This window comes from Macaca nemestrina, chromosome 15 (genome assembly GCF_043159975.1).
Source record: "Macaca nemestrina isolate mMacNem1 chromosome 15, mMacNem.hap1, whole genome shotgun sequence".
Lineage (NCBI taxonomy): Eukaryota > Metazoa > Chordata > Mammalia > Primates > Cercopithecidae > Macaca > Macaca nemestrina.
The window spans coordinates 35,874,242-36,124,721 of record NC_092139.1 but is presented as its reverse complement, the minus strand read 5'-3'; the positions used below and the strand labels follow the sequence as shown (position 1 = coordinate 36,124,721).

Here is a 250,480-nt window from a genome sequence, read left to right as displayed (position 1 = left end):
TAGGTGTGAGCCACTGCACCTGGCCTGTAACTATTTTAATTAAACTTTTTAAATTAAACTTTTTATTTTTAGGTAACTATCAATTCACATGCCTTTGTAAGAAACAATAGAGAGACATACTTATATATTACCCGATTTATCCTAATGGTAACATCTTGCAAAATTATAGTAAATCAACACAACCAGGATATATCACAAGGATATTGACATTGATACCATCAAGATAGAGAACATTTGCATCATAACAAGGTTCTTTGTGTGACTGTGTTGTCTTTTTATAACCTGCCCACTCATTCTCACTCCCACACCCTCCTTAACCTCAGACAACCACTAATCTGTTCTCTAGATCTATAATTTTGTTGTTTCAAGAATGTCATATAAATGCAATCATACAGTATGTAACCTTTTAGGATTGACTTTTTTCACTCAGCATACTTCTATGGAAGTTCCTCCAGATGTTGCAGGTGCCAATAATTTATTCCTTTCTATCACTGAGTAGTATTCTATGGTATGGATGTACCACAGGTTAACTACTCACAGGTTGAATGACATCCAAGTTGTTTCATCTATTGCTATTCTGAAGAAAGCTGCTATAAACATTCATGTACAGGTTTTTGTGGGAACACAAATTTCGGTTCCCTGGGATGAATGAACAGGAGTGCAATTGCTGGGCTATAAGTTAGTTGCGGGTTTAGTTGTTTTAAGAAAATGCCAAACTATTTTTCAGAGTGGCTATAACATTTTACATTTACATCAGCAATAGATGAGTAACCAAGTTTCTTTGCATCCTTGCCAGGAAGGAAGGTGTTGTCACTATTTTTTTTTTTTTTGCCATTCTGTTCTTATATAGTGACATTTCATTGTGGTTTTAATTTGCATTTTCCTAATGACTAATAATATTGAACATCTTTTCATGGCAGATGGCTTGTTTGCCATCTGCACATTCAATTCAGTGAAAAGTTTATGTCTTTTGGCCATTTTCTTTTCCTTTTTCTTTTTTTTTTGAGATGGAGTCGCCCAGGCTGGAGTGCAGTGGTACGATCTCGGCTCATTGCAACCTCCGCCTCCTGGGTTCAAGTGATTTCCGGCGAATTTTTGTATTTTTAGTAGAGATGGGATTTCACCATGTTAGCCAGACTGGTCTTGAACTCCTGACCTCAAGTGATCCGCCTGCCTCAGCCTCCCAAAGTGCTAGGATTACAAGTGTGAGCCAACGGGCCTGGCTATTTTCTTAATTAGATTGTTTTTTACTGTCACCTTTTGCTCTGAGCCTCTTTTGATATGTTAATGGAATATTGGAACCTTTATTCATTGCTTTACTCTCAGCTTCTATTCCTTCATTTTGCTAAGGACTTTTGCATCTATATCAATGAGGGTTATTGGTTTATAGTTTTCTTTTTGTGCTGTCTTTGACTGGTTTTGGTATAAGGGTAATTTTAACTTCATAAAATGGGATGGGAATGCCACCTGCCTCTCTTTTCTGGAGGGGATTGTGTAGAATTGGTGTTAATTCTTCTTTAATATTTGGTAGAATTCTCTAATGAAATAACCTGGGCCTGGAGGGTTTTTTTTGAGAGTTAAAAAATTACAAATTAAAACCTTAATAATAATAGGGCTATTTTAATGATCTTTCATACTGAGTGACTTGCAGTAGCATATTTTTCAAGAAATTGGTCCATTTCTTCTAAGTTAGAATTTTCTCTTATTATTATTTTGATGTCTTCAGGGTCTATAGTGATATCCTCTGTTTTATTCCTGATATTGGCAATTTATATGTTCTCTCAATTTTGGGAGATCAGTCTTGCTAGAAGTTTATCAACTTTATTGATGTTTTCAAAAAATTAACTCTTTGTTTCATTTCATTAATTTTCTCTATTGTTTTTCTGTTTCTTTCTTTTTTTTTTTGAGACAGAGTCTCACTTACTCTGCCACTGAGGCTGTAGTGCAGTGGTGCGATCTCCGCTCACTGCTACCTCTGCCTCTTGAGTTCAAGTAATTCTCCCTCCTCAGCCTCCCAAGTAGCTGGGATTACAGGCGCCCACCACAACGCCCGGCTAATTTTTGTATTTTTTGTGGAGACATAGTTTCACCATGTTGGCCAGGCTGGTCTCGAACCCTTGATCTCAAGTTATCTGCTTGCCTTCGACTCCCAAAGTGCTGGAAGTATAGGCATTAGCCACCGCACTCGGCCTGTTTTACTGTTTCTTATTTCGTTGATTTTGGTGATTATTTCCTTTCTTATACTTCCTTTGAGTTTAATTTGCTCCTCTTTTTCTAGGCTTTTTTTTTTTTTTGAGATGGCGCTTTGCTCTTGTTTCCCAGGCTGGAGTGCAATGGCGTGATCTCGGCTCACTGCAACCTCCGCCTCCTGGGTTCAAGTGATTCTCCTGCCTCAGCCACCCGAGTAGCTGGGATTACAGGCATGCGCCACCACACCTGGCTAATTTTGTATTTTTAGTTGAGACGGGGTTTCTTCATGTTGGTCAGGCTGGTCTGGAACTCCCAACCTCAGGTGATCTGCCCGCCTTGGCCTCCCAAAGTGCTGGGATTACAGTCGTGAGCCACTGCGCCCCGCCCTTTTTCTATGTTCTTAAGGTGGGAGTTTAGATTGTTGATTTGAGGCTTTTCATTTTTTTCTGATGTAAATATTCTACGAATTTTCCCCTCAGTACTGTTTTAGTTGTGTCTCACAAATTTTGATATGTGGTTATCTTCATTTTAATTCAATTCAGTACATCTTTTACTTTTCCTTGAGACTTCCTTTTTGATCCATGAATTACTTGGAAATGTGTTGTTCAGTTTCCAACTGATTAACGTAGATTATGTTTTTCATAAAAAACCATATATGTGTGTGTGTGTGTGTGTGTGTGTGTATATATATATATATATATATAGTTATTTTTGTTTTAGATGGAGTCTCACTTGCTCTATCACCCCGGCTGGAGTGCAGTGGCTCACTGCAACTTCCACCTGCTGGGTTCAGGTGATTTTCCTGCCTTAGCCTCTTGAAAAGCTGGGATTGCAGGTGTGCACAATCACGCTCGGCTAATTTTTGTATTTTTAGTAGAGATGAGGTTTCGCTGTGTTGGCCAGGTTGGTCTTGAACTCCTGACCTCAAGTGATCTGCCCATCTCGGCCTCCTAAAGTGCTGGGATTACAGGCATGAGCCACTGTGCCCTGCCAGACGGCAATCATCTATTGAATGGTGCTGCTCCTTGTGTAGCAGGGCTAACTCGTAGGCAGTGCACCCAGAGTCGGCAAGGTGTTGGCAACTGTATTTTACCCAGTTACAATTACATGCAAATTAAGGGGCAGGTTGATGCAAATTGAGGGTGTGGGCTATTTAGAACTTTGTAGGAAAGGGGTGGTAACTTCTGCGTCATTGCCATGGCATTTGTAAAACTGCTTTGGCACTGGTGGAAGTGATTTATGCTAATGAGCAACAAGGGCAGCTGAGGATTACTTTTGTCACCATCTGCTGGTTTCAGCCAGTGTCTTCACTTCATCCTGTCTGGACCAGATCCTATTTTGTTCAGCAGGGTTGTGACTAGAAAACAAGCCCTGCTGGTCTCTAACCTCAAATTAATCTGTTTTCAAGTTTGCTTATTCTTTCTTCTGTCAGCTCAAATCTGTTCTTGAGTCTCTCTATTACATTTTTATTTTATTTATTATACTTTTCAACTCCAGAAGTTCTGTTCTTTCATATGGTTTCTATCTATTATTGATATGCTTTATTTGGTGAGCCATTTTCTCATACTTAAAAACTTTTTTTACACATAGCTTTTTTTTTTTAGTTCTTTGAAACAGCTATTTAAACTGTCTAGTAAATCCAATATCTGGGTTTCCTCAGGAACAGTTATTATTGAGTTTTTAAAATTTTCTTGGGTATAGGCTATATTTTCTTAGTTCATTGTGTGTCTCATATATTTTTTGAAAATTGGATATTGAAAATAATGTGGCGACTCTGGAAGCCAAAGTTCACTGCTCCCCAAGGCCTTGTTATTTTTGTTGTTCATTTAGTGACTTTCTTGTATTAATTCTTTCAAGTTGTGTATTGCCAATGGAGTCTCTGCTCAATTAGCTTGGTAGTCAGCTAATTATTGAACACAGATTCCCTTAAATGTCTTGAACCAATAAGCTCCCCAGCCTTTGCTGAGGAGCTCCTTGTGTATGTTAGGACATACCTTCGATTCTCAGGCAGGAAGTTACAGCTACTCCTTATCCTTCACTTCCTTCCTGTGTAGCAGCCAGAGGTGAAAATTTAGGTCATCCTAAGTTATTCCTAGGCAGGTGTACAGGAATATCTTAGGAAGTCCTGGGCAGGTGCACAGTCCTATGCATGCAAATGTCCTCCTAGATTTCCAAATGTATGTTGGAGCTTTTCAAAGTTCCCTATGGACATCTCATTTCTCATCTTTCAATATTTTTAGTTAGCTTTTTGTTTACCCTATTTGCCCCAACTTCAGGTAGTTTTGATGGTAAACAATTTCCGCTGCTTGTTTTCAACAAACTCTTAGGGGAAAGAGTCTATTTGTACTGAGCAAGCTCTGAGTCTGCTCAAATAAAAAGAAACCCCACAAGTGAAGATTTTAGGGAACCACCAGAGAGGTCAAATTATAATAATTCACTGGGAATGATGTCTTGGAGGAGCTCGAAACCTGTTCTTCCCTTTCCAGTGTCTGCCAAGCTACTGATTTTCACTATAACTGCAGGGATGTCGGTTTTCAAGACAATCAAGGAGATGGGAAGTAAAAACACTACAAAGAGGCCAAGCAGGGAGGCCCATACCTGTAATCCCAGCACATTGGGAAGCCGAGGCAGGTGGATCTCTTGAGCCCAGGAGTTTGAGACCACCATGGGCAACATGGTGGTACCCTGTCTCTACAAAAAGTACAAATGTTAGCTGGGTATGATGGCACGTGCCTATACTACCAGCTTCCCAAAAGGCTGGTGGGAGGATCTCTTGAGCCCAGGAGGTGGAGGTTGCAGTGAGCTGAGACTGGGCCACTGCACTCCAGCCTGGGTGACAGAGTGAGACTCAGAAAACAAACAAACAAGAAAAAACCCACTACAAAGCTCTTACCATTTGAACTAATATTCATGCCTTTTTTTTTTTTTAATTGAATAAGCACTCCTCAGATTGTTGGAAGCCTTTGATTAATTTACAGAGTTCTGAACATGTTGTTTTTGACAATTTTTGTCAATGTTCTTATTGCTTTAATGGAGAGTGGAATTTGAGGGTTAGTACTCTGCCATTCCTGATGACATCCTGGGAATGTGGACATTTTGATGCTCCCCTTTCCCCCTCTTTTCTGGGTGCAGTGGCAGGCACCTGTAATCCCAGCTACTGGGGAGGCTGAGGCAGGAGAATCGCTTGAACCCAGGCGGCAGAGGTTGCAGTTAGCTGAGACTGCGCCACTGCATTCCAGCCTGGGCAACAGAATGAGATTCCATCTTAAAATAAAATAAAGTAAAATAAAATAAAATACAGCCAAGCAGCCATTTGCTGACTAGAGGTTATACGTGTACTCTGCATTCCCAGAATGCTCACACCTTTTTAACTTTGGGACTTGCAGATCTCACCTGAACCAACCAGTCAGAGGTCACCTGCCTTGACCAATCAGGGTTCAACTGTATTGACCAATCAGAGCAAGATTGAATCCTTCATTTGCATAAATGAGCCTAATTGGGAACTGGGGTGGCAAGTTTTGCTATAAAACCTGAGCTTTCCCTTTGTTCTCTGGAAAGCATCTTCATTTTACATGAAGGCTGTGTCTTCCCAGTTTGCAAACTTTTCACTGGAATAAAGTATCTTTCCTCCAAATTCTTTTTCTAAGAAATTTTGTTTACAGTGCATTTTTAAGTGTCTAACCTATTTTTAATTGCATTGTCTATCTGTTCTTTACTGATTTGTAGACATCCATTGGATATAAACTTCTGTCCATTTTATGTGTCACGGATATTTTCTTTCATTTTATGGTTTGCCCTTTTACTTTCTTACTGGTGTTTTTTGATTAACACAATGTCTTAAATTTCAACGTAGTTCAATTTATTAATGTTTTCCTTTATGGTTAATGCTTTTTTGTGTGCACTGTTTAATAAATATTTCCTATTCTAAGGTAGCAGTTTTTTCTATGTTATCTTTATTGTTTTACCCTTCACAGTTAGATTTGCCATCCACCTGGAATTTATTTTTGTGAATGCTGTGGGGTAGTGTTCCACGAAAGGACCATATAGGTAAAGTGACCCCTGATTATTCTGTGAAAGGGCTGGATATGCAAAGTGACCCACAAATGCAGAAGGAGCCAATAAACCAAAAAATGAGGCAGACAAATCTAGTTTGTGAGTAGGGAATTTATGTACAGAAGCCTCGTCTTAGGCGGCAGCGATACAGGTAGATTTCCCCACTGTTACTCCCTAAAATCAGAGCTTACATACTATAGGGAAAGAGCATATATGTTCTGTAAAGACAATGAAAGGCAACCGTGCAGAACAGGCAAGAATGCTGTGTGTGTCATAGCCTATAATTTGTATGATAACATCAAGGTTGCTTTGATTTAAAGGCAGGATTTATAGTGAGTACATGTTCTCACACTAAGGACAGTAAATAAAATAGAAATCAGGAGGCATTCATGGGACTGGGTTTAATCAGAAGTCAACATGGTGTATTAGCATCCAAGATGGAGTCACGTTTGTCTTCACAGGTACCGTTTGGATTTTAATTTTTTTCTTCCTCTTTTTTTTTTTTTTTTTTTTTTTGAGATGGAGTCTCGCTCTGTCACCCAGGCTGGAGTGTAGTGGTGCAATCTCTGCTCACTGCAACCTCTCCCTCCAGGGTTCAAGTGATTCTCCTGCCTCAGCCTCCCCAGAAGCTGGGATTACAGGCAACCACCATCATGCCTGCTAATTTTTGTATTTTTGTAGAGATAGGGTTTCGCCACGTTGGCCAGCCTGGTCTGGAACTCCTGGACTCAGATGATCCACCCACCTCAGCCTCCCAAAGTGCTGGGATTACAGGCGTGAGCCACTGCGCCCAGCCGGATTTTAATTTTTTTTCTATGGATATTCAACTGACCCAACATCATTTATTTTTAAAACCTTCATTTTATCTTTATTATAAATCAAATATCCATCCATGGGTCTATTTCTGGCCTCCATTTTGTTCCATTGACCTTATCTTCTTCCTGTCATACCTCATCATATTAATCAATATAGCTTTATAATGAATCTTGGTATCTAATAGGGATAGTCTTCTCATTTTGTTCTTCTTTAAAATACTCTTGGCTACTTTCGGGTTTTTGCATTTCCATATACATTTTAGGCTACATGGATAGATAGTGATTTTTATTGCAATTGCACTGCACCCATAGATCAATTTGTAGTCTTCCAATTCATGAACCTGGTATATTTCTTCAACTATATAGATCTTTCATTTTTCTCATTAATATTTTATCGTTTTCTGGATAGAGGCCTAACACATCTTTTGTTATATTCTTTTTTACAAGTATTTCATGACTTTTGATGCTGTTGTAATGGTATCTTTTAAAATTTATTTAAAAAATTTTGTTGCTGGTATATAGAAATATGATTACTCTTTTATATTAACCTTATATCCAGTAATTTTACTAAATTCACTTATTAATCCTACTAACCTTAGATACTTTTGGATTTTTCTATAATTGTACATAATCATATTGACTGTGAACAAAGACAATTTTAGTTCTTCTTTTCCAATCCTTACCCTTTTAATTTCTGTTTCTTACTTTATTGCACTGGAAGCTCCAGTACATTGCCAAATGGAAGTAATAATAATGAACATCTTTTCCTCATTCGCAATCACCACTCCCACTTCCTGCCTCTGGATACTCAAGAAATGTAAATGCTGGCCGGGCACAGTGGCTCATGCCTGTAATCCCAGCACTTTGAGAGGCTGAGGCGGGTGAATCACTTGAGGTCACGAGTTTGAGACCAGCCTGGCCAACATGGTGAAGCACTATCTCTACCAAAAAAAAAAAAAATTAGCTGGGTGTGGTGGTGCATGCCTATAGTCCCAGCTACTCAGAAGGCTGAGGTGGGAGAATCACTTGGACCCAGGAGGTGGAGGTTGCAGTGAGCCGAGATTGTGTGACTGCACTCCAGACCTGGGCAACAGAGTGAGACCTGTCTCAAAAAAAAAAAAAAAAAAAAAAGAAGAAGAAGAAGAAATGTAAATGCCACTGCATCACCATACCACCCTCTCATCTATCTAGGTCAGCTCTGAGGCTATGGAAACAGTGTTTAGCCTTTGTCTGGAGATTAAAAAGGCCTCAGTCTCCCCTAAGCATAACCTCCCTGGGTTCACACAGCTCAGAAGATCAACACATTCCCTGTTGGCATCTTGGCTGACAACTTCTCTGGAGAGAAGGGAGATTAAAGAGGGTCAGATTTCTAGGCTGGGCTGTGTCACTTGACCTGGTCTAGTGAGACAGGATTCTGGAACCTCACCCAGTTCTGGAGGCATCCTAAAATTTGAGGGATTATTGGGAAGTCCTGTAATCCAAATAGGTTCCCATGCTAATACTTTAAATTCCCCCAAGAGAGTAATACTTAATCCTGTAATCTGGATTAAGTATTGCCTTCTCCAGATACTTCTCTAAAAGTGCAAATGCCTTTGAAAGAGGGAAGAAATGAAGTCAGTGTCACATAGTGTGCAAGTGTCAAACAGTTGCTGTAATACCAGCAACACACATGCACATACATGCATAAACATACACTGTATGGCATGTTCACCGAACTGCCCTTTTCTCATTCCAGAAAGACATTGGGGAAATGTCCCAGGCAAGGAAAAGAAATGTGCTTTGTGATGGTTGTGCACATGAGGGCTCTGGAGCTAGACTGCCTGAATTCACTGTCTGCTTCGCCATTACTAACTTATTAATCTATGAGAAGCTATTCAACATCTCAGGGACTCAGCTTCCTTCTCCGTAAAATAGAAATAACAATACTATCCATCTATTTGGCACATGATAAGAGCTCATTAAATATTGTTGTTATTAGACAATATTAACTCCCTGCCTCCCATGCCTATGTTTGATGCAAACCGATTTTATAAACAGCAACAGCCAACTTAGACTGCCACTGCTTTCTAAGGTCTATTCAATGGCCAACTTCAGCACTGTGATAGTCAGTTATAATGTGTCAATTTGACTGGGCCATGGGGTGCCCAGGCATTTGGTCAAACATTATTCTGGACACTTCTGTGAGGGTTTCTTGGATGAGAGTAACATTTAAATTGGTAGACTTTGAGTAAAGCAGATTGCCCCCCCCCCCGATGTGGGTGGGCCTAATCCAATCAACTGAAGGCCTGAATGGGACAATAATTGGCTGACTTTCCTCTGTGTAAGAGGGAATTCCTCCGGCCTCACTGCCTTCAAACTCAGCTTTCCCCTGCCTTTGGGCTTGAACTGAAACATTAGCTTTTCTTGGATCTCAAGCCTGCTGGCCTTATGACTAAAACTACACCATTGACTCTCCTGGTTCTCAGGCTTTCGGACTCAGATTGAGCCTACACCACCAGCTCTCCTGGGTCTCCAGCTTGCCAACTACAGATCTTGGGACTTGTTAGCCTTCATAATTCCATGAGCCGGTTCCTTGTAATCAATCTCTTCTGTCTGTATACACATGCGGTTAGTTTTGTTTCTCTGGAGAACTCCAATACAAGAACTTCCGTCACTTACACCACCCCTCTCTTTTACTTATTTCAACATAAGAAATAGTCATAACCTCCTCTGGCTGACCAATGAACAGGAGGCCAGGGATCTTTCTGAAGGACATCCCTTTAAGCCTGAAGAAACTACAAAGTTGACTTGAATGAGAAGATATTAGAGTGATCAGAGTCAAGGTATTGGCCTCTGAATCTCCTTCTTTGGTTACCATCTAGGGATTGAAGGTCAGGGCAACTGACCAGTGTCAAGAAGAGGGTAATAAGCTGCAGGACACTTTGACTTCACTCTGTTTTTTAGACGCATCTGGTTCGTCTCTACATCAGCACCTATATGGGTCAGTGTTCTTTGTCACAAGCAAAATAAACTGACTCTTGATGGCTTAAGCAAAAGGGGACGGGGAGTGGAAATTAAGCAAACATTGGAGAGGATGCTAAGAGACAGACCAGACCTAAGGAATACTGGATCCCATGAATTTCCAGAGAGTCAAGAAGCAGGCAGCAAGAAACAGCATGGCAGACTGTATACTTCCAAAAATAGCTACAGCAATATTTCCAGTCCCATAAGCTCTTCCAAAATCCTTCCACCTCTTACAATGAGTTGGAGTGTGGGGAAAAGAAAGAGAGATCAGCCTGTTACTGTGTCTATATAGAAAGAAGTAGACATAAGAGACTCCATTTGGTTCTGTATTTGAGATGCTGTTAATCTGTGACCCTACCCCCAACCTTGTCCTTGCAAGAGACGTGTGTTGTGGTGACTCAAGGTTTAGTGGATTTTGGGCTGTGCAGGATGTGTCTTTGTTAAACAAGTGCCTGAAGGCAGCTTGCTGGTTAAAAATCCTGCACCTCCTGGGCAATGGAACATCTTGGTGTGAGACCCGATTGTATGCTCTGTTTACTGAGATAGGAGAAAACCGCCTTACGGCATAAGGTGGGACTTGCTGGCGGACTTGCTGGAGCAATGCTGCTAAGAGGTTTGTGGAGATGTTTGCATATGCGTATCAAGGCACAGCATTTTCTTTTGAACTTATTCATGTCACAGAGATCTTTATCCATATGTCTCACTACTAATTTTCTCCCTAAAATGATCCTATTGTCCTGCCACTCCCTTATCTTTGAGATGGTAAAGATAATTATCAATAAATACTAAGGGAACTCAGAGACCGTGCTGGCATGGGTCCTCTGTAAGCTGAGCGCCGGTCCCCTGGGCCCACTTTTTCTTTCTCTATATTTTGTCTCTGTGTCTCATTTCTTTTCTCAAGTCTCTCGTTCCACCTAACGAGAAACGCCCACAGGTGCGGAGGGGCAGGCCACCCCTTCATAGGAGTCTATTGGGATGGGGAGGAACTGCCTCAATGAATAGAATGTGGCAGAAGCAACACTAGGTGACTTCCAACACAAGGCCATAAAGGCGAGATGGCTTTCCTCTGGTGCTCCTTCTCTCTGGATATGCTTGGCCTTGCAACCCAGCCACCGTGTTGTGAGGAAGCCCAGGCCATGTGGAGGGGTCATGGGTAGGTGTTCTAGCTGACAACCACAGCTTAGGGCTCAGTAAACAGCCAGCGTCAACCACCAGCAAGGTGAGTAAATGAGCTTTCAGATGATTCCAGCCTCCAGTCTTTGAGCCACACCAGCTGTTGCTGAGTTGACCAGAGATGACACATCCCCACCAAGCCCCACCCAAATTGCAGATTCAAGAACAAAATAACTGTCATTATTTATTTATTTATTTATTTAGAGACAGAGTTTCGTTCTTGTTGCCCAGGCTGGAGTGCAATGGTGCGATCTCGGCTCACCACAACCTCTGCCCCCCGGGTTCAAGCGATTCTCCTGCCTCAGCCTCCCAAGTAGCTGAGATTACAGGCACCAGCCACCATACCCAGCTAATTTTGTATTTTTAGTGGAGACAGTGTTTCTCCAAGTTGGTCAGGCTGGTCTGGAACTCCCAACCTCAGGTGATCCACCCTCCTTAGCATCCCAAAGTGCTGGGATTACAGGCATGAGCCACCGTGCCTGGCCAATAACTGTCATTATTTTAAGCCTTAAGTTATCATTTGCTTGTTACCCAGCAATTGGTAACTGGAACACAGCAACTGTATCAGCAGAAATCACCTGGTTAGAACACTGCCTAGGGCTCTACCACCACCACCACCTTTAGTGCCTTCTGAAGCTTTTCTCCGCTCTGATCTCTTAAGATCCAAGTTCTAGGAGGCAGCATATGCACCCTCTGAGTCAAGACGCCCACTGTGGGCTGTACTGAAGACAGGCTGCAGAAGGATCCGTCTTCCTCAGCCTCAGGAAGAGAAAGAGGCAGTGGGAAATGGGAGCCAAGGGTCACCCTCCCACAAGACTGTGTGGGAAAAGTGATTCCCAATAAGTGTTATTGGAAGGGCCTCAAACTGATGCATGTGGCCTCTACCTGGAACACAGCTGTCTACGTCTTTGCACAGCTGGCTCTTCACATGCAGTAAAGCATAGCAGCTGAGAGTGCAGTCTCTGCTGGCCTGAGTTCAAATATCAGGTCTGCATCTTATGTGCTGTGCAATTGTGTATAAAGTGGCTTCATTTCTCTGTGCCTCAGTTTCATTTGGAAAGAGGAAAGAATAATAGCACCTACTTTCTTACATTACTATGAAAATTAAATAAATATGTGTAAGGCACCTGAAACAGTTCCTGGCAGGTAGGAAGCACATTAATTAAGTTAAATTTTAATCATTATTTTTATTGTAATTATTAACATTTCAGCTCAAACATCACTTCCTCAGAGAATCTCTCTCTGGTACCTCCATCCAAAGTAGGGCTATCTTGACTGGGCGCAGTGACTCACGCCTGTAATCCCAGCACTTTGGGAGGCCGAGGCAGGCAGATCATCTGAGGTCAGGAGTTCGAGACCAGCCTGGCTAATGTGCTGAAACCACATCTCTACTAAAAGAAAAAAAGAAAAACAAACAAAAACTAGCCAGGCGTGGTGGTGTGTGCCTGTACTCCTAGCTATTCAGGAGGCTGAGGCAGAAGATTTGCTTGAACCTGGGAGGCGGAAGTTGCAGTGAAACAAGATTGCACCACTGCGCTCCAGCCTGGGCAACAGAGCAAGATTCTGTCTAAAATAAATAAAAATAAATAAAGTAAGGCTATAGGGCTATCTTAACTCCACCACTCAGGGAGAGGTGGCTGTCACTTTTATTTTCTTTTTGGCACTTATTCACTACATTTAATTAGCTTATTTATTCACGAATTTGTCTACTTGTTTACTTTTATTTCTCATTGTACTTTTCATATCTTTTCAAATGTGATTGAACACCTGTCTCCACCAGCTAGAGGATAATCCCTGTGGGCACGAGCCTAGGCAACCTGTCATGTCACTGCTCTGTTCTTGGGGTTGGACAGAATGTAGGTGGGGGACATGGAGACACATGGCTCAGAGCCCCCTCGATGGAGGGCTCGTTCCCCAAACTGCTGTGAGTGCTGCAGGCAGATGACCCTTAGCTGTCAGCTGCTCCAGGGCTGGCCCCTGCTGTAGAGAGCTGTTTCGCCCAAAGTCATGCCCCTTCCTGGGTGAATCACTAACAGAGGCAGGCATAGGAAGGCCCAGTCATCTTGACCCAAACTGGACAACTCACATAGGCCATTCTAGCTCCAGAGCTGCCCGGGATCAGGACAGGCTGTCTCTGGGCCTGCACCATGGTTTGATTCCTCCCTCTGAACACTCATGCTCCCCCACTCCCTTTCATGGGTGTTGAACCCTAGATCACTCTTTGATCAACATCTGCATCCTAAACTCCGTCTCACAATCAGCTTCCTAGGAACTCAGCCTCCAACAGCCGAGCTTGAGATATACAGATAGCTGGCATTTGCTGGAAGGATGAGGTGTCTGGAGCCACTACAAGGGGGAATGGATCTGGGACACGTGGAGGCTCCTTGTGGGAAGGAGCATCTTTATACATGGAGTGGCAGGGAAGATGCTTACAGGGTTCCTTTCATTTGTGGCAGATGCATAAGAGGAGAAAGGAACCCTCATGATGAGAGGAGGGATCCCTGGTCAGTTGCTCCATGAGGATTGGGCCGTGAACGCAGATTCTCACAGTGTGACAGAGCTAAAGGATCCAGGGGGTCACTATGCTTCTCAAATATTTCTACCCAAGTATCTCAAAGGGGAAGGAAGGTGAGCGCAGACCCTTGGCTCAGGGACAGGCTATCTTCACTCAGTGACCAGGGATAAGGGGAACTCAGATCAGAATGGAAATCCAAAGCTAAGACCAGATCCATCTGGGGACTGAGTGAGGTCAGGGCTCAGCCAGAGCCTGGATCAAGTCTCAGCGTGGGCTCAGAGCTCAGTCTTGGATCAGAGCTCTGTTTGAGGTTAGGGCTTAGTCTGGGGTCAGAGTTCACTTAGTCAGGATTGGAGCTCAGTCTGGCATCAGGACTGTCTGGGACTGGACCAGGGCTCCATGTGGAGCCAGAGCTCTGTCTAGAGCCAGAGTCAAGTCAGAATTTAGCTATGGTAGGATCCAGGGCTTAGTGTGAGGCCAAGGTCTAGGGCTCATCTAGCCTCAGAGTCATGACCTAGTCAGCCTCTGAGTCACGGCTGTCTCTGGGGTCACAAACACAAGCTGGAGACTCATCCTAGTTTCAGTCTGGGGCTTGTTAAGGGCTTGGCCTTGGTCTGGGTTTGGGCTTGATCCTAGGGCAGGGTGTAGCCTCGTGTCGGAGCTCAGTCCTGGAGCAAGATTTGAGGCAATGCGTTGTTCTACGGCAAGGTCAGCCAACTACAACCTGTGGGCCGAACCTGGCCCGCCACCTGTTTTTGTAAATAAAACTTTATTGCAATACATCCAGGCTCATTTGTTTATGCACTATATATGGCAGTTTTCATGCTATAGCAGCAGAGTTGAGTAGTTGTAACAGACTCTATGGCCTGCAAAGCCTGAAATATTTACTATCTGGTCATTGACAGAAAAGTTTGCCAACCTCTGTTCTAAAGGTTTGGAGACCCCTCTGGTGTGTGAAAGCCCGGATCCCTGACCTAACTTGGTGTCGAGGGCCTTCATGAAGTTTCAGATGGTGTTTAAGAGACAGGGGGACTCAATGGAAGCAGGAGTCCTGAACCTCAGTAAAGCCCTGTTGCTGGTGTCCTTCTGAGTGCCCCATGGCCAGCCAACTCTAAGGCTTTTCTCAGTCTTGAACTACCTGTTCTGCCTTTCCTCTGTTAAGGGCATGGTCAGGGTGTTGCCCTACCAGCTGAATGGTATTCTCTACCTGCACATTTTTCTTAGTAATTTCCAAAACCACATTCCCACTCACACTTTCCCTTGGACCTCTAAGCTGTCTTCTGTCAATTTCTCCACCTCTCCCACTCACAAACAGGGCTTTCTCATTGGCTGTTGAGGCAGCTTCTGCTTTCCACTGGGGCTGGAATAACCAGTGAAGCCAGTTTTGTCCCATCAAAGTGCTACTTGAAGGCGCCAAGGGCAAGAGCATTGTACTGGAAACAGAGCTATGTGGCAGGTGGCCCTCACCACCTTCAGCTACGTTCCCCTCCCTAAACACCTACAAGGGGACTTCAAAAGATGCATGGAAAAGTAACGTTAAAATATAAACATAAAAAGTAGAAACTTTATTTCTCAATATGAGCTCTGTCAAGTTCAATATATTTTTGTAAACAATAATACCTGCCATTTAGTCCATCCCTAAGGAACTGAGGGTCCAAGGGATTTAACCATGTTAACATAGTCTTTTTTTTTTTTTAAACACAATTAACTGAAGAGAAATGGGCACCTTTAAAGATTTTGTTTTTAAGATTAGGAAACAGGCCGGGCACAGTGGCTCATGCCTGCAACACTTTGGGAGGCCGAGACAGGAGGATCACTTGAGGTCAGGAGTTTGAGACACACCTGACCAACCCCGTCTCTACTAAAAATGCAAAAATTAGCTGGGCATGGTGGCACACGCTTGTAATCCCAGCTATTCAGGAGGCTGAGGAGGGAGAATCGCTTGAACTCGGGAGGCAGAGGTTGCGGTGAGCCGAAATTACACAACTGCACTCCAGCCTGGGTGACAGAGCAAGATTCTGTCTCAAAAAAAAAAAAAAAAAAAAAAAAAAGAGAGAGATTAGGAAATAAAAAGAAGTCAGATGGAGCCAAATCAGGACAGTATGGTAGATGCTTAATGAATTCCAGTCAACACTCTCACAAAATTGCCTTTGTTCGATGAGAGGAATGAGCAGGAGCATTATTGTGGTGGAGAAGGATTTCTGGTGAAGGTTTTCTGGGGCTTTTTCTGAAAGCTTCAGCTAACTTTATCAAAACACTCATAATAAGCAGGTGTTCTTCCTCTTTGGTTCTCCAGAAAGCCAACAAGCAAAATGCTTTGAGCATCCCAAAAAACAGTTTTCATGACCTTTGTGCCTGACCGGTCCCCTTTTTTTTTTTTTTTTTTTTTTTTGAGAGAGAGTCTTGCTCTGTTGCCCAGGCTGGAGTGCAGTGGTGCAATCTCAGTTCACTGCAAGCTTCACCTCCTGGGTTCAAGTGATTCTCCTGCCTTAGCCTTCCGAGTAGCTGGGATTACACACCACAATGCGTGGCTAATTTTTGTATTTTTAGTAGAGATGGGGTTTCACCATGTTGGCCAGGCAGGTCTCGATCTCCTGACCTCAAGTGATCCACCCACCTCAACCTCCCAAAGTGCTGGGATTACAGGTGTGAGCCACCACACCCGGCCGGCTGGTCCACTGTTGCTTTGACTGAACCACTTCCCCCTCTTGGTAGCCATTGCTTTGATTATGCTTTGTCTTCAGGACTGTACTGGTAAAGCCACGTTCCATCCTGTTACAATTCTTTCAGGAAATGCTTCGGGATCTTGATCCCTTGTTTACAATTTTCACGGAAGGCTCTGTTCTTGTTTGCAGCTGATCTGGGGGCAACAGTTTTGGCACCCATTGAATGAAACATTTTCTCAATTTCAATTGTTCAGTCAGAATTGTGTAAGCTGAGCCCAGTGAGGTGTTGGCTGTTGTTTGTGCTATTAGTCACTGGCCCTCTTCAGATTTAGAGCTGCAGATTTTAGGGGAATGCAATCCAGTTTGGGCCCTTCCTTTATCTTCTTAGATTATTCCAGGCAGCAGTTGTGCCTCAGATCCTGGGCCTGTGTCTTCACTGAGGCAAAATCTCCCTTTGCTTAAAATCTAATGCTTTTTAGGATAGGGACTTAGGAGGTATAAATGGCACACAAAAGGGGCCTCAACTCTGCCTCTAGCTCACCCTGTGGCCTCAATAAGTTTCCTTCTTCTCTGTAATGGGAGTGTTGAGGGATGGTTAGGTTCCAGCTCTTATACTTTTGGGTTCTCTGTCAGGACTGTGGGGAGGATCCTTGGCTCTTGATGTGGCCAGGGCATTTGAGAAGCAAGGAGAGTCCAAGGGTCAGCCAGGGTGACCGTGAGCTGGCAGAGCGGAGTACGGCAGAGCTGAGTGGGCCAGGGTTACTGTGATGCTTGGATCTGTCAGCCTCCCAGCTATGGGTATGAGACATGAAGGTTGGAGAGGCTCCCTAGGTTCTTACATCATCTATGGTTGTCCAAAAGTTTAAGGATTACTGAGTGCAACACTTCATTTTACAGAAGAGTAAACTGAGACCCAGGAGGAGAAGGAACTTGCCTAAGTTTACCAAGTAGGGCAGAGGTTGAAGCAGGATTAACTGAGGCCCCCTGGCTCCCACGTGGAAGAGACAAAGAATGGGCGGGAGGAGGACAGGGGCCGAATTGCCCCCTCTCAGTTCCTCATGATCCATCATTTGGCAGTGGCCACATGGATGATCACAAAACCCTTGATGTCCGGAAAGTGAGGGCTTACAAGGTCCACCTGCAATTGCCTTGGGCCACTCTTGGAGGGGGTGATGTCAAACTGGACTGAGGCCCTCTCCTGAGGCTCCAGGGTGGGCACGCTGGAGGAAAAGGAGGTGAGAAAGGCAGACTGTCAGTCCTCTTGCCATTTTGAGTCTAGCCTGCCAATCCACGGCTCCCCAAACTCCTCAGGATCAAGTTCACCTTGTGGCTTGACATTCAAGACTTATCAACATGTTTCCAGGCCAGGTGCGGTGGCTCACTCCTCTAATCCCAGCACTTTGGGAGGCCGAGGTAGGTGGATCACCTGAGGTCAGGAGTTCGAGACCAGCCTGACCAACACGGTGAAACCCCATCTCTACTAAAATACAAAAATTAGCCGGGAGCGGTGGTGCACACTTGTAATCCCAGCTACTCAGGAAGTCGAGACAGGAGAATCGCTTGAATCTGGGAGGGGGAGGTTGCAGTGAGCTGAGATTGCACCATTATACTCCAGCCTGGGCAACAGAGTGAGACTCTGTCTCAAAAACAAACAAAGAAACAAACAAAAACAACAAAAAAACATGTTTCCAATTTAATTTTCTCTTCTACCACCTGCATTCTTCCCATCCAGCCCGGCTAGTTTTCTGTCTGTGCCCTGAACTTCCCTCCTCTGGGCTTTCATCGGCTCTGTTCCTCCCACCTAGGATGCCTTTCTTATTCCAATCCACCCAAGGCCCAAATCAAGTTCTCTTCTTCCAGGAGACCTTCCCTGACAACACCAGCCATCAGGTGTTAACACCAAGACCTTTGCCTGGCAAACCGTCCTTCCTTCTTGATACCTGAAAATCTCAATTCATCATTTAAGGCTCAACTCAAACACTAGCTCCACTGGGACTTTTTCCTGGCCCCACCCTCACTTAAGGGCTGCTTTTGCTCCCCCAGACCTTGGACAAGGTCTTTTTCACAAATCACACTGTCCTCATGTGAAGGGCCCTCTGTATCTGAGAGCCCTTCTCCAGGCAAAACTCCTGTCAGTGTTCCTAACAATCACACATGGGCCAGAGCACAGGTCAGTATAATCAAGGACCACATAAGTAGCAAGCAGATGAATGGAAGAAGGAAGGAGTGAATGAATGATTGACAATCAACAAGTAAATAAACGAATCCATGAATGAACAGGAACATGTGTGAATGAATGAGTGAAGCATCAATGTAGGAATACATGAATGAAAAAATGAGCAAATGAGTGAATAAATGAGTAAGCAAATTCAAGAATGCATGAATGAATGAGAGAAAATGAATGAAAGTGAGTGAATAAGTAAATGGATAAATAAGTGAAAATATGAATGAATGATGTGAGTGAATGACTGAGTGAACGAGTTATATGATTTGAGTAAATGAATGAATGAATGAAGGAATAAATAAGTGAATGCAGGCTGATATGGATAGGCTGTGGGCTGGTTCCTGGGGGGTCCAGAATCTCTCCCACACCCCCCATCCCTGGCAACTTCTCTCTGGCTCATCCACAAGGAAGGGAGCCCCATTCCCTGCCAACCCCCCAGGCTGGCACTTACTCGATGCTGAGCTGTTCCTGGAGAAAGCCGCTGCCCTCCACCATCAGCGCACAGTCCTTCACTCTTTCTAAGAGGGGGTTGACTACTGTCACTTCCACCGTAACTGCCACTCCCACCATGGCTGGGCCCAGAACCTGAAAGGGGACAACACCGATGAGCCATCGCGCCTACCCCTCCTCCCTCCAGGAAACCGATGGTCCTGGCTGAGTTAGAGGATGGATCATTAGTCATGTCCACCTCTGCCTCCATATACCCCATTACTGAGTGCCACCATTGCATTCATCCCCTTATGTCCAACCCACTCCTCCCACCTTGGAGAGCTAAAGCTGGAGTTAAAGGCACAAAATGCCCAGCTTCTGACGCTCTCCCCCAGCTCCGGGGAATGGGTGCTGCTTGGAACAGCATGGTAGGTGCAGGCTGAGGTTACCTTGATGGTGATGAAGTCCTCTAGAGTAATGTCCTTCTCCACCAGAAGCTTCTCTCCTTTGGTGACGAGGCACATGGCAGCCAACAGGATCTTCTTGTCCTCTGTCAGGTCTTCTTTATACTTAGAGTAAGATATTGTAATTGGGATTCTCTTCTCTGGAAGGGAAGCAGAGGTGGGAGTTGGGGCTTGGTGTCTTTCTTCAATGGCACTGGGAAGAAGGAAGGGAATGCCCAACTAATAGCTCCTTTCTCTCTGGTCCTTGCAACCATTCTGTGACAGGCTTTATTCTCCTCAGTTCTCAGATGGAGAAACCTAAGGCCCAGAGCGGGTATTTTCTTGTCCAAACTCATATAGGAAGTAAACCAAGAAATTAGGATGAGGTGGGAGTCAAATTGAGGTCAGGGAGCTACCACAATACCAGACTATTTCTCCAAGAGCCCCCAGAGATGCTTCCAAACTTTCCCTACTTATTCAGGATGGAAATCTCTCAGACCATCAACCATTCATCCCCTCCTTCACTGCTTATTGAGCACCTATTATGTGCTAGGTGTAGAGAAGAGGAAGACCAAAGGCCTGCCTCAATCTTCCAATCCTGTGAGGCCAATTTCCCTACAACTTTTCCAAATGCCCCCCTCCACGAAGGCCCAGTCCCGGTCAGCCCCACCAACTGAGGGAAGTCTTCACTGACGTCTCCAGCCAGTGCTCTCATGCTCTCTGAGCTCCTGTGGTCCTGGCCATCTCTATCTCCCTCTCACCAGTCACAAACATCCTGCCTAGGTATTCTTTTCTTGTAAGCATGGATCACCACAAACCTCACTCTTTTTTTTTGAAGACGGAGTCTTGCTCTGTTGCGAGGCTGGAGTGCAGTGGTGGCATGATCTCGGCTCACTGCAACCTCCACCTCCTGGGTTCAAGCAATTCTCCTGCCTCAGCCTCCTGAGTAGCTGGGATTACAGGCACGTGCCACCACATCCAGCTAATTTTTGTATTCTTAGTAGAGATAGGGTTTCATCATGTTTGCCAGGATGGTCTCAATCTCTTGACCTCATGATCCTCTCGCCTTGGCCTCCCAAAGTGCTGGAGTTATAGGAGTGTTTTTTTTTTTTTTTTTTCTGACTACTATGTATTCTTTCTTTCAGGTTCAATGTGCTCTTTCTGGTTTGCTCTCAGGCCCCCTCATTTCCTATTGTTCTACTCCCACTGCTTCCTTTATTTCGTTTTCTTCCTGACTCTGAAGGCATCTGAGTTTTTAACTCATGGAAAAGGTCCTTAAAGGGCTCAACATGGTTCATGCACTCTGCTACCCCAGGGCTTTGCATATCATATTCTCCTGAATGCCAGCAGGCCGATTCATGTGTTAAAGCATGATTTTTTTTTATGGGCTCCCTTAGTTCGGTTGGTCATTACTGGAAGAACTTTATTACAATAACAGTAATAAGTAATAATTATAGGCCAGTGCAGTGACTCACACCTGTAATCCCAGCACTTTGGGAGGTGAAGGCGGGTGGATCACCTGAGGTCAGGAGTTCGAGTCCAGTCTGACCAACATAGAGAAACCCTGTCTCTACTGAAAAAACTTACAAAATTAGCAGGGCGTGGTGGTGTGTGCCTATAATCCCAGCTACTTGGGAGACTGAGGCAGGAGAATTGCTTGAACCCAGGAGGCGGAAGTTGCAGTGAGCTGACATTGTGCCATTGCACTCCAGCCTGAGTGACAGAGCAAGACTCTGTCTCAAAATAACAATAACATTAACAATAATTATTATAAATATAAAAGCTAACTTTTACTAAGGGAATAAAGTGTATTGCGCTTGGAAGTGCTTTTGCAGACTGACTTGTTTAAACCTTACAACAATTCCGTGAGCAGGTATTATTATTTTTATTTTATTGATTATTTTATTGATAGTATATTATTATTGATAACAATATCAAAAACACTGATAATAAACATCATAAATTGAATGTTCGTCAGGTAGTAGGAATGATGCCAAATACTTTATATACTTTATATCATTTACTCCTTGCATGGTGATAGATCATGGTTCTCCAAGTGTGGTCCTGGGACCAGCAGCATCAGCGTCACCTGGGAACTTGTTAGAAATGTAAATTCTCAGTGTCCAGCATGAAGAACCACCATATGCCACCATATGATACCCATGAGCAGAGCTCTGGGCATCAGCTCAGACCCTGGGAGAAAGGAGGAGAAAAGTTGCCCTTTAGAATGTTTGGATCAGGGCTTCTTGAAGTCCTTTGACTCACAGACTCCACTAACAATCTAATAAAAGCTGAGACTCCTTTCCCTAGAACAATGGTTCTCAATAGCACCGTCACTCAGCTGGACATAACTGACATCTGTAGAATATTGCATCCGACAACAGCAGGATACACATTCTTCTCAATCTCACACGGAGCATTCACAAAAATGGATCACATTCTGTGGCATAAATGACACATTAACCAGTTTAAAATAATAGAAATTATGCAATATATGCCCCCAGAACACAATGAATTCAAACTGGAAATCAGCGACAGACAGAGAGCTGAAAAATCTAAAATACCTAGAGATTAAACAACACACTTCTAGAAGAACACATGGGACACAGAAGAAGTCTCAAGAGAAATTTAAAAGTATTTTGAAGTAAATGAAAATGAAACTACAACTTATCAAAATTTCTGGGTGCATGCCTGTAGTCCCAGTTACCTGGGAGGTTGAGGAGGGAGAATCACCTGAGCCCGGGAAGTTGAGGCTACAATGAGCCATGATTGTGCCACTGCACCCCATCCTGAGTGACAGAATGAAACTCTGTCTGAAAAGCAAAACAAAACAAACACCCCTCCCCCAACACACACATTTGTAGGATGCAGCAAAAGCAGTGCTTAGAGAGAAGTCTATAGTATTAAATACATATGATAGAAAAGAAGAAAGATCTAAAACCAATAATCTAAATTTCTGCTTTAGGAAACTGTAAAAAGGAGAAAGTGTTAAACTCATCTTAAGCAGAAGAAAAGAAATAATAAAAATTAGAGCAGAAATCAGTAAAATTGAAAATCAGAGATCAATAGAGAAAATCAGCAAAACCAAAAGCTGGTTCTTTGAAAAGATCAATAAAGTCAATAAGCTTATAGCAAGGCTAACTTATAAAAAAAGAGAGAAGGCACAAGTTATTAATATGATAAAGGCAAGAGAGGACATCTCTCCAGATCCCATGAACATTAAAAAGATAGTAAAGGTAACAAGTTTGGGGAGTTAGGAAAAAAACAGATAGTAAAGGAATATTATGAACAACTTTATGCTCACAGGTTTCATAACCTAGATGAAAGGGACTAGTTCCTGAAAGAAAAAATCAGCTAAAATTCACATAAGAAGAAAAAGACAACCTGAATAGGCCTATATCTATTAAAAAATTGAATCAGGACTTAATAACCTTCCAAACCAGAATGCGTTAAGCCCAGATGGGTTCACTGGTGAAATATACCAAGTATTTAAGAATAAAAAATTATAGCAATTCTCTACAATCTCTTCCAGAAAATGGAAGCAGAGAAATACTTCCTAATTCATTCTATGAGGTCAGCATTACCTTAATGCCAAAAACCAGACAAAGACATTGCAAGAAAAGAAAACTACAGACCAATATGAACATAGATGCAAAAATTCTCAACAAAATATTGGTAAATTGAATCAACAATGTGTAAAAAATTATACGCCATGATCAAGTGGGATTTAGTCTAGGCATGTAAGGCTGGGTCAATATTAAAGTTCAATTAATATAGTCCATCAAATCAACAGGAAAAAAATAACATGATCATATGAATAGATGCAGAAAAAGAATTTGATAAAATCCAACACCCATTCCTGATAAAGCTCTTATCAAACTAGGAATAGAGGAAGAATTTACTCAACTTGATAAAGAATATCTACAAAAAACCTACAGCAAACGTTATCCTTAATGGTGAGAAACTGCAAGCTTTCCCATGATGATTAGGAACAAGGCAAAGATGTGTCCCCACTTACTATTCCTTGTCAACATCATATTGGGAGTCCTAGCTAATGCAATAAGATAAAACAAGGAAATAAAATATATACAGATTGGGAAGGAAGAAATAAAACAGTCTTTGTTCACAAATGATATAATTGTCTATGTAGAAAATCCAAAAGAATTGTCAACAACAACACACAAAAAATCCTGGAACTAACGAGTGGTTATAGCAAGGTTACAGGGTATAAGATTACTAATATACAGAAGTCAATCACTTTCCTATATACCAGCAAGGAACAATTAGAAATTAAAATTAAAAAGATAATACCATTTATGTTAGCACCACCAAAAATGGAATACTTAGGCATTAATTTAACAAAATATGTACAAGATCTACACAAGAAGAACTGTAAAACTCTGATGAAAGAACTAAATAAATGAAGAGATATTCCATGTTCATGGATAGAAAGGCTCAATATTGTCAAAATGTCAATTTTTCCTAACTTGACCTATAGATTCAAAGCAATCTGAAGAAGTTATTTTGTGGATATTGACAAACTGATTCCAAACTTTATGTGTGGGTGGGAGGCAGGAATGAAGAGAAGTTGGATAATGGGTACAAGATAGTTAGAAAGGATAAATTCTAATATTTCATAATACAGTAGGGAAATTATAGTTAACTATGATTTATGGTGTGTTTCTAAATAGCTAGAATAAACTGTAATGTTTCCAACACAAAAGATACAGATAAATGTATAAGGTGATGGATATCCCAGTTACCCTGATTTGATTGTTACACATTCTATACATGTATCAAAATATCATGTGCACCCACAAAATATGTACTACTATGATATATCAATTAAGATTTTTTTAAAGATCCATGACATAAAAAAAGTTTATGTCAAGAGGCAAAAGACCCAGAGTAGTCAACACAGTTGTACAATTGTAAAATATTGAAGGAGAGGAACAAAGTTAGAGGACTGGCACTACCCAACTTCAAGATTTACTATAAAGGTACAGTAATCAAGACAGTGTGGTATTAGTGAAAGAATGGACAAAGACAGGCATACCTTATTTTATTGTGCTTCATTTTATTGTACTTTGCAGATATTGCATTTTTTACAAATTGAAGGTTTGTGGCAACCCTGAGTCAGGCAAGTCTATAAGAGCCATTTTTCCAAGAGCATGTATTTGCTTCTATGATCAGTGATCTCTTTTTTTTTTTTTCTCTTTAAGACAAGGTCTTGCTGTGTCACCCAGGCTGTAGGTGCAGTGGTGTGATCATAGCTCATTGCAAACCTCCAACTCCTGGGCTCAAGCAATCCTCCTGCCTCAGCCTCCAAGTAGCTAAGACTATGGGAGCATGCCACCACACCCAGCAGATATTTTTTATTTTAATTTTTGTAGAGATGGGGTTTTGCTGTGTTGCCCAAGCTAGTCTCAAACTCCTAGGTTCAAGCAATTCTCTCACTTTGACCTCCAAAAGTGATTGGGATTGGGATTACATATATGAGCCCCTGTGCCCAGCCCTTGATCAGTGATCTTTGATGTTACTATTGTAACTCTTCGCTGGCACCACAAACTATGCCCTATAAGACGTTGAACTTAATTGATAAATGTTGTGTGAGTTCTGACTGCTCCACTCAATGGCCATTTCCCCATATCTCTCCCTTTCCTCAGGCCTCCCTATTCCCAGATACATAACAATATTTAAATTAGGCCAATTAATAAACCTACAATGGCCTCTAGGTGTTCAAGTTAATGAGAGTTACATGTCTTTCACTTTAAAACAAAAGCTAGAAATGATTAAGCTTAGTGAGGAAGGCACATAGAAAGCCAAGATGAGCCAAAAGCTAGGCCTCTTGTGCCAAACAGCAAGGTTTTGAATACAAGGGAAAGTTCTTGAAGGAAATTAAAAGTGCTACTCTTGAAGGAAACTAAAAGTGACTTAGGAATTATAAGAAAGCAAAATAGCCTTATTGCTAATATGGACAAAGTTTTAGTGATCTCCATATAAGATCACACCAGCCATAACATTCCATTAAGCCAAAGCCTAATCCAGAGCAAGGCCCTAATTCTCTTCAATTCTATAAGGATTGAGAGATGTTAGGAAGCTACAGAAGACAAGTTTGAAGCTAGCACAGATTGGTTCATAAGGTTTAAGGAAAGAAGTCATCTCTATAACATAAAAGTGCAAGCTGAAGCAACAAGTGCTGATGTAGAAGCCACAGCAAGTTATCCAGACTCTAGCTAAGATCGTTGGTGAAGACGGCTACATAAAACAACAGATTTTCAATGTAGAAAAAATAACTTTATATTGGAAGAAGATGCCATCTAGGACTTTCACAGCTAGACAGAAGTCAATGCCTGGCTTCAAAGCTTCAAAGGACAGGCTGACTCTGTGCATTAAAGAGCTAATGCAGCTGGTGACTTTAAGATGAAGCCAATGCTCATTTACCATTTTTAAATCCTGGGGCCCTTAAGAATTATGCTAAATCTACTTTGCCTGTGGTCCATAAAGGAACAACGAAGCCAGGATGATAGCACATCTGTTTATAGCATGGTTTACTGAATATTTTAGGCCAACTGTTGAGACCTACTGATCAGAAAAGAAGATTCTTGTCAAAGTATTACTGCTCATTGACAATGCACCTAGTCACTCAAGAAGTCTGATGGAGGTGTACAATGAGATTAATGTTATTTTCATGCCTGTTAACATAACATCCATTCTGCAGACCATGAAGCAAGGAGTAATTTTAATTTTCAAGTCTTTTTATTTAAGAAATACATTTCATAAAGCCATAGCTGCCATATATAGTGATTCCTCTAATGGATCTGGGCAAATTCAATTGAAAACCTTCTGGAAAAGATTCACCATTCTAGACATCATTAAGTATATTCATGATTCATGGGAGGAGGTAAAAATGTCAACATTAATAGGAGTTGGAAAGAAGTTGATTCCAACTCTTATGGATGACTTTGAGGGATTCAGGATTTCAGTGCAGGAAGTCACTGATGATGTGGTGGAAATAGCAAGAGAATTAGAGTGCAGCCTAAAGATGTGACTAAATTGCTCCATCTGATGGTAATACTTGAACAGTTGAAGAGTTGCTTCTTATGTGTGAGCAAAGAAAGTGTTTTTCAAAGATGGAATCTATTCCTGGTGAAGATGCTGTAGACATTGTTGAAACGGCAACAAAAGATTTTGAATATTACATAAACTTAGTTGATAAAGCAGTGGCAGGGTTTGAGAGGATTGACTCCAGATTTGAAAGAAGTTCTACTGTGAGTAAAATGCCGTCAAGCACCATCACATACTACAGAGAAATCCTTCGTGAAAGGAAGAAAGTCATTCAGTGTGGCAAACTTTATTGTTGTCTTATTTTAAGAAATTGCCACAACCACCCCAACCTTTGGCAACCACTACCCTGATCAGTTAGCAGCCACCAACATTGAGGCAAGACCTTCCACCAGCAAAAATACTATGACTCAGTGAAGGTTCAGATTTTTAGCTTTTATTTATTTATTTTTTTTAAATTTATTATTTTTTTTTTTGAGAAAGAGTCTCCCTTTGTTACCCAGGCTGGAGTGCAGTGGCAGGATCTCAGCTCACTGCAGCCTTGATCTCCCGGGCTCAAGTGAGCCTCTTGCCTCGCTTCTGAGTAGTTGAGACAACAGGTGTGTACCACCATGCCTGGCTAATTTTTTTGTTTTCTTTCTTTTTTTTTTTTGTAGAGATGGGGTTTCACCATGTTGCCCAGGCTGGTCTTGAGCTCTTGAGCTCAAGTGATCCTTCTGCCTCAGCCTCCCAAAGTTCTGGGATTACAGGTATGCACCACTTGTGCCTGGCCCCAACTGTTAGCATTTTATAGCCATAAAGTATTTTGAAATTAAGGTCTACACTTTTTTTTTAAAAGGAATAGTGCTATTGTACACTTTATAGACTATAGTATAATATAAACATAACTTTTATATGCTCTGGGAAACCAAAACATTATTTGACTTGCTTTATTGCAATATTCCTATTATTGTGGTGGTCTGGAACCAAACCCGCAATATCTCTGAGGTATGCCTGTAGATCAATAGAATAGAAAAGAGTTCAGAAATAGACCTGCACAAATATAGTCAGTTGATCTTTGACAAAGTAGCAAACGAAATACAATGGAGAAAAGATAGTCAACAAATGGTGCTGAAGCAACTGGATATCCACATGGGGAAAAGAAAATCTAGACAAAGGACTTACATTCTTTACAAAATTTACTAAACGGAATCATTGACCTAAATGTAAAATGCAAAACTATAGAACTCTTAAAGATAACATGGGAGAAAAATCTGGATGACCTGAGATTGGTAATTTTTTTTTTTTTTTTTGAGACGGAGTCTTGCTCTATTGCCCAGGTTGGAGTGCAGTGGCATGATTTTGGCTCACTGCAACCTCCACCTCCCGGGTTCAAGCGATTCTCCTGCCTCAGCCTCCCGAGTAGCTGGGATTACAGGCACTCACCACCATGCCCAGTTAATTTTTGTATTTTTAGTAGAGATGGGGTTTCACCATGTTGGTCAGGCTGGTCTCAAACTCCTGATCTCAAGTGATTCACCTGCTTCAGCCTCCCAAAGTGCTGGGATTACAGGCGTGAGCCACCATGTCCAGCCGGTAATAATTTTTTTTGATACAGTACCAAAGGCATGGTCCATGAAAGAAAAAATTGATAAGTTGGACTTTATTAAAACCAAAAACTTTGCTCTGCAAAAACACTGTGAAGAGACTGAGAAGAGAGGACACAGACTGAGAGAAAATATTTGCAAAAGACATCAGATAAAAGACTGTTACCCAAAATACTCAAAGACCTTTCAAAAACCAGCAATGAGAAAATGAACAACCCAATTAAAACACGGGCAAAAGATCTGTACACCTCACCAAAGAAGAGATACAGATGTCAAATAAGTATATGAAAAGATGCTCAATGTCATATGTCATTAGAGAATAGTAAACTCTGATATACTATTTATTACACACCTATTACAATGTCAATAATCCAAAACACACAATGCCATCTACTGCATAGAATAGGGAACAACAGGAATTCTCATATATCCCTGGTGGGAATTCAAAAGGATACAGCCACTTGGGAAGACAGTTTGTCAGTTTCTTACCAAACTAAACATATTCTTACCATAAGATCCAGCAAGTGTGCTCCTTGGTATTTATTTAAAGAATTAAAAATTCGGGCCTGGTGTGGTGGCTCATGCCTGTCATCCCAGCACTTTGGGAGGCTGAGGCAAGTGGATCATGAGGTCAGGAGATCAAGACCATCCTGGCCAACATGCCGAAACCTTGTCTCTACTAAAAATACAAAAATTAGCTAGGTGTGGTAGTGTGTGCCCATAGTCCCAGCTACTCGAGAGGCTGAGGCAGGAGAATGGCTTGAACCCGGGAGGTGGAGATTGCAGTGACCAAGATCTCGCCACTGCACTCTAGCCTGGTGACAGAGTGAGACTCTGTCTCAAAAAAAAAAAAAAAAAAAAAAAAGGAATTAAAAACTCAACCCCACACAAAAACCTGCATAAGGATGTTTACAGCAGCTTTATTCATAATTGCCCAAACTAGGAATCAACCAAGATGTCCTTAAGTAGGTGAATGGATAAACTGTGTACATCCATATAATGGAATACTATTTTGCAATAAGAAGAAATGACCTATCAAGACACAAAAACCATAAGGGATCCTTAAATACATATTGCTAAGTGAAAGAAGCCTGTCTGAAAAAGCTTAATTATACTGTATGATTTCAACTAGACGACATTATGGAACAGGCAAAAGTGTGGAGACACTGAAAAAATCAGTGGTTACTGGGGCTTCAGGCAAGGGAAGGAGGGATGAATAGGTGGAACATGGGGATATTGGAGAGGGGGTGAAACTATTCTGTATGATAGTGGAATATTAGATACATGCCATTATACATTTGTCAAAAGCCATAGAATGCACAACACAGAGTGAACCCTAATGTAAACTATGAATTTTAGTTAATAATACTGTGTCAATATTGGCTTATTAATTGTAACAAATGTACCACACTAAAGCAAGATGTTAATAACAGGAGGAGAGGTGTGGTGGTGGGCAGGGATATGGGAACTCTCTGTACTTCCCACTGAAAGTTTTCTGAAAACCTAAAACTACTTAAAAACCCAATAATTTAAAAAATTATAGGTTTTAGTAGTCTATCATTTGGCCAAAGAGTTTCACTTTTCTTTTTAGACGGAGTCTTGCTCTGTCGCCCAGGCTGGAGTGCAGTGGCGAGATCTCGGCTCACTGCAAGCTCCTCCTCCCGGGTTCACGCCATTCTCCTGCCTCAGCCTCCCGAGTAGCTGGGACTACAGGCACCCGCCGCCACACCCGGCTAATTTTTTTGTAGTTTTAGTAGAGACAGGGTTTCACTGTGTTAGCCAGGATGGTCTTGATCTCCCAATCTTGTGATCCGCCCACCTCGGCCTCCCAAAATGCTGGGATTACAGGCATGAGCCACCATGCCCTGCCCAAGAATTTCACTTTTGTGATATAGTCTAACAAAAGTCCAAAATCCAGAGGGAAAAAAATGATTTCTTTTTGCATCAAAATGTTTACTTGCTTGCCTGACACTCTGTAGATAAATTAAACAAAAGTTTAGTTTTATTTTTAATAGCAATAAGCTGATAACTACCTAAAAGAAGAGAAAAGATAGGTCACCATGTATTTATTTAAAGATCTATTAAATTTTATTTAAACATCCATTAAAATGGTGTTTGTGAGGAGCTCATAAAAATATTTAAAATACAATGTAATATGAAAAGAGCAGGGCATTAATGACTATTTGCAATCTTTAACTAGAACTGTTTTTCAAAAAGCAAACAGGCATTAAAAATTTGGAAGTAAAATACATTAACAGTTTGTAGGTGGGTGGCAGAATCATAGGTGATTTTTCTCTTTTGCTTTCCAAATTTTTATGAATATGTATTACTTTTAATATGAAAAAAATTGCTAAAAGCCAGAGGGAAGTGTATGTTAATTAAAATTTTATGATGAAGTGTTATTTTGTGATTTAGACTTTGTGAAAAATAAATGACAAAAAAAGCTAAAGAAGTGTGACACCTCCTTCATACATTTTCACACCCTGTGAAAATCCACAAGCTTCACTTACCAGAAACTGGCCCAGAGCAACAACTTCTTTGTTTAATTGAATCCTTAGAGTTCAGAAAGTATGTGAAAGGAGAGGGAGGCAAAGGAGAGATAGAGATACAGAGATAGACTGAGAGACAGAGAGAGAGGAGAGATAGAGAGACAGACAGGCAAAAAAGCCAAAAGGACAGAGACAGAGAGAGAGACAGGGAAGGAGAGACAGATGGAGAGGGAGACACAGGCAAAAAGATAGACAGACTAGGAAAAAAGTGCAAGAATAATCAAAGAGGACTCATTTAATAAATCATCCATGAAGTGCTATGTGTTCAAGGATCACGAAAAAAATCCTTTAACCTCAGCCTCCTGGGTTCAAGTGAGTCTCCTGCCTCAGCCTCCTGAGTAGCTGGGACTACAGGCGTGTGCCACCACACCTGGCTAATTTTTTGTATTTTTAGTAGAGATGAGGTTTCACTGTGTTAGCCAGGATGGTTTCGATTTCCTGACCTCGTGATCCACCCGCCTTGGCCTCCCAAAGTGCTGGGATTACAGGCGTGAGCCACCGCGCCTGACTTTGATATATTTTTTAAGAAGCAGTTGGAATAAGGTCAGTTAAAAAAATACAAAAACCTTTAAAAAGACTGAAGCCATTCTCTTCTGCTATGAAATACTAAGGATAAATTTTAGGCAAATGTACCATTAGGCGTGTTGAGCATATTTGGTGTGGGCTCTGACTCATAACCTGCAGTCAAGCAATTGCATCAGCTGAGTAAATGTGCACTGTGGTCAACATCCCTGGCCTTGAACTCTGGCTTTGCCCCTTGCTGGCCTTGGTCAGGAGTGTGTCTGTCATGCCAGACTGCCTGGATTTGGGTCCTGCAACTATGCACACTGACTGTGTGACTCTGAACTCGTGATTCCACCTTTCTTGGTGTGAGTCTTCTCCTTTCAAAGATGGAGCTAGCACTAGTACCGCGCACAAGGTGGCTGGAGGGATTATGCTGTCGCATGCAGAATTCTTGGGACAGGGCTTGGCACATGTAAGCACTTAATAAACATCTGTGGCCTGGCTCAAGCCTGTCATCCCAGTACTTTGGGAGGCCAAGGCGGGCAGATCACTTGAGTCCAGCCTGGGCAACATCGCGAAACCCCTTCTCTACTAAAAATACAAAAATTATCTGGGTGTGGTGGTGCATGCCTGAAGTCCCAGCTACTCAGGAGGCTGAGGCAAGAGAATCCCTTGAATCTGGGAGGTGGAGGTTGCAGTGAGCTAAGATCACACCACTTCACTCCAACCTGGGTGAGAGAGCAACACTCTGTCTCAAAAAAAATCGAAAACCAAAACAAAGAAAACCATCTGTTACCAGTCCAGCCCTCTCCCACAGATCATCTGGAGCCAAATGGGCTCCAGAATTTTTTTTTTGTTTTTTGGATTTTAGAAAAGTAACGCATGGCATATTCCATACATGCTGAAATACCCCCAGCCTGTATTTATTTGGTGTGTAAATATTCATTCTAATTAAAACAAATAGAAACTATAAATCACATATTCATCAGATTGCCACCAGATGCATGTGGACTTGTATTACTGTTATTATTGTTTTGCCCCTCCGAGTCTCAGTTTTCTCATCTGCGAAGTGGGGACAAGAGGCAAGGCACTGAGCACAATGCTCAGGAATGTCCCCTTCCTTCCTGGGGATGAATGCAGATCCTGGGAAATACCCCCGACCTCCACAACCCTCCTGAAAAAGGAGGTGGCTTGGCCTGATTCCACCAAGCCAGGGTACACTTACCTTCTTGTCGTCCCAGCCTCACGGCGTGGGATTCATGCAGGATCTCTGCCACCGGCTTGCGGGTGTAGAGGATGGTGGCACCGCTCAGGTTGACCCTCACCTGCTGGACCCGGGAGGTGAGGTTGGCCAAGCACAGGGCCAGTCTCAGGTCGTGGCCCAGCATGGGAGGCTCTAGCAGCTTGAACTTGCCAGTGATGCTGGGCTTGGTGGTGGGCTCTAGGAGGTCATCATGCCAGAGACAGCGCCCCCCAGCCCTGCGGATCCAGGTTCTCCTTCCAGAGGCTTTCACGCTGAACAACCTCTTCACCGCCTTGCTGTACACCTGCCTCTCTTTCCGGGACCCTGCAGGGCATTACACAACATCAGCAGCAGGCACCCCCTTGCTCCTTTAATTTACCACGGCTTGTGGAAGTCAAACTGGCAGTTCAAGAGCCATATGCACAGCGGTGCCACATGCCTTGTGTTGGATTCTCTATGTAAATAAAATTTTAAATCCGTTGCCAACAACTTCAGGTCAGGAAATTTCACATAAAAATGCAAATTTCCAGCTTCTCTGACAGCTGGGTCAAAAGCCTCATATAGTAATGATAGCTAGCACTTTTGCAGATTTGCTATGTGTACTATAGCACTTGGTGCTGTTTTTTTTTTTCTCTAGGAGGTACTACAGAGGTATTATTATCACCTACATTTAACAGACGAGGAAGCCAAGACACAGAGAAAGAAGTAAAGTAACTCCTCAATCACACAGTTTATGTGTTAAGTGAGGGAGCTGGGACTTGAACCAGGCAGTAAAGCTCCAAATTCCATTTATGCTCCCTTACCACTCTCTACATGGCAATAATGGTCTTGAGGCAGGAGGCGGGACTTGACTCCGGAGTTGGGGCTCAAACTCAGGACTAGATTAAAGATGAATGGAAACAGGGAGGAGGCAAAAGCACTTCTCTATAAGACACACCCACCAGTGCTATGGCAACACCCAGAACTTACTACCCCTTTTCAAGGCAATCACCTGGAAGTTACCACCCTTTTCCTAAAAGTTTCTGCATAATCTGCCCCTTAATTTGCACATAATTAAAACTGAGTATAAATATGACTACAAAACTGTAGGGCATAACAACTTCATTCTTTTGCATGTGGATATACAGCGGTTCCAACACCATTTGCTGAAAAGACTATTTTTATTCTTTCTCCATTGAATTGTCTTGACACTCTTGTAGAAATCAATTGAACATAATTATAAGGGCTCATTTTTGGACTCTCAGTTCAATTGCTTTGATTTGTATGTCCATTCTCATGCCAATACCACACCGTCTGAGTTTCTGTATATTTGTAGTACTTTTTGTCTGTCTGTTTTTGAGACAGGATCTCACTCTGTCACCCAGAGCTGCTATGCTGGGCATACTGCCTATGTGGTAGCCCTGGCCCACAAGGAGCATCACCTTTGCTGTTGCTGCACACTGCTTCTTTAAGAAAAGTTGCTAACACCACTGGCGCATCCTTGAATTCTTTCCTGGGTGATGCCAGGAACCCTCCTGGGCTAAGCCTGCATGCCCTAAAAGCCTGCATGCCCTAAATCAGTGTAGAGTTGAGCAATAGCAGCGCCCCCTAGAGGGAATGTACTCTCTGGTTGTCCATGATCTTCACCCCATAATTCTCACTCACGGGGTTCTACCTGTGGGGCTCCTGTAGACATGTGAGTTTAGGGCCCCCGATACACCACTTTCCCCGCTGCTAGCACAGACCTCTCTTTTGAGCTCCAGAACAATATGAAGAACTGGACAGCACCCCCCAGGTGTCCCACAGGTGCCTCAAATCCAACCAAACCCACCAACTGCCCAGCATCATTCCTCATCCCAGCCAGTGGTGCAGCCATGAGCCCAGGTGTACAAGCCAGAAGCCTGGGGGTGTTCTTGACTCTTCTCTCACCTTCATCACTCACAACAGAGCCCTCATCAGGTCCTGCTGAACATCCTCCTTAGGCTCTGGAATTTGTCCTCTTCTCTCATCTCTCTTCCCCCATCAGACCACCCTACAAACAACCTCACCATGAGGTCAGTGTGTGAATTTTATCACTGTTTTCATTACTCTGTCCCTGCAAGCTTCAGTTTTCCTCTCTGTAAAGTGGGGACAAGAGGCCCACAGGCAAGGCACTGAGCACGACAATCAAGAACGTCCGCTCCCTTCCTGGGAATGTAGGATCCATCCCGTTCCAGTTCTGTTTCCACTCTGATGATTCCAAAATCCAATTCTGGTGGCTCCCCTTCCCTACCTGAAACCTGCGGCATGTGGTCTTCACACCACTCTCCCCAAAAGGTACCCTGATACTGTGTGACCCTGGTCAGATCACTTGGTGATTGCTTGGTATTGCTGTGGACACCAAGGTTCTTTAACACTCCATGTTTCATTATTTAAATGTATGTGAACTCTGCTACTGCATAATATATTATTTACTATGAAAATGTTTCATTTCCCTGCCAAAGAATTTAATGCCACCTTCTCATGGAGGCCTTCTCTGACCACCTGACTTTTTTAAACAACTTTATTGAGATACAATTCCATGAGATACAATTCCATAGCATACAATTCACCCATTTTAAGAGTGCAATTCAATGTTTCTTAGTATGTTCACAGAACTGTGCACCCATCACCACAATCTAATTTTTGAACGTTTTGGTCACTTCCCCTAAAAAAATTCTGTAACCATCAGGAGTCACTTCCCATTCCTCCCCACCCCAACCCCAGCCCTAGGCAACCACTAATTTAATTCATAATTTGCCTATTCTGGACATTTCATATAAAGGGAATCATACAACATGTGGTCTTTTGTGAAATTTTTTCCACTTAACATAATGTTTTCAAGGTTCGTTCATGTTGTAGCATATATCAGTAATGAATTATTTTTCATTTCTGACTAGGATTCCATCAGATGGATATACATTTTATTTATCATTGATGGGTACTTGGGCTGTTTCTACTTTTTATCTATTTTAAATAATGTTTCTATAAATATTCATGTAAAGTTTTTGTGTGGGTGTTTGTTTTCATTTCTCTTGGACATGAAGCTGGGAGTGCAATTGCCAGGTCACAGTAACACCACGTTTAACATTTTGAGAAACTGTCAAAGTGTTTCCCAAAGTGGCTGCGCAATTGTAAATTCCCACCAGCAATGTATGAGTGTTTCAATTTCTCCACATCTTCACCAACACTAATTGTCTGTCTTTTTGATGACAGTAGATCTAGTGGATGTGAAGTGGCATCTCATTGTGGTTTTGACATGCATGTTCCTAATGACTTAATGATGTTGAGCATCTTTTTCTGTACTTATTGGCCATTTATATATGGTCCTTGGGGAGATGTTCATTCACTTCCTTTGCCATTTTAAAATTGGATTATTTATTTATTTATTTTGTAGAGATAGAATCTTGCTATGTTGCCCAGCTGGTCTTGAACTCCCAACCTCAAGTGCTCCTCCCGCCTTGGCCTCTCAAGGTAATAGGATGGGCCAAGCATGGTGACTCATGCCTGTAATCCTAGCACCTTGAGAGGCCAAGGTGGGAGAAGCACTTGGCCTTTCCAGTGCTCTTAAATTATTTTTTAAATGGTTGAGTTTTAAGAGTTATATATATATATATATATATATATTTTTTTTTTTTCCTAGATAAGAGTACTTTATCCATTCAATACATGATTTGCAAATATTCTCTCCTATTCCATGGGCTATCTTTCCACTTTCCTGATGGTACTGTTTGCAGGACAAGTTTCTAACTTTGATAAAGTCCAATTTTCTCCCTTGTTACTTGTGCTTTTGGTGTTGTATCTGAAAAGGCTTGGTCTAATCCAAGATTATGAAGATTTACTCCTATGTTTTCTTCCAAAAATTTTATAGTTTTAGCTCTAACATATAAGTCTATAAAGCATTTTGAGGAATTTTTGTGTATCGCATGAGATAGGAGGCCAACTTCATTCTTTTTCTTTTCCTTTTTAAAATTTTTCATGTGACCAGTGGGGTATAACAACTTCATTCTTTTGCATGTGGATATGCAGTGGTCCCAACACCATTTGCTGAAAAGACTATTCTTATTCTTTCTCCATTGAATTGTCTTGACACTCTTGTAGAATCAATTGAACATAATTTTTAGGGCTTATTTTTGGACTCTCAGTTCAATTTCTTTGATCTATATGTCCATTCTCATGCCAGTATCACACTGTCTGGGTAACTGTATATTTGTTGTAATTTTTGTTTGTCTGTTTATTTTTGAGACAGAATCTCACTCTGTCACCCAGGCTGGAGTACAGTGGTACAATCATGGCTCATTGCAACCGCAACCTCCCAGGCTCAAGCGATCCTCCCACCTCAGCCTCCTGAGTAGCTGGTAGCCATGCCACCACACTCTGCTAATTTTTAAAATTTTTTGTAGAGATGAGGTCTTCCATGTTGCCCAGCTGGCCTGAAAGGAGATTTCCTGACCTGGAGGGAGTCTCCTGACTTAGCGTCCTAAAGTGCTGGGATCACAGACATAAGCCACCATGCCTGGCTGCAGTAAGTTTTGAATTTGGGAAGTATGTGCCCTCCAACTTCTTTTTCAAGACTGTTTGGGCTATTTGGGGTCCCCTTACATTTCCAAATGAATTTAATGATCAGGTTGCTAATTTTGGGAAAAAAACTCAGCTGTAACTTTGATAGGATTTTGTCGAGTCTGTAGATCAATTTTGAGAGTCTTGCAATTTTAACAATATAAACCCTTTCAATCTGAAAATGGGATGCCTTTTCATTTATTTATATCATTAATTTCTTTCAACAATGTTTTGTAGTTTTAGCATATAAGTCTTGCTCTTCTTTTGTTGAATTTATTCCTAAGTATTTTATTCTTTTTGATACTATTGTAAACGGATTTATTTTCTTAATTTCATTTTTGGATTATTCATTGCTAGTATCTAGAAATATGATTAATTTTTGTATATTGATCTTGTGTTCTGCAAACTTGCTGAACTTGTTTATCATTTCTAATAGCTTTTTAATGGATTCCTTAGGATTTTATATATACAAGATTATGTTGTGTGCAAATAGAAATAGTTTTATATCTTTCTAATTTGGAAATGTCTCTATTTCCATTTCTTCTTTCTCTCCCTCTCTCCCTCCCTCTCTTCTTTTCTTTCTTTTTATTTTAAAAATTGTGATAAAATACACATAACATAAAATTTACCATCTTAACCATTTTTAACTGTACACTTCAGTGTCATTAAGTACATTCTTATTGTTGTGTAACCATCACTGCCATCTATCCAGCGCTCTTTTCATCTTGATTGAAATTCTGTACCTATTAAACAATAATGCCCATTCTCCCCAGATCTTAGCTCCTGGCAACCACCATTCTATTTTCTGTCTCTATGAGTCTGGCTACTCTAGGTACTTCATAGATATAAGCAGCATCATAGAATATTTGTTCTTTTATGTCTGGCTTATTTCACTTAGCATAATGTCCTCAAGTTTCATCTGTGTTCCAGCATTTGTTGGTATTTTCTTTCTTTTTAAGGCTAAATAATATTCCATTGTATGTATATACTAAATAATATTCCATTGTATGTATATACCACATTTTGTTTGTTCATTCATTCAATGATGGACATTTGGGTTGCTTTCACCTTTTGGCCATTTTGATGAGATCGGGCACATTCAGGGTGGTATGGCCGTAGATGTTTTGGCTACTTTGAATAATGCTGCTCTGAACATGGGTGTACAAATATCTCTTCAAGGTCCTGCTTTCAATTCTTTTGGGTATATACCCAGAAGTTGAATTGCTGTATTGTATGATAATTCTATTTTTGATATTTTGAGAAATAGCCATATTATTTTCCACAGTGGCAGCACCATTTTACATTCTCAACTCCCACCAATTCCACTCTCTCCACATTCCTTCCAACAATTTTTTTATTTGATAGTAGCCATCTTAGTAGGTATGAGGTGGTACCTCATTGCGGATTTAATTTGCATTTCCCTAAAGATCAGTGATTTTGAACATCTTTTTATGTGTTTATTGGACATTTGTATATCTTCTCTGGAGCATGGCTACTCAAGCCCTTTGCCTATTTTTTAATTAAGTTATTTGGTTTTTGTTGTTGAGTTACAGGAGTTTTTAATATATTCTGGATAGTAGTCCCCTATCAGAAATATGATTTACAAATATTTCCTCTCATTCTCTGAATTGCCTTTTCATTCTCTTGAATGTATCCTTCAATGAACTGACATTTTAAATTTTGATGTAGTCCAATTTATATATTTTTTGTTGTTGCCTATGCTTTTGGCAACATATTCAAGACATCAGTGCCAAATCCAACATCATGAAATTTTTCTCCTATGTTTTTTTCTAAGAGTTTTATAATTTCAGCTCTCACGTTTAGACCTTTGATCCATTTTCAGTTAATTTTTCTATATAATGCAAGAGTCTAACTTCAGTCTTTTGTACATAGATATCCAGTTTTCCCAACACAGTTTTTAAAAAGATATCTATTTCTTTTTCTTGCTTAATTTCCTTGGTTAGCACTTCCATCAAAATGATGAATCAATGTGGCAAAAAAGGATATCTTGGTCTTGCCCTTGATTTTGGAGTGCAAGTGTTCAACCTTTCACTATTAAATATCATTTTAGCTGTGGCTTTTTTATGGGTGACTACTTCTATTCTTAATTTGCTGAGTGTTTTTTCTTTTTAATCATAAAGGGGTATGAGAATTTGTCAAATGATTTTTCTGCATCTATTGAGATGATCATGTGGTTTTGTCCTTTTTTCTATTGATACAGTGTATTATATTAGCTGATTTTCAATGTTAAACCCATCTTGCATTCCCGGGATAAATCCCACTTACTCATAGCATATAATCTTTTTTATATGTTGCTGAATTCAGTTTATCAGTCAACTGAATTCATTTCATATTCATGAATTTTTGCTCTCATTATTGATTTTTGCTTTCACATTCATAAGGGAGATAGATATATAGTCTTCTTTTCTTCTGACGTTGTCATCTGGTTTTGGTATCAGGATAATACTGACTTCATAGAATGAGTTGAGAGGTATTCCCTCATTTTCTAATTTTTGGAATAATTCATGAATAATTGATACTAGTTTTTTTAATATTTGGTAGAATTCCCCAGTGACATAATCTGGGCCTGATTATTTCTTTGTGGGAAGTTTTCATATTAGTAGTTCAGTATGAACTGTTACTAGTTCTTTACTTGTTGTGAATCTATTCAGATTTTCTATTTCTTTTTGAGATAGTTTTGGTAAGTTGTGTCTTTCTAGAAATTTACCCATTTAATCTAAAGTTATCTAATATATTGTCATACAGTTGCTCATAGTATCCCCTAATAAACTGTCATTAATTATAGCAATTCTGACTCCAAATGTGTGTGGGGTTTTCATACTAACCAATTCTCCAACTCTCTGGACACCAACTGGGTCTCCTTCCATTCCATTCCATTCCATTCCATTCCATTCCATTCCATTCCATTCCATTCCATTCCATTCACTAACTACCTGGAGTTAGCATCAGACTCCACAGGTTTAAAGGCTCAGTCCCACAAGACTGAGACTTCAGACTCCAGTCACAAGTATTGGTTACCCAGGGTTACTCACACTTCTGTCTAACTTTGCTACAGATTTGGGGTTATCACAACTGCCCACAGCCTTAGGTTTGATAATTTGTTAGCGTGGTTCACAGAACTCAGAAAAACAGTTCAGAGTTTCATTACACAGGCATGACTGATTAAATCATAGGCCTTTGGTGATTAACTCAATCTTCAGCCTCTATCCCCTCCCTGGAGGTCAGAGGTGGGGTTTAAAGTCCCGAATCCCTAATCATGTCTTGATTTTTCAGGCAACCAGCCCCATGCTGAAAGTGATCTAGGTGCACATAGTCATCTACTAACATACTACAGCTGATGCTCTTCTCATTCTGAAGACTCCAAGGGTTTTAGGAGCTGTGGGTCAGGAACTGGGGATGATAACCAAATACTTTTCTTTAAAAACCACACTCTTTATAATTCTTTTCATTTTTGTAGAGTTGGTAGTGATGTCCTCTCTAATTTTAGTAATTTGATTCTTCTCTTAGTCTAGCTAAAGGTTTATCAATTTTGTCAATCTTTTCAAAGAATCAACTGGTTTTGTTGATTTTCTTTAATGATTTTTCTGCTCTTTATTTCATTTACATTTATTTCCACTTTAATCTTTCTTGTTTTCTCTTTCTGCTTTTTTAGGGGTTTACTTTGCTCTTCTTTTTCTAGGGTTTTTTGTTTGTTTGTTTGTTTTTTGTTTTTTTTTTAGACAGAGTTGTTTTTTTTTGTGGCCCAGGCTGGAGTGCAGGGGCCTGATCTAGGCTCACTGCAACCTCTGCCTCCCAGGTTCAAGTGATTCTCCTGCCTCAGCCTCCCGAGTAGCTGGGATTACAGGTGCATGCCCCCATACCCAAATAATTTTTGCATTTTTAGTAGAGACAGGGTTTCCTAATGTTGGCCAGGCTAGTCTCGAACTCCTGACCTCTGGTAATCTGCCCACCTCAGTCTCCCAAAGTGCTGGGATTATAGGTGTGAGCCACTGCACCCAGCCATTTTCGTAGGTTCTTAAGGTAGAAGATTAGGCTATTGGTTTGAAATCTTTCTTCTTTAATATAGGTTTTTATGGCTATAAATTTCCCTCTGTGTACTGCTTTAGCTGCATCTTATAAATTTTGGCACATTGTGTTTTCATTTTCTTTCACTGCAAAGTATTTTCTAATTTGACTTGTGATTTTTCCTTTGGCTCATTGGATATTTAGATGTATGTGTTGTTTAATTTTCACATATTATAAATGTATCAAATTATTTTCTGATACTGATTTCTAATTGAATTCTATTGCAATAAGATTATACACTTTGTATGATTTCAATCTTCTTGAGTTTACGGAGGCTTATTTTATGGCTGAACATATGGTCAATTCTAGATAATGCTACCCTTGTGCTTTCCAAGAATGTGTATATGTTGCTGCTATAATGTGGAATCTTCTATAGGTGTCTGTTAGTGTCCACCTGATTTTAAATGACAAATGCTCGCTTCCTCTTAACCAGTCCCTAAACTCTTTCCCTTCTTTATTTCCCCCCAGAATACTTATCACTAACTGAAATACTAGTCGTTTTACTTATTTGTTTACTTTTACCTGCCCCACTAGAATGTCAGCTTCTTTAAGATAAAGATCATATGCATTTTGCTTACTGGTTGGCTGGCGCCCGGTAAGTGCTCAATAAACACATGCTAATAGAAAACAATGTGAAAATGTGGCTTACATGTCCTGTAGCTTCACATAAGCCAGTCCTATAATCAACAAAGCAAGGCCCTTCTTGATACAACTCAAACTCCTTATGACATTAAAAGCCCTTCATATGTTGTTGGCCCCAATTCATTCATTCCATGGATCTGTACTGAGCACTTACTATGCAGTTGATGCTGCTGTAGGGGTTGGGGATAAAGCAGTGAACAAAACAGTCAGGCTCCCCGCCATCCTAGAACTCTCAGTCTAGGAGAGTTCTAGGTAGACAATAAAGATTCAAGCAAACATCAAGTTGTGATATGTGCCTAGAAGGAAGTCAATAGGGTGCTGAGACCCCTGGCCAGGCAAAAGTTTGGGGTGAAGTCAGCAGGTCCTTCCCAGGCAAAGAAAGCGTCTTGTGCCAAGTCCTTTAGGTATAAAAGAGCTGCTAATGACCTTTCCCTCTTACTGTTACCTGAACAAGCACTGTCCTCCCTGCTGCTGTAACCTGATCATTCTGTACCTCGGCAGCCTGACCTCATCACACTGCATTGGGGTTATCTGCTTTCCTGTGCTTCCTGTCCACCCTCCCACCTGGTATTTGGGGGTGCCCACTAAATGCAAGAAGGGAGGGAGAGAGAAAGGCACAGTAGAAAGGCAGAGAGCAGAATGGCTGGGAGACAGAGAGTGTGGAAGGAGAGTGTCCTGGGCTGGTCACAGGGTCTCTGCATCAACCTCTCAGCAGCTGTAGCCCCACAGCCACTGCACTCACTATTTCCTGTCGGCTTGACCATCCAGGCTCTGGGCAGCAGGTGCTTGGTCTTCCCACACAGGCTGCAGTGGGTTGAACAATGTCCTCCTCAACAATATGCCCAAGTCCTAACTCCTGGTATGTGTGAATATAATCTATGAATAGGATTTTTGAAGATATAATTCAAGATCTTGGGATAAGATCATCCTGGATTTAGGGTAGGTTCTAAATCCAATGACTTTTGTCCTTGTAAGAGAAAGGAGATAGGAATTTGAAACACATAGGAGGAAAGAAGGCCATGAGAAGGTGGAGGCAGAGATAGGAGTGATGTGACTACAGGCCAAGGAATGCCTGAGCCACCAGAAGTTAGAAGAGTCAAGGAAAGAATCTCTCCTAGAGCCTCTGGATGGAGTATGGCCCAGCCGGCACCTTGATTTTGGACTTCTGGCCTCCAGACTGTGACATAATAAATTTCTGATGTTTTAAGCCACCCAAGTTTGTGGTAATTTATTATGGCAGGCCCAGGAAACTAATACACAGGACCAGAAGCTGATGACTGGACAGGTGCACCAGCTTTGCTTCCCTGTTGGCTGCTGGTACCAGCCTTACCAACTAAGATCTTGGCTTTGTATTTTCTTTGCTTGGAAGGTTCATTCTCTGTTTGCTTAGTCTCCAGGCTGTCTTAGGAGTATGGGCAAAGCACGTTGTACCCAGGGGCTCTGAATCTTTGTGCTCTAGCATGTGTCCTGGTTCCAGAGACAGAGCAAGGGCTCATGACTCAGAGAGGCATAAGCCCCTGTCATTTCATCTGTAGAATACTGCTCATGCAAGTCAAGGATGTCTTGGCTTCCATGAGCAGTATTGCCCAGCATGAGTCTGGAATCCGGCTGGACCCTGTCTTCCTGGAATGCCTTCTCAACCTTTCATCTCCTGGCTGAATCTTACTCCCTTCAGCATTCCCTCCCATACGCTGCTTTTCCTGATACCTTCTGCCCTGGCCGAGTTAGAGACTCTTCCTCTCTGCTCGTTTAGCCTCTGGACACCCCAGTACAGTGGCAGTCACTCTGAATTGTTCCGTGTTGTCAGCTCACCATGTGGTGTGCTCTCTGGGGACCTCTCTTTGTCCCCTTGCCTCTGAATCATGCCTGGCACTCAGGAGGCTCTCTACTTTGAGAGCACATGAAAAAAGCCTAGCATGGTGTATGGCACATTGAGGCCACTCAGCGAAGAGGGGCAGTCTGGCATAGCGGGGAGGGCAGAGGCCCTGAGACTAGACTGCCTCATTAGAACTCCAGCTCCTCTGGGCTTTGAAAACTTGGAGAAGTTACTTAATCTCCCTGTGCCTCAGTTTGATTATCCATAAAATGACTTTTTTATTTTTTGAGATGGAGTCTCGCTCTGTAGGCTGGGGTGTAGTGACGTAATCTTGGCTCACTGCAACCTCCGCCTCCTGAGATCAAGCAATTCTCTTGCTTCAGCCTCCTGAGCAGCTGGGACTACAGGCAACCACCACCGCGCCCTGCTAATTTTTGTATTTTTAATAGAGATGGGGTTTCGCCATGTTAGCTAGGCTAGTCTTGAACTCCTGACCTCAGGTGATCTGCCCACTGTGACCTCCCAAAGTGCTGGGATTACAGGTGTGAGCCACCATGCCTGGTTCATAAAATGATATTAAAATAAATATTAAGGCCGGGCGTGGTGACTCAAGCCTGTAATGCCAGCACTTTGGGAAGCTGAGACGGGCGAATCACGAGGTCAGGAGATCAAGACCATCCTGGCTAACACGGTGAAATCCCGTCTCTACTAAAAAATACAAAAAAAACCACCAAAAACTAGCCGGGTGAAGTGGCGGGCACCTGTAGTTCCAGCTACTCGGGAGGCTGAGGCAGAATGGCATAAACCTGGGAGGTGGAGCTTGCAGTGAGCTGAGATCCAGCCACTGTACTCCAACCTGGACAGCAGAGCGAGACTCCGTCTCAAAAAAACAATAAAAACAATAAAAAAATAAAATAAAATAAATACTAAATGAACTAATGCATGGACATTGCTTACCATTGTGCTTAGCAAGTTCTAGATACTATTATTATTATTTTTGTTAACCTAGATGTGAAATCACGTTGCCCACAGTAGGCAGTCAATAAATAGTAAACAATAGTATAATTAAACAGTGGCAGTGCAGTGCAGAGTGAGGAGCATAGGCTCTGGATTCTGCAGGGGAGTTCTCCCTTACTAGCTATGTTCTCTGGCTGGGTCAACTTGCCTCTCTGTGCCTCTGTCTTCTCCTCTGTAAAATAAACGCTGTATCTGTGTCTCACTTAAAAGCTCATGGTAAGGGCTTCGTAAACATTTGTTACATAAAATAACTACATAACTTGTGGAAATGGCCAGCCCACAGCAGGCGCTCAGTGACAGTGATTGCCATCACTGTCATCATGTAACAGGATGTTAATTTCTCCTGTGGCTTTTTTTTTTTTTTTTTTTTTGAGATGGAGTTTTGCTCTTGTTGCCCAGGCTGGAGCACAGTGGCACAATCTTGGCTCACTGCAACCTCTGCCCCCCAGGTTCAAGCGATTCTCCTGCCGCAGCCTCCCAAGTAGCTGGGAATACAGGCACATGCCACCATGCCTGGCTAATTTTGTATTTTTAGTAGAGATGGGGTTTCGCCATGTTGGCCAGGCTGGTCTAGAACTCCAGACCTCAGGTGATCTGCCTGCCTCGGCCTCCCAAAGTGCTGGGATTACAGGTGCGAGCCACTGCACCCAGCTGGTCATGGTTAAATCTTAGGACAAAAGACCCACAGATCTCATGTTTTTTTGTTTTGTTTGTTTGTTTTGTTTTGTTTTTTTTGAGACAGGGACTCACTGTGTTGCTCAGGCTGGAGTGCAGTGGCACAATCTTGTCTCATTGCAACCTCCGCTTCCCAGAATCAAGCGATCCTCCCACTGGAGCCTCCTGAGTAGCTGGGACTACAGGCACATGCCACCATGCCTGGCTAATTCTTTTGTATTTTTTTGCAGAGATGGGGTTTTGCCATGTTGCCCAGGCTAGACCCCACATTCTAAGTTCCAGAAGCTCCCAGCAGAAGGGACCCAGCCATCAATCTGTAGGTCTTATCAGAGAGGTGCCAGCTCAGAAGAGGCCTTACCACATACTCCCCTCATCCATAGCCCACCCCAAGACAGTAAGAAGATGGCTAAAGTGGAAGATGTCTTTGACAGTCAAGAAAGTGCCATGTTCCCAGAGATAGTAGCTAAAGTGTGAGTTGGGGGTGTGTGTAGATGTTTAAAAGAATCAGTGTTAAGGTTTGGGGGTATCTTCAGCAAGAAATGACTGGCTGATCAAGATTGGGGGTGCCTACAGAAAGGGAAGTTGGTATTCCCCTCCCTGTGGGAGATCTGTTCATCCCGTCTTACTTACTAAGCCGTGTACTACGTGAGCAGGGAGAAGAGAACTGAAGAGAGACAGCAGGTGGGAGACAGCCAGTCAAGACTGCTCCTCCTACCCACAAGTGTCAGGTTTCAGTTCCCAGCCTTGGAGTGGGAGACAGTGGAAGTTAGGGTGGGGCACCACAGCCTTGTAAAACCTGGGCAGAACTTGGGGACAAAAGTCACCATGCATCAGAAAGAAGCCGTGTTGAAAAGGCCCAAATAGCACAATAAATCAGCAGTGTCTACAGGAACAGCACAGGAATTAGCCTTGATGGCAGCAGGTTGTGATGGAGCCACCATCTGTCCTCAGCAAGCATAGATAGGAAACTAGGGCAGCAGTATCCGCCCACTTAGCCAGCACTGAATCCTCACCCAGTTAAGACAAAGGCATCTGCTCTCTTCTCTCCTCTTTTCCTCCCCCTTAGCCTAACAGTGCTCTCAGCATTGGTAGCACACTAGAGACCACCTGGGAGCTTTAAAAAGTCCCAATGCCAGAACCACATCCTGTAGAGACTATGATCCAATTAGTCAGGGGTGCAATCTGGACTGCTGAGGTAGATTAAAAATGGCCATAATGCCTTGCAACTTCCCACCCCTTGAATCTGGATTGGGCTCATGAATTGCTTTGACCAATAGAATGTGGCAGAAGTGACATGGTGCACATTCTGAACCAGGCCTCTAGAAACTTCACAGCTTCATCTCTCACCTTCTGGGAATGTTGCTGCTATTGGGACAATAGCAAGGGCTGGCCTGTTGGGACAAGAGAGGCCAAGTGGGAACACAGACCCAGCCATCTCAGCAGTCCCATGTGACAGACATATGTGAGATCCCAGCCAACACCACCTGGAGATGAACCATCCCAGCTGAGCACAGCCCAAATTGCTGACCCACAGAATTGACCAAATAAGTAATTATTGTTTAAGATACATAACTGAAACAGCTCCCTGGATAATTCAAATGAGCAACCAGGGTTCGGGTGCAGTGGCTCACATCTGTAATCCCAGCACTTTGGGAGGCCGAGGTGGGCAGATCACCTGAGGTCAGGAGTTCAAGGGCAGCCTGCCCAACATGGTGAAACCCCATGTCTACTAAAAATACAAAAATTAGCCGGGCATGGTGGTGGGCTCCTGTAATCCCAGCTACTTGGGAGGATGAGGCAGAAAAATCGTTTGAACCCAGGAGGCGTAGGTTGCAGTGAGTTGAGATCACATCATTGCATTCCAGTGTGGGCAACAAGAGTGAGACTCCATCTCAAAGGAAAAAAAAAATGTGCAACCAGAGCTGTAAAATATGATGCTAGAGAGTAGAAAAGGGAGGTGAGGAGGTGTTCAGAGCAGACTGTGTCTCCTCTTTAGCAATCTTCCAGGATCATTGCTGTAGCTTGTGCTCAGGGGACAGGAGGAGATAGGGTCTAATTCAAGTTTGAGCTTGAAGTCGTAATTACTTGGTGACATGGCTTTAACAAGCAGAAATGGTTGAAAATATGTTAATCAGATCATAACATTGCTAAGGAAACTGTTACACAGTGGGAAAGGGAGATTTTTAAAGTGTATAGTTGGAAGCAGCTGTAAGAAAAAATACAACTGTTTTGTTTTTGTAGCCTAACAAGTAAGGGCTCTTCAATAAACCAGTGGCCATAAATTGGTATCATGGCACAGGCCCTGGCAGATGCCAAACAGGAGATGGTATTATTATTAGTCTGAATTGGGCCTGTGCCATGCATTTGTCCTAGGTGTTCAATAAATAATACCTGCTACTATCATCATTATTACTAGTAGTGATTATTATTGTATGTGAACATACCTAATGCAGTGCCTGGTATATGGCAAGTGTTCAAGGAAATGTAGCTATTATTATTACATATGGGAAATCTTCTAAGGCAGAAGAAGTGCTTAGCAAACAGAGGAAGTTATTAATGTAGCCTAAATAAAGGCACTTGGCTCAGAGCACAGAGACAATGTGCATGGAAGCTGCTGTCAGCGTCATATACATGGGGCGGGGCCTGATCCCAGGCTACCTGCAGTGGGATCTCTGCAGCACATGGGCCATACTGGGGAAGGTAATAAAGGTAATAAGGGCTGCCATGTGGCCCTTACCTTCCGGATACTTGTAGAGGTCGGTGATGTCCACACGGGAGTCGCTGCCTACCGCCTTAGTGCTGATGCATCTCCCAATCTTCTTCGTGTTTGAGTATACACGCTCTCGGCTCTCATCCTCGTGCCACAGCCAGGTGATGTAGTCAGCGTTGACCTCCGCAAACACGAAGGGGCCATCGTGGGCCAGGTGCACATCACCCTCGCGGATGGCAGTGACTGAGGCTGGGCCGCACTGGAACACACCTGGGCAGGAGGGGTGGGCCTGAGCAGCATGGGTAAGGAAAAAGCAGGGATCTGGAACCTACCCCACCCAGCTGAGCGTACCTTCACTCTCCTCCTGGGGGGTGGCATCCAGAACCTGCCAGCCATTGTAAGAGGGGCCTAGGTCCTGCCGGGCAAACCAGCTCTCATTCCAGACATGGAAATTCCTGTCACAGAGAGAGGATGGGTGAAGCTGCCTAGAGTGAGGGCACAGGAAGGGAAGATCCTACTGAAAGGCAGGCCCTGGGCGCCTTACTCTGCACAAGAACTGTGGCTGCATCTTGTGAATCATTCATTCAACCACACTAATGAACACACGGCATTCATATATGTTTGTATATATGTGTATGTGTGTATATAGATGTGTATGTATATTTATCAAGAACCTGTTGTTCAAGGTACTGCAACTAAGACAGAAGATCCTTACTCTCATGCTGCTTACATTCTAACAAAGGAGACAGGCAAAGCTAAGTCAGCAGATAAAGAAATGCAAGTGACAATAAATATTATGAAGATAAAGAGGGGCTTGAGCTAGAGAACAACCCCTATAGACCTACTCTAGGTAAATGACATTGAAGATGAGACTTAAGTGAGGAAGAATAAGCTATAGGAAGAGTGAAGGAATAATATTCCAGGCAGAAGGAACAGCATGTGCAAAGGTCGTGAGTGAGACGAGAAAAAGCCTAGTGTGTTCAAGGAGCAGAAAGTATTTAAGTATCTCTGGGATACGCCCGCAGAGAGGGCAGGTAGGGTTCTGATTATGCAGAGCTCTATAGACCTTGGTAATTCCAGCCTTATTTTTAATTCCCTGTGTTAAAGATGAGAATATGAGTAGGAAACGTGATATCACTTGCTCAAGGTCTTGCAGAAAGAAAGGAGCAGAGAGAAACCTGATTCCTGGTTTGCCTGTCTTGGCATCTTTACAGCCGGCCTCAGAACTCCTCTTTGGCAGGCAACTGTCTTTTTTGGGGGAAAGTATCTTAATTAGCATTTGGGGATTAAAAGTGGGACCCTGATAACCTGGGTGGTGACAGAGTCCTCAACATCAAAATGAAGTGTCTGTGCTTTCTGCATGAAGAAAAGAGAAGAATGTGAGTATTTTGGGCTTCCAGGGAATGAAGAGAACCAAAAAAGAGGCGAGACCAAGGGGAGCAGAGATGGGCTGAGCTGGAGGCCAGCTTGGGAAGGGTTCCTGGCAGGCTCCCCTGGGGAACAAGGATACAAGGCTCTCTGTGTCTGTGTGTTGTGTTCTCTTCACCATCTCTCCTAATCTGTATTTTTAAATTTTTATTTATTTATTTATTTTGAAATAGAGTCTTGCTCTGTCCCCTAGGCTGGAGTGCAATGGTGCAATCTCAGCTTACTGCAACCTCTGCTTCCCAGGTTCAAGCAATTCTCACGCCTCAGCCTCCCCAGTAGCTGGGATTATAGACGTGTGACACCACACCCGGCTATTTTTTATTCTTAGTACAGATAGGGTTTCACTGTGTTGGCCAGGCTGGTCTCAAACTCCTGACCTCAAGTGATCTGTCAGCCTCGGCTTCCCAAAGTGTTGGGATTACAGGCATGAGCCACCGCGCCCGGCCGTCTCTTCTAATCTTTAGAAAGTTGGCTTTGAGTGGCAGACTTGCACACATGTGAACAGACATTTGAACAAGGTTATTCACTGAAGTGTTGTTTGTAAAAACAAACTTATTTTTAACTGAGGCAACTGAAATGTCCATTTCATATGGGATGGTTAGATGAACAATGGCTTTTTCATGTAACTGAGAGGCCGACTGGGTTCATACCCTTATGCTTCCACTCACTAGCTGTGTGGCCTTGGATGGGTTACTTAACCTCTCTGTGCTTCAGTTTTATCATCTGCAAAATAGAATCAATGATCTTAACTTATTCACAGGTTGTTTGAAGAAATACATGAGTTAATCTATATACAGCACTTAGAACTAGACCTGGCACAGGCTAGGTGTTTGGTGAGTGTTACGTTATTACTTTAAATATTATGGAAAATAAGGAAAACTCTTTGTGTATTGATGTGGAATTGTTAAATGTTCCAGCAAGAACAGTATCACATAAAGCTGCCAATACTGTTTAAGTGGGGAAAAGGCAGGGAGGCACTGCAGGTACGTATGTTCTCGTGTCTACAGAGCATCTCTCTGATAGGAGATGTAGAAGACAGTGATAATGTTGCCTCCAGGAGGAGGATGGGGAGGCTGGGGAACTGGGCGGGAGGGAGACATCACTGCAACCCATTTTATACTTTTTGAATATTAAACCACATAAATGTATTTCCTATTTCAGAAAATTAAGTTAGAAGGATTTTTTTTTTTTTTTTTTTTTTTTTTTTTTTGGTTTTTGAGATGGAGTCTCACTCTGTTGCCCAGTCTGGAGTACAGTGGTGTGATTTTGACTCACAGAGGCAACCTCTGCCTCCCAGGTTCAAGAGATTCTCCTGCCTCAGCCTCCAGAGTAGCTGAGACTACAGGCGTCTGCCACCACGCTTGGCTAATTTTTGTATTTTTGGTAGGGATGGGGTTTCACTATGTTGACCAGGGTGGAGTGGAATGGGGTGATCTCAGCTCACTGCAACCTCTGCCTCCTGGGTTCAAGCAATTCTCCTGCCTTAGCCTCCCGAGTAGCTGGGGCTACAGTTGTGAGCCACCGCGCTCAGCCTAGAATGAATTTTTTAAAGCTTTATGTGAAGAATTTTGTTTTAACTGAGGAAGGAGTCTGTTTCCCACCTGAGACACACAGCACGGAGAACCGCAGCTGATACGGAAGCAGGAGCCTGATCCAGAGTTACCTGTGTGGATGGAGTTCCCACCCCACCTCAGGAAGCCACAGATTCCCAGAGAGTAGAACCAGGCATTCGAGGCAATCAAATCTTGAGGCCCCTCCTGACCTCTGAGTCTACATCTCTTGACCTCAGACCTTACATCTTGGAAGAGGTACCACTCTATCCGCAGGGCGCCTCTAACTCCCTCCAGAGCCGGCTCAGACTCAGGAGAGCTGGGCTCTGGGCCTGCCGCTCCCTGGTGGTGTTATGGAAGATGACGACTTACTCCACCTGCAGGGCTTCCGGAGCCCTTGGGCCTGGGCTGGGGGCAGGACCTACCACATGCTGTCTTCTGTCAGGTCCTCCAGGGTCCGCCCGAAGGAGTCCACGTATTTGTCCACACTCAGGTTCTGGTCTGTGTCGTGGGCTGAGTTGAAGTTGGACACGACCCGTGTGGCTATCCCCAAGCACCTGAGGACTGCAGAGCAGAGACTGAGAGGCTCGGAGCAGGCGGGACCCCGGCCCCTGAGGGAGGGGCCTGGTTTCCACAGGTGCCCTGGCTTATCTGTGGCCAAAGCCTTCCGCCCCCCATCTTTGTCTGTCTGTCTACTTCAGCAGGTTCCGGGGCTGAGACTCCCATCTCCACTCTCAGAAATGCCACCATCTCCTGCATATTCTCTCAAGGACTTCAGGAGATGCTGCTGCCACCTCATGTGAGCAGACAGGCTTTGAGGCTGGCAGGAACTTGGAAGCCACCTGATAGAGCCCACTTATCTTCCTGAGGGGACTGGAGGCCGAGGGAGCCACAGGGCTCGCCCAAGGTACTCAATGAATGAGAGACAGAGGGAGGTAGGTAACTCTTTCAAAATAAAAGATCTGATGTGAAGGAAATAAATTCTCTGGCTTCTCTCTTCATTAGCCAGACTTGGTTCTCCCCCTCAATGAATCCATCAATGAAGATGGGTTGCAGCATATGCAAATATATGTAAATACATTTAGATAGAGGAGGCTGGGGGAGGGGCCCTTCTCTCCCAGGGTACCTGTGCACATGACTCCCGCGAAGACCCAGCACTGGCCGTACTTGACTGGCTTGTACCTGCCCTTGAGCCACTTCTGCAGAATGGCCACGCTGCCACGCCAGTGCAGCGGGCTGGTGCCGCCGTCGTACTTGCCCTGCCACTGTCCTTGCACCACACCTCGGTCATTGTTGCTGTTCACCTGGGCAGAGGAGGGCACGAGTCCACCACCAGACAGGGCTTCCTACCTCAAGAACCGCATCGTGGTAAAATCCTCTCCAACTTTGGACCACCAGGTCAATCAGGGTCACTCTTGCTTTTAACTGCCTGAAAATTAGGGGCATCTGTTGCCTTAAAATACCTACTTTTTGGTAGCACTTGTCATTTTCAATTATCTTCCATTTGGATACTGTGTTGTAAAAATCATTACAACTTCAGAGCATTTCTTATGTTAAATGATCTGTTTTGGGGAACTGTTGGCATAATAATTATAGGGACAGCTAACATTTATTCAACGCTTATTGTGTGCCAGACACCACTATGCCAAGAATTTTGTGGACACTATATTAACCTGTTGAAGTTTACAATGTGGGCTTGATTATTTATCCTTTTTCTTTTTCTTTTTTTTTCAGATGTGAAAACTGAGCTTCAGAAGCATTCAGGGACCTGCCCAAATCACACAGCAAGTTAGTCCAAGTGGTGATCCATGAGTCTAGGACTTGGACTCGGGAGCCTAGAGTTCAGGACTTTCACTGTCCTCAGGGCTGTGATGCTCTGCTGTTTGGGATTGTCACTCATGTTAATTCTCTGTGCTCCAACTGCTCTCTGAGGTCTTGAGGAATTGAGAGTATCAAATAGGAGAAATATAGCTTTGTGCAATTTTGGAATCTCAGATACCACCCACTGACCTTAATACCTGCATGTGGTAGAGGGAGCTGGTGGGCCCTGCAGACATCTTTCTGGAGGAAACACCATGGCCTGAGGCCTGTGATAGATTAAAGTTGTCATACCTCCCATGGAGAGGTGGGTCTATGTCCCACTCAAGAGGAGGGGTTCTCTTGAGTCTGGGCTGGCCTGTGACTACTTTGACCACTGACTATGGTGGAAGTGATGCTGTGCCAGTTTCCGGGCCTAGGCCTTATAAGACTGGGAGTTTCTACTTCCTCTTTTTTGGAAGCATTGCTTGGGGCAGGGAGGTGGGGGTGAGGGAGCCATTGCTATGCATGAGACTGCCATATTGTGAGGAAGCCCAAGATAGCCACATGGAAAGGCAGTGTGGAAAGAGTGATGACTGGTGGGTCCCAGCTGCTACAGCCACCCCAGCCCAGGGCTTGACATGAGGGTGAGGAGGCCATCCTGGACGTTCCAGTTCCAGGAGACATGACATGGACGACAACCTAGGAACTGCCGACCACCAGAACCAAAGCCCCTGACAGAGGTCCTGTCAAACCATCCCAGACATATGCAGCCATTAAGACACCCCCAGAAAAAGCATCTTGGAGTAGAGACAAACCATTCTCATGGCGCCCTGCCCAAATTCCTTGTCTAAAGAACTGTAAGCATAATAAAGGGTTGTTTTACACTACTGAGTTTTGAGGTGGTTGGTTGTGCAACAACAGCAAATTAAAACAAGGGGTGATGGGAAGAATCACAGGGTGTGGCCCCAGGGTTGGCTGGGGGATCCTTGAGGAAGTACATGTGCAGGGATGAAAGGGCTTCTCACCATGGCGCTGATGACCCTGGTGACGTAGATGGGGTCGTGGCGGCAGGACACGTCGGTGGCTGGGTTGTTTTGGTGACCGGGGCTTCGATCCAGGATGGAGAGGCAGATGTTCAGGATGTCCTCCTCAAACTGCTCCCCAGAGAGGCTGTGCTTAGAGGCTGTGCTCAGTCACCCGTATTCCAGGCCCTCCCACAGCCCTCACCCGGTCAGTCACCCCATCTGTGCAGGGCAGTTTGCTGCCCCTTCCAACCACCAGGGGCAGCACAGAGTACCCCCTAGTCTTGGAAACCCTTCCTCAGAGAGTCACCTGGGGAATCAGAACCTCAGCCTTAATCACACGTCTCCCCTGCTCAACAACCTCCCATGGCTCCCTACTACCCACAGTAAAGTCTGGGCTAAAACCGATGGCTCTTGAGCCACATCTACCTCACTGATACGCTCGTTTGGTCTACATGATGTTTTCAAACACATTTGAATTAGTTAACAATATTTAAAAACTGGGGGATGTTTGCATACACATTTAGGTTTCTGGTCGCTGATAATTTGCAAGGTCTGGCAACAAAAAGTGGGTAGTGAGTAGTGGCTACCCTTTAGATGGACCCTAAACTCTTCCCTATATCTTCCCTGTCCAGCACCCGAATCCCGAATGCTTTAAACCCCCGGCCTGCAGGGCAGTGCGTGACTCCTTAGCCTGACAGTCAAGTCCAGTCTTCCTTCCGCTGGGCACCTGGAGCTCAGGCAGACAGAACTCCTCTAGCAGACTCAGGACTCCCTACTTCACACCTCCATGTGGCTCTGCCTCTCTTCCCTATGCCTGGGCAGATCCCGCCTCACTGTAGAGACCCAACCCCAATATCATGCAAGCCTCCACAATGGCCGAGGTGGAGGTTCCTTTCACCCTCTTCTGAACTCCCTTTGCTTCCATCCCTATCATTCTTTTTCCTTCCCCTCTTGCACCTGGTATTGGAACTGCTTATCTAAGCCAGTGGCTCTCAGAGCATGGTCCCAGACCAGCAGCATCAGCATCACCTGGGAACTGGTTAGAAATGCACATTCTCAGGCCCTGCCCGAGACCTACTCAGTGGGCAGCTCTGGGGGTGGGGTCCAGCACGCCATCCCTCCTGGGATTCTGATGTATGCTTGAGTTTGAAAACCACTGATCAGAGCTGTTCATTTTTCCACAACAATACTGACCTATTCTGTGTCCATACCGTGTCCAAAGCAATTCCCCTTCCCCAGGATGCAGCGCATGCCCTGGCCCAATGAATAGTAGATGAATGAATGAACGAGTGGATTTTCTCTAGGAGTGAGTCCCCCTTTGTCCCTCCTGAGAAGAGTGAGCAGACAGAGGGACTCCAGTCCCACCGACCTCCCCATGCCCCAGCCCACGTCCCTGTCTGGCCTGTGCCCCTGGAGACCTGCCCGTAGTTCCAGCCCTGGGCTCGTATGTGCTTCTCCACGCCTCGGAAGATGATGCCGCTGTCGTTGAGCACGTACTCCTGTCTCTCCTCCTCTGAGGCCAGAAACACATCGTCCTCTGAAAAGCAGTCATCAGGCCTGGTGTGGACCAGGGCTCTGGCCTTGCTGGCCTGGGGAAGGGCTGCATCAGGGATCAGCAGCAGGACAGCGCCCGGAGGCTGACTGGGGCAGGAGAGGTCAAGAGGGGGCTTGCGAGCTCCCGTGCTGCCTCCCTGCCAAACTCCATCCCTCCCGGCAAGTCTTTATCCAAGCAGGGACCAATCCCAAAACAGCCCAAGACTGGAGAGTTTTATGGGACCTGACACATTAGCCTCATTTCTTTCTTTCTTTCTTTCTTTCTTTCTTTCTTTCTTTCTTTCTTTCTTTCTTTCTTTCTTTCTTTCTTTCTTTCTTTCTTTCTTTCTTTCTTTCTTTCTTTCTTTCTTTCTTTCTTTCTTTCTTTCTTTCTTTCTCTTTCTTTCTTTTTTTCTTTCTTTCTTTCTTTCCTTTCTTTCTTTCTTTCTTTCTTTCTTTCTTTCTTTCTTTCTTTCTTTCTTTCTTTCTTTCTTTCTTTTTCTTTCTTTCTCTCTCTCTCTCCTTCCTTCCTTCCTTCCTCTTTCTTTCTTTCTTTCTTTCTTTCTTTCTTTCTTTCTTTCTTTCTTTCTTTCTTTCTTTCTCTTTCTTTCTTTCTTTCTTTCTTTCTTTCTTTCTTTCTTTCTTTCTTTCTTTCTTTCTTTCTTTCTTTCTTTCTTTCTTTCTTTCTTGGTTTTCTTTTTTTTTGAGACAGAGTTTTGCTCTTGTTGCCCAGGCTGGAGTGCAATGGCTCAATCTCGGCTCAATGCAACCTCCACCTCCTGGGTTCAAGCAATTCTCCTACCTCAGCCTCCCGAGTAGCTGGGATTACAGGCATGCGCCACCACACCTGGCTAATTTTGTATTTTTAGTACAGATGGGGTTTCTCCATGTTGGTCAGGCTGGTCTTGAACTCCCGACCTCAGGTGATCCACTCACCTCGGCCTCCGAAAGTGCCGGGATTACAGGTGTGAGCCACTGTGCCCGGCCATATTTCTTAGATATTAATAAGAATACTGATCCTGGCCACCCTTACTAAGGCCTTATGATGCATCTCATACGTTACAAGTTTTAGCTCTATGGATTTTTACCACAGTCCTAAGAGGTAGGCACTGTTATTTTTCCCATATTACAGATGAGGAAATGGAGACTGGTAGAGGGGAGCAGCTCAGCAGAGCTGGGACTAAACCAAGCCAGTCTGATTCCCAAGTCCTGGCTCTTACCCACCCCTGGGCCTCTCCTGCCCACTGGGTCCTCTAGCACAGGCTTTGAAACCTGCTACCAGGTTTCTCTGACCATTGCCTACCTCTTCCTAGGCCAAGTACTTGCCCAGCTCTTGGCATTCACCTTCTTGTCCTTTAACCCACCTCCCAGGCTCCCTCAAAGGGCAGGCCCTCCTCTGAGGATGTCTTTTGGAAACACCTCTACCTTGGACTTGGCCACTCCTACCTGCACACCATGGGTTGAAAAGAAGAACAAACTCGCCCAGCCTCCGGTTGCTGTGTTTGCGGTGAGAGGAAAGCCTGATGCTCAGCAGGTAGCGGCCAATGACAGCATTGGGAGGGCTGGCGAGACTGACGGTCAGAGTGTTCTCCATCTGAGCCTCCTTTGCTGCTGTCCAGCCCTCACCCAGCTCCAGCTCCGATGTCTGGAACACAGCTTTGGTGTGGAGGGCCTCAGAAGCCCGGGGTCCTGGAGGAGGGGAGAGGGACTCAGGAGACCCTGCCCCTGGGAAACCCAGCTTTAGAGAAGCAAAAAAAGCTATAGGCCTGGAAGCCCCACCTTCACCCCTGAACTTTGGGAGAAGGCTTTGGGAGAAGGACCTGACCAAGAGCAAGAAGGCCAGTGGCCGAGTGAGGGTCCACCTCAGCTGCCCTGACACCCCAGCCACTTCCAGGCTAAGGAGAAAGTGACAGCATCCTTTGAAACCAAAGTGTGCCTATGTCGGGCCAGGAAAGGAAAGAAAAGCTTGGGCTTCAAAGTGCTTGATGGTTTTTCATACCCTTCCAGAGCCCTGGGTGTCTGGTACACAAAGGGTTCCAGAGACGTCATCCCATCCATCCCACTGTCTGCTGGCAGCACCTGCCAACCACCCCCAGAAAGCTGCCACCAGAAGCCTCCAGGGTTCAAGGCTCCGTCTACCTACAGGGACTTGCTTCCCCCAGAGCCTGAGCTGCTGACTGCAAGGTCTCAGGTTACTGGGTCATAAGACAGGTCCCTCCAGGTGCGGATGAGAAGGAGGCGCTGGCGAGCTCAGTTACCTGTCTCCACCATGAAGATGAAGGTCTCCTCGCAGTCCGGGGCTCTGCTCAGCTCCAGCGTGAGGCTGAACGACTGGCCCCTGCGAACCACCAGCTCAGGGCAGGGGTACTCCTGGGTGTGGTGGGCAGCGCCATTCCTCGACCGCTGCCAGTCCACCTTGGTGACTCTGATCCCTGGGTGGGGAGAGGACAGGGAGATGAGGACACGGCCTTGTGTTTCTCACCCACTCTGGGCTTGTCCTCCCATTCAATCCCAGCCAGTCATTTATTCATCCAACTGCTATTTATCATATGTCAGCAATTCTCTGTTTTTTGTTTTGTTTTGTTTTGTTTTTGACACAGGGTCTCACTCTATCACCCAGGCTGGAGTGCAGTGGTGTGATCTTGGTTCACTGCAACCTCTGCCTCCTGGGTTCAAGCAATTCTCGTGCCTCAGCCTCCCGAGGAGCTGGAACTACAGGTGTACATCACCACACCTGGGTAATTTCTTTGTATATTTTTGGAGAGATGGGGTTTTGCCAGTTGGCCAGGCTGGTCTTGAACTCCTGACCTCAGGTGATCTGCCTGCCTCGGCCTCCCACAGTGCTGGGATTACAGGTGTGAGGCACCGTGCCCAGCCTTGGTCATTAAGTTCTGTAAAATCACTGCAAAGGTTGAATTAATGAGAACTGACCCATTGCCCTTAGGGAAAATAAATACAAGTTTAGGTTCCTGTGAGCCTCTGGTCCCAACTTATTCATCAATTGATCAGTATATAAATGTGCATTTCTGTTTAAAGATACATTATTCAGGCTGGGCGTGGTGACTCACGCCTGTAATCCTAGCACTTTGGGAGGCCGAGGTGGGTGGACTGCCTGAGCTCAGGAGCTTGAGACCACCCTGGGGCCAACATGGTGAAACCTCATCTCTACTAAAATACAAAAAAATGAGCCGGGCATGGTGGTGGGTGCCCGTAATCTCAGCCGCTCGGGAGACTGAGGCAGGAGAATCGCTTGAACCCGGGAGGTGGAAGTTACAGTGAGCTAAGATTGTACCACTGCACTCTAGCTGGGCCACAGAGCAAGACTCTCCCTCTCAGAAGAAACAAACATTATTTAATATATATTGTTGATTCATTAATATTGAACTTGTGGCCAGCAGCACTATAGTTCATGCCTGAATGTTCACCTAACACATATTTTTCATGTAAGGCACATTGCAGCTTTACTGCTCCTGCTTTTCCCGCTTTTCCTGCAGCTTTCCTAGGAACATGAGACAGCACTTTAGTCCTGTGCTCAGCGGCCATTTTAAACAGAGAAATCACCAACAAAAAAAGCACAAAAATGCAAAAATCCCCTAGTTTTAAATGGACAGAGAAAGGTTATTTGTTTATAGTATGAGAGCTGAAACAAGAAGGCAGAATATTGCCTGTTCGGCTTCAGCTGGGAATATGCATGTCAGGTCAGGCGACAATTTTTCTGCACTCTGTGCATGTCTGTGAATGGCTAAGAAAGTGCAGAGTATAGATTTTGGATTTAAAAATAAATATTAGCAATGTGCATGTACAGAATCCACAAGCATTGAGGATTGACTGTATATTCTCTATGCCAGGCTGGTGTCTGGTGCTGAGGATGTAGATGTGGGCTTGCCTTCAATGCATGGTGCGGTGAGACTGTCTGGCTCAATGGTTATGAGCAGGTCCTCTGGGGGCAGCTGATATGGGTTCAGATTCTGACTTGGCCATCTACTGGTTGACCTACCTTCCTTTCTTTGTTTGAAACTGAGTGTGGCTCTGTCACCCAGGCTGGAGTGCAGTGGCGCGATCTCGGCTCACTGCAATCTCTGCCTCCCAGGCTCAAGTGATCCTCTCATCTCAGCCTCCCAGGTAGCTGGGACTGCAGGCACATGCCACCATACTCAGCTAATTTTTTGTATTTTTGGTAGAGACCAGGTTTCGCCATGTTGCCCTGAACTCCTGAACTCAAGCAATCTGCCCAACTTGGCCTCCCAAAGTGCTGGGATTACAGGTGTGACCACTGTTCCTAGCCTGCCTTCTTGACCTCTCTGCCTCTCAGTTCCCCACTCTGCAGAATGGGAATAATGCCTGTGGCGTGATTGTGAGGATAATGGCTCCTGTCATTTAGAGTCCTCAGAAGATGAGAGCTCAATAAATGTTACTTATTATGTTCCAGGGGTGACACCTAAGTAGGTGAGTCCACGTAACTAATTCTCGCTTTGATACATGCTATCAGGGAGAAGGATGGGAGCTGAAAGAAAAGTAATGGAGGGCTTGTCCTGGTCTGAAGCAGGACAAGCAAGCCTTCCTTGAGAAGGTGGAATTGAGGCTGAGTCTTAAATTGGATGGGTATCTCCAGGAAAGAGTTGAGTGATGGATCTAGTCTCAGTCCAAGCATCCTCTTCCTCTATTCAACGTTCATTCATTCAAGTGCTGGGCATTGTGCTGGATGCTACAGACCCAACAGTCCATCAAATACCCTCTGGCCCTGACATCACACAGTTGATAGCCCAGTGGAGAAGACTGGCATTAAGCAGATAGACCTCAAACATTTAGGGCAAGCTTTGAGATGAACCCTACGGGAGAGGCATTGGGAGTCCCAGGAGCACAGAACACCTAAACTAAAGTAGTTAGATTAACAAAACTATTCGCTAGAGTACTATAAGCAACAGCTTAAAACTCTAGGATGTGTGCAGCCTTGAATTCTAGCCAGCAGCTATGGTGCTAGACAGAGAGACAGGAGGGAGCACGGTGACTTCTAAAATTTGAGAGAAAGCAGATGTGTGGGGAAAGCAATGAGGTTGGAGGGGCCCATAGTCGGCAGACCACCAGCGCTTGGAGTGGGATGAGAAATCTGCCTTTTATCCTAAGGACTGTAGTTAGCCAAATATTGTTTTAAGCAAAGCTGTGATGTAATCAGATTTGCACCTTGGAAAGATCATTCTGGTGCCATGTAGAAGATTAATTAGTGATATCTGGTGAGATGCTTTAGTAAGCAAAGGGATGTTTCATGAAACTGCTGTTTCATTTTGTCAAACATCTGCTCCCAAGCCTCCACTGGATGCCCCATTGTCTGTTATGATCTGTCCAAGATCTGACCCCTCCAGCTCACACCCATCCCCTCACAGCTCAGTTACTCTTTGCTCTGGCTGCATCAGACTCTACCTCTGCAACCTCCTGCCCTGACGTCCCACACATCTCTTTCCTGCCTTGTGCTTTTCCTAAGGTCCCTCCTGGTTGGGGTGCCTGTGATTGTCCCCTGAGATGTTCCTGCCTCGGCCCTGCCACCAGAGTTCATCTCTCCTTTGTCCAATCAGCTATTAGATTTGGGATAATACAAACAACAATAATAAAATCTTTGTATGTATTCAAGTGCTTATGCCTTCTAACATACACCTAAGGAAGGCACTGTGACCCTTTTCATTTTCTTTTTTTCTTTTTTCTTTTTTTTTTTTTGAGACGGAGTCTCGCTCTGTCGCCCAGGCTGGAGTGCAGTGGCCGGATCTCAGCTCACTGCAAGCTCCGCCTCCCGGGTTCCCGCCATTCTCCTGCCTCAGCCTCCCGGGTAGCTGGGACTACAGGAGCCCGCCACCTCGCCCGGCTAGTTTTTTGTATTTTTTTTAGTAGAGTCGCGGTTTCAACGTGTAAGCCAGGATGGTCTCCATCTCCTGACCTCGTGATCCGCCCGTCTCGGCCTCCCAAAGTGCTGGGATTACAGGCTTGAGCCACCGCGCCCGGCCGACCCTTTTCATTTTCTAGATGCCGTCATGCTTACTGAATTCCCTATTTCACCTCCCCTGTGCCCCCACCCCTGCATGTCCCCAGGGCTCATTCTCAACATGGAAGTCAGAAGGATCCTGTTAAAATCTAAGATCACTTGGTTGCTCTCAAGCTCTCCATTGGTTCCTGTCTGTCTCAGCAGAGTTGAAGTCCCAACAATGACCCTCAAGCCCTTCAAGATTGGGCACTTTGATATCTTTTTTGGGCGTTCTGTTTCTCATCCCCTCTCTCATCCCCTTAAGCCACACTGACCTTCTTATTTCTCTTTGAACCTGTGGACAGGCTCCTTCTTCAGGGCTTTTGCACCTGCTGTTCCCTCTGTGTGGATTGCTCTCCTTTCAGATTCCTGCAGAACCTGCTCCCTTGCCTCCTTCTTCAAATGTCACCTTTTCAGTGGGACCTTCCCTGACCACCCCTTTATAAATTGCAAATCACCCCTACCCTCCTTTTCCACTATTTTCCTCCACGGCACTTACTGACATCTTACAATATATTTTATTTCTTTATTTTAATTGCTTACTTTCCCTTTCAAAAATATCAACGCCAAAAGGGCAGGGAGCTGTGTCTGTTTTGCTCATTGATGAATCTTCAGTGCCTGATACGTGGAAGGTGCTCAACAAATATTTCTTAAATGTGTTAATGAATGAATGAGGAAACTGAGGTCAAGAGAAGTGAAATAACTTGCCAAAGGGCACACAAACAAGCAAGGGCTGGAGTGGAGTCTTCCAGCTGTTGACCACTGGGTCAGTGGTTATACTAGTTTTATTGTGATTGACATAAGAAACAGTTTTAAAATTTCCATACTCCATATGCCTGCAAACATATATACATGCACAGATATAAACTGAAACAAAAGTTTCATTACTATTTCCCCTTATTATGAATGATGAACACTGCAATTTATTTTCTTTTCTGTCAAAGCCCTCCAACCAAAGACCACCAGCAACACATCAGTACAATGAACAGGAAGGGCTCATCGCTCATGGCAATGAGAAAGAACGCTCACCACAAAGAACCACGGAACATCTTGGGAAGAGGATATTAGAGAGGACTTACAGATTGTGACTTGTGTTAGATGGTTTTGGGGAAGTTCAGAGAAGCAGGGCTTTGCTCTGGATTGGAGGCTGATCTTGGAATGAGGCAAGTCTATATCTGAGTATCTTAATAGTCCTACATAGAAGGTGGGAAGAATGAATTGAGGCTAGTGTCATAAGTGATAAAGAAGCAGCCATTATTCATATTAGCCCAGCTATAGGGCTAATATGTCAGTAAATGGAGACCAGTAAATGGCTTAGACAATGTTCATGTTTTTGTCTGTGTTCACTCATGATTATGAAGTGGTCTTGTTTTTGTCTTGATTCACTACAGTCACAGGATGGCATCTGATCACTTCATCATGTCTTCTGGTAAAGTTTCAATAAGCATTTACATACTTAAGTATGTTTAGTAAAAACTGATTTCCTTTTATTTACTATTTATATTATAGTTAGGATACAATTTTTAAAAAAGTGGCATATAGAGGTAGGTAAGCTGTGTCAATTCAATTTCAGGTTGGTGAAGGGACACTATTAAATATTTGTTATATTGAGAGGGAGGGCATTAGGGACAAAAGAGTTGATGTTTTACTCATCTATTGCTTCTTAACCAATCTGTTTAACCCAGAGTTTAGCTTGGAAAAATGATAATCATATGTTATCTTTCATGGTTTCTGTGGGTCAGGAATTTGGGCAGAGCTCCACTGGCCAGCTGTTAATTGGAATTGCTTATGCAGTTGCAATCATATGTTAGCTGCGGCCATACTCATCTGAAGGCTTGACTGAGGCTAGAGAATCCACTTTAAAAGTGACTAACTTACATGGTTGGCAAATTGGTGCTGAATACAGGTTGAAGCACCTTGGTTCCTTTCCATGTGGATTTCTCCATGGAAATGCTTGAGTGTCCTCCTGGCATGGTGCTTAGTTTCCCCTGAGCAAGTGACCTGAGAGACCATGGTGGAAGATGCAATGGTTTTTATGATCTAACCTCAGAAGTTACACAATGTCACCTCCACCTTATCCTATGGGTCAAGGCAGTTACAAAGGCCTACCTAGGTTCAAAGAGAAGAAACGTGCCCCATCTCTTGCTGAAAATGTACCAATGTCATGTCCCATTGTAAAAAGAACACTGAGATGAGCTGTATACTGATATGACCACCCTGTGAAATATAATCTGCCACAGTTGAGAACCACTGAAGTTATATCACCAAGTACTCCCCACCCAAGGACACTTGTCATGCAACTCTTAACTGTATCTTATTTGATGCCAACCATACAGGAAATGTTCAGTAATTGTTGGCTAGACCATTGGATAGGTTTTATTTAATAAAACTTCCTATGAACCAAGTGCTTTTCCAAGTATTTTATAAATATTAGCTCATTTAATCTTAACAAACCATATGAGGGAGGTACTACTGTTAACTCAATGTCACAGATGAGAAAAATGAGGTACAGAGTTACACAACCTGTTTTCTTTTTTTTTCTTTTTTAATTTGAGATAGGGTCTTGCTATGTTGACCAGATTGGTCTCCAACTCCTGGCCTCAAGCAATCCTCCCATCTCAGCCTCACAAAGTGCTGGGATTACAGGCATGAGCCACTGCACATGATTCAGAGTTACACAGCCTTCTAAGTGATGGAGCTGGGAATCTGCCTCCTGAGTCTGTGGCTTTTCTATCCCCAGGCTATGGTGCCTTTATCTTTGACTCCATAGGAGTCACAGCCTAGAAGTTCCAGACTATAAAATTCAACATGAGCTTCACCACAGGCATCAGAACAGTGGCTTGTGTGTGCAAGTGTCTGGACAGGGCTGGTCAAAATGTTTGACTTTTTAAATATTCCAGCATCTTTGTACAATCTTTTGGTTAATAGCATGTGGCAGATTGCATTTTCCAAAGATGGTTGCAGTAATATCTCCCATCCCACACACTCTTCTTTCAATATGATGTTGATTCTCCTCTCATTGAGAAGTAGAGTATGTATTCCCACCCTCTGGACCTGGAAGACTTGTGGCTAAGACACAGTGACACACTGTGACTTCTAAGGCTAGATTATAAAAGTTAATACAGCTTCTTTCTGGTTCCCTTGGGTTGCTTGTTATTAGAACCCAGCCACCATGCAATGAAGAAACCCAAATGGCCCATGGAGAAGCTCACCTGGAGAGCCACCAAGGCTTCCAACCCACAGCCCACTGAGCTCCCAGCTGACAGACAGAACTACTTGGAAGCCATGGGACTGAGCCATCTGGCAAGTGGGTCCTTCAGCCCCTAGGCAAGCTGCCCCAGCTGAGGCAGACACAAGCTGTCCCTGCTGAGCTCTGCCCAAATTGCAGGTTTGTCAGCAGGAGAATGATTGTTGTCTGAAACCCCTAAGTGCTGGGGTGGTTTGCTACACAGCAATTGATAACTGAAACATAGAGAGAGCCAAGATTCTTGTCTAGACCACAACAGCCTCCCAACTGCTCTCCACCTGTGAGCTGTCTGGGCTGGTGCTGTGGTCTCAATACTCAGGCTTGAGATTCATGGAAAAAACTAGTTTTAGCTTAGCTTAGGCCGGAAGCCCCTGCTGGCATCATGATATGGGGATAATGACTGAACATGTGGGTAGGAACTCACATGACTGACACATGTGTCCCAAGATTGTGTCCCCTACAGCCCCTGTTGTGGTGAGTGAGCAAAGACTGTGCAGGACCAGTGTTCAACAGTGACCCCATGTGGCATGAGCTGGAACAACAGTGCCAGGGGGCTTTCCCACTACCCTTCCCAATTCTCACAACGGAAAGTAGAACCAAAGCTTTCACATCAAGTTAGCCCCAGTTATTCTAGGGCAGGCACAAACCTCTGAAACTCCAAAACTTTGAGCTCAGATGACCTTGGTTTAGTCAGAAAACACAGGCAGGATCCTCTCCCCCAACCAGGTACCTTGTGCATAGAATTGTCAAGTCTAATATCAGCAGAGCTGGAAGAGCCATTAGGAGCTCAGGTCTCCATTTACTGACATAGCAACTGAGATCCAGAAGTGGGAAGAAAGGGACTTCTTGCCTGAGGACACACTGGATTTGTAGCCCACAATTCATGTTGCTACTTCCCAAGCAATGTATGTAGGGACAGGCCAGAACAGGATGCTATTTTTTCAGTGGGTGAGTCAGAAGCAGGGGATGAGGTTGTTGGGTGATAATTATCTCAGCCCCGGTATGCCCCAGGACTGGATACAAGGGGAGTTTGGGATTGGATGAGGACTGCTGGATCCTGGGTCATGGGTTTAAACCCTATGGATCCTGCACTTGTTTCCTCCGTTCCCTGCCACAGCCCAAAGCAGCTCCCATCACCCTCTGAGGCATCTGCATCCTTATCACAGACGAGCAAGAGGAAGTGGTGGGATGAGTCAGAACTGTCATTATCATCACTGTCCTCGAATCTCAGAGACCATCTCTCTCACAACTTCCTGCCCAGGTGCAAATTCCCTTGGCCGAACTCTTGGTGGATACTTGATCATGGTCCCAGCTTGCCATATCTCTGAGAGGTAGCTCACTCACCGCCCAATGTTAGAAAGTCCTTCATTCTGCTGAACCAAGCTCTTTCTTCTTGCAACTTCTCCCCATTTGTCCCTATTTTGCTCCCCATCACCCACATAGAACACACTTCTTCCTTTGCTCTTTGATGGGGTTTTGCAGAAACATTACCTAGAAATCCCAACCTGCCAGGCCCCGGCCCGTCCCCTGCCCAACTCTACACTCACCCCATAACCCAGGAGGTCGCTGTTCTAATCCCCGTGGAATCTGTCCCTGGGGCTGCTGCTTTGGTGATCTAAGTCGCCCACACACATCAGCATCTCACCTCCATGACCTGCCATTTGTGGGGTAATGGCCAGGGCTGGGGTCCAAGATTCTGCAGGGGGAACTACTGGTGATTATAGATAAGTTCTGCCCTAGCCAGTGTCCTTCCTGGCCCTCATGGGGACAGTGAGACTGATGGGCATAGGCAGAGGCTCCTAGGTATAGGGTAGCCCAAGGCGAGGAGATAGATGTGCACTTGGGATGGTTTCCAGGCCCCTTATCAAAATAAACCCAGTATCACCCCTTCCATGTCCTCAGCTCAAATTCTGTTAAGGTGGAGGCTTCTGTCCCTTATCTGTGATCAGGGATGCTGTGTTATAGTTGTTTGCTTACATATGTCTCTCCCCACTGGACTGAGAGCTCCATGAAGGCAAAGGCTGAGTCTCCTCCTCTCTGGGTTGCTAGAACCTGGCTAAGGGCCCAGGGCATATTAGGTACTCAGTGAATGTTGGTTGGATGAATGGATGCATCTCCTTCCCCATCCCTCAGCTGGGGTATGGAAGGGGAAGCTGATGCTCTGCAGCGTCCCAGGTCCGCCCTCAAGAATCAGCACCCACACCCTGTCAGCTGCTCACGCTCCGACAGTCCACACCCCACCCACCCTATAATCCCTCTCTCTCAAGCTGTCGCATTCCGAAGCCTGCCTTTCCTTCTTAACTTCTTTCCTTCCACAGAGTGAGAAAGAGGAGGGTGTGTGAGGCCTCTGACATGGGCAGGCAGACAGATCACTGACCACCCACCCCCATGCATTGCCTCTCTGGGTCTGTTTTCTTCTCTGTGAAATGACCCAGAAGGACTCTTATGGTTTGGATAGTCTGTGGTTTGCTGAAGCAAGTGCCTCTGATTACCCGCAAGGACCCTTCTCAGCCTTGAGACACCCTTCTCAGGTGTCTTCCTCCCTACAAGACACCTCCCCCTGCACCCCCAACCCCACCAAGAGTGTGCTGATGTGAAGATTGTCACATCGCCCCTGGGACATGGTTTTCCTGCACTGGTTTTCCCCCTTCTCTGCCACAGCCCAAAGCAGCTCCCATCACCCTCTGAGGCATCTGCATCCTTATCACAGACGTGCGAGAGGAGGTGGGATGAGTCAGAACTGCCATTATCATCATTATCCTCGAATCTCAGAGAGCATCTCTTTCACAACTTCCTGCCCAGGCACAAATTCCCTTGGCTAAATTTTTGTTGGATACTGGATTATGGTCCCAGCTTGCCATACCTCTGAGAGGTAGCTCACCCACTGCCCAATGGAGGGGATGGGAGAGGCAACATCTGCTCTGAGACTGCTCCAGTTGACAGTGAACCCAAGACCCTGAGGACAGAATGGGCAGCCTGTTTTCAGCCCCGGGGGGCCTTCACCCTTGGGATATGCAGGGTGAACTCCCAGCCGAGGGCTGAAGGCTCGCCAACATCAGGGCTGAAGCTGTACCCCCCAGGCACAGGGAAAGGATGTGGTAAGAGTGCTCCCTCCATCTGCCTGTTACCCCAAGCCTCATAGCCCCTCCAGCTTGACTGTTCTCCTCCCCTTCTCCCTCTCACCATCTTCTCGGGGCTTCCTTTCACTCTGCACAGCAACTAGGAGCCTGATTTCAGAGGCACACACTTGAGCTCTCATGCAGGCTTTGCCCCTTGTTGGCTGTGTGGCAAGTGAGTGAGCTCTGAAACTCAGCCTCCTGGTGATAATGTGGGTGATGATCGTACCCGCCTCGTCGGGTTGGGAGGATTCACATAGAGTATTTAGACCGATACCAGGTACATCCTAGGTTCTCAGGAAATGTGAGTGTTATGATCATTAGTATTTACACAGGACCTCCTGGCTGCCATTCCAGTGCTCTGCCAATTCCTGCCATCCTGAATCATCTCCTTGTTGGCTGTGTGGCCCTGGATCAGTTATTGGGCCTCTCTGAGGATCTGATTTCCTCTTCTAGAACATGGCAATAATAGTATCTTTCTTCTAGGGCTTTGAGGAGGATTAAGTGAGTTAGTAATTATAAATAGGGTGGTGATAAAATGCATCACTTAAACCAGGAAATTCTGAGAGTGAAAGCAGAAGCCATTAATAAACACGCTAGGGCAACAGGCTTCCACCAGGATGAATGTCTCCCTATTCATTGAGTACGTAGCCTGGTGCTGGGTCCACAGTGATGAGCTCTACAAACAGGGATTGTTTTTTTCTTTGAGACGGAGTCTCGCTCTGTCGCCCAGGCTGGAGTGCAGTGGCACAATCTCGGCTCACTGCAAGCTCTGCCTCCCAGGTTCATGCCATTCTTCTGCCTCAGCCTCCTGAGTAGCTTGGACTACAGGCACCTGACACCATGCCTGGCTAATTTTCTATATTTTTAGTAGTGATGGAGTTTCACCGTGTTAGCCAGGATGGTCTCAATCTCCTGACCTCGTGATCCACTCGCCTCAGCCTCCCAAAGTGCTGTGATTACAGGCGTTAGCCACTGCACCTGGCCTACAAACAGGGATTTTTACATCATCACCTCCTTTCCCCACATTTCCCCCATCACTTTGGTCCTCCCCTCCCCAGTTCCTACATGCACCGGGTTTCTTGTTATTCTGCCCTCTTTGCCTCTTGCTTAAGTGACTGCATGGCCCCAACAGCCTCAGAGTTTTTCAGCTCATCCTGTTCAATCCATCCCATCACTATGGAGAAACTGAGATTCAGAGAGGGGAAGGGACTTTTCTGAGTGTCAGCATGTAATTTTCCCTGCTCAATCACCATGGAATCTACAACCATCTTGTTGACATTCAAGGTCCTTGACAGGCCCTGCCCATCACTTCTGGCCCTCTGACCTCCTCCCCTCCTCCCCATCTCACTTGCTCACCAGCTGGCCCCAGAGCTCCACCGAAGAAAGGGAAGTGTCCATGTGCAGAACATTGCCTCCTGCCCACTTAGCTCTCCACCCATCCCCACCCCAAGGCCTAGCTCGTCCATCTTCCTTCTCCTGCCCTTGGGTGACACCAGAGAGCTGAGTGATATAATCCTCCCCAATTCTTTGTCTCAGCCCAGTGGGGTTGAGCCCTGGAAGCTCTGTTGAAGCCAGCAGCATCTCCCAGACTCTGGACTAAGCATAATTGGTTTTTAATGGGCCCCATTATGATCCTATGCTTAGTACGCATCATGGGCACCTGAGCTCCATGACTAAATGATTAATCGGGAGTTGCTTGGGGACTTTCTGGGGCCACTGCCCCATTTCCCTTTCCTTCCTGGTCTTGTTGGAAGCTGCTGGTTTCTCTCTCACCAGGAGGCAGTGACGTATCAACTCCAACCCAATGTCCCAGCCAGAGCCAGTCTCACACACAATTTTCCACTCAATTCTTGGAATCTCTGAGCTGAAAGACGATCATAATTTAATCTTGGCAAAAGGGTCTCACCTCCTTTGCCAACTGATCAACTGGTACTTGAAGAACTGGGTTGAGCATTCTAGGGCCACATCCAGGCTCCAGAGGGAAGAGCTCTGGGGTCAACTAGGGATGTCCACCATGGACGGAGTGAGGGAGAGGGGATAGGAGGAGCTCCAGGAAGATGAACACACTTTCCATCTAGGATGTGATGTCTCAGCCATTCAGGCACAGAGCATGTAGTAGGCATGACCTACTGCTCTGATAAGCAGATCCTCCCAAGAGGACCCAGAAGACCCAAGCCAGGGAATTGAATCCAATCCAACACATAGTCCGTTTACATAGGCATGACAACTCCGACGCTGACATTTCACAGACAGAGAAACAGAGATTCAGAGAGAGGAACCCAGCAAGTTAGTTACAGACTTGGCAATAGGCATCATCATCAACTTTTTTCCTTCCTCAGCAGTTAACCTTGGCACTGTCAAGTTTAAGTCTGATAGGTTATCAAAAGCCCAGAGAAGAGGGATCATCTAGGTGAGCCTTGAGAAGCAGATCTTGGAAAAACAAAGGCAATCCCTTCTGCACCAGGGCCATCAGGAAGGCAACCCCAGCTCTGGAAACAGGCAGTCTGGGCTGTAAGCTGGGGTTGGCAAGGCCTGGTCTTCAGGAGAACAGACCTATCCTAGGGGCCTGAAGGGCCCAACATGTCCAGCAATGCTGTTAACTGCCAGGAGGAAATATGAAGAGGGAGCTAGACTATGATGAGGAAATTAAAATATCTGCCTTTGAAAGTTAAAAAAAAAATAGTTGATTGATGAAACTGTCACATTATGCTGAACAATTAAAACTGGCAGACACAGACTCAGACAAGCCCCTTGAATACCTGAGTGTAGGACCCCCGGTTCTGCTGACTTGCTCATTACTGGGCCCCAGCATCTAACAGAAAAGTTCTTTCGGAGGGAGTTTGCTGCCCACTATATTGAGGTCGTGGGGGACACGTTTTCTTTTTTTCTTTTTCTTGAGACAGGGTCTTACTCTGTTGCCCAGGCTGCAGTGCAGTGGCACCATCTTGGCTCACTGTAGCCTCGACCTCCTGAGCTCAAGCGATCCTCTCACCTCAGCCTCCCAAGTAGCTGGGACTTCAGGTGTCCACCACCATGCCCAGCTAATTGTTGTATTTTTTTTGTAGAGATGGGGTTTGCCACATTGCCCAGGGTGGTCTCGAACTCCTGAGCTCCATAAATCCACCCCCAACTCAGCCTCCAAAAATGCTGAGATTAGAGGTGTGAGCCACTGTGCCCGACCCACATTTTCTGAGTCTACTGTTTACAAGTCCCCACTTGAGATGTGTGGTGGGAGAACAGCACACATGGTCTCACCAACTCCTCACAGCAGGGCTGTGAGATAATTTGCATTATAATCCCCATTACACAGATCAGAAAACAGAGGTACCAAGGGCAAATTTTCTTGCTCAAGGTCATATAGCTCTTTTCACTTCAGCCAGAGCTGCTCTTGCCAAGTGCTTGGGGTGGGAATCGGGCGAGGATGCAGCCTGTGGGGGCCTCTCACTCCTTCCCACCCAGGCCACAATTCCCAGCTATGCCCAGAAACGTCTCTGGATCCATAGAATGTGCATGGGGTGCGAGAAGATTTTCTTTCTTCTGCCCCTGCCGTCCTGTGCCCGCCTCTTTCAGTCCTGTGAGGCACAGGGGTGAGACCTGGCCCCAGCCCAGAAGATAGCGCTTAAGCCAGCCTCTGCCATGGACTTGCTGGGTGGCCTAGGGCTGGTTTTTTCATCCTGGGCCTCATGAACACACATGAAGAGTTCATGTGTTCACGGTGGGCCGTCCAGCTATAAAACCCTAACAATCAATGATCAAACGTCATCCCACAGACCCGTGTTTCTTGAAGCCCCTCTCATACGCCCTGGTGCCCCAAGGCCCCAGGCTCTGCCCACTCACCTGCCATGCAATGGCCAGCTGGACTCCTCTGTTCCTCCCCACAGTGGTGTGTGCACCGTCAGGGCAGTGTAGCATGTCACAGCAGCCAGCCAGACCAATTTTAACAAGGAAAACCTTGGGACACTCCTAGGCCGGAAAGTCAGAATTCAAAAGAGGAGGCGTGGCCCTCCACCCTAGCAGTGACACCCACGAGACACAAAATCATCCTGTAATTGCACCTGGAGGGGTTCACTGTGGAAGTGGCTCCATCCAAGAGACCTTGGAAACATGGAGTTGCGAGTGGGACTGTGGAGAAACTGAGGCTCAGAAAGGTCACAAGGCTGGCAAGAAACAGAATGGGGAAGGAGAGAAGAGTGGGAGGGAACTAGGATTTATGGTTGACCATTCTTTGCCTTCACAACAACCCTCAGATGAGAAAAAGCAGGCCCAGTGCGAGGACCCCAAGGTACATGGTTACATGCTGCAGAGCTGGGTCAGTCTGGGGCTCCCTCTCCCCTCCTGGGTGAGACCAGAAGATTCCTGGGCCCACAGCTCCTCTCTGTTCTGCAGACATCTAAAGAGGCAGAGGTCCATGATCCTCCTTCAGGGCCACTAGACTCTCCTAGTGGACACTAGACTCTTGAGAGGAGGTAGATAAGAAAAAGGGAGGGCTGGCTCTGACTCAGAAGCTAGGCCCATCTGCCCTGACTTTGTGAGTGGTCTCCAGCCAGGAGCTTAGAGGCCTGGTGGCCATGGGTGTCCTGTGACCTTGGGCAAGACCTCTCCCCTCCTGGAACCCTGGTGTTTCTACCTATAAACTAAAGAGACTGGACTCAATTATTCTTCAGGGCCATTCTAGCTCAAAGTCTAAGATTCTGGGCTTGAAGATGCTGGAATTCAAGGCATCTAAAGTCTTTTGTGTAATGAAATAGAGGGGATTTTATTCTCACGGGAGCTGGTGGGGTAGGTTCCTTTTTGCTGAAGAAATGCTTTGATGGATGACTTGGGGCTATTGGAGGCTGGATGTAGCCTGGGCCAGTGAGGAATGGGAAGTGGGAGGGGGTAGAATCGAGGGAAAGAGACAAGGAGGAGCAAGGAGACGACTGTCTGCTGAGCACAGTATGATGAGACCGCTCCCTGGGATCACCCCAATATTCAGGAAACTGCATCAAAACCCCAAAGTGTTTGATGTGGTTGGATTTCTTACAGAAAGTGGCAAAGAGGCTGAGTTCTGCTTCCTGGTTTGACTCAGATCAAGCATCTTTAATGGGCTGTCTGCAGGCCCACGTAGCCTTATAATTACTGACATCTGGCACCAGCCCAGGGCAGCTCCTTCCTCAACACCCTGCAGGCTGCTGCCCCGCAGACCCCAGGCCCTGCTGAAGCTGCTTTTCTGCCTATGCAGGGTCAGGCTCCTCCCCACTAATGATGGTCTTATTCAGGGCCCTTTTATCTTTCATCCTGGGCTTGCTTGGACGGGAGCTCCCAGAAGACAGGGCATCAAAATCACTCCCTGCCCTGCTCCTCGCGACCCCAAATAATGATTCATATGCCTCAGTTTTTTTTTTGAGACAGGGTCTTGCTCTGTCACCCAGGGTGGAGTGCAGCTCGGTGCAACCTCTGCCTCCCGGGTTCAAGCGATTCTCCTGCCTCAGCCTCCTGAGTATCTGGGACTACAGGACTGTGCCACCATGCCCTGCTAATTTTTTGTGTATTTAAAGTAGAGACAGTGTTTCACCATGTTGGCCAGGCTGGTCTCAAACTTCTGACCTCAGATGATCTCCCACCTCAGCCTCCTAAAGTGCTGAGATTACAAGTGTGAGCCACTGCACCTGGCCCATACTCAGTTTAGAAGTGAGCATCATAGCCTGGCAGTAGAGTCCTGGGTTCTGTTATCTCCGGTCCAAACTGGCTGTGTGACCTTCAGCAGGTCGCTTACCTTCTTTGGGCCTTATTGCCTTCATTTATAAAACAAGGGTGTGAACTAGGTGTTACCAGTTCCAACGTTCTCTGATTCTGATGATCAGGATAGAGATGACAGACAGCAGCCAAAGCCTTGGGCAGCTCAGGGTACCCCAATGCTAGGCATAAAGTGAGTGCTTCACAAATTAAAACCTGTGCCTGGTGCATAATCAGATGCTTTAAAAGCAGTTTAATTGTTCTTCTGGCTATAAAGATAATACATACTCAGGTACAAAATTCAAGCAATACAGGGAACGAAGAAAGCATACATGCATATTGCTGCATATGCATGGCAATAAATTTACATGAACTGCATCGTACACAGAAGCTGTTTTGTAACCTGCCCTTTTTGCTTGACCAAATATGGTGCTCCCTTTTCTTTTCTTTCTTTTTTTTCTTTTTTTGAGACAGAGTCTCGCTCTGTCACCCAGGCTGGAGTGCCGTGGCTTGATCTCAGCTCACTGCAAGCTCCGCCTCCCGGGGTCACACCATTCTCCTGCCTCAGCCTCCCGAGTAGCTGGGACTACAGGCGCCCGCCACCATGCCCAGCTAATTGTTTTATTTTTATTTTTAGTAGAGACGGGTTTCACCATAGCCAGGATGCTCTCAATCTCCAGACCTTGTGATCCACCCGCCTTGGCCTCCTAAAGTGCTGGGATTACAGCTTTTTAAATCACAGAGTATAGTTATGCATTGTCATTATTAAATGTCATCTCTTGTGTGAATTTACATAATTTTGCTAACCCTTCTTAAATTTGCAGGAATTTAGGTCATTTCCACTTTTTTGTCCCTATAAAGAAATGTAATTTTTTGCATGTATTTTTGTGTGCTTCTATGATGGGACAATTTCTGCAAAGTGAAATTGTTGAGGTGAACCCACTCTTCAAAGCAGCAGTTCCATGTGCAAGAATTTGTCCAACAGATGGATCAAAAAGTGTGGAAAGATTTAAGTACAAGGATATTTATTGCAACATTAATTATAACAGAAAGAGTGAAAACTCTCCTGTCTTCATTAGTGGGATAAATTATGATCTATCCACGTAATAAAATACTATGTAGCTATTTAAAAAGTGGAGGCAGACTGATACACGTTGATGTGAAACAATCTCCTAGGTACATTGCCAAGTTAAAAACAAAAAGTAAGGTGAAAAAAAAAAAAGAGGTGGTAGAAACGAGAAGTCAGGGAGAAACCTAATTTTTGAACTCTTAGAAATGTTTGACTGTGGGTATATACTACCTTTCAAAAACATCATTATTATTATTTTTTAAAAACAACAAGCCAGGCATGGTGGTGCGCACCTGTACTCCCAGCTACTTGGAAGGCTGAGGTGGGAAGATACGTTGAGCCCAGTTTGGGTCCAGCCTGGGTAACGTAGCAAGACTCTCTCTCTAAAAACAAATAAACAAGCAAAATTATGGTGTATTTTGCCAAATTTCCCCTAGATACATACGTATTCTCAAACCACCATTTTTATTCTGTTTCATTCCTGGTTCCAAAGGCCCTGTGGCTTCTCACTGCCAACAAGGTCCCAAGTTCAAACTCTTTATGGTGGCCTTCAATGCCTTTGCAATACAATTTTTTTTTTTTTTTTGAGATGGTGTTTCACTCTTGTTCCCCAGGCTAGAGTGCAGTGGTGCGATCTTGGCTCACTGCAACCTCTGCCTCCCTGGTTCAAACGATTCTCCTGTCTCAGTCTCCCAAGTAGCTGGGATTACATGCATGTGCTACCATGCCCAGCTAATTTTTGTATTTTAGTAGAGACAGGGTTTCACCATGTTGGCCAGGCTGGTCTCGAACTCCTGACCTAAAGTGATCTGCCCACCTTGGCCTCCCAAAGTGCTGAGATTACAGGTGTGAGCCACCATGCTCAGCCAGCAATACAATCTTAATGTATCCCAAGTCTCTTTGTTTCTCTTCATGAATGCTTGGCCTCACACAGGCTCAGCAGCAGCCCCCAGAATACCCCCGACTCCACCATGGCATGAAGATGCTGAACAAGCTACTTCCAGAAATCATGTTCTTCTGTCCTATGTGCTCAAGTAGGAGACCACAGCCAACAGTCAGATTCATGAATCTAGAGTTTAGTGGGTTCCTGGCATGTAGAAGATGCTCAGTGTATGACTGTTTAGACGGGTTATCTGTATTTAGATGGTTTACCTAAGATCTTGGCTCTGGAGTCAAACTGCCTCAGTGAAATTTCAGCTTCATCACTTAGTTCCCTATTGGCAAATAAGTTAACCTTTTTCGGCCTCTGTTTTCTTATGTGTAATGTGTGGATAAAAGCAGTGCCTACCTCATAGGGTTGTTGTAAAAATTAAATGTGAATATATGTGAAGCACTTAGAACACTGCCTGGCACACACCCAGTAAGTATTAGTTGTAATTATTTTTACTTTCTTCTTTTCATTTTCTGTATTGCTTTACTTTTCTATACAAATCTGTATTATCTTTAAAGTCGGGAAAAAAATAAAAAATTTCTCATTCATGTTGCCCCTTTTTCCCATCCTAAAAACTGAATTCCAGCTCCACGTTCTTCCGGGAAGCCTGATTGCCATAGTCTCCAGGGGTCTTGCCTGCTTGGAGCTCCTGGGCACGTCCATCATCTGTCCATCCGTCTGTCTGTCCGTCCACGCACTGCACACTGCAGTGGCTTGTTTCCTTCCCACCGCAGCCCCCTTGATGAGGATGTCTTGAGGGATTCAGGTCTCTCTGTCCTCTCATCTGCTCCCCAGCACCAAGCCCTAAATCCAACGAAGAGGAGGTCATGCTAAAGCACCCTGTCCTTTGGGGAGGGGTTCAGAGAAATAAGAGTCTCTTGGGGAGTGAGGATGGAAGAGAGGCTTTCTCCAGGGAGCCAAGCACAAACGCCTGGGCAGGGCCCCTCCCCTTTGATCAGTGATGAGTTGTTCATATGCTTAAGACACCAGTAAAGTATGGGTACCAAACAATTTTTTTTTTTTTTTTTTTTTGAGACATGGTCTTCTTGTCTCCCAGGCTGGAGTGCAGTGGTGTGATCTTGGCTCACTGCAACCTCCGCCTCCTGGGTTCAAGCGATTTGATTCTCCCGCCTCAGCCTCTGAGTAGCTAGGATTACAGGCGTGCACCACCACGTCCAGCCAATTTTTTGTGATTTTAGTAGAGATGGGGTTTCACTATGTTGGCCAGGTTGGTCTCAAACCCTGGCCTCAAGGGATCTGCCCAAAGTGCTGGGATAACAGACTTGAGCCACTGTGCTTGGCCTGAATTTAAAAAAATATTTTACCAGCACTTTGGGAGGTCGAGGCGGGCAGATCACAAGGTCAGGAGATCCATACCATCCTGGCTAATACGGTGAAACCTCATTTCTACTAAAAATACAAAAAATTAGCCGGGCGTGGTGGCATGCTCCTGTAATCCCAGCTACTCGGGAGGCTGAGGCAGGGGAATCGCTTGAACCCGGGAGGTGGAGGTTGCAGTGAGCTGAGATCACACCACTGCATGGCAGCCTGGGAGAGAGAATGAGACCCTGTCTCAAAAAAAAAAAGAAAAGAAAAGAAAAGAAAGACTCTTGAGCCAGAATCTGCATTTTAACAGTTCCTTGTGTGCTCTGTCTACATCAGTGGTCCCTAAAGGGCGATCTAGGGTCCTCAAGACTCTTTTAGGGAATTTTTATAATGCTACTATTAAGGTTTTGTTTGTTTTTTGCCTGTTTAACTCCCATCTTCTCCTGAATGTACAGTGGAATTTTCCAGAGGCTCCATGATATATAATGTTTAAAAAGTTGAATGCAAAAGCAGCTATGAGAATCCAGCTGTTCTCTATTAAGCCTTCCAAATGGAACTAAATAGTTAAAGAAATTTGCAAAAAAAGTTTTCATCTAAAACAACGCCACTCTTACTAATGCTATTTTTGTTCTTGGACAGTACAATTATTTTTCATAAATATGTGTTGTTTGTGTTAAGCTGCAATAGGTTTTTCAGTTTCTAAGTGAATTAATGCATACATTTTTGTAAGTTTCTCATTGTTAGCTTCCAAATCAGTAAATATCTATAGATATAACCCACATAAGCAAGTGCTCTTTGGGATCTCAATAATTTTTAAAAGTGTAAAGGGGTCTTGAGCCCCAAATGATTGAGAACTGCTGGCCTAGAGTACACTTCCCCTCTAGGATTCCGGGTCTGTTCTTTAAGAGAAAACTTCAGACTGACCCAAATCACAGGGGAGGGGGCCTGAGGCTATGGACTCAAGTAAAGATGAGGCTGATGGCCAGAAAAATCCAGAGCAGCTATGCTCTGTGGGTGGCACCCGGGCCTCTCTGCTGCTTGGAACCCCCATTTCCAGAGCCCTATGGGTCCAGCAACCACAGACCTGGTACTGCCCATGGGTGAGTTCCAAGGTCCAAGTAATCAGCTGGACACAGGATTCCCTGTGCACTCTGGCTGGGAGTCACCTGTGTTGTTTTGGGAATTCATCCTCACAAGACAATGAGTTAGAACAACTATCACAGCTAGACCTGTACTGGTTGGGCAACAGGGTGTCCCTTCCCCTCTCTGGGCCTCTGTTTACCTGGATATAAAAGGGAAGATGATACTGCTCTCTCTCACCCTTGGGTGAAGTCATCGGTCAGCTAATAAAAGACTGTGAAGCTCTAACTCACCGCTACATCACCTCATCCTGAGGGCCATGCCTGTAGCCGGTGACATAGGTGATAGGCAGCTGGCGTTCAAGCTCTTGCAGGGAGGTACTCACCCAGTCGGAAGGCAAGACGCTCTAGTACTGTCATCAGTAGACCTTCGTCCTTGCCCACCTTATGTAGGCCAGAGCTGGGTGGCAAGCCTGGAGGTAAGAGGTGGCCTCAACCCTGTCACCTGTGTCCTATTGTGGCCCCGTCTGTCTTTCCATACATCACACATTGTTAGCACCTACAAGCGGCTCTGAAGCTGCAAAGACCGCAGAGCTCACTGCGTCACTGCTTTAGATGCTCAGGAATCACCTCACTTATTATCTCTTCATTCATGTCATCCATTCTGCATTCATTCATTCCTGTCAAAACTCACTCAGCAAATACTTCTTCATGCCCACTAAAGGGAGAATCACTGTGGAACCTATTGAGATGTCAGTGGTTCTGACACTTTGTCTATCAACGTCTCAGTGTCATCTGATTCTAGATCATCCCCTTGGTTCAGTTCTGCTCAGTCACTCTGTGATGAGGATAGTGTTTTTGAAATATTTTCAGCCATGTTTCTGGTAAATTATGTTGCCCTGAGGTTCCCCACCCACTGAAGCCAAGAGTCTCTGTGCTTCAGGGAAAGGGCACAGGAGACCAATTATAATGAGTCATCATCCAGCACGGACTGCCCAGTCAGGTTTTTTGGTTTCTGTTTTGTTTTGTTTAGTCCTTCATAAGACAATGTTGTTTTTAAAGCTAGGCTTTGCCAAGAAAGGGTTTAGTAAACTCTTTTAGTTTCCATTAACTATCAGGATCCAGGCTTAATGAATCATAGCTCATTGTAGCCTGGATCTCCTGGGCTCAAGTGATTCTCCCACCTCAGCCTTCCGAATAGCTGGGAGTACAGGCATGTGCCACTATGTCTGGCTAATTTTTATTTTGTTTTATTTTTTGTAGAGGCAGGGTCTCACACTGTGTTGCCCAGGCTTGTCTCAAACTCTTGGCCTCAAGTGGTCCTCCTGCCTCAGTCTCTCCAGTTGTTGGGATTACAGGCATGAACCACTGCACCTGGCCTCGATATACCATTTCAGGGAAGTCCTTTCTACCAGGGCACTGAGGGGAGCCTACCTCTGCTGAGTATGGGGAAGAGAAGTGAGGCCAAGGAAGGAGAAGCCGGCAGATTCTCTATCTGGTTTCACCTTTCCGGGGCAAATTTCCATAGTTTCAGGGAAAAGCCAAAATTAAAGGGCCTTTGCCAACCAACCTATGGTAGGCAAAAAATCAGAATGGTGGTTGCGTTTGGGGGTGGTTAGAGACAGAGATTGGAAAGGGGCATGAGGGGAGTTTCTGGAGTGACCATTTGTTCTATATCTTGATTGGAATATTGGTTACATAGGCATTTATTAAAATGCAGCAAATGTACACTTTAGATTTGTATATCTCATTATATGTGAATTTAACACCAAGAAAAAAAAAACTGTAAACTGTATATCTCATTATATATGAATTTAACACCAAGAAAAAAAAACTGTAAACAAACAAACAAACAAAAAACTGTAAACAAACTCTAGTTAACCATAGGCATGCTGAAGTATTTAGAAGGAAGTGTACCAATGTCTGCAATTGACTTTGAAATGCATCAAAAATTTACTTGGTTGGATGGATGTGTGGATGGACGAATGGATGGATGGAAGAGCAATAAAATAAGCTTAGTAAAATGTTAATGGTAGGATCCTAGGTGAGGGGCATATGGCGTTCACTATTACATTCTTTTAACTTTGCTCTCTGTTTGAACATTTTCATAATAAAATGAAAAAAGGGTTTTTGCTTCATGTAGCATCATGTTGTTTAGCTGTACAGTTCTTTTTATTGTTATTTAAATTTTTTTTAAAAGAAACAAGGTCTATGCTATGCTTCCCAGGCTGGACTCGAACTCCTGGGCTCAAGAGATCCTTCCATGTCAACCTCCTGAGTAGCTGGGACTACAGGCATATGCCACTGCACACGGCTTGCAGACCCTTTTGAATGCCTTTGCTGTATTTTGCAAATTTCCAGCCTCAATAGTCCCACCATCCAAAGCCAGAACACAGAAAACTCAAAGCCCAGCCTCCCTGGTAGGTAGGATGCAGGCCTGCCACATGCACTCATCAGATCAAACCCAGGCAAGCAAGACTCCAGCTCAGAAGTGTGCAATTGGATGGCATGGATTACTTGCAGGAAGCAGGTCTGTTGGCATGGCTGGTGGCAGAGACCAGCTTCCATGGGGATTATGGTTTACTAGTAGCTGCAGGATGAGTTCCTGCCCCAGAGGAGCATTGGCAGAGCAGGGGCAGGAGCGTTGGTAGCAGCTTCTATTTCCTCGTCAAGCCGGTTCTGAGGTTCTGGATCTTATTCCTGGAAGCTGAGTGCTCCTGATGATTCTGCGGGTCCTCCTTTATCCTTTTAAAAATGCATTTTTGCAGAGAGAGGAACTTGAGAGGTAGGACTGAAACAAGCCTCCTGTCCATGGCAGGTAGGGATCCAGAAGTTCCCATATGGTCAAGGGAGGGGAATGGAGATGCTGAAAGGACTTGTTGAATGGCAGTAGCCTGGAGTTGGGACAGAAGCCATGGAAAGTGAAGACTTCTCGGTTGGAGGCACAGGGCAGGGACCACAGCCTCCAGTGCTGGGAGCCAGCACCACATCCAGAAGGCCAGATGTGATCAGACACACATCAACTGTCACCAATCAAGGACCAGGCCAAACCAGACAAGTCTATAAACAGAGAACATGTGGGTCCCAACCTCCCTCATAGAAGCTCCCATTCCAGGCTCCCTAGATGCAATCCTGGAGGAGAACAGAAGGAAGAAGAGTCTGAGAGATTAAGCACTTACTCAGCAGGGGCTGGATTATAATTACAAGACGGCTTGGACTGGAAGAGTCTAAGGTATGATTGACCCAAGTTTAAAATGTATTTCTTTTCTGGAGCCCAGTAGGACCAGGGCTAATAAAGATTAGTTCAGTGATAAAAATAAAGTCATCTTTTCATTACCCATTGGAGAACTGCAGTGCTACCATTTACTGTGCACTTTCTATGTGTCAGGAGCTGCTCTAATTTGCATCTTACCTACTACTAGGCACCAGTGTTGTTCCCACTTTGCTGAAGGGAAAACTGAGGCTCAGAAAGAATACACATAATTCTCAAGTTCACAAAGTTGATAATGAATAGAGTCAAAATTTGAACCCAGAGAATCTGAGTTTAGTATCTAGTTTCTTAACCATGGTGCTAGCGCTAAAATGGGCAAGGATGGACATGGCAGAAACAGAAGGAGGTTGCCATGCTCTAGCTTTGCTGCTCCATTATCACTTTGTTCAAGATTCTGCACTTCATTTGGCCAACCACCAAGCCTATGTTAGTGCCTATGTGGGCAAGTCATTGTAGAAGAGTGAGGAATTAGACCCGATCCTGCTACCAGGCATTACCTTGCTCAGAATCTTTTCATTCATTCATTCATTCATTCATTCATTCATTCATTCATTCATCCAGATGATAATGGTGGGGAAGAGGGAAGGATTAAAAATGAACGAGACACAGTTCCTAGCCTTAAAGGAACTCACTATCTGTAAGAAAGAAAAACAAATACCCAAAAGTGACAGCCCATGGTAGAAGTGGATTATTCCTAAGAAATACATTAACAGAGAGCTGTGATAGCTCAGAGCTGGGAGAGGACATTTCCAGCAAAACTCTCCTGGGAAAGAGAATGAAAGTAATTTAATTCTGTTGGGAGAATGATGTACTTCTTGTAAATTCTAAGCGTTTTTTAAGGAAATCAGTTGAAAAAATATTCTTACAATAGAATCCCCAGTGTTTCCTGTGCTTAAAGAATGTTTCAAACTCTCAAGGGAGATGAACAAGGAAGAAAAAGATGAAATGGTTAGGAGTGATAATCTTCCAGCTCTGACTGTGTCCCGGCCAGTACAGCCTGGCTCATCCTCAGGCCAGTCACTCCAGAAAGTCAGACATGAATGCCGCTCCCTAAAACACAAAAATGCCTGACCGAGAGCTTTGCAGAACAGAGGAGTAAAAGGGGCTTCCAGGTATAGATATTGGCGTGAACACCTGCTGTTAGTTCCTGAAGGCTCACCAGTATGGCAAGAAGGACTGGGAGAATCAAAGAGAAGGTAACAGCAACAAAACCTTGAAAGCTCAAAAGCAGGGAGAGAAGACAGGTAAATAATGAGCAGATCTGGGAAAAAAACAAAAAACAAAAAACGATTTCTTACCTGGCAATGAGAAATCCAGGCAGTGGTGAAAACCAACCCAATCTTCCTTTGTAGCAAGCCGAAAAGCTCTGGAATTTGACAGATGCCTCTGTAGATGGAGGTTGGGGTGTAAGAAAATAAGAATTGAGAGCTTATTTATGAAGTATTGGGTCCCAGGTCCCCTCCACACTCTGTGAACTGAATCACTGCCCCTTCCCTGGCCCAGCAGAAGTCTGCGACTTTGTTCTTCAGTGAGAGTAAAAGAGAGGGTCTCCGGGCCAAAGCACAGCAAGCTCAGCTGAGGTCTCGGGTCTATGCTGAAAATGGGGCATTCAAGGGACATTTGTCTACTGGATGCTGAGACACTGGCCCACCCACCTCCACCTGCCCATGTGCTCCACCATGATGCCGGCGGCCAGGAGGAAACAGTGCTCACGAGTCTGTCAGCCCCAAAGGAGAGACTTAAAGATACTGACATGGGAGTTTCCTCAGCTCCACAGCCCTGTGTAGTCACCCTACAAGGTCACCCTCAAGCACACATTCCAAACTTCCAGTTTTTTATTTGTTCGCTTGTTGATGTTTGAGAAAGGGTCTCACTCTGTTGCCCAGGCTGGAGTGCAGTGGCGCCATCTCAGCTCACTGTCACCTCGACCTTCCTGGGCTCAAGTGATCCTCCTACCTCAGCCTCCTGAAGAGCTGGGACCACAGACACACACCACCACACTCGGCTAATTTAAAAATGTTTTGTAAAGATCGGGGTCTCACTATGTTGCCCATGCTCGTCTTACATTTAGTCTCAAGCAATCCTGCCTCAGCTTCCCAAAGCATTGGTATTATAGGCGTGAGCCACCACACCCAGCCCCAATCAGTTTTTTTAGCCCCTCCTTTTAAATATGAGCAGAAAAGATTTGCCAGACATCTAAAGAAAATTTCTAACATGAAAGAGAAAGGAAAAAAATAAACATACTAAAATAAGAATCTCAGAGGAAACAGCCCATTTGAGGAGAAGAACATTCAGGAAAATAAACTATTCTTGATGTTTTCAGAGCTGTGAAAAAATATCGCAACCATAAAACAAGAGCAGGATATGATACAAAAAAGTAACATCCAAACCAAAAAAAGCTCTAGAAATTTACAAATATGATAGTGGAAATAAAAATATCTCAAAGTATACAGATAGGACAATAAAGCTGAAGATACTGCTCAGCAAGTTGTTTAAAAAGAAAACCAAGAATGTCCAAGAGAGAAAAAGACAATCAGAAGGCCAATTGATATTAACATTGATGCAACCCATCAACCTTATGCACATTTCCCTAGTTTTTACTCCTATAGATGTGTGTGTTTATTTGTATGCAAATATTATCACATGTGTAAGTTTGTGTATCCACCACCACAGCCAATGTATAAAACAACCCCATCACTAAAAGTTTCCCTTATGTTCTTTTTTTTTTGAGATGGAGTCTCGCTCTGTCGCCCAGGCTGGAGTACGGTGGCCTGATCGCGGCTCACTGCAAGCTCCGCCTCCTGGGTTCACGCCATTCTCCTGCCTCAGCCTCCCTAGTAGCTGGGACTACAGGTGCCCGCCACCATGCCTGGCTAATTTTTTGTATTTTTAGTAGAGATGGGGTTTCACCGTGTTAGCCAGGATGGTCTCGATCTCCTGACCTCATGATCCACCTGCCTCAGCCTCCCAAAGTGCTGGGATTACAGGCGTGAGCCACCGCACCCTGCCTCTTAGCTTCTTTTATAACCACATCAACTTCACCAACTTCTGCCCCACACTCCCTCTGTCCTACGGGCAACCACTAGGCTGTTCTTCATTTCTTTAATTTGTGTCATTTCAAGAATGTTATATAAATAGAAACATACAGTATGTAACTTTTTAGGGTTAACTTTTTTTTCCTACACAGTGTAACTCCCATGGGATTCTTCCAATTGTTATATGTATTAATAGTTTCTTCCAAATGCTGGCCAGGATGCAGAGAACTAGGATCAGTCATGCATTTCCAGTGAGAATATAAAATAATACAGCGTCTCTGGAAACAGTTTGGCAGTTTCTTACAAAACTAAACATACAATTTCCGTATGACTCAGCAATTGTCCTCTTTGGCATTTAACTTAGAGAGGTGAAAACTTATATTCACACTAAAACCTGCACATGAATGTCCATAGCAACTTTATTCTTAATACTCCAACGCTGAAAACAGCCAGTCCTTCCGCGGATGAATTGTTAAACCATGGTACATCTGTACTGTGTTCCTCTATGCAGCTACAAAGAGGAACAAACTATTGATACGCACGACAAGTCAGAGGCCAGTATTACCATGATAGCAAAACCAGAGAAAGGCAGTAAAAAACGAACAGACAAACAAACAAAACTAGGGTAGTGCTCTCTTTTATATTTCCTGCAGAAACCCGAGCCACCTTCAGTTGCTATACTGGGGCTGGGGCTGGGTAACCTTCCTCTGATGGGTGTGAGTTGTAAGATGCTGTGTTGTTCCTCCAGTCCTGGGATCTCTAACTAGTTCCTCTTCTTCTTACCACCTCTCAGAGTTCTCCTTTGGTTGCCTCTTGAGTTATTTCTGGGGCTTATTGTTGTACTCAGTGGGGACAAGTGGGGTGATCAAGTCTATGATGTGTTGTTTAAACTGGGAGTCCTGAGGTGTCATTTTATACTCTGAAGGGTGGCACAGAGCCACAGGTGGGAAGGAAGACAGAGATGATCTAGGGCCAAGGGTAGGGAGCTTTTTCTACACTATTATTTATGAAACAAAATTGGAGCTGTCTAAAATTTACACTGGGTCTTCTAGGTCATTTTGAATATACATATTTGTCAAGGCTGGAGTAGAGAATACATGTTTTTCAGCAGCTTATTAACATGACTTATGACTTTTAAATATTTGCATACCAAATTCGTAAACCTCCATTTCTACTCTTGCCCCAGCCTGGCAATTGCTAAGGGCAGGCCTGATAAGCGTATAAGTCATTAATAAGAAGTAAAAATAAAAATACTTTCTTTAAAAGAGGGTAAAGCATTTTATTGTTTTACCTTTTAGTAAGCTGATTAGAAAACTGAACTTCGGGGCCAGGCAAGGTGGCTCGCACCTACAATCCCAGCGCTTTGGGAGGCTGAGGTGAGAAGATCACTTGAGACCAGGAGGTCAAGCAATGTGCAGCACAGTGAGAGCTTGTCTCCAAAAAAAAAAAAATTTTTTTTTAAAATTAGACAGGTGTGGCGATGAGTGCTTGTAGTCCCAACTACTTGGGAGGCTGAGGCAAGAGGACTGCCTGAGCCCAGGAGTTCAAGGTTACAATGAGCTATGATGGCGTTACTGCAGTCCAGCCTGGGCAAAAGAGTGAGACCCTGTTTCTAAAGAAAGAAAAAAGTGAACTTTATTTTTATTTCATTTTTTCTTTGCATGTTTTTGAAAGACTCATGAGGAATATGACGGGTGGTCAACTTGGAGAATGAGGCCTGGTGTCAGTTTAGAGCTGGGTCTGGCTTCACATAAAAGATAGATATTATTGCTTAGTATTATGCTAAGAAAAAGGGGGCAGTTACGTTAAAGAAATACATTAAGTAACAAAAGTAAATAGAAGATTCTAGGGCCATGGAAGAATAAGAAGCACCAGGAATCTCTCTCTTCACCTAGGCAACAATTGAACTGCCAGACTCTGTCTGATATAACTATTTTGAAACTCTGGAGTCTACCTAAGGCTTGTAAATTCCAAGGGAATGTTTGGATGGTAAATTGCAATTAATTTTACTAAATTTTAGCTTTTAGTGCAGTAGCAACTACCCATTCTCCATAGTAGGAAACTTTGCATGCATTCTGGGAGCAGCTTAAAAGAGCCAGAGTGGGCAAAAGGGACCCTGTCCTCCAAATATCAGGAATCTGTGCTCTGATTGCTGATTGCTGCTTCTAATCACAGAGGTACAGCCAAAGAGGTGGGCAATCACTCTTGTTACACCTCCTGTCATTGCTGCAAGCCCCTCTCCCTCCAGCTGAAGCAAATTCCAGGGTACTTAAAGGGGTGGGACATCTGACTTTCCCTTCATTTTTCTGTTTTTGTGATTTTGGGGACCAGACATTAGACACTAGGATATTCAAAAGCAACTGTATTTATGGAGGAAATTAAAAAATGACTGCACATGCTCCCAAAAGGGGCAGGCTCAGCAAAGACCCAATACAACCTTAAGTTTATACCTTAGGCTGATTTTCAGCACAGAGAGAGTCTATAAGAAAAAAAGTCAAAAGCCATAAACAAAACAAAAAAACTGCAAACTCTGGGTAAAGGGGAATTGGATTTCCAGAGTTACCACATTGTTAGATTCAAATGTCTAGTTTTCAACAAAAAATCACAACGTGTACAAAGAAACATGAAAGTATGTCCCATTTAAAGGAAAAAATAAATTTGCAGAAACTGTCTCTGGAAAAGGTTTGATCTACTGGACAAAGACTTTAGAATAACTGTCTTAAAGATACTCAAAGAACTAAAGAAAAATGTAGTGAAAGTAAAGAACAAATATATAAATAAAATGGAAATATTAATAAAGGAGATAAAAACCAAAAGAGAATCAGAAACTCTGGAACTGAAAAGTACAAGAAAGGAAATAAAAAACATTTGATAGAGGGATTAAAAAGTCTATTTGAACAGGCAGAAGAAAGAATCAGCAAACTTGAAGACAGGACAATTGAAATTATTGAATATAAGAAACAGAAAAAAAAAAGATTGAAGAAAAGTAAACATAACCTAACAAACCTGTGGTACACCATTAAGTGGGCCAACATAAGCATTGTGGGAATCCCAAAAGGAGAAGAATGAGAGAAAGGGCCAGAGACAATATTTGAAGAAATAATTGCTGAAAACGCCCCAAATTTGATGAAGATACAAATATAAACATCCAAGAAGCTCAATGAACTCCAAGTAGAAAGAACTCAAAGAGACCTACACCAAGACACATTAAAATCAAACTCTCAAAAATCAAAGACAGAAAATCTTAAGAGCAGCAAAAGACAAGCAACTCATCACATACAAGGGAATCTCAATAAGATTAAAAGTAAATTTCTCATAAAAACTTTTAGAGGCCCAAAAGCAGTGAGCTGATATACTAAAAGGGCTAAAAGAAAATAACTATCAATAAGAATCTTGTATCCAGCAAAACCGTCCTTTGAAAGTGAGAGAGAAATTAAGACATCCCCAGATAAACAAAAGCTGAAGGACTGTCACTGCTGAACCTGTTCTAGGTGAAATAAAAGGACAGTATATAGTGACTCAAAGCTGTTTGAAGAAATAGCAATCTCAGTAAAGGTAAATACACGAGCAAGTATAAAAGCTAGTATTATTGTAACAATGGTTTATAACTCCTTTTTTTGTTTTACACATGATTTAGGAGATTAATTTTGTGACATTTACAACTGAAAGGGTGGGGATGGAACTGTCAAGAAGTAGAGTTTTTGTGTATTATTGAAGTTAAGGTGGTATACATTCAAATTAGAGTGCTATGACTTTAGGATGTTAAATGTAACCCCCATGGTCACACAAAGAAAATAGTCATGGGGAGCTTTCAGTTATATGAGATACTTAGAGTAGTCAAATTTATAGAGACAGAAAGTAAAATGGTAAATTCCAGGACAGGGAAAAGGGGAATAGAGAGTTGTTGTTTAATGAGTATAGAATTTTATTTTTGTGTGATGAAAAGAGGTTTTGAGATGAATGATGGTGATGGTTGCACAAAAATATGAATGTATTGAATATCACTAAACTGTACATTTAAAAATGGTTAAAATAGGTAATTTTATGCTATGCATATTTTACCACAATAAAAAATTGAAAAAAAAAAAAAAAAAAACCCTCTATTTTAGGGAGGAGATGGAAGTGTTCTACATCTTGATTTGGGTGGTATTTACATGGTGTGTACAATTATCAAAACTCATCAAATGTAGGAAGAATCAATCTTGTTAAAATAGCCATACTGCTCAAAGCAATGTACAGATTCAATGCTATTTCTATCAAACTTTTGATGACTTTTTTTACAGAATTAGAAAAACTATTCTAAAATCTATATGGAACCCAAACAGCCTGAAGAGCCAAAGCAATCCTAAGCAAAAAGAACAAAGCTAGAGGCATCACATTACTCAACATCAATCTATACTACAAAGCTACCAGTAACCAAAACAGCATGGTACAGGTACAAAAACAGACACATAGACCAATATAGCAGAATAGAGAACCCAGAAATAAAGCCACACACCTACAACCATCTGATCTTTGACAAAGTCAACAAAAACAAGCAATGGGGGAAGGACTCCTTATTCAATAAATGGTGCTGAGATAACAGGCTAGCCATGTGCAGAAGATTGAAACTGGACCCCTTCCTTACAACATATACAAAAACCAACTCAAGATAGATTAAAGACTTAAATGTAAAACCTAAAACTACAAAAATCCTAGAAGAAAATCTAGGAAATACCATTTTAGACAAGGGCCCTGGCAAAGATCTCATGACAAAGAAGACAAAAATAATTGCAACAAAACCAAAAACTGACAAATGGGACCTAATCAAATTAAAGAGCTTCTGCTCAGCAAAAGAAACTATCGACAGAGTAAACAGACAACCTACAGGATGGAAGAAAATATTTGCAAACCATGCATCTGACAAAGGTCTAATATCCAGAATCTATAAGGAACTTAAACAAATTAACAAGCAAAAAAACAAACAACTCCATTAAAAAGCGGGCAAAGGACATAAACAGACACATTTCCAAACAGGACATATATGGAACCAACAAACCTATGAAAAACTGCTGAACGTCACTAATTATTGGAGAAATGCAAATCAAAACCACAGTGAGATACCATCTCACACCAGGCAGAATGGCTATTAGTAAAAAGCTAAAAAAATAACAGATGCTGGTGAGTTTATAGAGAAAGGGGACACTTGTATACTGCTGGTGGGAATGTAAATTAGCTCAGCCATTCTGGAAAGCAGTTTGGTGATTTCTCAAAGAACTTAAAATAGAATTACCATTCGAACCAGCAATCCCATTTTTGTATATGTACCCAAAGGAATATAAATCTACCATAAAGACACATGCACGTTATGTTTATTGCAGCACTATTCACAATAGCCAAGACATGCAACCAACCTTAATGCCCATCAACAGTAGACTGGATAAAGAAAATGTGGTACATATACACCATGGGATACTATGCAGCCATAAAAAAGAATGAGATTATGTCCTTTGCAGCAACACGGATGGAGCTGTGGGCCATTATTTTAATTCAGCTAACACAGGAACAGAAAACCAAATACATGTTCTCATTTATAAGTGGGAGCTAAACTTTGAGTACACATGGACACAAAGAAGGGAACAATAGACACCAGGGTATACTTAAGGGTGGAGAGTGGGAGGAGGGTGAAGATTGAAAAACTACCTATTGGGTACTATACTTATTACTTGGGGGATGGAATAAGCTGAACATCAATCCCCCATGATACACAATTTGTCTATGTAACAAACCTGTACATGTACCCCTGAACCTAAAATAAAAGTTAAAAATAACAAAAAGTCATCAAATGGAGCACTTAAGATTTACATTCTATTGTACGTTAATTATATCTCAATAAAAAATATAAAAACATTAAAAAGTTAAGACAGAATCAATAGTTCTCAGAGAAAGGTGAAAATTATGAGGATAGTTCACAATTCACAGAAGTTTGGGATTCATAGATCACCTTGAGGCCATCCTCTCTGAGAGTTCATGAAGCCTTATGCTTGTGAAGAAGCCATTGCTGGTGACAACAGTTGGGCAATAATAACAACCCCCTTGTTAGTGTTTCCAGCACATTATAATTTACACTAAAATTTCAGATATATAATCCTATATGACTTTGCTCAAAGAGGCTGAAAAATATGTGTAATTACTGATGCCTATCTTGGGAAACTGCCCTCCAAAACATTCCAAAGGGGCTTGGCAACTGTTGGGTGGTGACTCTGTAGAACAAATAAAGCTTTTGCCTCCCTTGAGCAAACCCCGTGGAATGCAATTTCTGGGCACCGTGCTGGCCAGACCTGGCATATCTAATGTCAAGAGGATAGAACAGACCTGCCCACTGAGTTGGACCATGTGTTAGGAAGCTGGCCCCCCTCCTACAGGTGCTGAGAGGATGTGAGGAGAAGGGTGCAGCAGGTACAACATAGGAGGGTCTTTGTCACCATGTCTTTCACTCTTTTCTCTCACTCTCAACTCCTACAGATACGTATATATTAAACAACAAATCAAAAGTGTATAAAGTGAAAATAAAAGTTTCTTCATTCCAATACCACTAAAATCCACCCTTCAGAAGTCACCATGGTTAAAAGACAATGATTCTTAAATTCTTTTTCTGCTCTAAGCATTTATCTTGAGTGATCTCGTCCATGCCCATGACTTTGAATATCACCTGTAGTTTGATGTGTTTCGTATCTCTTATCTTCTGAGTTCCAGAAATCAATAACCAATGTCTACTGGAGAAACTCCACCAGGATATCCCTCCAGCACCAAAAACACATGCCCCAAGCTGTCTTTTTGTCTTCCCTTAATCTGATTTGATGGTGTCAGTTCCTGTCCTCCAACTCCAGCTGGAAGCATGTGGTCCTCTTCTACTCCTCCTGCCCCTCAACTCCTACATCTGGTCACCATGGCCTGTTTATCTTGTTTTTCTCATACATAAAGAATTTAAAATATTGTATGGAGTCAACTTTTCCCTGAGTTCAGATGGGTTTCAGAGGTGAGGAGCAAAAGGTTAAGATCATTGAGAAGCACAGGGAAGGAGAGCTTAGGGCAGTGATTGCCACACACATTCCACAGAGGAGCAGGGTGAGGGGTGTCTTAGTTTGGGTTCCCTTGGAAGCAAACCCTAAGATAATCATGGGTACATAAAGTCGATTTGGGAGGTGAGTCAAAGAAGCAGAAGTGAAGGAGCATTCGGAGTGATACTGGGAAGGGAGGAATGTCAGTCAAGCGTTTGTGAATGAGTAGATCACTATGGGTAACTGGGGCTCAGTCTTACTGGGACTGTCTGAGAAGCTATATAGAATATATCCTAGAACTGTCCCTCTAGAGCTGTAGGGCTGATCCCAGTCTCCACTGGTTGTGTGTCACCTCCAGAGGTTAACACCCCCACACTTCTGGAATGCACAACACATGGCTGAGCAGTCTTCTTAAGCTCCTCTAAAAGCAGAGCAGAGAGATGCCATGGCATGCACTTGATATGGGACCCTACAGTGGTACACAGAGGAAGACATAGTGCATCACAAATGTTTACGACAAGGGGAGGTGGCGTGAGCCCAGCTCCTGGACCCAACACCCACTAAATAACAGAACTTCCCTGACTATTTTATGTACATCAAAGTTTCATTAGTTGTTTGATTTGAAGAAAGCATTTTGCAGCTGCAATCATTTGAAAGACACTGTTCTTTACAGTCTGATTTCAGCCTAATTAGTAGCTTCACTGTGTGTGCCCCTCCTTGACATATATGATTGTGTATCTCCAATTCCCTGGCAGATACTGAAATTCCAGCATTAAAATCTCAAGCACTCATTCTATTCACATGAAATCTCTGTTAAGATGCACGTCCCCCTGACAGGACCCTTTCTGAGCTGCCGTTTACATTTAATGTAATTACTGATAAAATAGGATTTACATCTGCCATTTTGCTATTTGTTTTCTGCCCTGAGTCTTTGTTCTTTTATTCCTCTGTCACTGACTTATTTTATGTTGAATATTTTCTAGTGTACCATTTTAATTTCCTTGTTATTTATTTCACTATAATTCTTAAGTCATTTTCTTAGTGGTTGCCCTGGGGTTACAATTAGCATCTCAGCTTTAAAAATAATCTAGTTTAGGTTAATGCTAACTTAATGTCAATTGCGTACACAAACTTTGCTCCAATAACGCTCAATTTCCTTGCCCTTTCATTGTGTAATTATTGTCATACAAATTACATTTTTATACATTATAAGCACATAAACATAGTTTTATAATTATTGCTTCATGCTGTTGTCTTTTTAAAATAATAGATTTTAAAAAAAAATTTGTGGCAAAGTATACATAACACAAAATTTAGCATTTTAACAATTTTAAGTGAACACTTCAGTGGCAGTAAACACATTCACGTTGTTGTTCAACCATCACCACCATCCATCTCCAGAACTCTTTTCATCCTGCAAAACTGAAACTCTGTGCTTATTAAACAACAACTCTTCATTTCCCCCTACCCCAAGCCCCTGACAACCACTATCCTAGTTTTGTCTCGATGAATTTGATTACTTTAGTAACTTACATGAGTGAAATTATACAGGATGTGTCCTTTTGTGACTGGCTTATTTCACTTAGCACTCAGGTTCATCCATGTTGTAGCATGTGTCAGAATTTCTTTTTCCTTCAAGTCTGAATACTACTTCATTGTATGCACATACCACGTTTTGCTTATTGCATTCATCCATTGACGAGCACTTGGGTTGTTTTTGCTTTTTGGCTAGTTTTAATAATGCTGTTATAAACATGGGTGTGCAAATATCTCTTTGAGACCCTACTTTCATTTCATCTGGATATATATCCAGAAGTGGAATGCTGGATCAGATGGTAATTCTACATTTAATTTTTTGAGGAACTGTCATACGGTTTTTCATAGTGGTTGTCCTGCCTTCCATTTCCACCAACACAACACAAGTGCACAAAGATTCCGGTTCCTCTACATTTTTGCCAACACAAATTATTTTCTGTGTGTGTGTGTGTGTTTTTTTTTTTTAAGCAGCCATCCAAATGAGTGTTATTTTCTTAATTATTAGTCATGTTGAGCATCTTTTTATGTGCTTATTGACCATTTGCATATCTTCTTTGGAGAAATCTCTCTTCAGGTCTTTTGCTCCTTTTAGAATTTTGGATTGTTTTTTGTTCTTGAGTTTTAAGGATTCTCCATACATTCTGTATATTAATCCCTTATCAGAAATGTTATTTGCAAATATTTTCTCCCGTTCTGTGGATTGCCTTTTTACTCTATTGATAGTTTTTACAAAGTTTTTAATTTTGATGAAGTCCAATTTGTCTATTTTTTCTTTTGTTGCTTGTGCTTTTGGTGACATTGCCAAATCCAATGTCATGAAACATTTGCTCTCTGTTTTCATCTAAGGATTTTATAGTTTTAGCTCTTACATTTAGGTCTTTGGTCCATTTTAAATTTGTTTTGTATATGTTATTAGGTAAGGGTCCAACTTCATTCTTTTGCATTTGGATATACAGTTTTCTCAGCACCAATTGTTGAAAAGACTGTCCTTTCCCCCTACTGAATGGTTTGTGTGCCCTTGCCAAAAATCATTTCATTATATGTGTGAAGATTTATTTCTGGGCTTTCTATTCTATTCTATTCTATTCTATTCCTTTGAGTCCATATGTCTGTCTTTAATGCTAGTACCACACTATAATGATTACTATTTCTTTGTAGTAAGTTTCAAAAAATCAAATAGGAAAAAAAAAGAGTTACAAAAAATAATACACTTGTACTATCTTTTATATTTGTCTAAGCAGTTAACTTTACCAGAATCTTTGTTTATTTATGTGGATTAATGTTACTTTCTAGTGTCCTTTCATTTCAGTCTGCAGATTCTTTTTAGTATTTCTTGTGGGGCAGGTTGGTTAGTGATAAATTCTGTTTTTATTTATTTGGGAATGTCTTAATTTCTCTTAATTCTTGGTTGACGGCCTTGCTTTTTCAACATTTTGAATGTGTCATCCCACCAATCTCTGGCCTCCATAGTTTCTAATGAGAGGTCACCTTTTAACCTTATTGAAGATTCATTATATATAATGAGTCATTTTTTAATTTTCAGATTCTTTCTGCCTTTGAACTATTTGATAATAATGTGCTTACATGTGAATTTCCTTGATTTTCTCCTATGTGGAGTTCATATCCTTTGAGACTCCCATTATATGTATGTTGGTGTGTTCGATGGTGTCATACAGGTTCATTTTTCTTTATTTTTTTTTCTTTCTGTTTATCAGATTGGATAATCTCAATTAACTTGTCTTCAAGATAATGGATTCTTTCTTCTGTCATCTGAAATCTGTTGTTGAGCCTCTCTAGTCAAAATTTCATTTTACTTATTTTATGAAAAGTCACTGTGCTTTTCAACTCTGGAATTTCCATTTGGTTCTTGTTTATAATTTCTATCTCTTTATTAATATTCTCTATTTGGTTAGACATCACCCCCATACTTTCCTTTAATTCTTTAGACATGCTTTCACTTAGTTCTTTGAACATATTTATAAATCTGATTTTAAATTCTTCACCTAGTAGGTACAATATCTATTTCCCTTTGGGGACAGTTTTTATTAATACTTAATTTCTCAGTATGGACATATTTTCCTGTTTCATGTGTATCTCATAATTTGTGTTGAAAACTGGACATTCTACATAATAGAACCTGGCAACTCTGGAAATCAGATTTTCACACTTTTTTGCTGTGCTGCTATTGTTGTTTCTATTCAGTTGGCTTAGTGGCCAGAGATTCCCTTAAATCCCTTGATCAATAAGTGTTTTTATCCTTTGCTAAGGGGCTCTGTGTGTGTGTTGGGGCACACCTGCATCACTTGGCAGTTCTACAATTTCTGCTTTAGACTTTACTTCCTGCTTGCATAAGACCTCAAGGCCAAATACATGTGAAATAGTGAGGCTTTCTCAAGGCTTCACACAAGCCTGCTGACAAAACAGCCTTCTAGATCCTCAGGAATACATCAGATCTTTCCAATGTGGATATTTCACTTCTCACATCTTTCTTTAAGTTTTTGGCCAGGCTCTTGTTTGACTAAATTGGTATCACCGCTCCAGGCAGCTGTGAGGTTAAACAGGTGCTGCTGATTGTTTTTCAAAAACACTTTGGGGCTAGGACTTTTCCTCCAGGGCAAACTTTAAGTCAGATCATATAAAAACAACACCTTTCCAGGGAACTGCAAGATGAATCAAATAGTGACAATGTTCTGGCGGTGGGACTACATGAGGAGCTTCAAACCTGGTCTGCCCCATCTGGTGGCTGCAAGTTACTGGTTTTTAAAGATATGGGTGATTGTGAGGTTTCTGGGTTATAAAGCTACAGAGAAGAGGGAAATGGGAGGGAAACAGGTCAAATTACAAAGTCACAGATCCTGGTGTTTTTACTGAGATTTTGCAATTTTTCTTGAATGAATGCTCCTCAGATTATTATAAATGTGGTTAATTTTGAGTTCTATAAAACTGATTTTGACAATTTTCATCAGCATTTTCATTGCTTTTAAAGAGGTCCTTATTCCTGAATTTCGAACTCCAGAATATGCATTGTATGTATGTATGTGTGTATTTTCTGTTACGGAAAATTTCAAATACATACACAAATAGAGAGAATAAGATAATAAAGTCCCATGTATCCATCAAGACAGGTTCAACAAATTTTAACATATGCCTGGTTTTGTTTCATTTTTTTGTAGTCTGCATCTCAAGAAAGCAGAGGCTCAAGTGAAGATGTAGATACTTTATTAAGGAGGGCTTTCCTAGAGAAAGAGCCAATACTAGGGTGTTATTGAGCTAGCCACTGCTAAGTGCAAATTATTGCCTTTTTTTTTTTTTTTTTTTTTGAGATGGAGTCTCACTCTATCACCCAGGCTGGAGTGCAGTGGTGTGATCTCAGCTCACTGCAACCTTCGCCTCCCAGGTTCAAGTGATTCTCCTGCCTCAGCCTCCTAAGTATCTGGGACTACAGGCATGCGCCACCACACCTGGCTATCATTATTATTATTATTTTTTGTATTTCTAGTAGAGATGGGGTTTCACCACATTGGCCAGACTGGTCTCGAACTCCGGACCCCAAGTGATCTACCTGTCTTGACCTCCCAAAGTGCTGAGATTACAGGTGTGAGCCATTGTGCCCAGCCTCCCAACTCATTGCCTTTGAGAAGTCATTATAAGCTGCTTTTCAGGGCTGTGTGCTTCTGTGAGAAAGGTGGAAGAATGTATCCATTGAGCCCTCTTTGATGAAAGGATCATCACGCAGGGTATTAACTCCTCTATACTTCCAGTTTCAAGTGTGTGGCTGCTTAGGTGGCTCCTTGGCATCAGAAGGAAAGTCACAGACAGGGAACAAGAGTCCAAAGTACAGGTGCAAAGGGACATGCTATCACGTGCCAACACCAGTTCCTGCAGCAGCGACTGGCACAAGTGACAGGTAAGGTCAAGAGATTGCAGGGCCTAATACACATCTGTATGTTACCCCAGCCCCCTGTCCCCACCTCCCATGTTGGATTAGGATCTGCATTTATAACAAGCTTCCCAGCTGCTTTCAATGTACTCTGGAGGGCGCTTATCTCACTCTTGACGCAACTCTTGATGCACGATGCACGTTGAAATCACTGGGTTCCTGAGTCTGGTATTCACTAGTTAAACTCTGGAGGCTGGTTGTAGTAACTAGGGCTCCCTCTGCTGGTTACAATTAAGATTTCAGCAGGCTGTCTTCAGCCCACAGCTATCCATGCCCACCCCTGTGATTCCCCAGAAAAGGGGGCCTCTGCTGTGCTCTAGGCAGATTGATCCCTCAATCTAGGGATCTCGCTGATGTCACAGACTCAGCTCTGACTAGACCACTTCTGACCAAAGAAAAATCCAAATCTCACCTCTTTCAAAAGTCCTGTCAATTACCTCCATTCAGAATGAATTGTACTCTCAAATCCTGGTGCTGTGGGGTGGCAGTAAGGAACCACTTTGACAGAGATTATGCTTTAGCCAATGCCTGGCCCTTACCGAGCACTTACTATCTGCCAGGTGCTATTCTGAGTGTTCGACATATATTAACTCACTCATCATCATGAGTCTATAAGGTGAGCACCATTATTATCTGTCTTGTACAAATGAGGAAACTGAGGTGCAGAGAGTTTAAGTAATTTAAGTTTAAGTAATTTCGCCAAAGTCACACAGCCAGTTAAGGGGCAGAGCCAGGATCCCTAGGCCGTCTGGTGCAATAAATATTACTTGTATTATGACTGTGCCCACCGAGGCACTGTTAGGGCCTTGACATCCATGATCACATTTAACTTTGCAGATGAGAAGCTGGGACTCAGAGAGGAAGAGGAAGACATTGCAGCTGACCTGGGTCTGCCTGTGCCCCTGCTCAACGAGTCTGCCCAGTGAGCCTCCTGCATCAGACGCATCTGTATGCCACAAAAATGCATATTCCTCGTGAGTCTCAGCCAGTGAGCTTTGGGAGGGATTGTGAGAATCTGCATTTTAATAAGCACCCCCAGTTGATCCTGATTCACACAGAAGTTTGAGAAACCTTACCACCCTGCCCATCCCCGTCCATTAGAGCACATTCTACCAGTCACCTTAGATAAATGCTACTCGAGCATGGATCTCTTTTTCTTTATAATGGTTAAAAATGCCTTCTCTGCAAGTAACAGAATCTTTGACAACAGTGGCTTAAAATCCTCAAGATCTTTATTTGTTTAGTTCATACAATGTCCAGAATTTGACAGTATCAAGATTGGTGTAGCAGCTCAGCAATGGTGCCAAAGGACCTCGTTCCTTCAACGTCTGTGTTTCACTATCCTTGACACTTGGCTGTTTTCTGTGCTTGTTGCTTCATTGCCACAAGGTGGTTGCTGCAGATCCAGGCATCTTATCTAAACAGTTACTTCCTCGGATTTTGTTGCAGCGAGGGCATGGTCACATGACAGGCTTAGCCTAGCAGATGTTCTCACCTGGAATTTTTACTTGGGAGCTGGTGTCAAGAAGAGGGCACAGTGGGGGCTCCATTCTGGGGGACAATGGTGATGGCCCTGGTGGCCAAAATGGATTCTCCTGCCACCTTTTTCTTAGGTCAAGCAATGATGTCGTTACCTGATGGGTTTTGTCGTGCAATTTTGGCTGTAGTGCCTGGCTTCATGGTCACTCTTTGCTCCTGCATGTTTTCTAAGCATGATTCCCTAATATTCCCAGCTAGTCTGTGAGTTTCCTGATGTCCTTTCAGTATTTTCTCCTCTCCTTGACTCAGCCAGTGAATGTTCATTGCTACAGACAGACTTACCAGGCTTGGATCCTTCAGGTCTCAGCTGAAACACATTCCACAGAAACGTCCCCAGGGCTCAGAGGAGAGTTGCCTATTATTCCCGTAACAAAACCTGTGTCTTTCCTTCATCACACTTATCACAGCCTGTCAGTATTTTGTTCGATTACTTGCCTTCTGGCTCCCCACTGGGCTAGAAGCTCCACGGAATGATGGACCACTGTCTTCTTGTGTGGATAGCATAGAGCCTGACACACAACAGGTGTTCAAAATGGTTGTGGTTGAGTAGATGAATGGATACATGAATGGCTGAAGAGGGCTTGTTTTGAGATGGGGCTGACCTGGGAGTCACCCGATGGGCAGATAAGCTCCTTGCTTCAGGTCACATTCCTTCCTCCAGAGTCACATGGAGACTCCAGTTCTGTTCTTTTGCCATCGTTGATCACAAGAAGGCATCATGAAGAGAAAACCCTATTCTTAAGCAGGGTCACAAGGGTTGTCCCTGCCCTGGGTGGGGAGGGCGCCCGCCACCGCAACAAACACCCATTAGCCAAGCATACCAGAGAATAATAATAAAATAATAATTAGATATAAACTATAACTGGCTCTAATGCTTGTGCATAATGCCTAGTTAGACACTGGTAACCCTGGAAATAACAGGGGGGACATTAATGATACCAGGGAGTTTTTCACCAGGCTGGCCTGTGTTGGGGCTTATTCCAGTTACTGTTGTTGCATAACAAACTATCCCTAAATGTAGTGGTGAAGAATACTCATTTATTATTCTTATGGGTGAGGATTTCCGGCAAGGGCACAGTGGGGATGGCTTGTCTGTGCTCCACGCTGTCTGGGCCTCAGCTTGAAGACTTGAGGGCTGAGGATAACTGTCAGTGTCTGGCGCTGGCGTTACCCAGAAGCTTAGTTACTCACACGATTGGTGACTGATTAGCTGATTTGTTGGCTGAATGCCCACATAAGGCCTTTCCATGTGATCTGGACTTCCTTATAACATGGTGGCTAGGTTCCAAGAGTGAGCGCTGGTGGAGGTCGGGGCAGGTGGGGGGAGAGAGAGAGCGCAAGAAAGAGAGCGAGAGAGAGAGAGGCAGAAGCCATATTGCCTTTATAATTGATCAGAAGTCACATAGGATCGCTGCCACTGAACTCCACCAGTCGAGGCAGTCTCAAAGGACCCATATTCCAAGGGAGAAATTAGACTCTGCCTTTTGATTGAGACAGGAAGAGTGTGTAGAATTAGAAATACCACTGTGGTCATTTTGGGAAAATATGATCTGTTACCACAGCCCCCCTGCCCACCCACTCCGCACTGCTCTAACCCACTAAATTGGGATTAATTCCAGCCAGTCGAGGTCAGGCTCTTCCCGGTCCCTTCCACCTGCCTCTCAGCCTCATGTCACTCTGGTTCATTAACACATCTTCCCTTCTCATGTTTCTCCCCCTGCCTGAATTTGAGGAAATCGTGACGTTCTTCAAGGCCAGCTCTTATGAGAAGTCCTCCCTGATTGTTCCAGCCTCCCAGCTGGGCCTTAGGGCTTCTTTTCCCTCTGAAACCTGCTTTTCCTTTCAGGACTGGTGTGGAGCTCTGAGCACCCAGGACTTTATCAAAGAAGATGCAGCTGTGACTTTCTGGGCTGAGGCCAGGATTGCAGCACAGTGATTAAGGAGTCAGACACAGAGAGGTGACTGAAAAGGGGACAGAGTGAACCTGAAGAGGAGGGAAGGAGCTTCCCACATCACAGCTCCCTAGGGCCCACCTCATGGAGGAAGAGCAACAGAGCTGTGCCCCATTACACCTGGAGTCCCTGGATTGCTCAGGTGGAAAAGCACTGGTGTCAGTTGCACGCTTCTTTCTTTGACAGCCCACAGCCAGTCCCTTATCACGTCTTGTGGGCTCTGCCTTCTCCACTTCCCGCCCACTCATCGCTACCAACCTGGACCACACCACCCTCATCTCTTACCTGGGTGGTTACAACAACCTCCTCCATGGACTCACTGCAGCAGCCAGAGGGTTTCCTTTAGAACACAAGTCATATCCTGTCACTTCTTTGCTCAAAACCTTCCTGGGTTTCCCATCTCAATCACAATAGAAGCCCAAGTCCTTACAACGGCTTACAGGGCTCCACAGGATCTGTGTTCCCCTCCAGTTACCCTTACCCTTACTTTTTCACTGCAGGACCATTGCCTCCTTTATCTTCTGCAAACACACCAGGGGTACTCCCAACTGGCTTTGCTCCCCTGCTCCAGAACCTGCTCCTTCAGATGTTCACATGGCTCTCCCTCATCATTCATGTCAAATTTCTACCCAAATACCACCTGTCAGAGAGCCTGCCCTGCCCAATCCTGCCCCCAACATACTCCCATCCTGACTTTTATTCATCAGTGTACCAATCATTACTTGAATTTATATTTTAATTTGATTATCCATCTTATCATGTATCTCCCCCTACCTTCTCCCACTTCCATCCCACTGTCCACCTTCCCACCCCCTTGATGATAAGTTTTCAGAAAGCACTAATCATCTGTGCTGAATCCCCAGAACCTGGTCACAGGAGGGGCTCATTAATCACCTGTGATTCAATGAAATCTTGGCCATATAATTTAATGGCCTGGTGCCCATGGGAAGTCGCATATTGCAAAATCAGATGAGGTGGGTTGCCAGTGTCAAACACAAGATACTAAAACCTTTTTATACAGTTATCCTCCCTACCCCTACATGCATTTCATGATTAAACAGAAGGCTGGTCCTTCAGGCGGAAGCATTGGCCATCAGATGTTTTACAAATACCTGTAATTCCCCCATCTACCAGTAGGAGGTGCCCTACTCTCATTCCTAAGGGTTAAGAAATATTGGGAGGGGCATACTTCATACTAACATGCATGTCCTCTGAGGAGTGGGGAAGGGGGAACTGTCTATTTTTTCACTCTCTTACTGGCTTACATATTTAAGGATTTTTTATAATGTGAATATATTTGTATAAAAATAGTTTAATGCATCTATATACTTTAAAATTTTTTTAAATAGAGAAAGCAAATTTATGACAGAATGGCCAGAAAGTCTGACTATATAAGTAATATTACTTAATTTTGTTCCAGATTGAACCCCCTTGATTACATCTTCTGAGGCATACTAAAACTGCAGGTTTATTCCATGAAAGTCAGAGGCACAGATCATCCAAGGCAAAGTGTGAGAATGATGCAGTTGCTGCATAACACTCCACTTTCATTGCAGTTTTGCACAGCACAACCAATTATGCCCTGAGGAGGGACAACACATTGAACTTATCATGTTAAGGTCACTGAATTTATAATGTATTGTAATGTGACATCAATACATCATTTTATATATATTTACCTGTGTTTCCACCTGTAGATTGGCAACCATTGACACATAAACAAATGATTTCAATAAAGTATAGTAAGTGATTATAAAGGTATGTGAAGACTAGTATGACAGCAAGGAGTGGAGAGAATTTGCTCTAAGCCTCAGCTTCCCCATTGGTACCAGTGTGTAATAATTCCACCTTTGAAGGTTGCTGGGAGGAGAAATGATATAATGTCAGGGGGAGTCCCTGGTACTAACATTCATTGTAATGGGACATGTTGAATTCAGCTCTTTGAGGCTGGCTTCTCCAGGCAAGTGTGATCAAGGTTGGGAGGAGGAGTGGTCTAGAGCTAGAAATAGGACGGGCGAAGAGGCTGCTTCTGGGAATAGGGATGCTCATCAGCATAGGAATGAGAGAGCCAATAAACTAAGCAGTTGCAGGAAAGGAGGTTGGGAGGAGGTGTTCAAGAATGCCTCCCTAGGGCTGGGTACCACAGCACAGACACACTTCCTTGTTTCTGCTTCATTTTTCCCTCTGTATCTCTTTGTAAACCTGTGATGGGATTTATCAGTGGATACCTCTTTAGAATTTGTGTAGGTAGTACTGCATAACATACAGATTAGGCACTAGAGCCAGTCTACGAATCCCAGCTCTGTCATTTACTATTTTGTGATCTAAGTAACTCTCAAAATCTCTGCTTCTTCATTTACAAAATGGGGATAATATTAGTACTTTCCTCAAAGAGTTGTTGGAAGGATTAAATAGATACTTATGATAACATTAGAACAGTTACTAGCATATTGTACACTCTCAATGAATGTTAGATATTAAAATTCAATCAGTCATTTCATTCATTCATTCATTCCCAATTTCATTTATTTTTTGGCTCTTTTATGAATTCTTATAGGTACTTATCTACACCAGGCACTAGGCTAAGTGAGGAGAATGTAGGGCTAAACAAGACATGGTTTTTGCCCATGACAAGCACATAGTCTAGGACAGGGGAGGAGAGATGTAGGCCAGATGACCTTAAGCCAAAGTGGTCTAGAAAGACATGCGCCAAAGTGGTCCAAAAAGACAATGAAGGGAAGGCATAGAGAGAAAAAAAGAGACCTAGTGTGCTTGGATGCAGCGATGTGGGAGGAAGATGGGGAAAGTTTTGCAGAAGAGGAAATATTTGAACTGAGTGCTGGAGAGTGAATAAATATTTTCATGGAGCTAATTAATATAATACAATACAATAATAAATAATATCCTATGCTGCATAACAAACCACGTGAAAATGTGGTGACAAAACAACAACTAGTGCTGTGGCCAGGAATTTGTGTTAGGCTCAGCTGGGGAGTTTTCTACTGAACTACACTCCAAACTCAAATTTTAAAACAGATATGGGGATACTCTGGATATCTATTTCTTCCTCAATGAGTTTTGATTGTTTGTGTCTTTCAAGGAATTTGTTCATTTTATCTAAGTTGTCAAACTTTTTTTTTTTGAGACTGGTCTGGCTCTGTTACCCAGGTTAGAGTGCAATGGCTCAATCTCGGCTCACTGCAACTTCTGCCTCCTGGGCTCAAACCATCCTCTCACCTCAGCCTTCCGAATAGCTGGGACTACAGGTGTGTGCCACTGTGCCTGCTATTATTATTATTATTATTTTTGGTACAGACAAGGTCTTGCCATGTTGCCTAGGCTGGTCTCAAACTCCTGAGCTGAAGTGATCCTCCAGCCTTGGCCTCCCAAGATTATAGGCATGAGCCACCACACCCAGCTAAGTTGTCAATCTTTTTAGCATAAGTTTGTCCATAATACTTCTAAATTATTCTTCAAATAGCTATTGGTTCTCTTATTCCTGATATTAGTAATTTGTGTCTTTTTTATATTTTGCTGATCAGTCTGGCTAGAGACTTATCAATGTTATTCATGTTTCCAAAGAACCCACTTTTAGTTACACTGAATTACTATTTTGTTTTTCTATTTTCTGTTTTATTGATTTATGCTGTTTGGTATTTCCTTTTCCATTTATTTTAGATTTTAGGTCTCCCTTCCCTTCCCTTCCCTTCCCTTCCCTTCCCTTCCCTTCCCTTCCCTTCCCTTCCCTTCCCTTCCCTTCCCTTCCCTTCCCTTCCCTTCCCTTCCCTTCCCTTCCCTTCCCTTCCCTTCCCTTCCCTTCCCTTCCCTTCCCTTCCCTTCCCTTCCCTTCCCTTCCCTTCCCTTCCCTTCCCTTCCCTTCCCTTCCCTTCCCTTCCCTTCCCTTCCCTTCCCTTCCCTTCCCTTCCCTTCCCTTCCCTTCCCTTCCCTTCCCTTCCCTTCCCTTCCCTTCCCTTCCCTTCCCTTCCCTTCCCTTCCCTTCCCTTCCCTTCCCTTCCCTTCCCTCTTTCTCTTTCTCTCTTTCTCTCTCTTTCTCTCTTTCTCTCTTTCTTTCTTTCTTTTTGATGGAGTTTTGTTCTTGTTGCCCAGGCTGGAGTGCAATGGCACAATCTTGGCTTACCACAACCTCCGCCTCCCGGGTTCAAACGATTCTCCTGTCTCAACCTCCTGAGTAGCTGGGATTACAGGTGCCCGCCACCATGCCAAATTTGTATTTGTAAAAATACAAATAATTTTGTATTTTTAGTAGAGATGGGGTTTCTCCATGTTGGTCAGGCTGGTCTCGAACTCCTGACCTCAGGTAATCTGCTGGCCTTGGCCTCCCAAAGTGCTGGGATTACAGGCGAGAGCCACCGCACCCGGCCTGGTTTAATTTCTTCTCTTTTTAGCTGCCTAAGGTGGAAGGTGAGTTCATTGATTTTTTTTTTCTTTGTTTCTAATATAGACATTTTAGTGCTATAAACTTTCCTCTGCTGCATCCTATGCATTTTTATATGCTGTGTTTTTAGTTTAAAATACTTTGTAATTCTCTTTAAAAATTTCTCCTTTGACCCATAGGTTATTCAGCAGTCTTTTCTTTAGTTTCCAAATGTTTGGAGACTTTCCAGATATATTTATGTTATTGTCATCTAATTTAATTTCTTTGTCATCTAATTTAATTTCTTTGCCTTCAGAGAACATTGACACTATTTATAATTTTTATTCTTGATGGACTGATTCTTTTATCATTCAAAAATATTCTTTTTCTTTAGTAACAATCTTTGGCTATTTTGTTAAATATTTCGATAGCCACTCCAGCTTTGTTATGGTTACCATTTGTGTGGTATATAACTTGTATTCTTTTATATTTAACCAATTTCAACTTTGTACTCAAATTTGATTTTTTGTAGCAGTATATAGTTGGGTCTTGCTTTTTTATCCAATCTGATAATAGTTGCCTTTTAATTGGGTGTTTGGGCAATTTACATTTAATGTGATTATTAGTATGATTGGGTTTAATCTACCATATTGCTACTTATTTTTAAAATCTGTCTCAACTATTCTTTGTTCCATTTTCTCCTTTTCTGCCTTCTTTTTCTATTAATTGAGTATTCTTTACTATTACATTGTGTTTACGTTGTTGGTTTATTACTGATAACTGGGTTTTCTTGTTGTTTTTTCTTGTTTTTTTTTTTTTTTTTTTTTTTTTTTAGATGGAGTCTCACTCTGTTGTCTAGGCTGGAGTGCAGTGGTGCTATCTCAGTTCACTACAGCCTCCACCTTCCAGATTCAAGAGATTTTCCTGCCTCAGCCTCCCAAGTAGCTGGGATTACAGGCATGCACCACCACACCCAGCTAATTCTTGTATTTTTAGTAGAGACAGGGTTTTGCCATGTTGGCCAGGCTGGTCTCGAACTCCTGACCTCATGTCATCCGCCTGTTTCAGGCTCCTGAAGTGCTGGGATTATAGACATAAGCCACCATTCCCAGACTGTTTTCTTTTCTTTTCTTTCTCTTTCTTTTTTGAAACAGGGTCTCACTCTGTCAACCAGGCTGAAGTGCAGTGGCACCATCTTGGCTCACTGCAACTTCTGCCTCTCAAGTTCAAGTGATTCTCCTGCCTCAGCCTCCCGAGTAGCTGGGACTACAGGCACGTGCCACCACACCTGACTGATTTTTTTTTTTTTTTTTTTTAGTAGAAATGGGGTCTCACCATATTGGGCAGGCTGGTCTTGAACTCTTGGCCTCAAGTGATCTACCCATCTTGGCCTCCCAAAGTGCTGGGATTACAGGTGTGAGACACCGTGCTGGCCTTCTTTTCTTTTACTGGTTTCTTTAGGTTTATAATATAGATTTTTAACTTTTCACAGTCTGTCTTCAATTAATATTTTATTACTTCATGTATTATATAAGAAATTTACATCAGTGTATTTTTTTCCTTCCTGGCTATTGTGTTATTATTTTCACACATTTTACTTCTACAATGTTGCTATTATTTTTGCTTTAAATGTAGAGGATGCCACCACTGAATTTCTTAGTGATGTTGATGCCCCTGTCACTACTCATTTCTGATGGCCTCAGTGAATGGTGGGTGGGTCCTCTGGACCCTCTGAGGGAAATAATCCTTTGGAAGATGTCTCCTGGCCCCTCATAATATATCAACCCCAGCATGCCCATTTCCCTGAGCCTTTTAATTCTTTCCTCTATCATGCACCGTAGCAAATCAGCCCCTTCAACTGTACTTAGCATAAGTCATCACTTCTTCCAGATGTTTGGAGCCACTAAGCCAGTTTGCACCAGCTCTTGGTATCCTCACCTGGGTGTTAAATCTCGTATCACAAAAGAATGGCCCCAAGTCAATAACTTTTTCATTGTTCAGGCTAGTGTTACAGCTTCCTTGATTAAGCACCCTCAAATCCACTGCCAGAGTTCTCCCATGATCCTGCTGTCACATGATGGCTGGTTTTTCGGATCCTTTAGACTACAGACCCTTTATTTCTTTATCGGATATGGCACATCCCCAACTGAGTTATGCTGCAACTTAACGGGACTTATCGGCCTGGAGGCCAAGAGAAGAGGCAGAAATAGATCCTGAGGAGGGCTCCTGCTGCAGGGGAGAGATTTCTTCAGTGTCTTCCCATATGGGGCAGGAGGTGGGGAGAGAAGTTACTGGATCTTAATAGGAAGGAGGCCAGGCCTGTCTATGGGCTCGGAAGGTCCAGAGGAGTTTGGAAGTCAAAATGTTTGAGGGTATCCACCCAGATGTACCCAATCCATATTGCCTGGGATAATATGGGATGAGGATGGGTTCATGGCAGCTGGATGGTGAGTGATTCAACCCCAAATCCCTAATTTACTGACTGCTTTTTTTTTTTTTTTTTTTTTAAGAGATGGGGTCTCACTGTGTCATTCAAGCTGAAGTACAATGACACAACCATAGTTCACTGCAGCCTTGAACTCCTGGCTCAGGCAACAAGCAGTACAGAAAGGCTGCATTTAAACACTGGCGACACAGAGACCATCACTGGCGGCATTACATCAGCACCAGTGAAACAGACGACTGTCACTTCTCTTCTTCTCTCTCTGTTCCAACTCTGAGGGATCAAGCAACTTCCCAGGTCAAGGAAGGAAGGGAAGGAAGGTGAGAGATGGACAGTGCCTCCTCTGCAGGCGTGAGTAAGGCCTGCGCTGCTCCCAGGGGAGAAGCTTTGAGCTGGATGTGAGGTTGAGGTTTCTATTTAGATTCTGCTGGTCTCCTGAGTTCAGAAAATGAGGCAGAGTTGTCAAAATGGTGTTAGTCAGCACAAGCGACAGAAAAGCTAATGGGATCTGCTTGAGGTTATTTTAAGGGACAAAGGCTGAGGAACCATCAGAGTGTGTATAAAGGCAGAGAAGGTTCAGGTTGAGTTAACAGCGCTGTGGCTGGCAGAAGCACGCGTTTGCTCCTGGCTGCAAGAGGAGTGTGGAGCCCCGTGTGAGCAGAGTCTAGGCCACCCCCGGAACCAGCTCTGCCAGAGGGTTCCAGCAAAAACTGTGAAGTCCCCTCTCACTCTGATGCATGTAGAAAGGCCTGAAAAGTTTGTACAGCCACACAGAGAATGTTTGAAGCGTTCTGTGACCAGGGGCTACCTACCAAGGCAGCCTCATCTATTTTTGGACATAATGTTAGAAAGTTTTCCTAAACTGGATTGAAATGTTTCCCTATTTTTGCACCTACAGCCTTGTAGATCAAGCCCACTCCCTTTGGACATTGAAACACAGAGAACGTGGCTTCCTCAAGTTTATTCCCTGCTCCAGAAGGTCACGGCCACAGCCTCTTCTCTCCTTCACCACCTCTGGTGCAATAGCAGTCAGGTAGAGTCGCTGCTGTGTGATCGCACTTATTTAACATTTATTTTGAGTTAGGGTGTGGATGCTGGGGCAGCTGGCTAACCATCCCCTGCCCTCTGTGGTGGCCTGAGAGAGGAGCAGGAATGCCCCGTGCAGGCTGGGGATCAGCAAACAATCTAGACCAGCTTTTCTCCTGTGTCCCATTTGGAGAGTCCCTATGTCAGGGGCCAGTCCATCCTGCAGCATTGAAGGGCGTGAGGGATGAGCAGGGCTGTGGGGCCCACAGAGCAGGCAGCCCTGGGGAGAAGTGGCCAGGGAATGTGCAAAAGTAATCAAGTCATGGGACAGGGTGGACCTAGCCCCAACCTGGGGGAGAGGGGAAGGGGATGTGCTGGAGCCTGGAGGTCCATGTCTGGCAGCCTTGGGAGATGAGAGGGTTTCCCAGGCTGGACAGCATGGGCAGGGAGTTCATTCCATGGTGAGCTCTCCCTGCTCCGTGTTATCCAAGTTTGTACAGGAGGCCACCAGCACCCTTCATTCGACTACGTCGATGGACAGCATGGCCTTGATTGCATGGAACTTGTTGCAGGAGAAGTCGGCGAGCAGTTGCTTGGTGCCACTCCGGGTGGGCAGGATCTCAAAACGGACCCGGGACCGCTCCTTGGGACGTAGGGTCGGCACACTGATGGGGAGTGCATGGATCAGTGTTGATATGAGACACACAGACCTTGGGCTGGACGGGCCTTCTGCAACCTCCTGTCCTGTTCTGATGGAGGCTGGGCAAGGCCACTGCTTCTTTTGCTCCCTCTAGCTGTCCTCCGGGTTACGGGGCCCCTCCAGCCCCGGGACACTTCAGCAGAGGAAGCGGGAGGGGGGTCCCATGATCTCCCAAATATTCTAAGCCCTGAAGACCAGCTCTTAGCTCTGATGACCTGGACTTCTCAAGAGTTCAAGTTTGGTGAACCCCCAAACCAAATGCAAATGCAGATTCTAGAGTTCCAAGGCCCCCAAAAGAGTAAAGAACCTAAGGTCAGAGGGAGCTCTGTCTGTCCCACCCAGAGGATCTGGAGGGCCCCCCCCGCCCCCTCCCACCCTCCCGCACCGGCCACTCAGGCCCAGGACTCACTCGATCTTCAGGTTACCCAACAGCAGGCCGCTTCCCTCCACCATCAGCACACAGTCCCTCACTGGCTCATCCAGTGGATTGGAGAAGAGCATCTGCACGTTCACAGGCTTCCGCACACGAGCCTCATCCAGCACCTACAGAGGAGAGGGACTGCCGAGTCAGGACTCCAGCTGCTCAGCCCCTGCCTGCACCTTGGTGAGGGCTGGGCAGGGTGACTGAGTAAAGGGGGTGATGTCACTGAGGATGAAGGAAGGGGAGACCATTTAGCCCTCCTAGGTGCCGGGCATATTCTGTCTGATGCCCCCTGCCCCCCAGTACACAGGGTGGTCCTAGGACATTATCCCATGCTGTGGATGAGAACCTCAGCTTTGAGGAGGAAGGGGCCCTCTGCAGCAGCCAATAGCACTGTGGCTTCCCTGTCCTGACTCCAGTTCAGCCCCTGCTTCCCAGGACAGCCCAACTCCACTGTGGGCTCTGTGAGGGTCAGGACATTTTTCATGCTGAATTTATTTTTTTCAGGGACAGGGTCTTGCTATGTTGCCCAGGCTGGCCTCAAACTCCTGGCCTCAAGTGATCCTGCTGCCTTGGCCTCCCAAAGCACAGGGATTACAGATGTGAGTCACTGTGCCCAGCCACATGCTGGATTTAATATTACTTTCCTTGGCTTTCCTGCTTATGGGTCCTGTTTCTTCCCTTAAAGCTTGAACCTCCCTCCCTGGGAGGCCCCACAGGTGTTGAAAAGGGCAGCCCCAGGCCCTGCAGCTGCTCATACCCCGGCTCACACTGTGGCTCCTTAAACTCTTTTCCAGGGCTTGGGTTCCCCCAGCTCAACCCAGGCTACTCTCCTCTGCTGACGCTCCAGTCTACCAATGTCCTTCTAAACTTCTAGAGCCCAGAGGTTCCCTGTGCACTATTTATAGTCTGAGCGGAGCTCTAGTACCACACTGTCCTTGCTCAGGGATCAGAACAGGTGAAGGCTGGGTTTGGGGTCAGAAAAGCAATTTGGACTGTTTATTCAGACCAAAAGATGAAAGCTGTTGTGTTTCTGCTAAGAAACAGCCATAATTCATTCTGAGCAGACAAGTCATCTCTTTGGGCCTCAACTTCCTCATCTGATAAAGAAGGACAATCATTTCTGCCCTCCCAGAAGGGGCCAAATGAGATCAAGGATGGGGAAGAAAGCATTTTGGAAATGGAAATGGAAATTGTATGGCTATGGGATTTCTTCTTCTTTTGAGAATGACTGAAGGTTGCTAGGGGGTTTTTGTGTTTTTGGTGGTGTTTGTTGGATTTTGTTTTTCTTGTCACTAATCCTCAGAGCAACCATTTTACAGTGACAGAGCTGAGGTTCAGGCTGATTCAATAACCTGAAAAATTCACACACTAGCAACAGCAGAGCCCAGCTGGATCTAAAGTCTTTGCTCCTTCTGATAGGTCTGCAATACCTCCCAGTAATTTGTGAATAATTGAAGCATTTTAGACACCATGGTCTATATTATCATCTCTTCCATGAAACTCATTTAAATGTATGACATAATTTGAAGAGTGCAGCATAATTTTATGCTATTGGGTTATAACAAAGCTATACAGATGTTGCCACATTTTTCATGTTGATATTTAATTTGAGATTTCCGTGCATTTTTTTCTTTTTTTAATGCTGCTTACCACTCCCTCCTATTGACCCAAATCTGTAAATGTACCCAGAGGAGAGGATAAAAGCCACCAAAAACCTCAGTTTGATAGTCACAGATGATGAGGCAATTGGGAGGACATCACCCTTTGGAAACAATGTTCAGATTGTTTTTGGCCTGGTTTCATGGTCTAAGGTCCTCAACGCTAATTGCCAGCTAGTACCAGGTTAGATAATGGGGTTTTACCCAAATCATTATCTTTTCGTACAAATCACCTTCTCCAGTTTAAAAATCCGTGCTCTGTTCTGAGTGAGCTATGCACTGATCATTCAATAGAGACAAGAATGTCTTGATTTTCCGAAGGCTTAGGTGGAGGAAAGAATGTGTCTCGAAGAAGGAAGATCAGGAGTCATTTAAAAAGATTAAACTTTTAAAAAGAGTTAGTGATGGCACATTTCTAGCCCATATAAATTCTGATTTCCTTTCTAAAGATATTGTAGTATCTTTAAAGATAAGTAGACTTGCCATGGAAATCTGGAAGATATATAGCAAAAGTGTTGAATAAAAGATAACGCTGGAAGAAGGTTTGAGGACATCGGATAAGGGAATATAATGGGGAATATACTGGGGAAAAACACTATATATTTTTTTTTTTGTCTGAGTCTCTCTCTGTCACCCAGGCTGGAGTGCAATGGTGCAATCTCAGCTCACTGCAACCTCTGCCTCTCAGGTTCAAGCAATTCTCCTGCTTTGGCCTCCCAACTAGCTGGGATTACCGGTGCCTGCCACCATGCCTGGCTAATTTTTGTAGTTTTAGTAGAGATAGTGTTTCACCATGTTGGCCAGGCTGGTCTCGAATTCCTGATCTCAGATGATCCACCCGCCTCGGCTTCCCAAAGTGCTGGGATTACAGGAGTGAGCCACTGTGCCTGGCCAAAAACGAACTTCTTTTAAACACTGATCACTTTAGTACAGAATGTTTTCAAAACTGGACTGGCAGCCACCCAGTATCATTTTCTGGACTCAGGAGTTGGAATGGGCACTCTGCTGTCCACCATGTCTAGAGAGATAGGGAGTGTTTCTCAGAAGTGTCTTGTGAAGCAGGAGAGGCTGTCACACGCAGGGCACAAGCCTGGACTGGCAATGAAACCTCTCGCCTGTGCGGGGAAGAATGCAAGTCCAGAGCCAAGGGGCTCTGTTCCAGTCCTGCCCCGAGGAAGGGGCTATTTCTCTTTTACAAACAGTGGCTCTCCACTAAGACATTGTGCCAAGGGAGACAGTGATGAACTCAGAACAGAGGTAACGCCTGCCCTTGTGGAGTTTACGGTTGGGGAGGGGTTTACAACCAAATAATTGCACAAAGACAGATAATATTCCAGTTGGGACAAATGCCTTGAAGGTAAAGGACAGAAGGTTCTGAGGGTGTATAACTGAGACCAAGCCTAATTTCGGAGCTCAGGAAAGTCTTCCCTGAGGAAATGACACTCTGCAAAGGAAGTAATTGATTGTCCCAATGACAGAGTTGGAGCAACTGAGACTCAGATTAAGGGACTTGCTCAGTGTCACCACTGATCAATGGAGGGGTTTGATACAATGCCAGATCCATTTGGTTGCATGGCCCAAGGCCTGAACGACTGCCCCTCTCAGCCCCCAGACTGGCTGCCCAGTCACTGGCTCTCTAGCCCCTAATGTAGGGGACGAACTCCCCCATCCTGAAGCACAGTCCAAAGTAACCAGGACAGTAAAAGGGTGCAATTGCAGGCCAACTGTATGGGAGAACCAGGCCCCGCATCAGAGCCAGCACCCTAGATCCCCCTGCCCTCTCTGAGGTCAGGAACCCCTGTGGCCAGCTTACAGCTTAAGGAGGGATGGGCCAGGGCAGCCATGATTATCTGGCTCCTCCTGGTTTCTGGGGCTTGGGAAACCTGTGGCACTGTGATTGTACAGAGAACGGCAATTTCTAGCTAGACGGGGGGGCGGGGGGGCGGGGGGGGGCAGATGGTGGGCACAGCAGATGAGAGAGGGCAGGGCCTGGCACATGAGGCTCTTGGTTGGACCCCAAGGGAAACCTTCGTGTTCTCTGTCCGTTTGTCTGCCTGTCCTTGTCCAGCCTTTTACCCTTCAGACCTATACTGCCTGGCTCCAGCACCCTCCACCTAGGGCTAGGGGGATCAGGCACAGGGGCTACAGGGTGAGGGACAGGCTTGGAGCCAGCACAGGTGCTCCTGCCGGTGCTGAGGAAGAGACAGAGTGGCACGAGGGGCCTCCCACAGACCTGCAAGCCCCACCTTCCTGGGCTCCTGAGAAGGAGCTTGGGGGTGAATGCTGCAAACAAAAGGAAGCCCTGTGAGCAGAGAAAGAAAGAGGGGTCTTTGTTCTCAGCCACTCTGAAGATGCTGTTGCTGGCTGGTGATGTATCAGCACACCTTGGAGGGGCATGGGCTGGGAGTCCCAGGGCCTGAGGCCTAGCCTTGACTCTGGCAGTAGCCAGCTGTTCCCTTCTCTCTGGGCCTTGGTTTACTCGTGTGAAGTGAGAGTGGAGCATGTGACTAGGCTCCTAAGAGTCCATGATTCTGTAACTCCAGGGTCTAGACAGTGGAGAGATGCTGTGGCTCAGGCCTGTTTCTGACAGGGGGCTGGGCTGTGGCCCTGACACATCAGCTGGCTGTGTGCGGGACCCACACCCGTGCCTCTCTGTGATTCCCAAGCCTGGCGTGGCCCAGAACACAGCAGATGCTCAGCAGCTGAGTGAGAGGGGAATGAACTGAAAAGAGTCCCTCCAGACCCCCCCTCAGCTGATGCCCCCAGTGGTTCTGAACTAGAATCCGAGAAGCAGCCAGGCAAATGCACGCGTTTATCCCACCAGACAGGGAGCAGGAACACGGGCCTGAGTGGGAGCTCTTGGCTATTTGGCAGAGGCTGGACCCAAGCCGGGCCCAGTTCTCTGCCCCTCCCAGCAAGAAAAACTCTCCTTTGCAGTCTGGGAGAACTGTGGCTCTCAGGGACGGTGGGGCTCCTGGGAGCTGGGCTGGCTGGGGGCAGAACCCCTTCCCAGCCCGTTACCTCCAGAGTCAAGGTGGGGTTGTCCAGGATGATGTCCCGCTCCACCACCACCCCAGGTTCATCTGGGACCTTGCACACGGCTGTGATCCGGATCATGTTGTCGGACTTCAGGTACTTTTCATACTGAGCGTACGAGATCTTTACAGGATGCTCTGCCTCTGGAAGGAGAAGTCGGGGATCCGAGTGAGGAGGAGTGGGGATGGCTTCTGAACCTTCCTCAGAACTGACACCAAGCCAAGGCAGGGTGAGCTGGCGGGAGGAGCTGCAGCCCCGGGCTTGACTGAGCCCTCCTTGGGCCAGGTCCTGTGGGAAGCCTCCCCTGGTCGGAGTGGGCTCCAGAGCAGGGGCCAAGGAGGCCCCAGGACTCCGTCTGGCTGGGCAGATTCCCAGGAGGATGGGCTCAGAGGGGCTAAAGATACTGCTGCTTCCTCCCCACCCAAAATGTTGGAGGGCAAGTGTCCTTTTTTTTATTTTTTAAATTATTTGTAGAGATGGGGTCTTCCTATGTTGTCCAGACTGGTCTCAAACTCCTGGGCTCAACTGATCCTCCTGCCTTGGCCTCCCAAAGTGTTGGGATTACAGACATGTGCACTGCGCCCAGCCACAAATGTCCTTCTGAGGGGCAGTGGAAGAGTACAAATGCCACCTGATTGCCAACAACAGTAGCAATCATGACAGTAACACAATAATAGGTAGGAAGGAAAGCCAGGGTATTGGCTAAACAAACACTTAGGATCCTCCCCGTCATCTAATAACCTGGGGTTCTACTGTCACAGCATCCCTTTCATTCCTCGTGCTCTCTCCTGCTTCTAAGTCATCCACACACCAGCCAGACAAAGCTTTAGAAAGCTGTTTTTTGTTTTGTTTTGTTTTTTTCTAAATCACTGTTCTTCCATGTCATATATCACTTCAAAATTTCTCCGTGGCTCCTCATTGCCTTAGATAAAGTTCCGACCCCTCAACCTGGCCCTGAATCACCTGTCCCTTAAAAGAACCTTCCACACTTCCTGTTCTGCAGACAAAACAGGCACCTTTTTGCCCCCATATTTTGACTCACATGATTCCCCCAGATGGAAATGCCTCCTCTGGCTTCTCTCCATGCATCTGGCTCCTTCCCCATGCTTTAAGTTCTCTCTTCTGACCCTGTGGGCTGTGGGGCCCTCTTCTTACCCTGACAGGCTTAGGTGCTCCCTTCCCTCAGGCTTTTATGCTGGGTGGCCTGGAGGTGCCCCAGCACCCACAGTGTTACACACTCTTGTAGGTAAGACTGTGAGGAGGAAGTTGCCTCTGCTTTTAGCACTGGAGGAATTTGCCATCCCTGGCCCAAATGTGGAGAGGACAGGCCCTTGCATCAGCTGGTCCAACCCTCACCATCAGTGACTGCCAAGGTTCAGAAAAGGAGGGAGACTTAACCAGGGTCACCCAGCAACTACTTGGCAGATGACCAGACTCTAAGACCACTATACCTGCCTTCTCTCTCTTTTCCATTCCATTCTGCAAAAGGATTTTTTTAAACCATTTCCATCCTGTGAATTTTTTTTTTTTTTTTGACTTCCAAAATTAGCTCTTTTGGCCAGGTATTGTGGCTCATGTCTGTAATCCCAGCACCTTGGAAAGCCAAGGTGGGAAAATTGCTTGAGGCCAGGAGTTTGAGACCAGTCTGGGCAACATAGGGAGACCCCATCTCTACAAAAAGCTTTAAAAGTTAGCTGGGCATAATGGCATGCCTATAGTCCTAGCTACTTGGGACTACAGCTACTTGGGAGGTTGAGGCAGAAGGATTGCTTGGACCCAGAGTTTGAGGCTGCAGTGAGCTATGATCACGTCAGCCTGGGAGATAGAGCAAGACCCTGTATAAAAACAAAACAAACAAACAAAAACAAACAAACAAATTAAAAAAGCCCTTTCTTTGAGTTTCTAAGGTCAATAACAGCCAGGCAGTTCCTTCTAATATTGAAAAGATTTCTGCTAAAATTCTGCCAGAAGACGGATTGCTAGGGGATGCTGCCTTCTGACAGGTGTGACACCTCTGTTTCTCTGGAGACAGAATTCTTTCAAGATGGGCAGTATAATTAATCAGTTTCTATTAGCTCCTTATGTGAAGCAAATAACCACCCCACCCTGCTAATCTGGTTTGTAAGTCCAAACTTTTCACAACAGCTTGAAGGATTTTACCAATGTGGGCACACCTGCATTCTAATCCTTCCACAGCACAACCTTTATCTGCTCCACCTTTTTCTCTTCCCATCCCTGCTACCCAAGGGCAAGGAGTCACATCCTCCCAAATGATCAGACTTCTAAGAAAACCTGTCACTGTTGTCAGGGTTCCAGAAGGTCCACTCACCCCGTGGCAGCCGTGGGAGAGCCCTGGGCCAAGGTTTAGGGCCCTGTGGTCATTGCCACCCTCCTGAGGTCAAACTAGAAAAGCGATTTGTTGTGGGGGTGGGGGTGGGGGTGAGGTGGTAACAGCAAAACAACATAGAAAACAGGGGGTGGCTCTGGACTCAGTATCAGGAAACACAGGACCAAGACCCAGCACTACCGCTACTATCTATGAGACTTTATCTCTGAAGCAAGTCACAGATCTCGCCCAGCCTCACTTTCTGCCTCTATAAGATGGATACTGAAAATCTGCCTTTTTTTAGAAGGTCAAACTGTGTGAGGTGGTGTATAATTGTAAGGGATATTGTCCATAGCCATGAACTGCCAAAGCCTCCCTCCTTCCTCCCTTGGGGCGTAAAAGGATTTTGGTTGGCATCACCCTGACATTTGGTTGGCATCACTCTGTTCATAGAGACAGCAACTTCCAAAGCATAAGACATGGCTTAACCACAGGGGCTGCTCGCTACTCCATTCTTAGCCAACTAACCTGGAGCCCAGCAGACACCCTGCAGCCCCAGAAGGCCATTGGCTACCTCGGATTCGTGGATCCCCTCCAACTGCAGGATGCATTACCTTCCTCAGGGTCCAGGGACATGGTGGCAGAGTCCTTCCACACTTCATGTACAAGTGTGCCATTGTAGACGATGGTCCAGGCTGTCATGTTCACTGTCACTGTCTTCGTATCGCTGCTCAGGTTTTTGAGCAGTAGGACCAGGTTGACTTCTTTGCCCACTGCTAGCATGCCAGTGACCTTGAACTTCCCGATGATGCTGGACTCCCGTTCCTCTGCTTCCAAACCCATTGAAGACGTTGCGCCAAATGACGCATTGGGTTTAAGTTTTCCCAAAGCCTTTTGGAACACTTGTCTTTCCTGGTCAGAGCCTGTGTGGTGGGAAAAGACAGAAACACGCTAGGGATGTGGTGGCAACCTGGGCAAAGGACAGTATCCTGCCTGGACAGGTGGCCTAGGACTGGTGCTGGCTCCATTGCTGTCCTAGCAGGCATTCGACTTTCGCAGGTCTCCAGCTCACCTGTCTTAACCGGAGACTCACAGACCAGTTGGTCTCTGGCGCTTTTCCAATCAGCTCTAAATTTCCCAAAATCTGGAGAAAAGCTTTATCAGCACCTGCACACAATTACTATGTGGCTTGATCATTTGCTTGTGTTAATTAGGTTAGATTTCATTTTTTTTTTCTGATAAAATGTCTTTTGTGAGACTTAAAAAACAGATAATTTCAAAATAAATCATAAGAACTGAGCTGAAAAAGATTAGAATACATTCATAAGCCAAAAAACGAGGTGATGATTTAAACTGACCTCATTAAAAAAATTTTTTTTGGTAAACCATGTTCTTCTGCCTTGTTTCTAAAGGTGCTTTGAGAGTCAAGGAGTGACATTTTGATCTGTGCTGGTTGACAAGGACTTCCCATGGTCGGTATGGTTCCGAGTTATGACTAGTTGAAATTGTCAAGAGATTTCAGTTTTCAAAACTGCAAGGGCTGGATAAAAATATGGGTTTTCTGACTCTGACTCAGGCTATGGGCGCTGCTGAATGTGATAGCATAAGGAGCCCACAGAGAATGACAGGGATGTACCTGAAAATGGCTCTCAGGGCACACAGAGCTGAGTAACTGACTACAAGCCTCTGAGCCAGGGCTGACTGAGCAGTTCACAAAAAGCTTGACCTGGAGATAGATCTAGGAGAAGGTGTTGACCTTCCAGGAACACAGGCAGAGGTACACAAGGAAGAGTGACCATGTTGACACCTGCAGACCATACTTACGGTCTCCCACCTTCCCCAACAACCTGTGAAATACTTAAGGCACCAGATGACTTCCTTTTCTTTTTTTTCTCTTTTCGTTTCTTTCTTCCTTTTTCTTTTTCTTTTTTTTTTCTTTTTTTTTTTTGTGGCAAGGTCTCACTCTGTCACCCAAGCTATAGTGCAGTGGCATGACCTCAACTCACTGCAACTTCCACCTCCTGGGCTCAAGAGATTCTCCTGCCTCAGCCTCCCAAGTAGCTGGGATTACAGGCACTCTCCACCAAGCCCAGCTAATTTTTGCATTTTTGGTAGAGACAGGGTTTCACCATGTTGGCCAGTCTGGTCTCAAACTCCTGATCTCAGGTGATTCGCTCACCTCGACCTCTCAAAGTGCTGGGATTACAGGCATGAGCCACGCCCCCCGGCCAGATGACTTATTGTAAGCATTTTACGATACAGCAAGCCCCTTCCCATAAATTACATGTGATTTGCAGAGACTTCAGAGGCCAACTCATCCATGCCCATCAAGTTAAGGCCCTAAGAAGAGACACAACTTGTCCAGACCACTCTGAGATGGACTGGACCAGTCACCTGCAGAGGCAGAGAGGGGGCCAGTTCCCTGGTGTCTGGACCCCTGGTCTAAGTTTCCTCCCACACACCCTGCTAAAAAGGAGGCAGGCGGCCAGATTACCTATGCTGACAGTTCCTGGTGGGCTGGGTTCCTTTTGATGCCTTCCCATCCTCTAGTCCAGTTGTAAGTCCAACCCAGAGCCGAAGGCAGTGCACAGATCTGAGCCTTCTGTGCCTGGGACCTTGAAGCAGGTGTGTTTGCACAATGAGGCTCGGAGCCTCCATGCCTATATAGGTCATCTGCTGGGCTTACTCAAGGCTAAGCTTCCTCCTGTTGTTTTCTCCCTTTGCTGTTGCTATTGCATCAATACGTAGCAACCTATTTTATGGGCTTTTCCTCCCTGAGGCCCTCAGAGAGAAGCTAGAATCATTGGGTAAGAAGATCTGGGCAACATCAGGCAGGGTGATCTGTCCTGTCATGTAAGGGCTGAGGCATTGCTAGGAGTCCTGCAGGGACCCCCTCCCCTGCCCCCATAATGGACCTGCCCGTTCTCCATTGTTTAGGAGGTTTGGCTGAGACAGCCAGAGATCAAGGTGTGGGGGTAAGGTAAGGAACCCCACAGGATCATACAGTCATGTAAGCAGCACCTGCAAAATAGTCACCTTGGGAAGTCATTGTTCCAGTGAGGCTATAGAGGTTCAAATTGATAAACAGCACCACTGCTATTTATCAAGTCCTGACTATATGCCAGGCACTGCACTTGGCACTTTGTATACCTTAGCTCATTTAAATCCTGCTAAAGACAGGCATTGCTCTTCTCATTCTTCAGGTGAGGAAGCCAGAGCTCAGAGATCAGAGGAAACTTGCTCGAGGCCACACAATTATGGCTGGTAGGGCTGGAGTTCACCTTCCGCCCCCGAGTTTTTACTCCCTGGCCCCCTACGCTTGTTTCTACGTCATAACATTGTTGAAAATACTTGTCCTACATCTCCACACCCCCAGCCCATCTGCAGCGTCCTCTGTTGCATCTGCAAGGCCCAGCATGAAGCAAGCACTCAGTAGGGGCTCAGAACATGTTTATTGACTGAGCGAAGGTCTATCTGAGCTCAGTCTTGGGAATGACCTGCAGAGGAAGACTGGGGCCAAATTGAGGCCACCAATCTCATAACCCTAAAATTGTGCCTCCAATTGTTCACAAATACCAGCACCCGGGGGGGACCCGCTTGGACTTGAAGTCAGACCCCATCGCCTGCGCTCAGCTTTCCTTTTTTGTAAACTCGGCCAACACCAATAGCCAACAGTCACTTAGAGATTCAGGGCTTACTTTAGAGGGTACTGTGTGCACATTTATGAGAATGCTTTTCTTGACCCCTCAGAACCAACTGTGAGGATCAATGGAATGAACCGTTTCAAAGCATTTTAGAAAGAGTGAAATGTTGACCCCATTAAGGAGTGACTGTGGCCTGCAAGAGCAAGCACTAAATTACTTTTGGCTGTTTCTAAAAATGAACTTCGTCTTCAAATGCAGAACTTTTATCATCATTGAGAATCCTCCAAGAGATGCGCTGCTGGTTTCAAAAGCAACTCTGAGAAGCAAATGTAATTGAGTCGAGGCAGCCTCACAGCAACTGGCCTTCCAAGGTGACTTTAGGGGGACCAGCAATGTATGCATGCCTGAGATTTCAGGAGCCCGGGCATTCATACCATGTAGTCACACCTCATCTGGCCTCTTCGGAGACCTCCAAATGTGCACAATGCAAGCCCAAGTCTCTGGGTTTCTTTGTCCATTTCTTTGTTCAGATGGTTTTCTCCCTGAGTTTCTCAGAGGCTAGGGGAGCAGACTGATGGAGAAATCTCTCCCAAAGCCCTTGGGGGCCTTTCATGGGGGCCTTGTCTCTCCTTATGATGCTCAGTCATGGTGCTGTCACCCTAGCTGTGCAGTTGAGACAGGGACACAGCTGGGGATGGGCTGGGTTGGGTTGACAGCCACCCGTGCCCTGCAGCAAACTTCCACTGGCACAGCAGCTGCCCATGATGGTTTTGTTCCCTCTGGAAACAGTGCTGGGAGGTGGGGGTTAGGTGCTAGGGAACAATCCTATCATTCAGGCAGAACTGGCTGCCAGTGCAGGGGAGGGTGAGGCCTTTTCTCCTCTCCACCCTCAGAGCCATCCTCCCACAATAGAACCCCTCGCAGCACTGCCCCACCAGCGTCCCTCCTACCTTCTGGGTACTTGTACTTGTCCGTGACGTCCATGCGAGCGTTACTTCCCACTGCCTTGGTGCTGATGTACCTGCCAATGGTGCGAGTATCCACGGAATTCTTCGTCTGTCTGCCGGTGGTGCCATCATACAGCCAGGTGATGCGGTCGGCATTCACCTCCGCGAAGATAAAGGGCATGTCGAAGTTCAGGTTCACATCACCCTCTCGAATACCAATGACTGAAGCAGGGCCGCACTGGAACACCCCTGGAGGCCAAGATGCAGAAGCTGGATATATGCCAAGGCCACAGCCTGCCCAGTGCCCGATTCCCCAGGGCCTTCCAGGACTGCTGCAAAGCCCTGCCTCTGCACTGCCCAAATTCCTTTATCCCTGAGTGTGTGTCCCACTCATTTGGCATTCCGCAGAGACCCTCCTGGGCTATTATTCTCTTGCTGGTCAGACTCAACCTCTACATAAGACTACACAATTCTGCATTCCGGGTGCCTAATCCATGCTGACCCACTGTCCTTGGTCTGTTTCCTAAAGAGGAAAGTCTTGCTGTCTCGTGCTCAGGGTGGCTGCCTCTTTTCTACCTCTGCAAATCGTTCTGACCTAGAAGCTCATCACTTTCCTATTAGAAGACTTCCCTGAACACGCAGCCTGCAGGGACCTCTTGTTCCTCTGAGTTCCTAAGCCTGACCATTTCTTCCCTCTTCTTAGCACTCAGCATAGGAAGCTTAGATAGATAGATAGATAGATAGATAGATAGATAGATAGATAGATGTCAGTGACTTTCATCTTTTTTCACCACAACCCCTAGAAAGAAATACATTTGACATCTTGGCACACATGTGATACAGAAACAAAAGTTTCACAGGACAATGGTCTTTAGTCTAACTATATCTAATGAGCCTTGATAGTTTATGTTCTTTTCCCCACTTTCCATTCCATTCAATTTCACTTTCCTTTTCTAAAATGATGGCCACAACCCACTAACTAGATTTTATAACCACTAATGGGTCACAATGACACTTTCGGAAAATAGTGGCCTAGCAGACATCTCGGTTTCCTCCAAGCCCCCAAATCTAGTAGCATGCACTGATTCTGGTAGAGGAGCTAGGGGTTGGGGGGTGGGGTAAGACTTAATTTTCATTGTTAGTCCTTTTAGAATAGTTTGAAGTTTTTTCAACTACATGCACGTATTACTTCATAAATCACCTTTTTTAAAATTTTTTTTGAGATGGAGTCTTGCTCTGTCTCCCAGGCCGGAGTGCCATGGTGTGATCTCGGCTCACGGCAACCTCTGTTTCCTGAGTTGCAGCGATTCCCCCTCCTCAGCCTCCCAAGTAGCTGGGATTACAGGCATGCGCCATCACGCCTGGCTAATTTTATATTTTTAGTAGAGACGGGGTTTCACCATGTTGGTCAGGCTGGTCCTGAACTCCTGATCTCAAGTGATCCACCCTCCTTAGCCTCCCAAAATGCTGAGATTACAGGTGTGAGCCACCACGCCCAATCCCATATATCACTTTTTAATGTTTCAAAAAACAATTGAAAATGAGGGTAACAGACAAGGCATGCTCTACAGGTCAGAGAAGGGAAGAAGAAAGGCTCCCGGAGAACCTGGGACCCAACCCCTGATGGGGCAGGAGACAGAGGGAGGCCAGAGGAGGAAGCAGAGGCCCGGGATGGGGATGGCAGAGGCGGCCTGCCTAAGGGGGAGCTTCGTGTGCCAGAGGGAGCTGCTGTGGGTGGTGACCAGTGGAGAACGTGGAGTAAACCCCAAGGGCAACAGGGAACCACAAATTTTCTGTGCTGGGAAGGAGAGGCTGCTGCAGTTGGTGCAGGATAATCATTACTGGCAGAGGAAGACTGCTCTCCCTGCTCACCTGGCCTGTGCCAAGGCTCTGTGCAGCAACAGTGGCCATTGTGGGTGCAGGGCAGGCACTCATTTAAATAGCAGCCCGAGCCAAACAAAATTAGCAGGGGAGATCTATTTTTAAACTATTTTTGTTTTAATCCCATCATGCATTCCAGAGGGAGAGGGCTTTGGAGTTACTTCCCTATGCTGCTGTCCACGGCTGTAAATAACTGTGAGGCTCACGACTCAGAACCACACCCAGAGAAGTTACCTTGGCTTCTTTCCTGTGGGGTAGCATCCAACACCTGCCATCCACCGTACGAGGGACCCAGGTCAGACCTCACAAACCAGCCTTCATTCCAGACATGGAAATTCCTGCAGATAGAACCAGAGACTGCAGCGCTTGCCCAAGACCACACAGCAGATGAGTGGCAAGACAGCACATCTTCGCCCCGACAGTGCAGCACGACAACGTGCATTGAGTGAGTTTGTCCTGTGACAGCTGTTATGCTAAGCCCTGGTGAGCATCGTCTCATGGAAATCCTCACAGCACTGTGAAATGGGTACCATTTTTATGCCCGTTTTATAAAAGGGGAAACTTGGGCTCAGAGAAGTTAAGCAGTTAACAATGGTAGGGTCAAAATGTGGACCCATGTATGCCTAACTCAAAAGTCAAAGCCTTGACCAGCACGCACCTTTCTAAGGAGCAGAATGAATCCAGATTGGAGCCAGCCACCCAGGGACAAACCCACACAGCTTTCTCCCTGTGCCTGGCAGGTTATGCTTCTGTGCTCGGTGTGGGCCGAAAATGAATGGGGTTGCTGCAGGAGTGATTGGCCTACCTAAGAGCCACACCGTCTCTTGGCTGGGATCTGAACTGAAGAATGACATCTGCCAGGCCTCAAATGTTCTTCGTCTTGTGTCTCAATTTGTAAGCCTCAGTCACCACTCACCCGACGCCAGGCACAACCAGGTAGCCAAGGTCTTACTCATTCCGTCCCCCAATTCTGCCCTCTTCTCTCCTCTCCACTCCCATGGAAACTACAGTCACACTGGTCTTGGCACTTTTCAGTTCAACATGAAGAAAACATAAGTTCGACATAAATCCAAGTTCTAGTCAACCTGGAAAAAAATTTCTTTCTTTCTTTCTTTCTTTCTTTCTTTCTTTCTTTCTTTCTTTCTTTCTTTCTTTCTTTCTTTCTTTCTTTCTTTCTTTCTTTCTTTCTTTCTTTCTTTCTTTCTTTCTTTCTTTCTTTCTTTCTTTCTTTCTTTCTTTCTTTCTTTCTTTCTTTCTTTCTTTCTTTCTTTCTTTCTTTCTTTCTCTTTCTTTCTTTCTTTGTTTGTTTTTTTTTTTTTTTTTTTTTTTTTTTGAGACGGAGTCTTGCTGTGTCACCCAGGCTGGAGTATGGTGGCACAATCTCGGCTCACTGCAAGCTCCACCTCCTGGGTTCCCACCATTCTCCTGCCTCAGCCTCCCGAGTAGCTGGGACTACAAGTGCCCGCCACCACGCCTGGCTAATTTTTTGTAATTTTAGTAGAGACGGGATTTCACCATGTTAGCCAGGATGGTCTCCAGCTCCTGACCTCATGATCTGCCTGCCTTGGCCTTCCAAAGTGCTGGAATTACAGGTGTGAACCACCACGCCCACCAAAAAAAATTTCTATACTCATAAGGTGGAAAAGACAGTTCTAAGCACACCACCCATTTTAGAGGCCATAAAGGAAGAGACTCATATATTTGAGTACGTAAAAATATTGAAACTACATGTAAACAAACAAAAAACCTGTAGTTCTGTTCTTGGTATGAAGGGTAAGCTCAAAACAGATGAATCTTTTTGCATATAATGAGAAACTGTGGGGGAAAAATGAAAAACTAGAAAAGACACCTGAGCATGATCAAAGCATGATGATTTTGGAGAGGAATCAGAACGTGGAGAAGCTGCACTTTGTATGAGTTTGCTCCAAGGAAAGGCCACAGTTGGGGTAAAGTACATGGAGCAAGAACTCGACAGGCAGCTCACAGCTTTCTGACCTGAGGAACCAGGAACAGAGCCTGGACCAACCTGGGTTGCTGGAGAATGAGGGGGGAATTCTGGAAAGAGTCAAGGAAGCTGCCCAAACCTCTGGGTGACCCTCAGTCATGCATGGATGAGGCAGACCACGAGCCGTTCAACCGGAGATAAAAGTACTGAACTGAGAGCAGAGCCACTGTCTACTGCAGGGAAAACAATTTGCACGTTGAGTCACCCAAGATAAGCAGCTAAAACAAGATAACAGAATTCAGACACATGCAACATCTGGGGTATGAGCCAAAATTACTCAACAAGCAAAGAACCAGGAAAATGTGGTTTATCCTCAAGGGAAAAGACAATCCACAGAGACCAACCATAAAATAATCCAGATGTTGGAATTGTTGGACAAAGACTAAAGCAGCTACTAGAGCTAGGCTCAATGAAATAAAGGAAAATATGCTCATAATGAATGAAAAGAGATAAACTTTGGGCTGAGAAAGAGAAAATATGAAAAAAGAACCAAATGGAAAATTTTTAACTGGAAAAAAGACCAATATCTGAAATTAAATGATAAATAAACTTATTAGCAGGATAGAGATGACAGAGGAAAGAGTCAATACATTTGAAGATAGATGACTAGAAACTATCCAGTTTGAAGGCAGTGAGACAAATGATTGAAAAAAATCAATAAAGCAGAGAAAATATATCCAACATACATGCAAGGGATTTACTGTATCAATATTGTAATGTACTTACAAATTGATAAGAGAAAGCATACTTTCCTTGAACTAAGTGATGAAAAAATAAGAAATAGAAAAAGAAAAGCATGCCCATAAATAGCAATGAGCAGGCAATTTTTACAAGAAATACAAATAACCACTGAACATATGAGAATAGTTTTAACCTCAGTACTATTAAAAGAAAATTAAAATGACAAAGAGATAATACAACAGAGATACATAGATGACAGCTATTAGACTGACAGAGATTAAAGCATAGGGTGATACTCATTGTGGTGCTCATTCCGGGTGGGAAAACAAGCACTGTCATACCCCACTGGTGGGAGTTTAAATTGCTATGACCTCTGTGGAAAGCAATTTGGCAACGAGTATAAAAACCTTTAAAAATCTACATACTCACTGAGCCAGTAGGTCCACATCTAGGAATTTCTCCCATGGAAAAACTCATGTAAGTGCACATAGATATATATCTAAAGGTATCCACCGAGGCATTGTTTGTAATAGCAAAAGTGTTGGAGCAAAAGTTCATCAACGAGGGAACTGGCAGACAAATGGTGGCAGAGACATGGAATGGGATATCAAACGGCTGTCAAAAAGAACAAGCAAAATCAATCTAGTACTTACATGGAGAGATGTCTAAGAGATATCATGAAATAAGAAAATCAGTGTGACCAAACATCATATGTTCTCACTCATAAGTCAAGCTAAGCTATGAGGATGCAAAGGCATAAGAATGATGCAATGGACTTTGGGGACTCAGAGAGAAAAGGTGGGAAGGGCGTGAGAGATAAAAGACTACAAATTGGGTTCAGTGTATACTGCTCAGGAGATGGGTGCACCAAAATCTCACAAATCGCCACTAAAGAACTTATATAACCAAATACCACCTGTTCCCCAAAAATCTACGGAAATAAAAAAGGAAAAAGAAAAAACACCTATATGTATATATGTAGATGTATGATAAATCCATTTGTTAAAAAATTATACATAAAACATTGGAGAAAGTTAGTCTCCAATAATTCTATTTTCTTAGATATCCACCATGAACAGTTTGGTGTATATATCATGTATATAGTGCATATAAACTAAATTTTATGTTACTTATTTCTGTAATGTAATGTTTTTATTTTCTATCATGTGAATTACTCATTACTTCTATAATTAGAAAATACATGTAAGTTGAATAATCATAGCTAACACAGTGTTAACACAGAAAGTTGTGTTCTAACTGTGTTATTGCATACATTAACTTACAACACCCTAAAATACAGAAATAATTATTATTCCCCATTCAGCAACTCTGGAAACTGAGGTTCAGAGAAGTTAAGTGACTGAGAAGGTCTTACAGTGAGTAATTAAGCAGAGTGGGATTTCAATCCAGGCAGATGGGCTTAAAAAAGGGAAACAGGTTAATGGTAGGTTCCATTTTATGTAACTTGATTTTACATCGGTTCCATTCCATATAACAGAATATGATGCATTTTTGATGTATTTGAAATGATCTTATTTTTGAAGATTTTTTAATGACATGGGGGAATGTTCATGATATAATGTTTAGTGAAAAAAAAACATGACTAAAACTAAAGGTGAAGTGGTTGGTTTCGAGGTGTGGGAAAAAATGGGATGTATCTATTATATGCTTTGTCTTCTACTCATGCCTTGTAAAATGTATCATCCCAGTTCTATAAATAACAATAACTCATAGAGAAAAGATGAATGGAAAACTACCAAGTGTTGAAGATATGTGAATAAGATCATAAATGATTTTTATTTCTTTATGTATTTTGAATTTTTCTATAATTATTTTTAAAAGGGCATCATAAAAATGATCTCCAGGACCCAGGAAGTCTTTTTGGACAGGCCTTCATGGTCGGTTAGAACTCACCAAGGAGAAGGCAAGGGAAGAAGTGTGGGAAGATGGTCCTAGGTGGGTGAAAGGGGCAAGGGAGGGATGAGAAAGTGAGTGAGGACACCAAGTTTCACACTCAGTTTGCTCCTGGCAGAGCAACTGAGAGGAAGGGCAGGTTGGTTAAAAAAAAGAAAAAGTGATAAGTAGCTGTATTTTAATACTTGCTTGCAAGGCAGGAATTTAAGGCAGATCAGAAAACAACTACATCCTGGTTCCTCCCTCAGGCAAAAGTCAGCCACTTCACTTACACAGAAATATTTGGGATGTGCGTCTTTCTGATGCCCAGTGGCGCCATGTGGAAATTCCTGTGTGAGTTTCTTGTTGTGCGCCACACTCTCTCCCACCCCTCAACCTCGGGCTCCACTCCTTTCCTGAGGGTTTCAGGAGCAGGAGCTCAGGAGAGGACAGGCTGTGGGCATCAGAACTACCCGAGGCATTTATTAAAAAGTGCAGATTTCTGCTGCTTTCATCTTTCCCCACCCATATTAATTCTGATGCAGTCTTTGACATTTATAAACCACTGCTCTACAGACACCAACTGTGCTATGCTTACCTTTGAATTCACAGAGTTAGGAGACTTTGCCTAGAAAGTGGCCCCAAACCCCACCCTTCTGTAGGTAAACTCCCATTTGTCCTCACAAATTTTGTTCGGATACTACCTCTGCCAAAAATGCCTTTCCTGACACGCCGAGAGAGTGCCAACCATACCTCTGTGCTGTCTCGAATCTTGCAAGTAATTCATTGATTTCATTGCAACTCCATACTTGCCAAGCTTTTAATGCAGCTGTAAACTCCTCTATTCAGTCTCTAAGGCCCCGTTATAAAACAAAACAAATAAACGAAAACCCTCCTCCAGCACATCTTGTTCCTCTTGGTGCCCAGAGTCCAGTGCAGGTGTGCACGGAATCACGTTTGCTGAATTGAATTGTTTCTGGGCTGAAACCACTCTCTGTCGCTTCCTCACTAAGGGCCTAGGAGCGAGTTCAGGACTAGTGGAAGCAGGTATTCAGAGGCAGAGGCCGTGGAGAGATTGCACGAGGAGCCAGGGGCTTGGCTGAGGTGTGGGTGCTGACAGCTGGAGGCACTGCCTGACTCCACCTCCCTGGCAGGGCTGGGCAGTCTCTAGGTGCCTTCTACCTCAGAGTTCTGCAAAGTCTACAGGTAGAGTCAGATCTGTGACTCTAGAAATTGGGGGATCATGTCAAATGAATGAAGAAAACAAGTCAGAAAAGTCAAGATAATTTGACTAGACTGTTCTAAATCATTCGGCTGCTGCTCGGTGGCTGAATAGGCTTCAGAGACCTCCTTTGCAGTGGCCCCGAAGGAGGAAATCTCAAAGAAGCATCCCAAACTCAGCTCCCCCGAAAAGTGTCCTGACTCGGAAGACAGTGAATACTCCGGAGCTGTGTGCCTCTTAAGCCAGACCATTGGTATGAGCAAAGTGGTTTAGAAAAAAATTCACCCCACTGGCTGCTGTGAATCTGATTAAAAGAAAGGCCTAGAAAATGTTACTGAGGTCCCCTGATCTGGCCCTTTGTTTTACAAGTGGGAAATTGAGGTGTAGCAAAGGCAAGAAACTTACATAATGTTATGCGCTTAAGAGTGTCTACATGTCTCCAAGTGTTTAATCTTAGACAGGTTACTTCTCTCAGGGCCTTTGTTTTCTCATCCATAAAAAATAAATTGGGGATGAAAATAACAATGCCTACGTCATTTGTGAAGATGAAATGTAAGCACTTAGAACAGTACCTGGCACACAACAATTGCTCAACAAATTATTATTTGCTGCTGTTACTATTACTAAGCACTTCTATGCTTAACCTCCCCTGATTCTCACATTCTATTACTTTAGGCAAATCTGGGCACGGTTCCAAAGCTTTCAAGACTTTTTGGTAACATACAAAGATTCATATCAGAGGTTTTCTGTCCAAACTCCAGTTGCCCTTATAATAACAGCTTAGTAATTTCACTCCAGGCAGAAGCTGGCTCTTGGTTTAGCTCTCCCCTGCATGGGATTTAACAGGGAAGGAACAGTAGGGCTCCCTTGGTTGGGAGGGCTAGCTCTCTTATAGAAAGTGGAATGGGCTGAAGCTCCAGAGAATTTAAAAGTTTAAGCTGGCAAAGGACTTAAGAAATCATCTAGTCCTAGGCTGACCCTTATATTTCACATATGAAGAAACTTGGCACCAGAAGGATAAATTGCCTTGCACAAGCCTCACAGCAATTTGGTAGTAGGGCTGGAGCTAGTGCTTGGGACTCCCTGTCCTCATGCCCTCCAGGGCTGGCTCCCTCAACCATCAGCTGTAGGGAATGGTGTAGGGAGTAACTATCAGCTCCCTTGGCTTTCTGAGAAGGTTCAGAAAAGGGGAGAGGAAGGGAGGAGTGACAAGATCCTCAGGAACAGTCAGAGCTTCTGCATCTGGCCCCCTCCCATAGGCCACAGAAGTTACCAGGGAGCCACCCTGGAATGTCTCCATCAGCTCCTACTTGTCCCAAAGGTGATGTTAAGCTGATGTGGGGGGCAGTGTGAATCACTAACCAGGAGACTTGGGTTCTAATTCTAAATTTAGCTTAAAAGCCTCACTTTCCTGCTTCTAGGACACCTTCCTTGAGGATTTCCTCCAAGTTGCCAGTATCCTTGTCTTAATCACTTGTCTGGGCATCACACACCATGCTGTGTTGCTAATTAGCCTCTACTAGTGGCTTCCCCACCCCTTGTCTCCTAACAGCACCATAAATGCTTTCAGTGGAGGAACTGAGACTTAAGCTTTCCATGTCCCTGCAGTTCCTAGTGTACAGGATAATCACAGAAAGGATATGCTGAGGGGACCTCCAACTTGTCTGACCAACCATCTCCTTTTGTAGAAGAAACTAAAGTTAGGAATGGCATAGCCCCAACAATCAGAGCTGGTTGTGATGGGATTTTGGACACAAGAACAAAGAAAAGCCCAGGGAAAACAAAATCTGGCCACAAGTAAGCGATATCATTAGAGAGAAAGTTGCATATGTGCAGATCAAGAAAGAAACTCCTTAAATAAGCTTTCTCTCCCCCAGTAAAACCCCGGAATCCATTGACCCTGGGATGAGTTACATAAGCCTCACTCTCTTTCAGAAGGGAAAGGATGCTTTTATTACTCAATTCGGTTGTTGGCATGGAGTTGTTATTTATTTGTTTTAACAGTGTTTTCCATTATTAGCTATTTTCCTTTCATTTTATACCCTTAGTTACATTAAGCACATTTCAGATAAGTTAGATATATTTATTCTGGTAATGATAAGTAATACAAATATTTTATGCAGACTACCTTAAAATTGAACATCTGAAAATAAGATGACATCTGTCATACGATTATCTAGACATATACATGCATGTGAGCAACTATGTGTGTGTGTAGCCTTTGAAATGGATTAAAAGAATAGATAGATGGGTACTTTATATAGACACATAGATATCTATGTGTATATACAGATATAAACATCATTGCCAATTGCCATCCAGTAATAACTTAGTATATGATGTAACCTTAAACAGTTGTAACAATATCTATTTTTATCTATATAACATCTATCTATCTGGTGCTCTATGCAGTTACAGATATAAGTCTACACATTTCATATAATCTACTTCCTGTGGCATCTATCATTAAATTATGTGTGTGTGTGTGTATTGATAGTGTGCACATGGCATATTTATGGTTAAGAATATAAATGCCCAAATATATATACAACATTTTGGCCGGGTGCAGTGGCTCACGCACGTAATCCCAGCACTTTGGAAAGCTGAGGCAGGTGTATGGCCTGAGGTCAGGAGTTCAAGACCAACCTGACCAACATGGTGAAACCCCGTCTCTACTAAAATACAAAAATTAGCTGGGCATGGTGGTGCATGCCTGTAATCTCAGCTACTTGGGAGGCTGAGGCAGGAAAATCACTTGAACCTGAGAACATGAGGTTGCAGTGAGCCGAGATTGTGCCATTGTGCTCCAGCCTGAGCAACAAGAATGAAACTCCATCTCAAAAAAAAACTAATTGTTATCATCCAGAATCCAGAATAAACTCTGAACTTTTGATGTCAACCAAGGTGTATAATAGCTATATATATATATATATATATGCTAAGAGAAGATGTGTTGCTCTTCTTATTCTCTTTAAGAAAGTTTAACCCTGTCTCTACTCAAAATACAAAAAAATTAGCCAGGCGTGGTGGTGGGCACCTGTAGTCCCTACTACTTGGGAGACTGAGGCAGGAGAATGGCATGAACCCGGGAAGCGGAGGTTGCAGTGAGCCGAGATCACGCCACTGTAGTCCAGCCTGGGTGACAGAGCAAGACTCCATCTCAAAAAAAAAAAAAAAGAAAAAAAAGAAAGTTTACAAGTCATATGGATTTTTCTCTTCCAAAGTAGCATAAGGTCCAATGGATCCCATAAATTCAGAGTGAATTTAGGAGCCCTGTCTTTCACTGGGATCAGACCCTTCGTCTGACGGCGGCAAGACAGACCAGACTAGCAGACCGCAGAGCACCGAGAAGAGGTGTCTTGGGTGCTGCTAAGTGTGTAATCAGCGTTGCCAGCATTTCCATTCTACACGCTGTGATGACATGTTACTTGCCTTGCAACTCCTGTCTGGACCTGGGTCTCAGGAGGATGGTGAGAGCGAGAAGCCACTCAAATGTGGTGCTCGAGGTTCAGGCAAAGGGTGAGATACTTACCATACACTATCACTACCCTTGTCCAGGGGGTTTCCCATGCGGTCGTAGTACACATCCACACTGAGATTTCGGTCTGTGTCATGAGCTGAGCTGAAGTTGGTGATCACCCGGGAAGGAATCCCCAAAGACCGCAGCGCTGCAAGTCAGGGTGGGCATGAGAACTCAGGTGGTGGAGACGGTACCTTGGCATAGCCCACTGCCACCCACTGACCCAGCGAAGGCACACCACACCCAAGGTACCTGTGTTGAGGGTCCCAGCAAAGACCCAGCACTGGCCATATCGGACTGGGCTGAAGCCAGATTTTTTCCAGTCCTTGAGGATCTCCACGCTGCCGTTCCAGTTCCTTGGGTCACGACCACCCGTGTAAGTGCCGCTCCAATTCCCAGCAAGCACACCGTTGTCATCATTGCTATTGATCTGGGCAGAAACCACCCCCCAAAATGAGTCAGCACTAATGCCTTTCCTAGGGAGACTGACATGCAGAATTCAGAGGACAAGGTGGGGAGATGAGGAAGGAAGCCAAGGACCATGATTGAACTTTTCTTTGTCTTTCTAGGTGACTTGGGGATGATCATTGTAACACTTAACCCCTAGGGGTATGGAGTGGTTTACGAGTTTAGAGGTGCTTTCCCAAACAGGCCATGTTTGATTGTCCTTGATCCACACGTCATTCCTGTGTGGCAGCCTGACATGGGAAACAGACAGCACAGCTTGCCTGTGGCAAGGCAGGGCACAAATCCAGCTTGCAGAGGACTTCTGGTAGGAAAGAATTCACAGGCTACCACTGTTATCTGTCTGCCTGGGAGTCCATGGTTTGAAACTCTTTTTTGGTGTATGGTCTTACAAAAAGATCACTGTATTTATTTATTTATTTATTATTTTCTGATATGGAGTCTCTCTCTGTCACCCAGGCTGGAGTGCAGTGGCGTGATCTTGGCTCACTGCAAGCTTCGCCTCCCAGGTTCAAGCAATTCTTCTGGCTCAGCCTCCTGAGTAACTGGTATTATGCGTGCCACCATGCCCGGCTAGGTTTTGTATTTTTGGTAGAGATGGGGTTTCACCATGTTGGTCAGGCTGATCTCAAGTGATCCGCCTATGTCGGCTCCCAAAGTGCTGGGATCATAGGCGTGAGCCACCGCACCCCTGCCAGAAAGTCACTTTAGAACTTCAGCAACTAACTTCTTCTTGGAAAGAATAAAGATAGAGTATTCCTTTTCTTTCATTCATTCAGCTATTTGTTCGTTTGTTAGTTTACTCGTTCATTTATTCAATTTAAGGCAAGGTTCTTATCTAAGTGACACAACCAAGAGGCAGCCTGAAAAGATCACTGGACTAGAAATCAAGAGACCTGAGCTCCATTGTCTTTTAGGGACACACCTGGAAATATTTACAGGTGAAATGATGACAAATGTGTAATGTCTAAGATTTATCAAATCATGTGTGAAAGAGAGGGTCAGAGATGAAATGACACCGGCCTTGAAGGGGTAATTGTTGAAGCTTGAGATGCATACACAGGAGTTCATTATGCTTTTCTCTCTACTTTTATATAGGTCTGAACTTTTCCACAATAAAAGTTAAAAGAGAAAAGGAGACAGCGAGGTTACAAGCCCCACTTTGCCACTTGCCAACTTGATGATTGCACAAAGGTCTGTTCACCTCTCCAGGCCTTAGTTCTTCACCTTCCAATAGGGAAGAGAATTTTCAAGGGAAAGTTAAGACAAAGGCGCTCGGAGGTGTCTTCTGTAGTCAAGGGTCAGGGTTTATGAAACTTTGGCTGTCGTTTATCTAAACTGTGCAATGAGAGGCTGGACCAGGATCTCCGAGGGCTCCTCCAGCCTGTGTGTCTTACTCCCTCTCCTTGGAGTGCCTGTAAGGGGCAAGGCCTATGAGAATGGACAGTCTGGACACAAAAGGATCCCTGCCCAGAACAGGCCGTGGCCAGCCTTGCCACCCCTCAGTGCAGTGGTGAGTTCTGCACCCCTTCCAGGAGGGCCTGGGCTGTCATGGCAGAGTCAGGCAAGACAGAGCCTCCTTCAAGACAGAAGGTTGTGCAGTCCTTCCCCATCTCCTGAGTCACTGGTGCCCCAGCCTCCAAAGTGGCTATCAGCATGGTCATCTCTGGCTGAAAGCTGGGCATTTCAAAGCTCTGCACAGGCCATAATTAGTTCATGGCCCAGCCCAGCTGGGAGGTCTGAACGGAGCATCTGGGAGGTGCAGCTGAGGAAATTGGCTCCACGATAAAGTGGTTTGGCCCTGGGGTGCGAGTGAGTCAGTGGCTGCAGGAGCCTCTGGCCTCACCCACTCTCTCCTAGGACAAAGAGGCTCAGCTTTCTAAGTCACCAGGGCTTTAATCAAACCTCTTCCAGGCCATTTGGTTTCAAGATTCTGCTCCAGGCTCACTTCCTCTCCATACCCTCCCTCAGCTACTCAGGTCCTCGTTCATCTCCTTAGAGCCTCTGAGTTCCCCGGGCCACCTTACTCCTTTCCTGCCAGGCTCAGTCTAAGAGTCAGCTCTTTCCAGAAGCCCTCTCAGAGGCACTCCACATATTTATTATGCAGCTGAGAAGTTGTTCACATTTCTAACCAAGTAACTAGCTCATTAGCATGAACATATCCAACTCAAAAGTCAAGAGCTCAAGAAATGCCTAAACCATGAACCATAGAAATAAATAAATAAAGGTTACAGAATTTCTGGGCAATTACTTAGTTTAAGAGGGTTAAAGTAAAGAATTCACTTTGACTTTTCACCTTTTTTTTTTTTTGGAGACAGGTTCTTACTCTGTCACCCAGGCTGGAGTACAGTAGTGCAATCATAGCTCACTGCAGCCTGCGACCAATGGACTCATGCAATCCTCCCAGCTCAGTCTCCTGAGTAGCTGGGACTACAGGCATGTGCCACAATGCCTGGCTCCTTGTGTGTGTGTGTAGATGAGGTCTCACTATGTTGCCCAGGCTGGTCTCAAACTCCTGGGCTCGAGTGATTCCCTGCCTCAGCCTCCCAAAGTCCTGGGATTACAGGTGTGATCCACTGCACCTGATCATGACTTTTTGCTTTTTAACTTACAACTTTTGAGCAGGTTGATCTAGGTTTAGATATTTTGGACAAATATTTTTGGAAACAGGGTCTTACTCTATAACCCAGGCCTGAGTGCAGTGGTGCCATCATAGCTGACTGTAACCTCAAGCTCCTGGGTTCAAGTAGTCCTCCTGCCTCAGCCTCCCGAGTAGCTGGACTACAGGTATGTGCCACCATGCTTGGTTAATTTTTGTTTGTTTGAGATAGGGTCTTACTCTGTCACCCAGACTGGAACACAGTGGCATGATCTTGGCTCACCACAATCTCTACCTCCTGGGCTCAAGTGATCCTTCCACCTCAGCCTCCCAAGTAGCTGGGACTACAGGCACATGCAACCATGTCCTGCTAATTTTTTTTTTTTTTTTTGTAGAGACAGGGTTTGCCATGTTGTCCAGGCTAGTCTTGAACTCCTGGGCTCAAGTCATCCACCTGTCAAAGTGCTGGGATTACAGGTGTGAGCCACTGTGTCTGCCTATGCCTGGCTAGGTTTGTTTTTGTTTTGTTTTGTTTTGTTTAATTTCTGTAGAGATGAGATCTCACTGTGTTACCCAGGCTGGCAGCAAATTCCTGGGCTCAAGCCATCTTCCCACCTCCATCTCCCAAAGCACTGGGATTAGAGGCGTGAGCCACCACGCCCAGACTGGATGGAGACATTCTCTATGCAATGAGCGCAGAGCCATAGATGCCTCCTAGGGGATCTAGCTTGTGTGTGTGTGAGTGTGAGAGAGAGAGAGAGATTGTGAGTGTGTGAGTGTGTGTGTGTGTGTATGTTGTAGGGGCACAGGCCTTTTCCATGAAGGCCTTGTTCTGGTCTGACTCGCATGCTGTGTGGTTTGAACAAGCCACTTCAGCTCTCCAAGCTTGTTTCCCCATCTAGATCATGAATGAGGCAGCCTACCATCTGACACTCTGGGCTGTGCTCTGGGCTGCGGAAGAGATGAGTTAGGCAAAGGAGGTCACCACCTCCAGCTCAATAGGGGTCTCGCTTCCTTTCCCAGGAGGCCCAATGATGGAGCAGAGCCCTAGATTTGCATTCTCCCATCTTTGGCAGGCACCCAAAGAGCAAGTTCCCTTTTCCTCTGAGAAAGGCTTCATGATGTGGTGGAAAGGACTTTGAAGCTGGCTGGACCTGTGTCTGGCTCTGCCTCTGCCGCATACTCACTGTGTGCCTCAGGCAAGCCCTGTAACTTAGAGGGGCCTTGTGCTCCAAGTTGGTAAAATGTGTATGATTCTAACCACCAGCTGTAATTGGTGAGGCTTTAATGAGATGACATATATAAAGAGTGTGCGTGCCTAGCCCACAGGTGGTGTTCAATATATGATGACAACTAGTTGTGATCATTTTCCTGTTACTCACCATGGCACTCAGCACCCGACCAACATATTTGGGGTCATTTCTGCGGGCCACATCAGTAGCAGGGTCACGGCGGAAATTCAGACTCCTATCCAAGATTGAGAGGCAGATGCTCAGAATGTCTTCTTCAAACTGTTCAGAATGAGACCATACATTACAATGAAAGAAATGACAAGGAGAGTTGGCTCAAGAAGGGAACTACACTGGTGAGAACCACAGGAACTGTCAGATCCTTTGACTCTGTGGCCTCTGGAACTGAGAGCTACTGAGGACAGCCACCATGCCCAGCCCTCAACCCCGCAAACTCATCCAGAGCACTCACTACACACAAGACCCTGTGTATTTCCTCAAAGACAGTGTTTGAAACAAAAAACCAAAAAAGAGAGGAAAGGATAATAAATTAAAAAATTATAAAAAAGAAAAAAGCATAAGACCTTGTGCAAACTCTCCTAAAGTGAATGCATGGGAGGTGGCCTGGTCTAGCCGACGCCCTGGCTGCCACAAACCTCAGGAGCAAGCCGTTTAGCCTGTCTGGCCTTGATTTCTCCATCTGTATAATCAGGCCAAACTCATCTCAGAGTTTTCTTCTGTCTCTGACTCCCATCCTTTTTTTTTTTTTTTTTTTTGAGACGGAGTCTTGCTCTGTCACCCAGGCTGGAATGCAGTGGCGCGATCTTGGCTCATTGTGACCTCCACCTCCTGGGTTCCCCCTGGGTTCGAGTGATTTTCCTGCCTCAGTCTCCCAAGTAGCTGGGATTGCAGGCCCACACCACCACACCCAGCTAATTTTTGTATTTTTAGTAGAGACAGGGTTTCGCCATTTTGGACAGGCTGGTCTTGAACTCCTGACCTCAGGTGATCCACCTGCCTCAGTCTCCCAAAGTGCTGGGATTATAGGCATGAGTCACCGCACCTGGCCTGCCTACAATCTTGAACGCGTTATTGAGACTCCTGGAGAACTAGTTATAAAAATAAAATCTCTTGTTAAGTATATGTATTTGAAGCGATTTTCACAAAATAAGACTTAATTGAAGTCATTGCTTCTCAAACTGAGAAGGCTGAGCTCCTCTTGACTTAGGTCTTTGCATTTGCTTTTCCTTCTGCCTGATGCTCTTTCCCAGGATCTCTGTCTGGTGCCCTCATCTCCTTCAGGTTCCTGATGAAAGGCTCCTTTCTAAGTGAGGCCCTCCCTGACCATGCCATCAAAAAAAAAAAAAAAAAAAAAAAAAAAAAAACCCTCTGTTCCACTCCTAGGTGCACTCTATTCACTATCCTTCTCTTTTTTCCTTCCTCACAATAAAGGAGATAGCCAACTTGCTCCAGTTGACTACAGACAGGGTCTGTAGATGGTCCAAGCACACATCCTTCTGATATCCAAGGCACCCCACCCAAGGTGCTTTATTCTAATGCCTTTGTCTGGTGGACAAAATAAAAAGTGGAGGGCATACCTGAAGTTTTCTAAACTGACCAAATCTGAGAACTCTGTAGACTCAAATGGGCATCACTGTAATAAAGGACCAAGAGGGTGTGGCTTGGAAAGGTTGAGTGGGCACACTAAGGAAGTTTCATCACATTTTTACATGGAATGAAAAACAGAAGCTACATCACTGTCCCCAGTGTCTCTAGGGGGCCTTATATCTATGTGTGCATCCTGGCACCAATACTACTTCACTGCATCAATTGAGTTATGTGTATGTTCTGTCTTGCCCACTAGATTGCGACCCCTTCAAAGATGATCTGTCTTATTCATCTCCTGTATCCTTAGTGTGGATCCCAGGGTCTGACACATAATAGGTGGCCAATGAAAGTCTTCTGAATGCATGAACAAATAGAAGGGCAGGCAGATGGACAGATGTGGGACTTCCCATTGATCTGTGGGGCAAGCTGCTGAGCTTCTTGGGTAAAAGGGACATTACCCTCAGCCTCCTTATGACCCTTTTACCTGTCCAAAGTTCCAGCCAATCATGCTAATTCGATTTGTGCTTCCCACATAGATGATGCCGGCATCTTCCTGAACATACTCTTCTCTCTCAGCATGGTTACCCATAAAGACGCTATCCGCTGTTTGATACAAAAAGCAGACACCAGGGACTAGAATCCTAGGAGGACTGTAGGGATCATTCCTCCTCTTCTCCAACTCCTGAACTGGCCTGGGGGTCAGAGCAAGCCCCACCTTTAGCCCTCCCCTGACCCTTGGGTTGAAATTCTTCCAACTCCAATTGTGGGAACTATGAGCTGGAAAGAGAAGCTAGGATGACTTGAGGGTCTGAAAATGAGACCCTGGGGATGAGACACCTGCTCTTTCTGGCAGGAAGCTATCTCCAAGCTGTGGAATTATACTGTGGTATTGTCCCTTAAAATGAACCATGCTATGCAGTTTGTAAAAGCTCAATGTGATCTCGACAATATTCCCAGAAGAAACAGCAGGATGTCCATTTAATGGTGAGGACTTGGAGAGATAGAGGGACTGCCCAGACTCAGACGCTGCTGAAGTGTCAGAGCTCCTCATTTCTAGCTTCTGCACCCTTTCCACAGCCCATGGACTTTCCCTAATCAAACTTGAGCCTGTGAAGATCATTTCCCCCATCCCCTTTCTCTTTTCTAGCTTAGGCCAGGGCTGAGAGTGTGGGTGGTTAGACACCTACCGTTCAGCCAGGGGTTAAAAAGCAGTATGAACGTCCCAAGTTTCACAGAGGAGACGCCGCCCTGGGAGGAGATCTGGAGGGCCATTGTGTACTGTCCTATGGGTGCGCTGGCAGGACTGGAGATGCTAATAGTCAGAGTATTGCCATTGCTGGCCTGAAGCACCGCACTCCAGCCACCGCTACTGCCATTGGAGAGTGGAAACACAGCCTTCGTCATGGCCGACTCGGAGGGGTAAGGCCCTGTCAAAGAAGACAGAGGTTGAGAAAAACCAACAAGCACTGGTCAGACTGTGGAGAGACCAGGTTCCAATACAACCCCCGTCTGGGGGACATGAGCCAATGAAGCACCATATTCTGCCACTGGAAGTAACTGGAATGAACATACAGGCCAGATCCCTCTTGATTTGAGGATGGTGACTCTCAGTCAGGCTCAGAGATGGACAGCAACTTGCCCAAGGCCACATTGAATCATTGACAGAGCAAGGCTAGAGCCCAATGCCAGTGGTCCCACTATGGTCCCCATCACTCCTTGAATGCACAAGGGCTACTCAGGTATGTGTGTGTTTGGGCAGGGAGGGGAATGCGCAGGTACCTGTGGAGACAATGAACTCCAGTCTTTCGTTAGAGCCAAGGCCTTTGTTCATGAGCATTAAGACCTGGAAGTTTTGGCCTCTCCGCAAGATGAGCTCCCGGCTAGAGAACTTGTGTGTGTGATGCGCTTGTCGGTTGAAGGCCGTCTGCCAGTTGATACTCTGGAGTCCTAGAGCTGTGAGGCAGAAAAGAGAACCTGAAGTCCTAGGAGGCAAGGAATGGTGGTGTGGGGGAATGGTGTAAGTTACCAAAGAGCAGCTTTGGGGTGAGGCTTGTCGAGGGCAGAGCCAAATTCCTGGAAAGAATCACGTTAAAATCCAAAGACCTTGATCTTGCATAGCAAGAACATCACAACCTATTCCCATTCAGTCTTTCTAGTCTCAGTTATGCCAGCTCCCAGGATGCAAGATCACAGAAAATGCTCTGCCCTTTCAGACAGCTGAACCTCTGTGCATCCTGTTCCCACAGCTAAGAGTGTCTTTTCCCCTCCATCTGCTGAGCTGTCACTCGGCCCTTAGGGAACAGGCCAAATGTTCAGTGGAACTCCATCCAATCAATGAGGAGAACTATGTCACCAGAGCGCCTACATTCTGTCTGCTTTCAGCATTTCTCATTGCTTTGTGGATGGGGGCTCCAACAGAACTGAAGTGAGGAGCCGGGCATGGTGGCTCATGCCTGTAATCCCAGTACTTTGTGTGGCTGAGGTAGGCAGATCACCTGAGGTCAGGAGCTTGAGACCAGCCTGGCCAACATGGTGAAACCCCGTCTCTACTAAAAATACAAAGAATTAGCTGGGCGTGGTGATGCACACCTGTAATCCCAGCTACTCAAGAGGCTGAAGCAGGAGAATCACTTGAATCTGGGAGGCGGAGGTTACAGTGAGCCGAGGTCACAACCATTGCACTCCAGCCTGGGCGACAAAAGCAAAACTCTGTCTCAAAAAAAAAAAAAAAAAAAAAAAAGAATGGAAGGGAGGATACTTCTCTCACACCCATCATCCTGGTTGGGCTTCTTTGTTGTACCCTTGTGTGTACCCAGACGCCAAGCATGTTTCGCCTCTCCAGCATCCAGCAAATGTTTACTTTTGCATCCTTTACCTTCCCTGTATTTGTAACGCCTTGGTGTTGACCTGGGCCTCTGATGCTAGGGAGGCTGGCGGAGACTCTGAGCAGTGTTTCTAGGACTAGTGATTGGGGAATCCTTGGCCCAGAGGGGACTTGCAAATGCTCACTGGCAAGAGCTGTTTATAGGAGCAGGTCAAAGGCCATGAATGACCTGGATAAGACTCGAGGACAAACATCTCAAAATCCACCCTCCTGATTTCTTCTCACATGATTGTGAAGATGACGGAGCTAAACTGAGAAGGGTTTATGAGAGATGCCACGATGTACCAAGTGTTCGCTGAAAGAAACTTTTTGGGAAATCTTCCTATGAGTTATGTTTAAGAGGTTACGTCACCCATTCTTCTGCAAACCAAACTGGTCTCTGTCTTTACAAAGAGGCCACAGCTCTAATGAGAGTGTGAGGGTGCATTCCAGTGCCAGACACAGCTCTTTTTTATATGTGTCCATCTGTCTGCATCAGAACATCCCTTTTTAATCTTTTATTCTATTTTATTTTTGAGGCAGGATCTGGCTCTGTTGCCTCAGGCTGGAGTGCAGTGGTGTGATCTTGGCTCACTGCAACCTCTGGCTCCTGGACTCAAGGGATTCTCCCACCTCAGCCTCCCCATTGGCTGGGACTACAGGCATGAGCCACCACTCCCAGCTAACTTCTGTATTTTCTGTAGAGACAGAGTTTTGTCATATTGCCCAAGTTGGCCTCAAACTCCTGGGCTCAAGTGATCTGCACGCCTTGGCATCCCAGAGTGCTGGGATTACAGGCATGAGCCACTGCACCCGGCGCCCTCTTGATCTTTCTATTCTGATGCCTAGTGCACTGCTTGACTGTATTAGGATAATTAGATAAATAAATGGATGAAGGAATAAATGAACAAAGAAAAGACTAATGTCATGAGATAATCGTCATGACAACAGCTCAAAATTTAGTCTACAAGGAAAAGTGAATATGAAGTATTCATTCAATAAAAATATTAGAGCAACTATTATTCATAGGACATTGTGTGAGGCACAATGTTGGGAGTGTAAACGTGTATGAAGTGTAGTTGTAACTCTCCAAGAGCTTCAGCAGTGGATAAGACAAGCATAAGTGATCATGAATGATGGAATGGGGTAAATCCAGGAAAGGTGTATGAGAGATGCAGGCAGGAAAAAAAAAAATCACTTTCAGTTGTAGGGATCAGGAAAAGCTACACTGAAAATGCTGGGCCTTGAAAGGAGAGAGAATTTTGTCAGGGGCCCATAGAGCAGCCTGCATTCTAGACGGTGGGAAGGAGAGGCTCAAAGGCACAAGAGAAGGAGTGATGCTATTTGTCTAGAGCAGGGGCCCTTCGTGGAGAAGAGAGAAAGGTGAGACAGGAGCGAGTGGGGGCCAGGGCAGGACTGGGGAGGGGCTTCCACTCAAGAGCACTGGAGATGGGGTGGAGGGTCACCATAGGTACCCTCTCCAGTAAAATGCAGGCTCCCTGGGATGGTGAGCCAACCTGCTGTTGGAGAGAGGGGACTCAAGAGATGAGCTTACTCCCAGTTCAGGGTGCTAAATTCATTCATTCAAACATCCACTCACTCATTCATTTAACAAATATTCATTGAAAGAATAAATTAATAGATTTTTGCACAAATTCAGGGAAACTGAGACATTCGTGCAATCAACAAGGATCTGTTGAATGAAGGGAAGAAATAAGGGAGGACAGAAAGGACAGAGGGAGCAGGGGGAAAATGAGCATTCCTGTACCTGAGTAGCCAACAGAGACAGCCCAGAACTCAGACACTGGCAAACACTGAGCCCTAGATGGCTGTGTACAGCTGATAGATGCCAGATCTCTCTAGGGAAACGGCCCCCAACTTTCTCCCCTCTCCTCCTGCCAATCTTGCTCACTACTTTCTGTGCATCCCAGCCAGTTGCAATTTGGTAGAGCTTTACTCGCTTTAGAAAAAAGAATGGCTGGCCGGGTGCAGTGGCTTACACCTATAATCCCAACACTTTGGGAGGCCGAGGTGGGTGGGTCATTTGAGGTCAGGAGTTCGAGGCCAGCCTGGCCAACATGGCAAAACCCCATCTCTACTAAAAATTAAAAAATTAGCCTGGCATGGTAGCGCATGCCTGTAATCACAGCTACTCAGGAGGTTGAGGCAGGAGAATCACCTGAACCTGAGAAGTGGAGCTTGCGGTGAGTTGAGATCATGCCACTGCACTCCAGCCTGGGTGACAGAGCAAGATTCCATCTCAAAATTAAAAAAAAGAAAAAAGAAAGCAAAGAAAAGAAAAACAAAAGAGAAGAGCTCTCAAATAAAAACCTCTGGAAATATATATTTTTAAAAAACAAGAACTCTATGGAACATATGGTTTCAGACCACTTGAGCCTTCCTAGAGATTTTTCACCCCACCCCCAAATCCCAAAGGACGCATGTCCTTTTCCAGATAAAGCTCACTCTAGACCACGAGTTCTTTGAAAGTAGAAAGTCCGTCTCCAGAAGGCTTTGTCCAGCACAGAGGTAAGGAAAGAGGGGCAGGGTACTCAGCATCTCTTGCTGGCACCTGCCTCTCCCAACAGGCCCACACCCTTCTTTGCTCCACCAAAGCTCATGCATTGTTTGCTGCGGCTGTGTCAATAGTAGAGGCCCCTCCCATTCATCCCAGAGACCAATGTCTTGTCCCTAGAGAGGATGAAAAAGAAAAGACTGAGCTCCAGGGTGCCTCCCAACAGGGAAACCTGCAGAAAGAACATGAGGGGCACTTTGCATGCCCCACTAGGTCAGACCTGGGGTGACTGTGGTGGTGGTGATCATACTATTAGCTGAAGTTTACTGGGCATTTGTGTGCCAGCCATCTTTCAAAGTGTTTATGTGCATTAGCTCATTAACTCTATGAGGCAGACACTTGCAGACGTCCTGTTTTACAGACAAGGAAGCTAAGGTGTAGAGAAACCAGGTACCTTGGTCACGGTCACCCCACTCCACAGTGGAGGACTGCAGGCTCCAGAGCCCACACTCATCATCTCTGCCTTTTCTGACACCAAGCATGAGTCCCGGCAGCACCAACAAGCCTTGCTCTCTGTTAGGGTGGCTGTGGGATGTGCGAGACTGCTGCAAGCTGGAGGAGGAGGAGGAAAAGTGGGGCTCACTTTTGTCATCAGCCTTCTTTATGCCAACTGCTATGCGCAGTCCACAGCACACGTTATGTATGTGGTCAATGAAATCTTACAATGAGAAACCAAGGCTCAGAGACCAGGTAGTTTATCTGAGGTCACATACCTGGAAATTGGCAGAGCCAGGATTCTGAACCCAGGTGTGGCATAATGAGAAATATATATTTGATCTCTGCTTTCTCTTGGCACAAAGTTCCTGAAACCCTTGGAACCTCCAAAATGATGAGTGACTTTTTGTATGCTAATGAGATGACTGGTACTGGCAGCTCCTGGATAGCCTCAGGACGGGAGCTGGTTGCCAGGGGAGCCAACCAGTGATTAGAGACTTGGGACTTTCAGCCTCATGCCCACTACCCACTTCCACAGAGGGGAGAGGGACTGGAGGTTGATTCATCACCAATGACTGCTGACTTAATGAATCATGCCTAAGAATGAAGCCTTCATAAAAACCCAAACCCCAAAGGATGGGGCCTGAGGAGCCTCCAGGCTGAACTCATGGAAGTGCTGGGAGGGGGACATGGGGGCTCTGCGCCCCTCCCCACACCTTATCCCAGGCACCTTTTCCATCTGGCTGCTTCTGAGTTGTATCCTTTTATCATAAACTGGTCATCTGTTTTCCTGAGTTCTGTAGGCTGTTCTAGCAAATCTTCAAACCTGAGAAGGGGCTGGTGGGAACTCCTGATTTAAATCTGGTCGGTCAGAAGCACAGGTGACAACTTCTGAAGCACTGGCATCTGAAGTGGGGCAGTCTTGTGGGACTGAGAGGCGTGTGCACACCCTGTGGGCTGTGTGCTAACTCCCAACAGTGTGAGAATTGAGTTGAGTTGTAGGACACCCAGTGGTGTCCACAGAGAATCGCTTGGTATGAGAACAAACCCCACACATTTGGCGGCTAGGAAGTATTAAGAGTGGTCTGGAAGAGAAAATGGCGTTTCCTCTCCACCAGGTCTTACTGACTCTACCCTGTCACTGTGGTCCTGAAACCTTTTGGAAGAGCGTCTCATGTAGGATTTTGAGTCCAGAAAGTGCCCTAGGTGGTGAGGGGCCCTCATGCTGCATCGTACACCTGCTGGCGTTTGGATTCTGACAGAGGAGAGACACCGAGCTCCTGGAAGGAAAACATCTCTTCCAAAAGAACTGTCTTCACGGGAGCTGGACAAAGGGGACAGCCTGCCCTGCATCCCCGAGTAGGGGTGCCAGCTGAGAGCGTGCTCATCAAGCTTCCGGTGTGGTTCTGAACCGTTCACCAGCTGCCTCCCTCAGTCATCATCCTGTCCCTTAACCCTAGGATTGCTCTGCCAGCCCCCAAATCAAGGATCCAATGATCCTGTCTCCCTAACCCCAAAGCCCTTGACATGGCACTCATCACAGCCCACCCTGTCAGAATGTGTAGGAAAGGAGAGGAGGGAAAGGTATTCAGCCGTCTAAGGTTCTCAAGTTTACCGCTTTATGTATATTTATGAGCCTCAGGGCTGTCTTCTGCACCAGTCTGGGTGAAGGGAGGAGGAGAAGAGACAGGAGTCGCGTGATTCTTATAACTGACTCATCAACGTACATACTTAAAAGACATCAGCGGGAAAAGAAACCTTAGAGACCGATCACATACTCCTAACCCTTATTCCAGACGTGAGCACACGGAGGCCGCAGAGGTGCTTTGCCCACAGTGTGACATCTCCAAACTGATTCCTCGCCACCTCCCTGAGTTAATGCTTAACTCCAGTGTCAGGCCTGGGGCAATTTCTCAGATTTTTTTCCTGAGAACATCAGTGCCAGCAGCAATTCTAATGTGGTGGACTGCCAGATAAATATCTATCCTGATGTTCACTTGTTCCTTCTTTCCTGGTAATGAAATCCCCCATATGTACAGGCACTGCTTTCCCAGGCTCCACTCTGGCTCGGTGGCCATGAGGGTAAATTTGGGCCAAAAACTTATAGGCAGAAGTTATAGGTATTAACTTCCAGGAAATCTCTCTTTTAAAAAATTGAGGTAAAATTCACAACATAAAAATTGCCATTTAAAACATTTTAAAATGTACAATTCAGGGGCGTTTAGTACATTCACAACATGCAATTATCTCCACTATCTAGTGGCAGAACTTTCTCTTCACTCCCCAAAGAATCCCCCAATCCATTAGGAGGAACTCCCCATTTCCTCCTATCGCCAGCCCCTGCCAACTCCAGCTCTTTCTGTCTCTATGGATTTGCCTATCCTGGGCATTTCTTTTTCTTTTTGTTTCTTTTCTTTTCTTTTCTTTTTTTGAGATGGAGTCTCCCTCTGTTGCCCAGGCTGGAGTGCAGTGGTATGATCTTGGCCTCACTGCAACCACCGCCTCCCAGGTTCAAGTGATTCTCCTGCCTCAGCCTCCTGAGTAGCTGGGATTACAGGCGGGTGTTACCACGCCCGGCTAATTTTTTTTGTATTTTTGATAGAGATGGGGTTTCACCATGTTGGCCATCCTGGTGTCGAACTCCCGACCTCAAATTGTCCACCCACCTGGCCCCCTAAAGTGCTGGGATTACAGTCATGAGCCACCTCGCCCGGCCCTATTCTGGGCATTTCATAAATTAACAAATGGAATCACACAATGTGTGATTTGGGTCTCACTTATTTTACTTAGCGTAATGTTTTCAAGGCTCGGTCATGTTGGAGGATGTATCAGTAGTTCATTCTTTTCTTATGGCTGAATGATAGTCTATTACATGAATATTCCATGTTTTGTTGATGCATTCATCAGCTGATGGACATCTGGGTTGTCCCTACCTTTCAGCTACTCAGTAGTGCTGCTATGAATGTGTACTTGGTAATATTTGTTTGAATACCTGTTTTCAATTTTTATTTTATTTTTTATTTTTTAGAAAACCTCTTTATATAAACAGTTGGCAAATGCCCTTTGCCTGTTTTCTTCCTCTTGTTCCATCCTGCTATCTGGACATGGACAAGGTTCTAGCGGTTGTCTCAGACCATGCAGAACCATATGTACCCTAGCGATGGTGGAGAGGAGACTGGACAGAGCTGGGCCCTGAGAATGGTGCCACCACCTGGCCTGCCCAGAACTGCCTGCATACAGGCTGCTCATGCAAGGAAGAAATAAACCTCTGTCTTATTTTTCTAAGCTACTTTTTTTTTGGGGGGGGGGCATTCACCATCAATCACAGCCAAACATAATCACAAGTATGTTAATGTAACCCCTGCCCATTTATTCTGTGGTCCCTCTTTGGCAAAGGTCATGTGAAAAGCACAGAGAAAGACTCCAGATGTGAAAGGGAAGCTGCTATTCCGCCGTCTTAATCCTTGTCAGCCTGGCTCTGCAGTTGAATCACCTGCAGCAGACGAGTGAGAATGACTTGGTCGCCGGGTGTGTAATGGGGCTCTCATCTCCTATTCCAGAGAGGACCACCCCACAGAGGGGCTGACAGAGGGCCCAATATGGAGTGATGCTACTCTAGTGACTGGGACTATCCCTAGCCCCCACCCAGACTCTACTTCCCGTATCTTTTCTCTAGACATAGATGCATTTTTATTTTACAGAAGTCTAGAGTTAATGAGGGCTGATAGAAATGCTAAAAAGTGGCCGAGCACGGTGGCTCACACTTGTAATCCCAACACTTAGGAAGACTGAGGCAGGAAGATCACCTGAGGTCAGGAGTTCGAGACCAGCCTGGCCATTACGGCGAAATCCCATCACTACTAAAAATACAAAAATTAGCTGGATGTGGTGAGGTATGCCTGTAGTTCCAGCTACTCGGGAGGCTGAGGCAGGAGAATGGCTTGAACCCTGAGGTGGAGGCTGCAGTGAGCTGAGATCTCACCACTGTGCTCTTGCTGCTCCTGCCCGGGGGACAAATCAAGAAATCTAAATAGTCTTTACACACATGGATCTGGAAAAGACATGAGGTTTCACAGGGCTAATACTATGTATCAGGGTACTCTGATATTTTCTCTTCGGCTTTTTCGCTTTCTTAATGGCTGGTCACAGTCCACTAAACTGATTTTACAACCTGCTAGTGGATGGCAACTGGCAGCTTGAAAAACAGTGATGTAATCTAGTATGCCCACATGACAGGTCAGAAAGCTGAGACCCTGAAAGGGGAAGCCATCTGCGGAGGTCACAGAGTTGAAGCAGATCTTAGCCCAGAAGCCAGGTCTCAGATCCTGGTCACCAACAGGCTGTGAGTCATCCCACTTCCCACCCCTAGACACTGGGAACATCTTTAGCCCCTGGCCAGCCCTCCTCTGGCTCCAAGGACACAGGTGCTTTCCTCCTCAGCACCCATCTCTCTCTCCTTTCTCTCTTTCTAGCCTGTGCTGTTTCCTTTTAACTTCTGCCACATATCCTGACATTTGCAAGCCCTGTGCAGCACAGGTGGCACAATTTCTTGGCATTCAGGCAGAGTAAGGGGCTGGTAAGGATGAAGAGAAATGAGCCCTGGATTGGTGCCTGGACCGGTGAGAGGCCCTGAGCAAGGGCCTCAATGTCTCTGAATTGTACTTTTCTCATCTGTAGAAGAGGGACAGTGAGACCTGAACATCTTCCCTCTTAGGGTTATTGTTGGGATTCAACATATACCCATCACTAGCACCGGGACCCCCAGAGATTGGGGGAAACAAATGCCTTGGGATCCCATATATAATGGCAAAAACAAGTATTTTAATGGGCTTTTAATGGGCTGCTATTGAGGACCTCTTATGTGTCAGACACTGAGCTCAGCATTTCACCTGCGTTATGTCTTTTAATAGTCACAAAATATTGACTATTAAAAAGATGTTGCTATCCCTATTTCACAGATGAGGGATTTGGAAGTCCAGTCAGGTGAAGTCACTTACTCAATATCACATGCTTAGGCAGAGGCTGGACTCAAGCCCAGACTGAAAGCCAATTTTGCCTGAGCAGATATGACCCCAAGCTGCTGCCCTGCAGCCAACCAAGGCAGCAGTGACTTAGATACAGATCCTGGAGGGGCCATCCACAGCCTACTCCCTGCCTAGACACCCTATGGTCAGGGCAAAACAAGAGGACAGAAGGACTTCTCTTCCTAAGCGAGAGTTTAGAATCTCTGAGACCAGAGGCTGTCAACCCTAGCTGCCCAGAAGAATCACCTGGAGAATGTTCTATTGCTCTGAGACCCACCCTAGGCAAATTCAACTAGAATCTTTGGATAGGGATGACACTGGCATTTCTTTTCCCTCCCTCCCTCTCTCCCTTCCTTCCTTTCTTTCTTTCTCTTTCTCTCTCTCTTTCTCTCTTTCTCTTTCTTTTCCTTCCTTCCTTCCTTCCTTCCCTCCCTCCCTTCTTTCCTTTCTTTATTTCTTCCTTACTTTTTTTTTTTTTTTTTTTAACAGAGTCTCTCTCTGTTGCCCAAGCTGGAGTGTAGTGGTGTCTCTAGGCAAATTCAATTAGAATCTTTGGATAGGGATGACACTGGCATTTCCTTCTTTCTTTCTCTTTCTTTCTTTCTTTCTTCCTTCCTTTCTTTCTCTTTTCCTTCCTTCCTTCCTTCCTTCCTTCCTTCCTTCCTTCCTTCCTTCCTTCCTTCCTTCCTTCCCTCCCTCCCTCCCTCCTTCCTTCCTTCCTTTCTTCCCTCCCTCCTTCCCTCCCTTCTTTCCTTTCTTTCTTTCTTCCTTTCTTTTTTTTTTTTTTTTAATGGAGTCTCTCTCTGTTGCCCAAGCTGGAGTGTAGTGGTGTGATCTCAGCTCACTGCAACCTCTGCCTCCCAGGTTCAAGCGATTCTCTTGCCTCACTGTAACCTCAGCCTCCCAAGTAGTTGGGACTACAAGCGCACACCAGCGTGCCCCACTAATTTTTGCATTTTTAGTAGATGAGATTTTGCCATATTGGTCAGGCTGGTCTCAAACTCCTCACCTCAGATGATCTGCCCACCTTGGCCTCCCAATGTGCTGAGATTACAGGCGTGAGCCACTGCACCTGGCCAGCATTTTCTTTAAAGCTCTCTTGGTGATTCTAATGTGCAGCAAGGACTGAGACTCACTACCTTAGGCCTATTTATTGTCTACACTTATCAAATCTCCTTCACATGAATTATCTGACCAGAGCCACCCGACAGTCATAGGAAGGAGGCAGGGGAGGAGTCACTGTCCTCTTTTTTAATAAGGAAAATCACGCTGAGAAGAGGGTAAGGCTGACTCCTTCTGACTCCATCTCTCAGCTCCTACCAAGATCTTGGGCCTTGTGCCCTCCACTACTAAGCGAGATTTCCTAACTTCAGCACACACCCCAGCCTGGCACGTGGGCCCTGGGGAGGAGAATGATTGCTCCATCTACAGAGACAGCCCTGCGGGGCGGAGCCAGCATGAAGTTATTTGAGGTGAACAAGAGGAGCGCACAGGCACGAGGACTTTGGACTTGGGAATGGATGATGGGGGAGCAGGGAGGACTTGTGCTAAAAGGTGCTTAATGGAGAGGGTCCCCTGGGAATCGCCCCGATTAGAAAATGTAATTCACCTCATAGGGTTTTTCTTAAATCTCCCAAGACAAGGAGAAAATAGGCTCATGAAAAAAGTTTCCAGGTAATCATAAGCACCTATGAGGTGGATACTGCAATAACCCCATTTTGGAGATGAGGAAACTGAGACACACAAGTTAAGTGACCTGCCCAAGACTATTCATCTTGTAAGGGGCAGAGTGGAGACTTGATCCAGAGAGCACCTCTGAACCTTCACTATTAACTCGTCAGCTATCCTGTAAGGAATCCTACAGGAACAAATGCTGAAATACGGGCAGCTGTCATTCCCGGTGGAATGAAGCTGCTCATGGGCTGTCTCTAAGGAACAGGGAGTAGCCACTGTCCCAAATGGAAGAAGGTCACGGAGCCAGGGAGAGAGGACGCAGCTGGTCCTCATTTCAAACACTGAGCAGCTGGAGTCACAAGACTCTGAGCCCAGAGGGGTGATCTCCTTTTCAGAGAGAGGGTGGATATTGCCTTGGTCCCAATGCCAGGTACAAAAATGTGAGGAGGGCCCAGGAAGCGCCTAGAAGATTTACAGAAGAGAAGGAGGCCAGAACCCAAGAGCAATTCCTGACTGCTTCCATGGGAGGAAGGGCAACTGGTGTCCCAGCTCCAAGGAGAATGGTTTCGTGGCAGACCCCGACGCTGGGAATGTTACAGGTCCTTTGGGAATGGAGGAAATGAGGCCTGGAGATGGGAAGTCCCTGAAGCCAAGGCCAGTGCTCTGCCCAGAAAAGTAGTTGGCAAGAAAACTCGCTGCCCCACAGGGACAGAGCCATTAGTCCCCAAAACAGAGGTTCTGGTCTTTTGCAGGCAGAAGCCTGTGGTTCAGGTGTGTACCCTGAGGACTCTGCCACTTACCCAGGGCTTCCAAGTGGCTTTGGGGATGGGGAACTTTGCCTCCTCTCCACACTGGAGCCCTCGTCTGTGCTCACAAGCTGCTCTCCCATCCACTCTGGGGATGCCAGGCCACTTGGTGCAGATCCCTGCCAGGTCTCCCTCCACTACCTTCATTTCCAGCCGCAGCCCAGGCTGCCTTCTCCACCAAGGGGCGGAATAATAGAATCCTTTCTGATTGCAACAAGAACCTTAAATTAGGAGCTGGACACAGAGCCCTCTCAAAGCAGCACACATGTGATCCTGATAGTCCCCTGGGTTACACCTGCTCACACTGACATTTATTTTCCTGTTCCCTCTGCCCTGCAAAACCTCTCCAGATCAAGTCCAACTCATTGTCCGTGACCAAGTACTATTCATTTCTCAGAGTCTTCCCTATCCCAGATTCCAGACGAGACTAGTCTCTTTCTCTTGTTGGTCCCCGTAGCACTTACTTTGTATTTGTCATGCAGCTTAATAACAGTCTGCTTGCATGCTACTTACCTACAAAACTGGTGTTACCAAAAAATAATCAGACTAAAAGCTACGGAGGGCAGAAACCACATCTCATTCACCTCCATATTTCCCACTGCTCCTGGCAGAGCTCTTCTCCCTTAGGTGTTCAGTGAATAAATTCATTAATCCAAGAAACATTGACTGGGAACTTCCTGGCTGAGTGACTTGGAGCTGAGCTAGGAACTGCATGTGGGACAAATTTAAGGGACTGAATGTATTCACCTGTCTCTCCACCACCTTTTCAAAATTGATGTTCTCCCAACCAGCCTCATTCTGTTGTGACCTTAGAACATCTCTGGTTGTTAACAGACATTTCATCACGGCTCACAGCGGGCAGGCCATTCCTGGGAGTCCACGGGAGGTCCTGCACAGGGATGGGAGAGCCCATTCCTGGGGGCTGGGCACGTGCCCGTCCACTCCCCGGCCCTGGTTTCTCTTTGTGGAGAAAGAGAAGTTAGTACTGGAAGCAACCTCAAAATGCATTCATTGCAAATCTTTCATCTTGAAAACTTGAGACTCAGGGGTGGCAGAGAACACACAAGCAGTTGGTCACAAAGCTCAAATGAGAAGCCAGGTTCAGAATTGCTTTTCTGTGTTCCGGATATTATGTGCACTTATGTAGGAGCTCAGCTCTGGCAGCAGGACATGGTGGAAAGGGCACTGCTGAGACCTAGCTGGCTCTGTGATGGATTAACTGTGTGTAAGCCTCCACCCCTTCCCGGGCCTCAGCCACCTCTGGAGGGAGAGAGATGGGCTAGATGACATCTGACCTCCCCTCTTGCTACAGTCTGTAGGGTTCAGAGCACCTCTTCTTAGCATCCCACCCATGCCATACATTACAGCAAGGAATGGGAGACAGGGGAGGGGACCCAATGTGCAATCACCTTTCCCAGTTTTTGTGGCTTCCGAAGTAGCCAGCATTTGCCTGTTGTATCTGGCTCAGTGATTTCTTTGGCCAATCTTCCAGCAGCCCTAACTGCCATTCATAATATTTTACAGGTTTGATTCATATCTTGTTTGGATTTGGCGTCCCTGTCAACCCACTAGGCTGAGCACACAAGACAGATAATAATTAGCATGCTGCTTAGCAGGAGTGCTGATTAACAAAGGCCCAAATCCTCGACAGTAACCGCAGAGCTGGGGAACCTGCACTTCCTGTTGTTCTTTGTAACCCCTGTTCCCTGGTGCTTTCCTGTGAACCAGGACATCTTGTGGCACAGCTGCTCCTGCTACGGGGACGCTTCAGCTCATCAAGTCACTTACACAGAGCCTGTCTGGTGCTTCCGAATGTGTAGTTTGCTCCTAAGTAAGTTGATTTGAAATAAACAGTGGTTTCTTTCAAATCAACTTACATGTTGCCACTCTCGCTCCCTGGTAGCTCTGAGATGTGCTTCTTTGCTGACACTGCTGACAGCTGGATACAGCTACACTGAGAAACACGAGACCCGAATCCTGTCTGCTTTGGTTTTACGGGTAGTGATGGATGTGTAAAAGAAACACAAACAAGGCAAAGCTCGTCCTCTGCCTAAGGAGATGCGACCTCCAGCTGCACTGAACACGCTGCCCATCACTCAGAGCTACATTCCAATGATGTTCTACCCCAAGAATATGCTAGAGGTACCCAACCACCACTGAGAAAGAGCCGCCTCTCGCTAGCACTCTAAAATACGAAGTCCAGCCTTCAGAGCCCCCGAGGCAGGCAGCTGTCCCGGCTGGACACTCTTGCTTCGCAGGCTGGCCCAGGGGAAGCACAGGCTTCTGGCAAGGACCTGATGGAGAAGATGCCGGGCACTCACCAGCCATGTTTCGCCCTCCTCTGCCTCTTCTCAGGCTCCTCTGGGAATGGCACGGACAGTGCTGACAGACAGGCTGCCAAGGATTGCCTTACCATTTATAGAAGCCTCTCCTACACACCCCAATTAGAATTCTAATGAGGTGGGCGAGGCACCAGGTCATTCCTGTAGTGCCTGTAAACGTTTCACTTACGACAGACTTGTCACCCAATGGACGTGCATCGTGTTTGTACAAGACCAGCTTGGGGAGAAGGGGGCAGATAATAAAGAAACTCCAATAGTTCGCATTTATAATTTTATAAAATGACAGACTGTTTCCTGGATGGTAGGGTTAGGAACTGATGACATGCTTTTCTTGTTGATCCTGGGAAGTTCTCTCTGAATCAAAGAAATGTCTCCGCAGAACCCAGAGGCAGAAAATTGTGAGGTCCTTTCTCATGATACACATATATTAGCATCTTCCACTTGCGTAGGGAAGTGAGACACAACACAGTTCGTTTGCTTAGGGTTATAGTGTGGCATAAACCATTTGATTTGGAATTAGAAGCCGTTGGTTCTGATGCTGGCCGAACCCTCAGCGGTTTCCAACCCTTGAAGCCTGGAAGCCTTGCTTATGGTTGGGGATAATCACTCCCACCCATCTCAACTCACAAAGCTGTGGACACGATCACATGAGACGGTGCACCTGAGAAGTGTCACACGGGAAGTGCATGCATGTGTACCACGACGGGTTAAACTGAGATCATGCCTGGCATTGAATGTCAGTTTCAGTCCAGATTTGGGGGAAAATTGTTATTTTTAAGGAGGCAGCCGGAACAGCCTCTAACCTTATGCTTCTGCCATGTCTTTCTCAGACTGCAAGGTCCGTCACTGACCCTCACTGGGCCCACCTTGACATCGGTTTAAAGGATGGGTATGGAGTGGGGAGAAGCTCTGACATTCTACATGTTTTTGTTTGCTTGATTGTTTCTAAGGGGATATGTTTTTTCAAAGTTCCTATTATTGATATTTACAAATATCAAAGTTTACAATGGACAAAGGAGTGAGTATATATTCTTTTAAAGTAATGCTTCAAGGATTCACGAGAGAACAGAAATGTCCCAAGGCTTCCCCCAGCATAGCAGTGGGGAAGGAAGACCAAGCACCATAACAAGGTTGGAACTTTAGGGAGAAGTGAGAATGTTTGATCTCGAGAAAGATAAAATCGAATAGACAGGTGGCTTGGAAAATTGAAGAAGATAAATCAGTGTCCTTTCTCTGTCCTTTAGGCCCATGCAGCCTTTTGTACATCTTAGGACCTCTATTACCGTATGTATCCACTGCACTGAAACTATCTGTTGATATCTGTCCCCATCTCCAGACTGAGCTCCTTAAAGGCACAGGTTGCATATTATTCAAATCTTCTTCTCAGAATCTAGCACAGGGCTTGACATGTGGCTGGAACATGCACATTCTTGAATAAGTGAATCAATATCACTGTAAAGATGGGAATCATAACTACCGATTTAGTGCTTACTAATAATAGCTAATTGATTTAGTGTTTACTGTGGACAGGGACTGGCTAAACACTTTACATACATTAACTTTTCTCACCTTCATAACAACCCTATACAAAGGGGCTATTATTATTTCTATCTTATGGGGCACAGAGAGATTAACCTGGTCTCCAACCATGAGTTTCATACCCATCTGTAAATGGTTCCAGAGCCCGTGTTTGCTTAACCTTGGAGGTCAGCGCCTAAACGAGGCAGCCTTTCCCAGGCCTCTGGGGCTCTAAGACAGCTGGCTCTATACCCATGCCAGGCAGAATGGGATGTACTGTTGGCTCTGGCAGATGACTAAGAAAAGAGCAGAGGGTAGAGAGGGACATGGAAAGAGCCTGGACCCAAGAGGAGACTCATGTGTGGTCTTGGCCCCTACCCAGGGCACTAGCTGTGACGCTGGGCGAGGCCTCATGACACCAAGTTCATCCTGCCAGAAAGCTGGAGGACAGCTCCATGAACGGCATGGGATGAATAGGTGTGAAAGTGCTGTGTATGCTTCTGAGTGTGGTCTAAAGGAAAGGAGGGGTTTTGCTTATTATTGTGGTTGTTGCTGTTGGCCTGGGAGCCAAGGAAAACCAGACCCCGGGCACTCCTTTCAAAGAAAGCTGCAGCGGTGACAGGGAGGTGGTGCTCCCCTTACAAGGGAACATGAAGACACACAGTCTTGGCTCTACCAAGTCTCCTCACCTATCGAAGCCATTGTTTCCTCAACTGTAAAACTGAGTGGAATTGCTCTCAGAATCAAAGGAGATGGTGAGTGTGAAAGGCTCAGCACAGCGTTGGGCACAGCCCAGTGTAAGAAGTTAGTATTAATAATATTATATTATTAGCCTGGCTGGGTGCCATGGCTCGTGTCTGTAATCCCAGCACTTTGGGAGGCTGAGGCAGAAGGATCACTTGAGGTCAGGAGTTTGAGACCAGCCTGGGGAACACGGTAAAACCCAGTCTCTACTAAAAACACAACAATTAGCCAGGCATGGTGGTGCATGCCTATAATCCCAGCTACTCGGGAGTCCGAGGCACTGGAATCACTTGAATCTGGGAGGTGGAGGTTGCAGTGAGCCGAAATCATACCACTGCACTCCAGCCTGGGTGGCAGAGTGAGACCTTGTCTCAAAAAAAAAAAAAAAAAAAAAAAAATATATATATATATATATATATATATATATATTTTATTAGCCTCAAAGTCCCTGAGTGCCACAGGTTTTGCAAGGGGTCCTACAGGTTTGGACAGTGGTGTCTGACCACTGACCACTTGGTCTTCTCTAGAAGGGTCTATAGCTGGTCAGTCTCGATCCCAGAGTAATGTAGTAAAAAAGATCCCTGAGTTGGAGTCAAAAGACCCGGATTCAAAGCCAGGCTTTGGAACTTGTCCACTGTGTGATGTTGGCTGAATTCTTTTACTTCTTTGGCCCTTGGTATCCTCATCAGCATGATCCACGCACCTTCCAGGGCTGTCGTGAGGCTCAAAGCCATGGTGACATTGTGGGTGTGATGCTCCTCTGTAGACAGGCTAGTGTGACACAGCCAGCTTGCCTTCTCCCCTCCACAGCTCCTCCAGCCAGGCTGCCTGTAGTCTTTGCAACTGACCAGCAGTAGGGCCCTGGTAAGAGTCTGCCCTGCGTTACTTAATGTTGGGTACTGGAGGATTGCACCATGCCGCAGCCGCAGCCCCAACCTGCAGGCAGACTGTAATTTGCAGCTGTGTCACAATTTCAGCTAAATGATTTTCAGTTCATGGGTGGAGCCACCCAGCTACACACAGGATGAAATTCCTGCTTGGCCACACTCTGCGCCTCAGACTGCAGTGAAGACGAAGCATGCAGATATGGGCTTTTAAAAGAAGCCAATTGATCACTTGCCTTTTCTCTCCCTCTAATTAAGGGATTTAGGATTGTTGAAGATTTCACAACACGTGTAGAGACACAGAATCTTCTGAGAAGTCATCCAGCCCTTTCAAGCATGACACATGTCTCTCGACAACTCCTAGGATGGGGGATATTTATTTTTTATTTTATTTTGAGACAGGAGTTTCACTCTTCTTGAGCAGGCTGGAGTGCAATGGTGCAGTCTCAGCTCACTGCAACCTTCGCCTCATGGGTTCAAGTGATTCTTCTGCCTCACCCTCCCAAGTAACTGGGATTACATGCACCTGCCACCACGCCTGGCTAATTTTTGTGTTTTTAGTAGAGATGGGGTTTCACCATGTTGACCAGGCTGCTCTCCCTTGGCCTCCCAAAGTGCTGGGATTACAGATATAAGCCACTGCGCCTGGCCGGATTTTACACTTCTCAAAGCAGCCCATACTTGTACTTGAAAAGCTCTGGCTATAACATTAATTTCTAGGGTGGTTCTGTTTAAGGCCTATCTTCCCCCCATTTCATATGAGTTCCAGGAAGGCAGAGATTTTTGTCTGTACCAGTCCCTGTTTCCTTCCAGTGCTTCGCAGGTGGGCTCTCACAAAACTCAGGTTTGGCCAGGTGCAGGGGCTCACCCCTGTGATCCCAACACTTTGGAAGGCTAAGGCGGAGCATCATTTGAGGCCAGGAGTTTGAGACTAGCCTGGGCACCATAGTAAGACCTCATATTTACAAAAAACAAACAAATAAATGAATTTAAAAACTTGAGTTAAAGTGCACTGAAAGGACCAGAAAGGTCTTCATTATCTGAACTGAACATTTATTTCTCTAGAGCTTTCACCCCACTGACCTTCACTGCTCCCCAGGATGCTCACAGAGACCACATAAAACAAAGCTGTCTTTTCCTTGGTCCAACAATGATTCTACTGTCCCCCAAGTCTGGCGAATACGCCTTCCCTCCCCAAAGTCTTCTCTTTTCTAGGTCAAACATTCAGTTTCTTCAGCCATTCCTAGTGAGTAAGGTTTGGAAGCCACCATGTTGTCCTCACCATCTGTTGCCCTGTGAATTGTGCCATGTCCTTCCTCTGGGAAGGGAGTTTCAGTGGCTCCTCATGGCCTAATAGAGCCCTAGTTCCTTAGTTTGGCAGTGGAGACCTTTCAGAATATGTTCAATCTTAATTCCATTATTTTATACTACTTTTTTTTTTTTTTTTTTTGAGAGTCTCACTCTGTCGCCCAGGCTGGAGTGCAATGGTGTGATCTCGGCTCACCACAACCTCCACCTCCCGGGTAAAGTGATTCTCCTGCCTCAGTCTCCCAAGTAGCTGGGATTACAGGTGCCCACGACCACACCCAGCTAATTTTTGTATTTTTAGTAGAGACAGGGTTTCACCATGTTGGCCAGGCTTGTCTTGAACTCCTGACCTCAGGTGATCCACCTGCCTCAGCCTCCCAAAGTGCTGGGATTACAGGCAGAAGCCACCACACCCAGCCATTTTCTGCTACTCTTACATGAACTCCCCTACTCAGTGATACATGTCTAATTCTTTCTCCTAGAGCCCGACATGATGCTCCCTCACTCTACACCTGTTTGTAAAATGTGCCTGCCTGGGACAGCCACCCTATTCCTTATGTATGCAGGTCTCGTTGTCACCAAGTCCCAAAGCAAAGTTCCACTCCTCTTGAGTATCCCAGGGTGTTGTTGTGGAAAGAGGAGTTGTAGCAAAACAAGCAAACCCAGGTTTAAGTCTCAGGGACACAGTCTAGCTGTATGAACCACCTCACTGGGCCAGACACTCAACCTTTCTGAGCCTAAGGTCTCTCCTCTGAAAAATGGGCATGATGATACCTGCCATGCCCAGCCTGTACAGTGTCATGTGGAATCATGAGATGACACAGGTAAAAGCCCCGTGTGAAAGACAAAATGCATTGACTTCTTGCTCCGAGCCTTTCAAACATGCCGGTGCCACTTGTCAGGTATCTAACTCCATTAGTGCCATTTCTAGGAACACCCTCAGAGTATAAGGTGCTCCAGGGGGGTGAGTACACGTGTCCGCGTGGTGGGCCACCATTCCTGAAGCCATGCTCTGTGCTAAGAGCTCCACATCGGTCAATGTGAAGCCATCTCAGGGTAAAGGTATTAGCATTCCATTTTCTACATAAGAAACCAGAGGCTTAGAGAGGCTAAGAAACTTGTAACACAGCCTACCAGTGGCCATAACAGGATCTGAACCCAGTTCTTTCTGACAGCAGAGGCCCTAGTCTTAACTACTATGCCTCACTATCTCTAATGAATCCTTCAATTCACTGAAACCTGTGCCTCTGGGAGGCTCACAATTGGGTTTTTTGTTTAGGAGACTGTTGTTACGGATCCTGGTGATGATGATATTCAAAATTCAGGGCTGAACAGGAAGGCAGGGCCCCTTGGGGACTCATATCAAAGCCTCAACTTTAATGTGTTTCTGCCCAAATTTTCCACTTAGACCCAAACAAATAAAACAAAATAAAACCCTGAAGGAAGAATAGATGTCTACAAGTCCCTTATAAATCACGGCAGTGCTCGTTTCGTTGAATGCCTGCTAGTATGAGGCACCGTATACATTAACAGACACCCAGCCCTTGACAGACAAGAAGCAAGCGAGCTTAAAAGACAAACTGATAATATCTAAAAATAGATGCATACCACTTGTGAAAAGAATTCAGAGGAGAGATTGATGGTGATTTTGGAGATAAGGAAGGGCTATTTATTGAGGAGGAGGCATTTCAGGTAAATACTCAAGGAAAAGATCATAGAGAGGCATCTCAGGCAGGAGGAAGAGTGAGAGAGGAGCGCATGGAGCCCTTCCTGGGGAAAGACTGCCAATGAGTTTATCTGGAGTACTCGGTGCCTGAGGACAGCGAGGAAAAAGCTGCATAGGTCTGGCTACACCTTTAAACATGCGGGGGACACCAATCCTCAGGAACCGGGAAGGTATAGCCGTGTGCAATCCTGGCTCACCACCTAAGGCCTCTTGATGGAAGGATTGGTTTCACTGCCAAGCCGCCACTAGCCCATTTGTGAGCATGCAGCCGAAAAACCAAACAGAGAGAAGAAAAGCCACAGCCTATTGTCTGTGGTCTCTGAGGCTGCAACCTGGAGGGCCAAGTTGTGGCTTGCATAAGAGCACATCAGAGGGCCGGGTGCGGAGGCTTACGCCTGTAATCCCAGCACTTTGGGAGGCTGAGGGGCATAGATCACTTGAGGCCAAGAGCTCAAGACCAGGCGGCCTGGCCAATGTGGTGAAACCCCATCTCTACTAAAGGTACAAAAATTAGCTGGGCATGGTAGCGCATGCCTGTAATCCCAGCTACTCAGAGGGCTAAGGCATGAGAATTGTTTGAACCCAGGAGATGGAGGTTGCAGTGAGCCGAGATCGCACCACTGCACTCCAGCCTGGGCAACAGACCGAGACACTGTGTCAAAAAAAAAAAAAAAAAAAAAAAAAGTACATCAAAGAATAGCAATGACCATGGGCAGGTCATTGGGATTGTGTAAATTCTCAGAAAGGAAATGGACCAGAGAAGGCATCCAACCCAGCCTCTTCATTTGACTAATGAGGAAACTCAGGTCTGCAAATAAATAATTTGCCTAAGTTCACAGAATAACTCACCCGGATCCCAGAGCTGGAAGAGAGTGTAGGGGTCATTTTGTCCAACTTCCTCCTTTTACCCATGAAAACACCAATGTCCAAATCGTCTGGAACCAGAATGCAGACTTTCCAGCTCTCTGAATATGGTTCCTTCTGCTATGTCATTTTAGTCACTTCCTTTCTTTCATTTGAGAAACCCATCTTAGAAAGTCCTATGGGTCCAGGCATGCAAGATTAGGGAAATATTTTTCAACATGATCAATAAGAGCAAATGTTGTTGTTAACATAGTTAAGCATTTGTACAATAAATACAAAACTTACTTTAGGCCGGGCGCGGTGGCTCAAGCCTGTAATCCCAGCACTTTGGGAGGCCGAGACGGGCGGATCACGAGGTTAGGAGATCGAGACCATCCTGGCGAACACGGTGAAACCCCGTCTCTACTAAAAAAAATACAAAAAACTAGCCGGGCGTGGTGGCGGCGCCTGTAGTCCCAGCTACTTGGGAGGCTGAGTCAGGAGAATGGCGGGAACCCGGGGGGCGGAGCTTGCAGTGAGCTGAGATCCGGCCACTGCACTCCAGCCCGGGCGACAGAGCCAGACTCCGTCTCAAAAAAAAAAAAAAAAAAAAACTTACTTTATAGTCACTGTCTTATCTGATCTTTATAAGGCTCCCAGGAAGCAGATATGAATACACCTGCCATTTTACAGGGGGAGAAAGTATATGACCAGATAGGTTGTCAGCTCTTTAAAGACAATGTCTTATTTGATTAACACTTGTTTGGAAAAAGAAAAAGAAAGCTTTCTTTTCCTTCTTGTTATGTCACTTATGCATATTCATTATAGATACTAGAAAATAGAGCAAAACAAAAATCATAGCATACAAACCATTTGTATTTTGTTGTACGGCATGCTAGGGGTTTAAAATTCTTAGACTCAATTCTAAACTTTTGGATTCCAAATTTCATGTTCCTTCTCCTTCACCTCATGTTAGACACTAACAATTATAAATTTTAGTTGCAGAGGGAAATGATTAAACCACATGTGTGCTGCATACTTTACAGGAACTCGCACTTACCGTACTTTGCTTTGTTTTTGCCATCAGAAATAGTATAAGCTGCTTGAGTATAAACGTGATTTATTAAGAAATTGAAAGGTTTGGGAAGGGGTGAAGGGCTGCCCAGGGGAGTGTGGTGAATTAATGGGGAAGGCAGAGCTGGGAGTCTGACAGTCTCAGAATCCCTCTCTAACCCACGCCCTGTGACTCACCCACTGGTAGATTCAGAACAAGGTGCTTCCTATGTGGGCCATTTTCTCAGGTTACTAAAGTGACAAGAGAACTGAAGGCTGAGCATGGTGGCTGGCTGGGCGCGGTGACTCGTGCCTGTAATCCCAGCACTTTGGGAGGCTGAGGCGGGCAAATCACGAGGTCAGGAGATGGAGACCATCCTGGCTAACACTATGAAACTCCATCTCTACTAAAAATACAAAAAAAAAAAAAAATTAGCTGGGTGTGGTGGCGGGTGCCTATAGTCCCAGCTACTGGGGAGGCTGAGGCAGGAGAATGGCTTGAACCCGGGAGGCCGGAGCTTGCAGTGAGCGGAGATCGCACCACTGCACTCCAGCCTGGGTGACAGAGCAAGACTCTTGTCAAAAACAAACACACAAACAAATAAACAAAAACAAAAACATCAAAAAAGCAGTTGGTTTACCCAGGCCGTATCTCTAGTGGCTCCTCTCCCAAGGTACCTGATAAGTAAACAGATTTTCCACTGATATCTCAAAGCAAAAAAAGTAGAAGGAGAGGAAAGTTATTTATTCTGGAGTCCATTTTGGAGTCCATTCATCCTACTACCCTATGTTTATTACGTCATTATAGGCTAAAGCTCTCTTTAGACATTTGGGGAAATTTAAAACAACACATTTTATGGAAAGCAATTTGTATTAAATCCTGGAAAGTGTAAATCTACCAATGCATATACTAGGATGATCCATAACATTTGTTAAAGAAATATTTTAGAAAAATGTAAGCAATCAATAATAGAAAATTTATTAAAGTGTGAAAGATCCACACATAATCTATGCAGATACTTTAAAAAGATATAGATATATTATTTGACACTGAAAGATGTTCACACTATCTTTGTATAAGAAACTTCATGTATAAATGAAGATATTTAAATAAATATATATTGATGTGATACACACACATACCTGCTCCCCAGGAAAAAATATGAAAGGTTATTTACTAGAATATGAACAGTGGTCTATGTTGTGTGATTAAGACATAATTTTTATTCAATTCTGTATGCAATTCTACATTTCTTCTCATTTTTTTATGATGGGGACATGTTTTTACAATCAGAGAAAAAACATATTCCCTTTTTTTTTTTTTTTTTTTTTTTACCGGTCATCTTTTATTTGGAGATTAATTCCCATTAGGACATGAAAGGATTCAGCAACGATCAAGATTGTGTTCCTCACAGAGGGGCTCGGGCCAAGGTCATGGGGTTGGGGGGTGGTGCAGAGCGTGTCCTCTTCAGTGGTATTTGCGGAGCTGCTTGTGCTTGAGATGCTTGTAGGAAATGCAGTAGTTGAAGAGCACGTAGCATGCCAGCACCATGGTAATCCCCGAGATGCTCCCCTTGCTCATGTTAATGTACTTGTTGTAGTACCAGTAGTAACCTCTTCGAAATGCTCCGAGAATGCCACTAGGGCTGAAGTCCTGCATCAAGATCCAGCTTGGCAGCTCCCCCAGTTTGACCTCCAGAAGTTTCTTGTCCTTCACTGGTACGACTGACGCCATCTTGGAGTCCTGGTGTCCGCTCCATATTCCCATTTTTAAAAACATGATCATGTTAACACAAAGAAAGTTAATAATATGTTGTAATACAAAAAGTAGATTTAAAAAGTTTATTTGTAGTGTGATCCAATTTTGATATATCTTTATGACAAATGTAGGAATTTTAAAAGCCTAGAATGTTGTACAACAAAATACAAATGATTTGTATTCTCTGATTTTGTTTTGCTGTATTTTCTAGTGGTTTATAATAAATATGCATAAGTTATGTAACAAGAAAGAAAAGTAAACTTTCTCTTTCTTTTTCTAAACAACTATTAATAAAACCAGGTTCGTGCCAAAAATAAAGATATAAAATAAGATAAATATAGTCTTGCCTTTAAACAGTTGACAACCGAAAAGAAGAGATCAAAGCAAAATGTATGCAACTAAAATATGCAAGAAGACTCAGTAGGTTTACCTACTGAATTGATAAAAGATTCATGAAAGAGATGACATTTGGGACAGGTTTTAACAGATAGATGTGAATAAATAAAAATTGGAGGAGGCCAGGTGCAGTGACTCATTTTGGGAGGCCAAGGTGGGAAGATTGCTTGAGGCCAGGAGTTTGAGACAGCCTGAGCAATATAGCAAGACCCTGCCTCTGCAAAAAGACAGGGAAGAGTGAGTGGTGGCTCATACCTGTAATCCCAGCACTTTGGGAGGCCAAACTGGGTGGATCACTTGACGTCAGGAGTTCAAGACCAACCTGGCCAACATGGTGAAACTCCATTTCTACTAAAAATACAAAAATCAGCCGGGTGCAGTGGCACATACCTGTAATTCCAGTTACTCGAAAGGCTGAGGCAAGAGAAATGCTTGAACCCGGGAAGTGGAGGTTGCAGTGAGCTGAGGACATGCCACTACACTTCAACCTGAGCTGTGACAGAGCGAGACTCCATCTCAAAAAAAAAAAAAAAATTAGCCACGCATGGTGGCTCAAGCCTGTGGTCCCAGCTTCTCGGGAAGCTGAGGGAGGAAGATTGCTTGAGTCCAGGAGTTCAAGGCTGCTCTAAGCTATGATAGTGACACTACTGCAGCCTAGGCGATAGGGTGAGACCTCATCTCTAAAAAAGAAATTGGAGGAAAGGGCATTCGTATCAGAGAAAAGGCAGGAAGCAGCAATGTGAGTATGTCCAGGGAGCAGCATACACAAGGGGCTTGGTGGTACATCGCCACCTCCCCACTTTGCTTCCTGCCGCACCTACCTACTGTCATGCTTAGTCACCAAGCTCTTCCATAACTTTTCAAATAAGGCAGCTATGAAAAAGTGCAAAGTATGCATTTTCCATTCTGATTGTATCTTATTACATACTGAATTAGGTAAATAAAAATGGATTCAGCACTAAAGGACTTTAGTGAATTATTTAATAGTTTGAGAATGCATTGGCTATTGGCTGGATTTAATTAGAAATTTTGGTCTTCACCAAATGGATCCAACACTAAAGGCGCTTTAAGTCTCAAGGACAAAGTTGGAATTTCCCATGCAGTAAATTTAGATCTTCGTTTCATGCATCCATAAAGAGAGCTATAAAATTCAGAGGCCCAAGGCTTGTCCCAGCATAACATGGGCCTTCACAGCAAGTAAATAAATAACTTGAAACTGGAAGGGTAACTTCAGATGCTGCTGCCACCCTCTCTACTAGAAGACAGGGTGGACACAACAGGAAGTCGAGACATCTGGGAAACGTCTTTGGTCACCTCTTTGGAACGTAAAAGTCTGGAAAGCCCAAACAGGGTTTGCTCTTAGAGATATGGCAATATTTAAAGGACTCGTACATAGGAAACATGAAAGGAAATGGAATTATTCGTTTATGTTCATTACAACGTGAGACCAGATAAGTTCCTAGCCACTCTCTACTTTCAACAGGCCCCGAACACTTGGTCTCTCTTGACCTTCTACCCTGTAGCAAAGTGGCTAGGAGGACTTCCTCTGGCTCAGAATCTCTGTCCTCAACAATTACATCTTGGTAAAACCAGGGCAGTAAGTTAGATACCTGAGAACTTAGAGTAGAGCTAGGCTAGATTCTTGGGTCTGTCACTAACTCACTTGGAGATCTTGGGAAATGGTTTGGTCTAAGTCAGTAGGTCTCAGTCTTTGCTTCAACCTTCACATTATCTCATGTTCTATATGTGCTCACCAAAAACACCTCTCAGGCCAGATGCTGTGGCTCATGCCTGTAATCCTAATGCTTTGGGAGGCCTAGGTGGGAGCATCACGTGAGCCCAGGAGTTTGAGGCTGCAATAAGGTATGTTCATGCCACTGCACTTCAGGTTGGTCAACAGAATGAGACCCTGTCTATAAAACAAAACAAAACAAAAACATTTTTCATTAGACATAGATTGTCAATGAGTGTGGCTGCCTCCATGCATTTTCTGATCCTCTGAGATCTCTGAACAAGATGATCTTAGTGTGTTTCACACATCCCCCTCCTTGCACTTTTGAGTCTTAGGATTCTAGATATAAATTCTCATCAAAAGAGCCTTGAAAAAAATAGGCTCCTACACAATTATGTTTGCATATACTTAGAAAGAAAGATTTAAAAGAAGATGTTAACAGTGATTTTCTCTGGGAAAGGAACCTAGGGGCCTAATGGTTAAGGAAATAAAGAGACTGACTCTTCACCGTATACCCATTGATTTTTACTATTTTATTTTATTTTATTTATTTAATTTAATTTTATTTTATTTTAGAAAGGGTCTGGGTCTGTCACACAGGCTAGAGTGTCATGGTATGATCTCAGCTCACTGCAACCTGCACCTCCTGGGCTTAAGCAATCCTCCCACCTCAGTCTCCCAAGTAGCTGGGACTACAGGCACACACCATCATGCCTGGCTAACCTAGTAGAGAAAAATAAAATAAAATAAAATAAAATAAAATTTAAAAAATATTTTAAAAAAGAAAAAACAAAAAGGGAACCTTTGGAAGAAGACGAGTAGGGTTGAAGTGGACCTACAGGCTAAGTAGGTAGACAAATAAGCAGGTCTGTTTCCTCCCTTATTTCCTCCCTTCCTTTCCTAACCCTCTTTACTTTCTTGGAAATGATCTTCAGTGCCTGCCACGAACCAGCCACCATGATTGGGTGGGTATTAATTCAGAGTTTCCTGTACTTCAGTCATTCACACAGCACTTTCTTGAGTTTTGCCACATCTGCCCACCAGCTGTATCATAATTAACTTAAAGTTTTTCTTTAAATTAACTCCCTTCCCCTTTTTTCTTTAACTTACCAGCCGGGTGTGGTAGCTCACACCTGTAATCCTAGCACTTTGGGAGGTTGAGGCGGGCAGATCACCTGGGATCAGGAGTTCGAGACTAGCTGGGCCAACATGGCAAAACCCCGTCTCTACTAAAAATACAAAAATTAGCCAGGTGAGATGGTGCATGCCTACAATCCCAGCTACTTGGAAGGTGGAGGCAGAAGCATCACTTGAATCCGGGGGACGGAGGTTGCAATGAGCTGAGATTGCCCCACTTCACTCCAGCCTGGGCAAAAGAGCAAAACTCTGCCTCAAAATAAATAAATACATTATTTAATTAACTTACCTAACTACTTTAGCCTTGCACTAATCAATAACATCCATAAAATGATTTGGTATGTCAACTATTTTTCTAATGCCTATGAAACTAAACACTGACTATTAGAATGGAAAATGTCTGCCCCCATGTCTGGGTTACACATGCCACACTTTGGAATTCACTAACAATAACTCATTCGGTTCCTGCAACTACTCTCTGAGTAGAAATTATATTCCTCATCCTACACATGAGAAAACTAAGCTTCAGAGGGGTTAAGTAACTTGCCCAAGGAGACAAAACTAGCAAAGGCAGAGTAAGACTTAAAACCACTCTTGTCTCCAAGGCTCGCATTCTTTCTTTTTATTTTATTTTTATTATTTTTTAGACAGAGTCTCACTCTGTTGCTCAGGCTGGATTGCAGAGGCACGATCTCGGCTCACTGCAACCTCCGCCTCCCAGGTTCAAGTGATTCTCCTGCCTCAGCCTCTGGAGTAGTTGGGATTACAGGCACCCGCCACCACCCCGGCTAATTTTTTTGTATTTTTAATAGAGACAGGGTTTCACCACGTTGGCCAGGCTGATCTCGAACTCCTGGCCTCAAATGATACAGTTGCCTCAGCTTCCCAAAGTGCTGGGACTACAGGCATGAGCCACCGCACCCTGCCCCTGCATTCTTTCTTCTAATATTGCCCTAAAGTGGAGGGAAGGGAAAAAAAGAGTAATAAAAAAATGAGACCAGTCCACAGAGGTTCAATGCATTTGATCCAACCTGCTGGTTCAGTCCCTGCAACAAGCCAAGTCCCAGCATCCATTCTTGCCTCCCTGGCAGATGCCTTGCTTCCTCCACCACAATCAAGTCGTGTGTGGTGCAAATTGGAGACCGACTTGTGTTTGTCAAGCGATGGCTTTGTTCCAATGGCAGATCCTCCCGCCATGGCTCTCCTGGTGCCAAGGCTCCTCGAAGCCTTTCTAAGCCCTGCCCTTTCAGGTTCCTAACCCTGCCTTCTCACTCACCATCCGTCAGATCCCACCTTTGTGCTAACTTCCTGGCCAGGCAGACAGGCCAAGGTTTTGCCCTCATGTTGGGGCTTGGGTTTGCTATTTTAGGTGGTGGATTTATGAGAGAAGGCGTTCATTCTGGAAAGTTTGAAAGCATCCTTTTATCTTCTCTTGTCACTAACACCATCTAGTTGCCTAGCACAGAGAAGACACATTCGCTTGGCAAAGGAGGGAAGGCTTCTCTGCCACCTCCCCCTTGGCCCTTTCACCTTTGGTCCCCTACCAAAGAGGAGGCTGGGGTGTGGTCCTTCCATGAAACTGAGAGAGCACGATTAGGGCCATGTGAGGACCTGGACTCAGCCTGCCTCCCTGCTGCATTCTCTGCCTGCCAATAGCCCGCTCTGGGTTTGGTGGTAGGGATGAGGGGTGGAAGTAGAGCGTTAGAAGAAATAGAGCAAAGGAACAAATACTTATTATGGGCCTACTGTTTGTCAAACACTGTTGATACTTCATATCTGTTATCTCATCTAATACTCTCAACAACCTTACAACCATAACAAACAGATATTATTAGGCTCATCTTACAGAATTAGTAAATCCAAGTCTGGAAATCTAAATCAATTACTTAAGGTCACACAGCTACTAAAAGCCAGAGCCAAGGTTTAAGCCCAGTACTGATTCCAAAGTCCACACTGTTTTCATTATACCAGGCTACCTCCTCTATGGATGAAATATAGTTACAAGGGCCCTTAGAAATTATTTAGTTCAGGCCGGGTATGGTGGCTCATGCCTGTAATCCCAGTACTTTGGGAGGCCGAGGTGGGTGGATCACTTGAGGTCAGGAGTTTGAGACCAGCCTAGCCAACAGGGTAAAACCTTGTCTCTACTAAAAATACAAAAATTAGCTGGGCATGGTGGCAGCTGCCTGTAATCACTGCTACTTGAGAGGCCGAGGCAGGAGAATCTCTTGAACCTGGGAGGCAGAGGTTGCAGTGAGCCGAGATGGTGCCACTGCACTCCAGCCTGAGTGGCAAAGCAAGATTCTGTCTCCAAAAAGACAAAAAAGAAAGAAAGAAAGAAAGAGAGAGAGAGAGAGAGAGAAAAAGAAAGAAAGAAAGAGAAAGAAAGAAAGAAAGAAAGAAAGAAAGAAAGAAAGAAAGAAAGGAAGGAAGGAAGGAAGGAAGGAAGGAAGGAAGGAAGGAAGGAAGGAAGGAAGAAAAAGAAAAAGAAAGAAAGAAAGAAAGAAAGAAAGAAAGAAAGAAAGAAAGATTATCTAGTTCAGTATTTCCCAGGTTGTATGCCTTGGAACACCAGTTCCTTAGGTACAAGGAGAAGGAGGCCAAAGAATTTTGGAGAAACTTGGTCTAAATAAAATTAGATAGATGTCTTTGCTGCAGGCCTTCTCAGAGCCTTTAATATTCAAATGCGCATATGAATCTCCAAGAAGGAGCTACAGTGTCACATCACCCCAGTTACCCAGGGAGACTGTTTGTTTTGGCTGCAAAATATCCAAGAAACTAGTGTTTTACAGAACAATTGGGAAAACAGACTCCTTTATTTTACATACAAAAAGGGAGGCAGGAGACCTGTCCAAGTGACATGATAAGCTAAAGCACCATGTTTCCAAACACAACACAGCCTCACCCCTGTCCTGCTTTCCTGTCTCAGTAGAGAGGCTCTGCCCATTTCATTAGTCATTAAATAATGCAGTAAATACCTACCACATGCCAGGTCTGGGGGTAAACAAGACATCATAACAAGATACAGTGGAGAGGCCACCACCCGGGAGTGTGGTGGTGGCATTAAGACTGGGGCTGCACTTGGGACTGTACCTGAACCAGGCTTAAGGGGGTGGGGAAGCCTTCCTTGGGAACTCTGCAGGTCACAGGATGTCAGCTCTTGTGAGGTGCAAGCATGTTCCTTAGCATCTGAAATACTGGCCCCCTCACCCACACATCCATCATAAACAGGAGGGCCATTTTGGGACCAGTCCCATCCTCAAAACTCTTCTTCCTCTTGTGACTGTAAAAGAAGTAATTGGCGTGAATACAGGTTCCTTTTAAATTCTGCTACCATTGGATGAAATCTCTCTGCAGCATAGGCTAAACAGATTCCTGGGGTGCCTGACCACAGAATGATCACAGAATGTCCGTGCAGAAAGAGATCTCAGTGACCAGCTAACCCAGACCATGTTACAAATGGGGGAAAGTGAAACTGGAAGGGCTTGCTATGGCCTTGCTGTCAGGTCCAGTGTGGTGTGCCTGATCTCTTGCTAACCCACAGTTCTGAGCGGCACTTAAGCTCTCTGAAGTGGGAAGTCAAAATGTAGTATTTGTGAGCCTGCATCCCAAACGTGGGAAACAGGTGCAGGAGGGGAAGCACCCACATCCTGTGCCCTCCTGCTAAGAGCCCTCACAGTCGATCCCAGAAAAGCAACACTGGCTGCCCCAGATTCCAGGAGGTGGGTACTGGGTCCTCGTATAGCTAGTCTCTGTGTGTACATCACGTTGTGCCCTTGGGTGGGTCAGTACTCTTCTCTGGGCTTGTCTCTTCACCTACAAGAAGGAGGAGGTTGGGTTGGGTCTGGAATGTTTCCTTTAGCTGTAAAGTTCTGTGGATGCTCCAGGGAGGAGCTTGAAGTCAAATACCAAAGCACCGCCGACACCACACATCCTCTCAATGCCCCTGCTCTGCTATCTCAACCTTTTAGCGCCTGGCCATTTACTGGGCACATTTTCTCTCTGGAGGTTATAGAACCTGCGTTCAGGAGACTCAAGACCCAGGATGGACGGGCCCTGCTGCTGGCAGAGTGTAAATTACAAAAACTTGCTGGGGCCAGAGTGGGCCTGATGGGGCTGCTCTGCGAGCTGCAGGGAGGGAGCATCAGCCTGCCCTGAGGATTCTGGAGAGCGTGGCCCCTCACCCACTGCTGGGTCTACAGCTGCAGCATGGACCGGGCCCAGGGCCCACAGCTACAATGCGGAGGTGTTGAAATTGTGCTGCCTGTTGCCTTGACAACCCAGCACATGGGCCCTAGCAGTTCTCAAGCATCTGTCCCTGACAGCAGAGACCATCCTTCCATCCTGCACTTCCTCCTCACTTAGTGGGCATTTTTCTGAGGGCAGACGTGGGTGTTAAGTAACCATCCTAGAGGAAGTGCCCTCTGCAGTTCAGACTATCTCTGGAGTCCAGCTTTCAGTCCAGAAATTTGGTCAGAAGGATGGCCATGATGATAACAGATCTGGAAACTCCATTATTTTGGGAATGTTTTAAGTCATTACCCTCTGGCTGGAGATGTGTAGCTGCAGGGAACGGGAGCATCACAGTTACGGTCTTCTGTGGTTGATGAAATGTGACAGTGAAGAGGGGTTAGCTTGGTTGGGAATGGGCTCCTAGGTAGAAGTACCTGGGAGTAGGTTTGGGCTCAATGTAAGGACAACACCTTCTGGAACTCAGATAAAGGGAAATAGTACTTCAAGTGATAATGATTTGTCTGCTACCCCAGAAGGACAAACGGAGACTTAATGACAGTGACAGAAATGTTCTGGAGACAACTGGCAGACTGGCCAGAGTCAGGAGTGTTATACTAGATGGTTCATTAAGATCCTCTTTGGTGGGGCGCGATGGCTAATGCCAGTAATCCCAGCACGTTGGGAAGCCAAGGCGGGCGGATTGCTTGAGCTCAAGAGTTTGAGACCAGCCTGGGCAAAAAATGAGACCCCTTTTCTACAAAAAATACAAAAATTAGCCAGGCATGGTGGTGCATACCTCTGGTCCTGGCTACTGGGTAGGCTGAGGTGGGAGGATGGCGTGAGACTGGGAGGCAGAAGTTGCAGTGACCCAAGATCACGCCACTACAGTCTAGCCTAGGTGACAGAGCTAGACCCTGTCTCAAAAAAAAAAAAAAATTCCTTTTCAACGGGAAGCTTAAACCCTGGAAAATGCCTAATAGGAAGATGCTTGCCATTCCCAGCAGAGGTCGTCCAGAAGTGCCTTCCTTCCTCTAAGATCATTTGTACACTCTTCCAAACAGCTCTGGATTCATAAACCCACATCCTTCCCCTCTCCACTGACTCTGTCATTCCTACTTTAGGGGTTTTAGTAATAAACACCTTGAAACCATTTCTTGAGATTCTAATTTATCTTTTCAGTCTTGAAATTCCTGGAGAATAAAGAAGCTCTCTTCTCTGTTGAGACATCTGGCTCCTAGGCTGGGATTTCAATACCAGGTGCTGCTTGGGAGTTTTTCAGTATATAATGTTTTCCACTTTCTTTGCCAAGCTGGCATGATTTTATATTTGTGATTGGTGGCTCATAGATTAATCCTTCTGCTTAGATTTCTTGATGAGAAAATTAGAAATTTGGCTACTATTCACTGCCATCTTCATTCTGCCGGGCTGTTTGGGAAGTGGAATGCTAATTTGGTGTTTTTCCATCTCTTCTAGAGAAAGTGAATAATGATTTAATTTACAGCAAAATAAATGATCGGCGAGACCTGAGATACCCCCAAATCCCTACTTATTGAGAAATTGTTCAGGGAAAGTGTGACTATTTTCCCTAGTAATATTCTGTGGTGTCCATCCAAAAACTTATACAGGAGCATAATCAGACTTGAACTCGGAAAATACGGGTTTCAGTCGTGCTTCCCTCACTGTGATAAATCACTCAGCCTTTTTGGACCTTTGTTTTTTCGTGTGCAAAATGGAGATTGAGCCATTCGTTTATTCAACAAATATCTGATTTCCTACAATGCACAAAGCACTGTGTGCAAGACAGTTCTCTAACTCGTGGAACTGAGGCATGCATGAGTTAATTAAATTATATCTGTAAAAAAGCTTTGTGAATTATGAAGTGCAGTGTGAAGAGAAGGGGTTGTTATACATAAGATGGGATCTAGAATATTTTTTCACTTCTAATGAAGCCCATTGTGTCCAATAGTAGGGACGTATTTCTGAGCAATGATCCCACTCTTTTTGTGGCTGATAGTACTGGAAATAAACAAGAACAGCCATGTTTTTCTTCCTCCTGTCCTGTCCATACCGAGAAGTCTACATATTTGTGAGACAATGGAGGCCTGCCTTCTCCTCTGCTTGAGTTCTCATCAGTTAGCTGAAAGTCTGTTTAACTCCTAGGACCTCTCTAGACACAAAGAAGCTCCACACATGTCCTAAGTTGGATGAGGCATCAGGGCCCTTTTTCTGTACTGGGGAAGCTTAGGAAGGCAGCAAGATGTGGAGTGGCAAACAAAAACAAAATACAAAAAAAAAAAAAAGAAATCACAGAAATTTCTTAAAGAACTAAAAACAGATCTACCATTTAATCTGGCAATCCCACTACTGGATATGTACCTAAAGGAAAAGAAGTTATTATATCAAAAAGACACCTACACGTGTATGTTTATTGCAGCACAATTCACAATTGCAAAGATATGGAATCAACCTAAGTGCTCATCAGCCGATGAGTGGATGGAGAAAAAGTGGTCCATGTACACCATGGAATACTACTTAGTTATAAAAAAGAATGAAATAATGTCTTTTGCAGTAACTTGAATAGAGCTGGAGGCCACTGTTCTAAGTGAAGTAACTCAGGAATGGAAAACCCAATACCATATGTTCTCACTTGTAAGTGGGAGCTAAGCTATGAGGATGCAATGACACACAGAGTGACATAATGGACTTTGGTGACTCCAAAGGAGAGGGGAGAGGGATTTTAAAAATGACATATCAGGTACAATGAACATTAGTCAGGTGACAGGTGCACTAAAATCTCAGACTTCACCACTGTAAAATTCATCCATGTAACCAAAAACCATTTGTACCCCAAAGCTATTGAAAAAAGAACCCATCACTCATACAGACATCTTTACAATTCATTAGTCCCATAACTTTCACCTAGTTACTTAACTGATGAGCCTCTAGCTCCTTCTCTGTAAAATGAGGATTATAACATACAGCCTACTCACCATGCAAAGCTGTTGTAAAGCTTTAATGAGACACAGTTGTGAAAACACATTATGGAATGAAAAGACCATGTACCAATGTCAGGGGTTTGTTCAGTGCTTACCACCTGAACTTGCATTAGCAATTGTCATGTCTGTGTGTCCCCATGCATCCAGATTACTAATATCAGCTTGGGCTACAACCACAAGTGATGGTATCTGATTTTATGATCATTATCTATTTAAAGAGTTTCCAACACTTCTGGAACAAATGACTTCCAAGTCATTTGTTCTCCTTCTAAATACCTATGTAGAGTCATTTTCCAGGCACAGAAGTTGAAAACTGATTTCACCTGACAGCCCAGCAAATATTGCCCAATTCCTAGGAAGGTTAACTCTATTTACTTTTCCTATTTAAGCTATAATCATTCCAAAGTCATGGCCACCTACAAGTTTACAGATGTGACTTTATTTCCAAGCCTAATGAGAGTACTAAGCCCTAGCACCACTCCTTGCAAAACCTCCTGGATGTCTCCCCACAGTTAAATCTACTCATAGACAGAAATGATAACTTAGTATGTACAACGTACTTGGAATTTATGACTTGTTTTATTAGTTCTCCCTTAGACCCTCCTTTAGAAGGATGGCCAATAAGACACTGGTGGAGAAATCGGGTCCCAGGTAACACCATGAGCATGATAAATCACTGTTACCATGGATAAGACTTGTGTGATTAATTCCTCTACTAAAATCCTACAGAGTCTGTTGGTTTTGACATTAATAATAAAGGGGGCTGGGTGCAGTGGCTCACACTTGTAATCTCAGCACTTTGGGAGACCAAGGTGGGAGGATCACTTGAGCCCAGGAGTTTGAAACCAGCCTGGGCAACATAGCAAGACCCCGTCTCTATGAAATGTTTTTTTAAATTAACTAAGAGTGGTAACACGTGCTTATAACCTCAGCTGCTTAGGAGACTAAGGTGAGGGGATCATTTGAGTCCAGGAGTTTGAGGTTACAGTGAGCTATAATCATGCCACTGCACTCCAGCCTGGGCATCAGAGTGAGGCCCTATCTCAAAATAAAATAATAGTAATAATAATAATGGAATGGTGAGAGCTTCATCCATAGAATCAATGAAAGCAATTGGTGCTGCCGGCCTTTCAGAACTCCACTGCTAATGATTTCTAGAGGCATTTTCCTCTAGCTGGCACAAACATTTCTCTCCTTCATAGACAGGGATCTTCATTTTCTCCAAGGTGGAGCAGGGAGTTCGGGGCTCTGAGAAGGGAAGTGACTTGTGCAAAGTCACGAAGTGAGCTGGCGGCAGAGCCAAGACCACAGCACTTGGCACAAAGTTGGTGCTCAAGAAACGCTTGATGAATGAACGACTGCATGAACCCAAATCTGGAACTCACTTTTCTCCCCTGACTATTCTCTACAAGAAGCCACTTAGATTCCAGCCATGTTTTATCCTCTTCAGGGATGAAGTGGCTTTCCCTAAGCCTTACAAAGTCCTAGGCCTGGACTGTCCAATAAGACAGCCACGTGCTACGTGCGGCCGTGAAACACTTGAGATGCAGCTGATCCTAATTAGAATGAGCTTTAAGTCAATCTCAAATTCTGAAGGCATACTGTGAAAAAAAGTAAATTATCTCATTATAACTTTTATATTGATGACATGTTAAAATGGCCATAGATTAGATTAACTGCGTTAAATAAAATCTAATAATATCGTTAAAACTAATTGTTCCTGTTCCTTTTTACTTTTTAAAAGTGGCTACTAAAACATTTTAAATTCCATTTACAGCTTTCATTTGTGGTTTGCATTCTCCTTCTCTTGGAAAGCACTGTAATCTAGTCTATAGAAGTTTTGGAAAAAGAATTACATATTGAATTGTTAATCTTTCAATAACAATTACTTATTCAGGCTAGCCAAGAACCCAGGAAACACAGGTAAGGGTAATAATTTTCTTTTCAACACAAAATAAACATTTCTCTCTACCCTCATCCTTTCCCTAAAGTATCCATTGGACCCTCGTTAATTGTGTAACTGAAAAGCTGGGACACTCGCTGAGCTATTGGTAGTGGGCTGGCAGCGGCTGGCCAGCCCAGGATGTGGGATGCCTAATCAGAACGGCCACCATCCCCATCCCAGCTGCCACAGGCACAGACCTCCCATGTGAATAGGGGAAGTGTTTTTCAGCACGCTTTTGGTGAACAAGTTTTAATAAAAATAATTATTGTAATAGCTGACGTTTATATAGCACTTTGCAATGTAAAAAAATACTTTCCCATATGTCACCTCTTTTTTTCTTTCTTTCTTTTTTTTTTTTTTTGAGACAGGGTCTTACTCTGTCACCCAGGCTAGAGTGCAGTGGCCTGATCTCAGCTCACTGCAACCTCTTCCTGCTGGGCTTAAGTGATTCTTCAGCCTAGGACTACAGGCATGAGCCACCAACATCCGGCTATTTTTTGTAGAGATGGGATTTTGCCATGTTGGCCAGGCTGGTCTTGAACTCATGAGTTCAAAGTGATCTGCCCGCCTTGGCCTCCCAAAGAGCTGGGATTCCAGGCATGAACCACCACCATGCCCAGCTTCCTCATTTGGTTCTCATGGCAACTCTGTGATATGGGCATTACTATGATCCTGTTTGACAGATAAGACACTAAACTCAAAGAGGTAAAGAGGTTAAGAGGCTTGTTCATGATCACACAGCTTAAAAGTGGTCGATCTGGTTTTAAATCTTGGTCTTCTAATACAAGGACTCCAGCTCTTATTTCAAGGTGTTTCAGAATCCAGTGTGTGAACTCTGACTGGCCTGACCTAGGGCTCAGTGACCTCAAGTTGTTCTTCTGCAGAACCTCTCTGGCATAGATAAACAGTGAAGGAAGAAAGCAAAGATTTAAGAAGTGGTAGAGAAGAAACTCAGGTAAGGGAACCTTAAACCTTAAAGAGAAACTTCTCTACTGGCACACTATAATCTCCACTGTAATTACCTCCTGTGCTGGGGTGCAGAGAGGGAAGGGCTCTACCATGGCTAAATCTGTTTTGTTTTTTTTTTTTTGGACAGAGTTTTGCTCTTGTTGCCCAGGCTGGAGTGCAATGGTGTGATCTCAGCTCACTGCAACCTCCGCCTCCGGGTTCAAGCGATTCTCCTGCCTCCGCCTCCAAGTAGCTGGGATTACAGGTGCCCACCACCATGCCCGGCTAATTTTTTGTATTTTTAGTAGAGATGGGGTTTCATCAATTTGGCCAGGCTGTGCTCAAACTCCTGACCTCAGATGATCCACCTGCCTCGGCCTCCCAAACTGCTGGGATTACAGGCGTGAGCCACCACGCCTGGCTGGCTAAATCCTTATTGGTGTAAGTCCTACCTACTGCTGGGCAAAAGGAGGTTTTATCCCCATCTGGGAGGTGAAGAAACTGAGTCTTAGCTATCTTAAGTTATTTATGCCTAGAGTTCCATTATTGGAAAGCTAAGCTTGTGGGAGTTATTTATATCCTACTGCTCAAGGTCATCACCAAGGTCTGATTTTTCACACAAAAAATTTGCTACCTCCAGCATAAATGGGTTAAGTCCAATGTCCATTCCACCACCCTAAGTTGCTTTTGTGCATCAATATACAAATTACATGTATTTTTATTATCGCCATTTATTCTTGTTATTAATTGTTTCACAATAATCCTGGTTATTTATATCCTTGCAGTGCTTTGCATTTATTCTGCTTTCTTTGTTTCGCTTTTTAGGACACATTAACCTCTTTTAAAATACAATGTTTTCTATTTTTTTTTCTTTTTTTTTTTTGAGACGGAGTTTCACTGTTGTAGCCCAGGCTGGAGTGCAATGGCGCGATGTTGGCTGACTGCAACCTCTGCCTCCTGGGTTCAAGCGATTCTCCTGCCTCAGCCTCCCGAGTACCGGGATTACAGGCACATGTCACCACTGACAGCTAATTTTTTGCATGTTTGGTAGAGACGGGGTTTTGCCATGTTAGTTAGGCTGGTCCCAAACTCCTGACGTCAAGTGATCCACTTGCCTTTGCCTCTCGAAGTGTTGGGATTACAGGCATGAGCCACCGCGCCTGGCCGTGTTTGTTTTCTAGTCAACATACTTAAGGTTATAAATTTTCCCCCAGATATTATTTTTGCTGCATCCATGGGTTTTGATATTTCCATTATGTGTAGTAGTACCAAAACCTATTTCATTAATGATATTTCATGAACACTTTCATTATCATTCAGTTCGAAATATTTTATAATTTCCAGTGGGTTTTCTCTCTAACCTATGGATTATTCATAAGGATGATTTTTACTGTCCAAAACGGTTATATTTTTTGAATAGATAATATGTACACATAAAACAAAATTCAAGAAATGAAAAAAATACAGAAAACAGTCTCTCAGAAGCTACATCTGTTTGAGCCCACGCATGTGACGTAATGGAAAAGGCAAAACTGTAGGGACAGAAAACAGATCAGTGCTGTCGGGGGCTGAGGGTGGTGCCAGGGCTTGGCTACAGAGGGACACGAGAAAATTAGGGGTGATGGAGGCAGTCTATATATGCATTGCTGTGTGCCTCCATGGCTGTATGCACTTGCCAAAACTGGGGGAAATGTATACTGAAAGGGGTGAATTGCAGTGTATGTAAATTATACCTTAATTAAAAAAATAAGTCTCCCTCCCCTCTCCTGTGCCCCAGGCACCTTGTTTCTCTCTGTAGAGGTAACCACTGTTACCAGCTTCTCAAGTATCATTTTAGGGACTATTTTATTCATTTTCAAATATGTACCTGTTTTTTAGACACAAATGGCAACATTATTTATTATTATTATTTTCTTTTTTAAAAAAAGCTTTATTGAGATATAATTCACTTATTTAAAATGTATGATTTAGTGCATTCACAGTTATGTGGACAACGCCACAATCAATTTTAGAATATTTGTATCACCCCCAAAGAAACCCTGTACCCTCCCATCCTTAGACAACAACTCATTTCCCCTGTACCTAGGCAACCAGTAATCTACCTTCTATCTTTATAGATTTGCCCATTCTGGATATTTCATGTCAGTGGAACCATACTATACTTGGTTTGTTTAGAGAGAAGTGGTATCCATTAGTACCTAGCTTCTAGATTCAATAGATACCAAGTTATTTGGTAAAGGTGGGGGCTATAAGATCTCTCCAATGTAAAGATACGTTTCCTGTTTGTAATTAGTAACAAAACTTTGGCGTGATATTTTGAGACTATGAATATTCTGTTTCCTAACAACATTTCATCTAGTGGTTTTAGTGTTCATTGAAGATGCTTGTGTAAATCAGTGAGACATTCGATTACAAAGTGGTGATTTTCTATTACTATCCTATCTTCAGAAATTATGTAGTTCATAGTATTTCTAATTCAGACGTATTGTACATAGTTTGTTCTTCTGTTTTGTGTTTGTACCTCTTTTCTCTCACTGTGAAAATCTTGGTTCCTAATAATAAATAAATGTTTTGTTTTCTTTTAAATATAATTAATCATATCAACATATTTATATTATCCTATAATGTGCATTATCCTATAATGTACATTATAATGGTCCAGAAGTCTTATCATACCTAAAATGTTTCACATTACAGTACCAGGCAGGAATCCTGGATCATAGGATAAAAGCATATATGATTTTGTTAAATAGTACTAGATTCAGCCAATAGGGTTTTACCATTTTGCATTCTTGCCAGCAATGTAAGAGTTTCTGTTTTCTTACAGCCTCATCAGTATAGTGTGTTGTTAAGCTTTTGAATTTTTCAGTCAAACAGATGAGAAATGGTGTATCTGTGTAGCATAGATTTTCAAAAAACTTTTCTATTATGAAGATTTGTGAACATCCACAAAAATAGAATAGTGTAACCAATCCCATGAACACCATCATTTAGTCTCAGCGACTACCAATCCAACCACCAATGACTCCTCCGTTCATTCCCTTCTCTCAAATTATTTTGAAACAAATCCCAGATAACATTTTTCTTTCATTTTCTTTCTTTTTTAATTTTAATTTTAATTTTTTATTATACTTTAAGTTCTGGGATACACGTGCACAACGTGCAGGTTTGATACATAGGTTTACATGTGCCATGTTAGTTTGCTGCACACATCAACTCCTCATTTACATTAGGTATTTCTCCTAATGCTATCCCTCCCCCAGCCCCCAACTCCCCAACAGGCCCCAGTGTGTGATGTTCCCCACCCCGTGTCCAAATGATCTCATTGTTCAATTCCCACCTATGAGTGAGAACATGCGGTGTTTGGTTTTCTGTCCTTGTGATAGTTTGCTCAGAATAATGGTTTCCAGCTTCATCCATGTCCCTGCAAAGGACATGAACTCATCTTTTTTTATGGCTACATAGTATTCCATGGTGTATATGTGTCACATTTTCTTTTTTTTTTTTTTTTTTTTTGAGACGGAGTCTTGCTCTGTCGCCGGGGCTGGAGTGCAGTGGCCGGATCTTGGCTCACTGCAAGCTCCGCCTCCCAGGTTCACGCCATTCTCCTGCCTCAGCCTCCCGAGTAGCTGGGACCACAGGTGCCCGCCACCTCGCCCAGCTAGTTTTTTTTTTTTTGTATTTTTTAGTAGAGACGGGGTTTCACCGTGTTAGCCAGGATGGTCTCGATCTCCTGACCTCGTGATCCGCCCGTCTCGGCCTCCCAAAGTGCTGGGATTACAGGCTTGAGCCACCGCGCCCGGCCTATGTGTCACATTTTCTTAATCCAGTCTATCATTGATGGACATTTGGGTTGGTTCCAAGTATTTGTTATTGTGAATAGTGCCACAATAAACATACATGTGCATGTGTCTTTATAGTAGCATGATTTGTAATCCTTTGGGTATATACCCAGTAATCGGATTGCCAGGTCAAATGGTAAATCTAGTTCTAGATCCTAGAGGAATTGCCACACTGTCTTCCACAGTGGTTGAACCAATTTACACTCCCACCAATACTGCAAAAGTGTTCCTATTTCTCCACATCCTCTCCAGCATCTGTTGTTTCCTGACTTTTTAATGATTGCCATTCTAACTGGTGTGAGATGGTATCTCATTGTGGTTTTGATTCGCATTTCTCTGATGACCAGTGATGATGAGCATTTTTTCATGTGTCTGTTGGCTGCATAGATGTCTCTTTTGAGAAGTGTCTGTTCATATCCTTTGCCCACTTTTTGATGGGGTTGTTTGTTTTTTTCTCGTAAATTTGTTTGAGTTCTTTGTGGGTTCTGGATATTAGCCCTTTGTCAGATGTGTAGACTGCAAAAATTTTCTCCCATTCTGTAGGTTGCCTGTTCACTCTGATAGTAGTTTCTTTTGCCATGCAGAAGCTCTTTAGTTTAATTAGATCCCATTTGTCAATTTTGGCTTTTGTTGCCATTGGTTTTGGTGTTTTAGTCCTGAAGTCCTTGCCCATGCCTATGTCCTGAATGGTATTGCCTAGGTTTTCTTCTAGGGTTTTTGTGGTTTTAGGTCTAACATTTAAGTCTTTAATCCATCTTGAATTAATTTTTGTATAAGGTGTAAGGAAGGGATCCAGTTTCAGCTTTCTACATATGGTTAGCCAGTTTTCCCGGCACCATTTATTACATAGGGAATCCTTTCCACATTTCTTGTTTTTGTGAGGTTTGTGAAAGATCAGATGGTTGTAGATGTGTAGCATTATTTCCGAGGCCTCTGTTCTGTTCCATTGATCTATATATCTGTTTTGGTACTAGTACATGCTGTTTTGGTTACTGTAGCCTTTTAGTATAGTTTGAAGTCAGGTAGCATGATGCCTCCAGCTTTGTTCTTTTTGCTCAGGATTGTCTTGGCAATGTGGGCTTTTTTTTGGTTCCATATGAACTTTAAAGTAGTTTTTTCCAATTCTGTGAAGAAAATCATTGGTAGCTTGATGGGGATGCCATTGAATCAATAAATTACTTTGGGCAGTATGGCCATTTTCAAGATATTGATTCTTCCTATCCATGAGCATGGAATATTCTTCCATTTGTTTGTGTCCTCTTTTATTTCATTAAGCAGTGGTTTGTAGTTCTCCTTGAAGAGGCCCTTCACATCCCTTGTAAGTTGTATTCCTAGGTATTTTATTCTCTTTGTAGCAATTGTGAATGGGAGTTCACTCACGATTTGGCTCTCTGTTTATCTGTTAATGGTGTATAGGAATGGAATGCTTGTGATTTTTGCACACTGATTTTGTATCCTGAGACTTTGCTGAAATTGTTTAATCAGCTTAAGGAGATTTTGGACTGAGATGATGGGGTTTTCTAAATATACAATCATGTCATCTGCAAACAGGGACAACTTGACTTCCTCATTTCCTAATTGAATACCCTTTATTTCTTTCTCCTGCCTGATTGCCCTGGCCAGAACTTCCAGCACTATGTTGAATAGGAGTGGTGAGAGAGGGCATCCTTGTCTTGTGCTGGTTTTCAAAGGGAATGCTTCCAGTTTTTGCCCATTCAGTATGATACTGGCTGTGGGTTTGTCATAAACAGCTGCTATTATTTTGAGATACGTTCCACCAATACCTAGTTTGTTGCGAGTTTTCAGCATGAAGCACTGTTGAATTTTGTCGAAGACCTTTTCTGCATCTATTGAGATAATTGTGGTTTCCGCCGTTGGTTCTGTTTATGTGATGGATTACTTTTATTGATTTGCATATTTTGAACCAGCCTTGCATGCCAGGGATGAAGTCAACTTGATCGTGGTGCATAAGCTTTTCGATGTGCTGCTGGATTCGGTTTGCCAGTATTTTATTGAGGATTTTTTGCGTGGATGTTCATCAGGGATATTGGTCTAAAATTCTCTTTTTTGTGTGTGTGTCTCTGCCAGGCTTTGGTATCAGGATGATATTGGCCTCATAAAATGAGTTAGAGAGGATTCCCTTTTTCTATTGATTGGAATAGTTTCAGAAGGAATGGTACCAGCTCCTCTTTGTACCTCTGGTAGAAATCGTCTGTGACTCTGTCTGGTCCTGGACTTTTTTTAGTTGGTAGGCTATTGATTATTACCTCAATTTCAGAGCCTGTTATTGGTCTATTCAGAGATTCAACTTCTTCCCAGTTTAGTTTTGGGAGAGTGTATGTGTCCAGGAATTTATCCATTTCTTCTAGATTTTCTAGGTTTTTTTATTTATTTTTTATTTTTTTGCGTACAGGTGTTTTATATTATTCTCTGATGGTAGTTTGTATTTCTGCAGGATCGGTGGTAATATCCCCTTTATCATTTTTTATTGCATCTATGTGATTCTTCTCTCTTTTCTTCTTTATTAGTCTTGCTAGCGGTCTACCAATTTTGTTGATCTTTTCAAAAAACCAGCTCCTTCATTGATGTTTTGAAGGGTTTTCTATGTCTCTATCTCTTTCAGATCTGCTCTGATCTTAGTTATTTCTTGCCTTCTGTTAGTTTTTGAATTTGTTTGCTCTTGCTTCTGTAGTTATTTTAATTGTGACGTTAGGGTGTCGATTTTAGATCTTTCCTGCTTTCTCTTGTGGGCATTTAGTGCTATAAATTTCCCTGTACACACTGCTTTAAATGTGTCCCAGAGTTTCCGGTATGTTGTGTCTTTATTCTCATTGGTTTCAAATAACATCTTTATATCTCCCTTCATTTTATTATTTACCCAGTAGTTATTCAGTTTCCATGTAGTTGTTCAGTTTTGAGTGAATTTCTTAATCCTGAGTTCTAATTTGATTGTACTGTGGTCTGAGAGATGGTTTGCTGTGATTTCTGTTCTTTTAAATTTGCTGAGGAGTGCTTTACTTCTAATTATGTGGTCAATTTTAGAATAAGTGTGATGTGGTGCTGAGAAGAATATATATTCTGTTGCTTGGGGGTGGAGAGTTTTGCAGATGTCTATTAGGTCTGCTTGTTGCAGAGCTGAGTTCAGGTCCTGGATATCCTTGTTAACCGTCTGTCCCGTTGATCTCTCTAATATTAACAGTGGGGTGTTAAAGTCTCCCATTATTATTGTGTGGGAATCTAAGTCTCTTTCTAGGTCTCTAAGGACTTGCTTTATGAATCTGGGTGCTCCTGTATTGGGTGCACATGTATTTAGGATACTTAGCTCTTCTTGTTGAATTGATCCCTTTACCATTATGTAATGGCCTTCTTTGTCTCTTTTGATCGTTGTTGATTTAAAGTCTGTTTTATCAGAGACTAGGATTGCAACCCCTGTTTTTTTTTGTTTTTTTTTGTTGTTGTTGTTTTTTTGCTTTCCATTTGCTTGGTAGATCTTCCTCCATCCCTTTATTTTGAGCCTATGTACGTCTTTGCACGTGAGATGGGTCTCCTGAATACAGCACATTGATGGGTCTTGACTCTTTATCCAATTTGTCAGTCTGTGTCTTTTAATTGGGGCATTTAGCCCCAATTAAATTAATATTGTTATGTATGAATTTGATCCTGTCATTACGATGTTTGCTGGTTATTTTGCCCGTTAATTAATGCAGTTTCTTCATAGCATCGATGGTCTTTACAATTTGGCATGTTTTTGCAGTGGCTGATACTGGTTGTTTCTTTCCATGTTTGGTGCTTCCTTCAGGATCTCTTGTAAGGCAGGCCTGGTGGTGACAAAATCTCTCAGCATTTGCTTGACTGGAAAGGATTTTATTTCTCCTTCATTTATGCAACTTAGTTTGGCTGGATATGAAATTCTGGGTTGAAAATTATTTTCTTTAAGAATGTTGAATATTGGCCCCCACTCTCTTCTAGCTTGTAGAGTTTCTGCCAAGAGATCCACTGTTAGTCTGATGGGCTTCCCTTTATGGGTAATTCGACCTTTCTGACTGCCCTTAACACTTTTTCTTTCATTTCAACCTTGGTGAATCTGACAATTATGTGTCTTGGGGTTGCTCTTCTTAAGGAGTATCTTTGTGGTGTTCTCTGTATTTTCTGAATTTGAATGTTGGCCTGCCTTGCTAGGTTGGGGAAATTCTCCTGGATAATATCCTGAAGAGTGTTTTACAACTTGGTTCCATTCTCCCCATCACTTTCAGGTACACCAATCAAACGCAGACTTGGTCTTTTCACATAGTCTCATATTTCTTGGAGGCTTTGTTCATTTCTTTTTACTCTTTTTTCTCTAACCTTGTCTTTTCACTTTATTTCATTAATTTGATCTTCAATCACTGATACCCTTTCTTCCACTTGATCCAATTGGTTATTGAAGCTTGTGCATGTGTCATGAAGTTGTCGTGCCATGGTTTTCAGCTCTGTCAGGTCATTTAAGGTCTTCTCTACACTGTTCATTCTAGTTAGCCATTCATCTAATCTTTTTTCAAGGTTTTTAGCTTTCTTGCAATGGGTTTGAACATCCTCCTTTAGCTCGGAAAAGTTTGTTATTAACATCCTTCTGAAGCCTACTTCTGTCAACTCATCAAAGTCATTCTCCATCCAGCTTTGTTCCGTTGCTGGCAAGGAGCTGCCATCCTTTGGAGGAGAAGAGGTGCTCTGGTTTTTAGAATTTTCAGCTTTTCTGCTCTGATTTCTCCCCATCTTTGTGGTTTTATCTACCTTTGGTCTTTGATGTTGGTGACCTACAGATGGGGTTTTGGTGTAGATGAACTTTTTGTTGATGTTGATGCTATTCCTTTCTGTTTGTTAGTTTTCCTTCTAATAGTCAAGTCCCTCAGCTGCAGGTCTGCTGGAGTTTGCTGGAGTTCCACTCCAGACCCTGTTCCCCTGGTTATCACCAGTGGAGGCTGCAGAACAGCAAATATTGCAGAACAGCAAATATTGCTGCCTGATCCTTCCTCTGGAAGCTTCGTCCCAGAGGGGCAGCTGCTTATATGAGGTATCTGTCAGTCCCTACTGGGAGGTGTATCTCAGTTAGGTTACATGGGGGTCAGGGACCCACTTGAGGAAGCAGTCTGTCCATTCTTAGAGCTCAAATGCCATGCTGGGAGAACTGTTCTCTTCAGAGCTGTTAGATAGGGACGTTTAAGTCTGCAGAAGTTGTCTGCTGCCTTTTGTTCAGCTATGCCCTGCCCACAGAGGTGAAGTCTAGAGGCAGTAGGCCTTGTTGAGCTGTGGTGGGCTCTGCCCAGTTCGAGCTTCCTGGCCACTTTTTTTACCTACTCAAGCCTCAGCAATGGCCAACGCCCCTTCCCCAGCCAGGCTGCTGCCTCACAGATCGATCTTAGACTGCTGTGCTAGCAGTGAAGCAAGGCTCCATGGACATGGGGCCCACCAAGCCAGGCACAGGAAAGAATCACCTTGTCTGCCAGTTGCTAAGACCTTGGGAAAAGCACAGTATTTGGGCAGGGAGTGTCCCGTTTTTCCAGGTAGCCTGTCATGGCTTCCCTTGGCTAGGAGAGGGAAATCCCCCAACCCCTTGCGCTGCCCGGGTGAGGCAACACCCCACTCTGCTTCAGCTCACCCTCCGTGGGCTGCACCCACTGTCCAACCAGTCCCAATGAGTTGAACCAGGTACCTCAGTTGGAAATGCAGAAATCACCTGTCTTCAACATTGATAACACTGGGAACTGCAGACCAGAGCTGTTTCTATTCAGCCATCTTGGAATGCCCCTAATTATTTTTTAAATTAAGTATTAATCACAAATTTTTGTGTCTAAAATGTGTCTAATAAGTTAATACTTAATTTTAAAAATAATTGATAATTATTAATAATATTTTATATTATATAAATAATATTGTGTTTATATAATAATTTACATAACATAAACATATTACACTATAATAATATTTTATAATATTTTTAATAATTAAAAATAATGCTTAATTTAAAAATAATACTATTCTGCATTCCTTTTGCTACCTCGGCCTCCCAGGTTCAAGCGAATCACCTGCCTCAGCCTCCCAAGTAGCTGGGATTACAAGCCCCCGCCATGATCCCCAACTAAATTTTTTGTATTTTCAGTAGAGACAGAGTTTCAACATGTTGGTCAGGCTGGTCTCGAACTCCTGACCTCAGGTGGTCCACCGACCTTGCCCTCCCAAAATGCTGGGATTACAGGCATGAGTCACTGTGCCCAGCCTTGCAAACTGAGTATCTTGAAGATACTTTCCTATGTTTTTTGTTGTCGTTGTTGTTGAGACAAAGTCTCACTCTATCACCCAGGCTGGAGTGCAGTGGCGCAACTTTGGCTCACTGCAACTTCTGCGTCCCAGGTTCAAGTAATTCTCCTGCCTCAGCCTCCCAAAGTGCTGGGATTACAGTCGTGAGCCATCGCGCCTGACCTCCATGGCTTATTTTTAACTATTTTGCCATTTCTAATTTTACTGCATTGTAGTTAAAGATCATGGGCTAGCTGAACAATAGTTATTTTGTCTAAGGACAGGAAAGACGTGTGGCTGTCTGTACAGAGCACTGCAGAATCATGGACTATCAGATCATCGCTACCTCCTCTGGCTGATGAACTCCAGGCTCAAAGACGGTATCCTCTAAGGTTTCCTGGACTCCCTCTCCTGCTTTAGTTGCTCTCTTTACTTCACAGCCTGCTGGTGCTGTCCAGCAGTTTGCCACTAGGCTGTGCTGTTCCAGGGCAAGGGCCTGGCCTTGACCTTCCCAGGGGCTCCCCAATCCCTGAGAGGGCGTGGGCCCTCCAAAGGTCAGCTGAGCACAGGATCGGTGTGGGAAGAATGCGCACAGGCCAATGTGTTCATGTGCATTTGATTATGGTTCAGGGAACTTTGTTGTCATTTGTTAAAAACCAAATGTACAAGGTAGGTTTGGAAACCAAAGACAAAGCCTGATAGGGAGCGGTGGCTCACACCTGTAATCCCAGCACTTTGGGAGGCCAAGGCCGGCCAATTGCTTGAGCTCAGGGGTTTGAAACCAGCCAGGGTGACCTGGCGAAACCATGTCTTTACAAAATATACAAAAATTAACTGGGTGTGCTTTTGCACACCCAGCTACTCAGGAGGCTGAAGTGGGAGGATCACTTGAGCCTGGGAAGTCGAGGCTGCAGTGAGCCTACATCGCACCTCTGCACTCTAGCCTGGGCGACAGAGTGAGACCCTGTCTCAAAACAAACAAACAAACAAACAAACAAACAAAGCAATGCAAGGCCTTCAAAGAGAAAGGAAGTAACATAAGTCCTTAGAAAATCCTGGCAACTCCAGAACTCTAATGGTGGTTTTCCCTTTCATCTCAAATTTGCAGCCATGATTTTTCTCCTCGTACCAGAGCAAACTCTATTTTAGTGACAAGAAAATTTCTAAAACTAGTTGATTTTTCTAAAAGCCAATTCACAGACCAATATTCTGAATTAGGACAGATCCTTCACAAGTTTCCACAATCTACTCTGATTCACTGGAAATAAATTACCTTGAGCACACGTGCCCTTCTACCTGGGAACTACTGTATCTGTTAGAATCCACCAGCACTGCCGGCAAAGCCTAGGGAGCTCCGGCAAAGCCCACTTCCCGTCTCTCTAATCGCTGCTCAAAACCCCACTGAAAAAGTCAGGCTGGCCCTATGCTTAAGCCTGGACATGACTAGATCTACTGTGATGTCTTCCAGGTTAGAGTCAAGTGGTCAGGCTGGGCACAGTGGCTTACCCCTCTAATCCCAGCACTTTGGGAGGCTGAGACAGGCAGATAGCTTGAGCTCAGGTGTTCAAGACCAACCTGGGAAACAAGGCAAAACTTCATCTCTACAAAAAGTACAAACATTAGCCATGGTGGCATGCATCTGTAGTCCCAGCTACTCGGAAGGCTGAGGTGGAAGGATCTCTTGAGCCTAGGAGGTCGAGACTGCAGTGAGCTGTGAGAGTGCCACTACACTCCAGGCTGGACAACAGAGCAAGACCCTGTCTCAAAAAAAGAAAAACAAATAGTCAAGTGGTCACAAGAGAAGCTTGCTAAAATGGCATGATTGTAATTATCCATTGCCAAACTAAAACCAGCTAATTGTCATTAATATTCCTGGGTTGTGATAGTGAAACAGCTGGGATTAAGCAGGGAGTGAATAAGGTACGTAATAATAATAACCCCTCCCTTAAGTCTGTATATAGCAGGCAGGTGTGAGAAAAGAAAGCCCTACTTTGGGAGGACTATTTATCATCCATTTCTCACTTTAATCCAGAAAGTATTTTCAAATTCTGAGTCCTTGCTTAGTCATCAAGCGCACGAATGTCGACGAAGTCAATCTCTCTAAACCCCGGCTTCCTCTTTTATAAAATGGAGACAGTTCCATCTATTTCCCAAGTTTATAGGGAGACTGAGAGAGATCACAGATAGAGATATCAGCGATAGAGAAGATTCCTTCAGTAACCACCGTGCTTGTCAAATGAGGGCCTCTGATTCTCTTGTTGTAATGATGAGGAAGTTTTCCATCCTAGCCCCTTGACACTAGTCCCTTGAATGAAAATAATCTATGAACTTTCTAGCCAGCATCATATTAACACCAACTGAAATAATGAATGGATAAGGGTGTTGGGGCATATAAAACAGTATAATGACATCACCACCTCCCTCCTTTCATATCCACACACCCCTTTCTACCTGGATAATTCAAACCTGTCCTATACAACTCAATGCTATCTCCCCCAGGAAGTCTTCCTGGAGTGCCCAGCCTCAGCTTTCAGGACCGTCTGGGTTCCCAGAGCCTCTCACACGACACTGTGATTGCATGTTTGCTCATCTGCCGCCTCCTCTGGTCTGGAGGCTAAAGGGCAAAGTCTGCGTTTTTCCTGTTGGCATCCTGTGGTGGGGTGTGGTTTCTGGCACAGGGTGGGCATGCAGTAAGTGCTTGTTGACAGATACTGATGACTTTGAAGGTATTGTTGAGAGCAGAAGGCTCTAAGGCTGGGCGTGGTGGCTAATGCCTGTAATCCTAGCACTTTGGGAGGCTGAGGCAGGCAGATTGTTTCAGCCCAGGAGTTCGAGACTAGCCCTTGCAACATGGCAAAACTTCATCTCTACTAAAAATACAAAAAAATTTAGCTGGGCATGGTGGCATGTGCCTGTACTCCCAGCTAACCAGGAGGCTGAGGCAGGAGGATTGCTTGAACCTGAGATGTGGAGGCTGCAGTGAGCCGAGATTGCATCACTGCACACCAGCCTGGGTGACAGAGTGAGCCCCTCTCTCAAAAAAAAAAAAAAAAAAAAACAAAACAAGAGGAGAGGGCTCTATCTCATGAAGTATGGCTTTCGCAGAGGCTTCCCCCATCTCTTGTTTGTTTGTTTGTTTTTAGAGACAAGGGTCTTGTTCTGCTGCCCAGGCTGTAATGCAATGCCCTGATCGTAGTTCACCATAACCCCCAATTCCTGGGCTCAAGCGATCCCCCTACCTCAGCTTCCTGAGTAGCTGGGACTATAGGTGCTCACCGCTGTGCCTGGCTAATTTTTTATTATTTTTGTGGAGATGGGGTCTCGCTGTGTTGCCCAAGCCAGTCTTGAACTTGTGGGTCAAAAGGTCCTCCCACCTCGGCCTCCCAAAGTGCTGGGAGGAGCCAAGAGATGGCAGGTGCTTTCAAGGCACTGAAGGAGACAGGCTCGCAGACGGAAAAGGCGAGAACTCTTGCTTCTTTCCCCACCTACTTTTTTCCTGTGGCACCAGGAACACATTGTAGAGACTGAGTCAGAATTAGTTCTCAGCTGACTGTGCGCTTCCCTCCCTGCTCTGGAATATCTGGCTCTTCCCTGGGCTGATTTCTCCTCCACAGAGGCCCCCAGTCATTCTCACTGGCTTCCTGTGGTAACACACATCTTGGCGATCTCCCAGCATCCTCCAAGACAGTGGTTCTCAAACCTCACTACACACTGGGATCACTGGTGCGCATTCCAAGAGACTTCTCTGCAGCCCTGCTCCAAGAATTCTGATTTGATCAATGTGTCGTGGGGCCCGTGTCCCATAGGCCACAGCTGGGACCACTTTAGAGGAGGCTAACATATCACTTAGAAATCAAACCAAATGGCCTTCAGAATGCCTCTAGCCTGTAACGTATTTAAGCACGTTCCCTGCTCCCCAGACACGTAGATTTTAGAAACTGATGCTGAAATGGCTTTTAGAGGTCATCTGACCCAACCTCTTCACTCAAGGATTGGGAAACTGGGGCCCAGAGAGGGTATGTGACCTGGCAGGACCAGGACTTGAACCCAGGTCTCCTAACCCTGGGTTAGGAGGTGAGTGCTTCCTTCATTAACCCACGTTGCCTTTTGGGATAGTGCAGAGCTTTAGGGGATTAGGTAGGGGAGATTCTTAACATTGCTTTCAAATGAACTACTAAAGCTCAGAATAAATCTCCATTAACCACCGCAGAAGCCCATGGCTCCAGAAAGCACAGTCGTGCACGTTGGCCAAAGCTGTTCATGGCTGTTGTTCAGACACTTATAAACAGAAAAATACTGGAATTGGTGGAATTAGGAAGATATCAATCAGGGCTGGTGTTGAGCCCCAGCTCTACCATTTACAAGTTGATTGACCTGCGACAATTTACTTCTGTGAGCTTCAGTTATCTCATCTGGACAACTGAGTAGATGGTGGCACCGTGAGGATGACACAGCCCAAGACAAAACGTGGGCGTCATCCTGGATCCCTCTAACTCCCCACCCCTCAGAACCATCAGTCACCACGTCCTGATGGTTTCTAACTCCTAAATCTATGTCTTCAGTGCATCCATTTCTCTCTGTTTCTCTTGACATTGTCCTGGCTTAGCTGCTATTCTCACTGCTGTGAATCACTGCCGTTCCCAGCTCATCTCCCTCCTCTAGTCCTGCCCACTCCAGCCTGCCCTCCACACCAAAACCAAAGTTTCCCTTAGAATTGGGACATCAGAAATTTTTTGCAATCTACCCATCTGACAAAGGGCTAATATCCAGAAGCTATGAAGAACTTAAACAAATTTACAAGAAAAAATCAAACAACCCCATCAAAAAGTGGGCAAAGGATATGAACAGACACTTTTCAAAAGAAGACATTTATGCAGCCAACAGACACATGAAAAAATGCTCATCATAACTAGCCATTAGAGAAATGCAAATCAAAACCACAATGAGATACCATTTCACACCAGTTAGAATGGCGATCATTAAAAAGTCAGGAAACGACGGGTGCTGGAGAGGATGTGGAGAAGTAGGAACACTTTTACACTGTTGGTGGACTGTAAAATAGTTCAGCCATTGTGGAAGACAGTGTGGTGATTCCTCAAGGATCTAGAAATAGAAATACCATTTGACCCAGCCATCCCATTAGTTGGTATATACCCAAAGGATTATAAATCATGCTGCTACAAAGACACATGCACATGTATGCTTATTGTGGCACTATTCATGATAGCAAAGACTTGGAACCAACCCAAATGTCCATCAATGATAGAATAGATTAAGAAAATATGGCACATATATACCATGGAATACTATGCAGCCATAAAAAAGGATGAGTTCATGTCCTTTGTAGGGACATGGATGAAGCTGGAAACCATCATTCTGAGCAAACTATCACAAGGACAGAAAACCAAACACCACATGTTCTCACTCATAGGTGGGAACTGAACGATGAGAACACTTGGACACAGGGTGAGGAACACCACACACTGGGGCCTGTCATGGGGTGGGGGGAGGGAGGAGGGATAGCATTAGGAGATATACCTAATGTAAATGACGAGTTAATGGGTGCAGCACACCAACATGGCACATGTATACATATGTAACAAACCTTCACTTTGCCCATGTGTACCCTAGAACTTAAAGTATAATAAAAAAAATTGAGGTATATGCTTAAAATGTAATATAATACATTTTATTATTCATAAGTGAATCCTCATTAAAGTTGACTTTAAAATAAACGGCATGCACATTCAAATGTGAAAAAAAGAATTGGGACATCTGGCTGGGTGTAGTGGTTCATGCCTGTAATCTGAGCATTTTGGGAGACTGAGGCCTAAGATCACTTGAGGCCAGGAGTTTGAGACCAGACAGGGCAACATATGGAGACCCATCTCTATGAAAATAAAAAATAAAAAATTAGCCAGGCATGGTGATGCATGCCTGCAGTCCTACCTACTCAGGAGGCTGAGGACAGAGGATCAATGGAGCCCAGGAGGTTGAGGCTGTAGTGAGCCATGACCACACCCTGCACTCCAGACTGCAGCAGAGAGACCCTGTCTTTAAAAAATAAACATAAAAATAAAAAAGGCCAGGTGTGGTGGCTCACGCCTGTAACCTCAGCACTTTGGGAGGCCAAGGTGGGTGGATCACCTGAGGTCAGGAGTTCGAGTCTGGCCAACATGGTGAAACCCCGTCTCTACTAAAAATATAAAAATTATCCAGGCATGGTGGCAGGCCATTGTAATCCCAGCTACTCGGGAGGCTGAGGCAGGAGAATTGCTTGAACCCAGGAGGCAGAGGTTGCAATGAGCCAAGATCGTGCTGTTGCACTCCAGCCTGGGTGACAAGAGTGAAACTCTTGTCTCAAAAAATAATAATGATAATAATCATAAAGAAAAATAAAAACAAAAAAGAATAAGGACATCTCATCCTGTCATCCCATCACTTAAAACCTTCCAATGCCCTCCACCTTGAATCTCCGTCTTAGGTGAAATGCAAACGTCTGACCAGGTGCTCTGGAGTCTTGAACCTGCCTACCCCTCTGGTCTCATTTCTCATCTTCCCTACCCACCCACCTCTATCCTCACATCCCATTCTCTGCTCACTCCAAGGCCTGAAAGCTTCTTCAGGAAGCCCTCCCTGACTTTTCCCAGCCTGAGGCAGGACCCACTGCAGTTCTCCCAAAGCATTCTGAGCTTCTATTATAACCACAGAAGGCATGATAACTGCCTGCTTACCTGACTCTCCTCCATAAAAGCACCACAGGGCAGGGACCACCTTGATCTTGAACCTGATCTTCATTGTGCCCCCAAGGTCAAGTACTGTGCCAGGCAAAATGGTTCGCACTTCCTTAAAAAGAAAAAAAAACAGACCAAACCTGTAAAATGATGTGATATTGATTTAATAAGATAATTACACAGAGGAAATGAGGAAGCACATACACAAACCCTGCACGGTGTCTGACATGCGTAAGTGATCAATAATCTGCTATGCCTCATCCCCGTTTCCCTTGCAGTTCCTAGATTCTATGATCTGGGTTCTAGTTCAAGTTTTGCTTCTAACCAGTTATTTGGTTTTTCTGGTTCTGTATTTCCTTTCCATTAATTTGACAATATGGGCCAGGCACACAGTGGCTCATGCCTGTAATCCCAGCACTCTGGGAGGCTGAGACAGGAGGACTGCTTTAGCTCGGGAGTTTGAGACCAGCCTGAGCAACATAGTGAGACCCCATCTCTATTAAAAATATATATACACAAAAAACTTGACAATATGGTCCTAATGAGCTAAAAATTATATATATTTAGGAGTCTGTATGCCTTTTCCCCTTTCTCCTTCCCTGTTAACCTCCTCTCCCTCTAAGGATCAGGAATCAGGATGGACATAGCCCTTCCATAGCACTTCCCTTGCTGTGGGATAATTAAGGAATCAGAGAGACCAAGGGGTTGAGGAGGAATTATTTAATTACTTAGGTGCATCGACCCAGTCAGATTAACATCCAAAGGACTGAGCCCCAAACAAAGAGTCAAGCTACCTTTTAAGCATTTCATGGGGCGAGGAGAGATCTGTGCAGGGAGAAGTGTATTACAGAAGTGAGAAATAAGACAGTTATTCAATTCAGACATGCATTATATTATTTTTTACTTTCCAAGGAACAACATGTTTTATGACTTGAGATTATCTGTCCAGTGACCTTGCAGCTGCACAGCTAGAGAAACAGGGTCTTCACAATGCCTGGGGAAGGGAGAGCTAAGGCTCACTAGCCACAGAGAGAAAAACAGGCAGTTAATTTTAAAGGACTGCAGCCCTTTCTCTTCCTCAGGGGGAAATGGGTTTTCTTACATACAACTGAGTTTTTTGCTTACACAGTCTTTAATTTCTTTTAATTCCTGTTCACCCCAGGCCTTCTCAGTCCTTCATGGGGACCACTGAACAGGTTGCTGAAAAGATTTTTTTTTTTTTTTTTTTTTTTTTTTAGATGGAGTCTCACTCTGTCACCCAGGCTGTAGTGCAGTGGCGCAATCTCGGCTCACTGCAACCTCCGCCTCCCAGGTTTAAGCGATTCTCCTGCCTCACCCTCCCGAGTAGCTGGGATTACAGGCACCTGCCACCATGATCAGCTAATTTTTTGTATTTTTAGTAGAGATGGGGTTTCACCGTGTTAGCCAAGATGGTCTCAAACTCCTGACCTCGTGATCTGCCCACCTGGGCCTCCCAAAGTGCTGGGATTACAGGCATGAGCCACCGTGCCCGGCCAGAGAAGGTTTTATTTTATTCATATTTCCAAGTCCAAAGAAATTCTTCCTGAGGTCGGGACTGCTCCCTTAAAGGGCATATAATGTACAACTCCTGGATCTTGGTGTATGAAAGCCCTGGGGACTTCAAGTACCTCTGTGTTTTCCAAGGCTGAGCCCTGCCCAAGTGGTGACAGGACACGTTTTGCCCACACCCTGTGCCTTGCCACTCTGCAGTCACCTCGCGTGCAGGGAGGGTGAGTGGTGGAGGAGAGGGCAGGACAGGACAGATCGACTGCAGGGAAGCTGAGGAAAGATGCGTGCACACGCCCTTGCTGGTACTGTCATGCTGCTGTGGCTGCCAGCTAGGGGCCTGGGCCCCCCGGGCAAGAAGCAGGAAGGAAGAAGGAGACAGGAGACCTTAGCCTTCCCATGCCATGGCATTCTTCCTCTTTCAGTTCCTCTTCCTTCCTCCACCCTAGCTTAAGAGTTCCAAGACTGCCCCAGAGTAGTTCTTGAGTCTACACTGGAACCACGAAGTGACACAGAAGCAGGAAAGGGGTTAGCCACCAACTCTGGGTGTGGCAGGGAGAGCAGCCGTCACATCCTTGGGCATCCTACCAAGAAAGTGCATTCCAGGGTCTCTTTATCCACAAAGACTCTGGGGCCCGTGATCCCATTGTCGAATGTGTACTACTGTGAAACAAAGACATTTGTAAATTCAGTATGAATATGCCTGTCAGTTGCTTCAGGAAACACAGAGTTCCTCAGGCCCTTTCTCCTTAGCAGCAACACAATTCAATTTGGTCTTTCACTGAGCAACTCATTTATACAAGCCTTCCTCTCCATCCCCAACAAAAAGAAACAAGCCAAGCCTGTCTTCCCAGGAGTTTACCACATATCTCAGGAGACGAGACATGTGTACAAATAGTCCAAGAGAGAATGAGGTAAATGCTACAACCCAATCCAGGACAGAAGTAATAGGAAAAGACTGACTCTGGCTGGAAAGATCAGAAAGGTTTCATGAAGGAGAAGATTGGCTCTGGCTGGAAAGATCAGAAAGGTTTCATGAAGGAGACCTCAGCTGAGATGGACCCTGAAGGAAGAGCAGAATTTTGATAGTCAACGTTTTCTCACTGGCTCTATTGATGGAGGCTGCGTTAGCTTGACTTAGAGAAAACCTGTCTGGGTTCCAGTAAAGTGTGTTTTTAGTCTCTGCTGCAGTTTTTGGATACCTTGGTAAAAGGATCTGATAAGGCTGGGTGGCCTTATCTTTCCAGGCCTTGGTTTCCTCTACTTGGTGTGTGAGATTGAACTCGGCTGTATGCCTGGCTCCTCCTTCTCTATTTTGTTCTCATTAGTGGTAGAAACAGAATCCAAAGCTAAAGACACAGGATGTGCCCTGCAAAAGAATGTATTATTAGGGTATTCACAGTTCTCCAAGGCTCCTTCTAGGACGTTAATCTCCTACATCTCCAATACGTTTTTCTGAAAAAAGAAAGAAATAATAAAGAAGCTGTAGACTGGGTGCTGTAGCTCACACCTGTAATCCCAGCACAAAAAAACAGGCACAACAACACAAAAAGTATTGTTCATAGCAATACTTTTCATAATAACCAAAGACTGGAAACAATCCACATTTCCATCAACATAAGAATGGATTAAAACATTATTGTTTATTTACAGAACTAGAATACCACACAACAATGAGTAAATTTAATGGATATTTAAAATGAAAAAAGAGGCCAGGTGCAGTGGCTCATGCCTGTAATCCCAGCCCTTTGGGAGACCAAGGCAGGCAGATCACCTGAGGTCAGGAGTTCAAGACCAGCCTGGCCAACATGGTGAAACCCCGTCTCTACTAAAACTATAAAAATTAGCCAGGCATGGTGGCGGGCACCTCTAATCCCAGCTACTTGGGAGGCTGAGGCAGGAGAATCGCTTGAACCTGGGAGGAGGAGGAGGCTGCAGTGAGCCGAGATTGTGCCACTGCACTCTAGCCTGGGTGACAAAGTGAGACTCGTCTGCAAATAAAATAAAATAAAATTAGAAAAAGAGGCTGGGTGCCGTGGCTCATACCTGTAATCTCAGCACTTTGGGAGGCTGAGGTGGGTGGATCACGAGGTCAGGAGTTCAAGACCAACCTGGTCAACATAGTGAAACCCCGTCTTTACTAAAAATACAAAAATTTAGCCGGGTGTGGTGGCAGGCACCTCTAATCCCAGCTATTCGCGAGGCTGAGGCAGGAGAATCGGTTGAACCCGGGAGGCAGAGATTGCAGTGACCCAAGATGGTGCCATTGCACTCCAGCCTGGGTGACAGAGTAAGCCTCTGTCTAAAAAAAAAGAGAATGAACAAAGTTGCACAACATCATGGATGAATTTCACATAGATCATAATGAAAAAAGAAGCCAAACAAAAAAGAGAAGATGCTACATGATTTCATTCATATGAAGTTCAAGAACAGGTAAAACAAATTATGGTGTTTGAAGTCACGATAGCGGTTACCCTTGTGAAATGATCCCCACAGGGTTGACAACAATTACCTGCCAGGCACTGGCCAGAAATATACTTATAATTAAGCATTAGTCAGGCTACGCTTTGGCCCACTTTCTTCTTGCTAAAGCTCACGTACTGCTAGATACTGACCATTTGCATCTTTATTGTTCCTATCAATAGGAATTCTGACATTAGCATCATAAGACTGTTTAAGAATCATTTCCCCATGTCATCCTTATTGTTCCTATAGATAAGATCTCTGACATTAGAATCATATGGCTTTTGTTTGAGGATCACTTAAGATGCTTTTCAGACCCTGAATTCCAGCAACCTGTTTGAAGACCCCTACATAGGAATGGAGTCAGCATGAGACTACAGCTTCTTCATCTCCCTGCCCCATGGCTTGACCCTGCACTCCTCAATCAATCAGCAGTCTCCAAACTTTGGCCCACTCCCAAACCGTTAAAAATCATAAGTCCTCGAGGAGAGGAAGTTGAGGTTTCCTCCCATCTCCTCATTTGGTGACCCTATGGTTAAACCTCTTTCTCTGCTGCAACCCAGTGTCTCTCGGTGTAGATTGACTTGCTGTGTGCATTGGGCAATGAACCTGTTACAATTACACTTGGGGAGATGAACCAATGACTGGAAGGGACACAAGGAAGGACACTAGGGATCTTAGAGTTTTTTTTTTTTATCTAGTTGATAGTTAACTAATATGTTCACTTTGTGTAAATTTATTGAGCCATATACTAATGATTGTGCACTTTTCTGGATGTATGTTATACTTCAATAAAATCTACATTTAAAAAAAGCAAGTCAGAACCTGTTTTGGCTCCATAGCTACATTTCAAATAATAGGAAAACAATTTATGGCAAGAGAGAGAGAAGGGTGTTCCTGTTCTCTCATTCTCTCTGTTGAGATATAAATCATATTATTGATTGCACTGTAAATTACAAATGATAAAATTCACCAATTTCAAGTGCAGAATTCAATGAGTTTTAAGAAACATGTAGTAGGCTGGACGCAGTGGATAATACCTGTAATCCCAGCATTTTGGGAAGCCAAGGTAGGCAGATCATTGAGGCCAGGAGTTTGAGATCAGCACGGCCAACATGGCAAAACCCCATCTCTACTAAAAATACACACACGCACAAAACTTAGCCAGGCATGGTGGCGCATGCCTGTAGTCCCAGCTACTCAGGAGGCTGAGGCACGAGAATTGCTTGAACTCGGGAGGTGGAGGTTGCAGTGAGCCGAGATCAGGCCACTGCACTCCAGCCTGGGTGACAGAACAAGACTCTCTCAAAATATATGTATATATAGTAATGTAGTAGTATACCCCCCACTCCAGTGATGATAAACAGTATTTCCATTACTCTAAAGAGTTCCCTTGTTCTTTATAGCCAATCCTCTCCCCACCCTGTGGCCACCACTGATCTGCTTTAGAAATTTCACAATAGTTTTGTCTTCTCTAGAATTCCATATAAATGGAGTCATGGAATCTTGTCTTTAAAATTATTTTATTTAAACATTTCAATGTACGGTAGGTCACAACTAGGTTGAACTGAATGTGTCACAAGGCATTTGTCCCCCAACACCACTCTACCCACCTTGGCAAAACACACAGGCTCTTTACTGAATGTCCTATTTTAAAAGCAAAATTGGCTAGTGGGAAGCTGCGTATCCTAATGCCAAAGAAAGATTGTATAAGAGACGCAGTATATCCTGTGCAGTCCCAGAAGACAGAGTAAAGACCTGGGGGCTATAGCACAGAAGGCCATCTGCAGCTTAGTGGAAGCGAGGTTATTCCAAACGCTGGAGTTTATCAACCCTTAGAATGTGCTGCAACCGCAGTCAGTCAGTTCCCTGTCCACAGTGGACAAACAGAAAGGTGAGCTGTCTAACTACCAATGTCTAACTATCAAGGTGTCAGAGAAGGGACCCAGGCAGGACACTCGACTCAGTGGCTTCTGATGTCTATTCCAAATCTAATATCACATTGTAGTTAATTGAGCTCTAAAGCAAATCACATTTTTTTTAAAAATTTGAGGCAGAGTCTTGCTGTGTTGCATAGGCGGGAGTGCAGTGGCACAATCTTGGCTCACTGCAACCTCTGCCTCCTGGGCTCAAGTGATTCTCCCCTCTCAGCCTTCTGGGTAGCTAGAATTACAGGCATCTGCCACCACACCTGGTTAATTTTTGTATTTTTAATAGAGATGGGGTTTTACCATGTTAGCCAGGCTGGTCTTGAACTCCTGACCTCAAGTGATCCACCCACCTCAGCCTCCCAAAATACTGAGATTACCCGTGTGAACCACTGCACCCAGCTGCAAATCACAAATATTTTTTATATCAAGTAGAATAAAGCAAAACACTACATTGGTCAAAGCATACACTTTGCAGCAACACTAGAACATCCCACTACCAGAAAAGGATATAACTCGAGATGAGAGACGCTATGAAAGGGCAACAAAAACACATGAAACCCAACGAGAATGACTAGAAGATAATGAGTCTATTTTTTTTCCTCATCAATTTTATAAACGGCTTCCGGGCTGTGAAATTAAATAAGACATAGAAGAGATGTTTTTTTCTTAATTTTTAAAAATATCATCCACAGACTCAGCAGGTGAAAGAGATGTTTTTTGAGGCAACTTCTCAGTGTTCACTAGACTCTAACCTCCTCTCTCCAATTAACACAATGGGTCTGGCGAAGCCCATCCATTTCAATAAAATTCAGTGAACATTAGCTGGACCTTGAAGGTGCTCAGCTAGGCATTGCACAGAGTAGGGCATAAATGAGCTATAGTACCTGCCTTTGAAGTAAAATAAGAATGTGCACAACCTCAGCCCAAAGCCAGGCTAGATAGCTGTCATGGAGAAAAGGTACAAACTCTCACAAAGGTAGAAGGGAGAGCACGATGGCCAGAGAACTTAAGGCTTGAAAGAGAATGAGCTGCTGGACCCTAAAGAACAGTCTGGGTTGGGTGCAGTGGTTCAAGTCTGTAATTCTAGCACTTAGGGAGGCCAAGGCAGGAGGATCACTTGAGCCCAGGAGTTTGAGACCAGCCGGGGCAACATAGTGAGACCCTGTCTTTACAAAAATAAAAAAAATTAGTGTCCCCTGTGGTGGTGTGTGCCTGTAGTCCCAGCTGCTTGGGAGCCTGAGGTGGGAGGATTGCTTAAGCCCAGGAGTTCAAGGCAACAGTGAGCTATCATTGCACCACAGGACTCCAGCCTGGGAAACAGAGCAAGACCCTATCTCTAAGCAAAAAGAACAGGCTGATTGTCCACAATGAGATGCAACAGCATGGCTTACTTTGGAGAATTTTCTAAAAGCCAGATCATTTGTCTTTTTTTAAAACAGTCTGTTTTAAGAATAAATGTACTTAACTGGAGATTACCAGGAAATGTTGGCTTTCACCCATTTTCTTCAAGGGACACTCAGAATTTACTGAAAATAGCACAAGAACAAAATGAGGCCGGGTGCAGTGGCTCACACCTGTAATCTCAACACTTTGGGAGGCTGGGGCATGTGAATCACCTGAGGTCAGGAGTTCGAGACCAGCCTGGACAACATGGCAAAACCTCGTCTCTATTAAAAATATAAAAATTAGCTGGGCATGGTGGTGGACATCTGCAATCCCCAGCTACTCGGGAGGTTGAGGCAGGAGAATTGCTTGAACTCAGGAGGCAGAGGCTGCATTGAGCTGAGATTGTACCACTGCACTCCAGCCTGGGCAACAAAGTGAGACTCTGTCTCACAAAAATAAAAAATAAAATAAAAATAAAAAATAAAAATAAAAGAACAAATGAGCTGGGATTCCAAATAAATGGGTTCTGTTTCTAAGACTATGAAACTTTAGTTAGCTGGGCCTTGATTTTATCATCTGAAAAATAAGACAGATGGTACTACATCAGTGATTTTCACTTGTGCTTCACGGAACCTCAAGAGTATAGGGAAGCAGGGTATGACCCCAGACCCACCAGGCTCACAGTGGCTCAATTTCTGAGTCTTAATTGGGCTTCTCAGTAAGGCTTCATTTTGAATAAAGAATTTTGCTACTTTAAAAAGTTAAAATAGGCTGGGTTTAGTGGCTTATGCCTATAATCCCAACACTTTGGGAGGCTAAGGCGGGGGGATTGCATGAACCCAGGAGTTTGAAACCAGTCTGGGCAGCATAGCCAGATCCCATCTCTGAAAAAAAAAAGAAAAGAAAGAAAGAGAAAGAGAGAGAAAGAGAGAGAGAGAGAGAAAGAGAAAAAGAAAGAAAGAAGAGAAAAAAGAAAGAGAAGAAAGAAAGAAAGAAAGAAAGAAAGAAAGAAAGAAAGAAAGAAAGAAAGAAAGAAAGAAAGAAAGAAAGAAAGAGAAAGAAAGAAAAAAGTTAAAACATAGGGTTTGCAGCCAGGTGCGGTGGCTCATGCCTGTAATCCCACACTCTGGGAGGCCAAGGCAGGTGGATCACCTGAGGTCAGTAGTTCGAGACCAGCCTGGCCAATATGGTGAAACCCAGTCTCTACTAAAAAACACAAACATTAGCTGGGCCTGGTGGTGAGCACCTGTCATCCCAGCTACTCGGGAGGCTGAGGCTGGAGAACCGCTTGAACCCGGGAGGCAGAGGTTGCAGTGAGTCAAGGCCACGCCACTGCACTCCAGCCTGGGCGACAGAGCAAGACTCCATCTCAAAAAACAAAAACAAAAACATAGGGTTTGCTAAATACGTTGGTGGGGCTATCTTGCATCCAGACTCTGGGACTAGAATGACCTCCTCAAAGTACAAGTTCAGGACATTCCATGATATTGTGTATTTATTTTTACTTCCTATGACATTATTATACAACAATTTGTTTTCTCTACAATGTTTTTAAAATCCTCAGATAACGTTTTCTTCTTTTCCTTTTCAGCCTCACTCTTTTTTAATGTTATTTTTCTCTTTTCTTCTCTATTTTCCCATTCACTTTCCTTTCTTTTTAGATATGTGTGTAGAAGACTGGGCGCAGTGGCTCATGCCTGTAATCCCAGCACTTTGGGAGGCTGAGACAGGCAGATAACTTCAGCTCAGGAGTTTGAGACCAGCCTGGCCAACGTGGTGAAGCCCTTTCTTTACTAAAAATACAAAAAATTATCTGGGCATGTTGGTGCACACGTGCAATCCCAGCTACTGGGGAGGCTGAGGCACAAGAACCCGGGAGATGGAGGTTGTAGGGAGCCGAGATCGAGCCTCTGCACTCCAGCCTGGACAACAGAGCAAGACCCTGTCTCAACAACGACAACAACAAAAAAAGATGTGTGTAGAAAAGAGTTTTAACATATCATGCTGGAGATTGTTAACGTTAGAAAGCCCTACTGGTAAGGTTGGCCCTGGGCTGATCTCTGGGAACTTAAGATTTTGGAAGGGTTTCCACTATTTTCTCAGTGATAACAGTGACTCACTGCGCTAAACTGTTTAGTTTATTCGGAACACCTGCTTTCCTTCTGGGAGTCTGGAAATTCTGGTATGTGCCAGGCAGAGGTGCCTAATTGACTGATCAGATAAAAGCCTTGGAACCCCAGGCTCAGACAAGCTTCTCTGGAAGGCAACGTTTCACAGATGTTGTTAGTTTGTTGCTGGAGGAATTAAGCGCATCCTTACATGACTCCGCTGGGAGAAAACTGGAAGTTTGCACCTGGTTTCCTCCAAACTTTGGCCCATGCACCTTTTCCCTTTGCTGATTTTGCTTTGTATCCTTTGACTGTCATAAATCATAGCTGTGAGTTCAATGACATGATGAGTCCTGGGAGCCCTCCTAGTGAGTCACTGAACCTGAGGTGGTCCTGGGAACCCCCGGCACAGAGCATCATAAGTGGACCTCACTAGAAGGACCTTGGCTCTGAAATATGGTGAAAGTGCTGTTTGAGAAAAGGAAGGATGAAGGAGCAGAAGATCTGTGGATATGAATGATGTGAAACCCCAGCTGAGTTACCACTTGTCTGTTGCAAGAGGTAAAAGTTACCGATGAAATTTGAAAATGATCGCCCCAATCCCAGAAGAATTGGCTTGCTGGACATCCTGGCTGTTTTGACAGCGCTGGCTAAAGTGAGGGGAAAAATGTTCAGTCTGCTCAAGGTCTTTCATTTTGTTCTATCCTCCAGGTGGAAGGAAAAAGGGCCCCAGCCATCCCAAAAGTTTAGCTTTGGGCCTAAGATGGTAAATATTTACCAGCCTGGCCAACATGGGGAAACCCTGTCTCTACTAAAAATACAAAACTTAGCTGGGCATGGTGGTGCACACCTGTAGTCCCAGCTACTCGGGAGGCTGAGGCAGGAGAATGGCTCGAACCCAGGAGGTGGAGGTTGCAGTGAGCTGAGACCGCGAAACTGCACTCCAGCCTGGGTGACAGAGCGAGACTCCGTCTCAAAAGAAAACAAAAACAAAAACAAAAACAATTACATCACTCTCTTCTCCAGGTGGGAGGAAAAGAAAGCAATTCCCAGGAGCAACACTTAGATACAGCAGAGAGGAAGCAGATGGGGTGGGGGGGAGGCGGTGCAGCCATTTCTATACACCTTTCCCTTCCTGCACGCCAGCCAGCCAGAGCTCCTGGCAGCTGTAAATGATGAATTTACTGCTAACGGTTTGAGTAAATATGCAACAAGAAAACAGTTTATTGTTTTTGATGGCTTTCTATTTGTGGGTATTGCATCTGGATGTATGGTAAGAATGGATGAGAAGTATTATAGGCTTTGTAATTTCATAAATGCTAGAGTGATCATCCCAACTGGGAAAAGCCGCAAAAAAAATATATATATATATATATTTATTTATGGGACACAACTTTCTTGGTTTTTGCCACTGGTGAGCAAATCAAACTGTTTTGAGTATTAGAAATAGAGTAAGTCCCCATAGTGAGGATTTTTACTACCATGTTTGTCGATCAGAGCCCCTAGGAAAAGGCAATCAACATGAAAAGAGAGTCACTCACCAGATAAAAACAACTTTCGGAATTTTAAAAACCAGGCTTTAATTGCTAATGAGCTCCTATAAATCATATCAGATGTTGTGAAATCTGATCCTTACAGGATGATAATTTTCCAGCCTGCTGTGGGTCAACTTAGACTCTAAGAATGGCATGGAGACAAAGGGTTTAGGAAAGCCTTGCTTATTATTCGGACTTGGAACACAGCGATTTGGCCCTCCAGTGTCTCGTCTTTTTTGCAGTCAAAGAAATACCCTTGGTTTTTTTGGAATCTTGCATCCTCTGCCCCTAATTGCCTGGGTTCCATGGAGCTGAAACCTGATGCTGTCTGCCATGGGCTGGTTCAGCCTCTACTCCAGCTGTGCTGAGCTGAAAGGAGGCACAGGCTTGACTTTGACTCCGGGATTGGCATAGATACTGGACACCTCTTTGGGGCCCTAAATTATGAGAACATTCTGGCTGGATCATCTGGATCCCATACGAATGTCCACAGGAAATGGCTTATCCTCTGTTGGGACCATCTGAAATCAGGTGGCAGACAGGCTCTGTATTTCTCATACAGAGACCACTTGCAGTCTGACTTGGGATTACTGCTGAAAGCTGCAGGTCAGGGAGGGCACATCACAGGGACCAGGGCCCTTCGCTCACTCCTGATAGGAGGACCCTGTCATGCGCGTCTGTGTGAAGACACCACCAAACAGGCTTTGTGTGAGCAACATGGCTGTTTATTTCACCTGGGTGCAGGCGGGTTGAGTCCGAAAAGAGAGTCAGCAAAGGGAGATAAGGGTGGGGTCGTTTTATAGAATTTGGGTAGGTAAAGGAAAATTACAGTCAAAGGGGGGTTGTTCTCTGGCGGGCAGGAGTAGGGGTCACAAGGTGCTCAGTGGGGGAGCTTTTTGAGCCAGGATGTGCTAGGAAAAGGAATTTCACAAGATAATATCATCGCTTAAGGCAAGGATCGGCCATTTTCACTTCTTTCGTGGTGGAATGTCATCAGTTAAGGCGGGGGCAGGGCATTTTCACTTCTTTTGTGATTCTTCAGTTACTTCAGGCCATCTGGGCGTATACGTGCAAGTCACAGGGGATGCGATGGCTTGGCTTGGGCTCAGAGGCCTGACAGACCCTCGATGCCCTCTTGGAGATGCCTCACTGCTGGTGATTGGTGTGTTCAACTTGCAGGACTAGTTGCAGTTTGCAACAGTGGACCGATAGCCTGGCTCCATGCCTCTCTGACCTGGGACATGCACCTTAGGGAGGCATTTTGGTTACTAAGTGCAGCTGTGCCCGGTAGGTGAGTGATCTTTTCCAGGCTGCTCAGGATAAAAGGGATGGGAGGTTATATAAACCCATTTTGAAAATCTTTGAAAATTCAGGATTCCATCCTTGACCCATTCCTGAACATGATGTATCTTTCTGGTTAAGTTATATAAAAATGTTTTTTGATGAAAATGCTTTTGTCCCTCTTGCATACAACCCTTCCAGGTGAGAGGTCTGGATGACAGCAGGGGATGGTTTTTAAAATGTAAAGTTATGATGGCTGAATGCGGCACACCGATTTTGAAACAACAGAGAGTTGACAGAAACCCTAGTACCCTGGGAGGTGCAGGGGGGCAGTGAGGGCTTTAATGTCCTTTGCCTTTCAGAACTGCTTCTGGAAGCTCTCCTTTCTTCCTGAGGGGAAAACTCCAGGTGCTGTCTTTCCCAATTCTGGGAGAGCTCTGAACTCTGACACGCTGAGCAGCAGGGGGCGACCCAGCCCCTCCACTTCCTGCACAGAACACCCCCAGAGGTCCTGCTCACTCAGGAAGCAGGCGAGCTCGCGTCACAGACAAGCAAACCGTTGGTAACTGACAGCCTCAGGCAGTCCCTCTGAAACCAAGGACTGAACTGATTTAATTGGATGAAACTGGAAGCCTAGGGTGGGAGCACTGCGATGGGAGGTCACACTTGGGGCCTTGTCAACCTGTTCCGCTAATGTATGCAGCTTGGGGTGCCCCAGTAATTGTCAACTGTTTGTTTCCAGGGGTACAACATGTGGCCTCTGGGGCTGGACTTCTTGTGTGTGTATTCTCCTGTGACGACACTGCCTTAGCCCTGGAAGGGATTCAGGTCAGCTTCAACTGACTGGACAGAGCTGCACTGTGTCTGAATTGCTGCCTTGGGCAAGGTAAAAAGGGTTCATAAAAAGACTTTACAGTTTACCTTTAAAGATCTTTATAGCTGATGGGATTTGTTTTAACTGGCTAAGTACAGGGCTCCTAAAAGGCATATAACTGACAGGATCAGTACCGCAGGCTGGTCTCATCCCGCTGGTGGGTCCTAGTGATAATTTTGCTGTAAAAATGCCTGGTCCAGAAGAGAGTTGGCATAGCAGGCCTGAGACTGCCATTCTTAGAAAGACCTGCTCACAAGTTTGGCTTATTTTGGGGGGCGGGGCACGGGGTGCAGTGGTGTCATCTTGGCTGACTGTAATCTCCACCTCCCAGGCTCAAACAATCCTCCCACCTCTGCCTCCTGAGGAGGAGGGGCTACAAGTATGCACCACCACGTCCAGCTAATTTTTGCATTTTTTGTAGAGATGAGGTTTTGCCATGTTGCCCGGGCTGGTCTCAGAACTCCTGGAGTCAAGCAATCCACTGGCCTTGGCCTCCCAAAATGCCAGGATTACAGGTGTGAGCCACTGCACCCAGCCAAGTTTGACTTTTGATGGGCATTTGGGAACACAGACTTGGGGAGGGTTCTCACCGTTCCCCAAGCGATCAGAGTGGCTCACTGCACTAAACCATTTGTACAAACAACGTGGTTTATGCCGAACACTTGTTTTCTTTCTGGAAATCCAGAATTTTTGTATATGGTAGGCGGAGGGTACATATGTGGCCATCCCCCAGAAGAAACCTTGGGCACTGAGTCTCTAATGAGTTTCCCTGGTAGACAACATCTGACATGTGTTGTCACAATTTGTTGCTGGAAGAATTAGGCATGTCCTGTGTGAGTCTACCGGGAAAAGACTTCTAAAAGCTTGGGCCTGGTTTCCTCTGTCTTTGCCCCATCCCCTTCTCCCTTTATGGATTTTGCTTTGTACCTGTTCCCTGTAATAAGTAACAGCTGTGGCCGGGCACAGTGGTTTGTGCCTACAATCCCAGTTCTTTGGGAGGATGAGGTAGGTGGATCACCTGAGGTCAGGAGTTTGAGACCAGCCTGGCTAACGTGGTGAAACCCCATCTCTACTAAAAATACAAAACTTAGCTGGCATGGCAGTACACGCCTGTAGTCCCAGCTACTCGGGAGGCTGAGGCATGAGAATCTCTTGAATCTGGGAGGCGGAGGTTGCAGTCAGCCAAGATCACAGCACTGCACTCCAAAAACGAAAAAAGCCAAACTCGTGAGCAGGTTTTTCTAAAAGTGGCAGCCTCAGGCCTGCTATGCCAACTCTTTTCTGGACAAGGCATCTTTACAGCAAAATTATCACTAGGACCCATCTCACACACACACACACACACACACACACACACACACACACCCCACAAAAGAGCGAGACCCTATCTCAAAAAAAAAAAGTCACAGCTGTGAATACAGCTATATGCTGAGTCTTCTGACATCTCCTAGTGAAGCAGTGAACCTGGGGATGGTCTTGGTCCTGGAGACCCCAACATAGTATGAAAAAAGGTAAAAAAGGATGAAAGAGATGTATAGGAAGGGAGAAGAAGGAAGAAGATAGTATAATACAAGAAGGTGGAGGGAAAGGGACGAAGAAGGAAACGGGGGTAAAAGTCAATATAGTGGTAGAACTGAACTTAGTGGCTTCCAGGCTGCCATACCTAATGTGAATTCAAAGACTCACAAAATCAGAAGACAATCCTGAGACATCCCTGGCACAACACAATTGTCCCAGCAAAACAGAATTCCCCAAACTTCCAACTCTGCTAGGAAACATGAACGAAAATCATCACAATCAATCCTTTACAGATGTGCAAGACTTAAGAGCTTTTGTCCATTTTATGGAACTTTGACACCACTCTGTGAGGCAGGCTGGACAGGGATTCACAGAGCATTTAAAGGCCTCCTGCTCCTAGAGTCCAAATTAATTGACCCATCTGTTTGTATTTCTCTGATAAAAAACTTTCCATGATCTGATCTGCCTTGTGTGTTGGTTTACTGTGCACATCTGCCTTTTCCACTAGACTTGATTTCCTTGAAGGGGCATGGTCTGACTTTTTTTTTTTTTTTTTTTTCTTGTCTTGTCTTTCTTTGGCTGAGAGAAAAGATACTCTTTTCTTTCTTTCTTTTCTTTTTTTTTTTTTCGAGACAGAATTTCATTCTGGTCGCCCAGGCTGGAGTGCAATGGCGCCATCTCGGCTCACTGCAACCTCTGCCTCCTGGGTTCAAGCAATTCTTCTGCCTCAGCCTCCTGAGTACCTGGGATTACAGGCACCTGCCACCATCCCCAGCTAATTTTTGTATTTTTAGTAGAGACAGGGTTTCACCATGTTGGCCAGGCTGGTCTCAAACTCCTGACCTCAGATGATCCCCCAGCCTCGGCCTCCCAAAGTGCTGGGATCACTGGTGTGAGCCATTGCGCCTGGCCAAGGTAATCTTTTTTTTCTTTCTTTCTTTCTTTTTTTGAGACAGTCTCATTCTGTCACCCAGGCTGGGAGTACAGTGACACGATCTCAGTTTACTGCAACCTCCACTTCTCAGGTTCAAGCAATTCTCCCACCCCAGCCTCCCGAGTAGCTGGGATTACAGGAACCCGCTACCATGCTCAGATAATTTTGGTTTTAGTAGAGATGGGGTTTCGTCATGTTGGCCAGGCCGGTCTTGAACTCCTGCCCTCAGGTGATCCACCCACCTTGGCCTCTCAAAGTGCTGGGATTACAGGTGTGAGCCACCGCATCTGGCCAAGATAATCTTTTCTAGTGATAAATTCATTGTGGGAAAATAATAAAAATAAAACAAAAATCACATGGGATCCCTATTTTAGTCAACTCTGTATCCTATTCAGATTCAAGAATAAACTGGCATACAGAAAGCAATCAACATTCATTGATCTGTTGTTAGCTAAGATTCTAGTTATGAGGACTCCTTCCTCAAGGGATTATCAGGAGAATTATATGAGAATGGACATAAGTGAACTTGGTAAACTGCAAAGCATTTTTTAGATCTAAATTAGCCATTATAATCATGCATCCTCAACCTTACATTCATTTAAGAAAATCTTTGAGCTGGGTGCGGTGACTCACACCTGTAATCCCAGCACTTTGGGAGGCTGAGACAGGAGGATCACTTGAGCCCAGGAGTTTGAGACCAACCTGGGGAACATAGCAAGACCCCTGTCTTTACAAAATTTATTTTAAAAAATTAGCTGGATATGGTGGCATGCACCTATAGTCCCAGCTACTTAGGAGGCTTAGGTGGGAGGATCACTTGAGCCCAGGAATTCAAAGCTGCAGTAAACCATGATCATGCCACTGCACTCCAGCCTGGGCAACAGATCCTATCTCAAAAAAAAAAAAAAGAAGAAGAAAGAAAGAAAAAAGAAAGAAAAGAAAGAAAGAAAGGAAGAAAAGAAAAGAAAGAAAGAAGAAGGAGGGAGGAAGGAGGAAAGAAGGGAGGAAGGAGGAAAGGAAGGAGGAAAGGAAGGAAGGAAGAGAAAGAAAAAAGGAAGAAACAGAGAAAGAAAGAGGGAGACAGAGAGGGAGAGAGGGAAGGAAAGGAAAGAAGGGAAGAAGGAGGAAAGGAAGGAAGAAAAGAAGAAAGAAAGACAGAAAGAAAGAAAGGGAGGGAAGGAAGGAAGGGAGGAAGGAGGGAGGGAAGGAACGAAGGAAGGAAGGGGAGAGAGAGAGAAAGAAAGAGAGAGAGAAAAGAGAGAAAGAAAGGGAAGGAAGGAAAGAAGGGAGGAATGAGGAAGGAAGGAAAGAAGGAAGAAAAGAAGGGAGGGAAAGAACGAAAAAAGAAACAAAGAAAGAGAAAGAGAGGAAGGGAATGAAAGAAGGGAGGAAGAAAGGAAGAGAACAAAAGAGGAAAGAAAGAGAAAGAAAGAAACAAAAGAAAAGAAGAAGGAGGAGGAGGAGAGGGAGGGAGGGAGGAAGGAAGGGAGGGAAGGAAAGAAGGGAGAAAGAAGGGAGAAGGGAGGGAGGGAAGGAAGGAAGGAGAGAGAAAGAAAGAGAGAAAGAAAGAGAAAAAAGGAAAGGAAGGAAGGAAAAAAGAGAAAGAAAGAAGGAAATCAAGAAAAGAAGGAAGGGAGGGAAGGAAAGAAGGAAGGAAGGAAAAAAGAGAAGAAAGAAAAGAAAGAAAGAAAGAAAGAAAGAAAGAAAGAAAGAAAGAAAGAAAAAGAAAGAAAAGAAAGAAAGAGAGAAAGAAAATTTTGAGAAGATGACTACATTTTCCAAGTGGGCTGATGAGCCGCCGCTTGTAGGAGGGTGCCTTGATTCTACCATTTGTAGATAACAACACTGAGGCTCAGAGAGTTTGAATGATTTACCTAAGGGTCACATAAACATGTTTGTATCTATGTCAATCTGTGGCTTCCCCTCAGAAATTAGATTTGACTTTATAATTTATTCTCATTTAACTTCCTAGTACAGTTGTAACAGATTTTAAGTTAATAGCTTTTTCTCTTGTCTTTCCCTTTTTGCTTTTACTTATCAAAATTGTCACAAATCTTCAACACCCCAAAAAAGGCATACTATCTCTTCATGAAGAGGTGGAAAGAACGTGAATATTGGAAAGAGACAGACTCGGGTTTGAATCTAGGCTCTGCTTCTTATTAGCCAGGCAACTTTGGGCAAAGAACTTAATTTCCATGAGACTTAACACATTTGCAAAGTAAGGTCAACAATGTCTATTAATACCTTCTAAAGTTATGAAAATGAAGGATAATATACGTGGAGCACCTAGCTCTGTGCTTGGCGCCTTGTAAACACTTTATAAATGATAGCTGAGTATTGTAGTTATTGCCATCATTACTATTAAGTTGAAACAGGAGGATAAAGAATCACAAATTTGGTGGGTTTTTTTTTTTTTTGTGACAGAGTCTTGCTCTGTTGCCCAGGCTGGAGTGCAGTGGTGAGATCTTGGCTCATTGCAAGCTCCGCCTCCTGGGGTCAAGCGAGAAGCACGGATTTTGGCTGTGTTACCTACCACTTGGTAAGCGCTAGTGAAACTGGACTGGCAGGTCACTTGTGAAGCCAGCATCAAAAGGTCTTTCCCTCAAGAGACCACAAAAACAAAATATTGAAGTCAGCAACTTCCACTTCTGAGATTAGGCATTGAGTAGAATCAACAGTCCATCCAGGTGTGACATTTCTTTTTAGCATCAGCTTCACTGCTCATGACTCATTAAACTTGGAGACAAGGGATAGGAATTACTGAATTTGTCATAGCATCTCATGAATGAATGTGTATGGTAAGGACAAAAGGGGCTGAGAACCAAGCCCTGTATTGGGGTGGGGAAGGGAAAATTAAAACTTCAATAAAGAGAATGACGAATAATCTGAATCAAGCAAAGTACAGGGGCAAAACCTGCCAGCTTGTGATCGAGTAATGGCGAGACCTTCTTAACTCAGTCATGTCTAAAAGAAACACCAATACTTGGGGTCAGTCTTCAGTAGATAAGAAATGTGGGGGGGGGGGGAACCAGGAAAGACACAGGGTCAGAGAGCTGGGAGGGAACTCAAGGTCACCAGTGTAGTCACTTTTACACGGTGGCCCCAAGTCTTCAGAGAAGCTTCGGGGACGCCACAGATCATGAAGTATTCCTTGCCAAGAGGATGGCTTGCTGTTTCAGGAACGTATACAACCTTTTGTTCTGTTTTTGTTCCAGTTCTAAAGAATTTAAACACCAGTGTTATATACTAATGCTTGTCTTTTACAGAGGAGAACCTAAGGTCCAGAGAGGACAATTAACTTGCTCAAAGTAACACAAGGGAAGGCTTGGGTCTTCAACCCATAAGTCTTGCTCTATTCCCAAATAGGAATATGAGACAGACACACTGGCTATTCATTCCAGTTCATATGTGATGCCAGATGTGGGGCTCTACCTCCCCTAAACTTAAAGGAACTCTTCTTTTTTCTGGAGACAGGGTCTCATTCTGTTTCCCAGGTTGAGTGCAGTGGCAGAATCACAGCTTACTGCAGCCTCAATCTCCTGGGCTCAAGTAATCCTCCTGCCTCAGCCTCCTGAGTAACTGGGACTACAGGCATGTACCACCATGTCCGGCTAATTTTTTGTAGTGACAGGGTCTCTCTACGTTTCCCAAACTGGTCTCAAACTCCTGAACACAAGCGATCCTCCCTCCTCAGACTCCCAACATGCTGGGATTACAGGCATAAGCCACTGTGCCAAAGTCATAATGAGAGCCCTTCTCTTGTCATTAGGAGGTGAGGTTCAGTAGGGCTTCAATGTCTGGGCAATGGAGGGTTCCTGCTTCCTGAAAGGTGACCTCTTAAAAGAGCACTCGTTTACTTACACCAGGACTGACCTCTCATCTCCAGCCTCCTGATCCGTGCTGGTCTGGCCCAGTTCCCTATTACTTTCCCACTCTCACCTTTCTGCCCCTCTTGGGCCCATAAACTATAGGATTGAGTGAGAAGTGCCTGGATTTCTCCATTCGCTGTTTTATTGGCTGTCATTGGACCTGAATGGGCTCCACCTCCTTGGAATTCCCTAATGCAGCCAATTGATTCCATTCATAAGAGTCCTCAAGTTCTTAAAGCTGGAAGAAAATTTTGAGACCATTTCATTGAGTCTCCTAATTTTATAGATGAAGAAACTGAGGTCTGTGTGATTCACACAGAGTCACATAGTCATATTCAAATTCATGTTTTGTAATTCTAGATCCAACACCCTTTCTGATAGCCAAACTATCATTCTCCCATTTAATTCAATTCATTTTAAATCCAAACATACCTATGGAGGCCAGGAGTGGTGGCTTACACCTATAATCTCAGCACTTTGGGAGGCTAAGGCAGGTGGATCACCTGAGGTCAGAAGTTCGAGACCAGCCTGACCAACATGGTGAAATTCCATCTCTACTAAAAATACAAAAATTAGCCGGGCATGGTGGTGGGTTCTTGTAATCCTAGCTGCTCGGGAGGCTGAGGCAGGAGAATCGCTTGAACCTGGGCGGCGGAGGTTGCAGCGAGCCTGTAGTTCTAGCTACTTGGGAGGCTGAGGTGGGAGGATTGCTGGAACCCAGGAGGACAAGGCTGCAATGAGTCATGATGATGGTGCCACTGCACTCCAGCCTGGGTGACAGAATGAGACCCCTGTCTCAAAAGGAAGGGAGGGAGGGAGGGGGGAAAGAAGAAAGAAGGAAGGAAGGAAGGAAGGAAGGAAGGAAGGAAGGAAGGAAGGAAGGAAGGAAGGAAGGAAGAAAGGAAGGAAGGAAGAGCAGTGAGCAGATGGAAAGAACCAGGTTCCTGGATGGAATCATTCCTGAGCTGCCACGCCAGCCCTAGACTGCCTGTCCCTACACTTCTTGTTGCATGAGATAAATGAATCCCTCTTTGGTTCAGCCAAATAGCACTTCTCTTATATGCAGCTGAATACAGTCGTGAATGGCTCATGGGCCTTGAAAAAGTCTTGGGATTTCAACAAACAGAGGCAGAAGACAGTGCCAGGAAACGCTCAGGACAGGGAAAGCTGGGGCATGTTCTTGACAAAGCAGAAAGAGCAGACAGGGAGGTCAGAAGAGAAGTTGTGATAGGGACAGAAGACCAGGGAGGCTCAGAGAATGGATGTGGATTTCATTCTGAAAGCAGGGAGGAATTGCTAGGGGAAGTGAGCAGTGCTGTTCTTGGGGAGTTGACGCTAGTTCCTTGGTACCGAGTGAGACTTGGGCCCCCGGACGAGCAGGCAGGGCAGCTACTGAGGAGCCTGGAGCGAGAGTGGGTGGCCTACTTCGTTCCAATCTGCTGTGTTTGTATTACATTCCTGTTAGCTTAGTATCTGCACAGAACACCAGGAACCGCAGTACCGCAAACTCTTTGGCATTCTGAAGGCCCTGCTCTCACTGTGTCACTTTCCTCCCACTGGCAATTACCAGACTGGCAAACCGCAGCCAGCCGAACCTAGCCCTCTGGCTTCCAAAGTGTGCCCTGCTTTGACTGCAGCATGTTCTCCAAGCCACAACATCTTCTCCAAGAAATGATTAGAGAAGGAAGCTATGAGAAAACAAATGTATATAAAAATAAGACACGGTCTTGAGTCATTGATAGGAAAATGGAAGCGGAAAAGATATCCAACCTAGAACGGCCTTGAACAAGTTCAAGGACCCACAGGCAGCTAGAAGGAAGAAAGTGTTCCCTGCTTTCGTCTTTTTGTGTGAATGGATTCTCTGATTTCCACACTTGAGCCTCAGAGGCAGGCGATGCAGTGGAAAAATACAATATTGCTCCCAGTCTGCCCCTGACTACCTGTTTGAGCTCACGAAACAAAACAAAACACCTACCACTCTCTAGACTTTAATCTCCCCACCTACCCACCTAGACACTGAGAGGACTGGACTGGAGAAATCAAAGCCTCATCCTTCTCAAAAATGTTCCAGCCTCCATCTCCCTGTGCAGCCAGCAGTGTCCCGGCTCTCTGCCCATCTAACATACCGGGCCTCATGTTGTATGTGTTTGAATCTGTCCCGAGTCCCCAGCTAGTTCCTCGAGGGCAAGAATCCTGTCTTCCCCATAGTCAGTACACATAGCAGAAACTCAATACATCTTGACTGAATGGATTGGTGAGCTGCACAATTGTTTCTTGATAAGGGTTTCAGGAGGGAAGCTGAGATGCTGTCAGGGCCTGAGACCAGGGCAGGAAATGGCATGTAAGTGACACTCCCAGGCTCTAGGCAAATCAGTTGGAAGGGAGAATGAAGCTAAGTTAGTGCAACTTATCAATAACTATATTCCATAGAATTAACCCACTAGATGTTTTCACCTTCTGTGGGGAAAAAAAAAAAAAAAGGGTGTTTTGGTCAAAAAAGGTTAAGAAACTTACTAACCGAATCCCACATTCCACTCATTCCTCTATGGACATGAGCCTAGAAAAGGCTCTAAGATACCTGTTTACTTTTATGTAACCTAGAATTTCCCAAACCTAGGGAACCTGTGTTAGAAAACACCCATAAAGCATGAACGCAGTTTGAGAAGCACTGGTTTAGTGTCAATGGTTTCTACAGTGAAGTTTTTATTCACAAACCGTGTTGGGGTCTGTGAAAAGCCCCTCTGGGACCACAAATCATTGGTCACTGCATAATCAAATGGACAGACAGATATAATAATTCAGATTGTTATTATTATAATTATTATCTCATTCAGTTAACATCTATTCAACAGCAACTGATTGTCTAGTATGCATCCCACACAAGGGATATAAGGATAAATAAGATAGGGTCTCCTCTGCAAAAGAGCATGTCCCTTAAGGGGAGGAGAAAGTACAGAATATTGTGCTGAGTACTGTAAGCAGATGTTATGGGAAGGCAGAAGAAGGTACCTGGGAGAATCATGGAAACTAGACCTTGAATGATAAAAACAATAACATTAACAACAATACCTTCATCAAGTGCTAACCATGTACCAAACACTGTTCTAAGCACTTTATGTGTATTAACCCACTTATAACTCACACAGTCTTACCAGTTACTTTCAGTATCTACATTTTACAATGAAATCATTGAGTCTCAGAGAGGCTAAGTAACTTGCCCGAGATCATGCAGCTAGAAACATGACATGGTCAGAATTCAAACCCAGGCAGACTGGCTCCAAAGTCCATACTTTTCAGCAGTAGGCTGTACTTACTGCCTTTTGGGATGAGTAGTATATCAGATGGAAAAGGACAGAAACCTTCCAGGCAAAGGGAAGAGGAAAAATTGCAAGTAGTTCTATGTGCATCAAACGTGGGCTCTCAAATCTATGCCAGTAAGTTCTGGCTGTATCCTGTGGACTTGGGTGCTCAGATCTTTCCACTGATGTCCTTTAGGCAGGAAAGGAAAACATGAGCCTTTAGGGGAATCTAGAAGTGTAGCTTTAAAAAACCTCCACAAATTTCTTTTGAAGTCTCCCACTACCATCTGAAAAATTCATGAGAACTCTATATTTGACACCATAATAGAATTGTGTTGACTCCATATAAAACATTTTAACCACTTAGCAGTTCAATTAACATTTTTACATAGAACTCCAGGAACACATGCCATTATTTCTCTTGAGGCCTCGGGTATCCCTGGCAACCTGCTCGCATCCATGACTCCCCAGCTGGAGGCCTAGCTGTAAACAGCAGGAAGTCATTTAAGATGCCTGGGCCAGAGATGGACCCAGCACATTTGCGTTTTCAAAAGGTGACTCTTCAGAATAGCAGGAACCTAGGAATAACTTAAATATCCATCAAACGAAAACTGGTTAAATAAATTACATTCATCCACTGGAATACTACAGTGCACTAATAGAATGAGAGACCAGCATGTACAGATGAGAAAAGCTCTCTAAAGTAACATATTCAATGAAAACAGCCAAGTGCAGACTAGTGTGCACAGTGGATTCCCACTCATGTGTGAGGTGTGGAAAGCATGTGTGTTTTCAGATATGCTTTTACAGGCAGAGAAAACTTTTAGAAGGAGAGACAACAAATGTCAACAGTAAGGATCTCTGGGGAGGAGAACCATGACAGAACTTACTTTTTTTTTGAGACAGAGTCTTGCTTTGCTGCCCAGGCTGGAGTGCAGAGGCACGATCTGGGCTCATTGCAACCTCCACCTCCTGGGTTCAAGTGATTCTCCTGCCTCGGCCTTCTGAGTAAATGGGATTACAGGCACCTGCCACCACACCCACTAATTTTTGTATTTTTAGTAGACATGGAGTTTTGGCATGTTGACCAGGCTAGCCTCAAAACTCCTGATGTCAGGTGATCCGCCCGCCTTGGCCTCCCAAAGTGCTGGGATTAGAGGTGTGAGCCACCACTCCTGGCTGAGAACTTACTTTTTATTGCGTATCTTTCAGTACTATTTGGATTTCTACCACATGCCATTTTTAAATAAAAGAAATAGTTTGGCCGGGCACGGTAGCTCACGCCTGTAATCCCAGCACTTTGGGAGGCTGAGGCAGGCAGATCACCTGAGATCAGGAGTTCAAGGCCAGCCTGGCCAATGTGCTGAAACCCCATCTCTACTAAAAACAAATAATACAAAAATTAACCGAGTGTGGTGGCACGCACTGTAATCCCAGTTACTCGGGAGGCTGAGGCAGGAGAATCGCTTGAACCCGGGAGGCAGAGGTTGCAGTGAGACGAGATCACGCCATTGCACTCTAACCTGGGCAACAGGAGCAAAACTCTGTCTAAAAAAAAATAGTTTAGTGCATCTCAGAAAGCTAAAAAATAGTTTTTAAGAAAAAGAAAAACTGAGGAAAAAACTGCTAGCAGTACAGCATAGATGATGAGTGGGGAAAAAAGAGTGACTCTAGTTGTCCCTTGGTATGTGCAGGGAGGGGGTGAAGGGAGGAATTGGTTCCAGGATCCCTATGGGTATCAAAATCCATGGATGCTCAAGTCCCTTGTATAAAATGGCATGAGATTTGCATACAATCTACACACAGCCTCTCCTCCATTTTAAATCATCTCTAGATCACTTATTATACTTAATACAATGTAAACTATGTAAATAGTTGCTATACTATATTTTTTAAATTTGTGTAATTTTTTATTGTGTTACTTAATTAAAAAATACTTTTCTATTAAAAATAATTGTTTTCTCCTAACTCAACGTAAATATATTGTTATTTTGTATTGTGTTTTATTTTTCAAAGATTTTTGATCCAAAATTTGTTGAATCTGTGGGTGTAGTATGGAACTTGCAGATACAGAGGACCAATTACATAGAGAAAGACCCATTACTGGCAGGGCAAGTTAGCTCATGTCTGTAATCCCAGCACTTCAGGAGGGCAAGGCAGGCGGATCACCTGAGGTCAGGGGTTCGAGACCAGCATGGGCAACATGGTGAAAGCCTGTCTCTACTAAAAATACAAAAAATTTGCCAGGTGTGGTGGTGGGTACCTGTAATCCCAGCTACTCAGGAGGCTGAGGCTGGAGAATCTCTTGAACCCAGCAGGCAGAGGTTGCAGTGAGCCGAAATTACACCATTGCACTCCAGCCTGGGCAACAAGAGCAAAACTCCATCTCAAAAAAAAAAAAGAGAGAGAAAGGCCTATTACAAAGCCACTGTCCTACAGCAAGATGACAAAATTGAACTAAGGAAGTGCCAGTAGGGCTAAGGAAGAAGACCGAGAGATGTTTAAGCAGTAAAAAGTCTAGGACTTGGCAACTTGTTAAGTTCCGGGGGTATAACAGAGGTAGACATTAAGAATAACTTCAGCAATAGGAGAGATGGGGGAGCTGTTCACTAGGAATCTGTGTGCAAAAGAAACAGCCAGAATGTGGGGAGGATAATGACTTCAGTGTTGGACATGCTAGGTGTGAAGTATCTTAGGACATTCAGATAGACGTGACCTATTAGAGAAGTGAGTGTAAGGTTTTTGATAATAAACAATTCCATTTATCTTATTGATGGCAATTTACTAAGTTCTAACAACGAAGAATGAAATGAGATTACCTTTCTGTGTAGTAAAGCATCCACATAGAGGGCCTGAGATTGCTATCCTGAGAAAGGCCTGCCTCGAAGGGCTGGATCTTGGCTGACTTCTGCGAACTTGCCTGGTAAAGAGTTCCCTATACTGATATGAAATTAAATGATAAGGGTGGCTCACTAGGCCTAGGCCATACTTGTGCAAACAACATAGTTTATACTGAATACCAGTTTTCCTTCTGGAAGTATGGAGTGTTTGTACAAGCTAGGCAGAGGGTGTTTATGCAACCAACCCCCGTGTAGAAACCTTGGGCACTGAGTCTGATGAGTTTCTCTGGTAGACAACTTTTTTGTTTTTGTTTTTGTTTTTTGAGACGGAGTCTTGCTCTGTCACCCAGGCTGGAGTGCAGTGGTGCCATCTCGGCTCGCTGCAGCCTCTGCCTCCTGGGTTCAAGCGATTCTCCTGCCTCATCCTCCCGAGTAGCTGGGATTACAGGCATGTGCCACAATGCCCAGCTAATTTTTGTATTTTTAGTAGAGATGTTTTCACCATGTTGGCCAGGCTGGTCTTGAACTCCTGACCTCAGGTGATCTGCCCGCCTTGGCCTCCCGTAGTGTTGGGATTACAGGCGTGAGCCACTGTGCCCAGCCTGGTAGACAACATTTGTTGTGTGTTGTCATAATTTGTTGCTGGAGGAATTCAGCACATCCTTTGTGACTCTACTGGGAGAGGAACGTGGAAGCTCCTGGTTTTCTCTGGACTCCCCTACATACCTTTCCCCTTCATTGATTTCGCTTTGTACCCTTTCCCTGTAATAAATCTTAGCCACAAGTATAACTATATGCTACACCCTGTAATTCCTTCTAACAAATTACCAAACCTGTGGGTGGTCTTAGAGATCCTCAACACATCTTCCTTCAGGTGGGGCTGAGGTGGGAGATACACTCAAAATCTAAATCTGCATGGTCTCTCTGTTCTCCTCACCATCCACCAGTGCCTCTCTGTCACAATTCCTAATGAAGATATAACTTAAATGTTCATTTTTTAAAAGCCCAGAGTTTCTCATTAAAAAGGTGTGGTGCAGTGGCTCATGCCTGTAATCCCAGCATTTTGGGATGCCAAGGCAGGCAGATCACTTGAGGTCAGAAGTTCAAGACCAGCATGGCCAACACGGTGAAACCCTGTCTCTACTAAAAATACAAAAATTAGCCAGGCCTGGTGAGGCATGCTGTAATCCCAGCTATTCAGGAGGCTGAGGCATGAGAATCACTTGAACCTGGGTGGAGGTTGCAGTGAACCGAGATTGTGCCACTGCACTCCAGCCTAGGTGACAGACCGAGACGCTGTTTCAAAAAAAATAGGTGTGGTGCAAGCGAGGGGTGCTCCTGCGGCTACGCCTGTCCCATAACATGGATCTGACTGACTCTGTAGCGTGCCTCAAACCAAGCTGCTGATTTCTGAGCTTTGGCAAAATGCTTGGTGATGACTACATGGGCATCTAAGTGCCTATTAATTCTGACAGTCTATGCCTTTGTGATTGTTCCATAGTGGAATGGTTTGGGATTCTCCTGAGACAAATCCCACCCGAGGAAACAAAGGCTGATTGACACAAAGCCTGTAAAAGGAGGTGCAGGAAGAATTTTCCACCCCTGGCCAGAGTCCAAACTAGCCCCTTTCAACATGTAATGAATGAATAGTGATGCACCCAGGACTTTTGATCTCTATAATCCCCAAGCTGTCCAGTTCAGGAAACTGCTCATTCTCCCAGCCAGGCTCTGGCTCCAGGAGGTCTCAGTCATAAAGGTGTGTCTCAGGGAGGAGCTACTAGGACAAGCAATGGTTCCTTATGCTGGCTCTGCTCTGAAAACTGCCAAAGTCTCAGAATACTAAGTGATGCTTCTTTGAGAGACGTGGGAGTTGGATGGCTTTTTTGTGTTATAAGTTAGAATTTTTGTGGCAGCCACACCTTATAAGGCCATATTACCAGCTGGAGTAAAAGACAAGGCCTCGCAAGACTTTCATTGTCCACCTCTGTCATCCAAGGGACTGGTCTCCTTCTTAGAGCTTTGACAGTAGTCATGTCATCTTTCCTTTTGATTCTCTCTGACAATGTCTCACTCCTCCCAAGAAAATATAACAACGCCAGTCTTGAAAATAACAACCCTACTCAGCTCCAGAAGGGAGAGCTTATTGGGCTAGGAAGGGTATGGCAAGAATGCTACTCATACACAGTTTCATGCGTGTGTGGATAAGTGGGTCACTGAGTTTCCCATATAATTATAGAGACCATCTAAGTCTTTGTAAGTCCTAGCCTTTTCTTAGAGAACCCTTAGTCTTAATTCTCTCATATAGTTATCTGAGTCTAGGGTTGCCTGTAATCTGTGTCTTTCTTTTGGCAGTTTACTAAGAAATCTCTACTTTCTTCTTCTATTTCTACTCAGACTAGAATAGTCCTGCTATATTCCATTACCTTGCAGAAACACCCTTAGTTCTGAGTCATTAAAATCCAGAAAGACTCGGTTTCAAATACCACCTGTGGACTTTGGAAGGCTACATAATGTCTCTGAACTTTGTTTTCCTCACCTATGAAATAGGGGGCTATGAGGAATAAATGCAAGAATTAATGTACCACACTTGGCCTCCTGCCTTACATACAGCAAGCACTGAATACAGGGGAGCCAGTGTATTATACCACTTGCCACAGCTAAGCCTTTCTGAGCCTCCAGTTCTCTTTAATCTTTGAAGCTCAGGTTTTAGAGGCCCCCACATTGACAAAAGCATTGGCTTTTTCTTCCATTTCTTTCTCTTATCTTTGATAATTTACTATGTATTTTCTCTTTTCTTATCTCCTTATAGATAATTCTCTGAGACAGCTGAGTTCTGTTGGCACTTGTAGCCTTAGCTTAGAGTTTTTTGGTTTTTCTTTTGAGACAGAGTCTTGCTCTGTCACCCAAGCTGGAGTGCAGTGGTGCTATCTCAGCTCACTGCAACCTCCACCTCCTGGGTTCAAGCAATTCTCCTGCCTCAACCTCCCAAGTAGATGGAATTACAGGCACCTGCCACCATGCCCAGCTAATTTTTATATTTTTAATAGAGATGGCGTTTCACCATGTTGGCCAGGCTGGTCTCAAACTCCTGACCTCAAGTGATCTACCCACCTCAGGGTCCCAAAGTGTTGGGATTACAGGCATGATCCACCGCACCTGGCCACAATCTTTATTATAAGTACACACTATACTTCCTTCTTTCCCATCCATTCTTAACACTGCCATATTAAGTCAATCAGCATATGCTCATAGAGAACTTAACAAGACTACAGGCAGCATTTTCATGTCAAATAGGACCCCTTAATTTTTCTTCACGTGAATCACTAGGAGTTCGTGATAAATAATGGCTTCCAGATTAAAAAATTGTTTCCTGATTTAGTTTGAGTTTTGTAATGCCTGTAACAAGAGTGTATGATTGATTGAGATATCTAAACAACCAATTTTCTTTTTTGGACATATGCTGTACACATTCTAGATTATTTTTTCCTCCTGAGGTTCCGTTTAGGCCTCACCCCTTCGGCAAGAATAACAATAATCATATGGCATGTTGTCTACATGTGTGGGTTTCTGGAATCTACAGAGAAGAAATAAGTGTGAAACCCCTATCACGAATCTAGCCAGGATAGCTCCAAGGAAAGGCAAATGAGAGCTCTTAAATGTTAGAGTAGGCTGGGCGCGGTGGCTTATGCCTTTAATCCCAGCACTTTGGGAGGTAGAGGTGGGTGGATCACCTGAGGTCAAGAGTATGAGACCAGCCTGGCCAACATGGTAAAACCCCATCTCTACTAAAAATACAAAAATTAGCTGGACGTGCTGGTGGGTGTCTGTAATCCCAGCTACTTGGGAGGTTGAGGCAGGAGAATCACTTGAACCTGGGAGGTGGAGGTTGCAGTGAGCTGATATTGTGCCACTGCAGTCCAGCCTGGGCAACAGAGTGAGACTCTGTCGAAAAAAGAAAAGAAAAAAAATTGAGTCAAGAAACAGTAAGTCTCAGCCATCAGGAAAATACAAATCAAAACCACAAGAAGATATCGCGTTCCACCCACTAAGACAGCTATCACCAAAAACACAAATAATAATAAGGATTGGCAAGGTTGTGGAGAAATCAGAGCCTTCTTGCAATGCTGGTGGGAATGTAAAATGGTGCAGTTGATTTGGAAAACAGTTTGGCAGTTCCTCAAAAGTTTAAACATAGAGTTACCATATGTTTCAGCAATTTCACTCCTAGGTATATACCAAAGAGAAATGTCCGCATATGTCCACAGAAAACCTTGTATATGCATATTCATAGTAGTATTATTCATAATAGTCAAAAAGTATAAATAACTCAGACGTCCATCCACTGATGAATAAGTAAGTCAAATGTAATGTATCCATATAGTAGAATATTATTCAGCAATAAAAAGGAATGAAGTACTGATACATGCTACAGCACAAATGAACTTTGAAAACATTGTGAGAAGTGAAAAGAGTCAGACACAAAAGACCACATGGTGTATTGTTTTTTTTATAGGAAATGGACAGGATAGGCAAATCCACAGAGACAGAAAGTGGATGTGTGGTTACCGGCAGCTGAGGAGGATTGGGGGAAATGGGACTGACTACTTATCAGTACAGAGTTTCTCTTTAGGGCAAGGAAAATGTCCTAAACTCAGTTGTGGTGATGGGTGTTCAACTCTGTGAATGCACTAAAAACCATGGAATTGTATGCTTTCATTAGGTGAGCTGTATGGTATATGAATTAGATCTCTAGAAAATGGTTATATTAAAAATAAAAAGGCCAGGTGTGGTGGCTCACCTCTGCAATCCCAGCACTCTGGGGGGCCAAGGCAGGCAGATCACTTCCGATCAGGAGTTCGAGACCAGCCTATACAAAAAATAGCCGGGCATGGTGGCGGGAGCCTGTAATTCCAGCTGCTTGGGAAGTGGAGGCAGGAGAATCGCTTGAGCCTGGGAGGCGGAGGTTGCAGTGAGCCAAGATCACACCACTGCACGCCAGACTGGGTGACAGAGTGAGATTCCACCTCCAAATAAATAAATAAATAAGCAGTACAAGATCTTATCTTGATGACAAAGACCAAAGATCAAAAGATAGTTTGTGTAGCTGCTAGCCCTAGGCTAGTAGCAGCATGAAACTGGTAATACATGCTGTAAGGAAGGCACTCTAAGAAAAGCCAAACCTTCTAAAACAGATAAAAGTGGATCATCTAAAAAGATACTTCAATACCACCTTGCCTAGGCTGCTATAAATTATTCTGCAAACCAATCTGGATTGCTCAGGAATAATATTTATAAGTTAAAAGCTAAATTTGTATTCAATGCTATTTAGCAACCACACCAGGTAAAGGTGTTATTGGCCCATTGTGTGTACTTCACGTCCTGTGAACAACCCATAGGTCATTCTAATCCCTTCCTAGGAGTTGTTTATAGGATCTGATTTAGCACTCTGCCTGTAACATGGCAACTAAAATCGGCTTAGCCATCTGTCTCAAATGTTCTCAGTTCACCTCTTCCTGTGAGTAAGTAGCAAAAGTAAAAAATGGTGTTCCTATATTCAGTAATAACCAACTGAAAAAATATAATAAATAAGGCCCTACTGACAATGGCAACAAAGAATACCAAATGCATGAGACCTACATACGGGAAGTATAAAATTGTACTGAAGAACATAAAACAGAAGGCCTGAATAAAAGGAACGATATTCCATGTTCCATGGGAAATTTGGTACTGAAAAGAAATCAATTCTCTCCAAATTATTCCAAAGGTTCAATATAATTCCAATGAAAATTCTAGTGGAAGCATGAGTGCGTGTGAGTGTTGTGTGTGTGAGCATGTGTGGGCATGCATGCACACGCATGTAAACAAGCATGTTTGCAGGGGTTGAGGGCACGTTTGGACACGTTAATTCTCCAGTTTGCCTGAATGAGACTGTAGCCAAGGGTTTTTTGGAAAACAAAAACAGTGAGAATGAAATGAAGAAAGATCTTCTACAGAATGAAAGGAACAGAACAGAGACCAGAAATAGGCCCTTGTATTTATGAGAAATTTGTAAATGGTATTGGGGTAACTAGCTAGCGTGAGAGGCCATGGCCTGCCCTGCTACTGAAGAGGCCCCAAGCTGGAAATCTCTATTGCATGGAAATCCCTTATGTTAAACTGAAAAGCTCTAGGCTTAGAGCACAGGTAAAAATCTGTTAATAAGGATCCAGACATGAAGACATCTAGAAATCAAGTGTAGCTCACAGGGTGGTTAAGGAATAGTGACACTGTCATGTGAGGCAGAGCTGGAAGCTATTGTATTAATGATATGACTCCCCATAATCCTGGGTTTGAAAGCAGGGGAGATACAGCAGACTCCTCTAATTCAGTCCTGGCTGTCTAATCTCTGCAATCTCGGTGAGACTGAGCCATAGGTGGGCCCTAGGGGGTTGTGACATCTTCCCTTTAAGGAGATAAGTAAATGCTTGCCACCGCTAACTACATGTTCAGTGTCTTAATTTCTGCAGACCCAGAAACTAACAGGGGTGCCCAGGTGTGGTGGCTTATGCTTGTTATCCCAGTACTTTAGGAGGCCGACGAGGGAGGATTGCTTGAGCCCAGGAGTTCAAGACCAGTGTGAGAGCCGGGCGCGGTGGCTCACGCCTGTAATCCCAGCACTTTGGGAGGCCGAGGCGGGCGGATCACAAGGTCAGGAGATCGAGACCACGGTGAAACCCCGTCTCTACTAAAAATACAAAAAATTAGCCGGGCGCAGTGGCGGGCGCCTGTAGTCCCAGTTACTCAGGAGGCTGAGGCAGGAGAATGGCGTGAACCCGGGAGGCGGAGCTTGCAGTAAGCCAAGATCGCGCCACTGCACTCCAGCCTGGGCGACAGAGCGAGACTCCGTCTCAAAAAAAAAAAAAAAAAAGACCAGTGTGAGAAACATAGTGAGACCCTGTCTTAAAAAAAAAAAAAAAGTTATACCTGATGTAAATGACGAGTTGATGGGTGCAGCACAGCAACATGGCACAAGTATACATATGTAACAAACCTGCACGTTATGCACATGTACCCTACAACTTAAAGTATAATAATAATAAATAAATTTAAAAAAAAAAAACAGCAAAAAAAAAAAATTAAATATTTAATGAACTAACAGAGGTCTTGGCCTCCCACACCTCTCCACTGGGAAAAGTGAAAAATTAAACCTCTCTCTCACTCTGTTTTTTAAAATATACTTTTTCTGTAATTAGAGTTAAATATGAACTGTCTCTCACTCTAGACACAAAAATTAATTCCAAATAAATTAACCTTCTGATGCAACAATTCAACTTGTAGGAATTTCATCTACTGAATACTCATAAAAAGTGGATCAAAATATGTAAAATAATATTTACTACAGTAAGATTTCTATTGGCCAAAAGAGTAGAAAATAATAACTGTTAATCTATGTTGAGGACTTACTATGGCTTTGATTGAAGCTCTTTACACAGAGTTCCTCACTTGAACTTCACAATAATGCTATGAGAAGGGTGGTATTGTTATTTCCATGTTATAGGCAGAGAAACAGTGGTGCAGAGAGGTAATGATACTATCCAAGGTCACGTATCTGGGTTTGCACTCTGAATATCTGGCTCCAAAGCTCACTCTCTTAACCAGTACTCTTCACTGCCTCAATCCAAATGTCCATTCTTCATTCATTTATTCAAAAAACGTTAACTGAGCGCTGCCATGCTCTAGGCATTGGGATAAGCACTGGAGACACCGTGAACAAAAGTAGATATGGCCGGGTGCAGTGGCTCACACCTGTAATCCCAGCACTTTGGGAGGTTGAGGCGGGTGGATCACCTGAGATCAGGAGTTTGAGACCAGCCTGGCCAACATGGTGAAACCCCATCTCTACTAAAAATACAAAAATTAGCTGGGTGTGGTGGATGGCACCTGTAGTCCTAGCTACTGAGGGACTGAGGCTGAGGGAGGAGAATCGCTTGAACCCAGGAGGAGAAAGGTTGCAGTGAGCCGAGATCACACTACTGCATTCCAGCCTGACAGCGAGACTCTGTCTCAAAAAAAAAAAAAAAAAAAAAAAAGTAGATATGGTCCCTCCTGTTATTGAGCTTACAGTCTAATGGGAGAACAAGACATACAATAATGCATACTTATAAACTGATGAGTGCAAGGAAGAAGGATATACAGTGCTTTCCTATGAGACCATTTAACAGGTCACATGATGAAATGCAGGGTTTGGGGAACATTTCCCTGAAGATGCCACATCAGAGCTGAGATCTGATGGGGGAGTAGGTATGTGTATGTATGTGACAGTGTGAAATGTATTAGTGAAGGGAACAGCTTGTACAATGACCCTGTGGCAGGAGGAAATGTGGTATAATCACACCTGTCACCACAAGCACGATTTTAGGGCCCTGGCTTCTAAGAAACCTATGCATGCCATCCTTTTTGCAACCTCCAAGCCAAGGGTACTAGAGCTTGGGAGGGTGAAGGGTTACAGCAGTTTGGGCCATGCCTCTATGGGATGGGAGAGAAGAAGGAGTCAATACAGTTCAGTTGTTGGGCTGGAACTTCGCATTCTTTGCGTGCAAAACAGCACTTTGAGTAATACACATCTGCAGGATGGAATGAATCTGTTCTGGTCTAGAGGGAGGCCACTGTAGACCAGGCCTTCAGACATGTTCCCCTCCAGAAAGGAGAGACAAAGACAGATGGGAAGAAATAAATGACCAGAGACAGAACTCAGTTCCAAAGATACACCATGGTAACAGTGGGAGGTCCTGGCTGCTTCCAAAAGTCAGACAAAATCACACATCCACCTGCCCTCCACTGGAAAACAAGCTTCCCCAGACTCAATTCCCTGTTCACTCCATAAACACTTGGTAGGAGCAAAGCACAGGACTGCAAGCTGCAGGCAACAGAAAGAAATACTGTATGTACTTCTATATCTCATAGTGTTACCAGAAAGGGGTCCTGATCCAGACCCCAAGGGAGGGTTCTTGGACCTCGTGCAAGAAAGAATTCGGGGCGAGTCCATAGTGTAAAGTGAAGGAAAGTTTATTAAGAAAGTAAAGGAATAAAGAATGGCTACTCCAAAGGCAGGGCAGGCGTGGGCTGCTCCACTGATTACAGTTATTGATCATATGCTAAACAAGGGGTGGATTATTCATGAATTTTCCAGGAAAGGGGTGGGCGATTCCCAGAACTGAGGGCTCCTCCCCCTTTTTAGACCATATAGGATAACTTCCTGATGTTGCCATAGCGTTTGTAAACTGTCATGGTGCTGGTGGGCATGTCTTTTAGCATGCTAATGCATTATAATTTCCATAGAATGAGAAGTGAGAATGACCGGAGGTCACTTTTGTGGCCATCTTGGTTTCAGTGGGTTTTGACTGGCTTTTTTACTGCAACTTGTTGTATCAGCAAGGTCTTTGTCACCTGTGTCACCTGTATCTGCATGTATCTGACCTCCTGTCTCATTCGTGACTTAGAATGCCTCACCTCCTGGGAATGCAGCTCAATAGGTCTCAACCTTATTTTAACCAGCCCCTATTCAAGATGAAGTAGTTCTGGTTCCAATGCCTCTGACAATAGGGCCTCAAATTCTTTTTGAATAATGAGCAGTATAAATAAATAAACATAACAGGAAAAACAAGGTAGGCACACATAAAAAGGTCAAATTCTGCATAAAATACATTGTGAACAGACCATATTAAAACAAACCAACCGAAATGCCATAAATAATAAAAGGACTGGAAAGAAATATTTCTTAAAAAGTATAAATTATGTTTTGCCTCTCAAGTGTGGAATTATACAGGGATTTTTACTTTTTATTTATTTTTTTTGAGATGGAGTCTTGCTTTGTTGCCCAGACTAGAATGCAATGGCATAATCTTGGCTCACTGCAGCCTCTCTGCTTCCCAGGTTCAAACTATTATCCTGTCTCAGCCTCCTAAGTAGCTGGGATCACAGGCACTTACCACCACACCCAGTCAATTTTTGTGTTTTTAGTAGAGACAGGGTTTCACTATGTTGGCCAGGCTGGTCTCGAGCTCCTGACCTCAGGTGATTCACCTGCCTTGGCCTCCCAAAGTGCTGGGATTACAGGCGTGAGCCACCGCACCTGACCTATACGACTTTTTAAAGCTACATTTTTATATTTCCCGAAGTTCTAATATAAGCACAGGCTTCATTTTTTACGGCAAGATAATAAACTTTATTTAAATTAATTAATTCATTCATTCAATAGACATTCATTGAGGGTTCTAGGCACTAAGGATTCAACAGTGTGTTTGGCATCTGAAGGACCGGGACAGGCAGTGTGGCTGAGGCTGAGGGAAGGAGGAAGAGAAGAGTAAGGGGTGTGGAGGGTAGCAGGATCATAAAGGCCTTCATAAAGCATGGAAAGATTTGGTGTTTTATTCTAAATGGAATTAACTAAAACACTAAGCAAGGGTTAAATGAGGTTGGGTGTGGCGGCTCATGCCTGTGATCCCAGCACTTCGGGAAGATTGCTTGAGTCTAGGAATGAGAGACCAGCCTGGGCAACAAAGTGAGATCCTCATCTCTATGAAAAGTAAAAAAAAAAAAAAAATTATATGGGCGGTGGTGGCATACTCCTGTAGTCTCAACTATACAGGAGGTTGAGGCAGGAGGGTCACTTGAGCCAGGAGGTCAAGGCTACAGTGAGCCATGATTGTGCCACTGCACTCTAGTCTGGGTGACAGAGCAAGACCTTGTCTCAAAAAACAAAAAGGGAAAAAAAGAGTTCAAACACCCTTGCAGGAGAGATAGCAAAACAGTATAAAATTACGTGGTTCAGATACTGCAGTTAGGACTTCAGAGGAGGGTGAGGACGCTGGGCAGGAGCAGTTAGGGACGGCTTCAAAGGAGGAGGAAAATGTTGACTGGACCTGAAGGATGATGTCTCAGGCAGATGAGGAAGGTCATGTGAGCAGAGGACATGTCGCAGCCCTTTCCTTAACAAAGTCAAAACCCAAAGCCTGCCCTTAGAGGTGAATATTTTAAAGGAAGGAAGCTCTGTATCGATAATGGACAACAAGACCAGAAGAAGATGGCTGGGAATTGTAAAAATGTTGTCTGATATACCCATATTTGCTCCCATAAGAACCCAGAGTTTGTTAAGCCTCCTGGCTCTTAAGAATATTCACACTAGGGAGGAAAAGAAAATCCCACTAGAGAGCTGCCCAGAGCTTTTGTGCTTTTCTGAACCTATGGAACAATGAAGAAGAGCTTTCAGTTCTTTTTTTTTTTCTTTTCTGCTTTCTTGTTATTCTTTTAAGTGAGACCTGCCTAGCCATCAAATATAGACTTTTGACTGAACACAACACAACACAACCATAAGATATGTGTTCTGAAACAACAAGTAGGGCTTGGCTCCCCCAAGTCATTGTAACGGTACAATTTTAGAGTACTTCAGGGACAGACAAAGTGCCAGGCACAACATCAAGTCAACCATGAGGGTCACTCAACAAGCAATTACTGCACAAGGGGCCAGAGCAACAAGGAAGAGGGAGGAGGCCAGGGCAGTGTTATAAAAGTAACTGAAGAATTCTTGTGTTCTGTCCTCCCACCAAACAGAAGGCAGCGTGGGCCCAGCATTACTGATTCCCAACCTAGCAACAGAAAGCAGCTCAGTGGGCTCATTTCTCCCTCAGATCTAACAAGAGCCCTTCCAACAACACCAGGTGAGCCTGGCAGTACTCGCACAAGGTATAGAGGGGGAATTCTGCTTCAAAAAAAAGAAACGATAAAAGGCAGCCAAGGGAAGTGCTCTTCTTCCCTGCTGGGCCTGAGACTTCCATACCTCACCAAGAGATACTAAGGTAGTGGACTGGCACTGGTGGGAGGGACCCAGCCACAACAAGCAGCCCAGCCCAGTCCAGGAAGCCTCTCTATCCCATAGGCCTGAAACTCCATTCCCCCAATCCAGGGACATAGGCAGTAGCCCATGGCACCAATAAAAGAGATTCTGCCGGCCGGGCGCAGTGGCTCATGCCTGTAATCCCAGCACTTTGGGAGGCCAAGGCGGGCGGATCACAAGTTCAGGAGTTTGAGATCAGCCTGGCCAATATGGTAAAACCCCATCTCTACTAAAAATACAAAAATTAGCCAGGCGTGGTGGCGGGCGCCTGTAGTCCCAGCTACTTGGGAGGCTGAGGCAGGAGAATCACTTGAACCCAGGAGGTGGAGGTTGCAGTGAGCCAAGTTCATGCCATTGCACTCCAGCCTGGGCAACAGAGTGAGACTCCATCTCAAAATAAAAAAAAAAAGAAAAAGTAAAAAGAGATTCTGCCAAAAGTGCATGGCTTAAGAAGCCTCTTTGTCTCCATAGACCTGAGACTCCACTCATCAATGGAGAGAAATCTAGTGGCCCTGGTCTGGGGTAAGTCCTTCTGCCCCCTTAGGCAGCATGAGCAAAGACTTGTGAGAGCCCCAGCCGTGCCAAATACACCAAACAGACCCAAATAACATTGTAAAGGCTCTGAAAATGAAACTATCATGTAAACCACACTCCATGAAAGTGGGCCAGGACCTGTGTGCTAAATGTAAATACAGTGAGTGCCTACTAAAATAAAATATTTAAATAGGACCCTGAATATCCTAACATAACAGACAAAATGTCTGAGATACAATTTAAAAAATCATCTGTTATACCAAGAATCAGAAAAATCACAACTTGGACGAGAAAGAACAACCAATCAACTGATCCCAACCAAGATGAATTAGATGTCAGAATTATCTGAGAGGATTTTAAAGCAGTTGTCATAAAAATGTTTTAAAAATCAATTACCAATTCTCTTAAAACAAATAAAAAATAGAAAATCTCAGCAATAAGTAGAAATTATAAAAAAGAACCAATGAAAATTACAGAACTAAAAATACAGTAACAGAAATAGAAATCTCAACAGATAATCTCAATATTAGAGAGGAGATTACAGAATAGAATCAGTGAACTTTAGGACAGACCAAAGAATTGAACCAATGTGAGAATACAGAAAATGGACTGAAAAAAGAATGAACAGAGCTTCCAGGACTTGTGAGACTATAACAAAAAAGCCAACATTTGTATTACTGAAGTGCCAGAAGGAGAGGAGAATAAAGGGCCTAAAATAGTATTTGAATAAATAATGGCTGAAAACTTTCCAAATTTGGCAGACACAAATCTACAGATTCAAAAGCTGAGCAAACCCCAAAGAGAAATCCAAAGAAATCCATACCACAACACATGATAATTGAACTTCTGAAAACTAGAGACAAACAAAACATGTTAAAAGCAGCCAGGGAAGGCCGGGCGCGGTGGCTCAAGCCTGTAATCCCAGCACTTTGGGAGGCCGAGAAGGGCGGATCACGAGGTCAGGAGATCGAGACCATCCTGGCTAACACGGTGAAACCCCATCTCTACTAAAAAAATACAAAAAACTAGCCGGGCGAAGTGGCGGGCGCCTGTGGTCCCAGCTACTCAGGAGGCTGAGGCAGGAGAATGGCGTAAACCCGGGAGGCGGAGCTTGCAGTGAGCTGAGATCCGGCCACTGCACTCCAGCCTGGGCGACAGAGCCAGACTCAGTCTCAAAAAAAAAAAAAAAGCAGCCAGGGAGGAACTATGCACCACTTATAGGGGAACCCAGTACGAATGACAGTAGATTTCTCATCTGAAACCATGGAGGCCAGCTGGAAGTGGCACAACATTGTTCAAGTGCTGAAAGAAAAGAACTGTCAATCATGAATTCTGTATCTGGCAAAATTACCCTTCATGAATAAAGGGGAAATAAAACCATTCTCAGACAAAGGAAAGCTAAAACAATTTGACACAAGCAAATTAATCCTTAAAGACTGGCTGAAGAAAGTTCTTCAAATAAAAAGAAATTATAAAAAAAAGGAATCTTGGAACATCAAGAAGGAAGAAAGAGCAGCGGAAACAATCAGAAATATGCGCATATACAATAGACTATTCTCGTCATGAATTTTACAATCATAGTCACTGATTCTAACAAAAAAAAAAACCCTATCTGATACTCATGAAAATTATATTTAAAATCATGGAAGGTAAATAGATCTAAATGAAAGTAAGATTTCCACATTTCACTCAAAATAGTTAAGTCACATATGTATAGCGTAATACTGACAGCAACCTCTAAAAGAATTATACAAAGAGATACATTTGAAAGCCTTGTAAATAAATCAAGATGAATTTTTAAAAGATGTTCAAGAAATCCAAAGAAAGACAACAGAGAGAAACAGAGTAATAAGAACTAGAGGGAAAAAAACAGAAAACAAATAATAAAATTGCATACCTAAGAGGTTTAGTAATATCAGTAATTTATCAGTAATTAGTAATATCAGTAATATTCACTAATATCAGTAATTATCTTAAGTGTAACTTGTCTAGATACAATAATCAAAAGACAGAAATTGGCAGAGTGAATTTAAAAAGGATCCAAATATATGCTGCTTATAAGAGACTCATTTGAAATTCAATAACATAGGTAGGATAAAAGAATATAATATTAATTTTAAAAAATCAGGAGTAGCTACATTTACATCTGATAAGGTAGATTCAGAGCAAAGAAATTTACTAGAGACAAAGAGGAACATTATATAATGATAAAAGAATCAATTTGCCAGGAAGCCATAACAATTCTGTGTGTATGCACCAAACAACAGCAAAACCAAAAGCAAAAAATAATAAGAGTTGAAAGGAGAAATAGATAAACCCACAATTACAGTTGGGGACTGTAATTCAACATCCCCCTCTAAGCAACTGATATGGTTTGGATTTGTGTCCCCCAGCACATCCCACGTCGAATTGAGGAGGGGGCTGGTGGGAGGTGATTGAATCGTGGGGTGATTTCCCCCTTGCTGTTCTCATGATAGTGAGTGAGTTCTCATGAGATCTGATGGTTTAGAAGTGTGTGGCACTTCCCCCTTTGCTCTCTCGCTGTCTCCTGCTCCACCAGGTGAAGATTGTGCCTGCTTCCCCTTTGCCTTCTGCCCTGATTTAAGTTTCCTGAGGCTTCCCAGTCATGTTTCCTGCCAAGCCTGGGAACTGTGAGTCAACTAAACCTCTCTTCTTCATAAATTACCCAGTCTCAGGAAGTTCTGTATAGCAGTATGAGAATGGACTAATACAGCAACTAATAAAATGACTAGATGGAAGGTCAGCAACGATAGAGAAGAGCTGAACAACATGATGCTCATTTTAGGACACACTTTTCATCCTCTGGGAGAAACTTGTCTACCCCAAAGAGATTTGTACCTTGGGAAAATCCCTTGAGGAGCTCACCACGTCCCTACCTGCTGAGAGCACAGACAAGCAGAGTACAGGCTATGTTAGAATCAGCACAGAAACTTCATATGTGTAAGTATCATACATAGGTCCTTAAGGTTAGAGGAAACCTTAAAGGTCATTAGCCCAATGCTGACCCCAATGCAGTTATTTATTTCTTAAGTTATTGCCTCCACCAAGCAATCTAGCTCTGTGATGTCCAACTAAGGGCAAGAGAAGGCAACTTTCCCCTTTATGGGCCATCATAATTGATGCTCAGTGTCAGTGAGGGAAGAAGAATCGATACCATAGCTTTAGCCCATACTCCAGCAGGCCTCATGACAGAAAGCTTGCTGCCTTCCATTCTCTCTTGGGTTGTTAGGAAGTTTTTTCTTATAAAATGAGAAAAATGTTTCCTACGTTGTTAGGTAGTTCCAATTAGTACAGTCTCAAGAAGATGACGATATGGGCTGGGTATGGTGACTCACACCTGTAATCCCAGCACTTTGGGAGGCCGAGGTGGGCGGATCACCTCAAGTCAGGAGTTTGAGACCAGCCTGGCCAATGTGGTGAAACTCCGTCTCTACTAAAAATACAAAAATTAGCTGGGTGTAGTGGTACACAACTGTAGTCTCAGCTACTCAGAAGGCTGAGACAGGAAAATCACTTGAACCTGAGAGGTAGAGGTTGCAGCGAGTGGAGATCATGCCACTACACTCACTCTGTCTCAAAAAAAGAAAAAAAAAAAAAGAAAGACAGAAGATGAAAGTATGTATAAATTGCCCTAAAATATTTATACCCCCTCAACCAGCAAATCAGAAACGTGTGCTAAGACTGATTACAGATGTTTATAGTAACACTGCCTATCACAAACAAACCTTGATTAAACCTAAATGTCCAACAAAAGAGGACTGGTTGAATTAAATTACAGCATACCCATAGGATGAAATGCCATCTAATCACAATAATTACAAATCCTATTTTAAAAGAATACTTAAAGGCAGGGCACAGTGCCTCACGCCTGTAATCCCAGCACTTTGGGAGGCCAAGGCAGGATTGCTTGAGCCCAGGAGTTCAAGACCAGATGGTGAAACCCCATCTCTAGAAGAAATACAAAAATTCTCTGTGTATGCTGGCACATACCTGTGGTCGCAGCTATTTGGGAGGCTAAGGGGGGAGAATCACTCGAGCCTGGGAGGTCAAGGCTGTGGTGAGCTATAACTGTCCTACTACACTCCAGCCTGAGTGACAGAGTGAGACCCTGTCTCAAAAAAAAAAAAAAAAAAAAAAAAAGAGTACTTAATGACACAGGGAAAGGTTCATAATACATTTTAAAGTAAAAAAAAACAGGTGTTACATATACATGTATACATATACAAGTATAAACAAAATTAATAAAATATACAATTAATATACTATTAACGGGGACTATCACTACCATTAGAGAGATATTTATTCAGTGCTTTTGTTTTCCTCATATTTTATAAAAGTTTCACTTCTGTAATCAGAGAACAACACAGTTTTCTTTTTGTTGTTGCTGTTTTTTCTTTTCTGAGACAGAGGCTCACTCTGTTGTCCAGGCTAGAGTGCAGCGGCTTGATCACGGCTCACTGCAGCCTCAACCTCCTAGGCTCAAGCAATCCTCTAGCCTTAGCCTCCTGAGTAGCTGGGACTACAAGTGTGTGCTACAATGCCCAGCTAATTTTTACTTTTTTGTAGAGATGGGGATCTCCCTTTGTTGCCCAGGCTGGATTCAAACTCCTGGGCTCAAGTGATCCTCCCACCTGGGCCTCCCAAAGTGCTAGGATTACAGGCATGAGCCACCACACCCAGTCTTTATTTTGATTTTGACTTAAGAATTTTACTCTTCCTCATGAGAGCAGTTGGCCTACCTCTTGCCGTCCTTTTCCTCCCATCCATCCTTCATGAGTCCCCTGGGGCTCTGAAAATTTGAATTCCACTGCTCTTACCTTGCCTGGCCCCAGAATGCTCCTGTCTCCCTAATTATTACTTTAGCCCGAATACACCCACAGTCCCCTTTCTTCTTTCTCTTCAGCAGGTTAAGACAGGATGGCATTTTCTGAAATCAGTTGGGAGAATGAAAAGGAAATAATTAGAGACAACACTGGCAGCAACAAAAGGGATGTGGCAAGAATTGACTTTCTTACCCAACATGCCATCTACCCCTGTGCTGTCTAATATGGCAGCCATTAGTCATGTGTGGCTACTGAGCACTCAAAATGTAGCTGGTCCAAACTGAGATGTGCTGTATGTGCAACATATGCATCAGATTTTGAAAACTTTATTTATTTATTTATTTTTGAGACAGAGTCTTGCTCTGTCGCCCAGCCTGGAGTGCAATGGCACAATCTCAGCTCACTGCAACCTCTGCCTCCCTGGTTCAAGCAATTCTCCTGCCTCAGCCTCCCAAGTAGCTGGGATTACAGACACCCGCCACCATGCTTAGCTAATTTTTGTATTTTTAGTAGAGACAGGGTTTCACCATGTTGGTGAGGCTGGTCTCAAACTCCTGACTTCTCAGGTGATCTGCCCCCTTCGGCCTCCTGAAGTGCTGAAATTACAGGCATGAGCCACTGCACCTGGCCTGAGAACTTTATTTTAAAAAAGAGTGTAGGCTGGGTGTGGTGGCTCACGCCTGTAATCCCAGCACTTTGGGAGGCCAAGGTGGGCAGATCACGAGGTCAGGAGATGGAGACCATCCTGGCTGACACGGTAAAATCCCGTCTCTACTAAAAATACAAAAAAATAGTTGGGCGTGGTGGCAGGTGCCTGTAGTCCCAGTTACTTGGGAGGCTGAGGCAGGAGAATGGCATGAACCCAGGAGGCAGAGCTTGCAGTGAGCCGAGATCATGCCACTGCACTCCAGCCTGGGCGACAGAGCAAGACTCCATCTCAAAAAAAAAAAAAAAGAGTGTAAAATATCTCTTAAATAATTTTTATATGGATTACATGCTGAAATGATTTTGGATATATTGGGTTAGATAAAATAAATGTTTAAACATTGATTCACCTAGGTTTCTATTTTTACCTTTTAAAACATGTGGCTACTAGAACATTGAAAATTATGTATGTGGCTCTATTTCTATTGGACAGTGTTGCCCTAGGGGGCTCTTCCACCTTTCTCCCATCTGCCTCTCCCAGAGGGGTTACAAAACTAAATATTCATTTGCCCATCTCTCTTTCAGCTAGGGATGGTCATAGTGACATAGCTCTGGCCAAGTGGAAGGCTGGTGGGGTGGGGATTTGGATGGGATTCTGGGAAGGTTTTGGCTTTCCTGATTTAAAAAAAGACCGACACAATACACCCATTAGAATGAGTAAAATCTGGCACACTGATGACACCAAACACAGGTGAGGATGTGGAGCAACAGACACTCCCATTCATTGCTGGTGAGAATGCAAAGTGGTACAGTTATTTTGGAACACAGTTTGGCAGTTTCTAATAAAACTAAACATACTCTTACACTCTCACTCCTTGGTATTTACCCGAAAGAACTGAAAACGTATGTCCATACAAAAACCTGCACATAAATGTTTACATCAGCTTTATTCATAATTGTCAAAACGTGGAAGCAACTAAGGTGTCCTTCAGTAGGTAACTGAATAAACTATGGTACATCTAGACAGTGGAATATTATTTAGAGCTCAAAAGAAATAAGTTATCGGCCAGGTGCCGTGGCTCATGCCTATAATCCCAGCACTCTGGGAGGCCAAGTCGGGTGGATTGCCTGAGCGCAGGAGTTCACAATCAGCCTGGACAACACGGTGAAATCCTGTCTCTACCAAAATACGAAAAATTAGCTGTACGTGGCGGTGTGTGCCTGTAGTCCCAGCTACTCAGAGACTGAGGCTGGAGAATTGCTTGAACTTGGGAGGCAGAGGTTGCAGTGAGCCAAGATCGTGCCATTGCACTCCAGCCTGGGCAACACGAGTGAGACTTCATCTCAAAAAATTAAAAAAAAAAAGCCCAACAAACAAGAAATGAGTTATTAAGCCATAGAAATACATGGCTTGATAAGTATTGCATATTACAATATGCATATTACTAAATGAAGAAAAAACAATTAGAAAAGGCTGCCAACTACATGATTCCCATTATATGACATTCTGGAAAAGGCAAAACTATGGAGACAGTGAAAAAATCAGTGGTTGCCAGTGGTTGCCAGCGGTTGCGGAAAGGGAGGGATGAATAGGGGAAGCATTGAAGAGGATTTTTAGGGCAGTGAAACTACTCTGTATGAGACTATGAGACTATAACACTGAATGTATGTCATCACAGGTTTATCCAAACCCACAGAATGTACAACACCAAGAGTGAGCCCTAATGTAAACTGTGAACGTGGGGTGACTGTGATGTGTCAATATAGGTCCATCAGCTGTAACAAATGCACCACTGGCTTCAGGGATGTTGATAATGAAGAGACGGTGGGTGTGGAAGGGTGGGTAGGAGGTGTATGAGAAATCTCTGTACCTTCCACTCAATTTTGTTGTGAATCTAAGAAAAAAAAAATCTAAAGCTACTTAAATAAAGCCTTAAAAGAGAACAAAAATGTTAAAAAAAAAAAAAAAAAAAAAAAGACCCAGCTGGCATTGCCCCTTCCTCCCTCTCCCATTTCTTCCTGTCCTGAACGAAGGCTTAATGCCCAGAGCCGAGGCAGGCAATTCATGGCCATGAGAACCAAAGCCAGCCTGCCAAGGGAGGGGAGATGTGAGGCCTGAATTCTTGCTGGCAACGTTTAGCAACTGAACCAAAACCAATTCACGTCTCTTGTCATGTGAGAAAAATAAAGCCCTGCTTTTCTGAAGGCACCTTAAGTGGTATTCTGTTTCTTGCAGCTGCACATAATCCTAAATGACAGAACAGACAAGTCTCCATAGGACAGGCCTCTGCCCTAAGCCAACACACATGTAGCCTCTGTAACTGCCACAAGCTTCCTAGGTGCCTCCTCTAGGCTCTTGCCCCTGGACTCCTGCAGCTCACTCAAGGCCGCCACCTTCATTCATGCCCACACGGGAACTATCTCATCTCCTTGTAGGTCAAGACCCAAGAGGCCCAGTTTTAAAGCTTCTGAAACCCCCTAGGCCGTTTCAGTTTTTGGTCTGGGGAACTGTGGTGGTGGGGTATGCTGACCTCATCTCCAGGTCACACGCCTCCATGGGGAAGTAGTCAGCACCACCAAGATCTACAAGGTAATACTTGAATTACGGAAAGCACAAATTATGTGTTATCGGAACCAGCGAACACACAGTAGCAGGAAGGATGCTCGCTCCCAAGGCCCTTCAGTCATCAGAGGACACACTCAAGCCCCACCTGAGTCTTCTCCCCATTCCATCGGCCATCCCTGTCAGGATGTGGTGTCAGGGCCATTCCCAACAGCCTCTTCCGAGTAGACTCCAATTTGTCTAATTCTCCTTGAAGGGTGCTCCTGGGAGAAAAGAAAAGGCTGCTAATTTGCATGACACAGACTCTTCTCACAGCATGGAACCACCAAGACATCAAAATACACCAGCTGCCTGAACCTGAAGTGCAGCCAAACAGAAATGAGATTTTTGTGGATGCTAATAGGCACTATGCAGCCTTGGATCATTTCCTCTAGTTCTAGATCCAACTTATGTGACTGTGGGCAAGTGACTGTTACGAGAAAACCTCGGCTAAAACACTCTCCTGGTCTCAGACCTTCTGACACCAACCTAGAGCGGTTCCTCCTCCATCATGAAAAGCAGTTGAATTGGCAAACTGTGACTGTGGCAAATGTCTGTGGTTACTGTCTCAGTAAACAGCGCCCTCCATCCAGGTGCACAGGCCCAAGCCCTACGGTCATTGTCGATTCCTCTTTCTCTCCCACTCAATAATATGGAACTCATTAGCAGAACGCATAAGGTCTGCCTTCAAAATGCATCCCAAGTGCAGGTACTTCTCACCTTTCTTTACTATGCCAGTCCAAGCTATTGTCATCACACCTGGACCCTTCTAAAAGCCTATTTGGTCTTTGCTTCCACTCTCACTCCCTAAGTTCTATTCTCTACCCAGTAGCCGGAATGGCCCTATTAATCAAGTCCTGTCATTCCTCTGCTTTCACCTCTCCAACGTCCTCACATCTCCTTCTGAGTAAAATCTAAATTCCTCTCCATGGCTCAAAGGTCCTGGTAATCTAGACCCCCGCCTCTTGTCTACCTCCACTGGCTCTATCATTCCCTCCTCTCCAGCTGCTCTGGCATCCTATCTCAGAGACTCTGCACAGCTATTTCCTCTGCTTAGAACATTCTTCCACCATTTATCAGCCCCTCACTTCCTTCAGCCCTCTTGTTCGTTCTACATCCTTGGAGAGGCCCTGCATGGCACATATTTTACTGTCTGTCTCCTCCTACCAGAATGTAAGCTCTCTGATGGCAGGATCTTTGTTTCTTCCTCTATCACCAGCCCCCTAGTAGAGTGTCTGAGAATGTGCTGAATGAATGAATAAATACTGCAAATGCATAAATAGCTTGCTCAAAGTCCGACAATGGTGCTGACTGGCTTTCAGAGTCTCTACTGAGGAATAAAAATAACTTTGTCCCTCAGTGTCCCAGAGATGTCACAGGGCTCGCTTTGGTTGAACCAGAGGTAGGATGCCCCAAGTTCTACCTGTTCAGGTAGGTCTTTTCCCCAGAAGCAGCTCCTGGCAGGACGAGTGAGTCCTATGAATTCTAAAACCCCCACAGAACAGGGTTTAAAAAGTACTAAATTAGAGGTTTCTAAAGGCTTCTCTAACCCAAAACTCAAATACAGTTAGTGGATCAGAAGAAGCAAAAAGACCTTTCCTGGTCTGTCCTTCCCCTACAGCTGCTACACTTCTCGGAAAGTGGCCACAAAGGGACAAGAGAAGGAACTTGATGCCCTGTGACATTATCACCCTGATAGAGTTGCAATGCTAAACTCTGATTGAGCCCTGCTGTTTCAGAAGTGTAATGTCAAGCAATGCACTAATGAGATGAGGAAACTGCATCAAGGAAGCCAGCTCATCCTCGGGGAAATGAGAACACAGTGTCTGACGTCAGCATGACACCCAACTCCTATCTTAGCACAGGCTACAGATAGTATGCTGCTGTCAGCTTCATTATGGAAACAATACAGAAATCTGCAGCAGACATTACTCCCAGCTTCTGGACTGTGAATCAATGACACCAATGCTTCAGGAGCCAAATTGGAAGGCTAGACAAAGTCATCAAACTTGAGGATTCAGCAAGGTAATGGGACTGAATATGGTTTCTGGCGCAGAGCTGCTATTAGTCAGGGCAATGTGAAATTCACTGCTACTAGAGCTTCCTGGGTGGATTCACTCATTCATTCAACAAACATTTGCTGGCAATAAAGAGATCTGCCACGCAACAAAGAGAAGAAAAAGACTACAAAAGATTACCCTGCCTTTTGTAAACTAACAATGTAATAACTATGATGACAGTGCTAAAAAAAGAGCAGCCAGCTGGGTGTGGTGGCACATGCCTGTAATCCCAGCACTTTGGAAGGCTGGGGCAGGAGGATGGCTTGAGGCCAGGAGTTTGAGACAAGCCTTGGCAACACAGTAAGACCCCGTATTTATTTACATATATTTTTAAAAAGAGCAGCCAACATTTTTTTGAGCACTTATCCTAGCAAGTACTGCTGGATTCTTTTTTTTGTTTTTTATTTTTTGTTTTTGAGTTGGAGTCTCTGTCATGCAGGCTGGAGTGCAATGGCGCGATCTCAACTCACTGCAACATCCGCCTCCTGGGTTCAAGCGATTCTCCTGCCTCTGACTCCAGAGTAACTGGAATTACAAATCAGTGCCACCACGCCCGGGTAAATTTTGTATTTTTAGGAGAGATGGAGTTTCATCATGTTGGTCAGGCTGGTCTCGAACTCCTGACCTTGTGATCTGCCTGCCTCGGCCTCCCAAAGTGCTAGGATTACAGGTATGAGCCACTGCGCCCGGCCATGTTGGATTCTTTAAGTGCAAGATCTCACACTATCATCACAACAGCCCTCGGTATTACTATCCTTGTTTTGAAGATGAAGAAACTGAGGCTCAGACACTGATTCAGAATCACAGCAGGGTTCAAATCCCCTGACTATAAAAGCCAGTGCCCATAACTGCTAGGAAACACTGCTTACTCTAACCTAGTGCATTAACCTAAGTAGGATAAATAGGGACTTCACCTTCTGATAGTGAAGGGAGGGTTTCTGAAAACAAAAAGAAGGCCAGGTGCGGCAGTTTATGTCTATAATCCCAGCACTTTGGGAAGCCAAGGAAGGAAGATCCGTTGAGCCCAGGAGTTCAAGACCAGCCTGGGCTACACAGGGACACCTCACCCATTCCTACAAAAAATGAAAATATAATTAGCTGAGCATGGTTGTGTGTGCCTGTGGTCCCAGCTACTAGGGAGGTTGAGGTGAAAGGATCACTTGAGCTCTAGAGGACGAGGCTGCAGTGAGCTGTGACTGTGCCATTGAACTCCAGCCTGGACAACAGGGTGAGACTCTGTCTCAAAAACAAACAAACAAACAAAAAACAAAGGGCCAGGCACAGTGGCTCACACCTGTAATCCCGGCACTTTGGGAAGCAGCCAAGACGGGCAGATTTGAGATTAGGAGTTCAAGACCAGCCTGGCCAACATGGAGAAACCCCGTCTCTACTAAAAAATACAAAAACTTAGCCGGTCATGGTGGCTCATGCCTGTAACTACTTGGGAAGCTTAGGCACAAGAGTTGCTTGAGCCAGGGAGGCAGAGGTTGCAAGTTGAAGTAAGCCAAGATCGCGCCACTGCACTCCAGCCTGGGTGACAGAGTGTGACTGTCTAAAAAAAAAAAAAGAGAGAGAGAGAGAGAAGAATATGGTGAATATGATATTCTTGCTCCTGCTGATGGAAGAAGTCAGTCCGGGAGCCCAAGTCTGGGAATCCATAACAGGGGCCGGATTACACTGCAAGCAATAATGAATGTAGCTGCCAACATACATCTTATTTCCAACTGAGAAATAAGAAAGCCTCAGAGGGGAAAATTCACTTTCCCAGACTTTTTAGTGGGGTGGAGGGGTAGAATCATTCTCATTTGACCCCCGTACATCTTGACATTTCTACTTATTAGAAATTAAAGTATAAATTAAGAAGCTTACTCTCCCTTCTCAGAATCCCATAGCTTCTCATCTGTAACTTCCTCAAAGCACCTGTCACCTTCTCTTACTACCCTGGAGAGTTGCTGACAGATGCTAATTTATTTTTACTAAATACATTACCTTACCGGAAAGGCTAAACATGCATAATAGATAATACCAGCTACCCTTTGTTGAAAGAGGCTTACAGATGGATGAGGAAACAGTGACCTGCCCAAGTAGCATAACCAAGACCAAAGTCCACCTGACTCACAGCCCAGTGATCTTTTAAGGACACGATCCTGCCTCTTCTATAGAACCATGTAAAAAGCTGAAAAACTTAGAGAAATAAAAGGAGAAATGCAGGCAAATGGTTCTGTAATCCTGCCAGAGGCTAAAAGTCCTTGTAGCAGGACAAATGCAATCCTTTCCAACCTCACAATGCAAACAGATGATAATAGTTGTCAAAAGACAAAAATTACAAGAAATTTAGTTTAAAATCTTAATTGGCTTATATTTGCATTCTAGAATCAGCCAGTGCCTCGTTCTATAAAATAGAATGAGTGCTCTGATTAGCTGAGCTGAGGAGGCTGGCTTTATAGACAGAAAAGGGCTGAAGAAAGCAGAAACACAGAACAAAAAGCGAATTGGTTGTTTCAAAGTTATTTTCCTTGTAAAGGTTAAAGCAGAGAGGACTTCCTCATCATGCCAGCTAAAGCTGGTTTATTTGGGGATTTGACTATATTAACTGTCTCTCTCTCCTAATTTCTAGGAAAGTCAAATAAGCAACTTAGTTTCAGCCTGGTGGCATGGAACTTCAGCATAAGTGACTCCATATTGGGTTGATCTGTTGGGCATAGTGCAGGGGCTCAGTCCAAACCAATAGCCTCTTATAAATTTTATTTAACATAGTGATAACAACAATATGACTGTGGTAATAATAGAGGCAGCTTACTATGTGCCTGGAACCATTCTAGGGGCTTTACAATTTTTAAAAAAATGTCCTAAGTTCTTGAAGGCAAGGGACTTTACAAATATTAACTCCTATAATTATTATAACGATATTAAGTGGGTACTATTATTATCCCCACTTTTTAACGAGGCAAGGTTGAGAGGTTAACCAATTTGCCCCAGGCAAGCCCATGAGCACTTACCATGTGCTACAAACTAAGTCCAGAAATTGTACTAAGTATAATTAACTGGTTTAATACTCAAAGCAACTCCAAGATACCTGCTATCATTATCACCACTTTCAGAGGGAGCCACAGAGCTCAAGGCAGCCCGAACCCGGAGCCCGCGCTTAGCCACCAGCTGCGTGGCTGAGGGCAGGGCGAGCTGACCCAGGTTGGGCGCGCGTGGGGCGGGGGCTGGGTAGAGATCTGTTCACTCGAGTTCTCAGCAAGGGCCGTACTGGACGTCGGCTCTGAGTGTGACCAAGGCCCTCGGCTTCTCCAGATCCAGGTGCCGAGCATCGCGGGCCGCTACTGCCCCCTGCCGCCGCCCAGGCCCTGCAGGGAGAGCTTGCCCGGAGCAGAGGCGCACGGCTGCCAGGCCTCCGGCAGCTCCCATCCACGACCACCCAGAAACCCCGCAGAGGAAACGGAAGCCGCCGCCCGGCACTTTCTGCACTCCTCTCTCCGCCCTCAGGTCCCTGCGGCCTCCCATCGCCGTCGTCACTTCTCGTGGGCTGGCGGGTAGAGCCCACCGGCTCCCCACCCACCTGGCTCGCGGCCCACGCTCCGAACGCCAGAAGTTGCCATGGTGAAGGACGCGGGAGAAGCGCCGGAACGGGCGCGGACTCCAGGGAGGGCGCAGAGGAGGCCACGCGGGTCCTTCCTCTACCTGGGCCCAGGCACTTCCGGTCTCGTGGGCGTCGGGGAAAGCTACTTGCAGACTTCGCTGCGGGCTTAGGATCTCCGACAGGAAGGGAAGCGGGGGCTGGAGGACGCAGAGACTCTCCCTGGGCTGCTCGAAGTCCAAGCCTGTAACCTGGCTCGGGTCCTCGTTTTCCAGCCGTCAGTGACCGGCTGCCCGCGGTTGCCATTGTGACGCTGGCCGCGGAGAAGGGCAAGGTCCCGAGTCGCGTGCAGTTGCTCCTCGCCGCCACTTTCCTCCCCCAAGCTGTGGGTAGTAGACGTCAAAAGAGATACACCCAGACTCAGGACCGCCAGCGTGGGGGCTGCTTCAAGCATTGGACACACTTCCTGGGCCCCTCGTGACCGCACCCTCCTGGCCTCACACCGCGGGGTGGGTTTGCATGAGGGTGGGCTGAGCCCTGTCACTGAGCGACACTGACTTTTTCAAGGCCGCCTAGCTTTGGTTACAATGGATGTCTCATACTGAATTTTAATCAGTTTCTTACTGGAGGACATTAATATTTTTCAATCTTTTGTTATTACAAACAATACTAGAGTAGTGTGGTAATATCCTTGTGTGTACGTGCGCACGTGCAACTTTCTCTGTAAATTTCCAGAAGTAAAATTTCTATGTCAAAGGCCAAATGCAATTTTAATTTTCATGAATATGACAAAATTGCTCTTCAAAGACACTAGCAAATTTACATCTCCACCAAAACTGGAGTCCGATAATTTTAATTAGGATTATATCAACGGTGATGAACTGTTGCAAAAGAATTTTCCAGAGCCTTTGCCATTAAACCAATTCTTTGATCAGTTTTTTTAATGCAACGTAAATAGTATCCATATTCATTTTTATTTTATGGAAATTGTCTTCACTGATTCTTTTACATATAAGTTTCATGATAAAGATTTTACTTCTTTAAAATGTGTATGTCGAATTTTACTTTGGTTTCCATCATTGTGATATTTCTTATTTCAGGCTCATTTTATTGAAAAGGAAAAAAAAAAAGGCAACCCCGACATTCAGAAGCTAGCCTGGCATCATAGGTCCACCATGTTATCCTCCTATTGTACATAGCATCACAAAATAACCTCAGATATGGTTACAGAGAGTATGATAGAGTGAGACATAGCAAATGCAAATTTGCTACTTTGAAATTTTGTCTAAGCACAGACAAAAACACGATCACTGTGCCACTCACAAAATATCAAACACCCTTCTTGGAGAAAATGAGTGACTGCTAGTCTGCTAGTTCCTTTTTTTTTTTTTTTTTTTTTTTTGAGTTGGCGTCTGGCTCTGTCACCCAGTCTGGAGTGCTGGAGTGCAGTGGCATGATCTCGGCTCCCTGCAACCTCTGCCTCCCGGGTTTACGCCATTCTCCTGCCTCAGCCTCCCAAGTAGCTGCGACTACAGGCGCCCGCCACCACGCCCAGCTAATTTTTTGTATTTTTAGTAGAGAAGGGGTTTCACCGTGTTAGCCAGGATGGTCTCCATCTCCTGACCTCGTGATCCGCCCGCCTCAGCCTCCCAAAGTGCTGGGATTATAGGCGTGAGCCACCGCGCCCGGCCCCGTGCTAACTAGTTTTGTCTTTCTTCTAGTTTGCCTTTTCTATAGATGAGATTTATTGAGATACCCAGGCATGGAATTGGCTCCTGCTTCCTGACCACATGCAATCTAGGGTGAATCCAACTTTCATAGACCCTCCTTAAGTTACCCATAAAAGCTCAAATCCAGTAATAGGTTCTTTATAACACCCCTTTTCGAAGATACCCCCCATAGTTCTGTAACGGTATGTACTCTCCCTCAATGCAACCCAACGTGTTCAACTACAGGTGTCCTGGTGGTCTTTGGCTAAAAGGCATTGACACTAGCAAGTTCAATTTTCTTTTCTTTCCTCCTTTTTGAGACATGGTCTCACCCTGTCACCCAAGCTGGAGTGCAGTGGCGCCATCACGGCTCACTGCAGCATCAACCTTTGGGCTCAAGCAATCTTCCCATCTTAGCCGCCCAACTAGCTGGGACTACTGGCGTGCACCACCATGTCCGATTGATTTTTATTTTTATTTTATAGAGACAGGCTTTCACTATGTTGCCCAGGCTGGTCTCAAACTCCTGGGCTAAAGGGATCTGCCTGCCTTGGCCTCCCAAAGGGCTGGGATTACAGGCATGATCCACGACACCTGGCTGCCATAATTCCATTTTCTTTGGTAAAATTTTGTGGGTCCAAAAACCTGTCAATGGCAGTCCTCTATAAATGTTTAGTAAGGAGCAAATTTTACGTGGGCAGTTTGTTTTAGTTTGCATTGATTATTTCAACCAGATCTGATTTCCTTGGCTTCTTGTAATTTCCAGTGTTACCTTTAAGATGTGAATCTTCTGAGTTCTTTTCATAACAAACCTCACAGGTGCCATCTTAGCCATTGTCAATTTTATTTTGTAGGATTTGTAAACAAATCCTACAAAAAACGACTACCAGTGATAGTCATTATGAATCAGACAGAAGGTTGATAATTTTTTCATCTGCTTCTTGACTCAAGAACCTTCAGCAGGGCAGTGATGTAGGACCTGGATACATAGCAAAGTAAAAATGGTCTGCTTCAACTGGCAGGCTTATTGTGTGCACCATGCCCTTTACCAGGCACTGGGAACACAGGTCCTGCCGTGAAAGTAATTCACAGTTTAATCAGAGCAATATAGGAGCTGGCTGGCCTCAACTTACCAGATGGATGAGAATGAAAAGGGCCTTCCAAATGGAGGAAACAGCCAAATGCAATAAGTTTATTTATTCAGTAAATATTTATTGAATACTTACTTTGTGCCAGGAACTGGGCTGAGCATTGGGGATGCAGGAATGAGCATCTTCCATGTGGCCCCTGCTCTCTAGAAGCTCCTGGTCCGGTGGTGGAGATGCGTGTGAAACAGTCGCTCCAGTGACTGCAATGTGTAATAACCACTGCAGAGAAAATCCAGAGTTCTGTGGGAGCCTGGGACAATGGCAACCTGACAAGTGGGGGTCAAGGAGAGCTTCACTGAGAAACTCACTTTTAATGTATGTGAAGGATGAGCTGGTGTTTGCCAGACAAAGAGGAGGTTGTTCTTGGCGGAGGACATAATTCATGCCCTGAAGTGGGAGAAGACTTGACCCTTCTCATGGGATGAAAGCAAGCCCGTGTGGCTGGAATGAAGTGGGTTGGAGGAGGCCGTTGGGGTATGAATGAGGTGGACCAATAGCTGATCCTGCAAGGGCTATTGATCCACCACCCTAAGTTGTTTACATCTTAATTTAAAAGCAAGGAGTCAAGGAAGAGTATCAAGATAAGGAGTGGGGTGATTAGATTATAAATGCATTTTACTATGTCTATGGGAGAATGGATTGGGCAGCGGCAGGGGGATGATAAACATCATGGAACCAATTAGAAGGAGAACACTGTAGTTGTTTACAGGAGCAACAATCATAATTGACCAGGTGGCATTCAGAGGAGGGAAGTATCCATTGCAGCGTTGAGGGTGGAAATGAGATTAGAGTGGATTGAGGAGTGTGTGAGGTGAGGAATATCTGTGAAAAATATGAGAAACAACTCAGTTATGGACCAAATTGCACACTCCAAAATTCATCTTAACTCCTAATGATTTTGAATGCAACTGTATTTGGAGATAAGGCCTTTAAAGAGGTAATTAAGTTTGAATGAGGTCATATGGGTAATGACCTCATCCAATATGACTAGTATCCTTCTAAGGATAGAGACACCCAGGGTGCACACAGGGAGGAAAGACCATGCAGGGATACATTGAAAAGATTGCCATCTGTAAGCCAAGGAAAGTGGCCTCAGGAGAAATCAAGCTGCCGACACCTTGATCTTGGATTTCTAGGTTCTAGAACTGTCAGAAAATACATTTCTGTTGTTTAAGCCACTCAGTCTGTGGTATTTTGTTATGGGAGTCCTGGCAGATTAATACGAACCCAAATGTCCACATAATGAACAGTTGGGTCATAAATTATAATGCATCCATATTGTGGGAAAGAGTCTCACCCTAAAATATGCCCATGCAAGTTCAAGATTTCAACTTTAGGAGGAGTTTCATTTTCATTAAATTTCTTTTCTTTGGCTTGTGAGGATTTCACTGCATTAGCAAAGACCGATACTGAGCCTCAGGAGCAGCCTCCACGCTGTCTTCTCTACAGTGACATAGTTGGTGCAGGTTTTAAGTAACAGACTCAGGCATCACTTGCATTGTTTCCTTTGTCTCTCTTATACTGGTCTTTAAAAATTTTTTATAACTTTGAGAATCGTGTGTATTTTGTTTCTGAACTTGTACGGTAACTGTGTACCATCAGTTGAAATAGTAATTATCTTTTCCATTTATGAAAATTCACCCTATGAATTTTCTTAGGAACAAATTAACCTTGTAATGAGAGGGATGACTGCTGAATTCTATGCAAATATTTAAAGGAATAAGATAGGGAAAAATGAGGTAGAGCTATATAGAGTGACATGAAAAGATGCCCAAACCATATGAAGAAAAGAGGTGTATATAGATTATGAAGCTCTTTCTGTTTTTTGAGGTTTTTTATTTTATTATTTATTTATTTATTTATTTTTTTGACAAGGTCTCACTCTGACTCCTAGGCTAGAGTGAAGTGGTGTGATCATGGCTCACTGCAGCCTAAACCACCTGGGCTCAAGCAATCCTCTTACCTCAGCCTCCCAAGTAGCTGGGACTACAAGCACATGCTACCACGCCCAGCTAATTTTTGTATTTTTTATACAGATGGGATTTTGCCATGTTGGCCAGGCTGGTCTTGAACTCCTGGCTTTAAGTGATCTGTACACCTTGACCTCCCAAAGTGCTGGGATTATAGGCTTGAGCCACTCTGCCCAGCTCTCTTTTTGTTTTCTGATACATATAACTATTCGTTAGTAGATGCTTAGGGGAAAAAATCTGGAAACATATACAGCCAATTTTAAAGTATTGTAAAAATCATATCATTTAAGGATCTAGATTTTGCCAAATGAACCGTGTTGATGAGTTGATAACCTCCTCTAGCAGGGAAACTGTAACACATCGTAATACA

At 44.4% G+C, this 250,480-nt stretch overlaps 2 protein-coding genes and 1 pseudogene across 6 annotated transcripts; all 3 read right to left on the bottom strand.

Moving 5' to 3' along the window:
• Positions 1-17,335: 17,335 nt before the first annotated feature.
• LOC105481625 (transglutaminase 6) lies at positions 17,336-71,583 on the bottom strand. 2 transcript variants are annotated; one of them, XM_011741357.2, is made up of 13 exons: positions 71,511-71,583; positions 57,556-57,729; positions 56,744-56,986; positions 55,183-55,301; positions 53,765-53,893; positions 52,066-52,243; positions 51,365-51,503; positions 48,313-48,416; positions 47,989-48,231; positions 32,441-32,782; positions 19,518-19,672; positions 19,091-19,224; positions 17,336-17,635 (listed from the first exon to the last, which is right to left on the bottom strand). In XM_011741357.2, the coding sequence occupies exons 1-13, from the start codon at positions 71,515-71,517 to the stop codon at positions 17,482-17,484; spliced, it is 2,121 nt and encodes a 706-aa protein (XP_011739659.1). In that variant the 5' UTR covers positions 71,518-71,583; the 3' UTR covers positions 17,336-17,481. The 2 variants fall into 2 exon arrangements, with proteins under 2 accessions (XP_011739659.1, XP_011739660.1); XM_011741358.2 differs by lacking the exon at positions 19,091-19,224.
• A 36,272-nt stretch (positions 71,584-107,855) lies between these two features.
• LOC105481628 (transglutaminase 3) lies at positions 107,856-245,685 on the bottom strand. 4 transcript variants are annotated; one of them, XM_024792767.2, is made up of 15 exons: positions 244,777-245,408; positions 239,750-239,864; positions 193,579-193,690; positions 139,568-139,741; positions 138,976-139,215; positions 138,273-138,391; positions 136,334-136,462; positions 132,140-132,317; positions 131,900-132,035; positions 122,801-122,904; positions 120,689-120,934; positions 116,709-117,017; positions 113,754-113,911; positions 109,060-109,193; positions 107,856-108,615 (listed from the first exon to the last, which is right to left on the bottom strand). In XM_024792767.2, exons 2-15 carry the CDS (start codon positions 239,804-239,806, stop codon positions 108,468-108,470), a joined length of 2,244 nt encoding a protein of 747 aa, XP_024648535.2. In that variant the 5' UTR covers positions 239,807-239,864; positions 244,777-245,408; the 3' UTR covers positions 107,856-108,467. The 4 variants fall into 4 exon arrangements, with proteins under 4 accessions (XP_024648535.2, XP_024648536.2, XP_024648534.2 ...); XM_024792768.2 differs by having other exon boundaries at positions 245,266-245,396; XM_024792766.2 differs by lacking the exon at positions 239,750-239,864 and having other exon boundaries at positions 245,266-245,685.
• On the bottom strand, positions 162,912-163,337 carry LOC105481627 (ATP synthase subunit f, mitochondrial pseudogene; annotated as a pseudogene).
• Positions 245,686-250,480: the final 4,795 nt, after the last annotated feature.

What these genes read in the sequence shown, in the direction of transcription:
- LOC105481625 (XM_011741357.2), bottom strand. An exon ending in CGCGGGAGTCATGTGCACAG is followed by an intron (nt 51,504 to 52,065) that starts GTACCCTGGGAG and finishes TCTGCTCTGCAG; the next exon opens with TCCTCAGGTGCTTGGGGATA. An exon ending in CAGGAACAGCTCAGCATCGA is followed by an intron (nt 17,636 to 19,090) that starts GTAAGTGCCAGC and finishes CTTTTCCTCCAG; the next exon opens with CGTGCCCACCCTGGAGCCTC.
- LOC105481628 (XM_024792766.2), bottom strand. Translation starts at nt 245,589, where the DNA reads ATGGCAACCGCGGGCAGCCGGTCACTGACGGCTGGAAAACGAGGACCC. An exon ending in TTTTAACCCCTGGCTGAACG is followed by an intron (nt 138,392 to 138,975) that starts GTAGGTGTCTAA and finishes TGTATCAAACAG; the next exon opens with CGGATAGCGTCTTTATGGGT. An exon ending in CCCACAGGAAAGAAGCCAAG is followed by an intron (nt 120,935 to 122,800) that starts GTAACTTCTCTG and finishes CTTGGCCTCCAG; the next exon opens with GGGTGTTCCAGTGCGGCCCT.